Raw genomic sequence first — 288358 nt, 5'->3', positions numbered from 1 at the left:
AAGCCCGGTTTTTGCATATGATCCAGCAATCCCACTCCTGGGCATATATCTGGAAAAGATGAAAACTAATTCAAAAAGATACATGCACCTCAATGTTCATAGCAGTACTATTTACAACAGCCAAGACATGGAGGCAGCCTAAGTGTTCATCGACAGATGAATGGATAAAGATGTGGTTTATATGTATACAATGGAATACTACTCAGCCATAAAAAAAGAATGAACTAATGCCATTTGCAGCAACATGGATGGACCTAGAGATTATCATACTAAGTGAAGTAAGTCAGAAAGAGAAAGATAAATACTACATGATATCACTTATATGTGGAATCTAAAAAAAAATGATACAGATGAACTTATTTACAGAACAGAAATAGATTCACAGACACAGAAAGCAAAGTTATGGTTACCAAAGGGGAAAGGGAGAGGGGGAGGGATAAATTAGGAGTTTGAGATTAACAGATACACACTACTATATAAAAAATAGATAAACAACTAGGACCTACTGTATAGCAGAGGGGACTATATTCAGTATCTTTTAATAACCTATAATGGAAAAGAATCTGAAAAAGAATAGATATATATGTATAACTGAATCACTCCACTATATACCTGAAACTAACACAGCATTGTAAATGGACTATATTTTAATTTTTAAAAAACCCTGGGTTTCAGAAATCAGACAGGAGTTAGAATTCCTTCCCACTGCTGGCCTCTGTCTCCAGGAAGGCAGGGACCATGTTAGCTTGACACCTTTGGGTCCCCTAGCATCAAGCCTAAGACATAGTGGTACTCACTAAATATTTGCTGATTGAATGAATGAGTGAATTCATTTACCAACAAAAGGATCTTGGAAGAACCCCCAATCTGTCTTCCCTCTGGGTCCTCCCACGTATCAGTTCCTCCTTACAGAGAAACTGCGAGGATGCAATGAAGTTAGGTATTTCAGAGGCATAACATATAGTTTTGCTCAGTAAATAAGTCTGACGCCCCTGCCGCGTGTCACATTCCTGGAGCACAGGCGGTTGCTGTTAAGGAACGTGGCACCTGGCTTTGGAAGACAAATCAGCATAGACGAGACATTTGTTATTCGGGGGCGAGAGCAGGGGAGTAGGAAGGGTGGTCCAGAATCCAACTCTTCTTCACATTAGCGCCCTCCAGTCCTTTCCAGCATGCCCCCATGGCGGGCAGCGTGGGTAGGCACTGGCACCTACCTGCCCCTGCCCCTGTGGAACTCTGAAGGACCCATCCTCACTCTCCCAGCCCCAGCTTCTTCAGGGGCCCAGAGATGTGACTCAGATTCAGCCCGCCAGGTACCTGCTCGTGGGGAGGGGTTAGCCAGAGATCAAGTCCACCGCCCTTCGCGTAGTGCGTCTGTGCTGTGGGTCCTACATATGCTGTGGGTCTAGCCACCTGTTATTTACCCGATGCCTTCCCTAATATCTTTTCAACATTTCCCTTTGTACTGAGGCAGCTGTTAGGGGCTTAACTATGTCCCTGCAAAATTCCCATGTTGAAGTCCCTAGCCCCCAGGACCTCAGAGTGTGTCCGTATTTGGAGATAGAATCTTGAAAGAGGTAATTAAGTTAAAATGAGGTCGTTAGAGTGAGCCCTAATCCAGTATGACTGGTGTCCTTATAAGTACCAAGAGGAAATTAGAACATAGACATGCCCAGAAGGAAGAGACCATGTGAAGACACAGGGAGAAGATGGCCGTCTACAAGCCAAGGAGACACGGCTCAGAAGAAAACAAACTTGCCAACACCTCGATCTTGGACTGCCAGCCTCCGGGACTGTGAAAACATAAATGTCTGTTGCTTAAGCACCCCGGCCACTCCCAGGCTGCGGTACTTTGTATGGCAGCCCTAGCTGACTAATACAGCTTCCGGGTCAGTTTCTATCATTTGCAGTCCTTCAGTGGCACAGCCCATGACTTTCTAATCTGAGAAGTGGATGAAAAACAGCACAGGATGGAAGTTAAGGCCTTCGACCTTGGGACCAGGCCACCTGGGTGCAAGCCCTCCCACTTCTACCTGCAGGACGCTGGGTGAGACACATGACCTCCCCATGAGTCTCATCTGAAAAAGGGGCTGATCATTGTACTTTTCTGATGGGATTGCTACAAGTAGGACCAATATATGAAAAACACTTAGAACGGTGCTTGGCACAGAATAAGTGCTACATGGATGTTAGTTATTATTTCTATGGTCCTCTTCGTGGAAAGACACATGCTCTAAGAGAGCCAGAGGAGTCCTGTCCTAGAGATGGGCTTGGACCTGGGCTCTACCCAGCTTTCCACGAGGATCTTCTGTCTCTCCCAGGGCTACCCGCCATGTTTTAAGCCACGGAACCACAAAAAGGGAGCTGGAAGAACTCCACCACCTCCCCCCTTTCTCCCCACCACCGCCACCCTCTTTACAGTGGAGCACAGTATGGAAACAACCATTTCTAGTCCAACCCACCTATTTTATGCAGGAGGGAACTGAGGCTCAGAGAGGAAACGCCCTGCCCCCAAGATCACACAGCCAGCTCCTAGCAAGGCTGAGAGCGGGAGTTTGGCCTCTGTTTTTGACGCAGGGAATAAAGAACCACCAAAAGAAACAGTTACGACCTCCAGAAGCCAGAGAAGGAAATGATGTGAAGAGAAGAGGAAATGGAATTTCCTGCTGCCTGGGACATCAGTCCTCGGAGGAAATTAGCAAACAACGGAGAGACTTGAAAGTTGGTTTGCCGGCCCCTCCGGCGCCCTTTCCATAGACAGCCCGGCCCTGGGGCTGCTGCGTGCCCTCGGGGCCAGTGTACCCTCCCTCGCCTCTCCAGCTGAATGTCTTCCATTATCTTTCCTCCCCCTCACCGTGGTTTGGCATGCTGTGGCCTCCTAAAAGAGACACTGAGCAAAACAGAGGAAGCTGGGTCCAGGGCGACATCTAAACTCTTCAATGAAGGGCACAGTACCGACCCTGGCCATCGGCCTGCCCACGGGCCAGAGGACTGGAGCAGGGCTCTGCCCTCTAGTCGATCTTGAAGTGGTCTGGGGGGTCTTGGGAGGAGGGTCCAGGGTGCCCAGCTGTGAGTGAGGGCAATATGGGTGCTTAGAATATCACTGGCTGTTTATGTACCACCAATATGGAACACTGCTTCAACCTTTTAATACCCAGTGTTGGCTGCAATTCAGCATTGACTAAACCCAGACAGCTGACTACCAACCAGCACCCAGCTGGACACCTCCAGGGCTCCAGCCGGCATTGAAGGCCCTCCGAGATCCATCTGGCCCCTGGGTCACTTCCTAGGTCCATCTCCCACTTTCTCTCTCTGTGTGAGGTTGTGTGGTGTCATGGAAAAGGCAAGGGATGGGGAGTCGGAAAGATCTGGATTAAAATCCTTGCTCTGCCGCTTACAAGCTTACAAACTAAGGTGAACTCAGGAGAAAAAGTTCTCTGAGAATGATTCATAGCAAAGAACAGCCAGCCATCAATTCCTGGCTCTGTGCCAAGCATCCTAAGCGCTCATTGAATCCTCACAACCACCCTATAAAGAAGATCCCCTCTGGGGCTTCCCTGGTGGCGCAGTGGTTGAGAGTCCGCCTGCCGATGCAGGGGACGCGGGTTCGTGCCCCGGTCCGGGAAGATCCCACATGCCGCGGAGCGGCTGGGCCCGTGAGCCATGGCCGCTGAGCCTGCGCGTCCAGAGCCTGTGCTCTGCAACGGGAGAGGCCACAACAGTGAGAGGACCGCGTACCGCGCAAAAAAAAAAAAAAAAAAAAAAAAGAAGATTCCCTCTGTAGCCTTGTTTTACAGACAAGGAAACTGAGGCACCAGGGCCAGTTCAATAGCTCATCCAAGGTCATCAGCTTCCAAGTTGCAGGGTGAGAACCCTGCCCAAGGTCAAGCCTGTGCACCTGACTACACCATTATGCGTCCCTGTTAAGTGGGGTAGCTAAAATAACCTGCAAAACGGCACTGACCCCTCTAAAGCCTCCATGTGGGTGGATTCCCTCCCCTTCCCATCCCCCACAGGTTCTCACTGTCCCTGTGCTCAACCCCAAGACGCCAGGAGGAACCCCACCTATGCGCTTCCCTCACACAATCTCACCTGCCCGTGAAGCTGCCTCCTGGCTCACTCTCCACCCAAGCCCTTCTGTCTGCAAAGCAGCAAGAAACTGTTAGAAAAAGTCAGATGGGCGGTACTGATCAGAAGCAGACGGGGCGGGGGGGTGGGTGCTTTCTCCCCCACTGACCCGCTGCAAGGTCTTGGATGCACTGTCCCTCTCTGGGTCTCAGTTTCCTTGTCCATAAGGTCAGAAGCAACAGCACCTAACACACAAGGTTGTAGTAAAGGGTTAATGAAAGTCTGTGTGCAGTATGCCAGGCACACAGCAGCTGCTCAAGAAACTCTGCTGCTGTGGACGAGGCTCGCCTACGAGCCAGGGAGCTGGCTGGTGGAATCTCTAGTCGGCATTGATCTGAATCATTCCGGAAATGTTTCACTACAGGATCCACCTAAGCGGGGGACAGCAGCCTGCTTGTGATGGGTGTTCCATCTCCAGCTAGGAAGCGGGCAGCCTAGGTCTCTCAGGGAAGATCAAGGGCCCTCAAAGTACTTCTCCCAGCTCACCCAGCCTCCCCATCACCACTCCTTGGAATTCCCACCCACGCTTCATCATCACACACCGTGTGGCCTTCCCCAAAGTCTGTACTAGAAGAGGCCACCCCGGACAATGGAGCCGACCCCAAGAGACAGACAGCTGTCCTCCCCAGCCACCCCAGCACTGCCTTCAGTGTCACTGACCAGTGCTTTCTAACCACAGCCCTACCGAAAGTGACTGAATCCAACCAGGTGGTCTTGGGGCCGCGTGCAGGACAGCTGCCCACTGAGATGGCAGTGCCCAGGTCTCAGCCTCACATCTCCACCTCAACGGCTCTATCAGCCACCTCGTTAATGGGAAGAGAGGCCTCTGACTCTGGATGCCAAACAGGTGTTGCCCGTCCACGTCTTCCCTGCATCCTTCCCCTCCTCCAGCCAGGCTTCCACCAATAGCATCCTGCTAGCCCCTTCCACAACCACCGGGCAAGGCCCACTCTGAGCAGAGAGGGAGGAGTGGGCAGGACAAGGAGACAGGAAACTGGCGGGGAAGGGGGTACTGTGAGATACTCATCTTGGACCTTATATCCATTCAAGAGGGAACCCAAGAGTTGGCACCATCATTTACAACGACCATCTCGTCTTTCGGGATGGAAAAGGGAGGTCCAGAGAGGGGGTGACTTGGCCAAAGGCTGGAATAAAACTCCTGCTGGAACCCAGCCTGGGTTCTAGAGCACTGCCTTCTACCAATCAGATCCATTCTCGCCCTCAGCCCTCAGACCCACCCAACACACACGCAGCCAGCACCCCCCGGGTGCCTGGAGGGCTCTAATTTGGACAGAGCCATGGTATTTCACACCTGAGATCTCCCCGAGTCCCAACAGCCACGCTCGGCATCCTCTGCAAATGCACATTTCTCCCCAGTGCCTGAGTCTGCGCTGTCTTTGAGAAACACGATGACGAGCTGACTCCAGCTTGGCAGAAAGACCCAACCTCTCAGCGATGCTACGTGGAGTCTCCAAGCTCAGCACCTCTGAAGCCACAAGCACGGAATGATGCCTGGCTAGACGGGTGGGTGGGCAGGTAGACGAACAGAAGAGATCATGTTTTTCCGTCACATCATCTGTGATTTTTTTAAGGACTGGAAGTGGGCAGTTTCCAGGCATGCGGCTGTTTTCTGCCTGGTGAGCACACAGCCCTCCCCCATGGGCTCTCTCATTAGAGCCGAGTCAAAGGTCATGGGCCCATGTCAATATCTGGAACTTCAAATCCATTTCCTCAGCTTCCAAACTCCTGGTCAGATCGGGGAAACAGAGGTAACACAAATCTCGCTTGGTTAAGACCACAGGCCCTGGAACAAGGCTGCCATTTCCTCTGTGTAAACTTGGGCAGGTTATTTAACTGCTAAATAATTCAGTTTCCTCCTCTGGGGACAAAAAATAACTTTTCAGAGGTTCTTTTGTGTATGTGTGTATATGAATAGAGCAAAGCACTTGACTCCAGCCGAACCTGAAACTCTATGACCCCAGGCACTGGGGAAGGGAGGAGGTGTCACCCTGCACACAGCCAGGCTGCTTATTATGGGATATGGCTGTGACAATTACAAGGGGTGGGACAGGATGAATTGGAGAGGGCTGTGAATGGGGTGACAATGTAGGAATGGTTTGGGGCTCTGTAACTTGGAGTAAAAGAAGATTCCCCACAGCAATGGCAAAATAATTGATCTGTATATCCCCTGAGGAGGTGAATACTGGTGACCCCTAGGGTCTTCCGTTCCTGAGCTGGGGAGAGTGTGCCTCCTAGGAGGAGGCAGTTAAGCTGAGCTTAACTGCTTTGCCAAGGCACAGAAGAGAGATGGTAAGGCCCCAGAGGAAACCTGGGAGAGGACAGCTGATTGAAGACACAGGGTCTGGAGCCAGACTCAGTTAACCTGGGGCAAGTCACTTCACTTCTCTGTGCCTCAGTTTCCTCCTCCGGAAATGGGGATGCTAATTGTTCCTTGATTCATTGAGTTGCAGTGGGAATTAATGGGTTCATATGCACCTGGAACACAACCTCCTCCGTGGCAAGGAGGCCTGAGGGTCTAGAATTCCCAAGGGGTATCATCTCAATTGAATGCTTCTTTCCCTAAAAGAATCCAAAGCCTTTTCAGAGGCTGCTCACTCGGTTTAAACAGCTCTCCACATGGCAGTTTCCTCCAAGCTCACTACCATTGTCTCTACCTCACTAGGGTGTCAGAGGTGTGGAGAAAGCGTCCTCCGAAAATATGGGGCATCACGCGAGGAGAGTGATGTCCGGGAGAGCGGCAGCCACCGGGAACGCGGGTCCGCACCCTCAAAGCCCGCTCGCATGATGGAGTGACCTTCCTCACCGGGGACCATGGGCCTTCACCAGAACCGGGAAAACATGAAATGAAACCAGACAATCCATAATTAGAATGGTAATAAAGGCAGGGGGAGGAGTAAGGCAGTGAACTCTATTAATAGCGCTGATAAATGTTCTGGGAAAGTACTGCTGTGTTCTGAAGCTGCCCGTGGGAAGTGTTGCTTACACTTATTTGCATATTAATTTGGAAGGAAAATGCCGGGCTCTTTCTGCTGGGATGAATCAATTCCAGGGGAAGTTCTCAGATGGGAAGCTGCTAATTCTTCTTCTCTTTTCCACCCAGCACAAAGACACCCATTTGTTTCCAGGAAAATATTTTTAAGAGCCACCGCGGTGTGAGAAAAACCAGGCCAGAGAACTCCAGGCAAAGTGCAGAATTTGCCGATGGCTGGAGCCGCGATGGGCTTCGTAAGGCCCAGCTCAGTGGTGGCTCAGAAGCCTGACAGGTCCTGGCTTCTCTGAAACAACATATTTGGAGCAAGTATGCAAAGTAGGTTCACCTCGAATCCCAGGGTTTATAGACTGGTACTGGCTGTTAATGGAACATGGAGTTGAGAATTTGAAATCCAGGATTTGAGATCCTAGACCAGACTCAGAAGACAGAGTGCAGTGATGTATTAGTGATGTCTGCCCTGGGTGAGGGTCTGGTGGGAGGAGTCACGTCTGCCATGCTGCCTTAAGGAGAATCATGCTTCATATTCTGGAGCAGAACTTTATAAACAGGCCTTCTGCGGCACAGTGAGGCAGGCAGGGTTGAGAATGGGAATAAAACTGCAGAGCAGCCAAGCAGATAAGAGACAGTCCAAGGAATGGGGTGAGAGAGGACGTAATTGAATACCAACATTTTTTGAGCAACTACTGTGCGTTGGATACAGTGTCAGATCTGAGGAGTACAGAGATGACTAAGATTACATTTTCTTAGACAGATACCATATGACGTCACTTACATGTGGAATCTAAAATGTGACACAAATGAACTTATCTCTGAAACAGAAACAGACTCACAGACATAGAGACTTGTGGTTGCCAAGGGGCAGGGGTGGGGGAGGGATGGATTGGGAGTTTGCGGTTAGCAGATGCAAACTAGTAGGTAAAAGATGGATAAGCAACAAGGTCCTACTGTATAGCACAGGGAACTATATTCAATATCCTGTGATAAACCATCATGGAAAAGAATATGAAAAATAATATATATATATATATATATATATATAACTGAGTCACTTTGCTGTAGAGCTGAAATTAACACAACATTGTAAATCAACTATACTCCAATCAAATAAATTTTTTTAAAAGATAATGCTTTCTTTCAAGAAATTAAATCTAATGAAGGAGACACGCATGTAAACAGGACTTATCACGTAATGAGATATCACTCCTCTGCTTCTTCTAATGACTGGGCTGCCTCTTTCCACACCCTCCACAAGTCCTACTTCTCCACTTCTCCTCTTATTTACTAATATTCCCCAAGTTCCCTCCTTGGACCGTTTAGCTCCTCTCCTCACTGAACATACTCTGAAGGGACTCTCTTTTGTTCCCCAAGCTAGAGCTTCCTCCCCTGCACCAATGGCTCCGAAAAATCTGCCTCAAGGCACAGTTTTTCTCCCTAACACCATTCCCAGGTGCACACTGGACATCTCCACTATTACAATCCCATTTTACAGATGCGGAAACCGAGGCATGGAGGGATTCACATGATAACAGGTGGTAGAGTGAGGATTAGACTTGCTCTCCTTAGAGCATCCTCCCCTGCAGGGAGAGGGAGCATGGTGCAGGGGCAAAAGGCAAGGGGTCCAGGACCAGATGACTCGTGGTCCAATCCCAGCTGTTTCCTACTGGCCGGATGGTCACCTACTTCCCTGAGCCTCGACATCCTCACTAACATGGAGAAAGTCACAGCACCTGCCTCATGAGGATAACATGAGTTCAAAGATGTAAAGACAGAATGACACCTGGCACACAGCAAGAGTTGGTCCCCCTTCGATTCTTTTTTTTTTTAAACAAGTTTATTTTCTTTTTTAAAAAAATTTTATTTATTTATTTTTGGCTGTGTTGGGTCTTCGTTTCTGTGCGAGGGCTTTCTCTAGTTGTGGCGAGCGGGGGCCACTCTTCATTGCGGTGCGCGGGCCTCTCACTGTCGCGGCCTCTCTTGTTGCGGAGCACAAGCTCCAGACGCACAGGCTCAGTAGTTGTGGCTCACGGGCCTAGTTGCTCCGTGGCATGTGGGACCTTCCCAGACCAGGGCTCGAACCCGTGTCCCCTGCATCGGCAGGCAGATTCTCAACCACTGCGCCACCAGGGAAGCCCCCCCTTAGATTCTTATATGCTACTTTCTGTCTTCCCCACCGGCACCGAAAACCCCCAGGACAGGGATGTTGTTCTGTTCACCACTGGATCCTTAGCATCTAGAATAGTTCCTGGCACTGATCTGAGGTCAATTTGTAGAATATTTGTTCAACATGAGTTCTGCCGGGCACAAAACATGGCAGAGACGAAAGGATTCGGGAGGCGGTAGAAGGAAAGGATTTTTTCTACTAGGAAGAAATGTAAAGAGATTGTCAAAACGTGAAATGCTGAGATCTGTGCCCCAAAACCCTAGGCTTTGGGGTCAGATAAAACTGGGGTGCTGGTCAGGAGGTGGGCCATCATGCGGACCTTCACATATGGGAGCCTGCTTCCTCACCTGAAAAGTGGGAGTTCTCATCCCGCATGGAGGGGTACCAGGGGGCAGAAGAGATCACCTGCGTGTCTGCAGGTACTTAGTAAATTTCAGTCTCCTTCCCCCTCAGGGTCCCTGCAGAGCCCTCTCCCACCTCGTGCATCTCCTCGATCCTCCTGACGGAGTGGTGGCTGCCCGTACCAGCAGGGACCCCACCTTTATCCGCCAGACCTCACCTGCACTCCATGATAGAAGAGATGTGCTTTTTCTACTACGCTCTGCGCAGGAGGGGGGGGGTGGTTAAGCTCCTGTTTTTGTGTTTACAATGCAAAATTTGTCAACTTGGCACAGTTGACAGGCTGCCTCTGTGCTCCTTTAATTGCCTTCCCTGCGCGAAAGCATCTGTATGTGTGCGCGCGTGTTTCCTGGGAAGGGCTTGCTGGCTGGCTTGGGCAGAAAAGGAGCTGATTTCAGAAGATGGGTCTGTCCCTTGGGATGTCTGCCCATGACCCCAACCTCGAGAGGCAGTGTGGGGTGGGATAAGGAACCCTCTCTGGGGGTCAGGAGCCTTGGACTCAGGTCCACTCTCAGCCCCTTGAATTATAGTCAATAGCAACAAAATCAATAATAATAGTGTGACAAGGACGAAAATGGGCTTTTTCTAGCTCAATGTCAGACCCCAAGACATTCTACATTTGAAGGTGAGTATTTGACCCCCGCCCCGTCCAGGAGGTAGGAAGCAGGAGGTGACTGAACATCTGCTTTGCAGTCATTGGCTGACCACCCCCTCTGACCTGTACAATGGCAGAACGGTCTCAGGAAGGTCTGGATACTGGGTGACTTTTTAAAAATTTATTTTATTGAAGTAGAGTTGATTTACAGTGCTGTGTTAATTTCAGCTGTACAGCAAAGTGATTCGGTTATAAGGATATTGGGTGACTTTTATTTGGAGTGTTTGGGGTGCTGTGAACTGACCTCTATCCAAGATGATGGAATGGGGGTGAGGGTACATTCTTCTCCCCTCAAGCCCAGAGAGATGGGCTTCAAGGGGGCCAATGGGAGACTTTCTGCTGGTTTTGGGTGGTTTGTACACTGTGACTTCTATGTGTTGCTTGCCTAAGGAGCCTAGGGGTGAAGGGCTGCAGCTATGGGCCTGGACAGTGAGGCAGGAAAGAAAGATGCTACCTCAGGATCTTGATACACAGCCGCGAGGTGTGGGCAAAGCTGGGCCAGATCTGGGCCACAGGGAGCGAGCCAGCCCAGAGCTCTCCCAAGGTGACCCCGAGATCAGGCTAAACAGCCAGATTCCCAGGTGCAAAGGAAGGAAATTTAAGTGGGCAGTAGGTCATCTTGTGGCCCTGAGGGGAGCTGAGACAAGCTAAAGATGGATGAAGGCCAGACAAAGAGAACCTGATGAGTCTCCGTGAGTCCGTGAGTCTCCGATGAGCTCACGGACCCACTGAATGAACCAACCTGGACCTCTCCAACCTCAGGACTTCGTATTGGGTGAGGTACCACGTTTTCCTCATTGCTTAGGTCACCAGAGCTTTCTGTCTCTTGAACCCAAGCCGAGTTGAGTAACTTGTCCTAAAGTTCTCAACTAGTAAGTAGAAGAGTTAAAACTTGGTGACGGATCTGTGAGCCCAGGGCTTGTCACGAGTCACTGTGCTGAGGCATCCGTGGGAAAAGTGCTATGTGAACCCAAGTCACACCTGAGACACAGGCAGCAGGGGAACCTGAAGACACAGACCTTAAGATGCTTTAAGAGGGCAAAAGTAGAGGCTCCAAGCACACATCAGGATGTAGGAAATTAACAGATACACACTACTATATACAAAATAGATGAACAACAGGACCTACTCTATAGCACAGGGAACTAGATTCAATATCTTGTAATACCCTATAATGGAAAAGAACCTGAAAAAGAATTTATATATATATATATATATATATATATATATATCTCACTTTGCTGTACCCCTTAAACTAACACAGCATTGTAAATCAACTATAATTCAACTTTAAAAAAATGTTTTAAGGATATAGGAAGTACTATACTTACACTTAGTAAAAGTGTATTCTGAGAAACCATTAGATCAGAGGGAAATGGGGAGACACAATAGCTAGATGCAATATGGTAGCTGGGATTGGATCGTGGAAGAGAAAGAGGACATTAGTGGAAAACTGATGAACTCCAAATGAAGTCCGGAGTTCGGTTAAAAGCAATGTACCAATGTCAGTTTCTTGGCTTTGACAAATGTACCGCAGCAATGGAAGATGGTAACGGTGAAAGAAATGGGGGCATGGTACACGGGAACTCTCTGCACTGTCTTTGCAACTTTTCTATACTAAACCTAAAATGATTCTGAAATCTAAAGTTTCTTTTTAAAAAGTTTATTAAATGACTGATGAATGTGTAAGAAGTCTAGGTCCAGGGATTAACGGAATACCTATCTTTCATTAGAGTTACTTTAAGTAATTATACCTACAATTGGCCGTTCCCACATCTCTTTCAGTCCCTTCAATAGCCCTGTGAGGAGTGCAGCACACAATACTGGGCACATAGTAGGCTCTCAGTAAATATCCACTGACTGGATGAATTAATCCTCTTTGCACTTCAGGAATTTGAAGCTGAAAGAGGCCAAGTCCCTGTACCCATGACTCCAAGGCTCACGCTCCTTGACTCCACCACCCTCCCAGCATTAGGGTTAGAGCCATGTCAGAGCCTGGGATTCTCTCCGCCACCACTCTGGGCCACAGCTGCTCAACTTCACGGTTTATGCTTGAGAAACCTAAAAGCAAGAAGCTACAGCCTCTCCACGTCCCAGAAATCAGCACCATAAATCTCAATTCTGAAATTTAATAATGTCTGTTTTCGCATTTATGGCATCATTATTACAAGCCACTTGCTTGGGCTCAAGGTGGCTGTAGGCAATTATTTCATTTGACGGGCTCAGCCCACCCGCCGCACCTGTGACCTGGCCTCCCCTAACGGAGGGACAAGCGGGCCAAGGTAATTCCGAATGGCATGGGGGGACAGCGTTCCAATTAATGGTGTTCAGGAGGTTGGGGGGGGGGCCTTTTCCTGCAGATCATAAATACCTCCTGAGGCTTTCCATCGCTCTAGTGTTTAGGGACCCACCTGCCTTGGTGGCAAGAATTCTAACAAAAGAACTCAAAGGAAATTGAAGAGATACAGTGGAAAAGTGAAATTGGCTAATCCCCTTCCTGCCACTCACGCCTCCCCTAGACATGACAATCCTATCCATCATTCAGAGTCCAAGTCAGACTCCACCCCCAAGACACACACACACACACACACACACACACACACACACACACACACAAACACTCACTCACTCACACACATTCCCAATGGCAATGAATCTTTCACTCTTCCAAGTGTCCTGTATTCCTATCATGGCACCAGTCAGAGTCAGCCTGGATTGGAGAACTCGTTTATTCATTGATTCACTCATTCACTTGATGAATATTTATTGAGAATTTACTATGTGCTATGTTCTATAGATATAACATTGACCATAACAGACACGAACCCTACCCTCACAGAGCCAGCCATCTAGTTGCTTATATGTGAGTCTGTCCCCACTCCCCATTGAATGGTGGGTTTCTGGAAGTAGGGATCTATATCTTCATCTCTGATCCCCAGTAGTTAGCACAACACCTGGCACACAGTAGGAGCTGTGAATGAATCACTCAACACTAAAACCCAGACTGCTTCTCATACTTAAAACTCTCAAGTGTCCCCCGCCCCCCATTGTCTGCAACAGGGCCAGCAAACTGCAGCCCGTGGGCCAAATCTGGCCTATCACCTGTCTTTGTAAATAAAGTTTTATTGAAACACAGCCACACTCATTTATTTATGTATTAACAATGGCTGCTTCCACATTACCAGGCAGCATTGAGTAGTTGAGACAAAAACTGTATAACCCACAAAGCCGAAAAATACTACTGTCTGGTCCTTTGCCAAAAAAAAGGTTTGATGACCCTGGTCTGTAAGATAAAGCTTGAACTTCTTAGAGGAGTCCAGGGTCCTGTCTAGCACACATCTCTCCACTCTATCCTGTGTTCTGGCCACACCAAATCACAGTCCCGGCGTGGATCCCGCCTGCTAGATCCTGATTCCCTGCTCTCTTTGCTTTGCTCAAAATAGTTGTATCTCCAAACCTTTCCACCCAGATGACTACAAGACTTTGCAGAGAATCTGTTCAAGCATCTGCTCAGGTTGTCTGCCTCATCTTCCTCCCCTCCCCGCATCCTCTGACCAGATTCAGGGCTTCTCCTAGGCTCCAACACAGCCGTATTTTTCTCTCTTATGGCTGTTATCACCCAAACTGGAATTACCTCTCTCCTAGTTTTTCTCCCCAACTGGTTCAAGTTTCCTGCAGGCAAGGACCTGTCATGGATGTGATTGTTTTGGTGATGTCTTGTGTGTCGGTGCCTTCCAGCAGCTAACCCAGGACTTGGCACAGGGTAAGTTCTCGGTGAATGAACTGCGTAGACCTGGATGCCTTTCTGTCACTTCTCTCATTTCCATGCTCCCCAGTCCCCACCCCGCAGTGCCCAGCCTCCCACCGACTCAAAGAAAACAGAAGCACAGAGGTCAAGGAGAAAATCCCAGTTATATAAATTGGGGATAATCTAGGGTCTGGTACCCGTAGACGAGAGCAGAGAACAATGGGTCTCCTGCATGTTCTTATAACACAGCAGAGGGCAGGAATGGGCAAGGGCAGAAACCCAGGAGTGACCCCGAAATCAGGTTCCAGTTGGCTGCCTCACTGGGAGACCACCTGGGGGTGCCTTCAGTGGCAGCTCAGAGCCAGAGGTGCCACCAGGGTCTGGCTAAAGGTGGGGAGAAGTGAGTGGGCCAAGCCCACTGGTTGGCACTGAGGTTGCTTAAGTGTTTTCTGCGTCCAGATTGGCTTTACCTGGAAAGCAAGGCTGTGGATGTGGGAGCAGGAGTAGCGTGTAAGACACTGCAGAGGGAATGGGCAGATGGGTAGGGGAAGACAGCAATTCACCCTGTGGCATCAGCTCAGCCTGTGGTTCCCTGTTATTGTGATATCATACAATGTCCCTCTACGTGCCCACGCCCATGGCCCTGCTCCCCACGCCACAATCTTTTTTTTTTAAAGATTTATTGTTTATTTATTTATTTATTATTTTTGGCTGCATCGGGTCATAGTTGCGGCATGCAGGATCTTCCTTGAGGCATGCGGGATCTTTTGTTGTGGCGCGCGGGCTTCTCTCTAGTTGTGGCACACAGGCTCCAGGGCACGTGGGCTCTGTAGTTTGCAGCACGCAGGCTCTCTAGTTGAGGCCCGCAAGCTCAGTAGTTGTGGCGTGCGGGCTTAGTTGCCCCGCAGCATGTGGGATCTTCGTTCCCTGACCAGGGATCGAACCCGCGTCCCTTGCATTGCAAGGCGAATTCTTTACCGCTGGACCACCAGGGAAGTCCCCACACCACAGTCTTGACATCTGTGACTTCAAAAAGCCATAGCAAGACTGAACCCAGGCAAAGATAGAGGGGATAACTTTCGAGGTTTGCAAAAAATGGAGACTGGCTACCTGATAGATGAACCAGGAGTCATCTGAGACGGACAGGACAGCAATCAGTCTCTGTCTCAAATTCCCAAGAGGTAAGAGCCCAGAAAGCATTGGTCTGACAAATCGTCTGGGGCTGACCCTCTCTGGATTCTCTCTTTCTTACAGTTCAAATTTTGTTCTCTGCCCAAGAAGTTGGGAGGCTTTTGGCTTGGACCTCTTGACTTATGTTTTGGAAAGTGATGACATGAACTTGGAATGTGTGTTTTGCCCCGGCACCAGGACTGCCCTCCGGGAAGCAGTGGCTTTTGAGATTCTGGGTAAATGGAAATGAGAGAAATACCATGACTAATAAGATCTTAGAAGATTTTCTAATTTCTTAAAGAATATTGGTATGATGGGAGCAAGGCATTGATGTTTCTCAGTGAACCAAGGTAGACCAAAGTTTCTGTGTCAATTAAAATGAAACTTTTTAAAAACCTTCTCTCCTTGCAAACATTCACAGTCCTCACACAGTTCTAGCCCCTTCCCCCATCTCTATTTCCCTGAAATGAGCTGCATCCCATAAGTGATGAGGGGTACATCACGAAAGAATGACCTTCACCCCAAGTCATCCTTTCAGGGTTCTCATTTTAGGGGGTAAATTCTCAGCCTATTATGCTGCTACTGTGGGCTCTGGAGAGTTTCCACGTGATCAAACATTCATTCAACTTCTTCACATAGAGATGACTTATGCCCCCTCCAGGTCCAACCCCAAGAGATCAGAACATCCCTGAATTATATGATTTCTCTGCATCATTTAGGACAGTGTTTCTGAATGTATGGTCTCCAAGTCAGACGCAACAGGATCTCCTAGGGTTCTTATTAAAAATGCTTGAATGGCCCTCAAAACCTACAAAATGGGAATCTGGGATGATGTTGACCATCTGCATTTTACGTGTCCTGGGTGAGTCTGAGAACCGTAGGGAACCATAAAAAAGATCACACCCAAAGATAAATGGAAATGCATGTTCACGCTGGAGACTATAAATGCCAACCAAAGCCAATGTGGCCCTCAATACCCACCATTTAACAAGATGCACTGAATCGGGCGCCCTCTAACCTCCATTCTCTACCTCCCTAGAGGAAGCGCCACGAGCTCCCGTTTGCAGTGGACGCAGTGGCCTCCTGACTAGTGTCCGTACTTTGTCCCTCAGCCCCCATGATCTCCTCCCCCCAGAGCAGCGAGTGGCCATCTTGTAAAGAAAGTTACATCATGTCACTTCTCCGTTCTCTACCCTCCAATGGCTTCCCAGCACACTTGGAACCCAACCAATCCCACGCTCTTACCATGGTCCACTGGGCTCTACGTGACCTGGCCTTCACCTGCTTTCCAAAAGGGTCCACTCTCCCCTCGCTTCTGTGCTCCAGGCACCCTGCCCCTGCTGTTCCTTTGAGCACATGGGCCATGTGCTGACCTCAGGCTCTTAGCATCTACTGGCCCCTCTGCCTGGAAGCCCTTCCCTCTGATACCCACTTGGCTCCCTCCCTCACTTCCTTGAGCTCAAGGTCACCTCCTCCACAAGGCTTTCCCTGTTCACCCCATCTACAAAAGCACCCCCATCACTTTCTATCTCTTTATCTTACTTTCTGTTTCCCTGCCGTGCCTGATATTATATTACACATTTATTTGTCTATCATGTATTGTTGCTCTTCTCCACTAGAATGGAATCTTCACAGAACAGTGTGTCAGTCAGGATAAGCCAGGTTCTGCTGCACAAACAAACAACTCCAAAAGCTCAAGGGCTTAGAAGCACAAGGGCAAGTTGTTTAACCTCTCTGTGTTTGAGTTTCCTCATTGCTAAGGTGGAGTAATACTGTTATTTTTCACTTCCTGTCCAACATGGATCAGCTGTGGGCTCTACTCCCATGTTACCATCATCCTCACTCAAAGACCTAGGCTGATGGACAAGCCAGTATATGGAAATTGCAGGTGACTTGCCAGATGGAAAAGAGAATGTGGCAAAGCATGACATGGCTGGTACACAACATCCCATTCAGATTTCGCTGGCCAAGGCTGAATTCAATGAGGTGGGGAAGTATAATCCTTCTCCAGGAAAGGAAGTAGAGTTTGGGGAACGGTAACAAGTCTGCTAAAGGCTAGGAAATTTGTTTTATTTGTTTCTCTGTCTCTAGTGCCCAAAACAGTGCCCGGTATGATTAGGTGCTCACTTATTGGATGGGTAGAGGTTTGGATCCTAACGTTGGATGGCAGCTTGACTTAATTCTAAGGTCGTGTGTGCTGGGGCTGATGCTGTCCCATATAAGATAGGCTCAGTGGTATCTGACGCATTCAAAGATCCAGCTACGGGAGCTGAAAAAAACATGGCAGCGCAACGGACAGCAGCCTTAGATGCCTAGAGCCAGAAGGAAACATCAAGACCACTACTCCAGTCTCCCTCCCGATGAAGGAGTTCTCCTGTCCTCCCCAGAGAATCCCACTGCAGGGAGGTGCTTAGGCAGGGCAGATGCCAAGGCACAGACCAGCAGCACATACACGCAGGAACGCAGGGTTCAAAGTTGGGGACTCAGATATCCAGGCCAAGTTGGGTCACTCAGGAGACCTGGGTCAAAGGCAGCTGGGAGGCCAGGACGTCAGAGCTTGGAAAACAGAAAAGCACCCCAAAAAGGGCTTCTTCAGGGAGAGATGATGATTCTGAGACCCAGAGAGGAGCAGTGACTTACCCCAGGTCACACAGCTAGGAAGTGGCAGAGGCAGGATTTGAACCCAGGATCCTCCTCTCCTAGCCCAGTGCAAACAGCAGGCTGGGAACAGCAATGATGATGATAACAGTATTAAGAGCTGTTAATACTGTCCTCTTACCATGTGCACTATTGTAAGCACTTTTCATGAATTTTCTCACATAATCCCCAAAATAAGCCTATGACGTAAGTATTCATTTCCATTTTATAGATGAGGAAACTGAGGCCCCAAAGTTTAAGGAATTGATCCAAAAAACACAGCTACTAAGTGGCAGAGCTAGAATTTGAGCTCAAGTCTCTCTGACTCCAGCCCCCATGCTCTTAATGGATAATATACTGATACTGTATTATACTCGTGACCAGCGCCCGCTATAGACCCAGCAGGAGAAAACAAAGTAAGCCAAAATTAGAATTGGAGACCCAGGCCTGGGGAACTAAAATAATCTGCAGCCAGGGAACAAGCCCAGTGAAACCTGAACCAAAGGTCAGAGTAAGGGCAGGGCCAAGGAACTGAGGGCTGGCGGGGGGGCAGGGATGGGAGGACCCAAATGGAAAACGGAAATAACAACAGTGGCGCTCATGTAGCATTTTCCATGTTCCGGCAGCCCAGACTCTCACCAGGCACTAACTCATTTAATCCTCACAACAGCCATTTGAGGTGGAAACAGTATTACTCCACCTTAGCAATGAGGAAAGTAAAACACAGAGAGGTTAAACAACGTGCCCAAGATCACACAGCAAGTCACTGGGGAGCTGGGATTTGAAATGGGGTCTGGCCCCACTTTTCACTACTGCATTGGGGATCAGTGATGTCCTGGGCACAGAGCCATGTGGACACAGAGCCAGCTGGCCACCAGGGCCCTGCTCGGACATGTCTGGGGACAGCATCGGTCTGCTTCATTAGGTTGCCCAGTCCTCCAGGAAGTGTGCCAGTGCTTGGAAGTTTCTGGCTTATCTCAATCGATCTGAAGCCTGCCTATCCTTGTAAGTGTCCCTCACTGGCCCTAGCTCTGGCCGGTATGGCCACAGTGATGAACTCCACTCCATGATTGCTTTCTCCATTCTCAGCACTCCCTCCTGACCTTGGCTGGCCCTTCAAGCTCCTCACCTTCTCAGCCCCACCCTCTGGATGAAGGCTGGAGTGCCCGCATCCCATCCAATTCATCTGGCCCTGGTTCCCCAAATACTACTTCCCAGCACACAGAGCCCCCAGTGAGACACTGGCTGGTCAGTGTCTTCCAAATGTGCCCTGATTTGTTACAGACCTCCTGCCAGTTTTCCGTTAGGTCAGGCAAATTAGGCAAGAGCTCATTTTCCCAGCTCTTCCGAAGAATGTCCCTGGACATATGCTCTCTTGCTCTTTCCAGGGCTCATAAAATGTAATATTTACACAGGTGCAAGGGAGGCACTGCCCAGCTGAGCCTTCTCTCCCAGCTAGCAGGCATCCAGGATGCAGACCCAGTGTCTCTGTCCCCATAGAACTGTTCTGGTTGGCAGTTCTGCCTCCACAACTTCGTCCCAAGTCTCGCTAACACTTCTCTTCAGAATCTTTGCCCTCAGATATCCCCTGGAGGAGACTGGAACAGAAGAGCGATTGACAGAGAGACTTCTGCAGGATGGGCTTAGTTGAGAGGGATGAAGGGAGAGAGGAAGCAGATTCCATGGTTAAGTAAGATGAGACACCCTGGGTAAGACAAAGGGCCACTGGCTTCTTTACTGTCAGACCTCTCAGGGCCTTGAGTGTGCTCCAGTGCATTAGAAATCGCCTTAAGGGGCATCATTTGATTCAACAGATATTTATTGAGGATCTATCAGGTACCTTCTTTAGGCACTAAGAATACACCAGTCAATAAGATAACCAAAAAAGAAAAAATTCTTTGTTGGAGACAGACAAGAAACAAGAAACATAAGAAATAAGTAACATACATAGGATGCTAGAGCATGGTATGTGTTACGGAATTTTTTTTTTTTTTGAAAAAGCAGGATAAGAGGGATTAGGAAGGCCACAGAGGAGGGGCAGCGTTGCAACGTTAAACAAGGTGGTCCGACTGGGTCTATCGAGAAGATAGCATTTGAACAAAGATGTGAAAGGTTGGCCGGGGAGATGTGCAGGACCAAACCACCAAAGAACATACTGGAATGTTGGAGGAGCAGGGGAAATGGGCACCAGAAGCCTTGGCACTATGGGCATTTGGGGCCAGATCATCCTTTGTCCTGCACACTGTAGGATGTTTAACAGCATCCCTGGCCTCAACTCACTAGATGATAGGTGCACCCCTTCACGCAGCTGTGATAACCAAAAATGTTTCCAGAAGCAACATAAATGTCCATTAACAGATGAATGGATAAAGAAGCTATGGTACATATATACAACGGAATACTACTCAGCCATAAAAAAGAATGACATTTTGCCATTTAAAGCAACATGGATGGACTTGGAGGCCATTATGCTAAGTGAAATAAGTCAGACAGAGAAAGACAAACCCTCTATGATATCACTTATATGTGGAATCTAAAAAGTACAACAAACTAGTGAATATGACAAAAAAGAAACAGACACATAGAGAACTAACTAGTTGTTACCAGTAGGAAGAGGGAAGGGGAAAGGGTAATACAGGGGGAGGAGAGTAAGGTACAAACTATTAGGCACAGAATAAGCTTCAAGGATATATTGTACAACAAGGGGAATATAGCCAATATTTTACAATAACTATAAATGGAGTAAAACCTTTGAAAATTGTGAATCACTATATTGTACACCTGTAACTTATATAATATTATACAGCAACTATACCTCAATTTTAAAAATCCTAAAAAATAAAAAAAATTTTTAAAAACCTCATCTCATGTAGATCTGTAAGCGGGCAGCTGGCCCAAGTGCAAAGCCTTGAAGTTCTGTAGTTGAGACCAGCCTGGATCACCCACCCAGCAAACTTCTATGTCGTCCTTGGTCTCATTACTCTCAAGGCAAGATCCCAGGAAACAGCTGGGCCATGGAGCCCAGAGGCAGGGAAGCTTCTGGATCGACAGCCGGGGATCCAGGCTGACCTGGGCTTGGATTTGGCTCTACCACTTCCCAGTTGCCTGACCCTGCAAAGTGGGGCCGTTGGTATTAACCTGCCTTATGTGGCCGTGGTGAGGCTTAGGTGAGAAGACGTTTGTGAACACACTCAGCAAAATCCCTGGCACAGAGCGGCCCCCTCCATGCTGCCTTCTGTCTTAACACCTTGTATTTGTTTTCTGTGGCCGCTGGATTCCCACAAACCTGGTTGGCTTAAAACCACAGGAATTTCTTCTCTCACAGTTCTGAGGCCAGACGTCTGAAATGGGGCTGTTGGCAAGGCCGTGCTCCCCCCAGAGGCTCTCAGGGAGAACGCTTCCTCACTTCTTCCAGTCTCTTGGGTTCCTTGGCTTGTGGCTGCCTCACTCCAATCTCGGCCTCTTGGCCTTCTTCCCTGTAGATGTGTGTCTCTCTGTGTTCTCTCCTTTTATAAGGACTCCAGTCATTGGATTTTGGGCCCATCTGGATGATTGCATCTTGAGATCCTTAACTAATGGCATGTGCAAATATCCTTTTCCCAGATTAGGTTATATTCTGAGGTTTTGTGTGGCCATAAATTTGGGGAGACACTATTCAACTCAGTGCACACCTCAAGGCCAAGGAACGCAGGCCAGGGCCTTTGCCCTGTACCTCTGCTCCCTTTCCCCAGCAAGAAAGGCCATCCTCGGGTCTTCTGTTCACACGGTCTGGTTGTTTTCTCTCCTGCAGAAGAGACCTTCCTGGGGTCTGGGTCCCATGGGTCCTGGTCACATCCCAAGGCTGACCCAGGACAGGAGAAAGGAGCTCGCTTTCCCGACCTTTCCTGTTCTGGGTTAGCCCAGAAGTTCTCTGGGGACTTCAAGGACACAGTGGGTGCCCAAGTGGAAGAAGGCAAAGGGGGAGCTGGGGGGACGCGAGTAGAAGATGCCCATTTTAACTCTTTCCTTGCCGAAATCAGCTCTAAGCCTAAGCCTCCGGTTGCGGCCAAACCTGAGCCCACAGCGATCCCTGGCGGTCGTCTCGGGCACGCACTGCGGCTCCCTTGCGCTTACGCAGCCGCGCGCGGCGAAGGCGGCTGAAAGTGAATTTAGCATCCGCACAGTTATTTAAATTCTTTTAATTAATCACAGATTGAGCAGTAAATGAACCACTAAGTGGAGAGAGAGCGCGGAGTGAGCGAGAAAGAAGTGAGGGGAGAAAGGCGGCGCCTAGGTGAAGGCTTAGAGAAGCACAAATGGCTTCCGAAGGGGCAAGGGGAGAGGGCTGGAGGCGCAGATCGCTGAGCTTTTCCTCCCACTCCCGTCTCACCGCCACAGACCGGGTGCCACGCGGTGCGGCGGGAGGCGGCCCAGCCGGCCCGGTGGGCTTGGGAGGGGCGCACAGCCTTGGCAGGGCGGGCGGGGTGCCTACTCCCTTCACAAAGAAGGATAGAAATTTGCCTAAAAGGGAGAGCAAGCAGGAGGGCGGAGTAACACTTAAGTGTTTAAAACGTGCCTCGGCTGTGCTCAGCACTTTTACACCCATTTCTTGGATCTGAAAAGCACACACGGTTGAAAACACCAAGCAGCCTGACCCAGCAATGCCAAGGGCGCCCCGTGGGACCTCGAACGTGCATTCGGCGCCGGGATCTGCAGAATGGGAAAGGGGCCCAGTGGAACTGCAGAAGATAATGCCTAAGAGCTCCCAGATCTAGGATTCTTTGCCCTTGAACGAGACATTTCAGTGATGCTCTGGGCCAGCTTCCCCAGTAAAGCAGGTTTACCACCTTCTCCAGAATTTAATGCGGGATTGGACAACCCGCAGCCCGCAGGCCTGTTTTCGTACAGCCTGTGAGCTGAGAGTGGATTTTTTTTTTTTTTACATTTTTATACGGTTAAAAAAAATCAAAAGAATAATATTTCATGACACGTGAAAATTATATTTAATCTAAATTTCATAAATAAATTCTATTGGAACGCAGCCATGCCTTTTCATTTTAAGGATTGTCTGACGCTGCTGGCACAACACAGAGGCAGTGAAGTAGCTGCAACAGAGACTGGATGGCCTGGGAAGCCTGAAACATCGACTAGCCGGCCATTTACGTCACAGGTTTGCCGATCCCTGATTTAACACATCATGATTTGTCAGATGCGCGAGTTTTATGTATCACCACCAAGGAAGCACAGGACCAAATTAAACTATATGATGATGCTTTCACATGACTTAGATTTTATTATTTTACTTTGGCTGAAAGTTATTTAGACTATTTACACCTAGATTTGGATCACACTTGTGCAAACGTAAAAAGGAAAATGTATGCGAAATAAACTGGTTACAGTATTCCCCAGACATCTTCATATCCGGAGACCAACTCTTCTGCATCACTTTTTGACTCAGAATCACTTTTGTCCTTGTCTTGCACACAATCTCCTCCTCAGTGCCCCTGTGTGAGGCAGCTTTTTTTTTCCTCTTCTTTTTTATTTGTTTTAATTGAGGTAACAGTGGTTTATAACATTATCTGAGTTTCATGTGTACAACGTTATATTTCAACTTCTGGATACACTACAGCACGCTCACCATCAAAAGTTTAGTTTCCATTCATCACCCTACAGTGGACCGCCTTTCTTCATTTTGCCCTTCACCCTTCCCCTCTGGTAACCACTACCCTGTTCTCTGTCTCTGTGTGTTGGTTCTGGTTTAATTTGGTTTGGTTTGTTCATTTCTTTTGTTTTATTTTAATTCCACTTATGAGTGAAATCCTAAAGTATTTGTCTCTCTCCATCTGACTTATTTCGTTTAGAATAATACCCTCATTTCGTTTAGAATAATACCCTCCATCCGTGTTGGTGCAAATGGCAAGATTTCATATTTTTGTGGCTGAGTAGTATTCCATTGTATATATACAACACAACATCTTTATGCATTCATCTGCTGATAGGCACTTAGGTTGTTTCCATATTTTGGCTATTGTAAATAATGCTGTGATGAACCTAGGGTGCATCACCTCAGGATTTTCCTCCTAGCTGCTGACACCTGATCTGGAAGTTTTGAGTCCAGTGTACAGGCTGTGACAACTACATTGTGACTGCTGCCTGACATCCCAATTTCAGAGATGTTAGACTGCTTGTGGAGGGGGTGACATCAATAACAAACTTTTTCAAAACTGTAGCAATTGTCGTCTGACTGGACTATAATAGGAAACAAATCAGATCAAAATTCGGTCCTCAAGGAGCTGCAGTCTAATGGGTTAAGAAACCAAGAAACAGAACAATATGGGTTGTGTCCATGGCTGATGAGTGCTCTGAAGTGAAATAAGTGGAATAGGAGGAGAAGGAGGAGACGTACGTGACAGGAAGGTGCTATGGAGGCAGGTTATATCCTGGAAGTCCTCCTGGAGGAGGTGGTATTTGAGCAGAGACCCGATAGGGTAAAGGAATGAGACATGGAGAGACGTGGGGTGGGGGGGAGTGCTCCAGGTGGATGGACGGCAGGTGTGACCCTGGTGGGAGGGCCATAAGGTGGGGGGAGGGAGGTGGAGCCCCATGAAGCATGAGAGAATTCTGGATTTTATTGCAAATCTGATAGAAAGCCACCGGGTGGTTTTGAGGAGAGGCATGGCACAATCTATCACATATTTTTAAAGGCTGGCTCTGGTTTCTCTGGTGTAGAATGTAGGGGCTGGGCAAAAGCAGAAGCAAGGAGACCAGCTCAGAGCGGAGAGGTGAAGGCAGCTTGGACCAGGGTGGCTGTGATGGAACCAGTGGGAAGTGGTCAAAATGTATCTATAATTTGAAAGTAGAGCCAACAAGATTGCTGATGACTAGGAAGTGGGTGTGAGGGATGGAGGGACACTGGGGATGGCTCTGAGGGTTTAGTCCTCGGACTGGAGGTAGAAGTCCCCACTCTCTGGGAAGGGAAAGACTACAGAGGATGAAAACGTCCAGAATTCCATTTAGAACTTGCCCGGTGTGCAATGTCTATGAGATGGCCAAGTGAAGACCCAAGGAGGCCGTGGCAAGGACAGCTCTGCGTTTCAGTGGAAGGAACCTCTGGGAGAGAAGCCCTGGGAGACATCAGGGCATAGATGGTGGCCAAAGCCATGAGCCTAGATGGATCGCAAAGGGGGTGGGTATCAGTGGAGAGGACACTCCTCCGAGGGCTGGGCCCTGGGACCCTCCACGAAGAATCCTGAGAGATGAGAAGGAAGCAGCAAAAAAGAGAGAAGGAGCCACCAGTGAACAGGACAGCTACGTCATTCGGGGGACCCAGTGCAAAATGAAGAAGAGGGGCCCCTTGCTCAAAATTATTAAGAATTTCAAGATGGCAGCAGCAGAGGTTTTTATTGAAGTATAGTTGATTTACAATGTTGTGATAGTTTCGAGTGTACAACAAAGTGATTCAGATATAGAGATATAGAGATAGATAGATAGATATAGAGATAGATAGATAGATAGACAGATAGATAGACAGATAGTTCTTTTTCAGATTCTTTTCCATTATAGGTTATTACAAGATGAATATAGTTCCCTGTGCTATACAGTAGGTCCTTGCTGTTTACCCGTTTTATCTATAGCAGTGTGTATCTATTAATCCCAAGCTCCCAATTTATCCCTCTCCCCTCCTTTCCCCTCTGGTAACCATAACTTTGTTTTCTGTGTCTGTGGGTCTATTTCTGTTTTGTAAATAAGTTCATTTGTATCCGTTTTTTAGATTCCACATATAAGTGACATCATGTGGTGTGTCTTCCTCTGTCTGACTTCCTTCCCTTAGTATGATAACCTCTAGGTCCATCCATGTTGCTGCAAATGGCATTATTTCATTCTCTTTTATGGCTGAGTAATATTCCACTGTATATATGTACCACGTCTTCTTTATCCATTCATCTATCAATGGACACGTAGGTTGCTTCCGTGTTTTTGCTATTGCAAATAGTGCCGCTATGAACACTGGGTTGCGCGTATCTTTTCAAATTAGAGTTAAAGCTCAAGGCTCTTCTGAGCATTAGTCGCTAAGCAAATGCATAGGACACACATCCATGAAGCAGGTGAGATTGGACACCAGGGGAGTGTGGGGTCCCAGAAGCCAAGTGAAAAAGAAAAAGAGTATTTCAAGGGGAAGAGTATGGCTGGTTAACTGGGTCACAGACATGAAGAATGAGGACCGACCACCAGGTATGGCAAGATCGATGCCACTGGCAGCCTCAGTCAGAGCAGCTCCTAGGGTGGGGTGGGGACAAAAGCCTGATTGGATGGGTTCAAGCAGAAAGAGAGAGAAGATACAGAGTTGGCAGGTAGACAGCTTTGCTGTCTTGTTGGCGGGAGGGGTTTTGCTATAAAGAGGAGGAGAAAAGTGAAGCAAGATCTAGAGGCCATTACGGAATCAAGGCAGTATTATTATTATTCATTATCGTTATCACCTATTTGTAAACTGATGAAATTATTCTGTAGAGAATAGAAAGTTGATAAGGCAAGAAAGAAAGGGGAGAAGTGTCCTTGAGGGTTGGAGGAGTTGACCTTCTGTGGGAGAACAGTTTGCTGACGGTGTGAGGAAGGAAGGCCGGCCTAGGAGTGGGCGTGACCATGTGGTATTGTGGTATTGTTGTCATGACAACTACTGTCTCAGTGAAATGGGAAGCAATGCCAGGGCATCCTTGAGACACGGGAGAAAAAGGGACACTTTTGAAGCTAAAGAATTGTTGGTGAATTATTAGTGAAAAGCAAGTCTGAAATAGTCATCTAGGAAAGGGTGGGGGAATAAGCCCAGTTCTGTACCCAGACCTCTTTGGACCACTCCCCACAGTAAGAAATTCATTTACATCCAGACCCAGTAGACAATGCATTTCACAAAACAGCATTTAACCTTATTATATCTGGGGGGCTCTGACCTTTTCTATTTTATCTCACTTTCTTAATGCTTGTTGGACCCACTAAATCGGCTTGACCCATGAGTGAATCTTGACCTGTGGTTTGTAAAACGCTAGGGAGCTAGGGAAACAGAGTTGGCCAACAGACCCCCTGGGGGTTTGCTGAAAGGAGTGGTCATCGAGGTAAAGGAACACCTGGGTCCAGGTGTGGAGTAGAGAGAAAGTTGGATTTAACCTAGACCGTGTTTTGCCAAGTAGGTACCACCCAGTGAGAAGTGATGGGTCATAGGCTCTAAGGAGGGAGTCGAGGGCATGAGGGGTGAGAGGCAGTAAAAGGATGCTAGTGAGGGTGGCAAGGAGAGTGAGGTCTAAGAGCATGGAGACAGGGAACCGCAAGGAGTGATGGGGAATGACAGGGGGTGTTGGTTAAGGCATGGAATTGGGTGGGCGGTAGCGAGAAGCAGATAGCAAATATTGGTAGAAACAAGGTCCACAGTGTAACCATGGGCGTGATGGACTGAGACAGGGTCAGGAGAGGAGTCTAACGAACAAAGAGGCTGGGTATTGGAGGGATCCTCTCTGCAGGTACTAAACCCCCCCTAGATTAGGACCCCACAAGTCCAGGTTCGTATCTTGGCAGGGGCTAAAGGCTTCAGTCTATGAGACACAAACTCAGGCCCTAGAGGTGATGGCAAGGAAGAAGGGGTGGCAGGAGGCTTGAATCTCAGTCTGTGGCTGACCCTGGGCAGCAAGGATGGGCAAGGAGTCCCCGCAGTATGGAGTATGGGAGAGGAAGAAAAGTCTACCTGAAAGGCTGCTGGGGCCTCGGGTGCCCAGGGGAGATCCGGGCCTCCCCCAGAACAAGAGGGCACAGGGAAGGCCCCAGGGAGGAGGCCGAGTGTGTGGGGAATCTTGCAGACAGCGCTGCTACGTTCTAGAGGGCACGCCCCAAGGGTCTGGGCAGTGGCGTCCCTGGCGGGGGGCGGTGGGGGGGACTTCCTGCCAGGGAGGGAGGAATATTTTATCGCTGACATTGTTTAGAATTGTGGGTGCATGGTGATCATGGAAAGCAGACTGACCTTGATCGGTTTCATTCTTGTTTTAAATTCTCTACAGCCCTTCCTGCCTGAACCAGACTGCTGGCTGGGGGAGTTGAGAGACACATGAAATTGTCAGTCAGGGATGAACCGAGAACAATAGAAGATGAGATTTGGGAGTTGGGGGTTGAAACAGCTAACGCCCCATGTGTGCCGCCCTCTTCTAAGGGCTTCCTCACACAAAGCCACTCATTGAATCCTCACAACCACCCGTGAGCTGGGCTCTGTAATTAGCCCCATATTACGGAGGAGGAAACTGAGGCACTGAGAGGTACCTGACTGGCTGGAGGGTCTAGAGATTCCAAGTGGAAGAGCCGAGGCTCCCACCGAGGCCGGCTGGCTCCAGACTCTGGGCTCTGGACCCCTGTGTGCCCTTGCCTCATGCTGGGCCCCATCGTGTTGACCTGGGGTCCTAGTTTCTCGTGGCGGCTGTGAGCGTGTTGGGTTCATCCTGGTGGTCCCTCAGGCTGTGAGGGTTGAAAGCAGGGTGTTTCCTGGGCTCCTGAATCTCCCTTCCCCTATCCTCCACTCAATCACTCCAGTGGCTGTGACCTTGGGCAGAGGGCCGGTCCCTTGGGCCCCAGGACCTCAGCTGCCCCCGTCTCTGTCTAATAAGGACGGGGATGACCAGATTTCTGGATGCAGCAGTGACTATTAGAGGCAGGGAGATGCAGGACTCCACACCTGTTACTGGAGATAAGAAAATTTCTTTATCTTTTTTTCACACATCTTTATTGGAGTATAATTGCTTCACAATACTGTGTTAGTTTGTGTTGTGCACCAAAGTGAATCAGCCATAGGCATACCTATGTCCCCATATCCCCTCCCTCTTGAGCCTCCCTCCCACCCTCCCTATCCCACCCCTCTAGGTCCTCACAAAGCACCGAGCTGATCTCCCTGTGCTATGCAGCTGCTTCCCACTAGCTAACTCTTTTATGGACAGACGAGTGGATAAAGAAGATGTGGCACATATATACAACAAAAATTTCTTTTTTAAGGCAGGTCAGGTTGGAGTTTCCCTCCCTTGCAACCACAGCACCATAAGTGAATTACAACGAGAGTCTGCCACACAAGAGGTCCAGGACAGCACAGTGCAGAATCTAGGGAAAGCCAAGGCTTGGAGATTCGAGCTTCAAAGAGGACTGGCAACCAGGCTGTTCCCACCAGGAAGGCCTTCATGATCCCTGAATAGGGGGGCCCGGAAAAGTAGTGAGGGGCCCTATGGGAGAACTGGATGTCAAGCAAGGACCCAAGATGTACCATCAGGCCACTTCCTGGCATGCAACATGGCAGGAGAGGTAAGAATACCAGCCAGAGAGTGGAACTGCCCCTCCTGGAGCCTGACCCCCACCCTGTATTAGCTGTGTTCCCTCAGACACACGACTGAACCTCTCTCTGTATCAGTTCCCGTCTCTGCCGAGTGAGGATAGTGAAGTACCTGCCTCCAGGGTTGCCAGCTGGGCAGATGAGACCATCCTTGCCAGGTGTTGAACATGATGCCTGGCGTTGCTGAGAAAGTGCCGTCGATGAATATTATTCCCCTTCCTCTTCTCCCCTAGGTTAGCTGCCTTGTGGCCATGTCCTCCCACGCTGCACTCCCCTCCATTTCTGCCTGTCTGACTTGTGCACATCCTTGAAGAGGCAAACTTAGGCGTCACCTCCTCCAGGAAGCCCTCCCTGCTTTCCTCCTACTCCAGGTCTGGGTAGATGCCTTCGCTGTGCATCTCCCTGTTGAGTTTTGAAATCTTCCTCCCAGCATCTATTATAGCAGGTGGTACATTATAGGTTCTTGGTGATTGTTTAACAAATAAGGGGGTGAACAAACAAGCTGGGAAAGTGGGGACTGGGTTTCAGGAACAAGGTAGAGGTTTATTTATCAAAACTGGGAATCAAGGGACAAGTGATGAGAAGGGCTCATACTGAATGTCCTGATGCCTCCTCCTACACACATTCTAGGTCCTGTTGGTCTCAGAGCCATTTTTCATTCATGCAACAAATATTACTGAGCTCCTGTTATATTCTATACCCAGTTCTTGGCACTAAAGATAGAGAAGTAAACAAGATATTCATCATTCCTCATCTGTTTGTGCCTGTTATGTTCTAGTAACAGAAACAGACACACAAGGAAATGCATAAAATACAAGATAATTTCAGATCAAGGTAAGTATTAGGGAGAAAATGAAAGCAGGTGGGGGCAGGGCGGGGGGAACCAAGGCAGAAAGTTCATCTAAATGAGGTAGTCAGGGAAGATATTTAAACAGAGATAGGAATGAATGATGAGAGGGAGGAAGCCAGGCCAAGTCCTGAGGAAAGACTGTCCACACAGGGGGAACAGGCAGCAAGTGCAAAGGTCCTGAGGCAGGGCCAGGCTTGGTGTGTCGGAGGAACTGAAAGAAACAGGGAGGTGGTGCTTGGGAAGCCAGATGCAAGAGGAAAATGTAGGTAAAGGTAACACAAGTGCAATAGGAAGCTTTTAGAGGGTTAAGCAGGTTTTAAGCATGATCTGACATGATTTTAAAGGAGCAATGTGGGTGCTACATTAAGAAATGACTGTGGGGGGCAGGGGCAAAGGGAGTAGCAGGGAGCCAGTGAGGAGGCTTTCTTGGTTGTCCAGGTAAGAAGCAATGGTGGTTTGAGAAAGAGCAGTGGTGGCAGAAGTCGAAGGAAGTGTGGATTGGGATATAATTTGGAAGAGGAGGCAGTAGGGCACTGCGAGCATACCAGGTAATCAAGCGGCCCCAGCTGCTTGAGTACTCGGGCCCGAGAGGTGGCTATTTCCTCTCCAGCTTTACCCCGGCTTGGCCCTGAGCTGCCCACGCTCTGAGGCCTGCTGCCAGTGTGTCCGCCGTTCACCCCGCAGCCGGCCACCAACAGTGGGCGGACACCTCCTGCCCTGGAACAGTCTTCCTCCCTTCCCCACCTGCTGTAGCTAACACCTGCTTGCAGAGTTCTTTATCTCCATTCTCTTCCCTAAGGATTTCTGCCTCTGTCTGAAGACACCTTCTATTAATATAAAGGAAATACCAATGGCCAGCCCCAGCTCTGCCCAGTGTTCTGTCATCTGCAAAGAAACTCTGTGTGTCGTGTCTCCTATGAGGCTCAGAAGTCATAATAATGGCTAATATCGATTGAGCACTTACGAGGCACTGGACCAAGCTAAGTGCTTTCCTTACTGGTATGGGTTTAATTGTGTCCCCACAAGACATGTGGAACCCCCAGTACCTGTGAACGTGCCCTCATTTAGGGTCTTTGCAGGTGTCATCAAGTTAAGATGAGGTCATTAGGGCGGTCCTAATCCAGTCCGACCGGTGACCTTATAATAAGAGAAGGGACAGAGAGACGTGCGGGATTTCAAGCCTCATCCTCTCCGCCCCGCCCCGGAGCCCCGCCCCTGCCGTTTGAGGGCCGCCACCTTGCGGCAGAGCTCGGTGCCCACCTGGCTCTAGGAAGGGTGCACCGCTGGATTCCGTCCAGGTGTGCTGGCCTGCGGAGCTCTGCTCGTCACCACTTTCCCACCCCAGTCATACCCGCTCCTGTGTTGTTCTTGCCCAAGACTGGGACACGGCTCGTTCAACAGCCCAGCACGACGCAGGGGATTGAGGACCGGCCGCCAGTGATTGAAAGACCCGTTTTCAGTATCACGGCATTCCAGATTTTGGAAAAATACAAAATCTGGATCATGTACATCTTGAGACATACCGGAAAGTTATACGCTGAATAAAAAAATCAAAATGAACCAAAGTGACTGCTTCCGAAAGCATTCCTATCCCATCCCTCCCTCATATAAAACAATTTCCAGGCTGTCATCTAAATTCCCAGGACTTCCCTGGTGGTCCAGTGGTTAAGACTCCACGCTTCCACCTCAGGGGGCACGGGTTCGAGCCCCGGTTGGGGAACTAAGATCCCACATGCTGCGAGACGTGGCCAAAATAATAAATAAATAAAAATTTTAAAAACTAATCCTCATCTCCCGGGTTATTGATGAGATGTAGCCCTTCTCCCTACGTTAATAATCATTTAGTAATCTTAAAGCGTTAATAATAATCAATGCCATTTCCTCCAGAGTCTGTCTGAACCCCGAGACTATTTCCCAGAGTCTTCATGGAGGAGTCACGTTAGCCTAGGGTGGGGAGATTGGAGGGCGATGAGAAGGGAAACTGAGGAAGTTATCCTATGGGGAATGAGGAAAGAGGGAGGGAGGGAGGCAAGGGAGGTCCCAAGTCCAGCGCAGCCTCTGAATCCTGACCACGTCCCTTCCTGCGGGGCGAATCCCTCTGCCCCCCTCTCCACCCCATCACCACCACCATCAGGGCCCTGACTACCTGTGATTGCCTAGGTTGTACCTACACACGAACTCCAGCTGGGAGGGCTGGGAGACCCCAGCTCTCACTGTTTACCAGGTTCTACCCCCTCCCGCATCTGCCGCAAGGAGAGCATCTTCATAACCGGCCCCAGGTCCTGTACTGGCCGACAGCAGCTCTGGCACTACAGAGGATGGAGGGTGCAAGGGGGCCCAGCTTCCCTTTCTTCAGCCAAAGACCCTACTCAATGCATCTGGACCAAAAGGATGCTGTTGACCCTCAACCATCTAGGGAGACGGAAGGGAGAGAAAGGAGGCCTCCCAGCCTACACACACTGACTGTGAGATGTGTGTGGCCCCCCTCTCCAATGATTCCTGGGTGTGCCAAAAATATCGTCCACTCCATCAGCCTCCAGGCCGGGAGGTGGCCGGCCGGAGCTGGGCTCAGGCACAGAGAGATGCTCCTCTGCTTTATTTCCTCTTAGCCTCGTAATACACTGAGTGTAACTGGTGCGTGAATCAATAGACACGCTCCCTTTTATGTTCTCTGTGGAGACCGCCCTGTGTCCCTCTGCCTCACTCTGGCACTGTCCAGCTGGTCACCCTGACGTTTCTGGAGCTGGCAGAGAAGATACTTTGTTGCAGCCCCTAAACTGGGGAGTGACATATTCTCAGGCTCTTGTAAGTGGCAGCTATCACATCATGGGAGGACCAGCCTCCCTTTTCATTCCTGGAGAAAGAGTTTGTTTCTAAATATAAGGAATTGGCGAGGCCAGGTGGCAGCCAGTGGGAACCGATGCTGGTGAGCGGGCTCCGCCGTGTTTGTCCAGGGCTACAGCTTCCTGCAAGCCCCGCTTCTCACTTCCTGCCACCACTGCCACCCTGACTACCTCCCAGCCCCATTCTGCCAGCGATCCCCAAGGTCCCCCGCACAGCTAATCTTTCTGGACTAGCAAGGAGGCAGTGCCATGGGAAAAGTCTGGCTTTGGGAGACCCACAAACCCAAAATTGAATCCAGATCTGAGTATCCAGGCCAGGTGACTTCACCTCCCCGCGCCTCGGTTTCTTCATCTGTAAAATAGGCAGGTCATACCTTTCTCCCTGGCTTTTGGGAAGGATTCATGAAATCTCCCAGAAGCTCTGGCACAGCATTGGTGTCCAACAAATGTTAGTTTGAAGCCCCCTTATATCCTCCCTCCAGTCCTGCCTCCCCTATCAGATTGTCATGAAGGGCTTTTCATTATGCCAAAGAATGAATTCAGGAAATAGTGTGGGGAAGGCCCGGGCTCTTCACTCTAAACACACAGCTGCGGGTTTAATTATCCCTAGAGCGGTTCTCATGCAGTTCCTTCCGTGGCCAAACATAAAAATCATCAATGAACTGGCCACTTATATACACATCCTTGCCTGAATGTCCCATTTTAACACCAGTGTCCCTGGTGGCTCATCACACCATCTGGTCAGTGGGGAGTCAACCTCACAGACTGGTCTCGGCATCCCATGATGCTGTGCCCCTGAAATTCAGATTCATTTCATTTGAAAATGCAAATCTCACAAACGAGGCAGGATTTCACGAGCTCAATGAAAGTGATATCAGAACATGGTTCCAATCACACACAAAGCCTTTGACCAGTGAGCAGCTAAGCAGCAGCCTTGTGGAGTAAGCCCCTCCTCCCCCCCTTACTCAGTACACACCCCTCAGCAAGTTGCTTAACCCCTCCACGTTTCAATTTCCTCGTGAAACACACCGAATATGTCCTACCATGTAGAGTTGCGGTAAAAATAAATCCATTCATATACACAAAGAGCCTGGCACATGGTAAGCACTCAGAAAATGCTGGTTATCAGTACAATGTAGAAGGGTGAGACCAGTTAATAATTAACAAGGAGGAAATCAATGAGGATAATGAATAAGTACGTCCAAAGAGAGTAATTTAAATATCAAAGTACTAAGAGAGGTCCTTAGGAAAACTTGGGAAGCCCTCAAGCATTTTTGCAAAAAAAGACCCTCTTTACAGCGGAGCTGTGAAAATCTAATAACAAGTGAAGGTTGTCCTAACACACAATCAGACTGTCTTGTCAGAAAAATTCCACCAAAAGGAGAAAAATGTGATTCATTCTTTGTTCATTCTAAAAATTCGAGGGACTCGTTTAATTATAGTACAATAGTGTTTGACGTAACTTACAATTTACTTACTTTCATAAATTTTGCTTTATGTTTAGTGACAAGTTGGTCTCATCCAAAGAGATGGCACACGGGCTGACACTGGGCTGACATGACACTGATGTCCTTGCCCTTGTGTGACATAAATACTTGTGTGGCCGGAGAGAGGGTTCAAGCCAGAGGAAATGGAAACAGGAGATTGTCTTTCTTTCTTTGGATCAGTAAGTATTTACTGTGCCAGTTACTGTTCTAGATCCTTGGGATACAGTCATGAACAAACAGACAAAAAGTCCCAACCCTCAATTATAATCTAACTGGCAATCTCATTGGCAAGAGGGACAGAGAGTAAGCTCTAAGCCATAGACACACTTATTTAAGTTACTTAAATAAGTAACTTATATAGCGCGTAAGTGCTGTAGAAAAGGAAAGGAGGATCAGGGTGCCAGAGCAGGGGTAAGCAGGGAGGGACTGGCTGAGAAGGTGGTGCTTGAGCAGACTAGAAGGAATGAAAGAGTGAGCCATGGGATTGTGCAGGGAAAAGCATTTCAGGCAGAGGGAACAGCAAATACAAAGAGGGAAGTGTGTCTGGTGTGTTCTAAGGAGCTGCCAGGAGGTCTGTGTAACTGGAGCACACAGAGGCCACGGGCCAGATTTCACAAGGCCTCATAGGCTATTGGTTCTCCTCTGGATTCAGGGAAGGGGCTTGAGCAGAAGAGGCCAGATATGTCAGCTGTATGGAGCAGAGACTGGAGGGGAAAGGAGAAAAACAGGGAACCAAATGCAGCTGTCCAAGGTGGGGACACAGCTGGCTCACCCCAGGGGCAGCGGAGGTGGGGTGGGAAGTGGTGGGATTCCAGACACATCCGAAAGATGCAACCAACACGAGTTGCTGATGGATTAAGATGTAGGATGAGAGGAAAAGGTGTGGGATAATTCCTAGGTTTTCGATTTTGGCCCATGTGGGCCCAGGTCTGGGACCTAGGTCAGCTCCCCATCCAACAGTTCAAGGCTGCGGTGAGTGATGGAGAGTCAGACACAGCCTCCCACAATACAGCCACCGCATGTGCAGCCTTGGAAATAGTAATAACGGCACGCATCAAGGGGGGACTTAGGGTGCAAGGCACGGTGCTCTGCTCCTATCATCTCATTTAAGCTCACAACAAGCCTGTGACATGGGCATCATTAGTTCCGCTTAAGAGATGAAGGACCCTGAGCCCAGAGACAGCACTAAAGTTCACAAAGGTAGGAAGTGACACGACTGAGATGAACCTGGGATTGTCTGACTTGATAGCTTGGGTCCCTAACCACTGTGTGACCCTGCCCCACCCCCATGCCAGGCAGGTCATTTCCCCTCCCTGACCATCTCGCATATGGGAGGGATGACCTCTAGCGGTCTCCCAGCTCTGGTATATTTTGTGCTACAAAATCAAGAGTCAAGAGACCCACATGCCATCTGTCTTGGCTTTCCCACTAACCGAACCAGTGACCCTGGGAAAGTCGCTCCCCTGATGGGTCTCACCTGGGCTTGATGATCCCTCCAAACCTTTTCTGCTCAAAACCCTCTGTCTATATGAATACCACGATTTCCAGAAAGTTCTGGTGGGCACCAGTGGACCTTTTTAGAATGAGTGATGGATTATACTGCCCTCTACACAGAAGACTTCCCAGAGAAGCCCCGGCAAGCCGCCCATCACCCCGGCCTGGCCTGTCAGCATCCCCGCTCTGGCCGGCTGCCCCTCCGAGAAGGTGGAGGATGGGGCGGGCAGCTGGGGTCCTGCCCAGGCCCGGTCCCTCAGAGGTCCATCCACACCCACCTTCCTCCTGAGCTCCCAACCTTCCACCTGTCCTCCCTTTCTCTCTTTCATTCCCTTAATCAAAACAAGAACTGTTCAAAGTCAGGGCTTCGTTTCAACTGAGATAAGGGCTCTAAATGCAAGTCAACATTCACTGCACCCCTGAGACACTGACCCTGTCAACAACCAGGGAGGGAGACAGTTTTATCCCCACCTGTGTTAGTGAGGCGGGGGCCTGGCACAGGAGGGTGGGTCCTCGCCTCCCTCCACCCCGTCCCCTGCTCTGGGCAAACCCTGCCGTGACTCTTCTCTGGGCAAGTCCCATCCCCTAGGTTAACATCCCCATCTCCACAGCACCTCCTCCTCCCCTTCCTCTCAGAGATGCCTCGAGTGCCACCTCCTTCAAGAAGTCCTCCGTGGTTCCCGCTGCCCACACCCCCCCCACCCTCCGCCCTGGGTGTGTGGGTGCTCAACCTTCCAGTGAAACTGCATAGACAGTTTCATCTTCTTTCTTTCATTTTATTTGTTAATTAAAATTGTATATATTCAAGGTGTACAACATGATGATATACATATACACAGTGAAATGATTACTACAGTCAAGCTAATTAACATATCACCTCCTCACACAGTTACCGTGTGTGTGTGATGAGAGCACCTGAAATCTACTCTTAGCAGATTTCCAGTATTCATTACGTTGCCCCTAACCATGGTCCTCATGCTGCATGTTAGATCCCTAGACTTCTTTATCCTCTATAAGTGCAAGATTGTTCCCTCCACCAGCGAAACTCCACTTCCCCACCCCCCTGCCCCGGAGACCACCATTCTACTCTCTGCTTCTACGGAGACAACTTTTTGAGATTCCATATAGAAGTGAGATCACGCAGTTTTTTCCCTTCTGTATCTGCTGAACGTGACTTCTTGGTTATTAGGATGAGCTGGAAAATAAAGTGCTTTCTGAGTGTAGAGGCTCTAAGGGAGGACAGATCTGGGTTCAAATTCCACTCCTCCTGTTTCTTCCCTTGGCAGCCTTGGGCAAGATACTCTCTGGGCCCCCCTTTCCTCATGAGGCTTCTAGGATATTTCAACTGAACGATCAATTTTAGGCACAGGACTGATAGCAGTACTTTCTGCAGACCGGGCACTGTTTAAAGCCCTTTATGGTCAATTCTCACGGCAGCCCTGTGACATGGGTTCTATCAATAAACCCATTTTACAGAAGAAGAGACTGAGGCACAGAGTGTTGAAGTAACTTGCCCAAAGTTCCCTGGCTCCTCTCCTTCTCTGCTGTGTGGCTTTGGGCAAGTCACTTCACCTCTCTCATCTTGGACAAGTTATTTTACTGTTTGTGTGCCCCGGTTACCTTCTCTGGAAAATGGAGTATCTGGCATGTGTTAATAGTCAAAGACAGATGGGGTGTTTTTTTAAAATCCTTACCATCTTCATCATCACTACTGATACAGTTACAGGTTTATCCAAAGAGATACTCAGGAAGCATTCAACAAAGGGAGGAGGGAAGGCGGGCAAGAAGGAAGGAGTAAGTGAATGAAGAATGAATGAACATATGAATAAATGAATGTTATCACCCACCCAGAGAAAGCTCTGGAATGCAGAAGGGGGGCAAGAGGGTGTGAAGCATATTTAAGTGATAAGTGAATTTAAGTGATAAGTGATAAGTGAATTGATGGACCCTGTGGGTGCAGAACAAACAAGGACCCACATCACTGTAGCTAAGTAACCCTCCACCCCTCAGCGGATATCTCCCTTCAACCCCCAGGGCACGAGTCGGGAAGCATTTGCACCCTGATGGATGGTGATACAGATGGAAACATCAATTGATCGTAACTGGTCCATGAATGGACCCCACAACCCAAGTTATCAGTTTAAGACCCCAGGGATGCTTTATTAATATTTCTAATTTATAGGCTCATTTGAGAAGTCATTAGGGATGACAAACCCAATAAATCATGGGTTAAAAGGACTCCAGACAGCAGCGCACAGGGTGGGTGGTAGCCATTGAACTTTTGAGATGGTCATAGCAACTGTCGCCAGGGAAACGGGCTGCCAAAGGGAGTCTGGAGTTGGCGGTGGTGACAGCTGGAAGCAGATTATCAAGAAGACAGCATTTTCTGGTCCAGCAGGGTAGGCAGGGGAAGAAACTGCTATCAATTGTTCAGCGCTTTGTGCAGGCACTGTATTTGCATTGCCTCGTTGAAGCCTCCTCGAGTCACATCTGTGTAATTGCTGTCCTGATTCCCACCTACAAGCGAAGCAACCGAGGCTCAGGGAGACTAGGTCACTGGCTCAGTTAAGAGTTAAGCTGGGATTTAAAGGCAGGAGGTACCCACCCAATGATCCATGCTCTTAATCACTGAACTTTTCTGGCCACCAGCCCAATGTTCCCATTCTACAGAGCTGGAGACTGAGACCCAGTGATGGAGATACACACACAAGTCAACAGCAGAGCTGGGATGAGGACTCAAGCATCTCGACATCTATTGTCTCATTCTTTCTGGAGTTCTTCCCTGACTCTCTGTCATTCTCGTCTCCTTACTCTGTTGTTTTGTGTTTGTTTTTTTCATTCCTTCATAGTATTTATCACCTGCCATGTTATAGATTTATTTCTTTGGATCCCAGCATGCTCATTTGTGAGGGGAGGGTTGGGGCTGTTTCATCTTATAACAACTTGTACCCCAAGTGTTACAACTGTTGCACACCCATCTCAAGCATAGGATCTTCCCGGTGGTACCAACATAACCAAAGTCCACTTTCTAAAATTCTCCCTTTGGTTACACTCCCTGCTGCCAATGGTCAGGAAGAAATGGGGCCTACTACGTTTGCCCCTTTGAGGGTTTTCTCTGTGCCCTGGGGAGTGGACCAGCCCCTTTCACATTGACACGTTTCTTCACAGGTTCCAGCTTTTGTGTCTCCTTAAGTTGCCTTTACACTTCTCTGTTTCAGCGTTTTATTTGTTCATGATTAAGTTTGTCACCAGAAAGGCCATCTCACTTCCTTTTCTAAGTTTTTAAGGGATTTTTTCCTTGTAGCTCCAAACTACAAGCTGTAGTCAGGCAATATTCTTGCTTCCCTTCTTGTTAACAATAGAACCCCAATCTTATTCATGGTGGCAGTGTTCCCAGGTTCTAGATTACATTCCCTAGTCCCACCTTCAGCTAAGAGAGGAGGCTTAATGAGATGAAAGAGAAAGTCATTGGATGAGTTTCCTTCCAGAAAGTCTCTTGACAGGGGGCTGACCAAGCTAAGAGACCGGTCCTTCTTCCCTTCTACCTGGAATGTGAACTTGATGTCCGGAGCCCCAGCAGCCAGCTTGGACTCTGGGGCAAGCTCGAGGATGGAAGCTGACACTAAGGTACGTAGACCCTAATGATAGTGAATCTGCCAGCCCAGCCCTGACCTGACACTCCTGGCTCCATTTACACGACAGAAAAAATAAATAAATACACTATGATCCCTCTTGTGTGTGAAATTTGTGGTTATTTTTATCCAGGATTTCCACCGGTTGGAGGAGGAATGGGTTGCTTCCACAAAAGCTAAACTCTTCTTGTTAAACTCATGTGCCCAGATCATGGTCTGACAGGAGAACACCAGTGAGGCAGTCAGGAGACCTGGGATCCAGTCCTCAATACTCAGGAGTTGTTCTAGGATGACAGATGGATTGTTCCCGTCTTCACACTAGTGTTTATTTACATCTCTGCCTCATTGTGGAAAAGAGTTGAGAAGGTTTATTTGAGTACGGAACAACCCAGCACATATTTTCAAGGAATGAATTGATGAAGAAACCAGGGTGAAGAAAAGGAAGTCCAACACACTCTAAGGTCCAAGAGGTCAAATGAGGTGTTTAACTTAGCTTCCCAGGAGCCACAGAGAGAACAGAAACACGACTACCTACAAGTGGTCAGGATGACAGTGATTCTGAAAATTAGATAGCTGCTCAGGTGCTCAAGAGAAGCAGGCTTTTCTCCTGGCTTGGTGGTCTGAGAAGAATGTAACTGTGTGTTCTCATCAAGGAAATATCATGTGAGCCTCAGCCAGAGCCAGTTCCTCCGGGGAATTCCCAGGACTTCTCCCTCCATCTCTGTAGAGATGAAATGTGGAGAGCAGACAAGTTTGAAGGTACAATCTGGAGTAAGAACTGACCTGTGGCATGGGTATACTGTGCTACCAGTTAAGGGAAGATCTACGTGCATTAACAATCAAGTGGACCTACCTCGACACAGAGAGAGGCCAAAGGAATACCTGTGGGAATACCTCTGAGAATACTGGTGGGAATACTTGAGGGAATACCTGTGGAAATACCTACAGAAATACCTGTGAGAGTACATGTGGGAATACATGTGGGACTACCTATGGGAATACATATGGGAACACTCTGGTAATACCTGGGAGAGTACCTGTTGTAATACCTGTGGGACTACTTGTGGGCATACCTGGGAGAATACATGTGGGAATACCCGAAGGAAAGCTTGTGGGGATGCCTGTGGAAAGCTGTAATCCTTAAGAGAACAGCTCTGGATCTATTCCCACACCAAGAAATAATGTCCAAGTCCATCAAGCTGAGCCATAATAATTTTAGCTTAAGTTTTTTTTCAAAGTACATTTTACAAATCACCCAAGAAGGCATTAGAGAAATCCTAACACTGCATCCACAGACACCTAATGTTAAGCAAGTGTCACCTCCTGGTGAGTCCCGCAAACGGCTGAGTACGAAAATGTAGCCCTCAGTGACTACATGAGTGAATGCAATTCACAGGTTGTTGAATAAAAGCCAACTCGATGTTGGAGGACATCTGCCAACAGTGACAATTGGGGGTTGGAGCAGTTCATCCTGAGCCAGTTTTTTCTGACAGTAATGAGGCCATTCCTGGTTTCTGACAATAAAACCATGTCATTTGCATAGAAAAGACTTTCAACTTTCTGTTCCTCATAGCAAAGGGCAACTCATTCAGCTCATCCAAAAATTCTTTCAAGTCACAAAGCACCCGTTAGAGGGAGCGGGGACCAGAGCACACGGCTCTTGTGCCCTGTTTGAAACCGTGGTCTGCTTCGTCAGGACACGATTCCTCCCAACGCCAGCCCTCAGGCGGTGCTAAGGGGCACATTCTGTCTCAGGGCCCGTGGCAGGGTGGGGATGAATACCAGCACTTCTAGGTTAGCCCATAATTGGTTTCTCTCCACATAATTAGTTTCTCTCCACTGAGTCAAAGGTCAAAATCAGTCATTGCTCCTGCAATTCTTATATTGTTCCTGACAGATTTTTGCACCAGTGGCATAAGAAAAGTCAATCGTGTGGAATAAATAGGCTGAAAACCCAAGGGCTTCTTCATACAAAGCATCAGCCAGAGAAACCCAGACTTGCCATTTCTAAAAGGGGAAATTGACAGGTGATTTAGTTAGAATAGCAAGTGAACCAACAGGTCTGTCATTTGGGGGGAAATAGAGGATGAGCCTTTACGAAGTGGGATAATCTACCCTCTGGGTCCATCCAGACAAGGCTACCTGTAGAATTAAGGAAAATATGCGACTGGCTAATGAACGCTTGAGACAGGGCAAGTCCTAATAGAGATGAGGGGTAAATGTAACGTGTACATCAGAATTCAAACTTAGTATAAAAAAGAATGCAAAATAATGTTATATTGATTATATTGATATTATTATAATATTTGGATACGTTGGGCAAATAAAACGTATCATTAAAATTAATGCCACCTTTTCTTTTTTTAATTTTTTTATGTGACGCTAAAACGTTTTAAATTACTTGCATGCACACTGTGGTAGCCGTCTGCAAGATGACCCCCAGTGATTCCCTCTTCCTGATAAGTCACACCCTCTTGTGACCCCCTCCCACACTGTATCAGGGTTGGTCTGTGTGACCCACGGAATATGTTTGTTTAAGTCCATTTACCATTATGATGTCAATGTTTATGTAACTTTTTGTGTGCATCTCTAAATGTGAACACCACATGCCTGTCTACGACCAGTTTACAGAATGCAAGGCGTCTTCTAGGTTCAAGTAATTCACAAGTTGGTGAATGTCACCTTACCACATACCCCGTATGGCTTCCTTAAAGAAACACTACGGTATTAGTTTAGTAGAATATATCAGAAGCAATGGTATGTCACTCAAAATTAGGTTACAAAAGACACTGCTGCTTCTGCCTTGGTCTCTTTCTCAATCTCTCCATCTCTCTCTCTTTCTCTCTCGTCACTTACTCTAAAGGAAGTTAGCTGCTAATTTGTGAGCAGCCCTATGGAGGATCCTGCATAGCGAGAAACCAAGGCCTCCAGGCAACACCCATGTGGATGAACCTTCTTAGAAGCAGGTCCTCTGACCACAGTCCAACCTTCATAGAACGGCAGCCAAATGGACATCTTGACTACAGCCTCACGAAAGACCCTGTGTTAGAATCACCCAGCTAAGCCACTCCTGGATTTCTGGTCCTCAGTAACCGTGTGACGTCACAGACATTGTCTAGGGTAACTTACTGCACAGCAGGAGATACTAACACGTGCGCTTTTCATTTCTATTAAGCGGCACTTCCCTGGCGGTCCTGTGGTTAAGACGCCGCGTTTCCACTGTGAGGGGCACGGACTGAATCGCCGGCTGGGGAACTAAGATCCCGCATGCCGTGCACGGCCAAAAAAAAAAGAGAATCCTCTAGAGCAGAGGCTCCTACACCTAGCTGTACATTAAAATCACTTGGAAAACATTTAAAAATAGCTGATGCCCAGCCCCATCCCCCAACAGTTGAATGATTCTCTAGGGGTAGAGCCCCAGCATGGGTATTTTATAAAACTCACCCAGGTGACATGAATATTCAGCCGAGGTTGAGAGCCCTGCTCTAAGGAAATGCTTCTCCAGTGTCATGGTGCTTAATTCCACGTATCATCTAGGGCTTGGCTACCCCAGGTGTGCATCTGAATCCACCTGGGAGCTGTTAGAAAGGCCAAGGCTTGGGCTCCAGCCCAGGTGGAACAAATCAGAATCTGCATTTTAATAAGATTCCCAGGGAATGTGGACGCACACTGAGCTTTGAGAAGCACTGATTTAGGGCATCAATTCAGAACTGGTCTGCAGAACCCACACTCCAGATCCCTGCTAAGGGGAACCGTATCCCAGCATCTCTTCTCCCATAAGCATTTATTAAGATTGAATTGTAGGGGCTTCCATGGTGGCCCAGTGGTTAAGAATCCACCTGCCAATGCAGGGGACACAGGTTCAAGCCGTGGTCCGGGAAGATCCCACATGCCACGGAGCAACTAAGCCCGTGCGCCACAACTACTGAGCCTGCAAGCCACAACCACTGAAGCCCGTGCCTAGAGCCCGTGCTCCACAACAAGAGAAGCCACCGCAATGAGAAGCCTGCGCACCACAACGAAGAGTTACCCCCGCTCGCCACAACTAGAGAAAGCTTGCGCACAGCAACGAAGACCCAACACAGGCAAAAATAAATTAATAAATTAATAAATAAGATTGAGTTGTACACGATCTTCCTCGCCAAGGGATTCTGACATACTGGTGTGGGTGGGGCTGAGCCATGGAGAATTTTGTGAAAGCTCCCCCCAGGGGGTTCTAAGCTGTAGCCTGGGTGGTGAGATGGGTCTCAATCTGTCCTTTCCCTGAGTCTTTCATCTCACCACGACAGTGGGAGTCAAGAGTTTAAAGATGTCTTATTTCCATACAACATAAACCCTACAAGCCAACCGCCCCATCTAGAACTTACCTAAAGAAACAGTCATTTCGGGCTTCCCTGGTGGCGCAGTGGTTGAGAGTCCGCCTGCCGATGCAGGGGACGCGGGTTCGTGCCCCAGTCCGGGAAGATCCCACATGCCGCGGAGCGGCTGGGCCCGTGAGCCATGGCCGCTGAGCCTGTGCGTCCGGAGCCTGTGCTCCGCGGCGGGAGAGGCCGCGGCAGTGAGAGGCCCGCGTAACGCAAAAAAAAAAAAAAAAAAAAAGAAACAGTCATTTCTTCCAATTCTAGAGAGGGAAAACTTTCCACATAGGATTTACCCAGTGCTAACGTGTTCATTTCGATGCTGAGGTTCAGTCGTCATCCCCTGAATCACATCCTTGGGGACGATGCCCCAGCGAGATGCGCTACCACGGCACAGCAAGATTTAAATTTCATTATAACTCGAATAAGCCTCCCAACTCCTCTTCATACATCAACTCACTTCTGTGGTCACAGTTTAAGAATTGTTTTTATTTCTTAGTTCATTTATTTTCTTTTTCCTTTCTGACAGCCTTTATCAAACCAAGAACTACAATGACAAAATCCACATGGAGCCAGCAAAGCCAGTTTTCATTTACCGGCAACTCCGTCGATAATGGGTGAAGGGGTAAAACCCAAGGCATTTCACGGCATTTCAAGAGATTCTCAGAAAAGCGACTTCAACCAATTTGAAAATTCCATTCCTCTCTTTGAAATGCCCCCATCCCTTGAGGTATAACCATGAGTTCTAACGGGCCTGGCCATACCTGTGGTTGAGGTGGGATGGATATTATCACTTTGTCCCCGTCTGAACATCACCTTCCTAAACATTGTAAAAAAAATAAGACCGGCTCACGGTAATACAATTGACGGCACTCTCGCCTTCAAACTGTTTACCGTAATTTGCAGTATCTATTTGGCTGCTTGCTTATCATGTCCCCTCTCTGATCATAACCCTATCTGGACAGGCGTCACGTTCGTCTTAATATATCCCTCCTCCTTAGCCTAGTATCTGACACAGAGTAGGTACCAGATGAATGTTTGCTGAATGAAGCCCTGAGTGGAAAATTGCCCAGATCCATGCCGTGCACTAACACTCAGGAACACTAGACCCTATAAATCCGTTGGTGACGAACTGCTTGATACAGCCGTCTACAGGAGATACGATCTATAGATAATCAAGGTGGTTCAAGCTGACCCCTGCAAGCCCTGTGCCGATATTGATATACTGGTCTTCTGAGGTTATTATGACTGACTCTGTTTTCTTCAATATAGAAAATTTTTTATATTGTTATATATATGAACAACAAACATTTGGAAAGTGAAATGAACAAAACAATTCCACTTACAGTGGAGGCTAAAAGTAACATAGACCACTTAGAAATAAATACAACAAAAGATGTGGAAAAACCTCTACCCTGAAAACTATAATACATGACTAAAGGTAATTAAAGAAGATTTTTTTTAATTTTTATTTTATATTGGGATAGAGTTGATTTACAGTGTTGTGTTAGTTTCAGGTGTACAGCAAAGGGATTCAGTTATACATATACATGTATCTATTCTTTTTCAAATTCTTTTCCAATTTAGGTGATTACAGAACACTGAGCAGAGTTCTCTGTGCTACACAGTAGGTCCTTGTTGGTCATCTATTTTAAATATAGTAGTATGTATATGTCAATCCCAAACTCCCAATTTTTCCCTCCCCTCCACCTTTCCCCTTTGGTACCCATAAGCTTGTTTTCTACGTATGACTGACTTTAAATACATGATGGAAACAGAGGATTTTGACCATCACACACAACCCAAGGTCCAAGCAGACTGTACATACCTGACCAGAGAGATATGAATCAACTTTAAACCAGGTCCAGCCCCTCTGGTTACCAAATGCAGAAAGGAAAGAGCCTTGTGTTCTGTCCTGTGCACTGAGTATCTCCACTCTCCATTTTAAGGCACCTATAGCATATGCCCAGCCTGCCTGGAAGGACAAGTTCTCATTCCCAAGTAAGGGAACATAAAGACCCGGCAGACTACTGAAGGGCTTTGAATGCTCTCAACAGAATCCAGGGTGAACAAGAATCAAACACAAGCTCAAAATGTCAGTTCTAAGCATCTCAGTTCCCCCAAGAGACCACGTCAAATGCCAAGTCTCAAGTACAAATAGTGCAAGGACAGGGGTCCACTGAGAACTCCTGATCTTCTCACCAGGCCATCCCATGATGGGCCATCTTTATATTCTTGTCCCAATCCCTCAGCCCATATAAAGTAGCCCACAGAATCCCTGATGCACAGAAGTCTAGACCCTGAAAAATTGCTCTGGAGAGAATAGAATAGGAACCCCCCACCTCCAACCTCAAACCTCTCAGCCACCAACCCATTGAGGTCTCCGTACAGAAACTTTCTGGGGAGTTCCTTCTTAAAACCCAGAATTTTGAAATAACTCAAAGAGGCAGCATGGGGGTGCAGGGGTCAAACAGGTTAGGATGGGTCATAGAAAGATTGGGTTCAAGCTGGGACTCTGCCTCGCTGGTAACTACCAGACAGACCTTGGGTGAGTCCCTTCCCTCCTCAGGCTTCAGTCCCTTTGACTGCACAACAGGGAGAGTAACTTCCACCTTCTGGGGAGGCTGCAAACATCAGACACACCAATACGAAGAGGACTTAGGAAATGGTCCAGCTATGAGCAGTGTGAGTACATTCAAGGGTAACCAGGAGGGGAGGACCGGAGGAGTGCTGTTTCCTCCTGCCTTCCTCTCTTCCTTCTTTCCCCGCATCTTAGGAGGGAATTAGTCAACGTGCACGTCGCTGAGGACAGCCCCCATCCCCAGAACACATGGTCACACAACTTTCCGGACACAACATCCCAAAGCAAAACCCACTAGATCTGCCACACACGCACTGCGGCTCATCCCCGCTACAGCGATAAATGAGCTGCCTTCTTTCTGCCCAACGGGCCCCTGGTTTTATCCAGAAACGGAGCAGCAGAGGGATGACAGCAGGCGGCCCCACTGCCGCGTCCCAGGGAGCGAACGGTGAATGAGATCCCCATGGCTGGTTCACTCTTTCTGCTAGCGATGGGTTTAAGTGTGAGCACGTGTCACAGTCCTGGCCAAGGGAAATAAAGGAAATCCACTTGGAGGTTTCTGGAAAATGTCTTCCTCTGTGATGAAAAGAGTGAGAAAAGGCAAGTCTTCCCCTGCAGCCTTGGGATGAGTGTGTGAAGCCATAAAGCCTGGAGCTGCAGAGACCATCCCCAGCCACGCAGGGACAAGCTCAAAGACAAAACCAATGCACTGGGGATGGCAGAGGAGAAAGATGGAAAGTGCCCGCCCTCGGCATTGTTGCTGCGCCCAAATGAACGAGCTCTGGAGCCTCCAACCTACAAATATTCTCCTGTGAGCTAACAGACCCCTACCGTTTAAGCCGCTTCAAGTTGGGTGTTTGGTTACTTGCAACAGAGCCCATCCTGATACACACTTCCCCCCAGACACCAACACACACAGCCTGTAACTCATCTCTGACTTATTCAAATCCCCGGTGGATGCTCCCCTTAGCCCTACAGTCGGGTTCATGAACCATCGCTCACAGAAACACCCACGGCTCTGTGTCACCTGTGGGATAAAAGTCAAATCTGAAAAAACTAAAGTACCTTCCCTCACCCGCTCGCTCTCCAGCTCAACATCCTGTTTTGTTTTCTTTACAACGTGGTCACAAATGGAAAATACATCATTGGACATTTATTCATTACCTGTTTACTATCTACTTCCAATGTAAGCTCCATGAGCAGAGGGGGGCTGGTCTGTTTTGATCACAGCTGTCTTTCCAGCACTGCAGTCACAGTGCGGCACATCATTGTGGGTGCTTTAAAAATATTTTTTTATTGAGTTCTAGTCGATGTACAATATTATATGGTCATAGTGATTCACAATGTTTTAAAGTTCTGTTCCATTTATAGTTATTATTAAATATTGGCAGTATCCCCCGTGTTGTACAATACATCCTTGTAGCTTATTTATTTTATATATAGTAGTTTGTACCTCTTAATCCCCTTCCCCTATCTTGCCCCTCTCCCTTGCCCTCTCCCCACTGGTAACCTTTAGTTTGTTCTCTATATCTGTGAGCCTGTGTCTTTTTTGTTATATTCACTAGTTAGTTTTATTTTGTAGATTCTGCCCATAAGTGATAATCATACAGTATTTGACTTTCTCTGTCTGATTTATTTTGCTTCACGTACTACCCTCCAAGATCAGCCTTGTTGTTGAAAATGGCAAATGGATGGACACATAAATGAACAGATGGCTCCAACATACCTTTCCAGCATGTTCTTCCTAAATGCCGCTTCATAAAATAAAATCTCTCTCCCATCAATGAACTAGCAATAGTGCACCGTGCAGCCAGGTGTCTTTCCTTGCGTGTTTTAGGGTTAGACTGAGGGAACTTGTGCGACGGCTCCCCTCCTCTCCTTCCTCCACGTCAAAGCTTTCTTTGATCCAAAGAGCTGCACAGAGTTACTCCTCTGAACTCCTCTGACACTGACCACGGACCACTTTCCACCAGAGTGACCACTTGGCCACTCACTGGCCTGTCTGCCCTCTTCTCCCCTCCCTGACACACTCCCCACCCTAGAGTGTGTGTCCCTCAGGGCAGGGTCTGTGGCTCATTCATCTGCATCTCTACGTGCCATCTAGTGAGTGGCACATAGTAGATGCTCAAGAAACATCTGTGGGGATGAACACACGTGGGAATGCCCAGGCTGTGGCTCACCATGGGGGTGATGGTCTGGAAGGAGAGCGAGTGTCCGGGTCCACACCACAAGAGCCCAGGGTGAGGCTCACCCCAGAGAGAGAGAGAGAATACAAGGAACTCTAATGAGGTGCTGACAAGAACAGGTGTGACTCTGGAAACTTCTCTCTCTGAGATGTGGTTCTTCATCTGCACGGTGAGAAGTTTGGACCGGATGGTCTCTGGGGATTATGGCAAAGGGAGTTGAGTGTGGGTTTCAGAGCTGGACTCACCTGGGTCTGACTGCTGCTTCTTCTACGGGTTAGCTGCGTAGCCCTGTAAGCCGCCACTCACCTCTGGGCGCATCTCCTCAGCTGTAAAATTGCATGAGCGACCGCAGTTCATAGGGCTGTTGGGTGGATTAGATGAGGCAGTGCGTGCACAGCGCCTGACTCCAGGCCCTCCCTCCCCTCTGCTGCTTCAGCCCCTGGAGTCCCTGTCCCCCCTCCTCACCGGCCGCCGCAAGTGTCCATCACACCTTCTCCGCCCCGAGCAGAAGGAGACCCACCCTCCCAATGCAACAACTCCTTTGGCCGCCAACAGGGGGCTTGACTCCTGTGGGACTCGGGCCACCTGGCCGTAAAGGAGGCATTTCCCTGTGCACCAACCCAGCTGGGCTACTTTCCCCCTGGCCCAGACGAGAAGTCCCCTTCCCAGCACCTAGACAAGGCCTTATGACTCATTCTGGTCACAGAACATGAACAGAAGTCACTCAGCCGCTTCCACTGCTGACTCATTACCATTCCCTCCTCTGCTCTCTCCACTTCCCTGGAAATCCTGAATCCGGGTAGCATCACAGTCTGCAAGGAGCCTGGGTTCCCAAAGGGATGTTCAACTACACTGACTGTGACATGAGTAAGCAGTGAAGCTCCCAAGATTTGGGCGTTTACCTGTGACTGCAGCGGTGGCAGTCTCCCCGAGCTAGACCAGCAGCGGTGGCAGCCTCCCCGAGCTAGACCAGCAGCGGTGGCAGCCTCCCTGAGCTAGACCTGCAGCGGTGGCAGCCTCCCCGAACTAGACCAGCAGCGGTGGCAGCCTCCCCGAGCTAGACCAGACCACCTGAGCCTTCCCAGGGCCACGGCTCCTGAAACAGGACAGATGCTCTTTGCTCTGACTCGCCCTCCTCAGGGAGTAAGGATCGGCCTTCCCCTTCCCCCTCCCTCCGAGAGAAGGTCTGGATTCTAATGCCCCATTCACGCTCCCAGTCTCTCCCAGGGTATCCGTCACCCTCATTCAGATGGCACCTTGTGGCCAGCCTGGCACCCTGGAGCTCCCCAAAGGCCTGCTTAGATGAGACTGTGCCGTGGTCTGGGCCTCAGTTTCCCCACACACCCCATGAGGACCTCAGGAGACCCCTCTCGCTCTGATATTTGCAAGCCCAGGACAGCACATCTTAGAGGGACTGCCCTCGGCCAGCACCAAGCAGACCACACCCTGGCCCAGCCTCCAGCCTACGTGTGACCCATAAATTCTCCCTGCTGAGTAAACACATGTTATGGGGCCTGGGGACACTTCCTGGCCATGCTGTTCCCACCTTCCCTTGTCCTGCTCCGGCCTGGCCAGCTCCCGGGCACACACCTCCCCGGGACCCCCAATCCCCACCCTTCAGTTTCCCTCTGCTTCTTACCCCTTTCCCCCAACACTTGCATCCCCGGCCGTAAAGAGGGTGGAGAGTTTCCTCTCTTATCAGCCGTCTTCTCCTCCTCCCTGGTTACACAGTAATTGCGAACAGAACTCCTGGCAAGGACGGGTTGGTGCCTATCAGCTCCCCGGGGACAGTTTCCTGGACAAAGAGAAGGTGCCCCTTCAGTGCAGTCTCAGGAGGCAAGTAAGAGGCATGCAAATAGGAGGGGGGGAAGAAAGGACCCCAAAAGGAAGGGAGAGGCACCCCGGGCCCGGAGCCGATGGACAGGCTTGTGCAGTGAAGTCAGGGAGAGAACGGAAGAAAGCGATGGTCGGACCAGAGACGCCAGGGGAGACTCAGACACCAGTACTCAGCGCAACCCCATCACAGAGAGCCAGCCTGGCAGTGGTGACCCAGTGACCCCCTTCCAAAGCCTCCATCTGCAGGGCAGCCAAAGCACGGCTATTCTGGAAGGTCTACTCTGGAGTCTGGGAGCAGCGGAAGCAAGAGAAACCCAGGAGGGTTTCTGGGAGCGCCCCTCCAGCTGCACTGTGGCCCAGGACTGAGTTGGGCACCTGGGCCAGTGGCACCCCAGCCTTCCAGAGGCCTGGCTGGAGCCAGCGGAAAGGGCGAAGGTGGACACCCCACCTCCAGATCTCCCTGGGGCAGGCTCCCTCCTCCCTCCAGCTCTTTGCCGTGTTCCCCACTGTCCGTGACCTCGGGGTCCCCGGCCTACGCTGGGGATTGTGCAGGTGACCACCCTGGAGAAGACTCGCTGCAGTAGGACTGAACCCAGTTTGGCAATGGTGACTCCCTCGACGTGGAGCTGGCGAGGGCTCTGAGCCCCTGGGCACGGGGTTCAGCCCCTTCCAGTGTTCCCGACGTGACCTGCCTCCTCGATCCCAGGGTGTTCTGAGGTGACCCATGGAAGTCCCCGTGGAGACATAACCCTGCTTGGACAATCCCACACGAGGATCCACCTCTGCTCACTCTCTTGATTCCAGGAGCTTCGGGAAAGGAAGAACGCCACCCTCCACTGGCATAGGCCCCTCTGCCCCCCTTGCAGCTGCCCGCGGAGGGTGCCAAGGCCGGCCCGGCTCTCCATGGGGGGATGGAGAAGAAGAGCTCGGGGTGCTGTGAGGCCCCAAAGAAGCGGGGCCTGTCCTTCTCCATCGAGGAGATCTTAAAGAGGCCGGCTGAGAGGAGTGATGCAGTCAGGCCAGAAGGGGCAGGTGGACAGGGCACCGGGCAAGCAGCAGCTGCAGACTCTGGGCCGGAGAGACCCCCGCATAACCAGCCCCAGGGTAAGTGTCTTCTGGCCATTTCTTATCTGTTCCTGGGTCTCCAAGACCCAGCTGCACTCAGGCAGAGAGGAAGCTGCTCCCAACAGGAGAGAAGCCTTCAAAATTCAGAGAGATGTTAGGCACTGGGCTGTCAGCCGTAAATACTCTTCTCCCGGGGCTTCCCTGGTGGCGCAGTGGTTGAGAGTCCGCCTGCCGATGCAGGGGACGCGGGTTTGTGCCCCGGTCCGGGAAGATCCCACATGCCGCGGAGCGGCTGGGCCCGTGAGCCATGGCCGCTGAGCCTGTGCTTCCGGAGCCTGTGCTCCACAACGGGAGAGGCCACAACAGTGAGAGGCCCGCGTACCACAAAAAAAAAAAAAAAAAAAAAAAAATACTCTTCTCCCCAGCCCGGCACTGCGGCTGTTCCAATGTGGACCAAGCCTCGGTTCACTGCAGGATGCAGGGACCTGGGGCTCGTTCCTGTAACCAGGCCACAGCTAAGAGTTATCGTTCATTTATCCAGCATTTACAGTGTGGTCGGCACTGCCCCAGAGGCTGTGCACGTCTCTTCTTTAACTTCAGTAGAAAAGCATAATTATCATAACTTGACAGATGTGGAAACTCACCTGTAAAGGGAAGAGGTGGGTGATGCCCCCAAGTCACAAAGCAGAGGACCCGAGACCCAGCCGCCCCCAAACACCTGCCCGGTCTGTCGTGTTCTTTCCCTACGTAAGCAGAGTTCAGCCTGCACGGCCTCTAGTGGGTGAAGCCGTGGCCCGGATCTGCCCACCCTGATCACACCCCAGGCCAGTGCCCACCCCAGGGCTTGCCCCCAAATAACAATGACCAGATCCCAGGCCCCTGCTTGAGAGCCAGCTGGAGGAGGGCTGGAGGAGGGCACACACACGCTAAGAGTCAGGAGTCAGCAGTCAGTGTCACCTCTCCCCCGGCCTGCTGAGCCACCTTGGCAAAGTGCCTTTCCACCCTGGCCTCAGCTTCACCCTTGGTGAGACGGCTGAGTGATGGAGGAAATGGAGCTGGTGATGTCTTGAGGGCCCACTGGAGTCTGATAGGAGATGAGCCTGGAGCATCTCACAAAAGGGTCCCAGTCCTCTTTCCTTTCCACCCCTTTAATCTAAGGAAAGGAAGCTCGGGGGGGCCCGTGATGTCTTCTCCTACCAAGCATGGAGCTCCAATCCCTCCAACCAATTCAAGTCTCCCAAGATGGAGATTGTGCTCAGAGGCGGGCCAAGAGAAAGACCCTGGCGGGCAACACGTCCCCGGGGAGCTGGCAGCTTTCCCAGTAGCTCAGCCTATCAATAGGAAAGGGCCCCAGCTTAATGTTGAGAAGTTCATTAGTATCTTCCAGTGAATTGAATGAGCCATGAGCATTCACAGAAACCGTTCTTCTAAGGGTCTAACCAGAGTCTCTCCTGCTGCAGCTACATAACATCCATGTCTGTCCTCTCTGCTGTGGAGAAAAAGAGAGATCTTATTTCCCCTCCCAGAGCAGCTTGCCTTCTCCTAGCCTGACATTGGCTGATGGCAAAAAGGAGGCCAGTCATTCTAAACCCCCCCCGAAGCTGCTGGCATGTTTCACGCCAGCTATCCCGCTGGACCCAGAGGAGACCCCCCAGTGAGCGCTTACGAAAATAGCAGTTGTAAGACTGGACGGTACTCCACGGCTCTCATGGCAATCTCACGGCCGTTGTTCTATCCATATCCAGTTGTGAGCCCTGCCTTAGAGCTGATGAAACCAGGAAGACAAATCACCTGCAAAAACCGCAGAGTGGGTAGCATTAGAACTGAACCCTGGTGGTCTGAGACCATCCACTCTAGAGTATTCCTGAATGTGGCCTAAATCCATCCATCTCCCCGCTGGGCTGGAATTCAGCACGTCCAAGATTCCTAAGGGTCGCCGTGGTGGTTTTCAAGATGACTTCGAGGGGCAGGCAGACAAAGATTTTTTTTTTTAACATCTTTATTGGAGTATAATTGCTTTACAGTGGTGTGTTAGTTTCTGCTGTATAACAAAGTGAATCAGCTACGTGTATACATACATCCCCATATCCCCTACCTCTTGCGTCTCCCTCCCGCCCTCCCTATCCCACCCCTCTAGGTGGTCACAAAGCACCGAGCTGATCTCCCTGTGCTATGCAGCTGCTTCCCACTAGCTATCTATTTTACATTTGGTAGTGGATATATGTCCATGCCACTCTCACTTCGTCCCAGCTTACCCTTCCCCCTCCCCGTGTCCTCAAGTCCATTCTCTACATCTGCATCTTTATTCCCGTCTACAAAGATTATTTATGTCAATCGTTCTGTAATGATTTCTACACTAACCTTCTATTTATGACACATGATACCATTTACCCACTTATGGTCATGATGTGAGGTTTTCTTTTAAAATAAATGTATTTATTTAGGTAAAACAAAAAAACAGTCTGTTTAAATGTGAAGTAAGTAATAATGCAGGTGAGATGCCAGCATGTCAGAAACTATAAAGGTAACTTGCACAAACTGCAAAGAGTTGGAGTCTGTGAGATGCTAGGCTGGGCGGGGAGGGCAGGAAGCTGGGATTCCAGAAACCTGGCCTCTAAGACCTGGTCTGGCACCGATGCACTGGAGGACCTCAGGCAAGCCGCTGCCCTGGCTGGGCCTTCGTTTCCTCATCTGGAACACGAAAGAGCAGAGCTAGAAAATTCCTACGGGCCCTCCCCGCTCCGACATGCCACGACCGATTCCACGAGAAGCTGCTTGCGCAAAAGCCTCGGTGGTGTCACTCGTGGGCATTTTCCATGGCAGAAGCTTCCTCCCTGCAGAGGGGTGTCCGTGCCAGGCGGGGCAGGACCTACTCACCACCTCCACCTCTCACTGCCCCCCAGGAAGCCCCAGCTCCGCCAGTGCTGGTGGCCCAGCTGATGCCTCTCCACCTCTGTCCTGTTCCCCACCAAACACACACACACACACACACACACACACACACACACACACACACACAGCATGCAGGAGCCCTCAGGGAATGGGCAACAGGACAGAAGAGGTGCATCCAGGCCCTCCCCTGTCCCAATAATAACAACAGAGGAATAAACTCCTCTTTGTCTCCACTTAAAGGGCTTCACAGAGGGGCTCCTGGAGGTTGACTGCAAAGCGTTACCTCAGGATCCCAATCCCCTAGGGAGCTTGTGAAGAGGCAGAATTCCAGGCCTGGCACCTAAGACTCTGCCTCCAGTCTAGGGTGGAGGCCAGGAATCTATCTTAGCAAAGCTCTCCCAAGTGAGTCTGACGCAGGTGGTCCAAGGACCGTTTTTTTGAGGAGGCTGGAGTCCAGAGAGGCAAACTGGCTTGTTCGGTGCTACAGAGCAATACGGGCCAGATCCGGGGCCAGGTCGGCGATCCAGACCAAGGCCAGTGCTGGGCCTCCCTCATTTCTCATGGCAGAGACCCAGGTCCCTCCCCACAGCTTCCCACTCTCACAGGGACCCTCATAATCTAAGGCTTGGACCTTCCCCAGCCTCCGTGGAAAAATCCAAGAGGGTCTCCCAATTTGAAGGGATGCTAAGCCCAGCTGCCCGCTCACTCCTCCTGAGAGAGGAAAGCCCCCCAGAGCTCGGGGGTCCTCAAAGTCCAGGGAGACCCAGTCAGGAGGAAGTGACTTTGTACTGGAGGATCAGACCCTGGAAAGAAAGAGATCATCTCTGCACCTGTCCCACTGATGACCCTCTGCAGGGAAATTGCGAGTCCCGGCGGGGAAAGGGGAGAGGAAGATGGGCAAAGAAGGGGCCACTTCAGTGGGTAAACCAGTGTGGATCTTCTGGCCTGGGAAGGACACAGATATCTTCCCTTGTCCATTCATGGGCCATTCAGTCCCTCAGTGAATCATTGCTGAGTGCTTACTCTGGGCCAGGCGGCAGGCTGGGGAGGCAAAGGTGAATAAAACCAGAAGTAGTGGCCACCCACCTGGAGCAGAAGTGGGGTCAGCAATGAGAGTCCTGGTAACACCATCTTGGGGCGGTGCTAACTTCCGCCCCTCTTATCTGGTGGAGGTGGCCGGGGGCACCGTGGAATTCTTGAGCCTGGAAGAATATCTTCTTGCCGTAGTCAGCAGCGTTTCTACAAAGGGCCTCACATTAAGTTTTGATAGCTAGATGGTCTCTGTGGCAATTACTCAACTCTATCATCACAGCTGAAAAGGAGACAAGGTATAAATGAACGGGTATGTCTACCTTCCAATAAAACTTTATTTACAATAACAGGCAGAGGGCCAGATCCGGCCTCAGGCTGTACTTCATCAGCCCCTAACCCACTGGTGTGACATTCAAAGTCCTTCACAGACTGGCCCTGCCGATCCCCAGGTTCATCCCCCACCACGGCCTCCTGTCCCTCACTTTCCAGGCACATGGAGCATCTCTCCCACTTCAGTCTTTCTTGCCCTTTCAATGCCTCCAGACTTTGCCCCTTAGAAGCCTCTGCGGCCCTCCCCCTTCTTCCTCCTCTTCCTCTTCTTTCCCTCATCCTCTCCCTCTGTCTGAGCTTCCTGTGGCCATTGTACCAAATTACCACGAACTGAATGGCTTAAAACAACAGAAATGTATTATCTTAGAAGTTCAGAACCAGAATTCCAAAACCAAGGTGTTGGTAGGGTTGATTCCTTGCAGAGGCCCTGAGGGAAAACCTGCTCAAATGGCTCTCTCCCAGCTTTCGGTGGTTGCTGACCATCTACAGCCGTCTTCGGCTTGTAGACGCGTCTACAGGCCTCTGGGTCTGTGTGGAACCCTCCTCTCCTTTCTCTCATAAAGACACCTGCCATCGGATTTAAGGCCCACCCTAAATCCAGGAGAATCGCATCTCAAGATCCTTAGCAGGGCTTTCCCTGGTGGCGCAGCGGTTGAGAGTCCGCCTGCCGACGCAGGGGACACGGGTTCATGACCCGGTCCGGGAAGATCCTACATGATGCGGAGCGGCTGAGCCCGTGAGCCATGGCCGCTCAGCCTGCGCGTCCGGAGCCTGTGCTCCGCAACGGGAGAGGCCACAGCAGTGAGAGGCCCGCGTACCGCAAAAAAAAAAAAAAAACAAAACAAAACTTTAGCCTAATCATATCTGCAAAGACCCTATTTCCACATAAGGTCACATTCACAGGGACCAGGGATTAGAACTTAGACATTTCTTCTTGAGGGGAACACGGTTCAACCCACTCCCCCTTTCCTCACTTCTTCGTCCCCCTCATTTTCCTCTTTCCCCCCTCTCTTCCCTGTCCCCTTCCTCTTTCTTTTCTCTTCTCCCCCTCCCCTCCCTCCTTCCCCTGCCCTCCCTCCTCAGCCCCCAGCTGCCTAGAACTAAAGGCAGTGGCTCTGCTCTGCTCTGGGCCCTGGGAGGGGGAGCCCTGGCTCAGGGCTGGGGCCAAGCCTTCTTCTCGCTGTTCCTCTTCTTGTCCTCACACTCTTCCACACTGGGTTGATGGTTTCTTATTCCTTATGACCCCTCATAGGTCACTTTCGGTCTCCATATATAGAACTCTCAAAGTTCCTTTTTTCCTTTCTTTTAATCAATGCTTGTTGCCACAGAGGTTTACTCCTCCAAATACTCCTTGTACTGTAGCAGTTGTTAAGCATTTTTTGGCCAGAAATGGCTCTTCTCCCTGTTTACAGGGCCTGGGGCCTTGGATACCTCTAATCTGGGTACTCTGCACACCTGCACTTGGGCTGGCCTTCTGTATGTATTTTCACAGAGATAAGAGCTAGTTAACTTCCTCCTCAGTTCTCGGCAGGAAGGGTAACTGAATATGCATTCCCGCACTGAATAGAAACAAGTTCTGTGACACTTCCTGTGTCACATCAGAAAACATCCTCTAGCTTCACAGCTTGTGTCGTCTGTCTGTTCCCCTGCATTGTCACAAGTATAGAATGGAAAGGAATAAGGGCAGGAGGGAAGCAAACACACACACACACACACACACACACACCTTCTCATAACTGTTGAAATATGATGCCACCTTGAAAGCACATGTAATCAGCCCACGTTGCAGTACCCTGTGCCCAAATCCAAGCACACTGTCTCGAGAGCTACACTGTAACAACACAGAGAAACATACAACCCTGACACAGTGCTTTGAGAACGCAGAGGAGACAGCAACAAACTCTGCTTGAAGGAAGACTTCAGAAGGAGGTGGCATCTGAGACAGCAGCCAGGCAGAGGAGGGGAGAGAGCACGCCAGGCAGAGGGAAGCAGGTGAAGCAGCCCAGAGGAATAAAAAGGAATATTTCTTTTGAGAAACAAAGAAACTCAGGGTGGCTGGAGTTGAGAAATCATGGACCAATGTCAGCGGAGATGAGAGGCATGAGGTAGGCTGAGGTCACGTGTGCCAAGCTAAGCACCTTGGCCTTTATCTATGTCCATCAGCATCTTTAAAACCTACGTTTGGGGAATTTCAGGCTTCGGCTGAGTTGCACAGTCAGAGAGACCTTGGATGAATGGGGGACGGAGCAGGCTACACTCTGGTGCCCTCACAAGGTGTCAAGAGAGGAGCCCTCGTGCTATTTGTTTTGTAGCTTTCCCGCACAAAATCCTTTAAACAAAGGTAAAACCTCTATTTTAAAAAGAAAAAACACATATGAAAAGTGTGATAGAGTATGAGGGGACATATATGCTGAGAGCCATATATAAAAAATACTATGAAAGGGAGACCATACATGTGGAAAATAACCATCTTCACGCTGCTGAGGGGCGGATGGGCACTGACCCAGTCACCCCTGGGAACAGGGCGCAAATCCATGGCTGGTGAGCTTTCCAATGGTCTCTCAGCTGTTTCTTTTAGCAATTTCTTTATCCTCATCTCTTTCCACTCTAGCTGTATTTGCTGGGTTGTTGTTTATTTATACAAGTAATCCACATTTATTATAGAAAAATTAAAAATACAGATAAACAGAAAGAAGATAAAAGAAAATGTAGCTATAACTCTACCATCTCCTATGCAGTAGTAAGTACCATTAACACTTTGATACATGGATACATGAAGATTGAGAGAGATTTTTTTGTACAAATATGGAGGCTGGTTTCTTGCACACTGAAATTTAGCACTCTTTACTTATCGATTAAACAAAAAACCTGTTGTGTTTCCACATGGAGATTCACAACAGACCTTGGAGAGAAGGAAATCTTTGACTGATCTGGGTTTTGATGGATGAGTAAGAGTTTACTAGGCAAAGGAGGAGGACAGGCTTGCAGATGTAGGGGGTAGTGAGAGCAAGTCCCTGGAGGATAAAAAGGCATGGCCGATCTGGGGAATCTAGAAGCCATCAGGTGGCGTAGAAATAATGGAAGTGATGATTGGGTAGAAAGCAGATGACCCTGGGAAGCGGGGAGCCTGAAGAGCTTGAATGCTGGGCCAAGGAGCGTGCCTTGCACGCTGTGGGCACAGGGAACTGTAGAAGTCCAGGACCACACCCGGAGGGAAGAGGCCAGAGCATCTCTGCCCTGGGAGGCACCTCCCTGCACCCCACCTGTCCTGTTCAGGTGTCCTCACCCTGCAGGAGGGCCCCAAAGGGAGCCTGGATCTCCATCCTGCCGAACCCGCTGCCTTGGGAAGACAAGGACAAGGCCCGTTTCCGGAGTCTCAGCCCAGCAGCAAAGCCCCCGGGGCCTTAGCTGAGCGGCCAATTAGCAGACGGCAGAGAAGGAGCAATCAGGGGAGGGAGCCATGCACGGAAAACCATCCGTTTATAATTAGGTGACCTAATCACCTGTGTAAATTGTGTATTTCTTATGATCAATGTGCTAAACATCTCAGGTTTAATTAAGTTCTGCTGACTCGTTCTCTTTGAAGACCCACTGAAGTGGGATTCACAGCTCCAACAATTAATAACCGGGTGAGGGGCAACTTGAAAGGGGCGGCAGTTCCCTGCCCGCTTCCTGCCCCGTCTCCCCACCCTCTCCCGGGTGCCCTTGGATGGGGCTCCACACTCCCCATCGTCCTCTCTGAGCCGGGGGCCAGAACATCCCAGCCCTTCCCCATGATTAAGAATCATCCCATGCAATGGGCGCTCCAACCATGAACTGGTACTTCCAGCTTCCTGTTTAATGAGGTTCCTTCTGGTTCCAAAATTCTACCTGCAGAGTCCTGTGTTCTGCCTTCTTCTCGGTTCCACATTCCATTTATGCTGTTCTGCCTCCCTCCCCTGCTTCATCTCTCTCATTACCTACTGTGGTCTGTAACCCAAGCCTCAGGCTTCCTGGTCCCCTCACTCCTTTCCTAGAGCAGCCTCCTCCTGCATTTGATGGGAAAACTGAAGTGTTGACCTTCATACTTCCTGAGCCAGCCCCTCAGATTCTGCTCTCCCCCATCCTCCCTGCCCTGTGGACCATGGGCAGGTCACTGTGCTCTGAGTCACCACCCGGAGCTCCAGGGCACCATCCTCTCCACTGGACACGTTCCTTCTCCCCAGTCACCAGCAGAGAGATGGGCCTGGGCCAGTCTTCCCTTCCTCTCACTTTCCCTGTACTTCCAGTTTTCCCAGCACCATCAAAGTCAGCTCTATGACTGATGGATACTCTCCTTCCTAGACAAACGTGGCAATTAGAGGAAACTGCAACACGAGAAGAGACGTAAAGTGAGACCCAGAGTATGACTTGTTCAAGAACCCAATGAGAAAACCAGTAAGGTAGCACTCACTATCCAATAGAACTTTCTCTGATAATGGAAATGTTCTATATCTGTGCTGTCCAATATGGTAGCCACTGGCCACATGTGGCTATTGACCTATGCCTAGTGTGACTAAGGAACTGTATTTTTTATTTTATTTTAACAGCCACAAGCAGATAGTGGCTACCATATTGAATGAGGCAGACCTAAGGAGTTAAAATTTTAACAAGGTCCAGCCTTAGATCCTAACCTTGTTCCCCTAGCTCCAGGCTCAAGTCTATCTGTCTCCCAAAATGGCTCTTCTGGTGGGGTGTCACTAGTCATATTTCAGGGACCCCTACTCACTGGGGGTGATCTCAACTCCAGGACCCCTCTCCCTACCACTCCTTTTTATAGTTCTCCAATTTAGGGATATTCAGTCCCAGATAACATCCCAAGAAGAGTTGGACGGGGACAATCAGTGTTTGACTATTGACACCCCAAGAACCCATGATCAGTCTTAGGGGAGGGGCTTTGGCCCTTGAGTCCTGCAGCCCGGTCCACTTGGGGCTCAGCCTCCATCTCGCCAACCATGTGAATTTTAGACACCCCTCTTTCTTCACAAGAGAAGTCACTACAGCTGTTGGGCACATACACATAGATCCCATCACCATCAGTATCATCGTCTCTCAAGAATAAACATTTATCCTGAGAATGTATAGTTCAAAGCTAATGAGAACAATATTTTTCTTACTGGCCCATAACTTGCCAAGCAGCCCCTCCCCAATTATTTTGCAGGGTAGGGTTCAGATCTTTTCCTCTTCACCTTATCTCCAAACGATGCCCTTCTGGTCCTACAGGAAATACGGGAAAGCCATATATATCCTAATAGCTGCTCCCTTAATTACACAAATGAAAACTTGAAATAATCATTTTATTAAGCCTCATGCTTAGTCATGAGCCCTTGTTTGCCTAACTTTCCTTCTGGGGAAAAAGGAGGAGATGGCTTATTTCTACTACAATCTACATTCTGTTTCTAATCCTCTGTTCTCCACTTTGCCTACTTTCCTGTATTCCGGTTCAGCACCCTACGTTTTCTGTTCAGTATCCTCTATTCCAAAGCTCTGTATTCCCAGAAGGATCCCAGATCCATGCTGTCCTTGACCTCAGTTTGCCCGTCCAACCTGGAATCTTCCATTCTGTGAAATTTTTTTGCAATTTTCTATAGTACTGCCCTGTATCACTAATATCATCTAACATGCTGACCTCGTGAATGAATGAATGAATGAATGAATGAATACTTTCAGCATGGCTTGCCATTTCTCTCTACATCAGTTCTGGCTGGGTTTGGCTCTATCCCTTAAATACATCACCAGCTCTAAACATAGAATAAATATCTCTTTTTTTAAATTTAAAAAGTAGGGTGGACTTGAGGAGGGAAAAGGGGATAGAGAAGGAGAGAAATCAGATCACATCAGCTGGTTCACAATCCAATAGCTTACTCTAGGGGGTAATCATGTTTGAAACCTCGCTGTCCGGAACTCCCAAGAAGCTTCCAAGAGTCAGAAAAATGAGTAAAAGTACTTTGAGGGGAAAAAAAATGGACTAACAAAAATGAGGGGTAGTCAGGAGGGGTGAGACCAAAGGCAGACTATGAAATGCACTTGTTGATTCTCAGAGATGCAGGAGCAATTCAGCCGGGAGAGTTATCCTCAGCAGAAATCTCTCCTCTCTGGCCCTCTCCTTTCACCCACCAGGCAAGCCCAAGGCCGGGCCTTTTAAGCCATTCAGCCTCCAACTGAAGAGAAAAAGAATTACAGCATGTCAGGGCCTTAGCGATTTGATCATTCAAACCCTCTGTCCTAGCCCATTTCTACAGATGGAGAGACTGAGGCCCAGAGAGTAAATAAAACATGGCCCAAGCTGTAGACTGGAGCCAGGAACAGAGTTCAGGGCTTCTGACATTCAGCTTAGTGGGTTTTCTACTGTCCAATAATAGCAGGACGGATAATAAGCACACACACACACATAAAAGTTAATTGATCTCTTCAGCTGTTAAACCACCACAAGTGAAATCCATTTTTCACCGTGTCTACTCCAGCTCATAGTTTGTGGTCGTTTTACCTCTTTTGGGGGGAAAAAGAAAGCGGACTGAGTGGAAGTAAGGAGACCTCAACAAGAGTTTAGATCCCCACCCCTCCTTTCCAGCTAATTCTGCTCTCTCCCGACCTGTGACATCTGACAGTGCACAAGAGTCCACACAAATCATTCCGCGTCGTTTCTTGTGACAGTGTCTTGTCTGCCGAATGGGTTGAGAACAGAGCCTAAACTTCACCTTTATTCATTTAGAGCAAATAATTATGAAGCTCCCGATAGGTGCCAGTTACTCAGCAAGTCCAATGTATAGTCCCTGCCCTCCAGGAGCTCACAGTGGAGAGACACAGACACAGACACAGAGAACAGCAGGCTTCTTTCCCCAGAGGGTTTGAGTCTTGCCAATGTGCGTGAGGGATGCTAGGACAGGACGTACCTAGATTCACCATCATTTCTGAGAGCAGACTTTTCTTACAGGAGTGAGAAAGAAATCAGGAGCCATGGTGGTCAACTAGAATGGTAGGAATTGGCCCCAAAAGTGAAGGTGATCTGTGTGTGGGGGGGTGGGGGGGTACCTTTCCTACTATTCCTAAAATTGCATCATGCGGTCTTTGTTGCAAGTCAGACTAGAATTGTAACCCTGGCCTCAGAAGTCCATGGTCAGAGAGACAAACCTGCCCCACCTGGTTTGGTGCTTCCTCCAATGTTCGCCGTCCCTTGGTTTCATCAGGAGGTACAGCAAGGCTGGTTGAATCTCCATCCTCCCTACTCTCCTAGCTTCTCTCACCCTTCTCCAGAGCAGCTTTCCAAATCCCTTCTTCATTCCTCCAGCCTCTAATCCCTCCCACCTCCTTCACTCTCTGCTGATGACCTGAGCTCCCGTTGTCCTGTCCTGAACAACTCAATGCCAGGCATAATGAGCACCTCTGACCAGCCTGCCCCGCAGCCCTGCTCCATCAAGCATCCGCCAAAGCCCTCACTCTTCTTCCTCAGTTTCTCCTCCTGAGAGGCTTTAGATATATGCTCCAGGCCGCACTCCAGACTTTTCCCCAACCTCCCTCTAGCCTTTTTCGCACCTTCTCGACATAAAAGTTCTTCTTTTCCTCACCACCTTGACTTCACCCCAACCACTCACACCGCATCCAATTTAATACAACATATACTTGTTGAAGTTCCTATCCAGTATCAGAGACACTGTGTGTTTGTGGATAACACAAAATTGTTCTTTTTCGCTTGGCTTTGACCATCCTAATTCAACCCAAGTAGTCTTCCTGTGGACCTCAATGATGTCCTGAATGCCAAATTCGGGACCACATGCCTCACAAATCCATGTTGGAACAAGGCAAGCTAAATATACATACACACAGGCCAAGGTCAGGGTTTAGCACTGTACCTGGTACTTAACAGGTGTTGAATAAACACACTGATTGCTTCTTATTTTTCTTCCCCTTCATCTTCTCTAATTTAAAGTCTGTGATCACTCCCTTCTTTCCAAACCTCTCTTCCCCCACGTTTTCTGTGGAATTTTATGGATCTGAGCTCCCTCTGTCTTAGGTAGGGTTCCCCCAAAAATAGACTGAGAGAGAGATTGGCTAGAGAGATTACGTGATGTTATACTGTTAATTTGTTTTAAATCCCTGGGACCACATGATCATGGTCTCTCCAGCTGTCAACTGCAATATTTCCTCCACATCCCAGCAAACCTTTCTGAAGATGTACACAGTTGTTGTCTCCTCCAATTCCCCTCCCCTTCTCTCCTCTGCCCACTGCCCCTGAGCCCTTGCTGCCCCTATTCTGTGGGAACTGCTAACGTTAAGGTCCTCACGCAGCCAGGTTCAAGGACCCCCTCTCTGTCCTCATTGCAATTAATCCAGTCACAGCATGGACACAGCTGAGCCTTCTTTCTTAAAAGAGTTTCTTCGCTAGGTGTCCATGTCACTGCACTTGTCGCCTACCACAGAGACCTGTCCTTCTTGACCTCCCTCATTGATTTCTCCTGGGTCCCCCGTTGGGTCCTGAGCCTCTAAATAGTGGACGGACCCAGGCTCACTCCTAGACCCTCCACTTTTCTCCTCCTGCCTAAGTGATCTCACCCACTCTCATGAGATCAAAGGCCAAATATACGCTGATGAGTCCCCAGTGTGAACCTCAGTCCCGAGATCCCCTTTGAGCTCCAAACACATAAGCATCTGCCTATTTGATCATTTGTTTGAATAGCCAACAGGCATCTCAAATTTAACACGTCCAAACTGAATACCTGATTTCCCGTCTCTCTCTCACAAACACCCACACACACACACACGCACGGGCACGCAGGCCTAGCTTCATGGGCCTGTGTGTGACCAGTGTAGTTGCACAGGGCCCTGCGCTCAGAAGGAGGCCTGGCACTTGCGGGTTAAAGCTCATGGTCACCCTCTTGAAATTCTTCATGATTTTATGTTTGAATCTGTGTTTCGCAAGCGCGATCCAGTGGAACCACGAAGCACGTACCAGGGGCCTGGAGCCTCAGCTCAGGCTCAGCGCCCCTCTCACCGCCTCCCTGCTTCCCTGGGATGGGCTCTCAGCCACCTGTTTCCCCGCCCCTCCCCAGTGACTGCTGCCTCCTCTGTCGTCTGTGTTGGGGGTATTGGGGAGGGAAGGGCACGGATGTGAGGAGGGTCAAGGTCAGGCACAGGCACCCCGGCACCAAGTTGAAGGGTGGGCCCTGTGAGGGTCCACACTCATGCTATTAGTATCCCTGTGCCCAAGGGAGCAGGGCCTTAAGTAGCAAATAAAAAACCACCCTGACAAGTCAAGAGAGAGAGAGGAAGAAAGGAAAAAGCTTTCTTTCTGAACCCACATTTTCCTTTTGCACTAGGACCCCACCTATGATGCAGCGGCTCTGAGTGGGCACGAGACTAGTTATGTGGTTGGAAACAGGCTGTCAGGGGCTGACTGCTGTGCTTTTTCTGTAAAGGGCTGGATGGTAATTATTTTAGCTTTTGCCGTCTCTGTTTCGACGACTCAACTCTGCCATATAAAGTCGCCTAGGGCTGCCCAAAGCAGTCATAGACAATACATAAACCCATGGGTCAGGCTGTGTTCCAATAAAACTTTATTTCTAAAAACAAACAGTGGCCCAGATGTGGCCCCCAAGCTGTGGTTTACCATTCCTTGTTACAGACAAGGGAAATTTGTCTGAAGGCATCTGAGCAGCAGAAAGGACAATCAAAGAAGTTTCTAGAAGGTCATCTTGGCCACACTGTCCAGGATGGATGGGAGAGTGGGGTCAGCCTAGGAGCAGAGTTTCTAGGAAAGAGAACCTTGTAAAACTACAAACCTAAGGAGCTAGAGGCCAAGTAGTGGCAACAGGGGTTGAACAGGTAGAACAAGACAGCACAAAAGCTTCACTGAGACCAAGGTCACTAACCCAACTTGGACCCTCTTCCATCCAGAGGAGAGGAAGGGCAAGCGGAGGATCCGAACCACCTTCACCACAGAGCAGCTGCATGAGCTGGAGAAGATCTTCCACTTTACCCACTACCCTGATGCCTACGTCCGCAACCAGCTGGCAGCCAGGATCAACCTCCCAGAAGCTCGGGTACAGGTACAGCCATCCCTGCCCTCGGCCCCCCACCTCAGTGCACTTGGGGCCATGGGTAAGATCCCATGTATCCTGCACCCTCTAGGGCTGTCCCATCAGAAATTTTCCATTGGCTTTATCCCATGAGTACAGTTATACTGGCCAAATATCATCTTCCAGGAAATGAGGCCACCATAGTTATAAGATGGTTTCTCACCTTGGGGGATGGACACGGAGGTAGCATAGATATCTGCTTCCACTCCCTCCTTCTGTACTTGGCTGTAGCTCCAGAACCTCGTCCACCACACAGCCTCATTCACAAAATAGGTCTTGACAATCTAGACCGGGGCTCAACAGACTTTTCCTGTAAGGGACAAGATGCTAATTAAGTTAGGCTTTGGGGGGCCATAACGTCACTGTCACAACTATTCAACTCTACCTTTGTAGCACAAAAGCAGCCGTAGTTTACAGTATGTAACAACTGAGCATGTTCCAATAAAACTGTAGTGGTGAACACCAAAATTTGAATTTTGTATCATTTGCATGTGTTACCAAATATTATTCTCATTTAGATTTTTTTCCCAACCATTTAAAAATGTGTAAACCATTCTTAGCACAAGGGTTGTACAAATACAGGTAGGAGGCCAGAGAAAGCCCAAGGCTCTAGTTTGCCAACCCCTGACCTAGAACACATGGGCATCACTTTGGAGGCAGCACAGAGAGGTGGCAAGGACCCTCCATGGTCAGAGACCTAATCTGTGATCTGGCATTTTTTTCCCCCCAAGTGCCTATGGCTTCCTCTGTGGTTAGAGATACAGTAGCCCCTTGTCACTCACTAGGGGTATGCCTCGCCCTCTGCATATCCCCAGTCCTGCAAGAACCGCTCTAGCAAATCCAACTGTTACATGTTGGCACTCTCTCTAAAACAGTTTTCTAAATCACTCTTCATTTTTTTTTAACAAATATAATGGGGGAACTATACTCAATATCTTTTTTTTTATAATTTCACTTTTAATGAATAAACAAAAAAGCAATCCTTGAAAAACAGAACAATATAATTTTTTTAATTTTATATTGGAGTATATTTGATATACAATGTTGTGTTAGTTTCAGGCGTACAGCAAAGTGGTTTAATTGTACATAAACATATATCTATTCTTTTTTCAGATTCTTTTCCCATATAGGTTATTACAGAGTATCGAGTAGAGTTCCCTGCGCTACACAGTAGGCCCTTGTTGATTATCTACTTTATACATAGTAGTGTGTATATGTTAATCACAACCTCCTAATTTATCCCTCCCCCCATCCACCTTTCAATATCTTATAACCTATAATGGAAGAGAACGTTAAAAAAGAATATATATATTTATATGTATATGTATAACTGAATCACTTTGCTGTACATCTGAAACTAACACAACATTGTAAATCAACTATATTTCAATAAAAATTTAAAAAAATATATGATGGACTCATTCAAATTCAAAATCTGCTCCAGGGTCTATGTCAACATTCCACCCTTCATTTCACTGGAACCTACTGTTCTTCTGGTGAACGACCGCCCCTGTCTGGACTTCTCCCCTTTTTCTTCCTATTTGAAAACAGTCACCAGCTAGGTGGGTAGCATCTGCACCTAGTGTAATGCCCAGAATTCAGCATCTGCCTCGGCAGTATGACCAAGTGCAGATGGCAGCATGTCATGGACAATCAGGGCACTTGTGAACACAGGGAACCACCAATATTCAACCAACCTACAGATGCCACGGGGCCCAATGGGGCTGCAAACCAGTGGCCCACCAGCAGGAAAGAACCTAGATGGGTTTTATATGAACTGCACGGTATCTTAAATCTCAGCGCTTTCACATAAAAATCAAGATTTCTGCCTTAGAATTTGGATGAGCTTGCAACGCTGGCCTCACATTTCCACATGGTGACTGTTGGCTAAAGCTGAGAAGCTGCCCCCTTTAGCCACTGTTCACCGCAGACTCCACCACTCCCAGTTACATGGCACCCAGCTGCTTCACCCCATCCCATGAGCCCACACTTCTGCAGGTATTGAAGGTTGTGATCCCCGGCCCCCTCTCTCAAGGCAGATCAGATCCAAAGAAATCCTGGATGCCATGGAGCTTCCTACTGTAAAGGGTTGGTCCCTTGGAAGGCGCCGTCATTATGCATTTTGGAGGGAGGAACTAGATGGAGAAAATCCCTTTTGCTTATCTCCATCCTCTCTCGCCTTCATCTCAGATCTGGTTCCAGAATCAGCGAGCCAAATGGCGGAAGCAGAAGACCAGCAGCCTTGGGGCTTCGCCGCAGCCGAGCGAGGCCGACTTGGCCCCGCCCACAAACCCAGACGTGGTCGTGAGTGGCTGAGGCGGACGGCGGGGGGCGGTCGCGGGCGGGAGAGGGGGTGTGGCTGGGGACCTCCGGAGCTCTGTCTACAGTAAAAAGTGCAACAATTCTTATAGAAAGATAGTAGGCCCGGATGCTGGAGAAGTCACTGCCTCTGTCCCCGTGTCCTCCTCCACTGAGTGCCAATCACACTCCTCTCCCTCCTCCGGGGACCCACGTGTATTACTTATGCAAAACTTCCCAGTTTATGGAGCAGGATCACAGAGTAAAGGGCGGTGCGTGGAGGTCGAGCCCACTGGCTGGGGAGTCAGGTGGCCCCGGTTCGAATCCCAGCTCTGCGCTTAGCAGCAGTGTGGCCTGGAAGAGTCACTGTGCCCCTCAGAGGACAGTCATAGATTTGATGAGGATGAAACGACCGCTCATCACCTAGGAAATGCTCCCTAAGGTTTAGCTGTCCACTGAGTCAACACAGATTTGGAATGTGTACCAGATGCCAAACAGAGGGGCGGCAGCAGTACACGAATAGACACTCCTATGGGTAACGGTTTGTACAAAGCCATGAGTGACCCTATGAGGTAAGATTTTTAATTTATCCATTTTTTGCTAATGCAGAAACTCGACTCTGAGAAGCAAAGTGACTTTTCCACAACAAACAGTTGCTGTAAATGACGGGATGGGGACGATGTTTCCTGGCCCCCCTCCCACTCCGAGCTGCCCGAGAGTAACCGGGAAAGGTTGGGAAGCCGAGGGACAGCCCAAGGTAAAGTTCAGGGCTCACTTCTCTCTCCTGGCCTCTCCTTGTGACAGGGCCCCATGCTGCTGCCCCCTGCACGGCCCAGGCTGGCTCCTCCCACAGGTTGCTATTTACCGGCTCAAGGTCAGCTGGCCTCTGCCTGGCTCCCCACCCGGATCGCCCTCCTGCCATGCCACCCGTGGGAGACACAGCCTCTCCCGGGCCCTCTCATCATCCAGCAGACCTGCATCCCTGCACTTTGCTTTTTTTGCACCTCCGCACCCCAAATGGGGCAACATCTGTGCCACTTCCACACAGGGACCAGACATCCTCTCCTTAGTGGAGCTGCTCTCTTCTCCAGGTGAAGGCAGGTGGCGGGAAGGTGCCCAGGTCTCTGGGGGAATCAATCTCACGATCCAAAGACAACCCACAGCCCAGGAAGCCACCCTGAGGTTGTCCCTTGGAAGGTTGCATCGGACTTAGCAGCAAGGTGACCAATAAAGGAAGCTCTCATCTTTCCTGGCCAATGTCACCCTCCTGCTTCAGGCGACAGACACTGTGGGAGGTCTCAGGATGATCTCTGGAAGGAAGAGGTCGTCCTCTTGCACCTGTACTTCCTCTAATTTGCTGTGTGACCTCCAGCCAGTCACTCACCCCCTCTGGGCCTCATTTGTAAAACAGGCAGTTGGACAAGGTGACTTCTGAGGGTCCTTCTGGCCCTTACTTTAGTGAGATGAACTATGGTGAGAACAGAGGCACAGAGGAGACTAAGGAGAGGTTTGTTCATTCATTCATAAGGGCTCACCTACTGAGCACTTCATAAATGGAACTGGATATTGACATGAACAGCTGAGGCTCTGTGCCCTGAAGCTCAGTCCAGGTTGGTGGAAGGAATGGTACTGACCTCCCCCTGCAAGCAGAACATTCGCTCAATGACCTTGCAAGAGGCCCATGTCTAACACATTCTGTTTGGCTTTGATATGAATGTCCTAAAGAGGGAAGGAAATATAGAAACATTTCTTTAAAAATTTAAACAGAATTTAGTGTCTTTGGTTATTCTGCTGGCTTGGGGAGAGATGTTGTCATTTCTAGTTTGAATGAAGGGTTAGAGAGTAAGCTCTTTTCAGAGTTTAACTCCCCAGGATTTGTGCAAGGGGCCTAGTTAGAAGGCCAGCCTCACTCTGTGCTGAAAAGCCTAAGAAAGAGGGAGAGAGAAACTAGGGTGGTTAACTTTTATGGGCTGGGTAATTTCATAGGCTAATGAGTGGAAGGATTATTCCAACTACTTTGGAGAAGGGGTGGGGATTTCCAGGAATTGGGCCACTGCCCACTTTTTGGCCTTCTATGTAATGGCACTGGTGGGAGTCTCGTTTAGCGTATGCTAATGTATTACAATGAGCGTATAATGAGGCTCAAGGTCTACTGGAAGTCGAATCTTCCACCACTTTGGACCTAATTGGTTCTAACCAGTTTATGTCGTATCCTCAACGGCTATCTCATTCTTTTAAAGGTTGTGCCCTGCCCCCTGCCCCCCTGGTTTCAGTACGATCATATAAATATAAAATGAACACGTGCCAACGTTTTATCTAACTCACTAATTAATGGGGGAACCAGTAAGACATCATAACAGTTCAAAGGAGAATTCAAAGAACAGACACAAGCAGAGGCAATCAGGAATGCTGAAATGAATTACAGAGACAGAAAGGGTCAATGGCCACAGGGAAGTAATCAGTGGCATCTCCACCAGGCACAATTCATTTGCATTTCTATAGACAAGTATCATTTGCATTAGTGCCAGTTTCCAACAATTATACAGAGTGGAAAAATAGCTCACAGACAATGAAAGGGGCAGAAATTCTGGAAGAGTGCGCTAGACAGAACAATCTTTTTATGCTTATTTCAAAGTCTTTCACAATTTTTCCTGACCTAAAAGTTACTTAATCTCTCTGGGGATACCAGGACCTGCCTCAGAAGTTAGCTATGAGATTATATTAGATGATATAGCCAAGTGTTTTGTACTTGTAAAACACCATGATGTTAGGAAATGATTATTTATTGCCTTTCAAACTCCTCTAGAACTCAAGTTTAAAAGTCTACATCTAGAAAGTGTTTAGAAATACAGTAACATTTCTTTAATATTCATTGACCTTTGATGGTTCAGTTTTTTAAAAGGCTAAACAAGACACAAAATGGGCAAAGAGCAGAAATAAGAGATTCCCAGGAAAAACATATAAATAGATACTAAACATACAAAAATAGTCTCAACCTCATCCATCATTTAAAAATGTAAGTAGGGCTTCCCTGGTGGCGCAGTGGTTGAGAGTCCGCCTGCCGATGCAGGGGACACGGGTTCGTGCCCCGGTCCGGGAAGATCCCACGTGCCCTGGAGCGGCTGGGTCCGTGAGCCATGGCCGCTGAGCCTGCGCGTCCGGAGCCCGTGCTCCGCAACGGGAGAGGCCACAACAGTGAGAGGCCCGCGTACCACACACAAAAAAAGTAAGTAAAACAGTAATGCAATACATTTTTTTTAACTTTCAGGCTGGCAAATATTTCAAAGTGTTGGTAAGGGCTTGATGAAAGTCACTCTCATATAGAAGGAAACATAAATTAATAAATTATTTTGGACGATAACTTCACAACTACTCATATTCTAAATGCACATCTCTTTGACTCATTGTTTTTGCAAGAACTTATCTGATAAATACACATGGATATAAATACCGTCTATAAGAATGTTCACCAAGGCTTTGTGACAGCAAACCCTGGAAACCACCAAAATAAGACACTGGTTGAGACAACTGATTATAGCATATTCATCCAGCTGTTAAAAATAATGAGAGAGAGGCTTCCCTGGTGGCACAGTGGTTGAGAATCTGCCTGCTAATGCAGGGGACACGGGTTCGAGCCCTGGTCTGGGAGGATCCCACATGCCGCGGAGCAACTAGGCCCCTGAGCCACAACTACTGAGCCTCCGCGTCTGGAGCCTATGCTCCGCAACAAGAGAGGCCACGATAGTGAGAGGCCCACGCACTGCGATGAAGAGTGGCCCCCGCTTGCCACAACTAGAGAAAGCCCTCGCACAGAAATGAAGACCCAACACAGCTCAAAATAGATAAATAAATAAGTTTAAAAAAAAAGAAAAAAGAAAAACATAATGAGAGAGACTGAAATACACCTCATGGGAAACTGTCATTAGACACATCACTGAATGGAAAAGGCATGTTTCAGAACAATATCATGGGCTCAGTTGAGTAAGAAACAGATCAGATATCCTGATATTTAAACACATCATCAGAATGTGATGGTTTCTGCACCGTAATAAATCCCACCAACACTTAGTTGCTTGAAATAATGATCTCTTTGGCTCAGGCTTGACCGGGCTCCCGGTCTAGTCGGTGCTGACTTAGCTGATCTCGGCTGGGCCTGCTCCTGTGTCTGTGGTCAGCTAGTCGGTCAGTGGCCACCGGGGGAATCTCAGGTGGCCTTACTCACAGACAGGCCTGGGTCTGGTAGGCTGTTAGCTGAGGCCACAGGGTGACTGGGCCTCAGTAGGCTTCCTCGTAGTGTGGTCACAGGATTCCAACAGCACAAAGGCAGAAGGTACAAGGGCTCTTGAGGCTTGGCCTGAGAATTCACTTCTCACTTCCACTGCGTCCACTGCTGAAAGCAAGTCATAAGGCCAGCCCGGATTCAAGGGGTGGGAAAACAGTCCTCCTCTTGACAGGAAGAGCTACAAAGTGCATGCCCTGCTTACCATCCACCGTAACACCCAAATGAATTTCTCATCTAGACTTCTTCCTTGAGTGCTCCTGACACCTCCACTTGACTGTCTAATGTCATCTTGAGGCAGAAGATAGGTGGGCCCCCGGGGCAAACAGTTGGAGTTCGTTCTCTGTGGACCGATACTCCAAGACGAAAACAGCCGGACAATCGAGGGAGGAGGCTGGGCCCTGCCCAGATAGAACATGAGACCACATATTCCTCATTCTCAAAGTCAGGAGACCTCCCCGACTACACATGCACAGAAAAGCTCCTTGGAGGTCAAACGCGAGGGGGCGCCACCCCAGAGTAAGTGATGCTAGCTACCCATAGGCCTCTTCAGTAGACTCCATCTTGGCTAAGAGATGCGCACACACCCGGGAGGATCCTGAGATGTACCAAATACGGACTCTGAACCAGGCAAATCGAAAGGATTGGCCAAAGAAAACCTAGAAGAAATGACCCAAATAAGTGATTTAAACTACCACGAGAGCGCGACTCTCTCCCTCCCTGAGCCCCCCCGTGTGTCTATCCCCACGTACTGTACTCTGTTTTCTTCTAATAAACACTTTACTTGTTTCACTACTTTCCATCTTTGTGGGAATTCTTTTCTGCAAAGCCGAAGGGCCAGGGCCTTGTCACTGGCCACTGGTCGAGTGGCTAGCATTTGGCGCTCTCACCGCTGCGACCCGACCTCAGTCTCTGGCTGGGAACCGAAACCCTGCTTCAGGCTGCTGCAGGCCACGGCCACCTGACATCACTCTCAAATTTAACACGTCTGAAAACAAACTCTATTCACTCCCCACCCCAAACGTGCTTCTTCCTCGGCCTTTCTCCTCAGCACATGGCAATGCCTTTCTTCCAGTTGCTCAGGCTCAGATCTTTACAGCAATTTTGATGACTATCTTTTCTTTATAAATATATATTTTTAATTGAAGTATAGTTGATTTACAAAGTTGTATTAGTTTCAGGTATATAGTAAAGTGATTCAGTTATAAATATATTTTCTTTTTCCAATTCTTTTCCATTATAGGTTATTATGAATATAGTTCCCTGTGCTAAACAGTGGGTCCTCGTTGTTTATCTATTTTATATATAGTAGTGTGTATATGTTAATCCCAAACTCCCAATTTATCCCTCCCCCTCCCTTTCCCCTTTGGTAACCGTAACTTTGTTTTCTGTGTCTGTGAGTCTATTTTTGTTTTGTAAATAAGTTCATTGGTATCATTTTTTTAGATTCCACATATAAGTGATATCATATGATATTTGTCTGATGACTATCTTTTCTAATCAAGCAGCAAACCCAGCATCCAACTCCACCTCCTTGATGCCAGCCACGAGCATCTCCTCACTGTTTCCTTGTGCTCACCTTGCCCCATCTGGGCTCTATTCTTCACTCCGCAGCCAGAGGGATGCTGGGAGAATGTGAGTCAGATCATGACTCAAACCCTCAAGTTCTTCCCTGCCTCACGTGGAATAAAGTCAAAAAGTCCTTCCCGTGGCCAACACGGAAGTTTCCGTGGCTCCCATCATCTTCCCCAGGGCTCCCTGCTCCGGCGTTGCTGGCCTCCTACCAGCTACTGCTCTACAGTGCTGAATACAATCCTACCCCAGGGCTTTTGCACTTCCTGTCACTGCCTGAAACATCCTTTTCTAGCTATTTGCCTGGCTCACTCCCTCAATCAAATAGTACTCAGACAGCCCCCCTCAGGCCATCCTACCTAAGAGAGCACGCACATACACACCTTGTCATTCCCTACCCCTTACCCAATTTTTTAATTTTTACAGTGCTTATCAATACCTGACATATTATGCATTTCTTTATTTATTGTCTATCTCCCAACAGTAGAATGAAAGTTCTACTGTTCAAGGATATTATCTGATTTGTACACTGCTGTATTCCCCAAACAGTGAACAAAACAGGGCCTGGCACATAGTAGACACTCAATATTTGTTATGTGTGTGTGCGTACTCACATCTATATATCTAGAAAGTTCCTAGACAAATACAAAAAAAACCCTGACAGCAATTACTTCCAGAGAGTGGGCTGATGGTCTCACATGATGGAGAGAGGAATATTTGTTTTCCCTGATGCCTGGCAGTGTTTGAATTTTTTGCCCTAAGTATATACTTTTAGAAATTAAATGTTAACAAATAACAGGACAATGGTTGCTTTTTCTCACTTCTCTTGTGCTTTACAACATGCCCTCTTGCTATCAAAGAAAATGCTTTTCTGCCTCTTCTGGTGCTGGAGGGGTCCCATGTGGGCACAGGGGGATCACCCAATAAGCCACTGCAGAGAATCATAGGAGGGGATGGAGGTCTGGAAAGCGTCCTCTGGAGGCGGGGAGGGCAGACTCAGGGCACAAGGAGAAGTGGACCAGGAGCTCTGGGACAAAATCCAACGGAGATCAAGTTCATTCACAGAATAAAAGAACACGGAGCAGGCAGGCTCGGAATCTGAGAACAGAAGGTGCCGGGCCAAGAGCTCTTGGCTGTAGGATGGAATTTTAATGTAATCTCAGGGGAATAAATGCAGAAGATGGTCAGGTGGAAAAGACCTTTTATGGCCATCAGACCAAGAAGCTGATTTGCTGCATGGTGGTCTAATAAGAGGGCAGATCCGCATAGGAACAGCGGCGATGGCTTGACAGAAATCCTCTAGTAAATTTCTGAGCAAGATGTTAACAGGGCAAATAAGGAAGAGGAGCCCAGGGACTGCGTTCTGTCTCGTAAGCAGATCATCTGCAGAATTCGGCAAAACATGGATTCACTTTCGACAAGGATCTGAGCCCCTGCTCTGGTGACAACTATTGTTTAAAGCTAAGTGGCCCCACCTCGTCACTAAGTCTGGACTCCTGAAACGGAAGAGTCAGCTCAAGTAACTGAAGAGTGTGAGTGGGGCTGCATCTAAAATCCAGTTATGTCTCCACCTCATTCCCATCTCTCCGCTCTGCTTTCCTCTGCGTCAGCCAGCCTCTCAGGTCTGAGGGGAAGAGTCTCCCTTTCCCAGGATTATCACAAAGGTCCTGGCATTGGGTGCCACTAGCCACTCCCAAGGCACAAAGCATCCCTCAATCTGTCTATCCCGAAGGTTGAGGGGAGGGTGTGAACCGTTCTGACGGACCCTAGGGTACAGCCAGAGGTGAAGTCAGCTCCACCCCCAACCATGTGGATTGACAGTAGAGGAACAGGGGATCCCCTGGGAAAACTGGGATGCTGCTACCAGAAGAAAGGGAAATGGATTCTGGGTTGACAAATAATAGTCATTCACTAGAGATAACCTAAAAGTTTATCTATTTTATACCACATAAGAATGCTTTCAGCTACAAGAAACCAACAGTAACTTATACCAATGTGAATTTGGGTTTCTCGTCTAACAAGAAACCTGGAGGTATGGCCAGCATGTGTACGATTCACTTGACCTTTCTCCCATGGACACACAGCGACTGCTTCAGCTCCAGCCATCACATCTGCACTCAATTAGGAAGAAGCAAAGAAAGCAGCGTCAGTGATGTCTGTCTCTTCTATCAGGAAAAACAAAAAGACTCACAGACATAGAGAACAAACTTGTGGTTGCCAAGGGGGAGGGGAGGTGGGGGAGGGATGGAGTGGGAGTTTGGAGTTAGTAGATGCAAACTAGTATATATAGAATGGATAAACAACAAGGTCCTACTGTATAGCACAAGGAACTATATTCAATATCCTGGGATAAACCATAACGGAAAAGAATATTAAAAAGAATGTACATATGTGTATACCTGAGTCACTTTGCTGTACAGCAGAAATTAACACAACACTGTAAATCAACTATACTTCAATTTAAAAAAATAGATTAAAAAAAAGCCCTCCCAGAAACCCCCCAGCAGACTTCCACTTAAGACTGTGTAGCCAAAACTTTGCAAAAAGCCACACCTAGATGCGAGGGAAGGTGAGAGAACAAATATTTAGATTCTCCAAGCATGTTTGTTTGATGGAGGCTGGCGATGGAGGAGAAGGTTGGAAATGGGTGTCTGATCATTCAAAACAACTGTGGCTACCACACAGGCAGTGACTTGCCAGGGCGACAAGGTCAGAAAGCACAGAGCTGGGTCTTGAACTCAGGCCTTCTGAATCCAGAATTATGGCCCTATCTCCTTTGCCATGATTTCTCTAAAAACCAGGCTGGGAGTCAAGAGCAACCAAATAAACAAATTCTTTTTCTTGTACACAAAGGAGGAGAATCATTTAGTTAAAACATAACAAGCCCCCGAAGACGGAGACAATGAGTGGCAGGTCATCTGCCTCTTCCTCCTTCTCCCCTCCCAGGGCGCTGGTTAGGCTTAACATCTTCCACAGCGGGTCTCTAGGTGCTCTTTATCCAGACTTTCATGGTATAAAACAAACTTCTGACTTGGGATTCAGGAAGCCTCAGCTCTGGTCCCGTCCCCATCATGAGCAGCAGTGGCCAATTTGCTCCCCGTCTGGACAGCTCAGCTTCCTCCACTCTAAAATAACATTGGTCAAGATGTGGCTCCTGGGGCCCCTTCCAGTTCTGATGGTCTTAGTTCCTCAGAAAGCCAAGGTCTGAGCCCAACTCGTCACCTGAGCTCCCAGGAGACACTGACTCACTTTCTCTCTGGTCCCCGGGGTTCTAGCCGGAAATTGGCTCGAATAAGCACTGACCCCTTCCCCTACCCCCACAAAGGTTCAGTGTTAACGAAAAGATCAGGGTTAATGAAAGTGTTTGCCATGAGCCTCAGGCTCTGCAAAGAAAGGTTCTAAATGGAAGCTGTTGCTAATCTTTCTCTGGGGTCTCAGCTAAAAAAATTGGTCCCCCTCAGGGCTAAGTCACTCCAGCTAATCGTCTGGTTCCTTGACCTGGAGTTAAATGCAGTGGATGGGCAGAAAGAACTCGCTGCATCACACGAAAGGACTTTTCTACTTCTTACAACAGAGCCCTGCCCTTTGGTAGCACCTTGGGAAGCTGTGAATCTGTGTGTGTGTGTGTGTGTGTGTGCGCGCGTGTGTGTAGTAAAGACCTCTGACCACAGTTTTCCTTCACTGTTTCTCCTCCATGCTGGGCGTGTTCCAGCTTTATCAAGCCAGTAGTTGACCTTGAGTCTTACAAAGGAATGGGTAGTCTCCAGGATTCGACAAGGGCTTATCCATCCCATAAACACTTACAGAGTCCTCTTCTGGGTCCTAGAGAAACAAAAACAAGAAGACACAGTCCCTGGCGTCAAGAGTGGATCTGGCAGGAGAGGACAGACACTTAGGTTAGACAGAACATTAGGATCTGGGGGGATATGAGTTAAATGGAGCGGTGTGGGAGCACCGTATTGAGGTGATTCAATCTGCCTAGGGAAACCAGAGGCTTCCAGAGAAGGGAACGTTTTACTTATACTTCAAGTATTAGTAGGAGTGTGAGAGGTAAAGAAGTAGGAGAAAGAACGCTTTGGCTGAAGGAATTGTTACATAAATGGGAGCAGAGGTGGATTTACTGAAAAGCTATGAAACTTCATTCTGGAGGTTCCTCCTTTGTACGGGTCCCTTCCAAGATCTTGGACTGAATTTGATACTTGTAATATTGCATTCTCCTGCTTTGAAAAGGTCCCCTGAATTGCATAAAACTTAGGCTCCATAAAACATGAATCAAGCTAGATTCCAACATCTTCCTTGGTGCAATTAGATAGAGGAGTCACCTACCCAATCCAGGTACCTGTTCAGACAGTACCTGAATGGATGCTGTAATCCCAGCATTATTGCATAAAGACAACAAAAGGATGGGCTGCAGATGGCTGAACCCACAAGCAACCTGGAAGGAGAACTCAGTGGAGCTTTCTCTGCAGACTTCAACTCAGCAAACTATCAAGGGCAGGCTCTGTTTCCTAATAGCAATGCCCAGCTATTTATACTAAAGCCCTCGTGAAGATCCTCAAAGCACCGTGACCAAGGAATGGATCTGGTTGTGGTTTTGAGCACCCTGTGTGTCCCACGCCATGCTCAAACCATGCTACTGCATCTGGGGTCTCTAGTCCTCACTTCCAGGCCCTCAAGAGCATGTCTTGATCTTTGTTGGTTCATTTGCTTGAAGTCGAGGTTGAAGCCTTGAGTTTATACTTATATCATTAGGTATTTGAAGCTTTCAGATGCTCCAGAGAAGCTCAACCCTCTGCTGTCCTTCTTCATGGAGCAGCAGGTTGTGGACAGCTACCTGGGTGTCTCTCTAGCCCCATCACCCTGTGCTCTCAGCCACTGGAGGTCCCTCCCCATTGGCATCGCCAGAGTGACCCTTCCAAGAAGACATGCACCAGTACCTAAGTGCTCACGGAGCCTCTGCTAACATTGCTTGCTAATGTCTCATTGGCCGGAGAGTCACATGACCACTCCCCCATGTGGGCGGAGGCTACATAATCGAGTGACCACCCAGAAGTGTGGTTCAGCAGGGGTCACCAGCATAACTGTCTGCCCCACGGTGCGTGACCCTGAGCAACTTAATTCAAGAAAGGGAATTTCTCTATACTTCATTTTCTTCATCTATAAAGTGAAGGAGCTAAAATCAAGGCTCTCAGCAGTCCCTTCTCCTATCAGCCTTCCTATAATGACAAAATCACAATGGAAACGAACCTTGAAGAGTTGGCTGAGACAAAACAAAACTTCACTTTGAATAATATAATACATATATAAATGTTATATATGTAGAAGATATATAAGGTTTATTTGTATAAATATAAGGTTTACTTCAGACCAAAAAACCAAATGGGAAAGTTCCTGAAGAAAGAGAGGTGGCTTATCAGTAACCCATGAAAAAGAGGCTTAGGGGATTTACTCAAAGTGAGCTTAGGGCTTCCCTGGTGGCGCAGTGATTAAGAATCTGCCTACCAATGCAGGGGACCCAGGTTCGAGCCCTGGTCCAGGAAGATCCCACATGCCGTGGAGCAACTAAGCCCGTGTGCCACAGCTACTGAGCCTGCGCTCTAGAACCTGCGAGCCACAACTACTGAGCCCACGTGCCACAACTACTGAAGCCCATGTGCCTAGAGCCCATGTTCTGCAACAAGAGAAGCCACCACAATGAGAAGCCTGAACACCCCAACGAAGAGTAGCCTCTGCTCGCCACAACTAGAGAAAGCCCATGCGCAGCAACGAAGACCCAACGCAGCCAACGGTGAATAAATAAATAGATTTTTTTTTTTTAAGTGAGCTTAGTGGGAGTTAGCCGTGTGCTGCAGCCCCAGAGTGAGTTAAGGGAGGCTTTCGCTGCATGAACAGAAGTATGAGGTACAGAATTAGGGGTGTGGGTGATACTTCTTTTCTATAATCCAACAACAGCTGGACTGATGCAGCCCTTTCTTGGTGCCTCTTTTTTTTTAGACGTTGGGGGTAGGAGTTTATTAATTAATTAATTTATTTTTGCTGTGTTGGGTCTTCGTTTCTGTGCGAGGGCTTTCTCTAGTTGTGGCAAGCAGGGGCCACTCTTCATCGCGGTGCACGGGCCTGTCACTATCACGGCCTCTCTTGTTGCGGAGCCCAGGCTCCAGACGCACAGGCTCAGTAGTTGTGGCTCACGGGCCTAGTTGCTCCGCGGCATGTGGGATCCTCCCAGACCAGGGCTCGAACCCGTGTCCCCTGCATTAGCAGGCAGATTCTCAACCACTGCACCACCAGGGAAGCCCCTCGGTGCCTCTTTTTAAGAGAGAAGGGTAGACAGAAGAGATGTCCAGAAGAGACGACCTATAGAGAGATCAGACTGACACCATCTAAACCCCCATCAGTTTCCGCCTCATTTAACAGTGGAACAACACTCCTTGTGTGACCCCTAAACATCAGGCAGTGGGGAACACACGCCACCATCTGTGAATTGTTCTCCCCTAAAAAAGAAAAAAAAAAAAAAAGAACTTGACTCCAATTATGCTGTAGACTTAACTACCTGTTTCAGGAAGTATAGACAATAGAAGAATAAATTAAATTAAATGCCAGGAAGAAGCAATTAGTCATATTCAGAATATGGGATAGTCAACAGAACAAGTGATTGTGTTTCTCCAACAAATCTGTAACATGGAAGAGACGGGAGGAATTGTTAATGAGTAAAAGAAACAGGAGATATCATAAGCAAAGGCAATATATGAATCCTTTCTGGACCTTGATTTTTTTAATCATAAAATCTCGAATACAATCAAGGAACTCTGAACATGAGTAATAGAGGATACTGAAATTTTCTGTTGTGTTGACTGTCAAAATAACATGGTCAGGTTTTTAACATCCTTCCTTTGTTAGTGATGCATACTAAAATCTTATGCATCAAAAGATGTAATGTTTGGGATTTGCTTCAAACTACTTCAGAAAACAAAACAGAGGAGGAGAGAACAGAGAAAACGACTGGCAAAAATGATCATAGTTGTGGAAAATTATTGATGAGCGTGTGGGAGTTCATAAGCTATCGTCTCTAGTTTTGTATATGCTAGAAATGTTTCCTAATAAAGAAATTTTAATCCAGAAGCCATTCATTTAAAAGAGGGAGTGCAGAGCAGAAAAAAAAAATGACCTGGAAGGAACAGGAGCACAGGTTCTAAAAGTCAGGTCTCCTGAGGGTCACATGAAAGCACCGGGTATGTTTGGGACACAGGTGAGGGATTCCAGGAAATCCAAGGTTTGAAGGGCTTGTCAGGAGAAAGAGGGAGGACTCGCTCTGTGCAAGCACCCCAGAGGGCAGCAGCAGGACCAATACAGGAATTACAGGAAGAGAAGTTTAAGGCCAATGCAAAGAACACAGGAACTAGGTTTTCCAAAGGTCCCTTCTCCCTCACCTCTCTGACTCCCTCTTCTCCTGCAGCCCTTGGTGAGCCCCGCATTCCAACCACACTAAATCATCTGAGGGTCCTGGAACACATCAGGTACATTCCTATCTCACACCCTTTGCCCTGCATTTTCCTTGGCTAGGAATGCCCTCCCCTCTACCCAGCTATTGGAATTCTACTCATGCTTCAAGGCCCCACTCAAACGCTGCCCTGCCCGCCTTGCTCTTGATCTCTCTTTTGAAGTAATTGCTCAGAATCTGCTGGTGGCTGTTACATGCATATCTCTCTAGATAGATATCAAAGATAAGTTATAAATTACCTTTTAAAATGATTCCTCCTTTTCACTCCCACAACTCTGTGTACCTTTATTGTGATAATAGTGGCCTCCATGTATGGAGGGTCCTATATGAGCCAAATGCTTTAATTCTCACCCCAGTCCTATGACACAGGCACCATAAGTGTCAGAGGGGGATGCAACTGAATGTCACACAGCAAAGGTCTGATTTCAACTCAGACTTGCCCGATGTCAAAGCTTTAAACAAATGTATATGTTATATATGTTTATAACATATACAGTATACATATGTACATATATGTGCATATGTATATATACTATTTTTTATACTATGAATGTATAAAGGGTGTATGTGTATACACTACTCCCCTTATTCATAGAGTCTGTTTTCCTTTCTAGTACACTGTCTGGCATAAGGTACATGCCCCATAAATATTTGACGAAGGATGGATAGATGAACGAATAAATCCAGCATTATGACTAGTTATACAGACGCTTTTCCCCACAAAGCCCCACCGTGGTAAACTCTGGACAACAGAATAAAGAAATGGGACTAGGCGCCAGGATTCCACACGGAATAGAAGGGCAGTCCAAGTGGCAAGAGTGGCAGGGGCCTGCCAAGGTCCCCAGGAAGTCGAGGGGGTGACAGAGGGAGGGGAGTTGCCGACAGGGTCCCTGTGGGACCACCACCCGGGCTGTCATCAGCCCAGGCTGCTCCTAGCCGTTCCTGGAGCCAGCGGCGGGGTGGGGGGGAAGAAAGCCTCTCTCTTCTTCCCCAGCTGCCAGGGCCCTGACCGGTGTGTGACCCCTGGGGTGGGGACCTGTACTCCCCAGGGGAGGAAGGTTACAGCCCCGTTATCGGCAGGAGGCAATGAAGCCATTTCGTGATAATTAGAATCCTAACCAATTTAAGTCATTTACAGCTCTCAAACAATTCCCTGGTGATCCTTATCTCCCCAAGAATCCTGAGATGTTATTCCAAAGGGGTTATAAACTAAGAACCTGGTTGGGGGTGGGGAATGAAAACAGAGGAGAAGGAGGAAAGATGGCCTCCCAGGGTGATGGGAAAAGAGGAAAATTTTTAGGGCCCCATTCGCGTGCCTGGTCCTTCATCCGATGTGGGCAAGGCAGGCCTATCCTTGTGGATTTTGTAAGAGAAAAGTGTTCTGTCTCTAGAAGGTTCCTCTTTAGAATCATGAGATCTTGGCTAGAAAAGCGGAAGAAACACCTAGGAAAGTATTTCCAAAATCAGAAACCCTGGACATCTGTGGTTCGTGAGATGTTCATGGGTGTTGAATGAAAATATTCCTAAGGTGAATGGGTTTGGGCAATTCATAAACTGTGACTCCCTCGTAGAAATCACAGGCCCCACTGCATCTCAAAGATTCTGGCAAGAGTTATAGGAAAGAATCCAAGATCTACAGGAAAGTTTAACTCAGTGAAACCCAGTGTGTTCAGACTTTGACCACTGAACCTATTCACCCCCACAGGAAATCTATTAATAACAACACAAGAAGCCTCTAGAAATATGGATCTTTTTATCCTAGTTTCCTTCTCATTCTTGGACTGAAGTTAAACTGAGTGGCTTTCTGTTCTATAACACACCCCTAGTTAGGACAAGTATTTGCATTCAACAGTGGGCAGTCAGCCATCTGTGGATACCTTTGGAAGATAATGGGGGACAACCTCCATTTTTTTTGGTCTTACCTGAGAGGCCATGTGAAAGAGGAAAAGGAAAGGAAAAAGAGAATCTTCTGACAAACCAAAAATCGGATCACCAACTGGCCTCACCTCCAAAGGTGACAGAAAGAGACTTAGTCTGTGCATACCAAAAGGGCAGAATTGATCCAGTTAAAGAAGGAACTTTCTAACAGTCAAAGCCGCAGACAGCAGAACAGATGGCCTCAGGAAGGAATGAGCTCCCTGACAACATGTGCGTATGAGCCAAAGCTGAACAGCCCTTAGGGGTGTAGTACTCAGTCAACTAGTAAATACCTGAGAATCTGTATTGTTCAAAGCACTGACTGAAGGCAGAAAAATAGTGATGAGCAAAGTCCCTGCTGTATGTGAGCTTATATTCTGATGGGGAGGGAAGAGAAACAGGTAAGAGCCAAGTAAACAAAAATAAATGTAATAAGATATTAAAATGGTGATGTCCTAGTAGTGGGAGAGAGGCTAGTGAAGTTATGGTGGCCAGGCAAAGCCTCCGTGGGATCAAGACACCTGAGCTGAGAGCTAAGCTCTAGGAGCACTGAACCAAGCATACAGTTCAACATGTCCAAAGGCTCTGCAGTGGAAATACTTTGAATGTATTCAAAGAACCAAGGGGAGGCCAGTGTGGTGAGTGGGGCTGGGAGAACACTGTGGATGAGGGTGGGAAGGTACAGCACAGTCTAGCATCGGTGGCCTAGACAACCCCATGCATCCTTCTGGTTCTGAGGATCTTTGACGGCGCCCCTGACTGATCAGACTGAGATCGTAGAGTCCCTCTCCCTTGACAAATGCCAACAATCTCAGGCTCAAGCCTCAGTTTCCTCATCTGACAACTGGAAGCTGTAAACTTTGCAAAAATGCTACCCAGGTAAGGGACTATGTACTTACTTAGCAAGCACAGAATCAGTAATATGTGCCATTCTAAACACTTTCTAATATTACTCATTGACCCTTCCTAATATCCCTAGGAGGTAGACACTGGTAGTATTCCTATTTTGTCAAGGGGAAACTGAGGCACAGAGAGGCACTTGGCACATTTAATCCTAGTAGATGCTAAGAACATCATAGCTACTGTATGCTTAGATGTAAAAGTTTCTAGGAGATGTAAATAAAATATTTTCCATGATCTTTGTGCTTCCCCACCCCCACTTTCGGAGCTCCCAATCTGGAGCATATACATGTCCTTATAGATTCTCAGTAAAGAATTATTCAATTGAGTCATGTGGCACCAATAAATACAACCCACCTCCAGAGCGTGAGGATAACTAAGAGTCTTGCAGTCATCCCTATCAAAATTCTAACAGCATATTTCACAGAAATAGAAAAAGCAATCCCCAAATTCTTATAAAACCACAAAAGACCCAAATAGCTAAAGAAATCTTGAGAAAGAAGATTGTAAACTATATTACAAAGCTATGGTAATCAAAACAGTATAGTACTGGCATAAAAACAGACACATAGACCAATGGAATAGAATAGAGTACCCAGATAAAACCCAAATAAAACCACACATATATGGTCAACTAATCTAATCCTTGACAAGGATGCCAAGAATACACAATGGCTAAGGGATAAATAAATGGTGTTTGAAAAATTGGCTATCCAATGCAAAAGAATAAAACTGAACTCTTACACCACTCACAGAAATCAACTCAAAATGGATTAAAGACAAATATAAGACCTGAAACCATAAAACTCCTAGAAGAAAACATAGGGGAAAGCTCCCTGGCATTGATCTTGGCATTGATTTTTTTGGATATAACACCAAAAGCACAGGCAACAAAAGCAAAAATAAACAAATGGGATTACATCAAACCAAAAGGCTTCTGCACAGCAAAGGAAACCATCAACAAAACTAAAAGGCAACCTGCAGAATGTGAGAAAATATTTGCAAACCATATATCCAATAAATGGTTAACATTCAAAATATACAAGGAACTTTCACAACTCTATAGCAAAAAAATAAACAAACAATAAGAAAAACCCCAAATAACCCATTTTTAAAATGGGCAAAGGACCTCAAAAGACATTTTTCCAAAGACAACATACAAATGGGCAACAAGTACATGAAAAGGGGCTTAACATCACTAATCATCAGGGAAATGCAAGTCAAAAGCAGAATGAGATATCACCTCACACCTGTTAGGATGGCTATTGTCAAAATGACAACAGATACGTATTGACAAGGGTGTAGAGAAAAGGGAACTCTTGTGCACTGTTGGTGGGAATGTAAATTGGTACAGCCATTATGGAAAACATTATGGGGGTTCCTCAAAAAACTAAAAAGTAGAACTACCACGTGATCCAACAATCCCACTACCAGGTATATATCCAAATGAAATGAAATCAGTATCTCAAAGAGATATCTGCACTCCACGTTCATTGCAGTGTTATTCATAATAGCCAAGATATGGAAACAACATAAATGTCCCTCTATAGATGGATGGATAAAGAAGATACGGTATGTGCATACACATAATGGAATATTATTCAGCCATAAAAAAGGAGGATTACCTGCCATTTGGAACAACATGGATGAATCTGGCGGACATTATGCTAAGTGAAATTAGCCAGACAGAGAAAGATAAATACTGAATGATCTCACTTACATGTGAAATATTAAAAAGTTGAACTCATAGAACCAGAGAGTAGAATCATGATTACCAGGGGCTGGGGGCTGGGGGAAATGGGGAGAGGTTGGTCAAAGGGTACAAACTTTCAGTTATAAGATGAATAAGTTCTGGGGATGTAATGTGCAGCTTGGCAACTATAGTTAATAATACTCCATTGCAGTCTTGAAATTTGCTAAGAGAATAGACCCTCAGTGTTCTCACCACATGGAAAAAAAGAAATAACAATGTGAGGTGATAGACGTGTCAATTAATTTGACTGTGGTAATCACTTCACAATGTATACGTATTATCAAACCATCACGTTGTACACGTTAAATACATACAATTTTTATTTGCCAATTATACCTTGGTAAAGCTGGGGGTCGGGGGGAGTCTTGCAGTTAAAGGAGAGGGCACTGCACAGCTACAGGACCACAAGGGAACTCGTATTTGTCTAGCCTCTACTCCGCATCACATCCCCGTGGGGTTTGGATTACAATCCCCACTCTATAGCTTGTGAAAAATGAGGCTCAAGTGAAATCTATGGTCACCCATAATAAGTAGTAGAGCTTCATACTCCACAGAGTTTCCCCCAGACCCAGTCCACGTGGACTCTGGGTGGGGGGAGGAGCATCTAGCCTTCAAGAGATCATTTCCTTATGGGGGGGGGGTGTCTCTCCCACCTGGGATATAATAGGTCCAATTCATGAGAACCAAACAGTACACTTACACCTCAGCTGTGGCTTAACAGAGGGAAAAATAAGTATCATTTCCCTCCTATGCTGAAAAATAAAATTAAATTAAAAGGGGGCTTCCCTGGTGGCACAGTGGTTGAGTGAGAGTCCGCCTGCCGATGCAGGGGACGCGGGTTCGTGCCCCGGTCCGGGAAGATCTCACGTGCCGCGGAGCGGCTGGGCCCGTGAGCCATGGCCGCTGAGCCTGCGCGTCCGGAGCCTATGCTCCGCAACGGGAGAGGCCACAGCGGTGAGAGGCCTGCGTACCGCAAAAAAAAATTTAAAATAAAAATAAATAAATAAAAAGGTATCTTTATTACAAACTATATATTTAACACATTTTACCGTGTTAAAACGTTTTTAAAAGACCGAGAAAAAAAGATCTCATAAAGCAAACAAGGGTATTATTTATCTTTCCATTTAACCTTACTGCAATCAATTTATTCAAAACACTAACCTTTTCTGAGACTTTGTCTCAGACTATTTTCTTATTATACATCCACCTCCGTGGGCGTGTGCATCTGTATTTTCATGAACCTCTAACTAAGATGCAGCATTTCCTTCCATTAAGACTGCAGACAAAAAATTACACGGTGGTGTATTCACAGTACCTATGACCTGCAGATACCTCAAAATATCTAATGTATTAATAAAGAAGCACATGTATGCCACAGTATCACAACTGTTTTACTATTTTGACAGCTGGATTTCAGTATAATTAATTACCTCTAAAATCTGTGTTTTATGTCATCAATTCATTATTCAGAGAAACGGTCATGAGTTTTGCCAGACAGCCAGAAGATTCTACGGTTTCAAAAAGCTAAGAACCCCACCTCCACATGAAGTCTTCCTTCTCTGCCAGGGGCTTCCAAAGAGGAGACCCCAAAAGACTTTTGTGACTTATTTTTTTTAACATCTTTATTAGAGTATAATTGCTTTACAATGTTGTGTTAGTTTCTGCTGTATAACAAAGTGAATCAGCTATACATATACATATATCCCCATATCCCCTCCCTCTTGCGTCTCCCTCCCACCCTCCCTATCCCACCCCTCTAGGTGGTCACAAAGCACCGAGCTGATCTCCCTGTGCTATGCAGCTGCTTCCCACTAGCTATCTGTTTTACATTTGGTAGCATATATACGTGTCAATGTTACTCTCTCACTTCGTCCCAGCGTATCCTTCTCCCTCCCCATGTCCTCAAGTCCATTCTCTGTGTCTGTGTCTTTATTCCTGTCCTGCTCCTAGGTTCTTCAGAACCATTTTCTTTTTTTAGATTCCATATATATGCTTTAGTATATTGTATTTGTCTTTCTCTTTCTGACTTACTTCACTCTGTATGACAGACTCTAGATCCATCCAAAACAAATAACTCAATTTTGTTTCTTTTTATGGCTGAGTAATATTCCATTGTATATATGTGTCACATCTCCTTTATCCATTCATCTGTTGATGGGCACTTACGTTGCTTCCATGTCCTGGCTATTGTAAATAGCGCTGCAGTGAGCATTGTGGTACATGACTCTTTTTGAATTATGATTTTCTCAGGGTATATGCCCAGTGGTGGGATTGCTGGGTCATATCATAGTTCTGTTTTTAGTTTTTTAAGGAACCTGCATACTGTTCTCCATAGTGGTTGTATCAATTTATATTCCCACCAACAGTGCACGAGGGTTCCCTTTTCTCCACACCCTCTCCAGCATTTATTGTTTATAGATTTTTTGATGCAGGCCATTCTGACTGGTGTGAGGTGACACCGCATTGTGGTTTTGATTTGCATTTCTCTAACGATTAGTGATGTTGAGCATCCTTTCATGTATTTGCTGGCAATCTGTATCAAATCGGAAAAGAAGTAAAACTGTCACTGTTTGTAGATGACATGATACTATACACAGAGAATCCTAGAGATGCTACCAGAAAACTCCTAGCGCTAATCAATGAATTTGGTAAAGTAGCAGGATACAAAATTAATGCACAGAAATCTCTGGCATTCCTATACACTAATGACGAAAAATCTGAAAGAGAAATTAAGGAAACACTCCCATTTACCATTGCATCAAAAAGAATAAAATACCTAGGAATAAACCTACCTAAGGAGACAAAAGACCTGTATGCAGAAAACTTTTGTGACTCTTTAGGCTAATCGGAGGCCCAGCGTCTCTCAGCTTCTGTCCTGCCCCCTCTCCACCTGCATCATTCATGCTGAAAGAAATTGCAGTCGCACTGGGCTTGCATCCTGCCCACCACATTAATCTCCGGAACCAATTTTCCCCCATCAGACTTGCTCCACCCACTTACCTTTTGAAGACCAGGGAAAGCGCCAGCCTCTTCAGTCTTTCAAAGGGAGGCTTTGAGTTGACGAACTGGAATTTTATACTCAAAGGGAAGATCAGATTTCATCTGCAGAGTCCCTGGGCAGCCAGGAGCACAGCTCACAAAGTCCCCTGGCAGCAAAGTGTTTTCTGTAGATGGGCTCACATTCCCCTCCGTATAGCAGTGGGAAATGCCGCCCCAGCACACTTCTGATGAGTTTAAACCCAGACTTAAAGTTTGTTCCATCACAGGCACGGAAATCTTCCTTCCTTGAATCACCTGACCCAGATCTTCGAGTAACCTGCCCTCCAGGGAACTTTGGTGTGATGCTTCCACAACCTGGGATGCTCGCTAGGGGCTGGAGGGTCACAAGACTCAGGGTGGGGGGTGGGCAACCACTTAGCCAGTTTTGTTCTCTATGTCACCACCCCCACGGCTCATTCTCCAGGGTGTTTCCAAAGCCCTCTGGGAAGATGCAACCCAGGGCAGAGGACAGAGGGTCCTGGGTTAGCAATGGGAAGATTCTGGTTCAAGTCCAAGCTTTCCTCACGGCTGGATGCATCTGGACAGCGGCCCCAACACCTCTGGGTCTCAGTGTCCCCATCTGTAGAAGGAGGAGGGAAGATTGGATAATCCGTCTCTGGAGGCCTTGGGTACCACATCAACACCACTCAGTGAACGGCACCTGGGAGGTGCCGCCCACCACCAGCGCTGCCTGGCCTCATTTCTGGCTTTGCTTGATCAAACAGGTAGCCCCATTCGGGCCCCAGAGTCCACAGCCTTCTGCCATGAAAAGGAGCCCCTCCATGGAGGCAGGATGTCCAGGGGTCCTCAGCCAAAAGGGCCAGGAAGTGCTGGGGGTCCAGGGCTATGCTCAGTGACAGGCGTTGCTTCTCGCTGGTGTCTTACACTCCCTCATCAACATGCCTCCTTCAGGGTCCTTCTGAGTCAAGGCCATGCTGGCCCAGGCAAAGAAGTCTGGCCAAGGAGCCCTCTGAGAGCAGCAAATGGGGGAGAATGGCATGTTAGTCCTGCGTCCCCCGGGAGGATCCTGGGACTAAGCACACTGGGATACCCTTTGAGGATAACAGTATATGGGGAATCATGGCCCTTAGAGATCCCTCATGCAAATGCCTTAGTTTTCAGCAGAGAAGGAGGCAGAGAGGCGAAGGGCCTTGCACGGGGTCACACGGTACTGTCAACAGCACAAGAACCTAGTCTTTCTCTCCCTTCCTTTTTTTTTTTTTGCAGTACGCGGGCCTCTCACCACTGCAGCCTCTCCCGTTGTGCAGCACAGGCTCTGGACGCGCAGGTTCAGCGGCCATGGCTCACGGGCCCAGCTGCTCCGCGGCATGTGGGATCTTCCCGGACCAGGGCACGAACCCGTGTCCCCTGCATCGGCAGGCGGACTCTCAACCACTGCGCCACCAGGGAAGCCCTGTATCAGCTCTTAGTTGCAGCACCTGGGATCTTTTAGTTGCAGTATGCGGACTCTTTAGTTGCGGCAGGTATGTAGGATCTAGTTCCCCAACCAGGGATCGAACCCAGGCCCCCTGCATTGGGAGCATGGAGTCTTACCCACTGGACCACAGGAAAGTCCCTATTTATTTACTTATTTATTTATTCTTTTTCTGATTCTTTTTCATTATAGGCTATTACAGTATATTGAATTTAGTTCCCTGCGCTATACAGTAGGTCCTTGTTGTTTATCTATTTTATATACTGTAGTGTGTATCTATTAATCCCAAACTCCAAATTTATCCCTCTCCCCCTCTTTCCCCTTTGGTAACCATACGTTTGTTTTCTATGTCTATGAGTCTGTTTCTATTTTGTAAATAACTTCATTTATATCATTTTTTTAATTCCACATGTAAGTGATACCATATGATATTTGTCTTTCTCTGTCTGACTTACTTCACTTAGTATGATAATCTCTAGTTGCTGCAAATGGCACTATTTCATTCTTTTTATGGCTGAGTAGTATTCCATTGTGTATATATATAATCTTTTCAAATTAGAGTTTTCATCTTTTCTAGATTTATGCCCAGGAGTGGGATTCTGGATCATACGGTAACTCTGTTTTCAGTTTCTTAAGGAACCTCCATACCGTTCTCCTTAGTGGCTGTACCAGTTTACATTCCCACCAACAGTGTAGTAGGGCTCCCTTCTCTATACCCTCTCCAGCATTTATTATTTGTAGACTTTTTAATGATGGTCGTTCTGACCGATGGGTGTTGTCGCTATTTTTAATTTTAGCCACTGTGATAGGTATGTAGTGATATCTCATTGTGATTTAAATTTGCGTTTCTCTAATGGCTGATGATGTTGAATCTATTTTCATGTGTTTATTTTTCCACCTTTCTATCTTCTTCAGTGAAATCTCTCCAAGTTTTTTTCAGTTTTTCCTGAAAACTCTGATTGGAATAGAGAGGTTTATTCAAAAAGTCTCTGTGATGCTTGGATCCCCCTTTTCTGGCCCTTTGGCTAGAAAGAGCAGGCTTTTGTGGGGCTTTCTGTCTATTTTCTTGGTGGGTCCAGGTTTCTAGCTTCAACTCCAATTCTTGGAAATATGAGGCAAAGAGAAAACCCTGGGAACTCCCCACCAGTCCTTCCTTGGGTCCCAAGATCCCAAGCCAGTCTCCTTCTTCTCTCCACCTTTCAGAGTCTTTTCGTGTTTGTTTTACATACAGGGTGTTTAATTGTACTTAGTGGAAGTCACTGGGAAAATGCAACAACTAATCTACTTTCCAGAAGCAGACGCTTCTCTGGATTATGCTTTTCACATCTCTGTGCCTTTGCATATGCTGTTCCCTCTGTCAAGAACAACCCTTCCCTTCCTTTCTTTGAATAGTTATCTCCAACTTCACAGCTCAGCTCCTGCCCTCTCCACCAGGGTCCCTGACGCCACAGACCAGGTGAGGTGACCAATAGCATCCCTGTGCCTGGAGCAGCGTAGTGACCAGACTATGTTAAGATTTTCTTTTTGTCCTTCTTGCTTTCTAGGCCATCAGCCCCTGGAGGGAAGGACTAAGTCCTGATGGACTGTGTGCCTCTAGCTCACACCACAGTGCCTGGTGCATAGTAGGCACTTGATAAATGTTTGTTGAGTGAATGAATAACATTCACTGAGGTCTTCCCTTTTGCCTTTGGGTGGTGCACAGGAATGAAGACAATGCACTTGACGCCGACCCCTCCTAGACTTTTGTGGGTGATCTTGGGCAAATAGCCTGACCTCTGCTGACATCAGTTTGTTCCACATTGACTAATTAGCATGAAAATGGGAATAACTATTATTATCAAAACCAACTATTTTTATCACTCAGTATGTGCTAGGCACTATGTTAATTGCTTCATCTTCATTATCTCATTTAAGTCTTAAAATAACTCAATGAATGCTAAGTGTAGTAAGTCAGAGAGACAAATACGTTATGTTCTCACTTATAGGTGAAACCTAAAAAAACCGAAGTCAGAGAAACAGAGAGTAGAATGGTGGTTGCTAGGAGCTGAGGGTGAAGGAATTAGGGAGATGTTGGTCAAAGGGTACAAACTACCAGTCATAAGATAAATAAGTTCTGGGGATGTAATATACAGCATAATGACTATAGCTAACAAAGCTGTAATACATACTGAAAGTCCCTAAGAGTAAATCTTTTTAATGTATACTTATTATAGTTGATTTACCATGTTGTGTTAGTTTCTGCTGTACAGCAAAGTGATTCAGTTACACACATATATATATACATTCTTTCTCATATTCTTTTCCATGATGGTTTATCACAGGATATTGAATATAGTTCCCTGTGCTCTACAGTAGGACCTTGTTGTTTATCCATTCTCTATATAATAGTTTGCATCTGCTGATCCCAAACCCCCAGTCCATCCCTCCCCCACCCCCTCTCCTGCTTGGCAACCACAAGTCTGTCCTCTATGCCTGTGAGTCTGTTTCTGTTTCGTAGATAGGCTCATTTGTGTTGTATTTCAGATTTCACACATAAGTGATATCATATGGTGTTTGTCTTTCTCTTTCTGACTTACTTCACTTAGTATGATAATCTCTAGGTCCATCCATGTAGCTGCAAATGGCATTATTTCATTCTTTTTTATGGCTGAGTAGTATTCCATTGTACACACACACACACACACACACACACACACACACACCCCACATCTTCTTTATCCATTCACCTGTCAGTGGACACTTAGGTTGTTTCCATATCTTGGCTATTGTGAATAGTGCTGCTATGAACATAGGAGTGCATGTATATTTTTGAATTATAATTTTCTCTGGATATATGCCCAGGAGTGGGATTGCTGGACCATATGACAACTCTATTTTTAGTTTTTTGAGGAAGCTCCATACTGTTTTCCACAGTGGCTGCACCAGTTTACATTCCCACCAACGGTGTTAGAGGGTTCTCTTTACGAGAGTGAATCTTAAACATTCTCAACACAAGAAAAAAAATGGTAATGATGTGAGGTGATGAAAGTGTTAACTAATTTTATCGTGGCGATCATTTTGCAATATACGTATGTGTCCAGTCATCCTGCTGTACACCTTAAGCTTACACAATGTTATGTGTCAATTATATCTCAATAAAGCTGGGGGAAAAGAAAGAAAGAAAGGGGCAAAGATAAGCCAAGGAGTTGAGTTCTAGTACCTCCACTGCGCGTGTAAAGAGCCCTAGGCTCCGTGAGGCTGATGAACTACCCTTAGGCACAGAGTAAGTGTAAGACAAATGTAGGCTAGGAGTCAACCCTGGATCTCTCGGCCTCTGTGTTCAGATGAAATTCCACAAGATGCTTCTCCTGAAAGTAAATTGGATCAATTCACACACCGTCGTGGGATGCTTGCCATATGCTAGGAGTTGGAGATTTGCTTAAATCTCCAAAGTTACAAAGATTGCAATCAAAATCAGATAAAGATTTCAGAGGTGCTTAAAGCATTAAAAGGGAGGGGATGGGAAGGAGAATAACTGCCTCTCATAGAGTGTCTCCCTCTCGATCCTCTCCACGGCCCTGCGGGGGTGTTCTTGCTGTCTTCACTCTCCAGAAGAGGAACTGTGCTCTTAGGGAGGGGAAACAGCAGGCCAGAGGCCAAAGGACAGTAAGCATTGCAACCAGGTCCGGAACCCAGGACCATCTGTCTCCAACAGATACATGTACCATATTGTGATAGTGGCCTTAGTCCAAGAAATGAAGAAACCAGAGGTCAGGCCTCTCATCTTGAGGTCCCTGTAGATTTAAACCTATGGAGTGTGATGAGTTAAGTATCCAGATTCTGGAAGTCCTGGGCTTGCGTCCCAGCTCTACAGGCTGTGCTATAGCTTCTGTAACGTCCCAATGTCCTCATCTATACGATGCGATGACAAGAGAACCGTTGGCTCAAGAAGGCAATGTGTGAGGCCATCTGGCATATCCCTGGCACACAGCAAGCTGTCCATCAATGGTATTGAGGGTATCCTGCTCGGCCCCATTGGGCCCAGTGCTGTGCCACAGCCCTCCCAGTCTAGAAGGCGTGACATGTGGCTCCAGGAAATACGACATCTGGTTGGAGAAACAGGCAATGAAACAGTTAAACTCCCAAGGTAAGGTTTAAAACTGTGGCAAAATTAATTCTGCCGAAGGAGTTCAGTAAAGGATGGGAGATGAGTGAATGCTTCGAGGGGTCTGAAAAGGCTTCATGAAGGTGGGGTGGATTCCTAACTGCCAAGAGAAAGACAGAGACAGAGACACAGAGAGAGACAGAGAGACACGGAGGTCTAGTTCTCCAGGAGGCGAAACAGCATGAACAAAATCCCGGAGGCAGGAAGAGAAGGCCAGCGGGAAGGCAGCAAGTGACCTTGACTGGAACAAAGAATCGAGAAGCCCTTGGGTGTGAAATTCCCCAGGCTTGGGTCCTTCCTTGAACATTTCTTGAACATTCCTTGATGCAGTCAAGCCCAGGACAAAGTTGTCTTCTTATCCAGCATGTGATCTCTGAAATTGCATTTATGGCCCTAAAGCAAAGTTCAGTTTCAACTTTCAGATGACCAGCAGGAAAGAGATGTTCATTCATTCAGCAGCGTTTGCTGGGGATTCAGGAGCAAACTAGTCGAACACGCTCTCTGAGTTTGCTTTCCAGGAGGGCAGCCAGATCATAAGCAATTTCCTACACAGTCCTAGTAATTCCTTTACTGTCACTGTGCTGCGTGCACACAGGTAGAGGTGGGACAGGGGATGACCCTCCCCGGGGGCTCAGGGCAATCAGATGGGCTATGAAGCCTCTGGCAAAACCAGGGCAGAATTGACAGCAGGGAGCTGATCTTCACCCCAAGGGGCTGAATGCCTTTCTAAAGGTCAAGGACAGGACAGCAGGACATTCCTCCGACACCCAGGGGTCACCATCTCTCATAGGAACCAGTAAGAGAAGCCAGATCAGGTCTGATTTGACAGGTTATAAATGCAGGCCTTCTTGGGGATGACAGGGTTTTGGAAAGGAAAGCTCACAGGCCCAGGAGCTTCTGCAAGGGTGTGGGTTTCAGTGTGACGCGGATCACCAACTTAAACAGGTCATCTAACCGCAGCTTGGAAATGTAGAGCCTGCCAAGAGGTGGGACTTCTCCTAGACCCATGTTTTTAGAGTATATTCTGTTGAACACTGTTGCCCTGCAATATCTGAAGAGGGACGGACTCTAACAACAAAAGAAAATTAAAGTTCCTTGGCTATTTTTTTTTCTCAGAGCCTTGAATTTGCTGATGTGCATGTGATTTTTTAAGATGGGCCACAGTATACAGCACTTTCCAACTTCATTTAACTGAGAACATTTTTTAGGGACAGCTTAATATGTTCCCTCAAACGGTTAGGAGAACACCCTCCTAGGGTTATCATCTGCGGCTGCACAAGACGATAAGACTTAGGGGGCTCATTTTCAAGCTGGAAGTTACTTTGGGTATGGTCTAGTGCAGCCTCCTCTCACTAACGGGTTTCTTTCATTCCATCCTGAGAAACGATCCCTCAGCCCCTGCTTGAATGCCTCCATTCACAGGGCACTCATTACCTGATGGGGCAGCCCACCCCCACGGTTGGAAGTGGAATTCTATCCAGAGCCCTTCATTAAGCTGAACTGAAATTCACCTCCTTGACCTATTCATCTATTGATACAAGTAATAATTATGGCTACCGTTTATTGAACACCTACTATGTGCCTGGCTCTGTGCTAAGTATTTTCCATATGTGATCTCAAAGAAACCTCTCAAGCTCTCTGAAATCAGCATGTGACTCTTCTACAGCTGAGGAATGTGATTTAAGAGAAGTTCCGTTACTTTTCCATGCTTATCCAGCTAGGGAGGCACAGATCGAGGACTCAAACTCTGACGGTCCAACCCAAAGGCCAAGAACATCAATGTACCTAACCACTGTACTTCCCTGCCCTCCACTCAAAGCTCTGCCCTTGGAACCCTAGAATAATAACACCCACACCTGTGGGCCATTCCCACATACCAGGCTCCATTCTGACGGCTGAACGCATCTAACCCTGACGGCACCCATGAACTAGGGTCTGTGACTATCCCCGGTGCACAGACGAGACCCTGGTCAATCACCCGCATGGAGTGCACAGACCCAGGTGGCAGATGGGAGTTTGGAACCCAAGCCATCGGGCACTAGAGCCCACCACATTGGCCACCACTCTGGCCCTGTCTCTGCCCTTTTCCAGACCCCCTCCTGCACACTGGCTGAAGGGACTGTGTCCACGTGAGCCTCATCTTCCCCATCTCATTGGTCCCTGATCCCTCCCAGGGCAGGGTGTCTAGACCCCTGTCCATCCTCGCCATTCTCCCACAGCCCCATCCTGCATTCTGTGCAAACAGCCAGGTCATCTCCACGGCCCCAGAGAAGCGAAAGGTCAAGAAGCCAGGACTGAAGCCGAGAACAAGAAGAATACAAATGGCCATCCCATGGGGCCTTGCTGGGTCCCTGTCCTTCAGGGCAATTACTGCCTTTAACCCACGTGGCAGCTGCTGGGATCTGGAAGGAACTCTTGTACACATCAGCTGAATCAACGGAGGAATCCTCACTGTCTTCATTTACAGATGAAGAAAGGGGTGCCCAGAGGTCTCAGAACAGGCTCAAAACCACACAGCTAGTGGCCAGTTCAGAATTCAAACCCAAGTCCATCAGGCTCCGTAGCGTTTGCCCTCTCTTCCGCCCGACACGGCAACCCTGCTCCACAGAGGGCGTCCACAGAAAGGGACGCTCGCTCCAGCTGTGTCTTGGACCGCTCTGCTGGCCTCGGGGCATCCAGGAGATCTCCGAGGCCCCCCCGCCAACCCAGGACGAGGAGCCTCCTGAGTCTGGTGGGCATGGGAGGAAGGAGGGAGAGGTGCCATCACCCGGAGCTCCAGATCACGCGGCCAGCGCCGGCACGCCACCAACACAACTTTCTGACAGGAACACACTCTCTCCAATGACTCACTCCAAGAGGCGTCCCTAAAGAGTTCTGTAAAGCTCTGCATTTCGGTGTATGCCTAGTGGATTAAGCCAGTGTGGGCATGATGCGCCTACAACATAAACAGCGGGGAACGTCAGGCAGAGAGCTCGGGGTGGTGGATTAGATTACAGGCTGGGGTCCTGAGCACTCTCCGACGTGCCCAGCTGGCCCTGCCTGTGTCTCCAATGCAGAGGGAGGCTGAAGGCTCTGAACTTAACAGAGGAGCCAGGCAGGAGCAGGCAGGGCTCTGAGTTCAGAATCTGCCGATGTTGGTCATGGGAATTTCAATGATCCCTCTAAAACATACAAGGATTCCCTTGTATATTCGTTCATTTCCACGGTCCCCAGTGTGACCCCTGGGTGAGAACGGGACTGAGCTCGCCACATTGTACTCTGACCCTCAGAGGCCATCCCACCGTCGCATGGCATTGGACGAGTCACTGACCTTCAGCTTCCTCTCCTGTAAAATGAAGGGCGGGCAGCGGATTCAAGCACAGATCCCAGCCTCAGATCCCCAGCCGCCAGGGTGGGGGTTGCAAATGTGTTCTATAAAGGGCCAGGTAGCAAGTATTTTAGGTTTTACAAGCCTTATGGTCTCTGTAGCAGCTACTCAACTCTGCACTTGTAGCTCATAAGCAGCCAGAGGCAATATGCAAATATATGGGTGTGGCTGTGTTCCAATAAAACTTTATTTACAAAACAGTCAATGGGCCGGATTTTTCCCACAAGCCATCACTTTCTAACTCCTGCCCTAAAGGGTCCCCAAAATGCTGCTGGACTCTTGTGGAGATAAAGAAGATTTGAACACTAAGGTTTCTGTGGCCAGCCACATTGACCACTTCACCAAATCTGTCTTGCCATTGATACGAGACTCTGTCTTTTAAAACCTGAGTAACCCCAATTAGGACATGTAAGAAGCACCTTCCTTCTTCTGGTGCTGGGAAGTCCCCCCACCTCCCTGGGCCCCTAAAAATGTATATATTGAAGGCTCTTCTAGGACAGATTCAGCAGCCAGTGGGGTGTCCAGATGAACAGCCTCAGAACATCAGTACCAAAATCTGCTTCCTATGAAGGTAGAAACTGGGACTCAGAGAGATTAAGAAACTTGCCTGAGGTCACAGAGCTAGGAAGGATCCAGGCTGGAACCAGAATTTAGTTCTTTGGGCTCCTGACTCTACCTCTCACCTCTTCCCGGGAATGATTCCAAGGCCCCTTCTGGTCCACTTCTCTAAGTCCTAGGAAGGTGGAGGGCCCCACAGGAAAGAAGAGAAGGACGGCAAAGGGAAGACCAAGGAGCTTCTTCCATCACCCAACTGTGTGCCAGGCTATGACCCCAGTTACAGGAGGTGTTGCCCTCCCTGTGGACAGATGAGGAATCAGGCCCAGAGAGGTGGAGGGACTTGCCCAAGGTCACACAGCCAGTAAGTGGGAGTCAGGAGAGGAACCTAGGCCTGTCAGACCCCGTATGGCAGGGCACGGTTGATTTCTCTGGCCATGCTCTGCCCCTCCATTTACATGCTCAGAGTAGGGCAGGAGCCCTGCTGGCATCTCCCCAGGTGGCATACAGGAGAAAGATGGGGAAGACGGCACCCCACCCCCAGTGCCTGTCTTGGGGCACCAGCTGAGCCAACAGGTGTCTGTCAGTCCAAGCCCAGAACCATGAACACTGGCCCCCCTCATTCAGTCTTCAAGAAACCTCTGTGTCTGGGACACCAGCTGGTTTCAGCGCCCAGGGAGGTTATCAGTCACCAGGAAATGCCTGGAGGTCTTGAACTTTTGAACCCCTCACTCACCTCCACTTGAACCCAACGAAATAGCCTCTCTGCTGTTATTACTTTATAGCCCTGATTGTAAATTCTTCCCCAATCCTACTTTATGGCTGCAGGATAAAAACCTGTGCCTGGGGTGTAGCTCTGGTGGAGGGTGCCCGCAGGCTTTATAAAGTGGTGCTGCCACAGCCAGGAGCAGGGGTGTGGCTAGGTGGGCCCAGGCCAGAGCGTCCCAGGGCTCACTCAGGCGGGAACCCTCTGGGCTCCAAGGAGGGAAAGCCGACCAGACGACCAGATGCTGCCACAGCAGCGAGCGGGGCAATGCAGAGCCCTAAAATCTAAGCAGCAGCCCCGAACCCTTCCTGAGGATTGCGGCATCCGTGGCAGGTCCCCCGCCATTGGTTCATGCATCCCTGGGACCATATATTATGATTGTCTTCATTCTGCAGATGAGGGGACAGAGGCTCAGAGAGGTGGCACGTCCAAGGCCACACACAAAGCCCAGCTAGGACCAGAACACAGGTCCAGAGCTCTGTCCCCACAAACTCTCCTAATAAAGTGTCTGCAGGGCAGCGTATTTTAGCCGAATTGGTTCAGCCTCCGGGAATCCTCAGCCAGCGTAGGAGAGCAAGCATCACCCTCCCCGATTTGCAGACACACGCTCATCACACAGATGTTTACTAAGCGCTCCACACGCTCCGTTAATGAAGGACGCGTTAGACTCACCTCACTCCTGCTACTGACTTCCATGTGGGAGACACAGACCAGCACCCACCAGTCCCCGCTGCCCCTCATGCCTGCGGACAGGTGGGCCTGTGCAGCCCGGCCCCTCCTCTTCCCAGTTTCTCGGGAGCCACAAGCTCACAAGCCCCCTCCATGGGGACCCCTGCCTGTGGAGGGATGCAGGGAAGGAAGGAGACAGCACCCCTTGTGGGCTGTCAGATTCTGGCCCCCAGATCTAAGCCACATCCTCTATGTCCTGCTCCATCAGTAATAAAGATGCTATTTCGGCTCCCATTTGCCCCCTTCCTCCTTTGTCTCACTTCACGGTACAGGCAAAGGCTGGCAGGTGGCAAATGCTAGTGTGTTTGGGGGACAGTAGGGCCCCCCTCACTGCGATGACTGTCCCTCCCTGTGCCTCTTCTTGCCACTGGGAATGGAGCCATGATAAGACAAAGGAACCTGTGGCAGAGACTGACTAATTGTTCAGCGTGGCTGGACATAAATACATCCCCATGGAGTTCTTTTTCTCTTTCCTCACAAATCAATAACTGCTTACCTTGGAGGAGTTTTCATTAGTTAATGCCTGCTGAGTACTCTGCTGATAAACTAGCCTGCTAATAATGCCTTGCGGTTGCTACTTTTATTATTATATATTGTTGCTGTTTTGAAATCCTCATTTCCTGAGCCACACAGCTGGCTTTTACTCAAAAGACCTGGGGCTTGAGCCGCCTGCCCTGAACCCTGAGGAAAGGGGCGCTTGTGGACAGCCCAGTTCGCCCCTCCCTCCTCAACCTCTTTATACCCTCAACACAACAGCCTCAAAAGAAGCTTCCTTGAGTCCCAGAAAACCACCACTGCACTGGGCCTCTGGCTTCTGAAGCAATGGAGTCGTCTGCACTCTCTGAGCCCCACCCCCTGAAATCAGCCACCAGCGGGAAGAGCGGTAGAGAACATTTATTAAGCACTGACCGTGTACCAGCAATGGCGCCATGTGCTCACTGCTGGGACCTCATCTGGTCTTCAGTGCCCCTGCCCCCCAGGTGCCAACGCAGGCCCTGCTTCCCAATGAAGTGACTGGGACTCAGGTTAGGCCGCTTGTTCAAGGTCACAGCATCAGCAAATAGGGAGAGGTGGATCTAAGCGCGGGTCTGTCTTTCTGGCTCACACCTGATAAGCCCCTCGGGGATCTTTTCTAGCCTTGACCAACTTCTCTCGCTCTTTTTACAACCCTTGTCACGGGCTCCAGGACCCCAGCCTGCCTACTTGTCTTGCCTTCTTTCAGATTGCCCCCACCTACTCCAACTTTTGGGTTTCTGGCCGGCTGGAGGGGTAGGACGGGGTCACAGGGCATGGCCTCTCCCTGACAAAGGCAAACGCCAGAGACCTTTGTGGTCATCACTTAAGGGATGAAAAGAGGGACACAAATAAGAAAAATAACTTCTTCTTGGAGGAAGAACCACTATCTGGGCTTCTGTGGCCCAGTGGTTCAGAACCTGGGCAGAGGAGCAAGGAGGCCTGGGTTCAAAGCATACATGTGCCTCCCGTTAGCTGTGTGACCCTGGGCAACTTATTGAAGCTCCAGTCTTCCCATCTGGGAAATGGCCATTCAGGTAGCATCTGCCTCCCAGATTGTTGTAAGCGGAGAGAAACCATGTGAAGGGCTTGACTGCTGCCCAGAGCAAGGTGGTTCTTTATATTGGTAGCGCTAGTTATCGGTAACATATGACAAGAAAAGACTACACGTCAGGTGCTGTTCTAGGGAGTTGTTTTAGCTAATTTAGTCACCACAACCACACTCTGATGTTCTATTTTACATGTGGGGATCCTCCTATGATCTCCATTTCACAGATAGGAAAACCTGAGGCTGAGAGAAGTGAGTAGTTGGCTGAAGGTCATTCATTTTTAATTAAAATTTTTTATATTGAGACAATTGGAGTTTTACATGCAGCTCTAAGAAATACTACAGAGAGACCCTAAGTGCCCTTTATCTTGTTTCCCCCAATGATAACATCTTGCAAAACTGTAGTACGATATATACAATGTATACCATCAGGATAATGACAGTGATACACTCAGGACACAGAACATTTCATACATGAACCCCAATGTTTAGAGCAGCATTATTTACAATTCCCAAGATTTGGAAGCAACCTAAGTGTCCATCAACAGAAGAATGGATAAAGAAGATGTGAGATGATGATAGATAGATACATAGAGAGATAGATACACACAATGGAATATTACTCAGCCACGAAAAGAATGAACTTCTGCCACTTGCAGCAACATGGATGGACCTGGATGGTATTATATAGTGAAATAAGTCCAATAGAGAAACACAAATACTCTATGTTATCACTTATATGTGGAATCTAAAAAATAAAACAAATGAATGAATATAACAAAACAGAAACGGACTCTCAGACAAAGACAACAAACTAGTGGTTACCAGAGGGGAGAGGAAAGGGGAGAGGGGCAATATAGGGGTAGGGGATTAAGAGATACAAACTACTATGTATAAAATAAATGAGCAACAAGGATATATTGTACACCACAGGGAAATATAGCCACTATTCTGTAATAACTTTAAATGGAGTATAATCTATAAAAACATTGAATCGTGTTGTAGCCTGAAACTAATATAATTTTGTAAATCAACTATACTTCAATTTAAAAAAGGAACGCAGAACATTTCCATCATCACAAAGATCCCTCAGGTTGCCCTTTTAAATGACACCCACTTCTCTCCGATCCCTAACCCCTCCTTAAACACTGTCTGGAGAACTTTCCTTATCCATTCTTTTAGGTTAGGTCTTTCGGGGGCAAATTCTCTTCGTTTTCCTTCATCTGAGACTGTCTTGGTTTCCCCTTCATTCCCGAAGGATATTTTCACTGGGTTCAGGAATCTGGATTGTTACTTCCCGGGTTGCTCTTCGTCATATCGTTCCAAAGCCCCCATCCAGGCTGGCTTCTTCTCTCCGCCTTCCAGAACCTTCTTACATTTCTTTTCTATTTAATGCCCAGGGTTTTGGGTTGTGCTTTGTAGGAGGAATAGGGAAAAGTCTGTCTACTCCATCTTCCTGGAAGCAGATGTCCCACACACACATTTTAATTAGTGATAGAATCTGGGTTCAAAGCCAGGCAGTGGGGGCTCAGAGCCCTTGGATGTAATCACTAGGCGGATTGCCCCAGACCAGGTTATTCAGGGTGCAGCTCTCTGGGGACTGTCCCCCTACCTTGTCCTTCCTTACCACTGTGAAGTCCTCGGAGGTTCACAGGCCAAAATCTCTTCTCAAGAATGACAGTTTCAGGACTTCCCTGGCGGTCCAGTGGTTGAGACTCCGCACTTCCACTGCAGTGGGTGCGGTTCTATCACTGGTTGGGGAACTGAGATCCCACATGATGCGTGGTACGGCCAAAAAAAGAAGAAGAATGACAGTTTCAAGTCCTGTTGGTCCAGCTCAGACATCTTTGCAGGAGGTAGACAGAGACCTCTCAGGGGTCCTAGTTCATGTTCTGTTAGACTGTGAGCCTCGCCATTTAAATATGCATGAGGCCTACTTACAGAAGACCAGATACTTGTTCTTTCTTTGCATTCATCCATTATTTAGTAAATGTAGGTTACCAGGAATACAAAACCATAAATGCCTTTTAAAGTGTGCTCTAACTTTGTACCAGGCACTTTGCCTGGCACTTTACACATTGGCCACGTCTTGGGTGACATTTCTAATCTTCTCCGCCTCATGTCTTATTCTAGCCCCTGCTGGGGGAGGGGGAGGGTGTAGGCTTCCATCAGTCTCATGCACACGTACCCTGATGGTGCCCTACCTCAGGCCCCATGCGCATTTCTCACTTCCTGTCCCCAGGTGCCTGGGGGACACCCACTCAGCACCCATTAAGATGAGAACTGGAAGTGTAGGGCAGCTAGCTCCCGTGGGGCAATTCTTGGTGGGGCAACTTCTGTCCTGTTTTTATTTCCCTTGATCCTCCCTCTTCCTTCCCTTTTTTTTTTTTTTTTCGGTACGCGGGCCTCTCACTGTTGTGGCCTCTCCCGTTGCGGAGCACAGGCTCCGGACACGCGGGCTCAGCGGCCATGGCTCACGGGCCCAGCCGCTCCGCAGCATGTGGGATCTTCCCAGACCGGGGCACGAACCCGTGTCCCCTGCATCGGCAGGCGGACTCTCTACCTCTGCGCCACCAGGGAAGCCCTTCCTCACTCTTGAGTAGACATCACGCTTCCATCACCAGCTCTGCCTCCTTGTCAGGTGGGGGAGTTTTCTTGTCCCTCCATGGTCGAGCTGGGACTGTCATGGTGCAATGGAAATGAGCGAAAGGTGGTAACATATACTAAACTAGGTAAATCATCTCAGGTTTCAGTATAATGTCACCTTTTCCTTATATTTTTGATTTTAGTGTGCACAGAGAAGCATGTCCTAGGAATCATTAACTTACTGAGCTCACTGGGCAGGATGTGGGCCTCATGCCACCAGCGTTTTATTGTTTGGGGGCATGTCTCATGCTTTTTTGCATGGTTTTGTTGCTAAGCAAGCCTGCTTGGTTTTGTGGTTAAGCAAACCTGCTTTCTTGAGTGATCATTAACTTATAGGGGTCTCCCATACCTTTTTTTTTCTACTTACAATTCCCTAGTGGGATTAACTATTTAATCACCTACTTTGTCCGTTTACTCTGTCCGTATCACTGACTCGGTGGCAGCATTAAGGATACCCCCCCTTACCTCCTGCAGCTGCCCAGTGGTGGAGTGTGCTGAAAAGCCAGCCTGGGATCTAATTCTGGGGTAGAAGGACTACAGGGAAAACTGAATGCATAGCTGCAGGGGGGCCTCCTGCAGGGGCAAAGGGCAGGACCCTGAGGCCCAGAATGAGGACAGTTGGATGAACTGACCTGAGAACACTGAACCCAGATTCCTCAAAACCACCAGGTTGGCAGACACAGCCCTCTCCCCTCTTTTAGAAAGAGGAGCTCCCCTTTGCCTAGAGACCCTGCCAAGCCCTTTCCTGAGGCCCAGAAGTTGAGCCCCTCGAGCTCCACATTGCCTGCAGGATGACATCAGGTCTCAGCCCAGCCCAAGCAGGAAAGTACCACTGCTGCTCTGGGTAGAGGCAGTTTTCACTCCAAAGGAGTCTGAAGACCCAGCTAAGAAGCAGGCCTGTGTGGGTTTTCACCAGTGAAATATAAAGATGGGCAGGGAAGAACTCGCTGACGTGGCGGCACCCACGTGTCACCTGGCAGTTAGCACCTGGTAAGGATACTTGGAGCAACCCTAACACTCTGCTGGGACGGCTCCTTGAAGCTCAAACACAATGATGTTCTCTAACAAATATGGCGGAGATGCTGGAAATGTTTGGGCATAGTGCTGAGAAAGGGGCCGGGAGACTTGAGGGCAAGAAGGCTAACTGGGTTTATTATGTGAGATGGGTGAATCCATCCTTCACTGAGGCTGTACGTGAACACTGGGGGTGGAGGCGGGGGCGGGGTTCAGTTAGGACGGAAGGAGAGTAAACCGGCATCTTTGAGGAATATGGGGGCAGCTGTCCTCTGCAGGCTACAGTCATCCTGAGGACTGCTTTCTAGGGCCAGTCCTTTCTTTTTGGCTGAGCCACTGTGCGGCAGGATCTTCGTTCCCTGACCAGGGATCAAAGCCGAGCCCTCAGCAGTGAAAGTGCAGAGGCCCAACCACTGGACCACCAGGGAATTCCCCCCTAGGGCCATTTCTGGTACCCAGTGTCTGTGCCTGGGTTCCCCCAAAGGTTTGCGTGTGGATGGTTTATTTGGAAATGTGATCCAAGAAGGAGTGAGGACCAAGAGAAATAAACACCGGATGGGAGGGAAACCAATACAAGGACCTGTTATCCTTCTGATAAGGGTGGGAGATGCTGCCCCAGAACCACAGTGTCCAGTATCGATGGAGATGATGGATTCCGGCCACGTGGCTGTGCCTCGTCTGCGAAGGTCAAGTTGATGAGTTTACCCAGATAGACAGCAAGGCCGAGTGCCAAGCTGGGGACGCCCTCATCAGCCTCTGCCTCAGGCTCCGCTCGGGGGGATCCCCGACTCAGGTGTGAACATGACCTAATTCCAGTAACACTGATGCCCCTGCCCCTTTACAGGTGAGGAAACGCAAGCTCTGAGAAGTCACCTGACGGAGGGGTGAAGACAAGCCCCCTGGCCACATTCTGACCTTTCTCACCCCGAGGTTTTGCAGGACGAGGCCAGGGGAGTAGCAGCCCAAGCAGGAAAGTACCATTGAGGGGATCCTCTCTGACCCCCTACCTATGTGGCTCCTCTGTGGTTTCAAATTCCACCGCTCGACAACAGACTTGTCACCTGTCGTAGTGCAGAATCCATTATTATCAATAGCGGTAACGGATCATTAAACAACACATGCACTAATCTCATTAAGTCATTTATTTAATTAACTTATTTTAATTCATGTAATTAGTTAATATGATAATGCTTTCTTTCATCCAAAGACAGCCTGCAGACTCTCCGAGCTCCCTGTATTACTAGTAATGGATTTTCACACGTTGAGAAGGAAGAAGTTTGGGGAGTTGCTCAGTCACAGAGTGGCCTGGTGGGGGGTCATTTAGCCTACAGGGAAGCCCACGGCCCTTTATCTCCTTTTATCCCTCAATGTCAACGCCACCCATCCTTCAGGACTCGGCTTAGGGGTCACCTCCAGCAGGAAGCCCCCCACCCCACCCCACTGTCTCCTGGCTGGGTTAGATGGCTGTCTGTGCAGCATGTGTCACAACTGCAGGCTGATGCCCCTCCCCATTAGAACGCACGTCCTTTCAGAGAAAGGGATAGATTATCACAACAGCAACAACCACAAACACAGCGACTACCTTCCTTCACTGAGCACCTACTCTGTGCCAAGCATCTTCCCAAGCATATTGCAAAGATAGTCACTTCTTTTTAAATTGTATTGAAGTAGAGTTGACTTACCATGTGTTAATTTCTGCTGTACAACAAAGTGACTCAACTATATGTATATATATTCTTTTTCATATTCTTTTCCATTATGGTTTATCACAGGATATCGAATATAGTTCCCTGTGCTATACAGTAGGACCTTGTTGTTTATCCGTTCTCTATGTAATAATTTGCATTTGCTAATCCCAAACTCCTAATCCAACACTCCTCTACCCACTCTCCCTCTTGGCAGCCACAAGTCTGTTCTCTATATCTGTGAGTCTGCTTCTGTTTCATAAATATGCTCGTTTGTGTCGTATTTTAGATTTCAATTCCACATACATATCAGTGATATCATATGGTATTTGTCCTTCTCTGACTTACTTCACTTAGTATGATAATCTCTAGACCCATCCATGTTGCTGCAAGCAGCATTATTTCATTCTTTTTTATGGTTGAGAAATATCCCATTGTATATATACACTACATCTTCCTTATCCATTCATCTCTTGACAGACATTAAGTTGCTTCCGTGTCTAAGCTATTGTAAACAGTGCTGCTATGAACATAGGGGTGCATGTACAAGATAGTCACCTTTGACCCTCACTCCAACCCTCAGAGGTGGAAATGGTTTCCTTTTTGGGTTTTTGTTTTTGGGTTTTTTGGTGTTTCTTGGAGGGGGGGGTTGGATTAAGGAAGTGGAAACTTAAAGACAGTAAGAAAACTTGCCCAGGGACACCCCTCGGAACTGGGATTCAAGCTCATGTCCAGATGACCCCAAAGCCAGCTCCCTTAACTACCATGCTAGGCTGTCTTATTCATTCTGGAAGTCTCCACCTCTAGCATGAGGTCTGTTTACTAAATGCTTGTATAATGAGCGAATGCCTCAAATGCTCCCTTGACAAATTTAGATCTCATAACAAGAGAAACACAAAGACCCCGTGGTTGAAGGAGAAGTGACAATGACAGGTTTAGAGGAGTTCTGTTATTATATTGATCATTTACGATAATGTTGAAGGACATTAAAAATTTCAGTACTGTTGATGAGATTACATTTTATTCTAAGGCTTAAAACCACACTCAAAAACAATAATTCTATTAGTTGCTGAAAACGGTAATAATCCCAGTGAGTATGAATTTTATTGCTATGGTAACTGTAAAGCCCAGAGATAATAAACAAAAAGTTCCTGCATGTTGTGGGGAGTATATTTTGTTGCCCATACTCCATCAGGCATCATAATTCCATTAATAGTTAAAAATTGTAATAATGCCCTTGACAATAATTTTTATTGCTATACCTGTAAAATACAGAGACAAATAATTTTGTCAACTGGAAAGTGGTGATAATAACTCAGTTGTGTTAGTGAGAAGCCTGTGGTTTGGTTTCAGTGTGACTAGCATCTTGACTGGGGGGAGGAAGCTAACATCTGAAAGAGTCACTCAAAAGCTGTTTGGAATAAGTCCTTCCTTCCGTTTCTAGTGCCTTCACGGTAGGGAAAGAATGCACTCAGAAACAGGTTGATGGCGGCCCTGCCACTATCTTGTGATCTATCCTGGGGCTCAGTCTTCCAATCTGTTAAATGGGACTATGTGGATTCTATTTCAGTTCAGACTGATATCTGGGGATACAGCCACACATCATGTTGGCTCTGACCACATGGGGCTTATGGTTTGGGAGGAAGACAGATATTAACACTATTCACACACATGATTTTTTTATCAGTGAGGAATCTGTCAAGAAAACAGAAGCCACTCTGTGTATTCCAAGTATGAAGGGATTCAGGGTAGGAAATCTGAGGTTTGCATGATGCTGGAAGGCAGGGAGCCACCCCTGATGAGCTGGTTTTCAAGAGCTCACCCAGAGGCCACTGGGAAGCTCCCATGAGCCACCTCAGCCTGCAGCCTTGATGTAGGTGCCCCTCAAGAAGCCCACCTGGGCACTGCTTCCAGCCTCACGTCTGCACACCTGTCGGCTGCAGTGCCTCTGGAGAAAAATGGCTCTGTTTCTCTTCCACAGTCACATGTCCCCCAAGTGCCTTGTTGGCCAACTCTAACCCAGAACCATCCTGGGAAGGGGATTCTGGGAAATGGCAGCCCCAGGCTTCACTCCACACTGAAAGGGTGACAGTGATGCTGAGCTGGCCGCAGGCAAGCCCATATAATAGGGAAGTTATCACTTGATTAGAGCCTGGAAGGGCAAGCTCAAGGACCAGGAGGGATGTGTAAGGGTGGGACCTGGGGGACATTAAGGATTCTGGGAAGGCTTCCTGGAAGAAGTGTCATTTAACTTGAGAACCAGAGGATGAGTAAGACTAGGTCGAGTGAAGGGAATAGTGACAGGTTGAAGAGGGGAGAGAATCAGAGAACAGAATTCCAGGCAGTGGGAACAGCATGTGCCAAGTAGGGCTTTGCTTTCACTGGCAACCTCTGGGGAGCTTCTCCTGCAAGTCAGCAGCAGAGTCCCCTTCAGTGAGCTGGGAGTGGGGTAGGGGGATGACACAGAGGCTTCTCGAATGCGATGATAGAGTTTGCTCATGTCACCAAGTGTTATCATCCACAGACTTCACCATAGCACGTAATTTTTTTGATGAAAAGTTTTTCATGAATATAGCATCTCAGAGTGACTAGAATGCTGACTCATGTTTCACAACGTATATGCCTCGTTTAATTTATTTTTGACAGTGTTGTCATGTTTTTGACAATTAAATAATTTCCTTCCCCTGCTTAGGACTAAAGGTCACAGAGCCCTCCATGACTCCTCCCACCTAGACACACCTACCTTCTTCCACATAATCCAGGTCTCAGTTAGGAAAACACTGAAAAGGCAAAACAAACAGGACCAGATATTTGGGGGTGATGTGGAGGGGGAGACAGGGAGAGCTTGAGTTCAGTTTTAAACATGTGGATTTCATGGTACGCTGGAGACATCCAGATGGAGGTGACAAGTGACCATTTCTGTACTGGTCTGGAACCCTGCAGAGAGGGCTGGGCTACAGATAGAGATTTTGAAGACGCGGGATACAGGTGGTAACTGAAGGCATGACGGCGGATGGGAAGAGCAGAGCAGTTAGGAGGGAGCTTTGGGGAACACTGACACTTAATGCCAGATAAGGGACAAAGGACAAGTGTCCAGGGAAGTGGGAGGACGGCCAAGACACTACTGCATCGAATAAGCCAACAGAGATGGGCTTTTCAGGAAGAAGAGAGATAACGAAAAATATCTGCACATTTAGCAGCGTGGAGAACACTGGCGACCACAGTGAGAGCGGCTTGTTGGGGGAACCCAGACCGGCGTGGGCCAAGGAGGGAGGAGAAAGAGGACATATAGGCACCCAAGAGGAGGAGAGAGGCAGGGTGGCAGCTGGAGGGGAGCGTGGGGTCAAGGTCGAAGTGGAGGTGTTTGTTTTCCAAAACAGGGGTGGGATTTGAGCACATTTAAAGGATCCAAGAGAGCAAAGGGCAGGAGAGAAAAAAGGCAGCCAAAGCAGAAATGGGAACTACGCTAAGGCAAGCAGGATGCGGGGCGCATTTCCAGCAGCGTGGATGGACCTAGATATGATTCTACTAAGTGAAGTAAGTCAGACAGAGAAAGACAAGCACCATGTGAAATCACTTACACGTGGAATCTAAAATACGACACAAACGAACTTATTTACAAAACAGACACAGAAAACAGAACTGTGATTGTCAAGGGGGAGGAGAGGTGGGGGAGGGATGGATTTGGAGTTGGGGGATAGCAGGTGCAAACTAGTATATATAGAATGGATAAACAACAAGGTCCTACCGTCCTATGATAAATTACAATGGAAACGAATATGAAAAAGCATGTGTACATATATGTATAACTGAATCACTTTGCTGCACAGCAGAAATTAACACAAATTGTAAATCAACTATATTTCAATAAAATAAATTTTACAAAAAAGATGCAGGGCACAAACTTAAGGGGGCACTCACTCCTTAAAGTGCAGGGGCATTGCCCAGCCCTGAGAGCACGCACCTCCTTAATTTTGTACCCAAGGAGCCTGGCTGGCTTCACCCTGAACTGAAAGATCTTGGGGTCCTGGAAGTGACAGGCTGTGGAGCACAGGGGTGACTCTGAATCCTGCTCCTTCCCAAAGGGGACGTTATCGTCAAACTTTCAGGACTTGAAAGATCTGTAGAGCCCATCTACTTCTACGGCTTTTCAGACTGTCCTTAGGTGGGAAATCTTCCTTCCTCCGGTGGGAACTGGGAGCCAGGAGCATTGAGCTACAGATGCTGCAGCACCAGGGAGCACAGAAGCCTGGAGGCTCCACGGGTCACTCTGCAAACCTCTGGTCTAGTTCAAGGGAATTCATCTGTGAATTCACTGCAAATTTCAGTCCAGTCTCTAAGGGCAGGAGGGAAGCCGAGTGGGGGAGCAGCGGGAAGCCCACGCAGCTGCGGAATCTTCTCTCAGTTGCAAAGGTGAACTTTGCTTTCACCTAACCTGGCACATTTAAATTCAATGTATTTATCTCTGCCCTGCCTTGTTCTGTTCCCCAGAGGTTTCAAGGCAGTGTACGGAGATATATGTGACACAACAAGATAAAAGCTAATGGTGTATACAAGTAGATAAGAAAATAGCAGAGGGGAGTGAATGGGAGAAAGGTTTGGATCTGAGGTGTGCTCACTGTCTCAGCCGCTGGCCGAAAAGGGGTCACAAACAGACAGATAGAGGGAAAGAGAGGGATAGGGACATAGAGACAGACAGAGAGAAACAGAGACAGAGACAGACAGAAAAAAGAGAGAGAAACGGACACAGAGAGACAGGCACAAAGAGAGAAAGAGAGAGAGAAGGAGAGGGAAGAGGCTGGGGGGAGAGGAGAGGAGGTTAGAGTGAGGCTGAGATGCAGACTGGACAGGACACACTGGGACTCAGGAGCCTCTCAGATCCCAGCTCCGCTGCTCGGCCGTGCCATCGTGGGCAGGTCCCTTACCATCCCTCGCCTCAGTTTCCTCATCTGGGAAGTGTGGGTAGTAATCTTTGCTTTTCCTGGCCGTCCCCCATCCCACCCACTCCTGGGCTGTTGGCGGCACCGGGAGATGACAGATGTCAGCCTTTGGAGTTTGGAGGACGGGAGGGGTGCCGTGATGTTGATGACAGCAGTGAGTTTTTCTACTCCACACAGCAGGCTTCGCATAGCTCCCCCATTTGGCTGGGCTCAGAACCCAGTGCCCACCATCAGGCCTGGCAGGAGGACTAGCAAGATGGGGGGCTTTGACTGGCTCTGGGGGAGCCCTCTGCCTCTTTTCACCAAGTGGAAAGGCCAATTCTGAGATGTTTTCTCTCCACCACTCTGAAGTCTTCTGGGGACTCGGGAGGGGTTGACACGGAGGCAACGGTAGAATAGAAACCCCGTGTGGCTGGCGTTTCTCCCCCTCTTCTCTGGGCGTGAAAAGCCCATAAAACAATTAGAGCCCATGTTGCCTTCCTGCCAGAGCAGGACGGGTGTTTGTGCTTTGTCAAGTGTAATCAGTGCAAGCTCGCCTTGCAGCTGTGGGAGAAGATAGGCAGCTCCATAAACCTGGGTCACCAGCAGGGCACAGTGGTGAAAAGGTAAAGGTAGGAGAGGGCAGCACCCCACCCCATCCCAGAGAAAGTTTCCAGCTGGAATTCTGACCTGGTCAGAGGGCAACTTCTCTGATTCCACTGGGCGTGGCCCAGACTTGGGGAAAGTGGCTGGTGGGGGTGGAATCAGAGCTCAAGCACTTTTCACCAACAACCAGGGGTGACAGTAAGCCTAGAGGCACGGGTACAGGAAGGCCATGTGCCAAATATCGAGTCATTTCTCTTCTGAGCCCGCAACCCTGCCCCTTGCCTCTGCCCTAGGACTACCCACCATGCGGCCTCAGGGAGCCGCAGGGGTCCCCAGGACCCTGCCTAGCTACAGCCTGCATCAGTCCTGATTAGACAGTGCCAGGAACTGCCAGGGCTTAAACCCTCTGAATATCTCCTCTGCCAACAACCCTGGTCTCGTAAGCATGAATATCTTGAAGAATGGCCCCTCCTGTATTTGAAAGCAGCAGGACCAGGGAGAGGACAGAGGGAGGGAACAGCCCTTCCGTGCACTTGGGAACCGATGTGCCTGCCATCAAATGCTTTCTTTCATTTAATTCTAACCACAGTGAGGGGGCTCTACCCCTCGAGAGTAACATACAGGAAAAAAGCCACTCACCAAATTTCCACCAGTGTGTCCTCAGGAGAGACATTTTGGCAAAATCCTCAGGGTGATGGGTGAAGGCCCAAACTCTTGGTCGTCCTGAAAAGGAAAGGAAATTGATCAGTGCCAGGCGTCGGGGCCTGGCAGTGACCTGGATGGTCTTATGGTTTGGGATAAAATTCCCAGAACTGAGGACAGGTGGTCTGAGGTCAAGCCCCTTCCTGGGGGAGAGGGGAACTGGGAGGGGAGGCTGGTGAGCTAGCGGTTTCTCTTCGTGATTCAAGATGTGTCCTCAGCAGTCACTTCTACCCTCTGGTTGTCAGTTTCCTCATCTGGAAAATGAGGGACTAGGATTTGATGACCTCAGTTCTACTCCTTCTGTGATTCTATGTTTCTCGTCCAACCACTACATGGAAGGAATGTCTATGGAGGAGGCAATTCCACCCAGCTGAGAGGTGGCACGACGTGACTTGAAGAGCACACGGTTAGGAGGCAGACTCAGGCAGGGCTGCCATGTACGTTTGTTGAGGTCACGCACTGCACAAACGTGCGCAGCTGAGGGAGTGAGGAGGTCTGCTGGAATACCGCCTGGTCCCATTCATGAAGCAGTGCATCCTGGTACAGGGCTTCATCTGCCTGGAGGATGGACCTTCTTCTAACGTGCATAATGAGCTTCATAATGCCATATGAGCTAGTGGAAGCCTTGAACTTGAGTTCTAATCCCAGTTTTGATAGTTTCTAGCTCTATGGCCTCAGGCAATTCAGAGAACTTGAACTTGAGTGTTGTCATCATAGAAATTGGGATTGTCCTTGTCTCCTGGCAGAAATAACGTGAGGCTGAACTGAGAATGTATCTCCAGTATCCAGCAGAGCACCTGACCCATAGCAGGTGGTCAGCTGAAAGGGTTTCCTTCTCACCTCTTCCCTTCCTGGGTTTCTCTTGGAGAATGTTCACTGGTGTTCTGGTGTTAGAAATAACTGCCCGTAATGCAAATCAAAACTACAATGAGACACCACCTCACACCACCATCATTAAAGAGTCTACAAATGACAAATGCCGGAGAGGGTGTGGAGAAAGGGAACCCTCCTACACTGTTGGTGGGAATGTAAATTGTTACAGCCGCTATGGAGAACAGTATGGAGATTCCTTAAAAAACTAAAAATAGAACTACCATATGATCCTGCAATACCCCTCCTGGGCATATATCCAGAGAAAACTCTAATTAGAAAAGATACATGCACCCCAGTGTTCATAGCAGCACTATTTACAATAGCCAAGACATGGAAGGAACCTAAATGTTCACTGACAGATGAATGGATAAAGAAGATGTGATACACACACACACACACACACACACACACACAATGGAATACTACTCAGTCATAAAGAAGAATGAAATAATGCCATTTGCAGCAATATGGATGGACCTAGAGATTATCATACTAAGTGAAGTAAGTCAGACAGAGAAAGGCAAATTATGATATCACTTAAATGTGGAAGCTAAAAAGATGATACAAATGAACTTATTTACAAAATAGAAACAGACTCACAGACTTCGACAACAAACATGGTTACCAATGGGGAAAGGTCAGGGAGGGATAAATTAGGAGTTTGGGATCAGCAGATACAAACTACTATATATAAAACACATAAACAACGAGGTCCTACTGTATAGCACAGGGAACTATATTCAATGTCCTGTAATAAACCATAATGGAAAAGAATATGAAAAAGATACATATCTATATAATTGAGTCACTTTGCTGTACACCAGAAATTAACACAACATTGTAAATCAACTATACATCAATTAAAAAAAAGGTAAAGTTTGGCCAAAGGTTTGGTCAGCTGACTGCTCAGTCTCTCCTGACCCCAGAACTGGAGGGTCGGTGGGTCCAGGCTCCCAGCAGCTGAGAAGAAAAAGCACAGCGGGATTCCCACAAGTCCTTGCCTTTGCTGTCACCTGCATGACAGTGGGCAAGTCCCCTCACCTCCATAAGTCTCGGTTTCCCCATCTGTAAAGTGGGAGTGGTACTGACTCAGGGTTTACGGGAGGGGTTTGATGAGATGATGCACAGTCTGGGACAGCACATGGTGGATGGCATCACACTGGCACATTTCAACCATCAAACATCTCCATCCAGGACCCCCAAATCACAGCCAATGACCTGGGGAGACCAGCAGGGCTGGAGCCGCCAGGAATGAATGACTGTGGCTGCCGTAACTGGGCCTTTGAAAGCCATTTGCCTCATTTTCCCCGCATCTCCCAAGAGGTGGTGAGGCTGAATGCAGCAGTCGGGATGTGCAGAAAACCCCAAACGGGACTGTTTAGGAGACAGGCCGGGCCAGCTAATTAAAATGGGTGCATCTGTACGCGGGGTCTCTCCCGCGAGGCCTGGAATTCTGGGAATCAACACAACCATCAGCAAACAGCCGCTCTGCTAGGCACTGGGACTCGAGGAATACTGAGTCACAACCCTGCCTCCAGAGGCCCCGTGCTCGAGGCCCTCGGTCTACTGGGGAAGAAGGCGAGCAGGTAAACAAAACACCATAGCCCACAGCAATAGGTGTCACGAGAGTGGGGATGCCAGGGTCTATGGCGGTGCCGAGGGAGCTCACGGAGACACAAGGGGTCACCTGAGCCACGTACTGAAGGGTGAGTAAGAGTGATACTGAGCAGGACTCTGTGGGGCACCTGGGCACAAAAGCCTTTGTGTCCCCCGTTTCCTGATTACAGGAAATAGGCTTCGTTCAGCCTCCATGCCTTTCCCTGAGTTCCAAGGGGCAGGTTCAAACAGATGCTAAGTAGGAAAGGGAGGGGATGTGGACACAAGGGAGGAGCAGTGAAGAAACAATAGTGCAAGGCCAGGCTCTAGGAGTTCTGTGTCATCTTACCCCTAGGTTCTTCATACGGGAAGGAGGAAGGGTGAGCTGGGACGAAGTGAGAGAGTGGCGTGGACATATATCCACTACCAAACGTAAAATAGATAGCTAGTGAGAAGCAGCCGCATAGCACAGGGAGATCAGCTCGGTGCTTTGTGACCACCTGGAGGGGTGGGATAGGAAGGGTGGGAGGGAGGGAGACGCAAGAGGGAAGAGATATGGGAACATATGTATATGCATAACTGATTCACTTTGTTATAAAGCAGAAACTAACACACCATTGTAAAGCAATTATAGTCCAATAAAGATGTTAAAAAAAAAAAGAAAGAAACAATAGTGCAGTCCTCTTTGAACCATGACTATAGAACTTCTCAGGACCCTCTCCAGGTTGGGACACACAGTTTTGAGGGCATTAGCCCGCTGTGGCCCCCTTTGCCTGGCAAAGCAATAAAGCTATTCTTTCCTACTTCACCCAAAACTCTGTTTCTGAGACTTAATTCGGTGTCGGGGTGCAGAGGCCAGATTCAGCTTCAAGAGTCCACCAGGAGGGGAACGGGCATTCCAAGCAGAGGAACGTGCCCGAATCAGGTCCCAGAGAGGGAGGCGAGGAGAGAGAACATGAGCCCCCTCGGCTCTCCCACAAGGAGGGCTCCCCACGGCCACTGGCGTCACAAGATGACCAGGCCAGAGTCAACTCAAGGCCCTCGCCTGCGACAGCAGCCTAACGGTTACCTGACTGTCCAGTTGGCTCCAGGCATCTTATACCAGACATCAGGCATCACCCAGCTCGACCCCCTCACTTTGGAGATGTATGCTCCCCACCTGCCCACCACCCTGCCCTTCCTTCCAGGTGAGCCCAAGGGACACCTCCTCCTGTGAGGCCTTCCCTGAGTCCGCCGGCAGACAAGCTCAAACCTCTATTGTGGAACTTTCGCAGTTTATTCGAATTACCTATCTGCTTCTACACCCAACTTGTGAGCTCCTTGAGAGCAGGGGCTGTGCCACCTGTGTGCGTTCATCGCAGCAGGGTGTAGAGGACCAGGAAGGTAGACAATTAACAGCCAGGATAACAGTAACCACTAACAGTTATTGAACATTTACTAGTGCCAGATATTAGGCTTACGGCCAGGCTCTAAGTGTCCTCATCACCTTCGTTAGTTCACTGAATCCTCAACTTATGGTCACCAGGGGGCACGGGAGTGGGGGAGGGATAGGGAGTTTGGGATTGACATGTACATACTGCTGTATTTAAAACAGATAACCACAAGGACCTTCTGTATAGCGCAGGGAACTCTGCTCAATATTATGTAACAACCTAAATAGGAAAAGAATTTGAAAAAGAATAGATACATGTATATGTATAACTGAATCACTTTGCTATACACCTGAAACTAACACCACACTGTTAATCAACTATACTCCAATATAAAATAAAGAGTTAAAAAAACAACCCTGTGAGGTAGTGCTACTATTATCCCCATTTTACAGATGAAGGAACTGAGGCTCAGAGAGAGGAGGTAGATTACCCGAGGTTAGACGGCGAGTACATGTCAGGGCTGGGACTCAAACTGTCTGACCCCAAAGCCTGGGTCTTCACCAGTGAGTATCTTTGATATGTGATATGTGATAAATTTGAATTGGATTGGACGTGACATCTGGAGGAGGAGGAGGGTTGCTGGGAAGATCCTTCTAAAAAGAGGGAATTACAGGAGCCTAAGGTCAGAAACCACTGCCTGGGAGTTTTATTAGTTAATACTCAGCCCAGCGCTCAGCACCAGGTAATTGCTCATTCAATTTAAATTGAACTGGAATTAAAAGATCATCCCAGTAGCTACAGAGGCAATTGCACAGGGAGAGTAGCAGGAGAAAAGCCTGGAAAGGCTCATTGGGCCAGCTCAATGAAGGGAGCTGGAATGTCAGGCTAGGGCCTTGACTCTAACCTGAGAGCAGGAAGAAAGTCATCAGAGGCTTCTGAGAAAAGATGCTCTTTGGGAAAGGAGGACACTTCCAGTATCCGAGCTGGCTCACGGGGAATGGGAAGCCCACTCCTAAGGAGAGGGAGTCTGGGCAGAGAGCATCCACATATGGGGGACCTGCTGCTCATCTAGGAAATACTAGACTGAGACCTAGCTGGGCCACACTGTGTCCTGGGCAGGATCAGGTCCACTCCCAACATCTGTGGGGAGACGAAATGGAGGCCCATGTGACGTGCGCAGTACTGCCCTGAGACGGGCCCAGGCCCAGGGCCCCACGTTTAGCGTGCCTTCTCGAAAGTTCTAACCCTCCTCCAGGGCCTCTGACCAGCAACAGCCAGCAATGCCAGCCTGGAGTGATGCTGCAAGTGCAGGCTGGGTCCTCCGTGGGCCACAGTTCCCGCTTCTCCCCTTTGTGGCGCTCTCCGACCCTCTCCCTCCCACCCCCAGCCCCCTTCTCTGGCCCATGACCCAACTCCGGTTCCAGGAAGGGGGCTGAGCAAGCAAACTGTCCCCACTGGCCGGCGTGGTACTTCTTTCCTGAGATGATTCGGGACTGGGCCACAGAATGAGGCTGGCATGCTGATCTGGCGTGACTCAGGGCTGTTCACGTAAACAGGGACCCACAAGTATTTGCCCCAGCTCCCATATACCCGAGAAGCAGCCATAACCATACATCTAAATATTTAAAAATTATCACTCAAACTACATACTGTTACATAAAATACGTTCTATCCCCCTTCCTTGACAAGTAGATCTTCATCGCAGTGAAAAGTGGGGAAACCAAGGCTAGCGTTGTCAAAGAGCCGAGCTAGGGTTTGACCCCAATCAATCTGTCTGCAGGGCCCCGGCTTTGTCCCCTACACGAGGCTGCTTCTACTGCCTCACCAATGGTCCCCTCGCCAAGCATCCTTTAATTTACAGTGGATGCTCTCCTCCATCTCATTTCCCAAAGATACTGTGGGCCCCTTACCCAACCACTGGCAAATAGGGTCCTCTTTTTAGAGAAAGCAAAGAAAGAGGCAGGTTTCAGAAGGAGCAAAATCATTTGAAACCCATGCCCATTGTCTTGTTTCCAGCCCACTCCCTCACTCCTTCCTTCTACGATCTCTGCATTACAGAGGACAACGTGGGAATCACACTTTACAGAACCTCCTGGCCTATATGACTCTGGGGTAGAGTCTGTCACTGAAAGGAGCTGGCATGAGATTTGGAAGGCGGAAGAGAACGGGAAGCATCATTCTCAAGAAGTAGCAGATCTTGAGAACCACTGGCTTCACTGCGACCAACCAAGGTGGTTGGAAGGAGGTTCTAGAGATCCCCAGGCATTGCAGCTGTTTCTTGGCAGACTTTTGAGAACCACCTGCTTCAGGCCAGGTCAACATCCATGGATTTGGGGAGCAGTTCCTCTGACCTCTGTCCCCCCACTTTTCCAACTGTTACGTAGGCCCCTGCTTCTGTAGTAAACCTTCCTGCTTGGAACACATAGGGAGGCTTCCATTTTCCTGACCAAACTAAGGCCGATATAAAAGTCAATGCCATAAAAGAACATTGACTTTTGAGTGGACTACTGATTCATGAAAAGTGTCGAAATTTTAGAACGAGATTTCTTTTGGTTCCATTAATTTCCCAGAAGGGCCATGATCCAGAAATGAGCTGAATTTGTAACTCATGTCAAAAAAGAAGCTGAGCTGGGCTTCCCTGGTGGCGCAGTGGTTGAGAGTCCGCCTGCCGATGCAGGGGACACGGGTTCGTGCCCCGGTCCGGGAAGATCCCACATGCCGGGGAGCGGCTGGGCCCGTGAGCCATGGCCGCTGAGCCTGAGCGTCCGGAGCCTGTGCTCCGCAACGGGAGAGTCCACAGCAGTGAGAGGCCCGCGTACCACACACACACACAAAAAAAGCAGCTGAGCTTTGGGGACAGACTTACAAGGGGCCCTGACAGGTGGGCCAGTGGTGGTCCACAACTGTGCTTCCTCTCACCAGGACGTCTCCAGACCATTTTGTCCTTGGAATCCCATTTGGGGGGTGGGGGGGGCAGCAGTGGAGAGAAATACAACACAGGTCCTGTTCAGAGAAGGCAGCAGAGGGGAGGGCAGTGAGAAGGCAGGGAAAGAAAAGGAGACTCGCCCTGACCGGACAGCTGACCTCCTCGGCTCTCATGCTGGTTTGGCCCGGGAGGCCCTGACAATAGACTGTACCTCCTACAAACACCCACTCCTTCCATCCCTAGCAGGCACAGCAGGCCAGGAAATGGTCCCCAAAATATCCGCATCAAAACCCCGAAACCTGCGAGTGCTACCTTACCTGGAAAAAGGATCTTCGCAGACAGTACTAAGGATCTTGAGAAGAAGAATTTACCCTGGATTATCCTGGTGGGTCCTAAATCCAATGCCAAGTGTCCTGATTAGAGACAGGCAGAGGGCCAGCTTCACAGCACCAAGGACCGAGAGCTGGGAGGCACTGCAGGAGGTGACATCATCTGATTAGATGGTTGGAAGGCTGTCACTAGGTGAGAAGGGACAGTGGCACCTACTGATTAGCTGGCCCTTCCCAGCAAGCACGGCCTCTCCTCTCGACAGGCTGTGAACCCAGAGGATCAGCTTCGCTCAAAGGCAGGGGAGCAAGACACGTGGGAACTGAGGAGACCCAGGTCACTGACATGCATGGGTCCGCTCTGGACTCACACCCTCCTTAGGTTGGGTTCACTAGAAACCGACTCTGAGATGGAGATGTGTCTGCAGGCTGTTTCTTGGCGGGGGTGGGGTAGGCGGGGACCTTTCCAGCACCTCTGAGAAAGCACAGGTTGCAGGACTGGGCAGAGGGAAAAGTTGGGCTCAGACGCAGTGATTACAGAAGCTCAGCTGCTCCTACGAACGGTTCCAGAGCTGGGATGGCCTTTCAAAGTTGTCCCGAATGATATTCCTCAAGGGACCAGTCACTGCATACAGCGGGCTCCTGGCAGGGGGCTGGGAGATTATCTAGGACAAAGTCACTCTCTTCAACCGAGCGCAATGCCTAGAAAGGGACTCAGCCGTGAGCCACCAGCAGCCTCCAATCCCAGCAACTGAGGGAAGGAAATGGGTGCTCCAGCCTGAGAGCTGCGTAGCAAACCACAGGACCACCGCATACACTCCTCACCACCAACATCTGATAGAAAATGATGTCTAAAGGACCTAGTAAGAAGCCACAGTAAGAATATTATGGATGTTTTGCTCATGGGATGAATATCAGATACCAGAGTTGGAATGAGCCTTAGAGTTCATTTGGTCCAGGGGTGATAAGCGAGTAGCATTTATACTCTCCTAGTCTGGGCCATGGCAGACATCACTAATCAATCATAGCCTTCTGTCTTTGAGGAGCCCGGTGGATGTGGCCTTCACGTGCTTCTCAGCGAGACATTCAGGCAGCCAGGACCAATCAAATAATGTTGACCTGCAGGATGGAACCTACTCTCCACATTTTCTGAGAAGGTGCTGTGCAGAGGAGTGGCTAACTCTCCAGCGCACAGTATCTAGAGGCAGAACTGGGTGGGAACCAGTGGGGCGTCTCCCCCCAGGGCTCCTTCCAACGGTGCCCGTCTCATAGAGCACCTGCCAAGACAGCAGTGCTGCCTGGTGCACAATAAGCACCCAGCCCCCTCTCCTGGTTGAATCCCTGTCTCAGGAAGCCAGGCCACAGCCTCAGGGTCAAGGTCTCACACCCCCTCCTCCGACAGCCCTGTCAGCACTGAGGGGACAGGTTTGCACCAGTGCTGATTTCTATCATCCTCGCAGCGGGTTAGCAAGGGCTTAGAGTAATCTGCGCCCCGGCACCAGGAGACCTTCATTAAGCATTATGGGATAATCCTGATTGTATCAAGGACTCTTCCCCTACCTTGGGAGAAAAGAAATTCACATGCTCAAAAACGGGAGGGAGAGAACCCCCCGAAACGTTGCCATCATTATGCTGCTATTTTTAATCCTGCGTGACAGCTGGAGATGGCAGCCAGATGTGGAGCTCAGCATCCCCCTCGCCGAACGCCAGGGCCGGGAGGAGGCTGGAGAGTGGGGAGGACAGCCACTCGGTGCTACGAATGGGGCGTCCCAGAGCCGACGAGTGACAAGCCCAAGGACGCCCACCGAGTCCCCCACCCAACCTGGGATTCGTGACACGCGGGCCAGGGCTTTTGCTATCACACTCCGCTGCCTCCTAACCGGGTCGGCAGCAGGACACCGGTGACCAGTTGATACCACCAGCTGGTTTGCCCCTGCGGGTCTGGCTCCCAGCCGTGGAGCGGGCGCTAGGTGCTCTGTCTCCCCCTGGTGGCCGGACCAGAGATGTGCCCCGAATGACGCTGTCCATTGTCAGCTGGAAGAGGGCAGCCAGGAGGGGGAAGGAGATGCCCACCACCCACACCCTGCAACCCGAGTCACCGTCAATTTTCTCATTAGAGTCTCTTGGTCCAGTTTTCACCTCCTTAAGAGTAACAAACGTGACGGTCTGCCAGTCTATGGTCCTTTGTGACAGCAGCCCTAGCAAACGAATACAGACCCCCATCATCCTTCCTCCTCTGGCCCCCCATGACTCCCCCTACCCGAGTCTCTCCCCTTCTCCATCTGAAGGTAAACCCTTGGTCATTCATTCTACAAATGTTTCCCAAGCATGACCATGAACTAGTTCCTGGAGAGAGAGAAATGAATAAGAACTTTAATTCATCCAACAAATATTCACTGAGCAGCTATTAAGTGCCAGGTTCTGTTCTAGGCATTGGGATATGATGATACACAAGAAAGGAATGATCCTGCATCCAAGGCGCAGACAGCCTGGTGGGGGAGACTCACATGCAAACCTCTAACACATCTTCCACCAAGTTCTAGGTGCAAATTCAATATGGTGTTTGCACTGGGTGCCCAGCTGCTCAGAGGAAGCAGTAACAAACTCCCAGGAGAGTGGAGAGGAAAGGGCCCAGGAAGCCAGAGGGAGAGGTGATGCTTGCTTGCGCTAAGCCTTGCAGGATGAAGAGGAATTCGCTCTCCTTCTCCTTCTCCAGAAACGTGCCCATCCCCCAGCAGTGCTTGGTGGACATTTGCTGGCCACGTGAGCAAAGAAATTAAAGGACACAAGTCTAGACGGATGGAGAGAAGGGGGGACAGAGGCAAGGGATGGGCAGGCAGTGGCAGAAAGAAGGCAAAGAAAAAACACTTGCCCCAGAGCTGCTAGCCCTCCCCAAGCTGACATCTGTTCTGATCTGAAAGTTAGTTATGGTATTTGGATGCTTTATTTTCCATCCTGCTTAATAATTACAACAGAACCCAAAGTGTGAGATAACACTGCATCATTATAAAATGAGATTTCACTATTCTCCCAACTCGTGAGAATTAACGGGCTTCGGAGAAAACCCATGCTTTCATGGAGCGATTTGGCCAAGCAGGTGTCTCCCTCCTAATTCCTCCAATCCCTCGGAGGCAGGGTGCAAAGGGGCAGAGATGGCGGCTTCTCCCCCATGCCCGCGGGTGTGAGCACGCCGGGGCACAGCTACACGGGGCCACAAGCCCATGAAAGTATCTGGCTTTTCCTCCTGGGTTGGGCGCATTCCCAGGAGTCAGGACTGAATTTATTCATTCAGCAGAGATTTGTGGAGTGCCTACTGTGCGCCAGCCATCAACTGTCCTAGATCCTGGGGAGACAAGGTGAGCAAAGCAGGCAAGATCCCTTCTGAAACACTGATTACACTTTAGCCAGGGAGACTACACTCGTAGACAAGCAGAATGTCAGACAGTGAGGATGCTGTGCAGAGAATTTAAATCAGAGGTGGTCCCAAGAGAGGGGCTAGATGGCCACTTGGACCTGGTGGGCTGAGACAGACTCTCTGAGCAAGTGACATTGAAATTGAGGTCTGAATGAAAAAAGAAAGAGGTAGCCACCCCAAAGTGGGCTCAGGGAAGAGCAAATGCAAAGATCCCAGGGTGGGAGTGAGGGACAGACAGCAAGAAGGGGTGGAGGGAATGAGAGCGAGTAGGATGCGCTGAGGGGGGAACACGGCAGCGGAGGAGTCTTGTAGATCAGAGTAAGGAACTGGATTTCATTTTAAGGCCAAAGGGAAACTACTGAAGGGTTTTAAGGGGTGGGCGGGATCATAAACTATTTTTTTAACATTTATCTTATTGAAGTATAGTTGATTTACAATGTTGTGTTAACTCCTGCTGTACAGGAAAGTGATTCAGTTATACATACATGTCCATTCTTTTTCATATTCTTTTCCATGATGGTTTATCACAGGATAATGAATATAGTCCCCTGTGCTCCACAGTAGGACCTTGTTGTTTATCCATTCTCTATATAATAGTTTGCATCTTATTTTTGGTTTTATCACATCACCCTGGCTGCTGTGTAGAGGCTGGATTGTGAGAATGATGGAAGATGGGGAACAGTGAGGGGACCTCTGCAGCCAGGATGACATTGGTACAATAGTGTCTGTCCTGCTCCTCAGCTCCAGTCACATCTCACTTGGTACAGTGCTCTGCAGCTGAGAAGGCACCTTCACTTGATAATGACATTGGATTGTAATCCTCACAACAAACACAAGAGACAGTACTATCATCCCCACCTCAGAGATGAGGAAACCACAGCTCAGAGAGGTTGAGTGACCTGTCTGCCACAGCTAGTTAGTGGCAGAGCCAGGGACTGGAGGAATATCACTCCCTGATGAAAAAGATGGTAAACACACACACACACACACACACACACACACACACACACACACACACACACAGCTTTGAGAGAGTGACATGTAGACCCACAATGCCCAGTGACAAGTTTTTTTGGACAAAAGGCCCGGACTTATACAGCCTGATGGCCTTCCTGCCCACATCCTTCAAAGACGTCCCCAATGTGAACAGACATTCATTCCAACAAGGCGCTTGGTGTTCAGGGTATTACCGGGGCCAGTGCGGAGGGACAGATGGGCGTCGGCTTTGGAGCCAAGGCCCTCAAATGGGACTCCAACTTAGCCGCTTCCCGGCTGGGCCACCTGGACCCTCTTGTCTCCTCAACGACACATGGAATTAACCCAGCTTTGAGGGGGGCTATAGAGCCTGGGGCACTTTCTCTGATTCGTCTACGTGGGGGAAATCTTTCTCCTTAGGGCTAGTTTGTATATCTTGAAACATCCCAAGATTGCTGGGAGTTGGGGGACACATGGGTGCGGACGGTGGGGACACTTTGAAGCCTGAGACATTTGTTCGGTTGCAGCCCAGAGCCTGGCTGGCTCTGCCTCTGCTCCGCTCAGCCTGGCGATCCTGCAGCTCCATTCTGGCCTCTGCCCAGGCAACACCCCCACCTAGTGGTGACGCTGCCCTCTCTCCAGGAGAGCAAAGAGCCTGGGAGACGAGGAGGCTTCACATAGGAATCGCCGGTTCAGATTCAGACAGCAGGTTGGGGACGGGGCCTGAGACCCTGAATTTCTAAGGCGCTCCCAGGAGAGGCTGGTACTGGTGGTCCTCAGACCCCACTTCGAGTGGCAGGGAAAATGGCATTCCTGAGCAGTGCCGACCAGAGGCAAACGTGCAGGGGCTTATCCACGAGGCTTGTAGGTTGTCCGTGGCCCCAGTGGGCACACCCTGCCGGTGATCGGAACAGAAGAAATGGAGTTGGACTGGGTCACACATAAGGAAACGCTTTCTGGTGTTACCCCAAAGCACTCATACGTAGAGAGTGTCCACAAGCACCAGACCACAGGGCCAGGTGCTGGGGATGCCAAGACAAGGGCTCACAGCCTGCAGTCCAGCTGATTTCTTCACAATCTTAGGAAGAGTGACTATTTCCAGAGAACCCAGCAGGGGGCAGGAGAGGGACAGTGTCGCAGAAAGGGCACTAGATTCAGCGTTCAAAGACCAACATTTAATCGTGTGTGTTATCATAGCAGGGGACTTTAACACCCCACTTTCACCAATGGACAGATCATCCAAAATTAAAATAAATAAGGAAATACAAGCTTTAAATGACACATTAAACAAGATGGACTTAATTGATATTTATAGGACATTCCATCCAAAAACAACAGAATACACTTTCTTCTCAAGTGCTCATGGAACATTCTCCAAGGTAGATCATATCTTGGGTCACAAATCAAGCCTTGGTAAATTTAAGAAAATTGAAATTGTATCAAGTATCTTTTCCGACCACAACGCTATGAGACTAGATATCAATTACAGGAAAAAATCTGTAAAAAATACAAACACGTGGAGGCTAAACACTACACTACTAAATAACCAAGAGATCACTGAAGAGATCAAAGACAAAATAAAAAAATACGTAGAAACAAATGACAATGAAAACACGACGACCCAAAACCTATGGGATGCAGCAAAAGCAGTTCTAAGAGGGAACTTTATAGCAATACAATCCTACCTTAAGAAACAAGAAACAACTCAAATAAACAACCTAACATAACACCTAAAGCAATTAAAGAAAGAACAAACAAACCCTGAGGTTAGCAGAAGGAAAGAAATCATAAAGATCAGATCAGAAATAAATGAAAAAGAAATGAAGGAAACAATAGCAAAGATCAATAAAACTAAAAGCCGGTTCTTTGAGAAGATAAGCAAAATTGATAAACCATTAGCCAGACTCATAAAGGAAAAAAAGGGAGAAGACTCAAATCAATAGAATTAGAAATGAAAGAGGAGAAATAACAACTGACACTGAAGAAATACAAAGGATCATGAGAGATTACTACACGCAACTATATGCCAATAAAATGAACAACGTGGAAGAAATGGACAAATTCTTAGAAAAGCACAACCTTCGGAGACTGAACCAGGAAGAAATAGAAAATATAAACAGACCAATCACAAGCATGGAAATTGAGACTGTGATTAAAAGTCTTCCAGCAAACAAAAGCCCAGGAACAGATGGCTTCACAGGTGAATTCTATCAAACATTTAGAGAAGAACTATCACTACCCTTCTCAAACTCTTCCAAAATATAGCAGAGGGAGGAACACTCCCAAACTCATTCTACGAGGCCACCATCACCCTGAGACCAAAATCAAAGATGTCACAAAAAAAGAAAACTACAGGCCAATATCACTGATGAACACAGATGCAAAAATCCACAAAAAAATACTAGCAAAAAGGATCCAACAGCACATTAAAAGGATCATACACCATGATCAAGTGGGGCTTATCCCAGAAATGCAAGGATTTTTCAATATATGCAAATAGATCAATGTGATAAACCATATTAACAAATTGAAGGAGAAAAATCATAAGATCACCTCAATAGATGCAGAAAAAACTTTCGACAAAATTCAACACCCATTTATGATAAAAACCCTCCAGAAAACAGGCATAGAGGGAACTTACCTCAACATAATAAAGCCCATATATGACAAACCCACAGCCAATGTTGTTCTCAATGGTGAAAAACTGAAACCACTTCCTCTAAGATTAGGAACAAGACTAGGTTGTCCACTCTCACCACTATTATTCAACATAGTTTTGGAAGTTTTAGCCACAGCAATCAGGGAAGAAAATGGAATAAAAGGAATAAATCGGAAAAGAAGAAGTAAAACTGTCACTGTTTGTAGATGACACAATACTATACATAGAGAATCCTAGAGATGCTACCAGAAAACTACTAGAGCTAATCAATGAATTTCATAAAGTAGCAGGATACAAAATTAATGCACAGAAATCTTTTGCATTCCTATACACTAATGAAGAAAAATCTGAAAGAGAAATTAAGAAACACTCCCATTTACCATTGCAACAAAAAGAATAAACTACCTAGGAATAAACCTACCTAAGGAGACAAAAGACCTGTATGCAGAAAACTATAAGACACTGATGAAAGAAATTAAAGATGATACAAGCAGTTGGAGAGATATACCATGTTCTTGGATTGGAAGAATTAACATTGTGAAAATGACTGTACTCCCCAAAGCAATCTACAGATTCAATGCAATCCCTATCAAACTACCAATGGCATTTTTCACAGAACTAGAACAAAAAATTTCACAATTTATATGGAAACACAAAAGACCCCCGAATAGCCAAAGCAATCTTGAGAAAAAAAAAACAGAGCTGGAGGAACCAGGTTCCCGGACTTCAGACGATACTACAAAGCTACAGTAATCAAGACAGTATGGTACTGGCACAACAACAGAAATATCGATCAATGGAACAGGATACAAAGCCCAGAGATAAAGCCACGCACATATGGTCACCTTATTTTGATAAAGGAGGCAAGAATACACAATGGAGAAAGACAGCCTCTTCAATAAGTGGTGCTGGGAAAACTGGACAGCTACATGTAAAAGAATGAAATTAGAACACTTCTTAACACCATACACAGAAACAAAATCAAAATGGATTAAAGACCTAAATGGAAGGCCAGACAGTATAAAACTCTTGTAGGAAAACGTAGGCAGAACACTGTATGACATAAATCACAGCAAGATTCTTTTTAACCCACCTCCTAGAGTAATGGAAATAAAAACAAAAATAAACAAATGGGACCTAATGAAACTTAAAAGCTTTTGTACAACAAAGGAAAACATAAACAAGATGAAAAGACAACCCTCCGAATGGGAGAAAATATTTGCAAATGAAGCAACTGACAAAGGATTAATCTCCAAAATATACAAGCAGCTCATGCAGTGCAATATCAAAAAACAAACAACCCAACCCCAAAATGGGCAGAAGACCTAAATAGATATTTCTCCAAAGAAGATATACAGAGTGCCAACAAACACATGAAAGGATGCTCAACATAACTAATCATTAGAGAAATGCAAATCAAAACTATAATGAGGTATCACCTCACACCGGTCAGAATGGCCATCATCAAAAAATTTACAAACAATAAATGCTGGAGAGGGTGTGAAGAAAAGGGAACCATCTTGCACTGTTGGTGGGAATGTAAATTGATACAGCCACTATGGAGAACAGTATGCAGGTTCCTTAAAAAACTAAAAATAGAACTACCATATGACCCAGCAATCCCACTACTGGGCATATACCCTGAGAAAACTATAATTCAAAAAGAGTCATGTACCACAGTGTTCACTGCAGCACTATTTACAATAGCCAGGACATGGAAGCAACCTAAGTGTCCATTGACAGATGAATGGGTAAAGAAGATGTGGCACATATATACAATGGAGTATTACTCAGCCATAAAAAGAAACAAAATTGAGTTATTTGTAGTGAGGTGGATGGACCTAGAGTCTGTCATATAGAGTGAAGTAAGTCAGAAAGAGAAAAACAAATACAATATGCTAACGCATATATATGGAATCTAAAAAAAAAAAAAGATTCTTAAGAACCTAGGTCCAAGACATGAATAAAGATGAAGACGTAGAGAATGGACTTGAGGACACGGGGAGGGGGAAGGGTAAGCTGGGACGAAGTGAGAGAGTGGCACTGACATATATACACTACCAAATGTAAAATAGATAGCTAGTGGGAAGCAGCCACATAGCACAGGGAGATCAGCTTGGTGCTTTTTTTTTTTTTTTTTTTTTTTGCGGTACGCAGGCCTCTCACTGTTGTGGCCTCTCCCGCTGTGGAGCACAGGCTCGGGACACGCAGGCTCAGCGGCCATGGCTTATGGGCCCAGCCGCTCCGCAGCATGTGGGATCTTCCCGGACCAGGGCACGAACCCATGTCCCCTGCATCGGCAGGCGGACTCTCAATCACTGCGCCATCAGGGAAGCCCAGCTTGGTGCTTTGTGACCACCTAGAGGGGCGGGATAGGGAGGGTGGGAGGGAGAGGCAAGAGGGAGGAGATATGGGATATATGCATATGTATAGTTGATTCACTTTGTTTTAAACAGAGACTAACGCCACTGTAAAGCAATTATACTCCAATAAAGATGTTAAAAAAGCAAACAAACAAAATCCTGTGTGTTACCGGGTTGCATAACCACAGGCAAATGAATCCTCCTCTCTAGGCCTCAAGTTTGAAAAAAAAAAAGGGGGGGGATGGGGTAAGGAGATGGGGGAGTGCCACTGGTTGAGATCATCTCTAAGAAATTTTTCAGTAATAAGATTTCAAGATTTGCAAGATGGTGTACATAGCAGTTAGGCACACAGACAACTAGACTGCCTGGGTTTGCAGTTTGTCTCGGCCAATCACTAGCTCTGTGACACTGGGCAAGTTACTTAACCTCTCTGTGCCTCAGTTTCCTCATCTGTACGAAAAGAAATAAGAATAGTGCCTACTTATTGAAAAGAATAAGTAAAATTGATATATAAAACACCACCTGCCCCTTTGTGTCATGTGAATGCTCGGTACTATGATAATATGAGGTGCTCTGAAGTCCTTATCAGCCCTTTAAAAACCTCATTGAGCCAGGCAGACTGAGAGGAATCCTAAAATGATGAAGACACCAGATTAGAAATTCTTTGAAAGCAAGGCAATTTGTAAATGCCAGACATCCTTTCCCTGCCCCCATTTTTCTGGCCATAGAGCAGCTTTCCAGGGGAAACTCTCAACAATTCTTCCCACACTCTCTTTTTTAAGTCTCCATATGACCAAGTTTTGGCCAATCACAGCTCTCCGTCCCCAGGCTCAGTGATTGGTTCAGGATGGGCACATGACCCAGGCCAGGCCAATCAAAGGAATCTCTGGGGCTTTTGCCAGAGATATTGGGAGAGACAACCTCTTTCCTCTGGGATCAATAAAATCCTGGTGCTACCTAGATCATCAAAGCTGCTACAGGGAGAGAGCCAACCTGACAGTGGGGCCAATACAGAAGAAATCTGAGCCAAAAGAAGGAAAGAGAGCTCTGAGAGCATCATTTGAATTCCTGATCCAGGCATTCCTGACTCCAGACACCTACACTTCTGAGTTATATATGCCAATAATTTTTTTTTATTTCTTAAGCTAGATTAAATTGGGTTACACTTGAGAGTTTACAAAAGAGTCCTATGATGGGTATTATGGACTGTCTGTCTTCTATCCTGTGATGCCCAGATCTGAAGTCCCTTTCTTTGTGGAGGAGACGGAAATGCCTATTACCACAATGCATGATGGGTGTGACTGTGCCCATTCTACAGATGGGGAAAGTGAAAGCAGCATCACATAAAGGTCACACAGGTGGCAGAACTTGATTAAACCTGGTCTATCCAGCTCTAAAGGCCATGCTTTCTACATTAATCCATACTGTCTTCTCTGGACCCACCCACTCCCCTCCCCCTAGAGGAATGAATCACTTATCTGAAAACAACGATGTTGAATGTTGACTGTCCCTTCTCAAAGGGTGGTTCCTAGATCAGCAGCACAGCCTCGCCTGGGAACTTGTTAGAAATGCAAATTCTGGGCCCCAACCCAGACCTACTGCTTTAGAAACTCTGAGGGTGAGGGCCTTGAACCTGCTTTAACAAGTCCACCAGGAGATTCTGATGTACACTAAAGCATGAGCACTTCTGTCCAAAGTGAACAAATCAGCTTCATTCTGGCTTAATTAGGTATTTGCTGAGCAGTCTGCCAGGGCTGGGGGTGCAGAGATAGGCCAGACGAGGCCTTTGACCTCAAAAAACTCCCAGGCTGGTGGTAACAGCCAAAGCAACACTCCACATCCACCGAACCAACATGCTGGTTTCCTTGGTCTTAGCAAATATTCTCAAACCCCCAGGCCTCCGGATATTCACCCTGCCTGCCTCCACCTTCTGCATCTCAAAGGCTCCTATCTCGCTTCAATATCCGGCTTCAGTGTCACCTCCCTGAGGCCTCCCAGCAGAATTATTAGCCCCTCACCTAGGAGGTGGTCCCCCAGCAGGACTCAAGACCGAATCACACTGCACTAGCAGTGCTTATGAAACAGTGGTCTCTCCCATCCAACTGTGGGTAATTTGAGGGCAGGCACTGTGTTCCATCCCTTGTCTGCCCCCAGCGCCCAGCACAGGGCCTGGCACAAAGCAGAAGCTCATATATGTTCGATGAATGGGTTAAGAAGGGAATTAAAGGCAGCCCTAAGGAGCAAAGGCTCGCAAGCACGGCCTGAGAGGGTGCCGGGTCTACCCTCGGCTATTCAGATCCAGCAACGTCAGCACCAGCATCTCCTGGGAGCTCGTAAGCAACGCACAATCTCAGGACCATCCAGACCCGCTGAGTCAGAGACAGCATTGTATTAACAAGATGCCCAGGTAACTTACACATTTAAAAGTTTGAGAAACCCTGCAAGGGGCTATCTCACCCCCTCTGCGTTCATGCACAAGGAATTATCATTGGGGTTGATTTTATGAATATAGAACACATCTATAGATGCCATCAGCGGAAGCCACTTTCTTCTCCCCTGCGGAAACTCGCGACCTTGACACCTCCTGGAAGACTGAGGAGTCCACGGACAGACACACCTCTAATTTCCCCCAGCCCAGGACACAGCCACCGGGCAGCATCCCGAGAAGGGAACAGAGACACAGCTTCCTCTCTCAGCCAAGCTCTCCGCACTGCAAAGACTTCCAAGAAAGATACACAGAGCTTGGTTCTGGTCGAAAAGTCTCCACTCATCTAAGAATACAATCAATAATGGCCAGGGGAAATCAGCAGCGCCTGGAGATCGATCTTTCTGTGTATTTATGGAGCTCGGATCCCAGGGTGGCAGGGGGGCTGCGGCGGGCCGGACAGCGTCTGTGCCGCTTTCCAGAGATCCTGATTCCCTTCCCAAGAATTATGGGGTGTCCGTTGTCTCTGCTCGATAACACCCTGGAGTTACAGAGCCATTTAGAAACGAACTGGCTCATTTTTCTCCCTCCACCTTACTCATGGTGACAGGTCACCCTGGCCTAGGCCAAGGTTTCGCTCCTTGTCAGAGATATAACATTTTAGAGAAAAAAAAATATTGAAAAATTGAGAGGTAGGCATTTTATTTTTTTCCAAGTATTTTTTTTTTCCCTTGGATGGAGAACATAGCATTTCTTTTCTGCAAACTTTCCCATTTTTCCCCCCTCTAAATATGCCAGACCGCATAATCCCATGAGCAGACAGTGACAATACTGGGTTTATTTTTCCCCAAAGCTGCAAAACCATGTGCTAAAATTAAACTGACGGCAAGAGTAGGATTGAGACAAAGCATTTAACCTCCCTAGATCTGTTTCCCCATCCATGAGGATGATAATCCCAACTGCTAAGGTCACTTCAAGGAAAGTGCTTCCTACAGTTCCAGTAGTTATTCGTTCATATCCGTCTACAAAGTGTTATTGTAAGAATATTAAGTGCCACGTTCTGAGCTTAGGTATCTCAGGCGCTCCATGAAGTTGGTACCACTTGTCACAGGGGGTGTGGCCTGCGCGGTGGCCAAGGCTTTGGGGCCACTGCTTATTCGCCGGGATGGCAAATCATCTACGCTCGCTGAGCATCCTCGTCTGTGAAATAAAGATGCTAATATGATACCACACAGGGATGGAGGGGAGCTTACAAGAGGATATATTTAGAAACCCATGAGGAACAGGGCTTGGAAGGGGTGAACCACCATCACAGTTAGTCTTCACTGGAATCCTGGTTGTAGTGTCACTGTCCCCACTATACCAGCAAGGACCCTGAGATTCACCTACAGTATCTGCTTAAAGTCACACAGCCAGCAAGTGGCAGAGCCAGGAATTAAACTCAGGGGTCTGATGCCACTGGGCCACACTGATTTCTTGCCCCTGACCCTCTGGCTCCCTGTGGGGAGCACCAATGGTAGGCAGCAGAAGGAGACTGGAGGGTGGGAGGAGAGAGGGGCTGGAGTATTTATGCCCCAGCTCCCTCCTTCCTCAACCCAAAGCCCCTGGTCTCCTGGCCTCTCCTATGGCTACAACTCTCTCCAGATCCTGAGCAGCTGCACCCTTTGCAACTTCAGGTGGAGGACTGATGGTGCCTCCAGATGCTTCCAGGCCCGGGAAGCTTCACCAGCACTTGAAGGTTTCCTAGTTCCACCTGCACCTTGTAAACAGTCCCTTGAGTACACTCTGTCCAGTTTGAGGGAGGCATCTGTCTCCTGCAGGGCTGCCTGCATAGAGGAGGGCGTTGGACTGACTTTCCTCTGAGGTCCCCTGGGGCTCTGGGGATAGGTCCAGGTGGGCAGGTAAAACACATCACCTGGCCTTCCTCATGCCCTCTGAGGTCCCTCTGGTCTCCGGCACAGCTAACCACACAGCTCTCAGGCCAAAGGCAGGAGGGTAGGCCAAGGCTGAAGTTTCCTCGGGCAACGCTGGCCGGGCCTGGCCTTCGCCCCAGTGGCTGAGGGCCCCACCTGGAGCAGGCCCCTGACCGCCTTCCCCATTTCTCCCTACTCACCCCCTCCCTAGAGAGGGAATCCTAAGGCAGAGGGCCTGTGAACAGGACTCAGACAAGAGCACAACCCAGATGGGTCTTGCTCCCGAGGAGAGGACCAGAGTCAGAGAAATCTCCCCACACACACAGACGGAGCCCCTGGAAAGGGGGTCCCCTTGGCAAATCCAACGGGCTTCTGGCTCATCCTGAAATGTACCCCCACCCCTGTGTTTGAGTCATGGGTGCCAACTAACTTCTGGGGTAACCAGCAGAGTGGGTTAAGAGTGAGCCCATTCTCATGCCAGAGGTCTCTGGGTTTGAATCCTGGTTCTGCCTTTTACTCGTCTGGATAAGTTAATTTTTCTGTGCCTCAATTTCCTCGCCTATAAAATGGAAATAGTAACAGCACCTCACGCAAAGGCTTTCTGCGAAGATGAAGTAAAAATATTCCATGAAAGGCTCTGGCGCGTATTAAGGGCTCGGTGAGTATCAGCTATTATGGTTCCTGAGCGCGATCCCCCGCCCACAGGCCCTCTTGTGCTTCTGTATCTTTGCACGTGCTGCTGCCTCTATTTAAAATGACGTTTCTCTCCTTCTCTGCCTGGTGAACTCCTGTTTATCCATCAAGACCCAACTTAAATATCACCTCTTTCAGGAAAGCCACAGGCAAAGATAGTTGTCTCCTCCTCCCTCCTCTATAGCGGCAGCTGCCAACCTGGGGGCATCACATCCGAGGAGAAGTGGAGTGAGGGCAAGGGTTCCTGATTCAAGCACACACCTATCACCCTCTAAAGGCTGAATAAGTAAAATGCCCCATAACGTGTGAACAATTGTTTGGGGCATGGCTGCTGTCGCTGTCTCCCCACCCAGGCTAAGTTAAGGCTCACTAGACGGAAGGTTTTTAAAACTTCCTAATCGAGTCATCTCCTGATCGCCCAGCGCATCCCTGTAAGAACGGGAAGCCTTCCTGAGTATATGATCTGAGCATTTGCACTCACCCCTAAATGTGGGATATGTAATGTCCAGAAGCCCCCAAATCTGAAATGCTCACCCTCAAAACAATTACAGCAGAGTTCCATGTCTGTGATAAACCAGTTGCTTTAAAAGCCCTAATTCTTCACCCCTCCCTGTGTCCGTGACCTTTGCCGTGTAACTGCCCACACCCTTGACTCGACTCTGGGCTCAGCCATGGGGTTTTCTTGCCTGCAAAGAGGTGTTAGCAAATGGAGCTGAAGCAGAGGTACGACAAAGCACTTGCTTGTTTCTGCTCTCGCTCTTGCATTTGCCATCACCACAAACATGCCTGGATGGCTTCCAGTGAGAGACATGTGACCTGTCCCCAACCGAGGCCATCCCGGCGCAGCCACACCTGCCAAACCCTAGACATGAGACGGCAGCCTAGACCAGCAGAGCCACTCAGGTGACCAGCAGTTGTCCCCAGACACCTCAGTGACCACAGCTGAAATCAGCCAAGCCTGGCCCAGATCAGCTGAGCCCTGCAGACTCCTGAGCTAAATAAATGCTTATTGTTGTAAGTCATTGGATTTGGGGCTGTTTGTTATACAGCATTACTGTGGCTATAGGAACTGATGCAATGTCTTATTCTACCATATTCCATAATTCCTCCACTAACACTATGAAGGGTTAGTGATAAACATACATGACCACCATTTGATGTCTGGACACACCTCCTGCTCAAGCCAGCTGTGCCCTGGTGGCAGGAAGCAGCAAAAGTCAGGTAGCAAAAGAGTTTAAGCTTCAGACCTGGGGTTTCCAGCCCACTAGCTCTCAGGTCCTTCCCTTAAAATCCCCATCAGTGGGTGTACACTACAGGATTTTGCATAAATCTAAGTATCTAAGTCTAGTATCTAAGTTTCTATCACCTATACTCAGACTTTGGTGGTGGAGACAAAGCCTTAAGCAGCAGGAAGGATTACCCATGGGCTCAGGCTCTGCCAGAGGGACCCCCGTATAGAGTTGTCCCTTGGTATTTGTGGGGGATTGGTCCAAAGCCAATGATGGTAATACCAGGGCACACACTTCTGCCCTGGATGGACGACCACAGAATAGCAAACTCCTGAAATGTTTAGGTCCCATCAGTTCATAGAGGAGGATTCTGAGACCCAGAGAGGATGGGGGTCCTGCTTCGGTAGACCTGTGACTACAACATGCCACCCTGGTGAGAACATGCTTCTCAAGGCAGTTTCTGGGTATGTCATACCCTTAGCCTACTGCCTCTCCAGGCAAGGCTGTCTCAGTCTGTTCAGGCTGCTGTTACAAAAATATCACAGACGGAGTGGCTTATAGACAACAGAAATGTGTTCCTCACCGTTCTGGAGGCTGGGAAATCCAAGATCAAGGTGCCAGCAGATTTGGTGTCAATAAGGGCCAAGTTCTTGGCTCAGGGTCCATTTTCTCAGCATAACCTCACATGGTGGAGGCAAGGGAGCTCTCTGGAACCTCTGTAATAAGGGCACTAATCCCACTCATGAGGGTTCTGCCCTCATGACCTAAGCACCTCCCAAAGGCCCCACCTCCTAAAACCATCACCTGGCGGCGGTGGCGGGGGGCGGGGGGGCGGGGGGGCGTTAGCATTTCAACATATGGATTTGGGGGCTGGGCACAAACATTCAGTCCACGGCAGAGGGACTGTCTATTTCCTTCAGTCCTCACTTAATGCAGCTCATCTTCATCATCACGTATCCGTGAGGCCCTGAGGGACCCCCACACCCTCTGGGCCTTTATTTCCCTTATTGAACTGCCTGGATCCAGACTGGGTGATGGGCGCTGTCCAGGATCTTCACCCCTCCTAAGAACTGTCATTCTGTTAGAAAGATGCCTACAGCCCAGAATTTCCCAAGGAGGCAAAAGAAGGAGGAAAAGATTCTGCTTTCTCTGATGAACAGAAAAGGACCGTTAAGCACTCAAAAGTATAAAGCCACACAAAGATGCTTAACAGCCGCCAGAGATAATTTGTGAGGAACAGCAGAGAGAAAAGAAATGGGGGAAATGAATGATTTCAAGCCTGCAAAGTGGTTTCGTCCCAGAGGACCTAAGAAAGATGCTTCAAGTTCAACTCCCTTTGAAGACAAAATGAAAGATTCTGAAGTCAGGGGCTGGGAGCCCTGTCGCCTTCACTGGAGACGGAGGTAGGTCAATGTCGTTCCCTAAGGAAAGCGGGTGGGGACACGCTGAATGATCCCAGCCCCCAGCTCCTATCTGAAAAGAGACTTTTAAATAACAAAGTGAGGCAAATGTTTACCAGAAATATTACAGCACAGGGATTAATAGCATTATATTCAGAGATATATAAATAGATAACAAAAAAAAACCATTCACACCTAGTGGAAAGATGAGCAAAGAACAGGAAGTTTATAAAAGGAAAAAAAAAAAAGGTTAATAAACAGCAAAATACAAACCCTCACTAACATAGACATGTACATTAAAATGACAATTAGACACAATTTTTTGCTCATGAAATATGCAAAGTTGTTTCCTGTTAAGAAACATTCATTAGAACACGTCAAAAGTTGAGCTGATATATTTCATGATAGGTATAAATTTGTCCAACCTTCTTTGAAATAGTCATTAAAAGTACACATCCGGGCTTCCCTGGTGGCACAGTGGTTAAGAGTCCACCTGCCGATGCAGGGGACACGGGTTCATGCCCTGGTCCGGGAAGATCCCACATGCCACGGAGCGGCTGGGCCCGTGAGCCATGGCCGCTGAGCCTGCGCGTCCGGAGCCTGTGCTCTGCAACGGGAGAGGCCACAACAGTGAAAGGCCCACGTACCACAAAAAAAAAAAAAAAAAAAGTATACATCCTTTTGCCATATAATTCTGGCCCTAGAAATTTAACCCAAGGAAATAATTAAAGATATAAACAAAGATTCATATATAGGGACAGTCATCACAAGATTAATTGCAATAGAGACCCAGACATTGAACAAGGAAATGGTCAAGTATATTCATATAATGTACACATAATGAACATGTAATGGTACATTCATATAATGAAATACAAGCATGCATGACAAGTCATGTTTTCCAAAAACATTTAGTGGCGTGAAGAATTGCTCACAATAAAATATTAAATAACAATACAAGACACAAAACTGAATATGTAACAATACCCATAGGTAAAAATATGTAATTTTGGAATACCTAAATATGGGCATAGAAAAGAACATGGCAGGAAATATATCAGAATGTTAGCAGTGAGACTGTAATCAAGAAAAAAACATTTAAGATATAAAAGGCCTTTGGATAAGACTTGAAATCCTATAGGAATGATTAGGTTGAAATCAGATTTCCTTTTAAATTATAAGATATAAGCCTTGAATTCCACTCTCTCCAATACAACTGCATTAAAAAAACATAATTAGTCATTCATTCCACAAACACAGAGCACTTTTATGTCCAACATTTGAATAGATTTTAAGGATATAGAAACAACTAAGTCAGAGACCCCAATGCCAAAGACTTTGTTTGTTGTCAGCTGAGGAGGAGATATACACTAATAATTATAGTAGAATACAGGTGGCTTCACAGAAACTTAAGCAGGGAGTGACTGACTCCCAGCACACAAGGAGTGCAGGGAAAGTTTCTTGGAAGGCAGGGGAGAAGGATATTTGAATGAGCCTTGACAGGCATAGAAGTTAGCCAGGTGGACACAGAGGAGGCAAGAAATTCCAGGTAGAGGGAATGGTATGTGTGCGGTAGGCAAAATAATAAAGATGTCCGTGTCCCAATCCCCAGAATCTGTGAATATGTTGCCTGACACGTCAAAAGAAACTTCGCAGATGTGATCAAGGTTAAGGACCTAGAGATGGAGACGTTAGCCTAGATTACCCAGGTGGGCCCAATCTAAGCACATGGGTCCTTAAAATCAGAGACTCTTTCCTGGCTGTGGTCAGAAGGACATGTGAGTACACAAGAATGACCAAAGAGATGCAACATTGCCGGATTTGCAGGTGGAGGAAAGGGGCCAAGGGTCAGCCTCTGGAAGTTGGCAAAGGTAAGGAAAGGGATTCTTCCCCAGAGCCCAGCGAAAGCAGACCGGCCAGCACTATGATTTTAGCTCAGGGAGACCTGTTTCAGACTTCTAGCTCAGTGAGAAATGTAACATCATAAATTCATGTTGTTTCAAGCCACCAAGTTTGTGGTAATTAGTTACAGCAGCAATGGAAAACTAATACATGGTGCAAAGACATGTAAGACAGAAATGCACATGGAAGGAGCTACCGTGAGGTCAGGGGTGTGCTATGTACTATCAATCACCTGCCAAACATCGGCTCCTCTCTTCGGCTTTTTGCACGAGACCCAGTGCCCACCCTTTCGGGGCTCACAGACCAGCAGAAGACACAGACAGGTGATAAGTAAGTGACAAAGGGCTCAAGGGAGGGCAAGACCAGGCTGCCTGGGGGACTGGGTCACGGCTCCATTGAGAAGGGGACCATTGAGTTGGTTGGGTCTGGAAGAGTGAGTAGCCATCGACCTGGGAGAAAGGCCTTCCAGGCTGAAGAACGTGAGCTAAAACACTGAAAATAGCTCCGCATCTTTGGGGAGCTGAAATCCATATACCCAGCAAGGCCATGTCGTGATGTCAGGATGCGGGTGGCAAGTAAGGGCTCCCATGACTAAGCAGAGGATAGGGCTCTCGCCATCTGTGGACCTCTGTCTCTGCGTTGCCACACTCGGGGTGCATCTCCCCCTCCCCCTCCATCGTGAGCCCCAAAGGGCAGGAGCTGTGTCTGTTCACCTAGGTTTCCCATGAGTCAGGCACAGACAGTGAGCCTCAGGCATGAAAGTGCTGGAAAGTGTTTATAGAACAAATGAATGGAGGACAAACAAGGAAGGGAACAGAACTCAGGTGTAAGGTGCAAACACAGGCTCTAAGGGGAGACAGAAGCCCATCGTTAAGCCGAAACCAAAGTAGCTCAAATAGCAGGAATGGACGCGGTTCCAGCATGAAACTCGAGCTACCTAAGGCTCTCCAATCCCGGGGAAAGACGAGCTCAGGGCAGGCCTGAGCCTTCAGGCCAAGGAGCCACAGCTGTGGGGGACAAATGTGGGGTGGGGGGAGCAGGCGGGTCGTGGCCACTGAAGGCCCCTTCCCACCAGCAGCCAGGCTCCGTTTCCTGCGTCTCCAGCATACAGGCAGAGTCAGTAGTTTTAGCCACTGCCTGGCCACCGCCTGGGATGCCCCTGAGCACTGGTGAAAGGTGACTCCTTTTCCTTCCTTTTGGGCCCATGAGGTTAATCATAAAATACTCTCTGCTTCCGAGTCCCTAGGAGAAAACGCCTTCTAAAGCCATTAAGTTGCTAATGCATGCATTCGCAGACCAGAAAGAAAGGTGCGGGATTGATGGATGTACTTGTCATACTTATGGTTTGTAGCCATGTGATTAATGGGCTTTGCGGTTTAGAATGCAATGCTCATTGCACTCTCCTCTTTAAGCTCCGGGTGATTTATAGGACCTGGCATTGCCGCTGCATTTCAGTGGGATGACAGTGATAACATTTTATCACCCTGGATTATCAATTAGTCTCCTTTAAGAAAAGGATGTCCCAAATTCAGTATGGAGACAGGATGGAGAGAGGGGATGCTCCTCGAGAGCATCTGTGCCGGGCCTTCTGGAGATGACGGCTTTTCTCCCTGAGCGCCACATCCCAATTCATCTCTAAGACAGGCTGCAGGCATTTGGAGACAGGACGGACGCCGGGACCTTCCACCCCAGAGCATCCTCTCACCCCTCACCAGGCTGTGCCGTGGCTCCTCCCTGGTCTCCAGCTTCCACATACAGCTGGAATGAGCTGAAGAAATTCGTATGTTGTAGCCTTAACCCTCAGGACCGCAGAATGTGACTGTACTGGACATAGGGTCTTTAAAGAGGTAATTAAGCTAAAATGAGGCCTTTAGGGTGGGCCCTAATCCACTATGACTGATGTCCTTATAAGAAGAGGGGATTAGGACAGAGACAACACACAGAAGGAAGACCACGTTAAGACACAGGGAAAAGGAGTGCCTTTTCCCAAAAGGCTGGTGTTTCTAGGAGCTCATGTCAGCCCCCAAACAAGAGGGGGGCCCACCATCTGCAAGCAAAAGAGAGAGGCCTCAGGAGAAACCAACCCTGCCAACACCTTGATGGTGGGCTTCTAGCCTTCAGGACTGTGGGGACATAAGTTTCTGCTGTTTAAGCCCCCAGTTTGTGGTGCTTGGTTGTGGCAGCCTGAGCAGACTGATACGAGGATCCCCTCTCACATTCACATCCTTTCCCAAAACCTCCACCATCTTCACTACATTCTCACTGTGTGGCCTTGGCCATCCCAGTTAGCCTGCCTGCGCCTCAGTTTCCTCATCTGTAAAATAGAACAAATAATAATTACCTGGCAGAGTGGTTGAAAGTATTGAATCGCTTAGCCCAGTAGCTGAGACACAGCCCATGCTGCAGCCACAGAGAACGCGACTTGCTGTTGGGCCATCCAGCTGCTGCTCCCTCGGGCCAGAGTGCCCTTCTCCCCACTTCTCTTTCCTCCCAGGAAATCACATGCCTCCTTCGAGTTCCAGTCCAGGTGCCCTCTCCTCTCTGAGACCCCTCTGGTTCTCCAGCAAGACAAGGTTCCCCTGCCACTTCTCTGCACTCGTCCCATTGCGTCCATGCCGGCTTCTCTGCTCCACGAGCCTCATCTCACCAGGGACAGTGAGTTCGCTTAGGATTGGACTAGGTCCAAGCCTCCTCTATCACCCACACCTAGTGCAGGACCTGGCACACAGCAGGTGCTCAATACAAGGGCCTGGAAGGGCCAAGGGCAGGTTGAGCAGGAACCCAGGAGTAGCTGGTGAGATCTTGGGAACCAGACAGGGCTCAGTTAATTAGGAAAGCTGGGTGTGGGTCTCACCTGCTCACCTGCTGTTGCCTACCCCCTGCACTTTTATCTCATCCTCTCTCTTTACCCCCATCCCCTGTTCTGCTTCTGCCCTTGGTCCTTCATCCAGCAGATGTGAACTGATGCCCACAATGTGCTAGGTGCTAGATACACACGGGGAACCAGACAGAGAGGGCTGCTGCCCTCAGGCGCTGGCAGCCTGGGGGGACATCCAGTAATAAATAAGTCAGCATGTAGATGCACAATTCCAAGTTTGACAAGAGCTAGGAAGACCAAAGAGGGAAGTAAGGACCAGAACAGCAGCGGAGACCCACACCAGACAGGGCACTATGGGAAAAGCCTCTCCCAGAAACTGGGGTTCAAGCTCAAGGCAAAAGAGTAGTCAGGAACAAAGGCTGGATTTCAGTTCCTACTTGCCCCCCACGGTAGGCAGCCTCTTGTGCAGTCCACAACCTGTGCAACTGAACACAGTATACAAGGGTCCCATTTCTGGCCTCACCCATTTCTAGACTTCCTGATTTTGACCTTCTGTGCTTCCTAGGGCCTAAGTTCACTTTCATAATTGGTCCCCTCTCACTCTTGGCTGCTGGTATTACACCCTACTCCACAGATTCAGCTCTTGATTCTGGAAGCAGATGTTGGCTTGAGCTCCTGGCTGGTGTTTCTAGGAGCTCGTGTCAGCCCCCAAACAAGAGGACACAGATACCAAAGCAGAAAATTCATCAGTGAGTTGGAAGTTATCATATAGAGAAAGCAAGGAGGAACCCTGGCTGGGAGCCCCTTAAGGACAGGGACCACACTACCATCACCTCTGGACCCCCAGCAGCCACTCAGGGCCTGGTACAGAAAAGGCATGCAGCAACACTGATGGGTGGGGGGAAAGCTGAGGGAGGGGACAGGGAGGGGCAAGGAAGGGAGAGGGAGGGGGGAAAGGAAAACCCTGGGGACAAGAACCCAGACAAGCAGTCAGAGCAGCAGATCCACAAGACAAGGGTGGAAGAGGGACCAAAATTAAGGCAATGGTGTCATCCAGGTGAGAGATGATAGTGAGAACAGTGGGCAGAGTTACGTTTTGGAGTTGTAAGTTTGAAACGTTTGTGAAATATACAAGTAGAACTAGGCAACTGTCAAGCAGATAATTGGATATACACATCCTAGCTTCAAATACACATGGGCTAAAGGTATAAATTAGAGAGGAGTCAAGGTATAGGGAGTCTAGGTCAGCCTTTGGAAGTTGAAGAGAGGAGGAAGAGCCAGACAAGGAGAGTGAGAGAATGAGCAGGGCAACAGCAAGAAAAACAGGGAAGTGTGGTTTCGTGAAGCCTACAGAGGGGAGTGTTTCTAGAAAGAAGGAATGACCAACAGGGTGGAAAGTCGCTGAGAGGTCAGTTAAGACAAGAACACAAATACCCACTAGATGTGGCCACTGGAGGTTTAAGCTGGTGGGAGATGTAGGAGCAAATGCCTGATTGGATTCAAGAGTGAGTGAGAGGGCTTCCCTGGTGGCGCAGTGGTTGAGAGTCCGCCTGCCGATGCAGGGGACACAGGTTCGTGCCCCGGTCCGGGAAGATCCCACATGCCACAGAGCAGCTAGGCCCGTGAGCCATGCCCGCTGGGCCTGCGCGTCCGGAGCCTGTGCTCCGCAACGGGAGAGGCCACAACAGGGAGAGGCCCGCGTACCGCAAAAAAAAAAAAAAAGAGTGAGTGAGGGGGAAGTCGTGGTGATGGGGAGAACAGTCAACTCCTTCAAAGAGTTTCGCTGTAAAGGGGAGTAAAGAAAGGGGGAAGGGGCCATAGGAGGGAAATTCGGAGTCAAAGAAGGATTTTGTAATTACAGCATGTTTGTATGCTGATGGGAACCACCCAGAGTTTAGAAGGAAAAACTGATACTGCAGGAGAGGGGAGAGCAGCTGCATGTTGTCCTCAAGAAGATAGAGGGTGTCTAGTGCCCAGGTGGAGGGACGGCCTTGGATAGGACAGCTCAGCAACTGTACCAGGAAGGAAGCGATATGGACAGAAATACAAGCCTCGCACCCAGGAGATGCTCAGCGTATGTGGAAATTACACCTTACTGCCCACCTGATCCCAGAGTGGCTCAGCTGCTTCTCACCTGTCTTCCTCACCCAGACCCAGTGCCTGCTCTGACCATGCTCTCTGCTTATTCCCGGCAGACCTATGGGTCCGTAGCGTGATTCCTCTGCACTGCCCCAGGCCTGCCTTTCCCCCCACCACCGTCCTTCACCCAGGCTTTCAACAGCCAGCCTCCATTCTCAGAGCTCCCATCCCTGAGACGTGCCAACAAGCAGTGCCCCGGACAGGCACTGATGGGCAGGAGCATGTGGTCATGCCCTTGGCGGCCACCAGGAAGCTTTGAACAGCTGGCAGCCCCGGGAACTGGACCGTCTACACAAAGCCAGCGACCTCTTGCCAAATGTTAGTGAAGTGTCCGAATGGAAAATTAAAATGCTGCCGTCCCTATTCTCTGCTTCCTCTCCTCTCTGAAGCAAGCCCCTTCCACTGCCCTGTCTCCCAGAAATTAGAGGAGAGAGGCTAAGCCGGGCATGTCTACCGGAGCCAGGGACGGCTGTGACTGAAAAGAGAAATTGGAGAGCACTGAACATCACAGAAGCATCTGAGGAATGCCAGGGAGATGCAGCCAGTGTTCTCTGTGGATTCTCTCTGCTGGGGCATCCATCCAAGTACATCCAAATGCACAATGGCTGAATGGCTGGCAGAGGGGTTAGGCACAGGAGGGGACGCTCCCATTGATTCCAAATTTGGAGGGTTAACTTTCTGGTCTTCTTAACAGGAAGTTGCCACAGACAAAGCTCAGCTGGTTGCGGAGCTGGGACCAAAGGAGAGGCAGCCCCAACTCTGCCTCTCCCAGCCCCCCAGGTGCTGTCCTTACGCTGCCGCCATCCAAAGGACCATCTCCCAGCCAGAGATCAACAATTACCTCTGTTAGCTGGAAGGTGGTGGTTAATTACTTGGTAAATATTTCAGAATAGCGGAAGATAGTGTGAAGTCCCTACCTTTAATGAGTCAGAAAGAGTGTGAGCCCTGACTTGTCAAAACCTCAATGAACTGAAAAGATACATGTACCCAATGTTCATAGCAGCACTATTCACAATAACCGAGACATGGAAGCAACCTAAATGTCCATCAACCGATGAGTGGATAAAGACGACGTGGTGTGTACAGTGGAACACTGCTCAGCCATAAAAACAAAGAGTGAAGTAACGCCATCTGCAGCAACATGGATGGACCTAGAGATGGTCATACTAAGTGAAGGAAGTCAGAGAAAGACAAATATCATATGATATCACTTACATGTGGAATCTTAAAAAAGTATACACATGGACTTATTTACAAAACAGAAACAGACACGCAGACATAGAAAACAAATTTATGGTTACCAAAGGGGGAAAGGGGAGAGGAGGGATAAATTGGGAATTTGGGATTAACAGATACACACTACTGTATATAAAATAGACAAACAACAAGGACCTACTTATAGCACAGGGAACTATACTCAATGTCTTATAATAACCTATAACTGAAAAGAATCTGAAAAAGAATACATATGTATATGAATGTATATGAATCTGTCTCCCTGTCTCTTTCTCTCCTCTGCTGCTCTCTCCCTCACACTTTTCCTTCTTTTACTCTCCTCCTTACTCTGTCTTGCCTCATCAATCCCACTTCCTTTTACTATTGCTCTTCCTCCACTGCCATGCTCCTTCTCTCCTCACTGCCCCCTTCTTCTAAAACAATCAGGAGAAGAGTGTACGCATATTTGCTAACCAGCCTCTTATTCCAGGACTGTTAGTATCAAGCCTGGAACTAAAATCACTAGAGAATACTATAGATATGTTTATACATAATCCACACAAACCAGAAGGGTAATAAAATAATAATAAATAAAATAATAATAGGTAATAAAGGGTAATAAAATAATAATATAAATAGGTAATAAAGGGTAATAATAATAGGTAATAAAGGGTAATAAAATAATAATAATAATGACATGCTGTATGCTTACTGTATGTCAAATGCCGTATGCTAACACATATATATGGAATTTAAGAAAAAAAATGTCATGAAGAACCTTGGGGTAAGACAGGAATAAAGACACAGACCTACTAGAGAATGGACCTGAGAATATGGGGAGGGGGAAGGGTAAGCTGTGACAAAGCGAGAGAGAGGCATGGACGTGTATACACTACCAAACGTAAGGTAGATAGCTAGTGGGAAGCAGCCGCATAGCACAGGGAGATCAGCTCGGTGCTTTGTGACAGCCTGGAGGGGTGGGATAGGGAGGGTGGGAGGGAGGGAGACGCAAGAGGGAAGAGATAGGGCAACATATGTATATGTATAACTGATTCACATTGTTATAAAGCAGAAACCAACACACCATTGTAAAGCAATTACACTCCAATAAAGATGTAAAAAAAAACAAAACAAAAAAAACCACTTTCACAAGTATTAAAACACATTTAATCCTCACAGTAACTCTTAAGGCCAAGTGCTATGATCTCCCCTATTTTACAAATGAAAAAAACTGAGGCACATGTGACTTGCCCAAAGTCACACAGTTGTGTTCTTTACGGGGTCAGAATTCAAATTCAAGTAGCCTGGATTCAAAGCCTGTGCCACTGAGACTCAAAGAGGTTGAGCGACTTGGCTAAAGTCACACAGCCGAGAGTTTGTACAGCCGGGATGAGAGCTCAGGAACGTCTGATCCCACAGCCCAATTCTTGCTTCCCACCAGAGGTAACGCATGCGATCCCTGCTCCTAATTTGGAATGCACAAGAGATGGACATTCTACACTTGTTTCTGAAACTCCTTGTCAACTTTTCTGTTCCTTTTATAGGTGACCTTGGATAAACTATTTTCTCCCTGTGGATCCCAAACTCTGATTAGAATTAAAAATTTCCCACCCCTTAGCTTACCGGAATTCCTCTCTTCAAAGGATGCATGCAATTAAATACACTTCCAACTAAAATTGCCAGGTACTAATCTTTTTTTCCCTTTGAGGATTCATAAGTGTCAGTGGTTCACATATATTAGATGTTCTCGTGTACTTAACCACCACATTTTGAGTGCCCACCACATGTTGGAGATAAAGCATTTCCCAGCCCTCAAAAAGCTCACAGTCTGGAAATGCATATAAGGCAGGGCCATTAACTCTCAGTCAAGGCAAAAAAATGATACGAGCCTTAAAATTGGAACTGCTAAATACTACAATAAATTATTAAATATTTATTGGAACCAATAAAATCGGTAAATTAATAAATTATTGGCCAATAATTTATCATGATAAATTGGTAAGTTGATAAATTATTGGCCAATAATTTATCATGATAAATTGGTAAGTTGATATACAGGGAGACAGATTCATATACATTCATATACATAATTATATACACATATATATAATAACAATAAATTATTAAATATTTATTGGAACTGATAAATATCTAGCTTGGGGGCTAGAAGGATCCTGGAAGGCTTTCTGGGGGAGGAGGCACTAGAGCTGGGCTCCTAGATGCACTAGATCTCAATATTTCGTTTCTTGTAGGGTCTCATCACCTTTGGAAACCTGCACATATGAGGATGTAGAAAGTTGCAGAGACTGGATATACTCTATGTTGTGTCTAGAAGTTGGATTTTTTTCAAATAAATTTATTAATTTATTTATTTTTGGCTGTGTTGGGTCACCGTTGCTGCCCGCGGGCTTCCTCTAGTTGCGGTGAGCAGGGGCTGCTCTTTGTTGTGGAGCACAGGCTTCTCTTTATTGCAGAGCACGGGCTCCAGGGCACACGGGCTTCAGTAGTTGTGGCTTGCGGGCTCAGTAGTTGTGGCTCACAGGCTCTAGAGCGCAGGCTCAGTAGTTGTGGCACACGGGCTTAGCTGCTCCACAGCATGTGGGATCTTCCCGCACCAGGGCTCAAACCCGTGTCCCCTGAATTGGCAGGCGGATTCTTAACCACTGAGCCACCAGGGAAGTCCCTAGAAGTTGGATTTTTCCTACTGTTAACCCCTCTATGCCCACCTGACCCATATCACTTTATAATTGGTCTCTTTTTCCTTAAAAGCGAAAAAAAAATAATCTAGGTTTTCTGTTGTTGTTTTTTTTAAAGCTTCCTAGATGTCTCAGTACCAGAAAAACAAGCTAATCTTCTTAAAACACCATTCTTATCAAGTTTCTCCCAGAGTTTAAAATCCAATGCCTCTGTACTCCACATGCCTACAGGATTCTGTCCAAACACATCAGCTTGGCATCAAGGTCTGCCATGATGTGTTTCCAAATCACTCTTCTGGTTTTAACTCTAACATAATGGCATATGCATTCACTATAGGTATACTATGGGAGTGACGCATGTGCTGAAAAAGAACACAGAATTCTCTGAGATTCGATTAAGGAAGAAGGTAAAAAATTGCTTCAGGTAGTCAAGTGCACTCGGTAAAGACCTAGGATATTCCCCACTGAGCTTTCCCTTCCCCCTTAAACTGTCCCAACTGGCTCCTGCCTAAATAATGGACTAGGAAAAAAACAAAAAAACAAAACAAAGAAACCCACAAAGAACCAAACACTAAAACAGAAAGTGGTCTAGGCATCCAGGAGGCAAACCAGCACAACTTTAGTTGGCTCGATATGTCAAAAGAATTCAACCATGTGATTCAATCTTTATGGGATATCTATTAAGTATTGAGTATAATATGACATAATACAGTAAATAAACTTGTGAGACTTGCTTAATAATCTGACACAAGGAGAGCTGGGGATGTCCTAGCGGAAGCACTTGATATCCCAATAATAATAATAACAGTCACCATTGCAGATGGAATCTGCACAGTCCAAAAGCTCACAGATACAAGAAATAAAACTTTTTATATTGCTGTCACTGCATTTAATTTCTCTCTTAAGCTTCATTTTCTTTGATGGCAGAAACTAAACCTCACTCAGTTTCTAGTCTTCTTTCCTACTGTGTAGTCCCATATTCTTAAGAGTTAAATAATGTCCAAGCACAGGTATAAAGAGCAGAATCTGATCCTCAGACGTTATTATCTAACCATGTGGCATCTTCAGAGAGTCCGCACTGTTGTGTGTCCTTGTCCCAACAGTGAAGCCTACAGGCTAAATTCTACTGAGGGCCTACAGAAAACTCGCTGGGGGAAGACTGAAGCTTTTCTTGACCTCTAGTAATACAAGTGGAATCCAGAAAAGGCATTCTTTGCTCCCCAGGAAACTTAAGAGACTGACCCAGTAATCTCTGCCTGACAGACACCTGGAACCATTTCTACTCAATTCCTCAGGCCAAATAGAGCACAGGAGAATCATGGGGTCTTGCCATTTTCCCAGCGTTTATGCAGGAAAGGGGGCACATGTTCCCTCTGCTCTCAGGTACCGTAATTAACTGGGAAATTCTGTCATTTCCTCTCCCCTTTATTTTTCCTCAGAAAGGAAGGACAGGCAGAGCTCTTTCTAGGGAGTAAACAGCGAAGCTCCAATCTTCACTAAATATTTTCTCTCTGTTTTTCAATCCAGAAGATTTGTATCTCCTCTGTGGTGGGAAAACTTTTAAATCATAATGCATTCTTGCCACTATATTGAGAAAAGTAGAAAATGTATGTGATGGGTTCATCAAAACTTACTTTTATTAAACTTTGTTTTAAACTTCATCTCTACACAAAATTCAAAAATTTATTTTAGACCCAGAGATCCAATAAGAATGGTGAACTCCACGCAGGATAAATACAAATAAACCCACACCTAAGCACATCATAGTTAAACCACTGAAAAGATTTTTTTAAATCTTAAAAGTGTCAAGAGAAAAAGGCCATATCATATACGGAAGGGACAATATAAGAATGACAGCTGACGTCTCAATGCAAACAAAAGTGGCTGGAAAACAGTGAAACAGCATCTTTAAAGTGGGGAAAGAAAATAAAATCTGTCAACCAAGATGTCTATGTCCAATGAAAATACCTTTCAAAAATGAAAGTCAAAGAAATATATTTTCGGCAGACAAAAATGCTAAGAGAATTTACCTCCAGCAGACTTGCACTATAAGAAGCGCTAAAATAAATTCTTCAGGCTTACGGGGAATTAAATCAGATGGAAGCCTGGATCTAAAGGAAGAAATAGAGAAATAAGAATGATAAATATGAGGGTAAATATTTATATAACTCGGGCTTCCCTGGTGGTGCAGTGGTTGAGAGTCCGCCTGCCGATGCAGGGGACACGGGTTCGTGCCCCGGTCTGGGAAGATCCCACATGCCGCAGAGAGGCTGGGCCCGTGAGCCATAGCCGCTGAGCCTGCGTGTCCGGAGCCTGTGCTCCGCAACGGGAGAGGCCACAACAGTGAGAGACCCGCGTACCACAAAAAAAAAAAAAAAAAAAAAATAGATAAGACAAAATAAAAACATATACCAAGAAGGAAACTCAATACTTTCATTAATGTAAAAGGACTAAGGATTCTGATTCAAAACCAGAGATTGTAAATCAACTATATTCCAATAAAAAGTATTTTAATAAATAAATAATAAAATAATTTTAAAAACAAACCCAGAGATTATCAGAGTAAATAAGAAAACAAGACCTAACTACATGCTATTTGTAACAAAAGCACTTTAAATATGAAACTGACAGATTAAAAGTATTTTTAAAAAGACACACCATGTAAACACTAAGCATGAGAAAGCTAGTGTGCCTATATTAACATTAGGCAAAGTGGACAAAGGATAAAGTGGATGAATCCCTTGAAAAACACAACTTACTGAAACCAACACAAGAAGATTAGAAAGTCTGAATAGCCCCATATCTATTGAAGAAAATGAATTCTTTTTTTTTAATTTATTATTTATTTATTTATTTAGGCTGCGCCGGGTCTTCATTGCAGCAGGCGGAGTCTTTGTTGTGGCATGCTGACTTCTTAGTTGCAGCATGCGGACTCTTAGTTGCAGCATGCAGGCTCTTAATTGCAGCATGCGATCTCTTAGTTGCCACATGCATGCGGGATCTAGTTCCCCGGCCAGGGATCGAACCCGGACCCCCTGCATTGGGAGCGTGGAGTCTTATCCACTGGACCACCAGGGAAATCCCAGAAATTGAATTCTTAATCAAAACTGTCCCACAAGGAAAATTCCAGGTCAAGATGGTTTAATGAATTGTAACATCTAAGAAATAAATAAAACCAACTTTACATAAACTCTGTCATAGGTTGAGCTCCCCAAGAAATAGACATTGGGATAGAGTTTTAGTCAAGTCGTTTATTGGGGGATGCTCTTGGGAACAACATCTATAATGGAGCAAAGGAAGAAAGATTGAACAGAAAAAGTTGAACAATGATGGAGTTGCAACAGAGGTTTCAGCCTCTTTAAAGTCATCTCAAACACAGGAGGGGTCCAGATCTCTGTAGTCCTACATCAACCTAGTCATTGGGTGCAGAGTAGGCAAGACAACTCCATTTGTCTCAGGGCAATTCCTGGGGCTGATTCATCAACAGGCACCATTCCCAGAAGCTGGAAAAATGAGCCCTTCATTCCTGAAAGTGGTATCTGCAGTGGACAGGGACACCACAGGATCTGTTATGAGCTCTTTCAGAAAGTAAAAAAGGAAGAAACACTTTGCAACTCATTTTATGAGGCCAGCGAAAATTCAGTAACAAAAACTGAAAAAAGGTATAGCAAGCAAAGAAAATTACAGGCCAATAATCCTTTTGAACATAGATGCAAAGATCCCTTAATTAAATATTAGCAAATTGAATCTGCAAGAGAGTAAAAATATATAATACAGCGTGGTCAAGTGGTGTTTATTCCAAGAACTCGAGACTTGATTTAATATAAAAAAAGAAATCAATGCAGTTCACCACACTAAAAGAATAAAGGATAAAAATCACATGATCATCTCAAAAGATTCAAAAAACGCCTTTGACAAAACTCAATTCCAATTCATGATTATTTTAATTCTCAGAAAACCAGAAATAGGAAGGAGCTTCCTCAATCCCATAAAGAACATCTATGAAATATCTACAGCTAACATCCTACATAATAGTGAACACTGAAGCTCCCCAAGATCTGGAAGAACTCAAAGATGTCTGCTCGCACTACTTCTATTGAGCATGATACTGGAAGTCCTATCCAGTGCAATGAAGTGATAAGATGAAACAACAGCACAAATATTGTAAAGGAAAACATAAAGATATATTTACTCCCAATTGAAAAAAGCTGTTTATATAGAAAACTCTAAGGAATCTACAAAAACACCAATAAGACTAATAGGTGAATTTAGCAAGTTCACAGGATACAAGACCAGTACATAAAAATTAATTGTATTTCCAGAAAGGAACAATTGAAAGATTAAATTTTTTAAAACAACCTAGTTAAAAATAGCATTAAAAATTAATTACCAAAGAATGACTCTAACAAAAGACATGCAAGACCTCTCTATTAAAAATTAAAGATCTAAATAAATGGGGAGGTACTGTGTCCATTCTCTTCAAATTTATGTACCATTCAATGTACTCTCAGTTAAAATCCCAGCAGACTTTTTTGAAGAAACTGATAAGCTGATTCTAAAACAGATGAACATGTAAAAGACCTAAGATGGCCAGAGAATTCTTGAAAAATAAAGTTAAAGGACTTTCACTACATGATTCCAAGGTTTACCATAAAGTTACAGTAAACAGGACAGTGTGGTATCAGTGCAAGGGAAGGATAGAGGGAACGTAAAGCAGGACAGAGAAATAAAAAGCAATCAGGATCACCAGACATATGTTTAAAATAGAATTATGGAAATAAAAATATAATTAAAAATTAAAACTCAGGAGATAAATTAGAACTAGCCAAAGAGAAGATCAGCTAAACAGAAAATAGATTTAAAGAAGTTATTCAAAGTGCTCATGAGATAGAAATGGAGGTAGGAAAAGTGAAGAGAAATAAAGAATAGAGTGAAATATCCAACACATGTCTAATTAGAACTGAAAGTGAGAGAGTAGAGAGAATGATGAACAGGCTGTATTTGCAGACATAGAAAGAAAAAGACTAAGGTTTTACCAGAACTGACGAAAGACACAAAACTAAACAGTCAAGGAACCCAAGAAAGCCCCAAGCAAGATAAATTTAAAAGAAATCCCTATCTTGATACATCAAAGGCAAATTTCAGAATGCCAAAGATCCAAGGGTATAGGTTCCATGAAAGGAAGGAGCACCAAGCACATAATAGCCATCAATAAATATTACTTGGGCAGTGAATGGATTAAATAGGAAGTCCCAAAACAAGTCAGAGAAAAGGCATCTATTATCAATACACACAAAGGAATAATCAGATTGACAACTGACTTCATAGCAACAATGGAAGCCACAGAAAAGTGAAGTAACATCTTCGAAGTGCTGAAAGTAAGCATCAACCTAGAATTCTGCACCAAGAGAAAAACTATATATAAAGGTGAAATAAAGGCATTTGTGGAGGGAGGAAGGGTAGGGGAGAGAGAGAGAGAAAGAAAAGACTACTAACCAACAAACTTTCACAAAGGGAACTTTTAAAGGATGTGCTTCACAAGGAAGGAAAATGATCCCAGAGAAGATTTCACATGAAAGAAGAAACAGGAACAAATAAATGGTAAATACGTGGATAAACTTAAACAAAAATTGATTTTATAAAATATTCACAATAATGTCCAATATATGAGGTTCAAAAAAACCAAGAATTGAAATACTGAACAATGACAAATAAGCATGGAGGCAGATAATAATAAAGTATTCTCATAGCCTTGCTTTGTTCAGGAGGAAGGTAAAGATGTTAATTAATTTTAGAACATTGTCATATATATGTATATGCTACATATAATATATATTACATTTGTGCATGTTATATTCTTATATTGTCTATATAAGAATATATAGTATTACCTGTTATACTTTAGTATATTTTATTTAATTATAATATATATGTTGTAATATAATATATAATAATATTATATATTATTATCATGTATATTTCTAGGGAAAACACAAAAAATAGAAACATAGGTTTAGTACAACTTCCAGACAAACAGAGGTAAAACTGAAATAAGGATTAAAATATCTCAAACAAGGCAAAAGAAAACAGGAAAGCAAAGGTAAAAAAGCTAGAAAAAGTGAGATGCATAAAAAGTCAAAATTGGATAGCAGAAATGAATCTAATATATAAATCATAATCGACGTAAATGGACTAAATTCTCCAGTTAAAAGACTGAGATTTTAACACTGGGTTAAAAATTCACCTATATGGGATCTGGGAATGGGTTCTGCTTGGCAGCCTATAGGGGTTTTCTGTTCTGATGCACCCTCTGGGGTCAGGATGGGGTGGGACAAGGATATGGATGAACATTTGTTCGCGGATATACTACTTGATATCCAAAAGGAATCAATGTGGCTTACAGAGATGCATATAGTAAAACAGAATTTTTATGATGAAATCAAAGAAAAAGGAAAATAGGTTGAAAATAATATAAGATGAAGTCAGATTAGCACATAAAATGCATCCATAAAGCCTTGCTGGAGGTCAGCTGGAGAGTTAACTCTGAGATTCCCAGCAGCAAAAGCAAAGAGGGAAATGTGAACATTATTGTAACATTCCCAATGTCCAAAGCATCAAATACAAACCAAAAGAAGAATGACAGCTCTCCCTGGTGCAGAGACCTGAGAGAAATTTGTCCCCAATACAGGGGAAAGTATGCAAGGTAATGGATACCACTTTCTAGATATTTCTTTAACAAATCCAAGAACATGGTTTTTGCCCTAGCTTTTTATAATGCCCTTCAATGAAGGCCTATATGAAAGCAGTTCTACAAGGGCCAAGACAGTAAAGTCCAAATACACAGCTCCCTGATGTCTGGCTTGATCCAAAGACAATATTGATAAGAACTGGGATAATGGTTCTTGACTGTTTGGGGCCACTCAGATAATCCAATTACAGCATAGCGGTGCCAAGAACATTTCCTGAAAGAAGTCACATATTTGCTGAGTCTCAATTCTAATTCCCATGAGGTCCTGCTGCACTGACTTGTTACCCTTGGATTCTATTAGAGATTAATAACAAAAATAACAGCAACTACAATAATAAGCACTAATATCACCAGCAGCACCAATGCTTATACAGTACCATGTCTCAAGCACTTTTTTAAGCACTTGGACAAATTTTGTAACCCCTCCCAACCCGCATACACACACACTTTTCTTGAGCAAGCTTGTATAGATTTTCTTTCCTTAGACAAGCAGTAGGCATGAAAAAGCCACAGTAGGTTCTTTTAAGAAGTAGAATAAGACAAACCCTCTTTCAGGAGAATCTGTCAACCTGAGATGGAAGAGACCCAGGCAGGAAGATCAGTGAGGAGGGGTTGCAGCAATCTTGGCATAAAGTGGTGGAGAAAGGATTAAATATATATATATAGTATTTATCATATATATTATATATATTATCAGAAGAGTCAACAATGCCGGACCAATTAATGAAAGGGGCCGTGGAGAGGGAAGAGTTAAATACAGGTGACCTTGCACGGGTTGCTTGCTTCCTCTGCCCTTGGTCTCCTCTCTGTAAACAAGGGAGTCTCTGATCCTCTGATTATGTGAGCTGGCACGTGGGCACAGAAGCAGTGCAACAGTGGTGATATTTATTGTGTGTGCTGATTGATTTAAATGGATGGCCTTGAGATGTTATGGAGGCTTCTGAACACCGAGGAATGATTAAATGACAGCCACTGCAGCTTTGTTGTTAAGCGTCTTGTCTTTATCCATCAAGACGTTTTAGAAAGGCCACCAGGTGTCATACACTGAGCTAGCGAGCTAGGTCCCTGAGATACGAGACATAGCTCCTAGCCTGGAAGAGCGTGCTGTCTGCAGCCCCCAACCCGGGGGAAGAAGCATCTCCTCCAGATGCTTGAAGCCTAGCCCGGGAGACAAACACAGAAAGAACCACTGAAGACCCAACATAGATGTGCTGTCTGAGCTCGCACCCGGGCTCCGGGGCTCAGAGGTGGGCGAGATGGATTCCTGTGCTGCCGCTTAGAAACAGGTTTATTAATCACAAAACCCATGAAGACGATTTTGTTCTCCCCAAAACAAGTTAAATCGTGAAAGCTTATTACATGGGGAGAAGTGTCAGAGGGATCTGAATACAATTAAAATATAATCAGGGCTCTTAAGCACATTGTTTTCACAGCTGGTGAAAACACAAACTTTTGTCGAAAAACATAAACAGCTAAATAGCCAATGTCAGCCTTGAGAGGTGGCAAGCCCCCCCCCCCATGGGGCTGGTAGAACAATGGATAGGGATTTCGTCTCATCTGTCCAAGGCAAATCCGTGGATTTTCATTTCCCCATGTATAAAGTAGCTGTAACCGTTTCTGCCCTGCTTCTCCCATGAACTTCACGGCTACCATTTACTGAACACATACAATGGGCCAGACACCATCCTAGGAAGTTTCCATGCATTTATCATCTCCATTCATCTTGACAGTGATGGTGCAAGGGCAGGGCATTATTATCTCAGTGTGATAGAGGCCACAGAGAGTTGACATAACTTCCGGAGTTCAAAGGGCTATGTGGGGTAAAGCTACATTCTGAACGCAGAGCTGTGTTGCTCTAAAGCCTGTCAGCTGAAGCGGTCTTTGAGGGTCTGTAACTCCAAGGAAATGAACTTGGTAGATGCAACGCCTGACTGTGAAGCTCCTTGAACGTCAGGCTGGAAGACACCTTGACAGAATCCACTCTTTTAAACCATGTCCTCTCCTGACCTAGGCAACTCTGCCACCATAATTAAGGATCCAAGTGTCCCAAGAAAGACAAAGGTTCTTAGCACTTGTCTCTCAGTTGGCAGGTGCCCAAGAAGAAACAGTCACGAGTGGATGGAGTTGCAGAAAACCTTACCTCCCCCTTCCTTCCAAGAGCTTTCCACCACAACCCCCATCTCCACGGAGCCAAGCATGCATGCAGACCCACACAGGAATCCCGAATTAGCTCAACCTGCCTCCCAGCAGCTGGATGAGCCTAATTAAACCAAATTAATAATTTATTCAAGCAAAATGAGACATGCCAAGAATCTCCGGGGAGGCTGTAAAATGATAAAGCTGTCTTACTAGGAAAATGTGTCAACACCCCATGCAAACTCTTTGGCTCTGGGGTAGAAGTGGGAGGCCCATCTGACATGAGTCACCTTCTGAGGCCGGCTCCTGGGTCCCATGCAGATGGGAGCATCTGCATCTCTCCACGCGTGACATCACCTGTCCTGCCACACGCTCCTCTGCTGCCCAACCCCTTTCCATCCTCTCCCTCCCCTCATCCTTCTCCCCCTCTTCCTCTTCCTTCACCCCAACACATCATTAACCTAAACTTTCAAGATCACTCTCCCCCACCAGAAAGGAAAGCTGGATGACAAGCTAATATTTCCATGTCACACACTGAGTGGTTCTTACATAAAAATTAACAGGCGCTTGACAAAGTCATAATTACTAACTAATGGTGCATTATGCAATTTCCATAATTAGTCATGTTATTGATATTTCCTTCCGACCACAGAGCCGGTGAGGGAAATGGCTAGTCTGTGTGCAGGTTGTTAAGAAAAAACTTCTGCAAAACACTTCCCTTCGGACTCAGACACACACCCAGACCCGGCTCCCACCCTCCCGGGGGCCGGTCCCCTCTGGAGCTGGTTTCTTTCTTCAGTGCAACAGGAACCAATCAGTCCATTACATGCAACGGGCAATGTGAAGACGCTGAGGCTTGGCACTGGGACAGATTTCTCAACTGTCTCAGCCATTTGAGGCCTATCACAAGGGCAGCGGTGGAAGTTGAAGATTTTTATAGAACTCTGCAAACAGCCTCTTCATCCATGATACTCACGGCCATCCTCCTGGAAGCTGTAGCTGTTAACCCATTTTAACAGGTGAGAGGACTGAGGCTTGGAGAGGTGAAGCAATGCGCCCAAGCACACAGCGGGCATGTGCAAAGCTGGGACGCAGATGCACATCTTCTGATTCAAAGCCTGGGAGGCTGTGCCGCGTAGCGGGGTCGGGCAGCAAGTTCAAACACTGGCTCTGTACTTCAACAGTTACGCTGTCTTCCAGAGAAAACTCTAATTCAGAAAGATACATGCCGGGGCTTCCCTGGTGGCACAGTGGTTGAGAGTCCACCTGCCGATGCAGGGGACACGGGTTCGAGCCCTGGTCCAGGAAGATCCCACATGCCGCGGAGCAACTAAGCCCAGGCGCCACGACTACTGAGCCTGCAAGCCACAACTACTGAGCGTGCGTGGCACACCTACCGAAGGCCCGTGCGCCTAGAGCCCGTGCTCCGCAATGAGAAGCCACCACAATGAGAAGCCTGCGCACTGCAATGAAGAGTAGCCCCTGCTCACCGCAACTAGAGAAAGCCCACGCACAGCAACAAAGACCCAACGAAGCCAAAGATAAATCAAATAAATTAATTAATTAAAAAAAAAAGATACATGCATCCCAATGTTCATAGCAGCACTATTTACAGTAGCTAAGACATGGAAGCAACCTACACACACATTCCATTGTGTACATACACACAATAGAACATTACTCAGCCATATAAAAGAATGAAATAATGCCATTTGCAGCAACATGGATGGACCTAGAGATCATCATACTAAGTGAAGTAAGTCAGAGAGAGGAAGACAAATACCATATGATATCGCTTATATGTAAATCTAAAATATGACACAGGATGACGTGAGAGAGTGGCACTGACATACATACACTACCAAATGTAAAATAGATAGCTAGTGGGAAGCAGCCGCATAGCACAGGGAGATCAGCTCGGTGCTTTGTGACCACCTAGAGGGGTGGGATAGGGAGGGTGGGAGGGAGACGCAAGAGGGAGGGGATATGGGGATATATGTATATGTATAGCTGATTCACTTTGTTATAAAGCAGAAACTAACACACCATTGTAAAGCAATTACACTCCAATAAAGATGTTTTAAAAAAGCCAAAAATAATAAAATATGACACAAATGAACTTATTTACCAAACAGAAACAGACTCACAGACATAGAAATCAAACTTATGGTTACCCAAGGGGAAGTGGGGAGAGGGATAAAATGGGATTAGCAGATGCACACTACTATATATAAAATAGATAAACAACAAGGATTTACTGTATAGCACAGGGAACTATGTTCAATATCTTGTAACAAACTATAATGGAAAAAAGAATCAAAAAATAATATAGACATATACATATATTATAGATATGTACAACACAACCAAATCTCTTTGCTGTGCACCTAAAACTAACACAATGCTGTAAATCAACTCCTCTTCAATTTAAAAAAAATGTGTTGCACTCCAAAGTGTTGAATCTGGGACCTGGACCAATGGACGGATGCTTCAGAGAAATATATTTGGGTGCAAAAGACAGAAAAACAAACAAGCAGACCTGAACCAAAAGAAAACAGGCTTATACAGGAAGTAGTGAGAGTCCCGGCCCTGAAGGCATGAAAGCCAAGGCTGGGAAGCACTGAGCAGGGATATGGAGGGGAGCTGAGTATCAGAAGAAGTTCAAAAAAGATGACTTTAAGTAGGGTGGCCCTATGTCGCAGTTTGCCCACCGCAGTCCCTGTTACCACGGTTGTCCCGGTGCAATGGTTAACAGCGCTCTTGTACTCCCCAAAAGTGTCCCGGAGTGGACCCCTCACTTTATACCCCTTTCAACCCTGAGAGTCTGATTCTCTTCCCTACCCTGCTGGCTTTCTCCCCGCTATTCAGCTGCAGGACTTGTTTGAACATCACTTCCACAAGAAGCTCCGCCCTGTGCCCCCAGACTAGGTGGCAGCCTGTTCATTCCATCTGCCTGGCAGACCTTCTCCTGTAAAACCAGCCTGAGTTTCCTTCTAGAAGCCTACTGTCAGTCCTCAGGGAGTGGGCGGGGTGGGCAGACGACCTGGCCTCTGACCATCCTCCTGACCACGGTAATCAGGGTAGGGACTGAGAGCACCACTTGGAGAGGCTGTGGAGGACAAAGCCCACACGGAGCCAAGCTGAGAAGTGAAGCAGCGACTTCGTTCTAAAGCCACCCTTAGAACACCTGGATTCAGCCATGCCTGAAGCCAACCTAACCCACCTTGGAAATTACCTGAACCAGCAGGGCCCTCTTTTCATTAATCCAGTTGAGTGGGGCTTCTGTCACTTGTAGAGGAGAGACACATGAATAGGTGGTGTCCTCAGAGTGCCCTGCATTTTTCCTGTGGCAGCTCTTGTCACCCTTGCTTGTAGGTCCAGATATCACATCTGACTCTCCCACCAAAACAAAAGTCTCATGAGAGCTTGATGCCTGCCTAACTCCTTCCAATCCATTGAGGAACATGGCACGCTCCCTCCCATCATTGGAGTCTCCACAAAGGTAATCACCGTGAAGAGACCTTCCTCGACCACCCTGCCTAAAATAGTTCCTCCCACGATGCCCTACTTCCCAGGCTATGTGGCGTCTCTTCAGAGCATCTCTCCTGTCCCTTTATAACATTTCACTGTAGGTGACATTTTTGTTAGCTTCTTGTCTGTCTCCCCACGAGAATGTAAATTAATGTAACTGGCTGGAGCAGGGACCTCGTTTCTTGGGTTCTCCATTGTACACACAATGCCTGGCACAGTGAAGCACCGGACAACCATGGTCAGTGAGTGAGTGAGTGAATGAACAGCACTGGCCTGGGAATTAGATAAGATAATGGATGCAACAAGCTTAACAAAGTGCCTTGGTAAGGATAAGGGTTCAATAATCGTTAGCTGTTCTTTCTACCACCAATTCTACTGGAGTTATTCTTCCCGCATGTTAACCACACCTGGCCATGTACCAGGCACAGTGAGACTGCTAACACATTAGAGCTATAGCTAAGAGCTTTACATGTACTCTTTCCCTTAGTTTCACAACCACCCCAGGAGGTAGGTATTATTATCATCCCTGGTTTACAGATAAGAAACTGAGGCACAGAGAGGTAAAGTAATGTGCCCAAGATCACACAGCTAAGTGGCAGAGCCAGGGTTGGAAGCCAGGAAGTCTGGCCCCAGCATCCATCACATCATCACTAATTAAACAGCTTGTATCTTGTGGAAATACGTAAGACAGAATCTTTGCTCCCAGAGAGTGGGCCAGATACATAAAACAGAGTGCCCACCACACAACTGTTTAATTAATTAATTAATTAGTAATGCATCGCCTTTGTGAGGAGGGGAGCCACCCGAGCCACAGAAGCCAAACTTACTGTCTCTTTTCCGTGAGATTTACCTTCACAGATTTACCTTCATTTAAGCTAAGAGGTCATTTTAAGCCATAATTTCAGCTTTTTTCAATTCTGGAGGATTCAATGGAAGGGCAGGCTTATCTGAGATCTTTTCCTTCGAAGATTGGTGGGGGAAGATGTGGAGTGCAGGGAGGTAGGCAGAAGCGTGACTGTTGATTATATTCAAGATTATATTTGAAATAATTTATAAAATGTCACATAGAAAATGGTCCTTTGAATGGAGACTGATGCTCCTTCACGCTGCCATTTTTCTCCCCTCCACCCGTGAGAAGTGTTCTCTTTTTACTGTCTCTCCCCCTCCCACCTCTGAGCAGCGTACAGGCACATTTCAGAGGAGCCAAGAATTAAATCACAATTACATTTCTCTCGTTGTCTCTCAAACAAGTAAGACGGTTCACTTCCATTGGCTCCTGGAGGCCAGTGGAGGGTTAATGATAATAACACTCTGTATTCACAGGCCGCTGTGCAGCAGGGAGTGCCTGCAAACATCACCCTGCAGCAGCCCATATTATTAACTGGTAACTGGGCTCTCAGCCCTAAGTCATAGGCTGGAATGAGACCCCACAGTCTAGTGAGAACCAAAAGCTACATCTAAAAATGGCTAGATCCAAGGGTTAGTGCTCTGTAAGAGCAGCCGGCATTTCCTTGGCCCCCACCCTCCATGCAGGCCCTTCCTCCTGTCTGAAGATCTCAGTGCTTCACCTCTAAGAAGAGCTCAACAAGGGGAAAGGCAGTTAGAGATGCTTTCTGCTGCTAGTAACAGAACATCTGACTAACGCAAACAAACAAGGGGCTGCCAGAATCCACTCATTAGCTCAATGATGTCAGGGCAGTGTCTCTGCAATTTTCTCAGCCTTTCCCTCATGGTTATAAAATGGCTGCTACAGCTCCAGGCATCACGTCCACATTCCAGGCAGGATGAAAGGCAGAGGAGAGCAAAGACAACTCTACCTATCCCTTTTACCAGTAAAGCAAAAGCTTTCTTGGAAGCCTCACTTCACCCACAACAAATTTCCACTTACATCTCATTGGCTAAAATAGGACCACATTAAAACACCTAGCTGTACTCTAGATTGACTAATCAAGGGAGAAAATGTTGGGAATGAGTGCCGGGTTAATCAGCTAGCAGTGTAAGGTAGTGGAAAGAGCACTGCCCCAGGAATCAGATGATCAGGCTCTTCTACCATCTGGGACTATGGTCTCAGTTTCCTTGCCTGTAAAATGGGAAGTATTGAACCAGATGATCTATAGCTCTGACACTGAGTCAGTTTATGACTTCTACAGAAACACCTGGGGCTGACATAGAAAGAGTCAAAAGGCTGTGATCCCCTGCTCCTTACTCTACCCTGAAATTGTAGCCCTGAGTGCTGGAGCCTAGTCTAGGAGGAAAGGAATTACAGCCATGGGGAAATCAAAGGAACTGGAGAGTCAAGGCACTTGAGTTCCCTTTCCTTGTTCAAACTGCTAACTGCCCGAGGGTTTGAGTGTGCTCAGTATAGAGTCTTCCAATCGAAAGTCATGTAACCTGAAATAACAGTAAATTAAGAATGTCAAACATTGAATGAAACTTTACTAGGCACCAGACGCTATGCTAAGAGCTTCACCTGCATTACCTCATCAAGTCCTAACAATCCCATCATGTAGGTGTTATTAACACACCTATTCGATAGATGAGTAAACTGAGGTCCCAAGTCATGCCCTTGCCCAACTTCACACAGCTATGAGGTGGAGGAGTTCGGGTTCAGACCCAGGGACTTGTACCTACAGCCCATGTTCTTTTTTTTTTTTTTTCTGTGCTTCTGACAATTTATTGGAAGAAAAAACACATGTCACTTACAGAGCCTGTGCCACTCCAAGTGCCCCAGGGGGATGCTGCTCTATTAGCTGGAAAGAGCAGCCCAGGTTCTTAACACTACCTAACATTTATCCTCTACCCATCGTTATCCTGCTTATCCTCATTCCCATGGCAACCCTATGGGGGATGCATTGTCCTCGTCTTCTACAGATGAAAAAAGCGAGTCTCCAAGACATTACATGATTGACCTAAAGTGACCAGCTGGTAAGTGCTGGAGGGTGAACGGGAACACAGCGCTTGCCCTGAGCCTGAGCCGTGCCCTTGCCATGGTGCCGCCGTGCTGTATGGGAGTGTGTCGGGGCAAGAGGCCCTGGGAGGCCTTTGGATCTGTCCTTTGTAAGCCCTGCCACAAAGCCAATCAGTGCTGACCCTGCTTGGCCTGGAATGTGCTAATTCCTGCTAATTCTGGAATCTGCATTATTAGTAATAGCCCGGGGAGGGGCATCCTTAGCTGTGTTGCTCCTTTGGGGGTTTCTGTGGCAGCCGGGGGTGTTGGAAGAGCTGAGTCATGACAGGAGATGGACAAACACCACGGCTCAACCTCCGCCTCAGCCGGCTGTCCTGGAGCTCAGGGTGGCCAGCGATGGGGTACGGGAGGGGAGACTGAGCCCCTCAGCCCCTGTCTCTGACCCTCAGTCCCTACAGGAGCAGAACGCAAATCACATGACACCCGTGCCTTCCAGGAAGATAAAACGCTGGTCTGAGGGATTCTGGAAGCCTGACCTTCGGACCACAATTTACAGCTGTGCAGTGTGCGGATCCCCCTGCCATGAACATGGTGGTAATGCCAGCCTCCCCTTAAATCCCACCGCGGACCCATGTCCCAGCCATACTCAGTTCCAAGGTGGAAGGGGGCGGGGGCACCACTTTTGAGGATGCAGCATCATCGGGATGCCTTCGGGAGTCAAAAGGAAGCTCAGAAGATCATGTCATGTCAACACCCCCACTTCCTTCAGTCCACACATCCCCTTTACTACAGCCAAGTAAAGAGGGGGTGCCCAGGGACTTCCCTGGTGGTCCAGTGGTTAAGACTCCGAGCTGCCAATGCAAGAGGCACGGGTTCCATCCCTAGTAGTGGAACTAGGATCCCACGTGCCGCACGGTGCGGACAAGAAAATATATGTATTTAAAAAAAGAGGGGCCCCCAAACAAGGTGAGCTCCTGGTAAGACCCCCCTGCCTCCCTCTCCCCTGGCCCAATACTCACGACTGCCAAATGTCTGGAGACCCCCCCGGGTCTATTCTCATCATGGCCTTTATGTCCATTTGCGTCAGTCCCCAGTAGAAGCCCAGGACCTCCGGCACTCTCAGCCTCTGGACACATCCTCATTCGGTTCTACAGGTGGTGAGGCCAACCCTATTCCGGGACCCCCTTCCCTACTTTATTTTTCCCCACAGCCTTCATCCCCATCTGAAATGCTCTATGTTTTATTTACTGATTTGTCCATTTTCCACCTCCCACATCTGAAAGTAAGTTCCGTGAGGGCAGGGATATCACCACCTTAGCCCCAGTATCTTGAAGGTCCTGATACACAGTCAGACATCTACAGATAGTTGTCAAACAAATGAAGAATGAAGAATGAGTGCAGAAAGGGATGCCTAGCTAAAAGCGGCTTGCAGAAATGTATTTTATATCTCAAGAAGCGCACAGACAAATTGCTTCCGGGGGGGTATAAATCAGCAGCTCCATGACATAAGGGATCCAGCTGGTTTCTCTGTGGTTCTCCTGGCTTTTCCATCATGCTTGCAAGATAGCTGTCCCAGCTCAAAGCATCACATCTTGATGTGACAATGTCCAAAGTCAGGAAGGAGCAGGTGTCCACCCTCTGCCCCTTTTTAAGGATGAAGGGAAATTTTCCCACAAGTCCCCAGCAGCCTCATGGGATAATCTGCATCACATGTTTATGCCTCAACCTACCATTGGCCAGGAGAATGGGATTACTGTCTTCAGCTTACACCAATCAGCATTCAGTTTCCACCTCCCAACTAGGGAGGGGCCCACGGAGTATCTGGGCACTCATTACCTCAACAAAGCCTGGATGCTCTAAGAAGAAAGGAGGTGGGAAGGAAACGACTATGGCGGAGGCTGTGCTGGGCATCTGCCATGGATGCCTTAATTTTAAATGCAATCTCCTCCTTCATTATGCTTTTCACACGGGCAGAACACTTCACTGGTCCCCAATGCTTTACTGCCTCTTATTCTACTTTGACCCTCACAACGTGGGCATGGCAGATAGTGTTGCCAATTCACAGAGGAGGAAACTGAGAACTAAAGAAACAAACATCTCCAAGTGGTGGCAAAACCGGAAGTGATTACCACGTGGGTCTGACACCCAAGTCGAGAATGCTCTTTCCATGGTATCAGAGTGTCTTCCTGATGAAGGTTACATTATATAGAAAGCTCCTTTCCTTGGGAGAACCTCAAATCAATCAATCAATCAATCTCGCGCTCTCTCTCTCTCTCTCTCTCCCTCTTCCATATATGTATATGTATAAGTATATTTGTAACATCATTACTTTCATTCCATGTAATCCCTATAAAACCAAGCGGCAGCGGCTTCCCTCGTGGCACAGTGGTTGAGAGTCCGCCTGCCGATGCAGGGGACACGGGTTCGTGCCCCGGTCCGGGAAGATCCCACATGCCGCGGAGAGGCTGGGCCCGTGAGCCATGGCCGCTGAGCCTGTGCGTCTGGAGCCTGTGCTCCGCAACGGGAGAGGCCACAGCAGTGAGAGGCCCGCGTACTGCAAAAAAAATAAAATAAAATAAAAAAACCAAGTGGCGGGACTTCCCTGGTGGCGCAGTGGATTAGACTCCGCGCTCCCAATGCAGGGGGCCCGGGGTTCGATCCCTGGTCAGGGAACTAGATCTCACATGCATGCCGCAACTAAGAGTTCAAATGCCACAACTAAGGAGCTGGCGAGTCGCAACTAAGGAGCCCGTGAGCTGCAACTAAGGAGCCCGTCTGCCGCAACTAAGACCTGGTGCAACCAAATAAATATTTTACAAAAAAAAAAAAAGTGGTTTTAGGGTTCTTCCTAGACCCAATATTGCATATGACCCAGTATCGCATTCCAAACCAACAGTCTCTATGCTCTGGTTTTCTTCTTTTGAAAAGCAAGGTAAATCCTTACTTGAAGAGCCTCACATAACTTCTAAAGAAGGAAAGTCTATAAGACACAACAAACATCTCACAACTCCTCTTTCCTCAACTCTCTCAATAGCTCCCATGAACCACCCTCCAAAATCCTCTTCTCCCTTTCTCCAAACTTACCTAAACTCTTCCCCCAATCAGTCCATCTTATCTTTCTTCCGTCTTCTCACACCTTTCATGTGTATTCTTCTGGCTTTGAGCTGTATCTTTCTGCATTTCCTTTTCCACCCACATTAATCAATCCAGCCAGCCTGAGTGACTGTTTCTGCCCTGACCCATTATCTCAGCCCTACACAAGGGCCCAGGAACAAACCTGACACAGAACGAATCGCCTCGGCAGCCTGGGGAGGGAGGAGGATGTGCCGTATCACATGGTAACATTCTCCCCGATCCCAGTCACAAGTCAGAAGTTCAAAGAGCTTCTCACACCAGCACTGCCTCTAGGAGCACCTGATGAAGAAAGACATGGTGAACGAGAAAACAACCTTCCTCCTTATTCATGGTGACTTTTCATGATCTAAAAAGCAGTTTCCCTTTCAATTGTCTCACCCAATCTTTACAACGAGCCTGTGAAGTGACTGTTATGCTCATCCCCATTTTACAAATGAGGAAATAAAGAATCAGAGAAATAGAATGGTTTGCCAAAGGACAGAGCCAGAAGGAGACCTAGCACAGTTCTGGCACATGGCTACTGCATAAACGAATGCCAACTTGAATGCATGGGTGGATGGATGGGCAGAGGGATGAATGAACAACTTCAAAACCCATATATGTTTCACCACATCACACGGACCCCAAGACAAATGCTGCTTCTGGAAGTTACCCCAAAGATATCTCCTCTGAATTCTCTTCTCAGGAATTCCAGAAACCATTCTGACAGCGGCACTAGATTCACCCTGTAGCCCTACATCAGGTCCCCCCTGGGCCCCCATCCCTAGAGCCCTCCTCTCCCCACCACCAAGGCCATTTAGCCACCCTGCCCTGGCTGTGGGTTCAGACCCACTCAAGTCAGACAGAGTGAGGACTGAGCTTCAGAGGGATGGATTTAACCACTTGAAACTCTAAGTGGGGTCCCCAGCCCAGCAGCATCAGCATCACCTGGGAGTTTGTTAGAAATGCAGAATCCCAGGCCCCACCCTAGATCGCCTGAATACAAATCTGCATTTTAACAGGATGCCCAGGAGACTCACAGGGGTGACAGCAGCCTCAAGTCTTCTTTTAGGGTACAGCACCGTGCTCTTGGCCTGACCCTTCCCTTGTGCCTTACTTCTGCAAGGAGAGCTTTGCCTTGTTTCCAAGAGAGATCCCTGCCTACATTCGACTTATGATAACTACGTCCCTTCATTGTTCCCAGTAAATGAATGTTTTGCGGGGGGGGGCCCTGCTTACCAGCCCCGCTCTCTAAGGCTGAGAGCCCCAGTTTAAAATCTCGCAGTCTTAGTACAAGTAGGTTCCCATATGTCTATAGATCATGGATAGACTTTGAAATTAGAAAAACCTGTATTTGAATCCTGGCTCCACTATTTAACTTGAAGTATACTGCAAACTCTCTGAGTCCTACCTATGAAATGAAGGCAGAAACCTCCACTGCAGGATATTTATGAGTATTTCATGGATCACAGAAGAAAAAGCCATTGGCCCAAGATAGGCACTCAGTAAATGTTAGCTCTGTTTCCCTGCCCCTGCCATAGATGGCTTTGTTAAACCTGCAGACGAACCTCTGGGGTCCTGACATTGTGAATCTGTAATTACTCCCCTAAATTTTTTAGGATGCTCTGGGCTACAGGTAATAGAAGACCCAACTGAAAGTGACTTAGATGCTAAGGAATTTCTTATCTCACGTAACAAGAAATCCAAAGAAGTCCAGGATTGGTAAATTCAGTGATCCAACGCCTTGAAGGACCCAAGCGCTTACTTGCTCTCTACAATCTTCATCACGCCTTATGGGCCCAAGAAGGCTACAGTGTTTTCAGGCATCACACATCACATCCAGCAAAAAGGAAGTTTCCTATCATGTACTTTTTAAAATCTTTTCAGAACAACAGACAACAGGCCTCCTCTCAGTTCCCTGGGCCAAGACTGGCTCATACACCTATGCCTGAACTATCCATCGGTTTGACCACTCATGATCTCCCTGGGGCTGAGTAACGGCCCAGCATCTAATGAAGCACATAATTCCTCGAGCAGGGAAATAAGGTAGGGGAAGCTGTTGGCTCACCAATCAACAGTATCTGCTACCCACCTGCTTCCCAGGGTGGGCCTTCCCTCCACTGCCTGCTGCAGTAAAGCGCCACCCAAGCGGATGGCCATGCTCTCAATGTGCCCATTCTGCCTACGGCACTGGTTCTCAAACTCACTTACACCTTGGAATCTCCTGGAGAATTACTTTTTTTTTTTTTTTTTGGAGAATTACTTTTTAAGTACCGATGCCTGGGTCTCCATCCCAGAGATTCTGACATTAATTGGTCCAAGGTGAAGCCTGAGCCTGGAGATTATTTCAATCTCCTAGAATAAGCTGATGTTTGAGAACCACTTGTCAGTTCCAGTAGTTCTCAACCACTAAGGTGCATCAGAGTTTCTGACTGAGCAGGTCTTGAGTGGAGCCTGAGGGTTTGCATTTCTACAAGTTCCCGGGGGATACCAATGGCACTGACCCAGGGACCACACTTTGAGAACCAATGGTCTAGATTACTGCTTTTTAAACTTCAATGTGCATAGCAATCACTTGGAGAATCTTGTTTAAATGTAGAGGCAGATACAGTAGGTCTGGAATGGGGCCCGCGAGTCTGTATTTCCAACAAGATCCCAGGTGATGCTTGCAGCCCAAACTGCATTGCAGGGTCTAGAATAGGGATCAGAAAACTAGGGCCCATGGGCCAAACCCAGCCCACTGCCTGTTTTTGTAAATAAGGTTTTATTAGAACACCACCTCACTCACTTATTTACACATTGGCTATGGCTGTTTTTGCAACAGCGGCAGAGCTGAGTGGTTGCGATAGAGAACACATGGGCAGCAAAGCCGAAAAATATTTACTACCTGGTCCTTTACCAGAAAAGATTGCGGACCCCTGGTCTAGAACGATAACCGGTTCTCAAACTTGGCTGTACATTGGAATCAGCTTTGGAGTTATAAAAGCTACTGATCCTATTCCCAGAGATTCTAACGTGATTGGCATGGGGGTTCAGTCTGGGCCTCCAGATTTCTATAAACTTCCCAAATGATTCTACTATGCATTTGAGAAACGCAGGTCTCCCGGACACACCCCCAGCCCTGCAGCTGTGTCAGTACTTACATCCTTCACTTTAGCTGGAATCTGCTTCCAGAAGAACTAGGCTTTTGCTTTTATCAGCTGCTTTAGTTAAACACGACAGCCAGCTGGGTCCTGAGCCGTGCCCCTCCCCAGGGGAGAATTTTGGAGGAGTTTCTGCTCCTTCTAATATGTCAGGTTTTGCATGCTCATTTGCAATACATAAATGGACATTCCCACCCATTCCCAGTTAAACTTCATTCAATTTGCAAAAAGAAAAAAAAAAGTCCATCCTGACCCCATCCTACTGAGACAGTCACCGTCGTCTGGATTGAGCCATGGCATGAGGCCACACACCAGATGTGCTCCTCAAAACATGAGAATTGTCCTTCCCGGAAATAAGGAAAAGAGAGAGAATTACTGGTAACAGGAGGGGAGTTTTCAGGCCTCCCTTTCCAAATGTAGTGTATACAAGCCCTCGGCAATGGGCTCCAATTAAAGTCCCTAGGAGTCCCCTGGTTAAAATATTTGCATATCGCACAGGGAGATCAGCTCGGTGTTTTGTGACCACCTAGAAGGGTGGGATAGGCAGGGTGGGAGGGAGGGAGACGCAAGAGGGAAGAGATATGGGGATATATGCATATGTATAACTGATTCACTTTGTTATAAAGCAGAAACTAACACACCATTGTAAAGCAATTATACTCCAACAAAGATGTTTAAAAAAATTTGCATATAGCCCTTTAGTAAACCCCAGCTTTAGAAGGAGAAATGTTGGAAGAAAAAAAATCAAATGGGCACTGCAGATAAAGCAACTGAAGGTCACGAGGTTATTTCCCAATTTTACATCGCAGATAATGACGGAACCAGATTTTGACACCTACTGACTCATTACGTTGTGATGCACAGTCTTATAATGCATGTGTATTCTTTTTTTCATTTGAGTTAGAAAAAACATGTTCCAAAAGGTCCCAGCCCTGATCCCTGGATGCCTGTTATCCTCGGATCCATGACAAGACAATACAGTGCTGGCTGCAGCTGTCAGCCAGAGCGAGAGAAAGTTCCTTCTAGCTCCTGCCAGGCTGAGGGAAGAGGCTCGATGTGCAGGTTCAACGTGTGGAAAAGGTCATACGCATCCCTCTGTTGGCGTGCAGTGTTGCTTCGGCAGATACTGACCATCGCCTGCCTAGGCGTCATTCCTCCCTTCTCCCTTGCTAATGAAACGTCCGTTTCATTCAGGTGACAAAGCGCCTAGCTCAGGAGATAAACCATGACTGATTGGTCCAAACTAGTTGTACAATCTTATTTCCCTTTGCCAGGTATTAGGTCTGAGAATGGGCATTCGATCCAGTTCTGGAAAAAAAGATACTCAGGGGAGACAACCAGGTGCTTCTGGGAAAGCTATTTCTATCTAGTAAGAGGGAGACATCCTCTCCCTTACTGTTTGGTCACTGCAGTGAGGGCATGATCCTCAAAGCTGAGGCAACCATACTGCCCTCATGATAAAAGACATTACCCAACACGCAAGAATACTTGACAGAGCAGAAAGATAGGAAGATCTGGGTCCCTGATGACACCATTCAGTTGCTGAAACAGCCCTGTAACTACCTAATTTCCTGTTAGGCAAACAATTAATCTCCTTGTGCTTTAAGCCACTGGTAGTTGGGTTTTCTATTACTAGCAACCAAACACATCTATATTAGTTATCTATTGCTGCATAAAATCACCACACACTTAGCCATTGAAAACAACACATGTGCATGATCTCAGTTTCTGGAGGCCAGGAATCTGGGCACAGCAGAGTTGGGTCTTATGCTCAGGACCCCTTAAAGAGGCTGCAGGCAGGGTGTCTGCTGGGCCTGGGGTCTCATCTGAAAGGACTCTGGTTGTGAAAGGATTTGGTTCCCTACTGGCTCTTGCCTGGAAGTCAGCCTCAGTTCCCTGCCATCTGGGCTTCCCCAGAGGGCAGCTCACAACGTAGCCGTAGCCGCTGGCTTCATCAAAGCCATCAGGAGAGAGATTCCACAAATATAACGGAAGTCAGCATCTTCCATAATCCAGTCACAGAAGTCTGCACCTTTGCCATATTCCACTGGGTAGAAGAAAGTCACAGGTCCTGCCCACTCACACAGAAGGATTTAGACATGGCAGGACTGCCAGGGGGTGGGCATGACTGGAGCCATCCTTCAGCCTGCCCACCATCCTTATTGATACATCTATTGATCAAATTCAGATGAAAATCTTCCCCTCCCACCTCACCTCGATCCTGAGTGAAACAACCCAACTCCTATAAAATACTTTTAAGGCACTTGGGACATTTTGAATATAAACTATATATTAGATGATATGAAGAAAACAGTGTTAATTTTATTAGGTGTGCTAATAGCACTGTGATTCCATATAAGAAAATGACCCTTTTCTTTTCCTTTTATCGCCATGGTGTGCGGCTTGCAGGATCTTAGTTCGCCAACCAGGGATCGAACCCTGCCCCGGCAGTGAAAGCTCAGAGTCCTAACCTCTGGACCACCAGGGAATTCCTGAAAATGACCATTTTTTAGAAATACATAATAAAGTATGTTGGGATGAAATGCCATAGTGTCTGAAGTTTACTTTCAAGTATTTCAGCAGGGAAAAAGGAAAAGAAAATGGATAGAGCAAATGTAACAAAAACACAGTAATTATTGATGAATATGTGAGAAGTCATTGTACTATATCTCAATTTTTGAGTATGTTCAAGTTTTCTACAATTATTATTTTAAATCTGGCTATTCTTTTATGACCTCCATAAAGCGAAGAACTCCACATTAAACACAGAAGATTGAGCAAACCTGTGCTGAGAATACACAAGTGGCTCTGAGCTGATGTCCTCCAAGGTCTGTCCCTGCCTCCCTCTCCATCCTGCTGCTTTCCTACACATATGCTCTCACCCTGCCAACCGAAAACAACCTATTTCCCCAAACAGACCATGATCCTTCATGCCCCCTACAAGCTTTTGCATATTCTGCACCTTTCCCTGGTGGTTTCTTCCAACACCTCCCTCAATGCCATCTACCTATCTGGTCTACCTCCAAAATTCAGCTCAAGTGTCAGATCTTCAGTGAGAACTTTCCTGACCCCATCTGCTACGTAGAATGGACCCTCCCTCTCTGGAGCTCCCACTGTGCCTTGTGCACTATAATGATTATTATAGTACGTATCACAATGTATTGGAATTATCTGCCTTTGTATCCGATTTCCCCACCAGGCTAACAGCTTCTTGAGAATATAAGATTTCTCATTCATCTCTGTATCCAGTGATTAACACAGGGCTTGGCACACGGTAAGTGCTAAACAAATGTCTGTTGAACAAATAAATGAGAGATCGAATGAATAAATAAATGAATGAAAAAAATCTATACATCCAATTGCAATCTATTGATCGGGTAGAGACGAGTCCCGAAAGAGCATCGGCTCACTAAGTGATTTCTGCAAACCAGCTGTGCCTCCCTCACCACCTGAGTCTCCCTTGGTCTAAATATGGGATCGTTGCAAATCCCAATACAGAAAAGACTCCAGGACGCTGATATTAAGACAAAGCACGAAGCACAATTTCTTTATATGCCTCAGAAACAGACACCAAAAACAATTTTTAAGAGGAGCTGCAGAAATTGTCTCCAAATTGATCTTGGAAAGGAGAGCTTCGTTGGCAGCTACCATTCTGTGCGGGTAGCGCACAGAACAACAGGGCCATGGGATAGGAAGGCAGATTTGGGCTCAATATCGAGAACTTTCTTGGGCAAGTTCCCCATTTTCTGAAGAAGTTCCCCATTTACCCAAAAGTGAACAGTTACTTACCAAGCACCTATGGTTCCAGGTGTTGGGTTACTCCCAGGAACAGCATAGAAAGGTAACTACCCTTGGAAATGACGTGCTGGATAAGCCAAGGCCAAGTCTGGGCGATTCCAAGAATATTGCTGAGGGGTCCTTTCAACCTAGACCCCCAGACATTGGACCAGATAATCTCTACAGTTCCTTCCAAATATCAGAGCTGTTCTTCTTGTCCTAATGCTCCTTTCCCAGTTATAAATTTCACATAGTGGCTTCTAGGCATCTTCTAGGGAGACTGGAGAAGATACTAAATATCTTCTATCAAAGAATGTAAACTGAATCATATCTCAACAAAGGGAGATAGAGGGAGGGAGGGAGGGGGAATGAAGGGAGGGAGGGAAAGAAGCGAGAACCTCAGGGACAAGAACCCAGACAGGCAGTCTGAGCAGCAGATCCACAGGGCAAGGGTGGAAGAGGGGCAGAAATTAAGGCCACTGGTGTCATCTAGGTGAGAGATGACAATAACAGTGGTGGACACAGACCTGGGAAAAGCTGGGGGGAAAATGTAAACTTGAGAAAGCAAGAACCACGTGCCTCTGGTTTGCCATTATATTCAGAACTTGGCACATAAGAGAGAACACAAAATTGAATAAATATATAGTAATGGAAGTGGGTGGGAGGGGACAAAAGCAAGAGGGCCATTATGGTTGGGATGATTGGGGTGAGGGGAGCTTTATGTATGTGAGAGATATGAAGAGTACAAGAAATAAGGAGAAATGAGTATTAAGAAGTTTTGTGGGCTTCCCTGGTGGCGCAGTGGTTAAGAATCTGCCTGCCAATGCAGGGGACACGGGTTCGAGCCCTGGTCTGGGAAGATCCCACATGCCGCAGAGCAACTAAGCCCGTGAGCCACAACTACTGAGCCTGTGCGTCTGGAGCCTGCGCTCCGCAACGGGAGAGGCCGCAACAGTGAGAGGCCTGCGCACCGCGATGAAGAGTGGCCCCCGCTCGCCGCAACTGGAGAAAGCCCTCGCACAGCAACGAAGACCCAACACAGCCAAAAATTAATTAATTAATTTTTTTAAAAAAAGAAGTTTTGTTATGCCTTTTAATGCCAATTCTCTGTCATTTTCTCAAGAGGATTGCAATAAAAAATTAAATTGCCTGTTCAGCTACTTTTGGGTTCTGGACCGATCATTCTTTGCATGAGATTCCTGTTGAAAACAGATAAAAAGTGGCCTACAATTTATATGAGTGACGATGTTTTTAACATGATAGGAGACCACAGCATTAGTCAATCGGCAATGATATCTTTGAGATGCCTGTCTTATGCAAAATGAGAACGCCATAGAATTAGCTCGACATACAGCAAACTTAAAAGTCATTCCTGAGGTTCACTGATCTACAGTCAACTTGTTGTCTGGTCTTGTTAGATTGTCCAAATTTCCTTTTTGTGTTTTTTTCATGCCCTAGCTAAGGAAGAAGGCAGGAGTGGAGAAAGGACCAATGAGAAGATTTGTTGTGTGTGGTTTTAACAGGCAGTGACAGGTCCAGCACCTTGTGATACAAAAGGCCCCAGTAGTTCATGCAGCATAGGTTGTCCAAAGCAGCAGGAGAGGAACTCTCGGATGGATGTGCAACAGAAGTTAGATTCCCTCTGACTTCCCAGCGGGTCAGTGGGCCACTGGACTGGATGACCTCTCCACTGGTGGGCACGGAAAATACTCTTGCCCTTGCGTTGTTCTGGGAGCCAGGCGCTGCTCCATCATTCCACTAAGGAACCACAGCCTTCAACATTTTCTTCCACTTCAATACAAAGTATTACCTGAATTAATTCATGCAAAAGTCCCAAGAGTTAGCTATAATTGGCCTAATTTTATAGATCCCAGGGTCACACCGCTAGTAAACAGAGAAACATGATTCTCAGATCCAGTTTTCCAGCGACTCTGTTATGGACTGAATGTTTGTGTTCTCCAAAATTCACATGTTGAAGCCCTAACCTCCAGTGTGACTGTATTTGGAGATGGGGCCTTTAGGGGGGTAATTAAGGTTAAATTAGGTCATAAGGGTGGGGCCTTAATCCTATAGGACTAGTCTCTTTTATAAGAAGAGGAAGAGACACCAAGGATCTCTCCCTCTCTCTCTTTCTCTCTCTCTTTCTCTCCCTCCCTCCCTTCCTCTCCCTCTCTCTCTCTCTCTGTCTCTCTCTCTATGTCTCTCTCTCCCCTCCCCCCACCTGCACAGAGAAAAGCCCATGTGAGGATATAGTAAGAATGCAGCCATCTGCAAGCCAGCAAGAGAGCCCTCATTAAGAAACAAAATCAGCCAGAACCTTGATCATTGACTTCTAGCTTCCAGACCATGTGAAAATAATCGTCGTTCAAGCCACCAGTCTGTGGCCCATTGCTCAGCACCTTCTTAACGTGCCCCTGTCACCTGCCCCTCCCTCTGAACTTTGCTCATCCTACTTCCCTGCACTTAGGTCCCTTTCCTGGCTTAGATGCGCCAGCACCACTCAAATCTCTGAACAAGCATCACCTTCTCCAACAAAACGTTCCCGACCCTCCTTACGCTGGCCCTGTACAGATGTCCGTAATCATGACGGCAACAAAAAACATTTATTAAGCACTAAGTGTAACCAGGCACTCTGCCATGCATGTGTCATTTACTCCTCCCATCCACTATTTCTATCCACTTTATCAAATAGGCACTATTTCTAGCCACTTTGCAGATGAGGAAACTGAGGGTAAGCACCTTGCCCAAGTAAGTGGCAGGGCCCAGATTCGAACCCTGGCAGTCTGACTCCAGACCTTGTGACTCTGCAGAGCAAGCGCCAGACCTTGGCCAATCTCACAGCACGTGAACACCTGATCACCTGCCCTGTTTATCACTTCGTCTCCTCCCACCAGACTGTGAGCTCGGCAGGGGCTGGGACCTTGTCGACCCATCTCTGCATCTCTATGCCTCCACTGCCCAGCACAACGCCTGGTGCATCCTGGGCCTCACAACGGCTTGGGGAATGAATGAACAAATGAATGAATGAATGCCTCGACCTCACACTGGTAGCCACCTGTCACAGAGATCAGAAAATCTGCAGTGCCTTTGACTGTGGTTATTAACAAAGAACCTCAGTGTGGGATAATGAAAGTTACAGCGTGTGCCGTCTGTCCACACGGCCTCCCTCTGTCTCCATGCACACATGTCTGAGTGAACAGATAACACAGGCTGAGATTTACTTAAAAGGCATTTAACTCAGCTCGCACGTCTGCCAACCAGGCCTATTACTTGCAGTAATCTATTCCATGCATTACCATTTTGAGTGCCAGCGCGGAGGGACTGTGGTGGGTTGGTAGGGTTATTTTTCCCCCTCTCGCCAGTTGAGTTATTGTCTGCTTTTGTGGAATAAATTGCTGTAAGTTGAGTCACCAGCACTCCAAAATGGGCGAAAATATTCTAGATGCTCTATGGGCAGCTGACAACATTACAGAAATACACAAAGTGTATGTCCAAGTTTACACAGATGGTGATGAGTTGTGAGGGATGTCGGGAGAAGGGAAGGGGTGGGGGGTGGCCTCAGGCAGAGAGATGCTCACAACATGCTATTCCTCCTGCAACGGGGTTCAGTCTCTAGGAAGGGAGTTTGGGAGGTGAAATGCCAAGAAGATTTCAGCTACGAGGATAAACAAGGGGGCTGATAGCTGGAAAAACCAGCTTGGGAAATAAAATAAAACCAGCCTAGTAGGGATGGTATTGGGGACATTGCTGGTGCCCTGCTCATATCCCCTTTGATGGCTCTTACCTGTCCTGCGTGACCATCACCCATCTTCTAGGTGCTTTGATTCTCAAGGCTACACCTGTAAACTCTCTTTGGAAGCCTGCCCTTTGGGCTACTGGAGTGACTTTGAAACTCTGCAGTCCACCTCCCAACCCCAATCTCCAACCCCGTCCCCCCAGCCCCACGACAGCTCTCAGCCAGTGACTGTCTGGTGTGACAGCACGAAAGCCCAGAGCCCAAAGCTCCGAGTGGGGAAGTGTTCTGAGGTTTAATATCCACTCCAGAGCTTCCCACGGAACCAGAATGATGCTGCGGCTTCGCCTAAGGTCGCGCGGCTGCTAGGCTTCTTCCCCTTCCCTGTCCTCCTTTCCCAACTTGCTTACAGGTTTCTCTGCGGAGCATCTCCTTAATAAACCACGTGGACACAAAGGTTGGTCTCAGGATCTGCCTCTGGGAAAGGACCCAGGGTTTGCAAGTCAGGAGGATTCTAACAACTGCAAGGGTCTGTGGGAGTGAATTGTGGGAAATCCAGGAGCTGATGAGGCAGAAGTGTCCAGGGGAATTGAATGGGAGTTGAGGGCCGCAGTGGGATCCCCAGAAAATCCATCTGGCACCTGAAAGAGCAGGTCAGCTCCACCGACCACTCCAAAGATCTGGAAGGCATGTGATGACACTACCAGGCAAATAAGAACCTTCCTGACCCCTTTTCCTCCTACCCTCCACATGCTCCTACCCAATGCTCCACAACCCCAGAGGAGCCAGAAATAGGAACTCTCAGTCGGAAAAAGAAAAGGACCATCCCCTTCCCAAAGCCAGAGCCCTACCTGCAGTCGGCCCAGCTGGATGGGGGAGGGAGGCATCTTACCTTGGAAACACACTGAAGTGCTGACTAACAGATTGGACTGTACATTCCAATTTCCGAACACTTTTCTATCTTAAAGTGACCACAGGGGTTTCTCTTGCCTCAGCTGACCCACAGAGCCATGAGGACACCAGAATTTTCCTCCAGCACCAGGGAAGGGACAACTCTTCTAAAGCCAGGGTTAGAGGGACAGGAGGAGACAATAATAAAGTGACTTTTAGAATTACACCTCACAAGTCCTGAAAGTTCGACACACCAGGACACATATAATAGACATTTGTCATGGGTGTTATTATTACCATCTGTACTGTAATTGATTTGCTGCATATAATGGTTTCTTATGACCCTAAGACAGACATGTTGTCAATGGGAACACTCTGGTGAGAACAGAGACAGAAAGATCAGTTAGGAGGCTGCTGGGATGAGGGATGATGTAGCAAATGCCAGGACTGGCTACCTAAAGCCATTTGCATTCCCCTTTCCCCTGCCTCCCTCTCCTATAGAGCCTGGAAAGTGAAATACTCACCTCCCCAGATTCCCCTGAGACCCGTGGGAGTCATGTGACATGGTTCTTGAGACGTAGATGGAAGACTCTAGAGAAGGGTCCCCTTCCCAAATAAAAAGACAAAGGCTCTCAATTAATAGGAGTGATGGCCTAGAATGTGGAAGTGATACTCAGAGAAGCAGCAGCTATCTTGTGACCATGAGAACCAATGCCAACGCTGAGGATGGTGGAAGAGAAAAAGTAGGAGGAGGGCTTCCCTGGTGGCGCAGGGTTGAGAGTCCGCCTGCCAATGCAGGGGACGTGGGTTCGTGCCCCGGTCCGGGAAGATCCCACATGCCGCGGAGCGGCTGGGCCCGTGAGCCATGGCCGCTGAGCCTGCGCGTCCGGAGCCTGTGCTCCGCAACCAACGGGAGAGGCCACAACGGTGAGAGGCCCGCGTACCCCAAAGAAAAAAAAAAAAAGTAGGAGGAGCCAGGGTCTCTGACGACATCCTTGGGCTTCCGTTCCGATCCTGAAGCGCCTGTCCCAAACTTCTTGTCGCATATGATCAATTCACCCTTTACTTTTTTAAGCCACTACAGCAGTTTCTTGATACTCAGTCCTAGCTGATCTGAATGATGAGGGCTTGACCTAGAGAAGCTGTAGAGGGACAGAAGGGGGAATGCGGGGGATGCTTCGGAGATATCACTGATAAGACTTGACACCTGATTGGACATGAGAGGAGGAGGGAATCAAGGATGAAGAGTGAGTGTCTTGCCCTAGATAAGGAATAGAGGAGTAGAAACAGATTTTAGTGGACAGAGCTAAATCCTCACCATTTTAACAAGTTGCTAAGAACTGAACTGTGTCCCCCTAAAATTCATATGTTGAACCCTAATGTGATGGCATTTGGTGCTGGGGCCTTTGGGAGGTAATTAAGTTTACATGAGGTCATGAGGGTAGCGCCCTCGTGATGGGACTAGTGAGCTTATAAGAGGAAGGGATACCAGAGCTGTCCCCCTACCACATGAGGACTCAACGAGAAGGCTGCCAGCCAGAGAGAGGGTTCTCACCAGGAACCCAATCGGCCAGCACCTTGACCTTGGACTTCCAGCCTCCAGAATACTGCGAAATAAATATCTGTTCCTTAAGCCAGCCAGTCTATGGTATTTTGTGTGGCAGCCCGAGCAAACTAATACCTAAGTACTGTACCTAAGTACTGTGTGTTGTGCTAATGAATGAGTTTTTTCTCCTATTGTCTCAAAGTTGTACATAAACCCCCAAATTTAGGACAATGGACACCAAATACTCTCACGTCTGAACAGAGCTGTGACACAGCCACGGAGGAGGATCTAAGAGCAGACAGAAGCACCTCTGCCCCCCAGTCATCCCCCCTCCCAGAGCCCCTCCAGCCTCTATCAGCAGAAGAGCTAATAGTTAAATTTAAGGGGATGCATTAGAGAAGAGAGCCTTGATCTAGGGGGAGAGGGCGGCCACTTTTCCTTTCCTGCCACATACCCCTCCCCTCCCCCAGCCAACCTCAAGAAAACCACTTACAAAGATTAGGGCTCAGTCTCCCTTTGGGTTCCCCCAGAAGGAGACCTTGACACAAGGGTTGAAGGACAAGTGGTTCACTTGAGAGATGATCCCAGGAAACACCAAGAGGGCAGTGAGAAAGAGGAGGGGAAATGAGGGCAGTGAAAAGGGTTTGGTTATTGAGCAAGGGACCCCTTGAACAACGGAGCTGAATCCCGCTGGGGAGCGCTGGGGTCAGGGAGGAGCACGAGCCCCAGAGCTATCCCCCATCAAGGGACAAGGGGACAATGGGGGTTAATTCACCAACACTCATTAGCCATCAGCTGGGGGCTGCTGCTGGGCTGTTGATTCCCTGCACTTCTGTCTGCCACTCCTGCCAAGGCCCCCGTAGAAAGCTCTGGGATAAAGAGATGCAGGGGCTGCCCCAGAAGTCAGCAAGTGAGCACTTTGGGGGGGGCGGAGCACCCCAGCACCTGCTCCAGGTGGCCTGAAAGGAAGGAGGCTGAGTCTGTGTTAATGTCGTAGGCTTTCCAACTTTCCCTCTAACTCAACGGGGAAGAAAAGAATTGGAGAGAGAGGATGGAGGAAGAAGCTGTGAGCTCCACCGTCAGCAACGGCACGGGGGCGGGTGGTAAGGATGGCCAGGGGGCAGGACCGTGGAGAGGTCTCCACAGGGCCCTCGGAGAAACCCACACAGGGGCCCCTTGGCTCTCAACCTTCTCATCCCCCACCCCGTGCGGGTCCCTGCTGCCCTGGGTCACGTGTGCGCTGCAGGGAGGGAAGAGAGCACGAACTAGAATGTGGAATTGAAGTTCTCAGCTGCAAATAACCAGAGAGCTGTGGGATCCGCCTGCAGCAGTATGAGAGGGAGACAGTAGTGTGTATTGCGCCCCCACGTGGTCAAGAAGGTCCAATACATCCACATGGCGATGCTACTGAGTACCAGACACACAGCCCTGTGCTTGGCATCGGCGAGCTCGGTTAATCTGCTCAGCAACATTACGAGCAAGGCATTACCGTCCTGATTGTACAGCTGAGAAACGTGAAGCTCATGAAAGCCACACAGTTTGCTGAGAATCGTACAGCTGATGTGTAGCGGAGTCTAAATTCAAACCCAGGCAGCTCCGCCTGACTTTTAGGTTAATTTTAGATGCCTCGTTCATTGACTGGTAGGTGGATAAACAAATCATGGTATATCCATACAATAGAATACTACTCAGTCATAAAAAGGAACAAACTACTGCTGCAAGACAGAACATGGGTGAATCTCAAAGACATTACCATACGTGAAAGGAGCCAGGCACATTCTGTGGGACACCATTTCTGTGAAATTCCAGAAAAGGCAAAATACAGGGACAGGAAGCAGATCAGTAGTCGCCAGGGCCAGAGATGGGGGAGGCAAGGGGGCCATGAGGAAACTGGTGGGGGTGCCAGAAGTGTTCTATATCGTGAGCATGGTAGAGCTTATGCTCTTGTGTGCCTTTGCCAAGACTGAGATAGCCGCTTGAAATGGTCAATCACATTATATACAAATTATACCTCAATAAAGCTGATAGAAACCTTGGACGCCTGAGTTGGAAGTGCCAATGGAAATATCATGGCAGAGATGGGTCTGGAGTTCAGAGGACGTGCTTGGCTGCAGAGTTTGTGAGTCATCGGTGTATCGCACAATAGACACCTGGGGAGTGGAGGAGCTTACCGAGGGAGAATATGCAGAGCAAGAAAGGCAGAAAAGGGAGCATGCAACCCTGCAAAACCCCAAAATTAAAGGGGCAAAGCTCAGGAAGGAGACTGCAAAAGAACCATCAGAGCAAGGAAGGAAAATCAGAAATGGTGTCCAAGAAGTGACCAGAGAGGGCTGTTATGTAAGCCCTTGGTTCTTCCTTGGCTAATGTGGCTCTGGAAACCAGGATGGCAGAGTGGGAGGAAAAGTGAAGCTAATGGGGGCAGCAGAGGGGGACAAGGCAGGAAGGGAGCAAAGCTTTTCCTCGTGCTTGAGCGGGTGCTGAGAAAAGGGTAGCTGACCCTCTCCCCATCCCCCTGCCCACGCTACCCACCCAGCATCATCCTTGGGTCCTCAGACACAGAAACCCAGAAAACCACACCCTGCTGAGGACTCCAGACCTCCCCCAAGGGTGTTAGCAGAACCAAGGGGGTTCTGGCCATGTTAAGGCACAGGCTGGGTGCAGGGGTGGGAGGTGGCAGAAACAGAGAAATTAAAAGTCAGATGAGAGGCAGCAGAGGAGAAAAAAGGAGAGAGAATAGAGAGAGAATCTAGAGAAAATCTCTGGCCAGGAGGGGCCTCAGATGAATTCTAGACCGCCTCCCCCACCTCGGAAATTGAGCAACTGAGACAAAAGAGGAGAAAGAGGAAAAGATAAAAGCAGTGACACTGGCCGATGTTTGCGCCTCGTTTATTCACTCAACAGACATGTGTAGACAGCTTACTGTGTGCTACAGGCCAGGAATCAAGGTCAAAAAGGGCAGAGTCCGGCTCTCTGGGGGTCCAGAGTCCAAAAGAGGGGACAGCCACGTCCCGTGGAAAGTTACTCTCTGTGCTGCTCACGAGGGTCAGTGTCTCAAAGCTCCCAGCCCTTAGTTCTCAAAGTATTTGCATGAGCCGGGGTCAATACAGATTTGGGGGGTCTGAAGCTTATTCGGAGATGCCTCTTGTGGAAAAATAATTCAAAATTATAAATGCAAAATTGGGTACAAAAGTAGAAGGGGTCTGTGCAAGTGAGAGACCCTGAAGCTTAAGCTTTTTTGGCTTTTATAGCAATTCCTGCTCTGACCACACTTAAATTGTAGGGAAAGTAGGTACTTCCAAACTGGGCCAGCAGTGCCCTCTAGTGGAAACGCAGAGGAAAGCCTCAGAGAGCCCCAAAGCTCGGACACAGCTGCCCCGCACAGCACAAAGCCTGGCAGGCCAATTTGGCCATCGGCTTCCCTGAAGTTTCTCATCAGCCCCACCTTCCAACCCCAGAGTTGTGTCATTATCATTAGAGGTTCAGAGATCAGCATGTACAGTTACCTGCAGTTGGATCTGAGGCAAGTAACTACCCTTCTGAACTTCAGTTTCCTTTCCCATAAATAAGATGTATCTGTATACGATTAAATTAACTGTCTACTTTGAAGGGTGGTTCTAAGGATTAAATAAGATGACTCACATGTAAGTGCTTTATACAAAGGGCAGTTTGATGTGTACGTTATTTTTTAAGGAAAATGTATCGACACTGACCTATGTTTCTGCTTCTCAATCAACTCTTCTGAAGAAATCACCTTTACTATGCCCCCAAGACGGACCATGCAGGGCCCCAGTTACACTGTGCAGGATGGAAAGGGGGTGTGTGTCTACCTCATGCACAACTCTGCAGCCCCCAGGAGAGTCAGGTGGGAGTTTATTCATCTCCGGAGCACCCCCAGCATTTCCCTTACAAAAAAGTCTTTTAAAAAGTCGGTGTGGGGACTTCCCTGGTGGCGCAGTGGTTAAGAATCCGCCTGCCGATGCAGGGGACACGGGTTTGAGCCCTGGTCCGGGAAGATTCCACATGCCGCAGAGCAACTAAGCCCGTGCGCCGCAACTGCTGAACCTGCACTCTAGAGCCCGCGAGCCACAACTACTGAGTCCACATGCCACAACTACTGAAGTCCGTGCGCCTGAAGCCCGTGCTCCGCAACAAGAGAAGCCACCACGGTGAGAAGCCCACGCACCACAACGAAGAGTAGCCCCCACTCACCACAACAAGAGGGAGCCCGCGCGCAGCAACGAAGACCCAATCAACCAAAAATAAATAAATAAATAATAAATTAAATAAATAAATAAATGGCCCCAGTGGGACTTCCCTGGTGGTCCACCGCCTTCCTTGCGCTTCCACTGCCAGGTGGCCCAGGTTTGATCCCTGGTCGGGGAACGAAGATCCCGCAAGCCACACAATGCAGCCAAAAATAAATTAATAAATAAATGCCCCTAGTGATGAAAATGAATAAATAAAATTTGGTACATTGCCGCCATAGAATACTATACAGCTGTGAAAATAAATTACCTGGTTGTGTACGTGTCAACACAGATGGACAGCAAAGACAAAATTCTGTGTCTGTGTATTCTGCAGCTTGGTTTCTGAGGTCTTCTCTTCTTTTTCCTCCCTGATCAGTCCAGCTAGAGATTTATCCATTTTATTGATCTTCTCAAAGGATAACCTTTTGAAAATAAAATAATTGGAGTAATTTTAGACTTACAGAAAACTTGCAAAGATAGTCCAGAAAGTTCTCATACACCCCCCCACCCACCCAGTTTCAGGTTCCCTTTATATTACTATCTCACATTACTGTTGTATATTTGTCAACTCTAAGAAACCAACACTGATACATTATTATTAACAAAACTCTAGACTCTGGATTTTCCAGGTTTTCTATTAATGTCCTTTTTCTGTTCCAGAATCCATTCTGGAATACCACTTCATGTTTTGTTGTGTTAGTGTCTTCTGGTCTGTGACAATTTTTCAGCCTTCCCTGGTTTTTCATTACCTTGACAGTCTTGAGGAGTACTGGTCAGGTATTTTGGAGAAGGTCCCTCAATTTGGGTGTGTCTGATGTATTTTCTTGTGATTTGGCTGGAGTAATGGATGTAGGGGAAGAATACCTCAAGGTGAAGTGTCCTTCTCATCTGGCATATCAGAGATGACTAGTATCATTTGGTTAAGGTAGCATTTGTCAGGATTCTACATCAACACTTACTATCTTCTCTTTCCATAATTTACTCTTCAGAATTGAGTCACTAAGTCTAGCCAACTCTCAAATGGAGAGGTGGGAATTAAGCTCAACCTCCTGGTGGGGGCCAGGGGTGTCTGCATATACTATTTGGGATTCTTCTACAATGCATATTTGTCTCTTCTCCTTTATTTATTTATTTATTCATTCATTCATTCTTTTATATCATTATAGACTCATGTATATTTATTTTATAATCTGTGTTACGATCCAATATATCATTTAGTTTGTTGCTTGAATTGCTCCAGCTTTGACCATTGGGAGTCCTTTCAGGCTGATTCATCTGTCCCTTTGACATACCCTCACCCCCTTCTCTCTTTGTTAAGAACTCTCCTTACTTTCTGGTACTACGGACTGCTCTAGGCTCATTTGGATTTTCTCTTCCCCAGCCTAGAATCCATTTTTCAGTCTCATTTCTTTTCTCTATTTTTCCTCTGCTTTTCACTTTACTGATTTCTGCCCTTCCCTTTATTACTTCCTCTCTTCCACTTATTTGGAGTTTAATTTGCTCTTTTCCTCTCATTTCTTAAGGTGAAAGTTGATGTCCTTGATTTAAAACTTTGAGACCCGTCTTTTTTTTTTTTTTAAGATATTGGGGGTAGGAGTTTATTAATCTATTTATTTATTTTTGCTGTATTGGGTCTTCGTTTCTGTGCGAGGGCTATCTCCAGTTGTGGCAAGCGGGGGCCACTCTTCATCGTGGTGCACGGGCCTCTCACTATCACGGCCTCTCTTGTTGAGTAGCACAGGCTCCAGAGGCGCAGGCTCAGTAGTTGTGGCTCATGGGTCTAGTTGCTCCGTGGCATGTGGGATCCTCCCAGACCAGGGCTTGAACCCGTGTCCCCTGCATTAGCAGGCAGATTCTCAACCACTGCGCCACCAGGGAAGCCCTGAGACCTGTCTTTTGCTGATAGATGTATTTAGTGCTATAAATTTTCCCCTAAGCACTACTTTAGCTGCATCTCACAAATTTGGATATGTTTTATTTTCAGTCTAATTCAGTTCAAAATACTTTCTAATTTCCCTTTTATTTTTGGACCTATGCATGATTTAGAAGTATATTATTTCATCTCCAGATATTTGAGAATTTTCCAAGTATCTTTATGTTATTAATTTCTAATTTAATTCCATTGTTGTTAGAGAACGTATTTTATATGACTTGAATCCTTTTTAAATTTATTAAGACTTTCTTTAGGGCTCACTGTACAGTCTATCTATCTTGGTAGATGTTCCATGTGCCCTTACAAAGCATGTATTGCTGTTGGGTGGAATGTTCTGTTAATGTCAATTAGGCCAATTAACATGCTGCTCAAGTCTTTAGTGGCATTCCTGATTTTCTGTTTACTTATTCTATCGGTTATTGAGAGACAGTTGTTGAAATCTCTGATATAATTGTGTATTTGTCTATTTCTCCTTACAGTTCTATCAGCTTTTCCTTCATGTATTTTGAAGCTCTGTTATTGGACCATAAACATTTAATATTGTTATGTCCTCTTAATAAATTGACCTACTTATCATTGTGAATAACCCCCCCCCTTTCTCTCTGGTAATATTCTTTACTCTGAAATCTACTTTGTCTAATAGAAAAAGTTACTCCAGCTTTCTTTAGAATGTCTTAGGCTGCTGTAACAAAATACCACAGACAGGGTGGCTGAAACAACAAACATTTATTTCTCATAGTTGTGGAGGCTGGAAGTCCAAGATCAAGCTGCTGGCAGATCCAGTGTCTGGTGAGAACCCACTTTCTGGTTTGCAGAGGTCTTTTCCTCATTGTATCCTCACATGGCAGAGAGCAGAACAAGAGAGAGGAAGAAAGCTCTCCTACATCTCTTTTTACAAGGGCACTAATCCCATTTGTGAAGGCTACATCCTCATGACTCTATTAACTGACAAAGGTCCTACCTCCAAACACCATCACATTGGGGATTAGGTTTCAACATATGAATTTGAGGGGGCAGGGGGAACTTCAGTCTATAGCACCATATTTTTTTCCATATTTTACTTTTAATTTATTTGTGCTTTATATTTAAGGTGGGTTTCTTATAAGCAGCATATAGTTAGGAGGTTTTTTCCCCAACCTGTCAATTTCTTTTATTTTTGTATTGTTTACGCCATTTCCATTTAATGCAATTATTGATATGGTTGGTTTCAACCTACCATCTTGCTACTTGTATTCTGTTTCTCCCATCTTTACTTTGTTGCCTTTTCTCTCTTTTTCTGCCTTCTTTTGGACTAATTAAGTATTTTTATGATTTCCTTCTATCTCTTTCTTTGGCTTATAAGCTATAACTCTTTTGAGTGTTTCTGTGATTGCTTCAAGATTTACACTATACATCTTTAACTTATCTCAGTCTGTCTTCAAGTGATATTTATCACTTCATATATATTACAAGGATCTTTCAACACTTTACTTCCTTTTTTACCACTCTTGACCTTTGTGATGTTGTTGTCATTCATCTTATTTTACATATGTTTTTAAAAACCCACAATTCGTTGTGACTACTTTTGCTTTTAAAAGCCAATTTTCACTTAAAGAGATTTCAAAGAAAACAAGCTTTCACATTTACACACATAGTTACCACTCCCAGTGCTGTTTATTCCTTTATGCAGATCCAGATTTCCATCTGGGATCATATTCCTTCCACCTAAAGGAATTCCTTTAACATTCTTGTGAAGGTCTGCTGGTAATGAAATTTTTAGCTTCTGAAATTATTTCTTTTTTACATTTTTATATCAGTTATAGCTTCATTTGAAAGATACTTTTGCTGGGTATAGAATCCTAGGTTGACTTCTTTTTCGGGACATTACAGATGGTGCTCCACTGTCTTCTGGTTTACACTGTTTTGAACAAGAAGTCTGATGTCATCCTTATCTGTGCTCTTTTTTGTGTAATATATGTGGGGTCCCAAAGGTCACCCACATATTCAGAAATCTGTTAGAAGGACTCATAGGATTCACCATATAGCTGTACTCATGGCTAAGATCAATTATAGCAACATATAAGGATACAATACAGTAAGGATACACAGTAGGGGTACACAGTGAGTATACATAAGGGGAAAAGACACAGGAACAGCCTGGAGGAACCCATGTACAGACTTCCTTATGCTCTCTCTCCCATAAGTCGTCACACAGTGCACTCTTCCCCTACAGTAAAAATGACGGAACATGTGTGATATTCCTACCCAGAGAAGCCCATTGGATACTCAAAGCTTATATTGGGGGGTTGGTCATGCCAACTCTGCCTAGCATGTACTAAAATTCCAGACTTCCAAAGAGAAAGCAGGTGTTCATCTTAAATCACATTGTTTGCACGAATGGCAGGCACAGTGCGCCACTCCTACCAGTTAGGAAAGGGTGGAAACCCCCCACCCCAAAATCCAACTTCACAGACACCAGCCAAGGGCCAAATTTTCTAAGGATAGTAGTCTTAGGCCTGCAATGTTAAGTCTTTTCTGCACAAAATGTCTTCTTTTTCTATTTATGCCTTTAAGATTTTCTCTCTATCACTGGTTTTAAGCAATTAGCTAATGATGTGCCTTGGTGTCATTTTCTTTATGTTTGTGATTTTGGAAAATTTGGAAAATTTGATACCAATATTTCTTCAAATAGTTTTTTTGTATCCTCTCTCTCTCCTCTCTCTCCTCTTTCAGGGACTCAAATTACACTTACATTAAACTTAATCTTTTCCTACAGCTCACTGATACTCTTCATTTTGGTGGTGGTGGGGGTCTCTTCTCTCTGTTTCATTTTGCATAGTGTCTCTAGCTATATCTTAAAGTTCAATAAACTTTTCTTCTTCAGTGTCTAATTGACCATAAATCCCATTTAGTATATTTTCCATCTCAGACATTGTAGCTTTCATCTCTAGAAATTTTATCTAAGTCTCTTATTTTCTGATATTTTTGATGTCTTTACTGAAATATAATTGACATGTATTAAACTGCACATATTTAAAGTATGATATTAGATGAAGTTTTGACATATATAAACACCAATGAGACAATTGCCACAATCAAGGTAATAAAATAATATAGAGCGCATCCATGGACCACAGTGGAATCAAACTAGAAACAAAGATACAGAAAAATTTCCACGTGCTTGAAAACTAAGCAACACACTTTTAATAATCCTTAAGTTAAAGAGGAAGTTTCAAAGAAATAGACAAATAACACTGAATGAATATAAAACATATGAAAATCATGGGACACAGCTAAAGCAGGGACAAGAGGGAAATGTATAGCATTAAATGCACACATTAGAAAAGAGGAATGTGGGTGACATCAGAAACATGGCAGAGTGAAAAATCTACCCTTGTCTCTCCCCGTCAATCTACAGCCAGTAAAAAAAAATCCACAACTCAACAAAGGTGCCTCTGCCCAACATAACAGGTCGCCGAAGAATTTCACACATTTGCATGTCTAAAGGTGGGTGAGCTGTAACACACAGAGGAGGGAACAGCAGCCATGGTTCCTGCAATCCTACCCCTCTGACCAGGCACAGAGCCCACAGCTTCAGAGAACCCAGGGACAGCAAGGAAGGCAGCACACATGACTCCAGTCACCCAACCACACCAGTGCCCACTGCCACTGCTAACCGGGCAGCAGCAGCAGTGAGGCCTGGGACCCCATCCCTCCAGCTGCTGAGGCACCCGTGATCCCAGCCCCCGCCTCCCTCCATTCACAGTGGCAGAATTCATGAACCCAACAACAATGGACAAGGTAGAGGCACCTGCACGACCCTGGCTTCTCCCCCTGCATCGCCCCCCTCCCTCCACAGCAGCAGAGCCTGTGACTCAGGGGGTCCCAGACGCAAGGGAAGAGCCCGCCATCCCAGTGATGACAGAGGCTCTGGCAGAAGCAAGGCAGCAAACACCCAGGTGGCACAAGAAGCAACAACAAAGGCACAGAGCCACACCTCTTGCAGAGCCAGTGGAGGCTGGGAAGTGCCACGCTCAAATTTTACCAGGGGCAGCTCAGGCAAGAGAAACCAAGAATGTGTATGACAGCGCCACCTACCAGAAAACAAAAGAAAGGAATCAAACACCTAACCTGTCTTTTAATATCAGCAGAGGAATAATTCATCAAACAACATGAAGAGCCACAGTAACACTACACGAAAAGAAAGTGACAATTCTCCAGAAGCCAAACTTAAAGTCACAAAATATTGCAATCTAATGGATAGAGAATTCAAAACAGCTGTCACGGAGAAACTCAACAAGATGCAAGAAAACACAGGAAGGCAGTTTAATGAGCTCACGAATAAAATTAATGAACAAAAAGGATATTTTACCAAAGAGATTGAAATTCTAAAAAAGAACCAAACAAATTCTGGAGCTGATGGACACAATAAACGATATAAAGAATGCATTAAAAAGCATTGGAAATACAGCAGACTATATCGAAAAAAAGAATTAGTGAGCTCAAAGACAGAAATCTAAAAATGATACAAGAGAAAAGGTAAACAAGACATTTTTAAAATGAGGAAATCCTACAAGAGCTATTCAACTCTTTTAGGAAGGGCAGCATTAGAATAATGAGTATCCCAGAAGGAGAAGAGAAGGAAAAGGGAGCAGACAGATTATTTAAAGAAATAATAGCTGAGAACTTCCCAAACCTGGGGAAGAAACTGGATATATAAGTCCATGAAGCTAAGAGAACACCTAATTACCTTAATGCAAAAAGACCTTCTCCAAGACACATAATATTAAAATTGCCAAAAGTCAGTAACAAAGAAAGAATTTTAAAGGCAGCTGGGGGAAAAGGATGGTAATCTACAAAGGAACTCTAATTAAGCTATCAGCAGATTTCTTAACAGAAACCCTACAGGCCAAGAGGGAGTAAAATGACATTCTCAAAATACTGAAAGATTAAAAATTTTCACCCAAGAATATTCTAGGGGAGTTGCCTGGTGGTCTAGTGGTTAGGATTCAGCACTTTCACTGCCGTGGCCTGGGTTCAATCCCTGATCAGAGACCTGAGATCCCACAAGCTGTGCAGTGTGGCCAAAATTTTTTTTAAAATTCTATACAGCAGGGCTTCCTTGGTGGCGCAGTGGTTGAGAGTCCGCCTGCCGATGCAGTGGACGCGGGTTCGTGCCCCGGTCCGGGAAGATCCCACATGCCGCGGAGCGGCTGGGCCCGTGAGCCATGGCCGCTGAACCTGCGCGTCCGGAGTCTGTGCTCCGCAACGGGAGAGGCCACAACAGTGGGAGGCCCGCGTACTGCAAAAAAAAAAAAAAAAAAATTCTATACAGCAAAGTAGTCATTCATATATGAACAAGAAATAAAGACCTTCCCAGACAAACGAAAGCTGAGGGAGTTCATCAACACTAGACCTGCCTTATAAGAGATGTTGAAAGGAGCTTTCTACCAGAAAAAAAGCAGTCAAAATACAGAAAACTTTGAACGAGGTCATAAGCAGACAGAACCAGAAAACTGCAACTCTCTATCAGATTGTATAGGTTTTTACATGATGCTCTATTACAGCATAAAGGTTAAAGGGAGAAAAGAAGAAGGCAGAAAAGTAACTACAGCTAGCTCAGTTTGGTAACAAACTCACAACGTAAAACGGGATCATTTAAGACAAAAGAAACATAAAAGGGTAAGAGGTAAAGGATAGAATACATAAAACTAAATGAAGATAAGATGCAAGCAACAGAAAAAGGACTACTTTATCTTTGAGGCATTTTATACAAGCCTCCGGGTAACCACAAAACATAAACGTGGAGCATAGAAACGCCATATTTTTAAAAAAAGGAAATTCAGAAAAATACAGAAAACCACCAAACCAAACTGGCAGCCAGAAATACAAGGAAAAGAAACAATAGACATATAGAGCAATCAGAAAACAGAAACTAAAATGGCAGTATCGGGACTTCCTTGGTGGCGCAGTGGTTAAGAATCCCCCTGCCAATGCAGGGGACACAGGTTCAATTCCTGGTCCGGGAAGATCCCACATGCCATGGAGCAACTAAGCCCATGCACCACAACTACTGAAGCCTGTGCTCCTAGAGCCCGTGCTCCACAACAAAAGAAGCCACCACAATGAGAAGCCTGCACACAACAAAGACCCAACGCAGCCAAAAATAAAAATTAAATTAATTAATTTTTTAAAATGCAGTACCAAATCCTAATATATCCATAATCTCCTTAAATGTAAATGGATTGAATTCATCAATCAAAAGACACAGAGTGGGACTTCCCTGGTGGCCCAGTGGTTAAGAATCCATTTGCCAATGCTGGGGACATGGGTTCAACCCCTGGTCCAGGAAGATCCCACATGCCATGGAGCAACTAAGCCCACGCACCACAACTACTAAGCCTGCGCTCTAGAGCCCGCAAGCCACAACTAGTAAGCCCTCGCGCAACAACTACTGAGCTCATGCACCACAACTACTGAAGCCCACATGCGCTAGGTCCTGCATGCTGCAACTACTGAGCCCATGTGTTGCAACTACTGAAGCCCATGAGCCTATAGCCCATGCTCCACAACAAGAGAAGCCATCACAATGAGAAGCCCCTGCTTGCCACAACTAGAGAAAGCCCGTGCGCAGCAGTGAACACCCCAACGCAGCCAAAATAAATAAATAAAATTTTAAAAAGACACAGAGTGACTGGAGGGATTAAAAAACAAGACCCAGGGCTTCCCTGGTGGCGCAGTGGTTGGGAGTCCACCTGCCGATGCAGGGGACACGGGTTCGTGCCCCGGTCTGGGAAGATCCCACATGCCGCGGAGCAGCTGGGCCCGTGAGCCATGGCCGCTGAGCCTGCACATCCAGAGCCTGTGCTCCACAACAGAAGAGGCCACAACAGTGAGAGGCCCGCGTACTGCAAAAAAAAAAAAAAAACAAGACCCAACTATAAGCTGCCTCCAGGAAACATACCTCAGCTCTAAAGACGCACATAGGCTAAAAGTGACGGGATGGAAGATAATACTTCAAGCCAATACTTCAAGCCAAAAGAAAGCAGGTGTGGCCATCCTCATATCAGACACAATAGACTTCAAGCCAAAAAGGTAACAAGAGATAAAAATGGACAGTATATAATAACAAAGGGGACAATTCATCAAGAAGACATAATAGTGATTAATACCTATACACCAAACATAGGAGCACCAAAATATATAAAACAATTATTAACAGACCTGAAGGGGAAATTGACAGCAACACAATAATAGTAGGAGACTTTAACACCCTGCTTACATCAGTAGATAGATCATCCAGACAGAAAATCAACAAGGAAATAGCGGCCTTAAATGAAACGTTAGACCAGATGGATGTGATAGATTTGTACAGAATATTCCAACCAAATGCAACATACATATTCTGTCAAGTGCAAATGGAACTTTCTCAAGAATAGACCATCTGCTGGGACACAAAACAAGTCTCAGTAAAGCTAAGAAGATTGAAATTAAAGACTGAAATTTAAGAAGGCTGAAATTGTATCAAGCATATTCTCTGATCACAATCGAATGAAACTAGAAGAAAACTGCAAAAATCACAAATATATGGAGACTGAACAACATGCTACTGAACAACTATTGGGTCAACGAAGAAATCAAAAAGTACCTGAAGACAAAGGAAAATGAAAATACAACATACCAAAATCTATGGGATACAGCAAAAATGGTACTAAGAGGGAAGTTTATAGTAATACAGGCCTACCTCAAGAAACAAAAATCTCAAATAAAGAATTTAACCTTACACCTAAAGGAACAGAAGGGACATACCTCAACATAATAAAAGCCATATAAGACAAACCCACAGCTAACATCATACTCAATAGTGAAAATTGAAAGCTATCCCTCTAAAATCACTAACAAGACAAGGATGCCCACTCTCACCACTCTTCTTCAACATAGTATTAGAAGTCCTAGCAAGAGCAATTAGGCAAGAAAAAGAAATAAAATGCATCCAAATTGGAAAGGAAGAAGTAAAACTGTCATTATTTGCAGATGACATGATTTTTATATATAGAAAACCATACAGATTCCATCAAAATACTATTAGAAATAAACGAATACAGTGAAGTTGCAGGATACAAAATCAATATACAAAAATCTGTTGCATTTCTATACACTAACAATGAGCTAGCAGAAATAGAAATTAAGAAAATAATCTCATTTACAATTGCAATAAAGAAGAATAAAACACCTAGGAATAAATTTAACCAAGGAGATGAAAGACTTGTACATTGGAAACTACAGTGAGTCCCCTACATACAAACGAGTTCCGTTCTGAGAGTACGTTTTTAAGTCCAATTTGTTCAAAGTTAGCCTAGGTACCCAACTAACACAATTGGCTATATAGTACTGCACTGTAATGGGTTTATAATACTTTTCACACAAATAATACATAAAAAAACAAACCTTGAAAAGTACAGCAGTACCAGCTACATCGCTGCTGCTTTTACGCTTGCTTCCAGACATGCTGTGCTTGAAATAAAGATACTGTACTACTGTACTCTACACAGTACTGTAAAGTACACAAAAGCGCAACCACTTGTAGAGGATGCATGCACATGACAATGTATGACAGACGTGTGAACTAACTTACATGATTGGACATGTGACACACATTCATATCTTTGAAAGTTCGAAACTTGAAGGTTTGTTTGTAGGAGACTTACTGTATAAGACATTGTTAAAAGAAACTGAAGACACAAATAAATGGAAAGATATTCTGTGCTCATGGAATGGAAGAATTAATGTTGTCAAAATGTCCTTATTATCTAAAGCAATCTACAGATTCAATGCAATCCCTATCAAAATCCCAAGGACATTTTTCACAGAAAAAGAACAAAAGATATATAGTTTATATGGAACCACAAAAGACCCCAAATAGCCAAATTATTCTTGAGGAAAAAAAGAACAAAACTGGAGGTATCACACTCCCCGATTGCAGACTATATTACAAACACATAGTAATTAAAACTGCATGGTATTGCAAGACAAATAGATGTATAGATCAATGGAAAAGAACTGAGAGCCCAGAAATAAACCCACACATATATGGACAATTAATTTACAGCAAAGGAGCAAAGAACATACAATGGAGAAAGGATAGTCTCTTCAGTAAATGGTGCTGGGGGACTTCCCTGGTGATGCAGTGGTTAAGAATCCACCTGCCAATGCAGGGGACACAGGTTCGATCCCTGGTCCAGGAAGATCCCACATGCCATGGAGCAACTAAGCCCGTGTGCCACAACTAATGAGCCTGTGTGCCACAACTACTGAAGCCCACATGTCTAGAGCCCATGCTCTGCAACAAGAGAAGCCACCGCAATGAGAAGCCCACACACCACAACAAAGAGTAGCCCCCACTCACCACAACTAGAGAAAGCCCGCAAGCAGCAACAAAGACCCAATGCAGGCAAAAATAAATAAATAAATAAATTTACATAAACAAATAAATAAATGGTGCTGGGAAAACTGGATGGCCACGTGCAAAAAAATGAAAATAGACCACTATCTCACACCATACACAAATTATTTCAAAATGGGTTAAAGACTTGAATATAAGACCTGAAACCATAAATCTCTGAGAAGAAAACATAGGCAGTATGCTCTTTGACATTGGTCTCAGCAGTATCTTCTAGATATGTCTCCTCAGGCAAGGAAAACAAAAGCAAAAATAAACAACTGAGATTACATCAAACTAAAAAGCTTCTGTACAGCAAAGGAAACCATCAATAAAATGAAAAGACAACCAAGCAAATGGGAAAAGATATTTGCAAATGATATATCCAATAAGAGGCTAATATCTCAAATATATAAAGAACTCATACAACTCAACAGCAAAAAAAAAAAAAAAAATACAACCCAGTTTAAAAGTGGGCAGAGAAGCTGAATAGGCATCTTTCCAAAGAAGACATACACACTGCCAACATGTACATTAAAAGATGTTCAACATCACTAATCATCAGAGAAATGAAAGTCAAAACCACAGTGAGCTATCACCTCACACCTGTTTGGATGGCTGTTATCAAAAAGGCAAGAAATAACAAGTGTTGGCTAGGATGTGGAGAAAAGGGAACCCTCTTACACTGTTGGCGGGATATAAATTGGTACAGCCACTATGGAGAACAGTATGGAGGTTCCTTAAAAAATTAGGAATAGAACTACCATATGATTCAGCAATCCCACTTCTGGGTATTTATGCAAAGAATACAAAAACACTAATCCAAAAAGATATCTACACCCCCATGTTCATCATGGCATTATTTACAATAGCCAAGATAATGGAAACAACCAAAGTGCCCATCAACAGATGAATAGATAAAGAAGATGTGGCACATATATACACAATAGAATAATACACAGCCATAAAAAATATGAAATCTTGTCATTTGGGACAACACACACATGAAACTTGAGGGTATTACACTAAGTGAAAAAAGCCAGACAGAGAAAGACAAATACCATGATTTCACTCATACAGGAATATAAAAAACTAATAAACAAACAAAAACAAAATAAATGAGCAAACCAAGCCAAACAAAAACAAACACATAGATACAGGGAACAGAGTAGTGGTTACCAAAGAGGAAGGGGTGGGGGGAGGGTGAAATGAATAAAGTGGATCAACTGTATTGTGATGAATGGAAAATACATTTTTGGTGGTGAGCATGTTGTAGGGTATACAGAAGTAGAAATATGAATGCTGTACACATCAAACTTATATAATGTTATAAATCAACGTTACTTCATTTTTAAATAAATTTTTTAAAAACTAAAAAAAAAAAAAGAGGAATATCTCAAACTGATAATTGAAGCTTCCACCTAATGATCCTAGAAAGGAAGAAAAAATTAAGCCCAAAGCAACAGAAAGAAGGAAATAATAAAGTTAAGGGCAGAAACCAACAAAATTGAAAACAGGAAAACAACAGAAAAAATCAATGAGACAAAAATCAATAAATTTACAGAGAGAGAGCACAAGCGGGTAGAAAGGGAGAGAAAGAGAACAGAGATTACCATTATCAGGACTGAAACAGGAGATATCACTACAGACCCTGCAGACACCAAAACAATAATAAGGAAATACTACGAACAACTCTATATACAGTTGTAGGTTCGTGACTCTTCTGTTTTTGACAAATAAAAAATTTTATAATTTAAGGTGTACAACATGTTTCGGTATATGTATACATTGTGAAATGATCAAACTAATTAATATATCCATCACCTCCCATAGTTATCATTTGTATGTATGTGCAGTGAGTATGCTTGAAATCTACTTTGTTAGCAAATTTCAAGTACACAGTACATTATTATTAACTATAGTCACCATTCTGTACACTAGGTCTCCAGAATTTATTCATCTTACAACTGAAAGTTTATACCCTTTGATCAAAACCTTCCCTTTTCTCATACCCCACAGCCTCTGGTAAACACCACTTTACTCTCTTTTTCTGTAAGTTTTGCTTTTTCAGATTCCACATATAAGTGATATCATACAGTATTTGTCTTTCTCTGTCTGACATTTCATTTAGTATAATATCCTTAAGGTCCATCCATGCTGTCACAAATGACAGAATTTCCTTCCTTCTCATGGCTGAATAATATTCCATTGTATATATGTACCACAACTTCTTTATCCACTCACCCATTGATGGACACTTAGGTTGTCTCTATGTCTTGGCTATTATGAATAATGTTGCAATGAGCATGGCAGTACAACTATCTCTTCGATATCCTTTTTCACTTTTTTGGATAAATACCCAGAAGAGAGATTCCTGGATCATATATGGTAGTTCTATTTTTAATTTTTTTAAGAAACTTCATACTGTTTTCCACCATGACTGTACTAATTTACATTTCCACCAACAGTGCACAAGGGTTCCCTTTTCTCTGCATCCTCACCAACACTTGTTATTTCTTGTCATTTTGATGATGCCATTCTAACAGAATACGGTTTCTCATTGTGGTTTTGATTTCCATTTCCATAATAAGTACTGATGTTGAGCACCTTTTCGGGTACCCTTTGGCCATCTGTATTTCTTCTTTAGGAAAATGTCTATGCAGTTCCTCTGCCTAGTTTTTAATTGGATTGTTTGGGTTTTTGCTATTGAGTTGCATGGGCTCTTTATATATTTTGGATATTAACCCCTTATCAGATACATGATTTGCAAATATTTTCACCCATTCCATTGATTGCCTTTTCATTTTGTTGATTATCTCTTTTTCTGTGCAGAGACTTTTTCACTTGATGTAGTCCCACTTACCAATTCTTCCTTTTGTTGTTTGTGCTTTTGGTGTCCTATCCAAAAAACCGTTGCCTCGTTAGGTAGTTTTAATTAGGTCCCATCACTCCCAGAAGTCACTCCCAAAAGGGCCCTGACTAATGTACAACCCATCACTGCATCGACCGTCAGGCCTAGCACAAAGAAGCCGATTAAAACCCAGCTGAAAAGGGCAAAGCACAGAAAAATGGTCTGAAGAAGAAAATGTCCAAATGAAGCACAACTTGTTGGGCCACCACCTGCTACTGCCATGCACTGGACAGTTTTACTTGGGTCAGGTGGACCAGAGAACAGCAACAGCCCCAGGGAGTGCCCAATCTTCACATATCTTAAATGCCATCCTCCACTCATCATGGGACGAGGCATTATCACTCACAAAGCCTACCATGACCAACTCAGGCTACCAAGAAGGTCCTCCTTTCTCTCTCTCCAAGTTTCAGAAACGAAAGAACCATGACAGGATATTCAGTAGAGAATCTTTTTCCATCAGCATCCATTCCAGGATCTATGACCCCCGGGTTCCCACACTGACCTACTTCTGGATGAGATGGCCTCCAGTGTACAACTCATCAGAGAAGCTTCTCCTGATCACTGTTTTAAATAACAATCCCTACCACCTCCACCCCATCCTGGTATCCCTTCCAGGTACTTTTCTCTACCTTTAAGCATCATCTAACATGGTACCTATTTTTTTATGTTCTGCCCTCCAAGCCAACTAGAATGTAAGCTCTAAGGGGTCAAAGACTCTCAGCTTTGTTCCCTGTTCTATGCCCAACATCTAGGACAGTGCCTGACGCATGCTGTGTTTTCAATAAATATTTGTTGAATGAATGAATGAATGCACATGCAGTGATGTAAGACTAAGAGCAAGTTAACAGAGAGAACAGACAGAGGAGCGATCCAACTTCCAGTCTACAGGAGGTGACGATGAGCAATAACTTGATATGCCCATCCTCAGGTGAGATAAAAGAAGGAATGGGACAAATGGGACTCATGAGGCATTCAGGTCCAAGCTAGTAGTACAGTTAGGCGAACAGCTATGGTTTTTGCCTACCTAGCACCCATTTACCCTTCTGACAATAACCTCTGACTTTCCTTTAGGTTCTGCCTGACCTACTTTTGGGGTGAGGATGTGACCTAATTTAGCCAATCACCATACCCCACACCTTTGCTCATACCAGTTGCTTTCTGTTTGGACACATGATCCAATTCAGGAAAGAAGAGTCAATCCCATGATATCTACCAAAACAAATGGGAAAAAGAAACTTCCTCTCCAAGAACATTGCTAGCAATTAAGACGATAAAGCCTGGAGCTGTCGCCGTCACCACCTGGAGCCTAAGAATAAAGCCAACTCAGAAGAAAGCACCAAAGAGAGATGTCAAGAGACAGACTTGAGTCCCTCCCTGGATCCAACCACACCTGAAGGTACTGGGCATTTCAATAAGGCCAGCCAATAAATTCTCCTTTTCTGGTAAACTATTTTAAATTGGGTTTCTGTCACATACAACTAAGAACATCCTGACCAGTACTAAAGAACAAGAGGGAAATACATTCTTGAGGTTCTTAAATACCTAGCTGAGAAGCCTAATGTCAGGCAAGGTGTTCCAGAAGGGCCATCCCATACCTTTTGGTGAAACTCATTGCCAGTCTTTTTGGTGAGCAGGATAGGGGCTGAGGAGAAGGTCATGATGCTAGTTTTTTATTATTTGTGTTTACCTTTTGGGAATTTATTCAACAGCTCTGTCTCAAGAGAGCATAATATGGTGAAAACATCACTGAACCAAGAGTCAGTTCTGGAATGGAAAGCCCACTAGTTAAGACGTTCTTAATCTTTGATGGGGTCAAAACCCCAGAAAAGTACACATGTGCACAAACACATAATTTTGCATAGAGTCTCATGGGTTTCACAACTCTAGAAGCCATTCTATATCTGTAACCTCTCTGCTCTACAGAAACTAGGACACTAGCTTCTGCTTGGACTCCTCTGGTGACAGGGAGATCACTACCTTAAAAGTAGCCCAACGTAATTGAACTGCTCTGGAAAAATTAATTCGTCTTCATATTGAACCAAGATCTGCACACTGTGACTTCTACCCATTGGCCTAAATTTTCCAGAGCAAAACAGAAAAAAAAAATTTCTCTCCTGTGTGTAGCATCTCTTCATTTCTCTGAAGACTGTTTCTAACTTTTAAATGCAAATAATTTATGGGGAGAAATGCAGATGATGTGCCATGCAAATTATTTTACAGTGCCTTGTTATAAAGATATACTCTGCCACCCTATATATGCCAAACACCCAAATGTAGACGCTGAATTCCAGACAGGCACCACTGCTATTAATCTGCATGGTCTAGGTTTTGCAAAGACAGGAATTACTGTATAAAAATATCTTGAAGGAAATAGCAAAGTTTTTTGGAAAGAGCACTTCACTGAGACTCAGAAGACTTGGGAGTAGTATCTATCTCCCATTCCAACTACCTGTGTATGCTTGGGCAAATCATTTAACCCCTCCCTCTGGGCCTGTTTCTCACCTATAAAATGTGACAAAACCTACCTCACAGGGATGCAGTGAGAATCAAATGCTATCGTGTTCGTAAAACTTCTAGCCCAAGCCCGGCACAGAGCAAATTCTCACCACAGGACAGCTCCGGAGCTCAGCAAGCTCAGCGTCTCATTCGATGCGCTCGGCACTCTTGCACCAACGGGATTCCCCTTCCCAAGCGGAGTCTGCGCTCTGGGCTCGACTGAGGCTCCCTGGCCGCTCGCGCTTTTCTCTCCTTCTCCAAGATGGCGGCGGTCGGCGGCGCTGAGGCGGGATCCGAGCGAGCCTAGTGAAGGTAGCGGCGAGCGGAGCCCCCACGAGGCCGAGCTGGGCCCCCACCCCCAGGCGGCAGTGGCCCCGCCCCGCCACCACCCGCCGCCTCGGGCCGCGACACCGCCCTGAGGGCGCCCGGGGCCCGTCGCGGCCTAGCCCAGGGGCCGAGCCGGGGACTGGAGTAGCGGCCGCAGTCCGCCCCCGGGAAGGGGCTGGAGCGGGTCGAAGGAGGAAGGCGGGCGGGAGCTGTTCAAATGGGGAAGGCGGGAAAGTGCGGGCCGGGAGGGGGCGTGCGGCCGCCCCGGGGGCCCGCGGGCCGAGGCCGCCCCTCCCCCTGCCCGGCAGTCTCCGCCCTCGGGGGCGCCGGGAGCCGCCGGGACGCGGGAACCCGAGTGGGGCCGCCTGGCTCAGGACCCGGGACGCAGGGTCCCTGGGCTGTCAAGGGGCGAGGGGGCCGAGTGATGGGAGGGCCGGGGCCGCGGCTGGCAGGAGAGGATGCAAGGAGCTTTCCTCTTTTCCTCTTCGCACCTTCGCACAGCTTTATTGAACTAGCTGTTGCTGCAGAACTGCCGGGAGAATCCTGTTGGTTTGCCGTGGGGACCACAAAGACGGTGGTCCTTGGGGCTCTTTGTAGCAATAACCCGGTGTGGTGTGTACTCTTTGCGTGCGACCCAGTTTGAACATAGCTTCCGAGTGGGTTTTTCTCCATCCAGGCCCATTTCCCCGCAAAGCTGGTACTTGTAGATTTCACTTTATTTTCTGTCGGGCAGAAGAGAACCATTTATCTCCCTGCCTCCTGATGGCTGACTATATTCCCCCATAGCAGAATAAATAAAAAAACTGAATCCAAACTAGAGCCCGTTGATTGGACAAGGCTTGTCAAAATTTGTACCGCTGGATTTTTGGGAATGTGTGTTGTCAGCCGCTCTGTGAGGTCGTCGTGGTTCCGCTCAATTGCACTACAGTGAGGATTCAGTCCCCATCCCAGGCTGTCGGGATCTCTGCAGTTCCCAGAGCTGGCAGGGGCTGTGAGTGCTGCATAGGTAGGTTCGTGGAGAAGGGAGTGGCAAGAATTCGGAGTCGCTGGGTTCTGAGATTGGAGGCGATCTCGACGAAAATGAGAAGACATCCCCTGCTCCTATCCTAGAAGTGACAACAACGATAACAATTCAGAAACTGGCAACAGCTGGATGTGCATCTTCCTTTTCCTGCCCTGGCAATTTGAGTTCCTGAAAGAAGTGCTGGAAGAAGAGAACACGGAATCTTGAGCAAGGCTGTCCTCCTGGACTGGACCTGGGTCTCAGGATTTTGCTTACCGCCCCGTTTCCGAGGTTTACTTTGTCTTTTTCAATACACACTTACATTTTGGGATGAAGAGGCTTGTTAGTGATTGCTGGGGCTCAGATGACCTCAAAAAATCACCTTCTGAAACTTTTTTTTTTCCAGTATTTGTAATTTGGACCTTCAAAATAACAAAGTACTGTGTCTGGTGATTTTCAGTTTTTCCCTGATTCCTTTGATAATTCTAAAAGCAAAGCCTGAACATCACGCATGTACTTACCTACAGGTGGAAGAGCAGCTCTGCCTCCTTTTTCATCTCCTGAAGAAAAGTCCCACAAGAGCCATTTGATAAGTTGCACCTTTCAAAAGTACACATTTTTTATGATGGCATATTTCTTACTTCCATAAACAGCTTTAAGTAATGAACTTTTACTTCTGTTGTCATTTTTTAGCCCACTGAGAGGAACATAATTGTAAAATTATCCCTGCCTCTTGAAGTTGACAACATTGGATTCTGTAAACTCCAAAATTTGTGGAATTCGGGAGAATGAGCTTTAACACCTGTTTTACACTTGCCAACATTTAATGTAATTATGGCTTCTGTTTTCTAATGTGAATATCAAACCTAATATTTTTCATTTTCATTAATCCTGACAATCTGCTGCCTAACCCTGGACTCTGAATTTATCGTGGATAATATTCAAGACCTGGAAAGAATATCACAGGAGTCGTCTGATCTTATATAAATGTTGCCCTAACTCTGCCTTTCTTCCACACTGTTGCTTGAGACTTCTTTATCTGGTTTCATCTTTCTTCTATGAGTCAGCAACCAAAACTAACCTCTGGGCTGCAATAATATCCTGATTTTAAAGAACCCAGAAGTTCAGGGTCTATCAGTCTGCCCAGGCTGTGAGTGAGATAGTCCATTGTGTCTAAACTTAGTTTTTTAAGCTCTTGGCTGTCCCAGTTCTTTATTGAATTAGACTTGCCTTCAGGCCCTGTTCATTTTTTACTATCGGTTATTTAATCTTGTAAGTTATAAAGTGCTCTTCCATGTCTTTGTAAAAATTGAATAGTAGCGGGCCTAATTCTAATACATAATGCTGACAGCCAGCACGTGTTTTCTGTGCTGCCCTGTGCCTCTGAGGATCAGCTCCTAATTTTCTGTTCCCTTTTACAATTATTTCATCCACTGGCTGTTTTTCAAAGCAGTCAGTTATGAGACCATGAGCACTTTTTCACAGTCCAGTGACATCATTGTTTTCTTTCTCATACTGTCTTCAGAGGTACTTAACTCCTATTCTGACTGTTCGTTGTTCAGCTCTGTTTTATGTTAGTTTTGATGTTACCAAAGGGAAGGCCTGGTTATAAGTCTCAGGACCTGCCTTTGCGTCATACAGAAGAGCATTTTGTTGTTGACAACAGATTGGTGGACACACTGATGATGTTGAATATTTAAGATTTTTTGCCCATTATTTCTCAAACGTTCTTTGCCAAACTCCATTTGTCATGAAAAACATTTAAGCTGAGGTCTCAAGATGTGGTATTTCTTGGCATTATCGGCCTATGAAGATTAATGGGATCCATATACTCTTCTAATAAGCTCACTACTTTAGTGCCAGTGAGTGGATGTACTATTTTTAAGTGAATGGATATAATTCCCTATGATGATCCCCCTCCCCTAACCCCTTGTGGAGTTACACCACTTGGGTGGACAGGGGATGACAGTAATTTCTATTTGAGAAAGTTTAATGCCTAATGCTGGAACATGAAAAACTGGCTATATTAAGTATCTTGCCTCCTCATAGTTTCTACATGAGACCTGACCTCATATCACCTTCATTTCCTATGAAAAGCCCTTTGAGTAAATAGTTCTCCAATTACCTGTAAAATAACCCAGTTCATTTCTTCACTCTTACCTTGACCAAGTTCATTCATTCCACTTCTTAGGGAAGTGGAGAAATGCTTTTTTATGTTTCTGAATCTGACTTGTAAATCATTCTTGGTAATACTTCTCTTTCTGTTTTCAACTTAGGCATTATCTGTGCATTGTATCTTATCTGACTTGTGCAAATAGGCCTTTTTCTTTTGGTTTATTTTAAATGTAACTCTTATGAAATTTTCCCTTGTTAATTCATCTTTTCTTTCCCACAAGTTACATACTTCACTATTACCCATACCTTCCTGAAGGGACTGGCAATGTCTCATTGAAGTGTCCTTCAGCATTTCTAAACCCCACTATAGTGGTGAAGGTAAAATAAAATTTAAGTAAATAACCAGTCAGATCAACTTTTAAGCATTTCACTAACTGAATGAGGACATTTTCAATATATTTAGTATATAATTTTTAAATTTCCTGAAAAAACTTTTCCTGCGGGAATTGTGACATTGCCTGTCCTAAAATTATTTGAAGAACTTTACCTTCGAGTGCAGTTCATGGCTTGTCATCTTCAAAGTCAAAATGGACGTATAAACTTGAATGCCAAAAAAGTAATTTTAGGGCCTCCCTGGTGGCGCAGTGGTTGAGAGTCCGCCTGCCGATGCAGGGGACACGGGTTCGTGCCCCGGTCCGGGAAGATTCCACATGCCGCGGAGCGGCTGGGCCCGTGAGCCATGGCCGCTGAGCCTGCGCGTCCGGAGCCTGTGCTCCACAACACCACAACAGGAGAGGCCACAACAGTGAGAGGCCCGCGTACCGCAAAAAAAAAAAAAAAAAAAAATTTAACAAATCTAAGACAATATTTAGAACATTTAAATTTTTGTAGTTCTTCAAATCAGTGAAAATCTTAATAATGATGAAAATTTCATCACCAGTGTACAGATGACAATTCCTCCTTATTTTCACCTATAGCCTTTAAGAAAGGCTTGATAGAGTTGAAAGCTGTTCTGTGGGCAACTAATATAAGAAGTGTGCCTACTTTTACACTTCTCTGATTTTGAGCAAATTCAGAGAGCCCAACAAAATGCATACCAAAAAAGTATGCTCTCAAGATCTTTAATATCACTATCATGTTCTCATCAGTTCTGTTTAAATTGCAATACAATAGATTTTAGCCTTTCACCGATTCAAATGGTAGGATTTTGTGGTCTCGAATGCATGGTATAACCTGTCTTCCTCTGCATCCTGCTTTATCTGTGCATTTTGTAACCGTGATTGAACCTATCCCTCTGACTTAATGTCGGTTTTCACCCTGTCTCAGTGTTGTCAGACCTGTTGGCATGTCAGAAGTTCTCATTAATCTTGAAGTATTTTTTTATATAGGAGGTGTTTTATATACTTCCCCAAACAACAGCTTTAATTCATGAATCAAATCAAATTAAGCCTAATGCACTTCCTACAGCTTCATCCCTAGTGTATTTACAAACAGAAAGCGGAGGTGACAAGACACTCCTTTATTCCTTGCTGCCCTTCCAGGCTGCCCTTGGATCACTACGCATTTCCATCTGGAAGGTTGCTTCTCCACAGTGATTTCGCATTACAGGAGGGTTTTCCTTCTTTGTTTCTCAGACCTGGTCCTGTAGACGGGAAGGAGCCTGGACACAGGGACCCATTCTCAAAGGCCCGGCAGGACCGCCATGGCTTATGATGACTCCGTGAAGAAAGAAGGTATGACCCCTTAACCTGAGAAGCATTCCAAAGGGGGTGTCCTCTTCAATCCTTGCAGCCCATGGACATAGAGACCAGGACTGGCCATCACAGCCTGGACTCCCAAGTGATGATCCAGAGCACTAGTAAAACTCCACGTCATCCCCAGACTGGGCCCATGGAAACGAAAACCAGGACAGGGTTCCAACACAAGAGTCCGAACCATAAGTCTCTGTAGTCTATTGGGGTGATCCCCTGCAGCACTCGTGGTCCTTGCCAGCTCCAGTGTGCAGGAGTCTGAGGATAGGAGTCACACAGTGGACACCCACAGAGCAGCACAGCACACGAATCCTTATTCTTTTCAGCCTTACCTCTGCAAGTCTGTGTCCACCTGCCAAATCACAACTAAGAAACCATGTCTAAGGATGCACCTTGGGCCTTTGCATAGCGTGGAAGCATTGTTTCTTCATGTTTGATTCCTGTATTTGCAGCCAAGTCATCAAGACATATTCTTGTCCCCTTGGATCTAGCCCTGTGTTCCAGTGGACTTACCAAATAACATGATTCTAATTTGGAAGTGAAGGGACTATTGCATTTCATATGTGGCGATTTGGTTGTGACTTACTTGACTTTCTCATTTCCTTTCCCAAATGAACCTGTGCTTCTCAGATTGCTTTGATGGTGATCACAGCTTTGAGGACATAGGGCTAGCTGCTGGCCGAAGCCAACGAGAAAAGAAACGTTCTTACAAAGATTTTTTAAGGGAAGAGGAAGAAATCGCTGCTCAGGTCAGGAATTCTTCCAAGAAGAAGTTGAAGGTAAATTCTAAACATTTGAATTAGGAAAGTTTTAAACTGTTTCGTATCATGTTTCCTAGTATTTGAAGAAAGAGGTTTCTTTGAAAAACATTTAAAAAGAAAAATAAACATCATTCACATCTATTTTCACTATTTCCTGTGTTTTACTTTATTTTCCAAAGTCAGAAATCATCAGAAAACAGCATTGGTTCCAAACTGCCTTTGCCTCATCATCTTATCCATTGCTCAATTCTTCTTCCTCTTCAATTCTAGGATAGTGAACTTTACTTCTTGGGGACGGACACGCACAAGAAAAAGAGGAAGCACTCCTCTGATGATTACTACTATGGAGGTAAGGATGGGAAGGGGCAACAGGCGGGAGAAACACATCACTGGTTCTTGGAGTCGGGGTAGGGGAAAGGGATCCAGATGTTGCTGACTCAGTGGCCTATTTAACAGGACAGTGGTTCTTGTTCTGAGTGCCGATAAACCAGTGTGAAGGAGGAGAGAGGTGGAGGGCTGGTATTTTGGAGGATTCAGCATACAAGAACAGTCTTCATTTGTGATACACCAGGTACCAGGTTCCTTCTCCCCTCAATCATCCACTTATCTTGTGCCCATTGCTGTCTAGCATCCCTTTTGCCATATGTAGTCCTGGGCCCTCTGGCCTGCACCTGTGGGTTACTTCTCAATCCAGCGCGTATCCACTCACAAGACCAGTTTTTCTTAGCTATATTGTGCACATAGCTGACAAGACTAACTCTTTCCTAGAATGGATTTGTCCTGAACACAGGAACAAATGATGCTTTGTCTTCAGTGTAATCTAAATTGTAACTACTCGTAATCCTGCAGCTATGGTCCATTCTTCTGGGTATGCTCTCTTTGGTTGCTTGTGAAGACTCAGTGAAGAAAAACAACTTGAGTGGCAAGAGCTGTCTCCAGGGTCAGAGGCAGAATCTACCAAGCCAAGAAGCACATGAGCATCATCTCTGAATGTTTGGAATCAGTTGAAGGGCCTCCCCTCCAATCATTCCTGTTAGCCTCTTCCTCATCTTAGTTGGGTGTTTTTGGTGAGAGAGGAAACTTGCTGGAAGTTGCTTTGTCAAATGGACAATTACTTCTCTTGATTATTTCTAGATATTTCGTCTTTGGAGTCGTCACAGAAGAAAAAGAAAAAGTCTAGCCCGCAATCTACTGATACAGCTATGGACCTGTTGAAAGCGATCACTTCCCCTCTGGCAACAGGCACCAAGCCTTCCAAAAAGACAGGAGAAAAGTCCTCCAGTTCTTCAAGCCATTCAGAGAGTAAAAAGGAACACCACAGGAAGAAAGTCAGCGGAAGCAGTGGGGAGCTGTCCCTGGAGGATGGTGGTTCCCACAAATCCAAAAAAATGAAACCACTGTATGTGAACACAGAGACGCTGACCCTTCGTGAGCCTGATGGGTTAAAGATGAAACTTATTCTCTCACCAAAGGAGAAGGGAAGCAGCTCAGTTGATGAGGAGTCTTTTCAGTACCCCTCTCAACAAGCGACTGTGAAAAAATCCTCTAAGAAGTCAGCTCGGGATGAGCAAGGTGCTTTACTCCTAGGACATGAGTTACAGAGCTTTCTGAAAACAGCCCGGAAGAAGCACAAGTCATCCTCAGACTCACGTTCGTCTCCTGGCCCTGAAGGCTGTGGGTCTGATGCCTCCCAGTTCCCAGAATCCCACAGTGCTAACCTTGATCTTTCAGGGCTTGAACCTATTCTAGTAGAATCAGACTCCTCCTCTGGCGGGGAGCTAGAGGCAGGGGAGTTAGTGATCGATGATTCTTACCGGGAAATCAAGAAGAAAAAGAAGTCAAAGAAGAGCAAGAAGAAGAAGGACAAGGAGAAGCATAAAGAGAGGCGACACTCCAAGTCCAAGAGAAGTTCGGGACTTCCCGCTGCAGCAGTGGGAGAGGTCCCAGCGCCGCCCGGCCCTCCGCCCAGCATCCCGTACACTGGAGCAGCCGCCCCTCCCCCACCGCTTCCTGGCCTCCACACAGATGGGCACAGTGAGAAAAAAAAGAAGAGAGAGGAGAAGGACAAAGAGAGGGACAGAGGAGAAAAGGTAAGGCATTTTTTAAAGTATGATGCAGGGTAGGAGGTGAAGCAGGTTTTTCCTTGACAGTAGTAAGTGGACTTGGAATTAAGCAGATGAACCGCTGGGAATGTAGCAAGGTAAACCTGCTGGAATGATATGAAGTAGAAAATATTACCAATGGTACAAAAATAGGAGCGACCTTAATTATTCATGGGTTTTCTTGATAGAGTTGTTCTCCCACCGTGCCAAGCATAGGTTTAGAAATACAGAGGCTTATTCTAACTGGCCCTTAAAATTCACAGAAGGAGCCAAACCCAATTTCTTTCACTCAGCAGCGCTGTCTGGCTGAGGCAGTTGAGAGATATAAAAACGTATTCATTCTGTGAGTTCATTGTGAAAAATAGATTTTCAAAATTAGAATGATGGAAAAAAAAAATTAGAATGATGACCGATCAACAAAATAAGCTAACGGCTTCCCACGAACTGGTGTTGGCTACTTTCTGCTATTCTTTTTAGTGTCCAACGTGTGTGCTCTCACCATTTGAGTGCTTCCTGTGTGCCAAGCCCAGTGCTACCATAGGAGTTAAGAGGTGGAAAGAGGGGCAGGAGGACACAGCTCTTGACCTCAGTGAGCTCACTGTTGTTGAGGAGACGGGAATGAGAGATCAGCCGCCTTGGTTTGATTTCTTTCTCACAACTCAAGAAATTTTCTAGCAGTTGTACTACAGTACAGGGGCTGATGACTGTGTCATTACAGGTTTCCTTTAAAAGGTAAACTTTTTCCCCAGATTACCAAAGTAATATATTATTTTTCTAGAAATTTAGAAATTCAGAATAGTAGAAAGAAAAAAAATAATAGTTTTGCCACCTAAGGACAACCATTTTCTTCCTTTGCTCTGCAAAGTTAAATGTCAGGTAAAACCTGAAAGAAAGGCAGCTAAGAAAGAGAAAAGCAAATATATTAAGAATATGGGATTGGCGATTTCATTTCAGTCTATAATTGAGTCACAAGTGATTTTCTCCACTAGTAGGAGTGCCTTTTAAGCAAGTATACAGATCAGAAAGAAAAAGCTGTATCTTGTTTTTTTTTAACTGTACCTTCTGAGCTAAGAATCAGTGTGAGCATCAAGAACTGAACAGTTCAATACTAGGGTGGGTTTTATTCATTGTTTATTCCAAAATTGTTTCATGAAATAGTACATATCCTGTGTAAGAGTCTGTTTATTCCAAGAATTTCCATTCTAGTGATACATGATAATGCCGTAAACTAATCTTACAGTGCTAAATGGGAGGAGGGCAGGGTGGTCAGAGAAAGCTCTAAAGAAGAAAATGGTTGTCAGCAGAAGGGAACACATGGAGGCAGAGAGAGGTTTAGGAAGCAACATAGCAAAACAGCTGAACTCTAGTCCTATGTTTCCAACTGTCTGATAAATATTTTTTCCTGGGTGCCTTGGCTACCTCAGAGCCATGTGTCACTAATGGAGCTCATCATCCAGACCCTTAAACATGCATCTCCTCCTCCATCTCCTTCTGGAGTCCACATGTCCTACCAGTCAATCCAAACTAAAAACTATATGCTGATTATTTTTCTCAGTACTTCATTATGAAATTTTTCAAACAGAAAGTATTGAAAGAATTGTACATATGCCACCCATTGAGATTCTTCAGTTAACATTTTGCTGTTTGCTTTATCATCCATCCGTCCATACATCAATCCATCTTATCTTTGTTAATGTATCTTAAAGTAAGTTGTAGGTATCACATACACACCCCTAAACACTTCAGCTTGCATATCATTAACTTCAGCTCAATACTTGTTTCCTGGGCTTTTTTTAGGTAAAATTCACATATGGTAAAATGCACAGATGTTAAGTATACCACCTGATGAGTTTTGATAAGTTCACACACCTGTGTGACCAAACCTCTATCAAGATACAGCTATTACCCTCATCACAGATACCCAGTGATGTTTCTCATACCCTTTCTCAGTCAATCTCCACCCCTAAAACCAACCACTGTTCTGATTTTTTTCCAACCTTATGGTTCACTTTTACATTTCCCTCTTCCCTGCCCACACCCTCCACTATTTCCACTCAGCTGTTGGGCCTGATACTCTTCCTCTTTAATAACTTCCACACCCTTATGCCCTCTATCACCACTGCCTCATCTCTCCCTCATCCCTCTCATTAAGTACATTACTACTTAATGTAGTAATAAATGGCCCCCTTTCCATTTCTTCCCCCATGCAAAATTCATCTTACTCTGATGCCAGAATGAACTTAAGGACCACTTTGATGATGACAGTTGTCTGTTCAACATCCTCAGAGCATCCTTACTGCCTTTATGTTAGACCCATAAGCTCCAGGAGGACCGGGATCATGTCTGTCTTGCTGTCTACTCTGTCCCTGGTACCTAACCCACAGTCTGGCCCATCGTAGAAAGTCAGTAAATACTTCTTGAATGAATAAGTATCAAAGTCCAAACCCTTGACCAAGCATTCATAATTGTGATTTAGCCCGAAACTTCCCTCTTCAGCCTTACCTCCTGTTAGTCTGCTTTGCGTGTACTGTGTGGGGACCATACTTGTTCCTTACTGTCTTAGCTCCACTCCTTGGATGGTATTTTGCAGTGACCTTCTTCCCCTTGTTTTTTCTCCTTCACATATTGAAGGCCTGCCTTCCCTTCAAAATGCAGTCAAATGCCACCTCCCCTAAGACATCCTGACTCTCCAGTTATAATTAACTTCTGAATTCCCATAACACCCTTGCTATGGGAAGTTACTGCACTTGTTGTCTTCCTTATATTGGATTCATCTTTGTATATATTCGATTTCCCCTACTGAAGACTCCTTGAGGGCGTTTTAGTTCCTTAGGGACTCTCAGCCACCTTGATGTTATTACCTTCAACTCCTCGGTGTCCTTGGTAAGCATTTTGTGACACATGTCAAATGAATGAATATGTGGATGAAAACATAGCATCGAAAAGGTAGGTTGTAAGCAAATGGTAAAGAATCTTGAATGCCAAAGTAAGGGATTTGGCCATGGGCACTTTGGGGTTATGAGCAGAGTTTAAATATGCTGTAAATGATAATTTCAGAATAAAATGATGAAGCTATACCTGGTGACTTAGACCGAGGAGAGACTTGTGGCAGATCACCCAGGAGGTTATTATAGTCGGAGGTCAGTAATGAAAGCCTGATAGAAATAAAATTGAAGAGACTGATTCAAGAAAGACTCTGAAGAAAAAACTGACAAGATCTGGCAGCTGGGCTTGGCTCTGGGGAGCCAGAAACATAAATGAGTATATAAATGTCCCTTAAGGTTTTGAACCTGGGCGGCTTGCAAGATAAAATTATAATCTCCTCAAGGGTGGGGACTTATTTATAATTCCCCCATGCAGCTAGCAGTTGCTAGTGAAAAGTGAATTTCAGTTTATAGCAAAAAGTCTTACTATGAATCAGTATTTGACTGTGACTGTCCAAACCTGAAACGTGATACTTTGAATGTAATCATTTATTTAGCCAACAGATTATTTATGGGACATACCCCATGGTTTGGTTTTTGTTTTTGTTTTTTTGCGGTACGCGGGCCTCTCACTGTTGTGGCCTCTCCTGTTGCGGAGCACAGGCTCCGGACGCGCAGGCTCAGCAGCCATGGCTCAGGGGCCCAGCCGCTCCACAGCATGTGGGATCTTCCCGTACCGGGGCACGAACCCGTGTCCCCTGTATCGGCAGGCGGACTCTCAACCACTGTGCCACCAGGGAAGCACTACACCATGTTTTTTAAACTTGACCTGTGCCTGAAAATTTCCATGGAGCTTTAAAAAAAATCCTTTCCAAAGAAATAAAGAAATTTTTTAAATCCTGGGTTTTGTTTCAGTATAAAAAAAGAACTATCTGAGGGAATTCCTTGGCAGTCCAGTGGTTAGGACTCTGCGCTTCCACTGCAACGGGCACGGGTTCAATCCCTGGCTGGGGAACTAAGATCCTGCAATCCGAGCAGTGCGGCCAAAAAAAAAAATAGTATCTGAAAGTCCACCTAGAGATAGAAAGGAAGGTTTCAGGAATAGCATTCCCTCTGCCTGCAGTGAGCACACACAGAGAGCCCCCTGGTGGAAATGCAGGAGGCCTCTGTGTGCCCTTTCTACCCTAGAATCTGTGACCAAGACTGCAATGAAAATAGAGAAGCAAGAGAATGGCTGGTTTGGGAGAAGAAGAAAAGTTAGGTTTAGATTCCAAGATATAAGCATCTAGAGATTCAGCATAGCTAAGTGGTTAAGAGCGTGGCTATGGAGCCAGACCCCTTGGGCTGCATTCCTGGCTCTGCCACTTCGAAGCTATGCGATGTTGGACAAGTTGCATGACTTCTCCATCTACACGTGGGGATGATGATAGACCTACCTGGTAGGGTTGTTAAGGGTTCAGTGAGGTAATACATGGGAAGGTGTTCAGGGCCTCGGTGTGCCAAGGCCCTCTGGGGCGCCACAGCAGACTCACAGTGGCACCACTAGATTTTTTCAGCATTAACATTTCAGAAAAAACAGTCATACTTGCCATCTGTCAGGTACCTCATGAACTACTAGCGCAAAGTAATTCACAGGTTCAACGTCTTTTTATGTTCCATTCCTTTCAGTGATTGCTGTGATAAAAAGCACGTACTACGTGAAGACCCACACAGGAACCATGAACCAACAAAGTTTGGGAACCTTGGCTTTGCACAGTGTTGGCACATTAGCTAAATAACATTCAATACATGTTAGTTGTTACAGTCATCATCTCAGTAGACTTCCCAGGGAGCAGTGGAAATGCGAGACCTAGAGTTCAGTGGACCACCTGCAACCAGGGTTGGAAGAGGGGCCGTGGTGCTGGAGGAGACACTGAGAGGGCTTAGCATCGCAGAGGGAGGAAGACAGTTTCAAGAACAGATTGGTCTCATGCTTGAGAAGACAGGAGTTCAGGTGTAGTGGGGAGAATGGAAGCCAGGCTGGCAGAGTTCATATGAGAATGAGAAGCGAAGGCAGCAGTGGGGGACTCTTCCTGGAGAATTTTGACTGATACAAAGAAGGGAGATTGGACTCTCTCCCCTGTGAATGGTGACACTTTCAGTGTGGGGTTTCATTTAGGGAGTGTTTTTTTAGCTTTTCTGTTTGCCTGTTCGTTTCTTTGTTGTTGAATCCTGCTTTCCAGGAGGAGAGAGAAATCATATGGTGATACCTTGATGATCGTTTCCACTTTAAGACCATCCCGTTGGAGTGGGGATCTTTTGGTTTATGTTGGAGGAGCAGGATATGGTAACATTTCAGAAATACCTTACTTTTGGTTTTACTAAATCAGTAAAAGCCCATTCACTTCCACTCAAACTAAAATCTGTGACGTTGCCACTTCAGAGGAATGCCTTCACTTACCTGTATGTTTCCAGAATGTTCTCATTTCCTCTAAGCAAATGAAGCCTGGTCCAGTGGCCTAGTGCCTGACACACTCAGACATTGCTGTTGATCTACTTATAAACTACATTCCGAGAGATAGGGCTTCCCTATCTCTGGTGGCGCAGTGGTTGAGAGTCTGCCTGCTAATGCAGGGGACATGGATTCAAGCCCTGGTCTGGGAGGATCCCACATGCCACGGAGCAGCGAGGCCCGTGAGCCACAACTGCTGAGCCTGCGCGTCTGGAGCCTGTGCTCCTCAACAAGAGAGGCCGCGATAGTGAGAGGCCCGCGCACCGCGATGAAGAGTGGCCCCCGCTCACTGCAACTAGAGAAAGCCCTCGCATAGAAACAAAGACCCAACGCAGCCAAAATAAATAAATTTTTTAAGAAAAAAGTTAAATTCTGAGAGATAACTAGACTTGTCATGGTGTTACATAAATTCTCCCTCTGTTAAGACTGACGCTGAGTAACAGTAGCGATAAGTGGTACAAATCAGGAGGTGCCATCTCTGAGAGCCTGCTATGTGCCAGGCTCTCTGAGGCATTTTTGCACACATAGGGGTCTTGACTGACAGGTATTGTTAGCCCCCTTTCACAGAGGAGGAAGCTGAGAAGAAAAGACATGGAGCCAGAATTTTAATGGAGGTTCTTTAACCCCAAGGCTGTACTCTTTCCACTGTAGCACATGCCTTTCCAAAACTTAAGAGACGGTTACCCGGTGCCACAACCAGTCTTTGACAAAGCTAAAAGTAGGTTCTAGGGTAAGGGAGACTGACATGGTGCACTGGTGTCTGAGATTTGTCCTGTGGAAGCATACAGATGTTGAAATGAAGGGGCGGAAAGCTTGGACTCGAGTTCAGCAGACTTGGTTCTTGTTCTTGTTGCTACTTACTAGCCTTGTTCTCTTGAGATTGCTTCCTCGCTTCTCTGCTCACTTGTGAAATGGGGTTATTTAGATTAAATTAGGTGTACGTGTAGCACGCTTGGCACACACAGGGCAGGGCTCAGTCAGTAGCTGCTGTTAACGACTGTTGCTTTCATCCCACATTCTTCGGAAATATAAAATATACTTGAAAACATCTTTTTAAAAGTTTTTTTTCAAGCACTCATTTCACATATTCGACTAAGCAAAAGGGCTCTTGTGTCTGTTTTCTTTTGCTTTTTAATATTAACCTCCACCTTTTAGGAAGCAAACTCTGTAGCTGTCACCTATTTGGAAAGCAGTTAGGAACCAGAAAGAAAACAGGGTCTCTAAGGACCAAAAGCAGATGTTATAGAGCAAGTTTCCTACAGCTCCTTGGAGCACGTCGTGGGCACTGGGGAAAGGAACATCAGCTGGAGAGGAGTCAGGGGACCATTCTGACCCCGTTGTTTTCTTCGTAGAACTTTACCTACGAGGGTGTTGTGAAAAGCAGACGAGGTAACACAAATGAATGTGCATACCGGCCTTTTCACACACAATTCTGAGACTTTGTTATGCATTCAGTACATATTTATTCTGCACTTACATTGTGCCAGGCACTGAATCAGGTACAGTGTTAGCTCTCAAAGAGCTCCGTGTGTAGTAAGGGGTTGGAAAGCATTCAGAGTGTTGAACCTCAGCAGAGGTGGGTGCAGAGTGCCAGGGAAAGCCTGTGGGTGTCCAAGAAGCTTTCAGGGGGAGGCAGCCCTGAACTGAAACTTAAGGCCAAATAGGTATTCCAGTCAGGGAGTGGAAATGCATGTGAAGGCCCAAGAGGGCATAGGATGTTCAGAGAACCACAGGAGGTCCAACCAGCAGGTTAAAAGTAACCATGTGGAAGGCAGGAAGGGGGCTTTAGTAAATTACAATAATAATAAGAGCTATACTTACTGAGTTGCTCATATGTTCTAAGCACTGCACTACGTTTTTTATCTATGGTGTATTGGTGAATTTTCACAGGAACCCAATGAGATGTAGGTATTATCCTGTCCATTTCACAGAAATAAGCTCAAAGTGAAATAACCTGCCCCAGGATGCACACCTGTTTAGTGGCAGCACAGGAATTTGAACCCAGATTTTTCTGATTACAGGACCCAGAAAGAATGTTTAATTTATATTCAGTGGTGTATTATGAGAGAGAGCAGAAATAGATTCCCATTCAGAATGGTTAAAATAAAAGCTTTGGTGTGAAAACTTTACTGCTCTGTCACCCTTTCCTTTAGCCAGATCGCATTTAGGGATCTGAGTCAAGTTAGTTCAGAGGAGCATCAGATGGTGGCCCTGCCACTCGCTGGGTAAATGACTCTGGATCTGTTTCTCATCTTTAAAATGGCAGGAATGATGGAACTTACCTCGTAGGGTTGCGGGGCGGGTTAAATGAGTTTCTATAGGTAAAGCCTTGGTAACAGTGTCTCCTACACAGTATTAACATCAATGAAGAGATTGGATTCCTGTCATCAGCAGAAGAAAGCCAAGTTTTATTTTGAAGATTCATAAATGATGTTTTGCCTTAATTCCCAGATGTTTTGTCCTTTAAAATAGGTTTTTAAACTAAAATAGGTTCTTAAACCTAAGCTATAGGTTCATAGATCGGCTTGAAGAGGGATTTCTATCAGTTTCTCAAAGAGTTCTATGATCTCAAAGAATTCAGCGTGACTGCTTTAAACAGGGCATTAAGAAGTTGCTCTTAGGGCTTCCATGGTGATGCAGTGGTTGAGAGTCCGCCTGCCGATGCGGGGGACACGGGTTCGTGCCCCGGTCCGGGAAGATCCCACATGCCGCGGAGCGGCTGGGCCCGTGAGCCATGGCCGCTGAGCCTGCGCGTCCGGAGCTTGTGCTCCGCAACGGGAGAGGCCACAACAGTGAGAGGCCCGTGTACCGCAAAAAAAAAAAAAAAAAAAGTTGCTCTTAGAAGGTCTTGATATTGTGACACGTATCCTCAAACATTTAAAAAGAAGTTCTGGCTGTAAAAATTACAACTTTGTGAGTCACACTTAAGTGGATTTGTTGCTAGTCATTTGCTGCTAGTAATAAAGTATCCAAGTTTTTAAAATATTAACGTTTTGTTAAAGGAGAGCCCATGTTATTCCAGATGTAACTACTGTGATTCACTTGCCACACTGTTTTCTTGCACTAGGAAGTCTAGGGTGCAGTTACTAGCCTTGCATTTAGAGTCACTTGGAAATATTTTGATGTCTCGAGATCATTATTTGTGTTATTTCTAACTATTAATGTAGAAAGATGTCTGTTCCCTGGAAAAAATTTAACCCTTAAGTTCGAATTCCAAACTTTGGATCCACAGGTCTGAGTTGCATCTTAGAGCACAATGGTTAGGTTCTAAGGTCAGCACATAAGGTGAAAATTGTCAGTTTCCCTTGAAAATCCCTTAGGAAGGCTCCACGATGAAGGCCAGCAGTTGCTCAGTCCAACAGAATGTCAGCCCAGTGCACCTGGATTTTACTCTCTTCACCAGGTGAAGTCATTGGTATATGTTAAAGAGCCATAATTTTATTTATTTATTTTTTCATAATTTTATTTTTTAAACTATGTCAGCTCCAAACATCAGAATTACACTTGGGTAGCGAGTTACACACACTGAGGGAGACATACAGGAACTGCCTGGGGAAAGCAGATCTCATGCTGTCACACACACTGCAAGGAATGGGTTCTTAGAGCAGAATCACACGGACTAATCAATCCATATCTCCCTCTCTCCGTCTCTCTCTCATAGCCAAACAGAACTTATATGAACTCATGCCTTTCTTTGTAATGCAACCTCATTTTATCTTGGGCCCAGTGAAGGGGGATGTGAAAGGATTGGATCACTTAGAGCATTTGGGGATGTGAGGCTGCTACTAAGTTAATAAAGGCGGTGCAGCACCCAGAGCTCACTTGCGTGGCATCTGAACATGACTAACTTTACCAGAAGAATGCTAAAAATAGGACCTTTACTACTGAAACGAAAGTTTAAAGTAAAGGCCTTGCTGCTATTTTCTTTGTCTGATTTAGGTCAGAAGATTTCACTCTATCCTCCCTCACCAGAATTTCTATTTTTAAAAAATCTTGTATTAGCTTTTTGGATGCTACAACTTCTATTTTGAAAAATACAGAGGGGATAGAAAGGAACTTTCCTATTGTGGCATAACAAATTACCACAAATCTAGCAGTTCAAAACAATATCCATCTAGTAGCTCACAATTCTGTAGATCAGAAGTCCAGACAGGGCTCCACTGGGTTCTCTGCTCCATCTCTCACAGGACTGAATCCAGGTGTTGGCTAGAACTGGGTTCTTAGCTGAGGCTGGAGGTCCTCTTCCAGGTTGTTGACAGCATTCAGGCCCTTGCAATTGTAAAACTCATGGCAACTTGTTGTCTTCAAGTTCAAGGCCAACAGCAGGAGAGTGTCTCCTGTTGGGTCTCACCTCTTTTAAGGGCTCACTGGATACGGTCAGGCCCACTCAGGATAACCTCCCTTTGGATTCACTCAGATTCAGCTCACTTAGGGACCTTAATTACATCTGCAAATTCCCTTCTGCCATATAACATAACATGATCACGGGAGTGATGCCCCATCATATTCACCAGTCCTGCCCACAGTCAAGGGGAGGGCATTTTACGGGGTGTGTCTACCAGGAGGCCGAAATCCTGGGCGCCATCTTGGAATTCTGCCTACCGCAGAAATAACATGACTGAGTACCTACTGAAGTGCCAAACACTGATTAATTCCCACCTCTGGGAATGGTATTAACCAAGTTTTACTGACAGGGAAACTAAAGCTCAGGGAAATGAAGCAGTTTGTGTAACTAGTAAATCGTATGGTCAGGATTCTAACCTAGCTCTGTCGGCCTCCAAAGGCCAGGCTCTTTCCATTTTTTCACATTATCTCTGATAAATCCTGTCACTTCTCCCTCCCTTTCAATTTATCTGCCTTTCTCCAACCCCACTGTCTTGGCTGTAGGCCTTCATCATCCCTCTCGGGCACTCCTGCAGCAGCCCCCCAATCCCCATCGGGCTTCCTGCTTCCGCTGTTGCTCTGCTCCAGTCCATTCTCGATGGTCCTAACGTGCAACCTGACCATGTGACTTCTTGCTTAAAATACTTGCATCACTTCTTTCCAATGGAGTCCATACTCTTTAATACAGGTTACAAGGCATCCGTCTCTAAGCACTCCGTGCTTCTCTGAGATCATCTCCTACTTCTCTCTCTCATGAGTGTCACCACTCTAAGAGCCTAGAACACCCGTAACCACTCTTCACCTGGCTAATTCCACCCAGCTTTCCAATGTACATTTAACGTCACTTCCTCCAGAGGCTCTCTTCAATTGCCTAATTTGTGAGGTGCTCCTCATACATGTTCCTGTAACACCCAGTAGTTTCCCTATAATATTGTCGCATTTTATTATGACATATTTATCTGTCTTTTCTGTTAGGTTATGTGTCTGGTTCTTGGCTGTATTCCCAATGTCTGGCTCATAGTGGATGCTCAGTAAATATTAAGAAATGAATGGCAGAATACTTTGGTGGGTTACTTCTTTTCTCTTTCCTTTGCAGTCTCCTTTTTAGTCTCTGTTTTTCCTTTGCCATTGAAATACTTTTAATATCACATGTCAGGGGACTTCCCTGGTAGTCCAGTGGCTAAGACTCTGCATTTCCAATGCAGGGGGTCCAGGTTTGATCCCTGGTCAGGGAACTAGATCCCCACATGCCGCAGCTAAAGATCCTGCATGCCACCACTAAAAGATCCCGCATGCCGCAACGAAGATCCCGCACATGGCAGTGAAGATCCCGCGTGCTGCACCTAAGACCCGACACAGCCAAATAAGTAAAAAAATAAATAAATAAATTTTGTTTTTAAATATCACATGTCAGAGAGCAATCCACTTCTCGTGCGTTTTATTCAGGATCAGATAATTAGTATAAGGTGAAGCTAAAATGGTGAGAAAAAATGGTGGGCCTTCAAACTTTACATCTCATGTTTTCCACTATTTTATGCTGCTTGACTGCCTTAGAATAAGATCTGGGCTCCAAAAGCTCATCCTCTTAACTACTCACTGTACCCAGTACAGATACTCAATAAATGCCGGTATATTTTCTACATAATTGAATAAAGTCCTTTATAAGAGTTACGAGAGGAACCCCTTTCTTCACTGTGTGGATTTGGATCTAACATATTGGGTAAGAGTTGTGATTAATTTTGTAAAGGTATGTTCAATTTCATGTTATAGCTGTAGATAGCCTTGTGGAATAGAGAGCATTGACTTTTCATAGTCTTATATCATGTTTGAGAAAACATTGTTAAAACTCCTTGCAAGTTTTATTTTATGGCCAAATGTCAGGCCTATGAATAAGCTGTTTTTAAAAGATTAGTCTAAAATTTTTGAAGCTAAATTTATAACAAACATGGCATAATTTTCATAGCCAAAGAAGTGCTATCTCATTCAAAGCAGTTTACTTTGGAAGACGTTTCAGGGTTGTTTCCATTCTTCAAAAATGGTTTCAGAATTCCTTTTGGAATTGAAGTCTGAGACATCACACAGCTTTTTTACTGTCATAAGTTTTGGCTAGTCTTTGGCCTTTGAGGATAGTTGTTTTATGAAAACAACATTAAGAACTAAGGTGAGGGCTTCCCTGGTGATGCAGTGGTTAAGAATCCACCTGCCAGTTCAGGGGACACGGGTTCAAGCCCTGTTCCAAGAAGATCCCACATGCCGTGGAGCAGCTAAGCCTGTGCGCCACAACTACTGAGCCTGCGCGCTAGAGCCCGCAAGCCACAACTACTGAGCCCACGTGCCACAACTACTGAAGCCTGCACGCCTTGAGCCCGTGCTCTGCAGCAAGAGACGCCACCACAGTGAGAAGCCCGTGCACCGCAATGAAGAGTAGCCCTCACCCACCACAACTAGAGAAAGCCCGTACGCAGCAACGAAGACCCAATGCAGCCAAAAATAAACAAATAAAATTTTTTAAAAAAAGAACTAAGGTGAATAAAGTATGTGATCAGGCTTCATTTAAAAACAAGGTGCAACTCTGAAGTCACAAGACAGGACTGTGTTTGTTGGTTTGTTTTGGTTGTAAAATCAGATTCTTGAGGCAAACAGAAGTTTCCGGTAGCTTTTAAAGCACCAACGAACCGTTCATGTCATTATAAGTGCAGAACCAGAAAGGACTATCTTGGGAGGCGATGGAGGACTGATCATCATGTTTTGATACTTACAGATGAGGTTGTAAGGAAAGCCAGACTGAAGACATCTCAGTTTATTAGATAATGGTTACAAAGGGATAATCTTTTCTTTGCAAAGTAATTTTTTCTGTTACAACATATTTTTTTTCTTTGGCCCATAATGCATAGCCCTGGAGGTCAGGCTAGGCTGTAGCCATTCTCGTGTTATAACTGGCATAGCTGCAGGACCCAGGGAAGTCACTATTTTTCTAAGTTTCCTTTCTCATCCTCAAAATGAGAGATTTGAACAGGTGCTATCTAATGCGCCTTTTCAGGTAGGAAAGCTCTTTTCTCCTGAGTCTATGGATAATTGTAAAAGGGATGCATAGTAATATATAGTATCTTCTGTTTTATATGTCCCTCATTGAACTGGTTTTAAAAGCTCATTTTGTTTTTGTTTCTCAAAAATCATGCATTGCTTTTGGAATTGTCATAAGTGAAGAATAAACATATTTCAGGTAGTACAAAGCAGTTTGTTGAAGTGAAAGAGGTTCATCTTACGTTAAGTACCAAAGAATTGTCTTCAGTTATTTACTTCTCACCTTGGACCACAAGAATGTGAATAAAATAACGATAAACTACAAGTGACAGTCAAAGCAGGATCAGGAAAATTTTAAGATTAGAAATCAAAACCAGAGGAACAATATGAACAAAATTTAGCTCTTGATTTTCTGGCCCCAAAGCAAAGGGAAATTATGTGGTTCTTATTTTCAAAGAAGATGAAAACTAGACACCCAAGGAGAGGTAAAGATTTTCTTAGCACTTAATTCTAACCGAAATATGTAACATTTGTAGAAAGGATGAAGAGCGTTACAAATAATTATCAAGAAGCTGCAACAACCTGAAAAATCTAAAACTAATTTAGCATGTGGATTTTACCTTCTAAAGTAAAACTGATACTCATCTCTGAGTCATAAGTAACATGGATTAAAAATTAATTATCGTGTTTAGGAAAGCTGGTTAGTAATTTAGCACTCTTGATGGAAAAGTGCAGGTATCTTTTTTGTTTTGTTCCCATAGATGCAAGGTTGCTCAACCTGTGTTCTAATTAAGTCTTACCCTGTTCTATTTTTATGTGGTACTAGCCAAAAAAGAAGAACATGTCGGCCTACCAGGTGTTCTGTAAGGAGTATCGTGTAACCATTGTGGCTGACCATCCAGGCATAGGTAAGAACATTTCTCATCTTTAGTGCTTTTACTTTCCATCTGTGTCCCTGAAGCAGTGCAGTTAATCCAGTCAGCAGGCAAACTTATTCCCGTAGTATGAAAAGAACACAAATCTCATTTCTTCCCTCAGTTGTGCAAGTCACTGTAGATTTTGTCTTAGGTCACCCCGTACATAAAGCACAGTACATAAATACGCCGTTGTTTCTTTCCAAGGTTCTACAGTTGACCTTTTCCTTAAACTGCCCTCAGTATAGAGTCGGAGTGAGATGACATATTACATTGTTCATATTTGTCTCTATATGGAAGTTAGTGAGGTGAGAAGCACACTACACCTCAGGCCTTAGACAAGTCACGCACCCTCTGCACATCTCATTTGCCCAATGTGTGAACTAGCTTCCCAGCCTGCTCACCAGGCTTGTTGTGAGGCACACTGAAGCACCGTGAAAGACACAGATGTGCTTTATACAGCACGACCTCGCTCTACATGTGGAAGCACAGCATTACACGTCTGGCAGATCGCTTCCGAGCTGCTCTAGGGAAATTCTTCTTTGTCTCTGAGCTCTCAGAAATTCGGTAAAACTCTAACATCTCTTAATCAGTCAAATTCTCCATAACATATTTTCTCTAACTTAAGTAGATAAGCCCTGTTCCGTGGAATCAAATTAAAAGACACCAGAAAGATGCTTAAGGAATAAGTCCTTAGAGAGTAGACATGTGAGAATTTGAGCCTGTCTCACGGCCACCAAAACAGCCCCTTCCTTCCAGAAAAGAATCAAGGAAAGTGATGGGGTTTGGTTTGGTTTTCTGAAAGACTCTTGTGCTATTTAAATCTGATCTTCAAGACCCTTTTCCTAGTTTTTGCTCCTATCAGTAGTCTGTTTTGTTTATGGTTAAACCTTTACTGTTTTGGGTTGTTTCTGTTTTTTATTTTTTTTTTACTCTTTTATGCTAGATTTTGGGGAACTGAGCAAAAAACTGGCTGAGGTGTGGAAGCAATTGCCAGAGAAGGACAAACTGGTAAGTACAGTTTACAACGGACACATTGCTTTATGCCTTCCAAAATGTGTGATCCTCCGACACACCATCCCAAACAGTGGCAAATGGTTTAGCAGAGGACAATAAAGTAGTTGGCGCCAGTTCACTCTACATGAGGATTTAGCTGCAGGGAGGCTGTCTTCTAACCTCATCTAATTTTTTCCCACCAACCTGACATTTGAGCCAAAAGATGATGTAACTTGGGCAATGAGTTGTGTTAAAAGAGAATCTAAAGTCAGAGACCTTGACCACAAACACCTACTAGTCAGCTGTGGTCTGAGAACTGAGGAAAGTGGTCCACCTGATAGTCACAGCAAATAATAAAAACATGGGACAATGTTTACTAGGTAAGTAGGTTCCAGGTCATCATCCTCATCAACCATTACCAAATAATAAACCTTCCTGTCAAAAAGCTAATAAGACAATGATAAATAGTCATATTTGAATCACAGTTACTTTCCAATTAGATGATATGAGGGTAGTGTAGGCATTAGAATTACCATCTTGCTTTTTTAAGGTACAGCTCATCTGGGTGAAAACAACATATATTTTTCACCCAGGTCAATTATCTTTAGTTTCTGTTTTCCATGTCATTGTTATCCTAGTATTGGTGTTTCCAACCGGCAGGTTAGAAGAAATATTTAAACCACATGGACATTAGGATGAGCCAGATGTTTCCTCTATGATTTTACATTTCAACCTTAGAGTGATCATAGAATCAATGCTGCAATGTGACCATTAGCACTGGGGGGTATTCGTGGTCCTCTACTAAGATACTACTGTCACCGCTATCTGAAGCCTGTTCACTGACCCTCCAGCTTAAAAGTTAACATTAACCCTCTGTCTGCTCCCCTCCACTGTTCCCTTTCTTTTCTTCATTCTCCTCTTCCATGACTGCTTTCCCTTTTACTTTTTTGCCCTTTTAAATTTGTTTGCCCTGATCTGATTGCAGATTTGGAAACAAAAAGCTCAGTATCTGCAACACAAACAGAACAAAGCAGAAGCTACAACTGTGAAAAGAAAAGCATCCAGCTCAGAAGGTTCCATGAAAGTGAAAGGTAGTGACCACATCCCTCTCCTCTTTTCATTCTTTTCCCTAGAGCACTGTGAATTTTGCTTCCTCACTAAGAAATGGGGAGAAGAGCCTATATTAGAAGCAGATCTTGATATCCAGATATTATTACTAAATATTAAGGGTTGCCCAAAAAATTTAGAAAATGTTGTGGGTTTTTTTGCGGTACGTGGGCCTCTCACTGTTGTGGCCTCTCCCGCTGCGGAGCACAGGCTCCGGGCGCGTAGGCTCAGCGGCCATGGCTCACGGGCCCAGCCGCTCCGCGGCATGTGGGATCTTCCCGAACCGGGGCACGAACCCGTGTCCCCTGCATCGGCAGGCGGACCCTCAACCACTGTGCCACCAGGGAAGCCCTAGAAAATGTTAAGTCAGAAGTCAGCAAGCTTTCCTGTAAAGGGCCAGAGAGTAAATATTTTATTTTTTTATTATTATTTAATTTTTTTTTTGAATTTATTCGGTTGCACTGGGTCTTAGTTGCAGCTCTTGGGCTCATTAGTTGCGGCATGCAAACTCTTAGTTGTGGCATGCATGTGGGATCTAGTTCCCTGACCAGGGATCGAACCTGGGCCCCCTGCATGAGCTTGGAGTCTTAACTGCTGTGCCACCAGGGAAGTCCCTGAGAGTAAATATTTTAAGTCTGAGGGCCATATGCATTCTCTGTCACATATTCCTCTTTGTTTTTTCTACAACAACCATTTAAAAATCTAAAATCATTCTTAGCTCACAGGCCAATATAAAAACAAGTCATGAGCCAGATTTGGCCCACAGTCCATAATTTTGTTAATGCCTGGTAGAGCTCATAAAAAGGGAAAATCTGGAAGAATATTGGCAAGCTTTCTCTATTTTGTCTCTCTTCTCAGCTTCCTCTGCAGGAGTACTGTCACCCCAAAAGAAATCCCCACCCACCACCATGCTGTTACCCGCCTCGCCAGCCAAAGCCCCTGAGACAGAGCCCATCGACGTGGCTGCTCATCTCCAGCTGTTGGGAGAGTCCCTGAGCCTCATTGGACACCGCCTGCAGGAAACCGAGGTGAGGGCACTGCCAGCAGCATGACTCCAGTTGCTTATATAATTTGAATCCACTTACTCATTCCACATACATTCATTGAGCAACTACTGTATGCTGGGTTATGCCAGGTGCTCAGGATACAGTGATAGAGAAGAGAGATGGTAATAGAAACATCTAGAGATTTGGAATCTACCTACTGGCTCTCAAAGTTTACACTAATACCGTCCTATTGAAACAATGGCACAAAAGGAAATTAGACTACCCTGTAACTTTTTTTTCCCCAGTTTTACAGAGATACAATTGACATATAATCCTGTAACTCATTTTTATTTTTTAAAAATGCAATGGGAAAAATGAGTACAAATCCCATGGAAGCTTTGATCGTTATGATTTCTAAGAGAGTTTGGATTTTTCTATGCATTTCCAGCAAGGTTTTCAATAGACAGATTAGATTGTACAGGGGATTAAGTGTTCCTCTACTGCTTTGAAAGTAGGTAGCAACTGGGAGATTGAGGTTCTCAAGCTCTTCATTTCTCTGCACTTGAATCATACAGTCCTATGTACCCTAAGGAGATCTGTGTCCTTTTAAGCTTCAATTTCAAAATCACTTAACCTGCAAAGCTGTCATGTTCCATTTCTATTACCATATGCAATTTCTAATCATATTTCTCCCTGGCTAACTCAGTAAGTAGTGTAGTATTTCAGTTTTCCACTGGGTCCTAATAGGACATTTCAGCAAAGAAATCAGTCTGAATTACTAAAGCCATCTTTAAGCTGAGAAATCAGTGTAGGGATATAAAACTACTCACTTGTTGAATTACTACTACTTAATTTGTTGAATTATTATTCAACAAATAAAATGCCAAAGGCCGCAAGAGATGAAGCTTTGTCTAAGTTCTTTGGCTAGTTTCTCAAAATTTAGTAGGTGTCAAAACAGCTGCTTTCTTGTAGGCCCAGATATTTGAATGGATATAGGTATTTCCAGAATAAAATATTCTGGGATCCTTATTTATTTTTCATATGTAGACATTCTTACATTTCCTAAAAAGTTAAAATTTTAAATGATTTGTGTTTTTCACCTTCCATATTCCAGATTTTCCCTGATGTTTCCATTGAGTTTAACAAATAGTTGTTGAGTACTTAGGCATTATTCCAAAAACTGGGGGGAGTAGAAATTATGATGATTTCGTATCCTCAGGAAACTTACAATCTAATTGGAAAGATAGAATAGATAAATAATTAGCAAATAAAACAAGCCAGCTTCTGTGAGCGGTTGCTGTGGGAGAGTTACATATACATATTGACCAGAAAAGGGAAAGAATGTTGCAGAATCTCTAGTCCCCTTTTTTTTAACATAAGGAACAGTCTTATTACGATATAATTCACATACCATAAAGTTTACCCTTTTAGAATGTAGAATTTAGTGGCTTTTAGTATATTCCCAGATTTGTGGCTCCATTACTACTGTCTATTCCAGATCATTTTCATTACCCCCGAAAGAGACCCCATATACATCAGCAGTAATTCCCCATTCCCCCTATACTCCACTTTTTCCCAGACTTTAATCATTTGTGTATATCTTCACAATTTTGCCATTTCCACATACCACTTTATACTGTTATTTACTTTGTATTTTTTTAATTTTAATTTTATTGGGGTATAGTTGATTTACAATGTTGTGTTAGTTTCAGGTGCACAGCAAAGTGATTCAGTTACACATAAATGTATATTCATTCTTTTTTAGATTCTTTTCTCATATAGGTTATCCCAGAATATTAAGTAGAGTTCCCTGTGCTATACAGTAGGTCCTTGTTGGTTATCTGTCATATATAGTAGTGTGTGTATGTTCATCCCAAGCTCCTGATTTATTTATATTTTTATTTAAATAAATTTATCCATGCTTTCACAATGATGTCCTCGATATCACAAGTGAGATACTCTAATCTTTTTTCTAATATATCTCAAAATGGATTTATATCAAATAATTAATGTTCACCTCTACGCCACCTGAAATTAGTAAACGTACTACACTTTAAGGAACACTAATTTATACAGTTTGCTCATTTAAAGACTGAATACCTGAAACCTAATGAAATTAACTGACCGTTATTACAAGTTTACACAACTCGCTGTGACCGAGCACAGCTTGCCCCACTTCTCAGCCTGCTCTCATTCTGCGGCTTTGTGCCACCTGAAGCAGTTACAGTAGCGCTCGAGAGCAGAGAGTTAGGGGGTCAGGAGAGGCTCTGTGAAGGGGATGTGGAGTTCCAGTGGGACCTGGAAGGATAAGCAGGACTTGGTATCACGGAGCTGTTGGAGAGAGACATCGTAAACCAAGAGAACATCTGCTTCTCGGCCCTGGAGTTTTCTGCAGAGATGGGCCAAAAGAGACCCAGTGGGGCTCTAGACCCCCCATTCCCACTTCAACCAGATCTTTTAGCTGTTTTATATATTGGGGTTCCACTTAACGTTTTATTTCCAGAGGGGTTTATTGCTAAAATGATGAAAAACTAGAAGATCCAATGCATAGGGTAGAGGAAGGCTGAATATTAAGGGCATAGTCCAAACTACAGAGGGAAATGACTGCTCAGGAACTACTGGAATTTTTTGAGTAGGGAGGAATGATCAGAGCTCTCATTTGGTTTTCACTGAGAATATCTTCTATTTTAGATTGGGAGTGAAAAGTGACCAGAATTAGGGAAAAGTTATAACAATAATCTAGACTAGACATGACAAAGATTTGAATTTAACAAATATTTATTGAGAGCTTACTCTGTGCAGAACCCCAGTATTTATTGGAAGGATATAAAAATGAGTATGACTTGGTTCCTACTCTCAGGTTGCTTATTGGGAGAGTCGAACATAAAATATTAGCTATCATTAACTGTAGGGCAAAAGTATGGAATAATATTCCTAATTGCTGTCTTCCGTTGAATGCTCACTCAGGCAGCTTTGGTTCAGAGTGCTGTACATGGATCCTTTCCTTTAATTCACACTGCAACTTCGTGAAACAAAATTTGTGTTCCCTTATTTTATAGAAGGAAAAACAGACTTAGGTTAAGGAACTTTCTCTAGAGTTTAGCCCATAAGTGCTGAAACAGAGCCTTGAGTTTGGTGGTATGACCTCAGGGTCCATGCTTTTAACCCTTTGCTGCCTGCCTTGGAAGTGGGGGGAGACATTGGACAAGGAGAATGAAGGGAAAGAAAAGTCAATGGTGGCAAGGCCTTGAGACTGGGCAGATGTGTGAATGGTGGTGATTTTAGCAGAGGAAGGGATGCTAGGAGGAAGGGTAGGTTATTTCTCTTTACCATATGTTGAGATTGAGAAATATCCAAAATGAAAGCCCTAGCAGGCAGCCAGAAAGGCAGTTTTGGAGATGATGATGTTGGTAATAGTAGTAATCATTATTGATACTTTCTGAGCACTTCCCAGGTGCCAGGCGCCACCCCAGGTACTTGATGTCTGTTGTCTCACTTAATCCACTCCGTGCTACAGATGCTGTCAGTACTGTGTTTTTCAGGCACAGTATAGAAAGCCGCTTGCCCCTCTCGGTGAGTGGGATATAGCCAGGTTCTCAACCCCGCATCTCAAGCCCAGAGCTCATTCTCTGAAGGACGCTTCTGTGCTGCCTTCCTAGGTGACATATCCTCACAGTACTTCTGGTTGAAGCAGATTATACAAGAGCTGGGCAGCATTATTTGTAGCAAGCAATCTTATTTGCTATGTCTTTGAATCACAGAGATATAAACAATATGCATTTTATAAGTTAAATTTTAAAAAGAACAGAAAAGTGGTATCATCCACTATCAGAAAAGCCACATATGTGAAGTGTGTGTGTGTGTGTTTGTGTTAAATGTTAATGTGTAGAATTCTCATGGTTATCACATTTGAGCTATATTTGTGGAGTTCATAAGAAAAATACTTTTGCATACATGATCTCCACAAATCTTCCCAGCAGGTCTCCAGAATAGATGAGGCATTTTTTACGATTTTTCGATATAGGTTTTTTCGGGGTTTTTTCCTACTGTTCCTAAGTGACTAACCTAAGGTCTCACAGAGAGTACAGTGGATTAGGAATATAGAAAGGAAACCTGGGAATGTATTCTTATCAAAGCAGAGACCTTCCATTTCTGCCACAAGTTTCATAGAACCACCCAGGACTTAAAGAACCGTGCAAGGAACTCACCCAGAGCCTGGAGGGAGCCTCAGGAGTGTGAGTCAAGCTTCAGTCCTCTCCTGTCACGCTCTCCTTTTCAGGGCATGGTTGCTGTGTCCGGCAGTTTGTCAGTGCTTCTGGATTCCATCATCTGTGCGCTTGGCCCCTTGGCGTGTCTGACCACACAACTACCTGAGTTGAATGGCTGTCCCAAACAGGTCTTGGTGAGTTTCCTTGTTTCCTGGGATTTGGGGGCCAGACCCCTTGGGAGCCAGAGAGGCCCTGCCTTCATGAGCCCTGTGAAGCACAAGCCCATAAGGCTTCCTGGATACAGCGTTGCCATAGGCTGTCGCCCCGTGAACATGACACTGAGTGTTGAATGCCTGCCAGGCCTTCAGTGAAACAGCAAACACGCCGTTTCCTAAGATTTCTCTCCTTTGGAGGGAAGCGTTGTAGCCCTTAAGGTACTGCACCTCCTGTGTTGCCTGTTTGCTCTTCCAGAGACAAAGAAAGTACAGGAGTCTCCTGCCTCTATTTTACTAGGGTTAACGGGAGAAGCCAGCAGAAAAGCTCCCAGCATAACAGACAACGGCGTGACATCTTCTCTCTCCCTGTTTTCTCTAACTCTAGATTTTCTTTCTCATCTCTCTCCCTTGAATAAAGAAATATGTCTCAGGGAACTAAGGTAAAATACTCTTCAGCTGAACCTTTTTCCTTTGTTTTGCAGTCAAACACACTAGACAACATTGCTTACATCATGCCTGGACTGTGACAGCAAAGACTCCTGGGACAGAAACCTTATCCTGCCTGTTGCTGGCTTGTGTATATGTGACTGTTCCAGATCCCTTCACTGGCATCTGGGTGTAGGTTTTAAATTTTTATATATATGCATATATATATATATCTATATATATAATGTATAATATATACATAGGACTGTAACTACTTTGCTTTTAATAATTTTATGAAATGGCAAAGGTTTAGCCAAGAGGAAACCTTGGCGTGAATATGGGCTTGGGATTCTTCTACTGTGGTGGATAAATCTGCCTTAAAAATCAGTGTAACTTGGGGGCTGGGGGCTTGTTCTGGATGCCAAGTGCATCGCTTTAAGGTCAGCTAAAATGTGATTTTTTTCCAAACTCAGTTGTACCTCCAGACCCATCACTGACCATTTGCCTTACCTGTCTTACAGTCTGAAATGTAATGGGAAAGATTATGGGAAGATGTCAGTTAACTGAAAGTACAAAGCTTTTCAACTTGAAGTGACCTAGGTGGGAAGTGATAACATCGTTCCCATCTGAAAGTTATTGCGATGGCTTAAGTTAACTTAGTAGGGGGTTCATTCCAATTCCTGCTCTACCAGTGTCCATGTCGCAAAACTTATTGTAGTCATTGGTACCATTGGCAGCCTCAGCCGGAGCCAAGGAGATTTGTGAGCCCTGGAGAAGGTAAAGCTGTCAGTGCCACCAGTTGAATGGCCTGTATTGTGAGCTGACCCAGAGCATTTGGTCTGCAGAATTAAGAGCTGGTATCTTCCATTGGCCGCGTCAGCTTAGCTCACAGTTCTGCTGCTTAGCTGCTTGGCGGGTGTGGAAGGTGAGCTTTGCCCAGGCTGATTCCTGGGTTCATCTCATTGGCTCCCCTGCTGGGCAGATACACAGCGTTCTGCATTCCACACATAAGCGAATTGCGAAAAAAGTACTCTGTTCTCATGTAGGGTTATTTATGTGCGTGTGTGAATGTGTGTTTAATTATGTGTATTTAACTCTTAAAACTCTCCTAGATTTTAATTTATCCTGTAAATTTCTGTATATATAATTTAAAAACAAGAGCCTCCACCAGCAACAGCATGTGGAAGATACAGATTTGTCATTTCTGCCTCCCTTCCTTCCTCTGGTCTCCTCTGCAAACTCCAAATCATCTACACTTTAAGGTATCGCGCCCCAAAAAGGAATCATTATGTTGGGATTCTAGTTCTTTAAAAATGAATAATGTCAAGAAAGTAAATAAAAAGGAATGTTACCATTCCCAGCTGCCCTTATTTCCAAAGAACCAGGCTTTTGCTTCCCAGTTCCAAAGAAAACAGTTGAGCACTTCAGTGTTGTTTTTAAATTCGGTTTGAGAGTCCACGTCAAAACCAAGCTCTGAGGTGACTGCTTTCTTCCCTTGGCCTGGACGGAGCACTGCAGCATCAAAGTAGATCTTGGAGGACAGTGCCGCCAGCCTATTTAATTCTGCTGCATCCTATTTAATTCTTTCCTTTTTTCCCACCAGTGTGGTCACAGGGCTGTGTTTCTTAAAGGTATTCTGGCTGCTTAATGCCTTTCTCACCTCAGAGCAGTTTTGAAATTTAACTGGGAAACAGAAGGAAACAGGAATTCTTGGGAACCAAAATCACGAAGAGCAGAAATCCTGGTTTAATTTTGTGTGTTAGCACCTATCCCATGCCTCCTCTGTACCCATGTCAGTTTTCTGTTTGACACAGGGTATCAAGGAAGGGCCTCGGAGACGTGGATTAGTACAGAAAGAAGTCAGTCCTACCATTGTCATTTGTACACATTAATGAAGTCCTGACGAGGACCTGCTTTTTGTTTGTTTGTTTTCCTTTAAAATCCAAACCTATTGTATTTGTATTTAAAATTTGTACACATTTGTATAATAATCTGTTCCTTGTGGTATTTGGTACTATTAGAGGAAAAACTTTGGATTCAGACCTTCTTGCAATTTTTATATCATTGTTTTATTTTGTTTTTTAAATAAATTCTAGCTGTTTGATCCAAATCCCATTACAGTTGTATAAAGAAATAAAATTTTGTACTTATATTATTAAAAATCACATTTTTAATATTTGTAGTCCAGTGTCAGCTATCTTTTCCCTGTTGCTAACGAAAGTTGCTATGAAATTTTAAACCTGTCTTTCACACTATGTCCTACCATAATTTTCTTTAAAAAAAAATCCGTTTGGAATAGAGGTCAAGTTTCTGATCATAGCCATCTTCCTAACAAACATCTTGCTCTGTTTCTAGTAACTTTTACGTTGCGGACTCTCATCTTCTCTCTTGCAAACTGCAAAGCCAGTGGCTCTGATAAGCGTAGCTCTATTCATTGGCAAATGAAATTGTCTGTACATTACATTGTTGGCCTAACTCAAGAAATACCTATGAGTCTTGTATAAGAATCACATCCAAATCTTGTGCTAAACCATGTGTTTCAGTACTGTCCTTACTGAGTGATGTTGGATTGGATAGGTCACTTAATCTTTATGGGCATCTGCAGTCTAATCTGTAAAATAGTGTTAGTCACTTCCCTGTCTACAAGCCTTGAAGCCAGCCAGCCTGACATGAAGTTTAGTAGTATTGTGAACATTCAATATATGAGATCAGACCTTTCAAAGTAAAAATTTCAATTCAAACACAAGGTTGTTAATAGTCATAAATAGCAAAATACTATGATTGGTTGAAAGGCTCACTTCTTACGGAGAGGCAGCAAAAATGAGACAGCTATATTACTGAACGACTAGAGTGATTGGCATATTTTATCACACTTACTCCTCCCCAAGGCTTTATGAATATTATCCCCCTTTACAAATGAGGAGACAGATGCAGAAAAGTACTTTTCCTGAGTTTATACAGCTACATAAATGGCAAAGCCAGAATAAACACACTGGTACAGTTGACCCCAAAGCTGAGGCTCTCTTCAACCCCAGGCCACTTTCAAAGTTAAATTGTGTATGTAATTCATCAGAATCCTTCCCCATTATATGCAGTCCTGAGCAAATGTGATTGTAGGAAAACTGTCAGACCTTTTCATTGTTCAAATGTCCTTTTGTCCTAGCTGGATTTTACTATACAGACCTCACTTTTCTTGTCATCCTGTTGTCTTTAAGCTTTGGAGGCAAAGTATCTTGATTTTTTTGTCTAAAAGTACTTAAAGGATATAATTATGTTACATTTATGCAATATGTCAATTTTAAAGGACTTAAAACATTTTTATCCTTAGGAAGGCATTAGATTTTTTTTCTTTTTATTTTTAACATCTTTATTGGAGTATAATTGCTTTACAATGGTGCGTTAGTTTCTGCTTTATAACAAAGGGAATCAGCTATACATATAGATATATCCCCACATCTCCTCTCTCTTGCGTCTGGCATTTTGATATTGATATTGCTAAAACACTTAAAAGGAAAAATTAAAACAGACTTTTTACTAAATGAGTTTGTTCCTGTTAGGAAACACTTTGAACACATAGTTTTAATTAGTTCTGTACTACATTTAATGTTTGCAATTTACATTCCTATCTATTGTATTGACAAAATCCACACACTTCCATTTCTAATATAATAGCTAAATAGCTTTCTGTTTACATAGAGCTATGATTTCACTCCCTGTTTGGGGGTATATGGTTTCTTACCATGAAGCATAAAACTTATGGCTGTTTTATTCTTCGCAGAAAGCCAAGATCTGCCCATAATCACTTTAATCTCTGCTTTTTTGCGGTATGTGGGCCTCTCACTGTTGTGGCCTCTCTCGTTGCGGAGCACAGGCTCAGGACGCGCAGGCTCAGCAGCCATGGCTCACGGGCCTAGCCGCTCCGCGGCATGTGGGATCTTCCCGGACCGGGGCACGAACCCGTGTCCCCTGCATCGTCAGGCGGACTCTCAACCACTGCGCCACCAGGGAAGCCCTGCCCATAATCACTTTAAACCAGAGTGGTGCAAGAAGGCAAGAACTTCTGGTTAAATCACCACCCAACATGGGGATGTTAAAGGTTGTTAATGGAAGAATCCAATGGAAAATCATGCTAAATATATTCCATACAACCAAGCAATATGTTTAAATGAAGAAAAACATGGAAGGTACCTGACATGAAGATCATCTTAAGTGTACATCTCCCCTTATAGTCCAAATACCATTACAGAAAGGTAGATTGATTTAGATTTTCATGCGTTAGTCACTGTGCTGCACAACAGTGAGAGAAATGGACATAGCATCCCAGCCCTCAAAGAGCATCTAGACTACTGGGGGTATGGGCATGTATTAACAGGTCTCATGAGCATTATTAAAACACTTCAAAGCACAGAAGTACATGACGTCCATAAAGCTTTTATGTTGTACGGTAAAGATGTCAGCCCCTATGACTGCTCAGATTAACGGAAGTGATTAAGATCTAATTCACGTTTTCTATCGTCCTAAATTTCTGCAATTTACTAGCCTTTCAAATTTAAAATTCACAGATATGCCCAAAAAATACTGAAGCATCCAGCAGTAACCCAAACTACCAAAGCAGTGGTTATTGTATCTTTTGGAGTGCATGTCATTAGAAGCAAAAAAAAATAACCAATAGATCTAATATTGGTATCTAATGAGTAGATGACATAGCTGAAACACAGCACACGAGAAGGTTGAAGATATTAGAATTACAAAGCTGCGAAGAGCCTTTGAGATTCTTAATTCTTAGCTTGGGGTCCACTGCTGCACCTCAGGGACCCCAGAAACTCCCTGAGGTCAAATTGTATCTCTGCCTTTTTTCTTCAGAAAGGCTCCGCTGCTTTCTACACTTTCTCAAAGGAGCCAGTGACCTAAAAAAAGAAAGGTCCTTGACCTAATTCCAGAATCCAGAGAAAATGGAAGCCCGCTGTTTGAATCACACAGTAAATGAATGGCTGAGATGGGTCCCAGGACCCACTCGTGACATCTGTGTGCTTTCTACCACCCTGGGCTCTAGCCCGTCCCTAGCTGCAATTCACTGAGTTGGCTCTCAGTGTCAAGGTGCCGCAAAACCCTTGGCCCTTCCCTCCTATTTTGAGGTAACGGAATCTGGATACATTTTGCAGCCGGGAGACCTCGATCTCAAATAGGAAGAGTCTTCTCTGGGCAGGGAGACAACAGGCCAGAGAGGCTGTCAAACCCAGCAGTGGGTGTGTAGTCATAGTGAGGTCCTAGAGGCTAAAACTAAGAGCGAGAGCTGGAGTCTCAGCTTGCCGGGTAACCTTACCCAAGTCATTTCCCTGGTCTAAGACTGGGTTTTCTGGGTGTGTAGAGATCAAAGACAACGCCCCTAATCCTTAAAGAGACGTGAAGGATGTGGCTTAGACCCAAGCGCCGCAGGCCCGCAGCCGCCCGACGTCGTGCGTGACGTCCACCGACGCCGAGTAAACCGCAGTGAGGTCATCGTCCTCCGCCTCGAGGCGCCGACCCTCCATGTCAGGGGCGGGGCCTGCGGCCGGCTCCAGACTCCCTCTGCCCCGCCCCAGCCGCGCCTCCTCGAGGACCGTCCGGCGCGTCACGTGACGGGTCCGGCGCTCGCGGTTGCTGTCAGCTGATTCCCCGGCTTGGTGGCAGTGGCAGTGGCAGTGGCAGCGGCAGCCGTGGCGATGGACTTTCTCCTGGGGAACCCGTTCAGCTCTCCGGTGGGACAGCGCATCGGTAAGTCCCCCGGGCCCGGCCCAGCCCCAGCGCAGGGTTCCGCGCCCGGCACCGGCCCCCCGGCGCGCCTCCAGGTCCCCAGTTACACACCTGAGGGAGGCAGGGAGAGGAACGAGGTTGGAGTGTCTCTGCCTGACCTGGCCCCGCCCAACCGCCCGCCTGCTTTGATTGACAAAAGCCGAGGTCCACTAAGAAGCCTCGGCTTGTGATGGATACCGACAGCAACCAATAGATAAAGAGAGAAGGCGGGTCCTGGCGGCCGCGACTCAGCCAATGTGCGGCTGCTAGGGTCGCTAATCAAGGGAGAAAGTTTGGGGGGTTAAAGGGACTGCGTGGTTTTGCAGTCCATGGGCCCCTCGAATGTTTCTCTCGTCGCCTCCCCGGCGCAGGTCGCGCCGCCTGGGCCCTTGCCGTCTCATTCCTGGCTCACTCGGCGCTGCGGACACGGATACCTGAGAAGGGCTGGAAGTCCATTCTCCAGGACCAGGAGACAAGGGCTTGGCGGCTGGGTTGGCGTCTTGCTGGGAGGGGGACAGGGAGCCCTGCCTCCCCCGGGCCGGGGCTAGACGCTGAGGAACCCGTTCCATGAGGAAGCCAGGCCAAAGCTTCAGGACGTGCCGGCCTTGGCCGCCCTCACCAACCGGCATCAGATGGACCGCATGGAGTCGCAGACTCTGAGCTGGGAGTGATCTTAGAAACCACCTGATTCGGTCTCCCTCATTTCTCAGTAGAGGGGATGGCCAAGCCCTGTGGCAGAGACACAGGCTCACTCAGAGCCCAGATCTCCTGCATCTCTCGCCCCCTATTGACGGGAGACTTATTAGTTCTGTGACGTTGCCTCTGTAGGGAGGATTCCTCACCTGTGATTAGGGGATAATAATGATCCCGACCTCCGTGAGGTTGTTGTGTAGGTTAAACTCGTTAATAAATGTAAAGGACTTAGCGCCTGGCACGTGGCCGATGCTATATAAAAGAAAGTGGTAATATTTATTATTGTTACTGAGACACTGCCAAGTGAGGGTCTCGAATTCCTGAAAATGGCTGGACAGTTGGTCTCATAGGCACTCATTTCTGCCCACCAACGCAGAGAGGACCCACAGGCCGTGGCCCAAACCGCTAACACTTCTCCAGGGCAGTCTGGGTGTGCCTCCTTGCATGAAGAAGCCCAGGGCAGTACTGTGAAACTCTCTCCAACTTTTTGACGGTTTTTAGCCTTAAGTTCAAACTGGGAAAATTGGATCTTTTAGACAAGATATTCTTTCCATTCTTACTATCTTGGAAGCCAAACCTCGCTTAAGTCTGTTGACCCAGCTCTGTTGAAATCGCCCTCGTGGCCATTTGCGGCTCTTCTGAGGTTTTGTAATGAAATGTCTTCAAGAGGAGGCTGTCAGTAGAGAATTTACACACCAGGAAGCTCCTGGATGAGAGAGGGGAAGCTGTACCTCTCAGGGCCACCTCCCTGCCCCACCTACTACACACACACACACACACACACACACACACACACACACACACACACACACATGCACAGGTGAGTCATTGTTTTGGAGCTGAAAAGAGAAGGCAGCTTGTCTCTCATCTTTATTTCTCTAGCTGCAGATACCACTGCTTTCATCACATGCCAAGTTTGAGACTTCCTACCCCTCCCCGCCCAAAAAAATTCCGGCTTTCACAGTCAGCCACATGTGCCTGAGCCTCTCTAGAAAAACTCGTCTGGACTCTGGGCTTTAGATGGTCAAAGAAAAGAGTTTCTTTTCTTACTCTGAAAGGTTGCCTGTCTTGGGCAAGAGATAACTCAGTCCAAAGAGTTACTAACCCTTAATACCTTAGAGCACAGAGCAAGTATTACTGCAGGAACAGTCCTTACCCTGGGGCTCTTGTGACCCAGGGCTCTCATCAGAATCCCCTGGAAGACTTGTTAAAGCATCGAAGGCTGGACCCCATCCCCAGAGTTCGTGACCCTGTAGATCTGAGATGGCCACTGGATTGGAAACCACACATTAAAACCCTCTGTTCTAGCCCATCCCCTTCATTTTATACAGGAGACTGAGGCCCAGAGAGAGGAGGTAGAGACTAGCACTCACCCAAGGACCCCAGTGAAGTGACAGGAAAGCTGAGATGAACTGCCCTGAGCCCCTGATATCTGAACCGAAGCTGAAGAAGCTCTAAAAGTAGGATTAAATGAAGAATGTCTGCCATTTGAGTTAATACCCTCAGTATTCCTTTTTTCTTTTCTTTTCTTTTTTCTTTTCTTTTTTTGATAAAGAGATGGCAACAGCCCTGATTGGCTGTGATTACTATTACTAATGACCTAGTATTAGCTGCTTGCATTTCTGTAAACTGCAGGGGTGAAATAATCTCTTCTCAAGCCTGCCAACTCCATCTCTCTGTTGAGAGTAGAGTCCTGTCCAGTTGGCAGCCCTGAGCACAGTGGGTCCTGACGGTGTTAATCAGGGGTGAGTGTCTCTCAACTCACAAAGTCCCCAGCCACCCACCTACACCCCTTTGTGCTTGCTGCTCCCTCTGCCTGCTCCCGGTGCATCCTTCAAAGCCCCGGGCATCGTCACCTCCTCCCTGAGGCTTTCTCTGACCCCTTCAGATCCAGCCATTGCTTTTGTGCCCTCCCATCACCCTAGCTCTGCAGGCTCCCTCACTGTCTGCCTTTGGGCTCTGAGCCTCTGCTCCTTCCTGGGTGGAATGGGGGTTATACCAGCATCCACCTCTCAGGATGGTTGTGAGAGTGAAGTGAGCTGCTCCGTGGAGAGGGCCTGGCACATTGTCAGTGCTTGGGAAACACCATTGTCATTTTTATTATTTTCACCGTCATCACACTAATATAGCACTGTCCCATTCTGATAGTAGTTGTGCATGTGTCTCCCCGTCTAGCCTGGGCTTCCTGAGGGCAGGTGCTGTACCTTACTGATCCAGACCCTTGGCTCCTAGCATGGTGCCTGGCGCATAGTACGAGGAAAGAAAGGAGAAAAGGAAAGTAACAGTTTGTGAGCAAATGCCAGGTGCCACGCTGGTATCACGACCCTGTTGTCGAACCCAAGTTCGTGTGCCCAATGCACAGTGAGGCTAAACAAACCAAACAGTTTGGAGCAGTGAAAGGTTTATTGCAAGGGCTAAGCAAGGAGAATGGGCTGCTTGTGCTCAAAAGACCCAAACTCCCTGATGGTTTTCAGGGAGGAGTTTTTAAAGGCAAAATTGGTTGCGGGGTTGGGGGGAGTGCAGGGTCTGTAACTTTCCTCTGATTGGTTGGTGGGGAGGTGACACGATGGTGCTCCAGGAATCTCAGGCATCAACCTTCTGGTTCCCTCCACTCTGGGGTCTGCTTGGGCAGACCTGAAGTCACCATCCTCCCCCTGGGTGGGACCCCTAGGTCCAGCAGAAGAACTCAGAGATTTGTATCAGATTGTTAAGTAAATCCCTCGAGGAGGAGCTGGGACTCTGCTTTATCGCTGCACCAGTGTTTCTTGACTGCCTTTCCTTTGTTTCTGCCTTCCCTCCCTTCCCTAATTAGTAACTGTTTGAATCTGCACTTTGGCACTCGGGGAGATTTAGGAGGCTGAAGCCTTTTTCCCACAAACAAGAAATAAGGAAGGGAGGGAAGGGGGACACGGAAAAGCTTTTGTGCCCGGAAGGACCCCACAGGGTCCCGCTCAGTTTCAAAGCCCCCTTCTCTTTGATATTCGTCAGGACGAGAAAGGGAATAGTTTTGGATGGAGAGCTTAATCAGGAATTCGGCAGAGGACGTCGGTTTTAGGGAGACTCAGTTTCAACCCTGCAGGGTTTTGCTATTTTTTCCCATGTCACTAAAGGTAAGTCTGAAGGCAGGTGTCACTTCCCAAGGTCTCACAGCTCAGTAGAGTCTCTGGCTGCAAAGCTGAGGTCCTCTCTCGTCCCCTCACCACACTGCCTCTGGCTGATCAACACCTGTTTGGAATATGCGGCATCCCAGCCCTCCAACATACAGTTATCGTTTGACCCACAGACTAGCTTTTCTGATTGCAATGCACCCCTGGACCTGTGCACATTTCCACGTCACTCACCTGTCCACTAAAGAAAAATATGCACAACCTAAAAGTTGAGAATTATGTTTCATCTGGAGACCTTACTGAGGATTACAGCCTGCGAGGCAGCCTCTCAGCTAGCTCTGAGGGACTGCTCCAAAGAGGTGAGGGAGGAGCCAGGACATACAGGAGTTTTTGCTGGGGGGAAAAGAAAGTAGTCAAACATAAAAAGATTACTGCTAATCACAAAAAACAGACATCTCAAGTTAATGATTTTAGTGCTTTCCTCTGTGTGGGAAGATGCAAGAGTCTGGGCTTATTGAAATCAGCCCTTTGACATGCATCTTCAGTATCTAGTGCCAATATCCTGTTTTTCTCCATCCTGAATTCCACTCAGGTGCACCTTTGGTGAGGGGAGGGTGCTGCAGTGGCCAGAGGCTTGATGGCCACAGCTGCCTTTGTTTACAGAAATGGCGGGTGACGTTTTTTGCGCACACCCTTATCTATCAGGAGAGCTTCCCATTTCCCGTGGGCAGCAGCCTGGGGCTGAAAGGATCCCAGATAGCTGAGTACTAGCTGGTGTTGACACAGCCCTCTTCTTCCAAGGATTTAAAAACCCTTCCCAGGTATTCTCTGAGGACAGCCCTTACTGGCTGTGTCTTATAGAGAGACGTCAGAAGGCAACCCAAGAACCCCATATTCCACTTCAGACTGTCGGCTCACCCCTGGCCCTTTGAACTAGAGATGCAGGTGACTCAGGAGAGCAAGCCGCAAGCAGCAGAGACTATAAACATGGGCAGTGCCTGGGGACCAGCCCCAGGCAGCGGGTGCGGGAGAACAAGATGGACCAGGCGGAGAGCCCAGAGCCTAAGACTGAGTCCTGGGCTGGACGGGAGAGGTGAAAGGTCGGGGAGAGCCACGCTTAGTTCCACAAAGGCCAAGCCAGGGCGGCCACCGGAAGGCATCATAGGTAAGAGACCATGGGCATTAGCAGGAAGAGAACACCTCGGGCCCTCGGGGCTGCCATTTTGGGAGTGATGAGTGGAAACCAAACTGGACACTCAAGCAAGGTTGTCAAGGGGACACCAGGCGGGGCGGCAGGAGACCTGGGTCCAGCTGCAGTTCCACTGCTGACTATGTCACACTCCTTCTCCCCTGCCTCCCTTACCTGTCACACAGAGGTGCCACCGTCCTCCCTCTGTTTCCCAGAGAATTGAACAACTGAGGGGACGATGAGGACAGGAAGGATTGATGCTGGAGGAAAGAAGCACACGGCTGGGCATTGCAGAGGGGCGATAGAACCAACTGCACAGGCTTAGAGGGCAGAGTGGCCGGTTGCCAGAGGAGCTCAGTGCCAGCGCCTTTCACAGTGGGCCTGGCTGCCTTGTTTGGTGGTGAGCTCCCTAACCCTGGAGGTATGAAGGCAGAGGTTGGAGGGGAGGGAGGCTGTAAGGAGGATGCTGCATGGCTGGCAGGGTAGACTAGACCAGGATTTGCAGACTTTAAAGGGCCAGATAGTAAATATTTTGGATTTTATGGTCCATATGGCCTCTGCCGCAAATGGCTAAACTCTGCCCTCAGAGCACGACGGCAGACAGACAATAAGTCAATGAAAGGGCGTGACTGTGTTCCAATCAAACTTTATTTATGGACGCTGAAATGTGAGTTTCATATAATTTTCACGGGTCATGAAATTTGTTCTTCTTTGGATTTTTTTCAACCATTTAAAAATGTAAAGACCATCCTTAGCTTGTGGGCCATGCAAAAGCAGACTGCATTTGGCACGTGGGTTTATAGTTTGCTGACCTCTTAGCCAGAGGCAGAATGATTAAGTTATTTGTTCTTCAAACTGGGGTCCCAGAGCACCCCTGTCAGAGATGTTTGAGGATGCTCCAGCCCTGGACCCCCTGAGTCAGAATCTCTACCGCTTCCCACTCTGTGCCGTGGGGAGCCCTTGCATCTTGAAGCTCCAACTCCTTGATCCATAAGTGCTGGCGCCAGGTTAGAACCCAGAATTTCTGTCTTAAGGATAACAGGGACAAATGTCTAGAAAGGGCTTTGTGTCAGCTAGCCGCATGCTACACAGTAAGGCATCCAGGATGTGCTCCTGAGTCAGGCCAGGTGGTCTGAGTCCTGGTTTATCCTTCCCCTGCTTTGTTACCTGGAGCAAGTTACTTAACCTCTCTGTTCTCCAATTTCCTGTCTAAAAAATAAGGATAATGATAGCACGTATCAGTTGGGATTGCTGCGTTGCTGTGTTGGGAAATTGTAGTATTGTCACGTTGTGAAGCATTCGGCCCGGTGCCCGCCAGACTGTAATTGTCCATAATTGTTAGCTGTTGTGATTTTTTACCCGGTATTATCATCATTGCTGGGATGTAGTCTAAGTTCGAGGCAGAGCCCAGGTGCCCACCCAGGGCCCTGGCTCCAGCACAGCCTCTGTCTGGTCTTGGTGTCACTGGGAATGAGCAGTCGCAGGCTGGGTGGCAGCCACAGCCACAGACAGGTCAGGTTTCAGGCTGCGGGGTGGAGCCGGTTCTCACTTGGGAATTAAAGCCTTTGCCTGACCCTACAGATGGAACTGGTGAATAGGTTTTGTTCCCTCCCTGAGCTCAAAGAAATAAGAGTAAAGTCCTGGAGTTCCGTCCTTCTGGTTTCAGAAAAAAACAAAAACCCTCAGTGTCTTCTAATTAGCTTGGGACCATCACCCCGTGAGAAGCAGGAGGATTCAGGACAAGTTAACTCTTTACCTTCTTACCAAGGAGGCCTCCGTCTAGGCTAGCACTCTCCAGACTTCTGCCCTTCGTGTACCACCTTTATGATATGTGTCTGCCCTTCATGTACCACCTTTAGTTTTATTTTCAGAGTGTTTTCCTTTTGTTCACTCACTTTTTAAATTTGACCTTATCCTGTGTAATTATATCCTGAAATCATGACTTTGATAAGCTAGTTTGTGTTTTTTCCCTTCTACTCGACGTTCAAGTAAATAGGTAACTCTAAAAATGTCTTTACGTTTGCCCATGAGCGCACCTAGCATGTTCCCAGGTGGCACGTTTTGACCACGGGGACGTCAGCAGTCTGAATAGGGTCAGAGCCTAGACCCTGCATCAGAAGATGTGGGTTCAAGTGCCAGCTCCTCCCCTTCCCAGCCGCATCCCGCAGGCAAGTGACAGAACCTCCGCCCCCACGGAGGTGGGAAGCTTGACAACTGAGAAAGCACCAAAAAGTGCCACAGAGAGCCAAGCAGCTGTGCAACACCCATGGGGAGCACCTGGGCTTTGCTCCTGCAGGGGAGGTAGAGAAAGGAAGGAGGGAGCTGGGGGGGGGGGAGGAGCCAGCGAGGCCACACAGGCTGAGACCAGGAGAACTGAAGGACAGACAGAGGTGTCCCCTGTACCAGTGGAACTTGTTTGTATTGATGCAGGATAAACCCTTGGGGTAGTTAACTTCATGTATCAACTTGGCCAGGCCATGGTACCCAGATATTTAGCCAAACGTTAATCTAGATGTTTATATGAAGGTATTTTTTAGATGAAATGAACATTTAAGTCAGACTTTGAGAAAAGCAGATGACTGTCCGTAGTGTGTGTGTGTCTCATCCAATCTGTTGAATAGAAGAAAGACTGGCCTCCCAAGAAGAGGGAATTCTGCCAGCAGATGACCTTTGGACTTAAGCTGCATCTGTCCTCTGGGTCTTCAGCCTGCTGGTCTACCCGGCAGATTTTGAACTTCCCAAGCCTCCATAATAGCACGAGCAATTCCTTAAATCTCTCGATAGGTACGTACATACCTACATACATACATTTGTCAGTAACATCTTTTACATTCGTGAGTTGGGGGAACAAAAAAAGAACGTCATATACACCTTGGCCAGCCCCTTCACGCCTCTCTACTTTCATGGCCTTGCTCCTTCTTACCTAGATAGTTTTTTAAAAGCCATCCTTCATCTAACTGAAATTTTCTTCAGTTAGGTACTATAGTTAGTTATATCAACTTTAAAATTGTGGGTTGCCAAAGTTATGCCTCTGTAAAGTATTTTAGAGTTCCTCCTGTGGCCTGTGGTTACAAAATGGCAGGGGAGAGGCAGCCAGGGCTTTGAGGAAGGATGGCTCAGCAAGTTAGGAGACGGATGGAACTTTCCATGCTAGGTCTGGAAAGAGCTATTCGTTTGGAAAATAGGCTTCAGGACAGTGCTGGCTGGGGAAAAATGAATGGCTTCTGCATGTATGTGATTTAAAAATCTATTTTATGGGAATGCTTGAAATTTTCACACAGTGATTTTTAGGTTGATATTTTTGTAGTTGGTAACGTTTGTTTTGGTGTTAGCTGTTGTGCTAGGTGGGATGCAAAGCACATGAAGTGCATTCTCTCATTTCCTCCTCACATAACGCTGGAAGGTGAGTGCTTTAGTTATCCCTATTTTGCAGGGGAGGAACGAGGGCACAGAGGGGTTAAGGAATTCATTCAGGGACACACAGCTAGTGAGTGCTCCAGTCAGGACTTGCACTGGGATTTGTCTGTGTCCAGATCCTACTCTCCTAACTTTCCCGCCTCATTGCTTCCCCTTAGAATTGAAAGGGACCTGGCGGGTTTCCTTTAGAGTGAAAATGTCTGGGTTCAGGGTCCATCTAGGATGAGTTTGTTCCTAATGGTTCTTTCTGTATTTCTCCACCCACCACCCCAAGCTTCAGCATATTGGTTTCCTCCTCTTGCTAGCCCCCACGTAACAGAGAGCACAGGTGAAGGCACCCTCTGGTGCTGCCTCTGTTATCAGGAGAGGAAAAACTTCCCCAGGAGCCACTGGGAAGAAAATTCCACCCACACCTCAGTGGCCAGAACACAGGGCCTCTTCTGGTTGCAAGGGAGGCTAGAAAAGCTAAACAATGTGGGCCAGTGGAGAGTGTCTCTCACAGCAACAAGCTCTGCAGGAGTCAGTTCCATGCAGTAGAGTCGATAAACATCCAATGTAGTCACAGGGTGAATTAACACAAATACCATATCCCATGTGGGCAGGTGAGTGGGTTCCCACCCTGTTTCCAGGAGGACAGCACAGCTGGGTGGTGTCCCAGGTCCCAGGGGGATCGGTGGGAACGGTGAAGGCTCTAGCAGTCACTTCCAGAATGGAGTGGTCACAGGAACTGAGGATGGTAACGTGGAGGTCAGATGAAGGAGGCACACGGTGCTTTTTAAAAACATTCGCAGGACTGCTGAGCTGAAGAAAGATTAGGATTTCTGCACAACCGCTACTAAGGGATCAATGAGGCCAAAGGGTGGGAGTACTTCATTTAAATTAAAGTGCTCTAAGGGCTTACGATCGTGGTGAATACGGCCTCATCCTTCATTCAGTCATTCATCAAACACATCCTGCAGGTTTTTCACAGGCCCGGTCATCCTGTGTGGTGTAGAGAATTCAAGGACTCACAAGCTGTAACCTCCACCCTTGAGCTCACAGCCTAATGAGAGAGACGTAGAAACAAAGAAGTAAATGCTATAGGGTTATTGTAACACTAAGCAGAGCTTGTGGTTGTGGTGTGCGCAGAGTGCCGTTGGCCCAGCGTGGAGGGGAAGGCCCTCTGGGGGTCAGGGCAGGCCCCACAGGGAGCAGCGGGCAGAAGGCCCAGGCGACGGGAGGAGGAAGCGGGGAGAGGGCCGGTCTGCACGCCGCAGGCTGCCACCAGGCTTCGGGGTACCTCGGCTGCAAGTGACCGAGAGACAGGCGAGCCGGCCCCACGCGCTGGGCTTACTTGGCAAGAAGTCGGAAGGTCGGCAGTTCCAGGATTGGTCTCACAGATCCACGATGTATTGCAACGTCCAGGCTTTTTCTTTCTCTGTCCTGAATATGTTGGCTTTGTGTCCTGAGCGTGTCACCTCGGCCCGAGCTCCAGGCGCCGTGCTCTCATGCTGGCTCCCAGAAGAGAGGACAGAAGGAGACCGGGGGGTGGGGGGGTGGACAAGGCTCTCCCCTCCCCGACAAGGCCCCGCCGACACCCTGTACTCCCCAGGGATCCGGACTGGGTAGCTCACCCACTCCTGGACCGGGCTCTGGCAAAGGGGAGAGGGGTTGCTGCTTTCGGTGGGGAAGAGGAAGGAGCGGCTGGGGGGCAGGCTAGGGGGTGTCTGTGCCTGATTCCCTCTGTCTGGCTTTGAAGACTGGTCTGCCAAGCCATTGGCATCATTGCCTTTCTCCTCCAGCTGCCTTGCTCCCTCCTGACCCTCAGCCTCCCTTGGGCTCCTGGATCTTTCCCCGTCTCAGCATGGCCTTTTCTCCCTCCTTCAGGTCCTTCAAACTGACCCTCAGGCCCCTCGTCTCTGCTCTTCTTCCCGTCATCCCTGAGGTTTCATCACGGATTCATTCATTCAGCACGTGCTCTTCCTCTACCAGGAACGTCCCTCCTCACCTTCCCCAGCCTGGCAGCTTGTGCTCTGTGCTCAGTTCAGTCGGCACCTCCTCACCGGAGCCTTCCCGGTTCCCCTGAGGTGCTGACCCCCTGCTCCCGGCTTCCACAGCGCCCCAGACTGACCTCAGTCACATCACCTGTCATTTTGCACTGAACACGCCTGTCCAGCTGTTCTCACTGACCGCTGTAGGGCCTCCCTAAGGGCAGGGATTCTCTTCTCCCTCTTTGCCTCTCTAGCACCTGGCACAGGGCACAGGCCTCTCTAGCACCTGGCACAGTAGCTGCTCCGAGCGTGTCATAGGATGGAGAATAGATTGGCGGGAAGAGGGCATCTAGGAGGCAACTGGGGGGCAGATGGGATAAAGGGGTACTGGGCAAGGGATGGAGGCAGCTGGTGGGTGGGGGGAGTGGAGTCGAGCAAAAGGGTGGGTACTACTTACAGCAGATTCCAAACAGCATATCATTTCGTTCATAAATATTTCAGCTTGTCTCTTAAGGGCATGGAATAGGATTCCCATGTAGGAACCAACAAACAAGCCATAATCACAATACCATTACACACTTTAAAAAAAAATTATGCAGATGTGTTTTTTAAAGCCTGAAAACAGTAAAGACTAGAAGGAAATCTCCTCAGAGGTTCACCATGGTTCCTTTGAGTGACGTTAGTAGGTGGCCGTTACACTGGAAAGATGACATTCCATGAATGTGGACTAAAAACAAAACGGCTGTGGGCACCTTTGCAGGGGTGCCAGTCATGGGAGAAGGATCTCGAAAGAGGGCCCCCATGGGAGCTCTGGGTAGAGCTGACGCACCGTGTCACTGCTTTCTTGATCACGGTCAGCTAACTCCCATTCTATCCCTATCCCCCGGGTGGGTGAGCCCTGCCCTAGACCTGGTCATAGTCAAGGTGGGACTAGGGCTGCTATCGGCCTTGACCTTTAAGACAATTCCTTACTATTTACAAACCATATTTCATTGAATCTAGAAAGAAAAATCTACCAGCTGAGCTCTGACAGGTCATCGTTTGTAAGAAACATCCCAGTATCAGAGGGGCTCAAGAGTGGACAAGGGGGGAATTCCCTGGCGGTCCAGTGGTTAGGACTCCACACTTTCACTGCCGGGGCCCAGGTTCGATCCCTGGTCAGGCAACTAAGATCACGCAAGCCGTGTGGCGTGGCCAAAAATAAAAGAAGAGTGGACAAGGGAGCTTAGGGTCAGTGAAACATGAGGAATGTTCCCCGGGATGTGGTGGGGACAGGTGCTCAGCACTGAACTGGGGCGGCAAGGGGGTCTGGAGGCTCGGCCGCTCCTTCCGCAGACGTTGGCTGAACCTCTACCCTCCTTCCCACCAGAGGGTAGGCCCCGGTGAGACAGAGATGTCCCCGGAGCTCAGGGTCCAGCCGAGGCAGGCGGGGGCAGAGCAGAGGGAGAGCACACGGGTCCAGAGGCCCCCGGGCCCGTCTCTGCATCCCTGTACTCCACTGCCAGGTGTGGGCATCAGCTGTGCCCACACGTGGTGGCGGCTGTAGGGCAGTAACAAGAGGTCCACGCCACGTCCTGCGCAGGCTGACATCTAGCGAAGGCCGGTCATTTGGTCGCTGTTGTCCACAGTGTTACTGCCGCAGTGTGGGATGAGGCCTGGCACGGTTTGCCCAGTTGGAGGTGACACTGCGGGGCTGACACTGGGGTAGGGCCTTAAAAGCCGTCCCCATCGGCTCGTCTGAATCTCAGCCCCTCTACTGTCTCAGTGCCTGCTCTTTTCCGTCGGGGCATTTTTGCCGTCTGTAATGTCACTTGTGGCCGCCCACCAGACTGTAGACTTCCCAAGGGCAGGACCTGGTTGGTTTTGCTCTCTGACGTCTCCCAGGGCCTACGTGACACATGCTGAGCGTGTTCGAGAGGCACGTAATCTAGTGGTTAAGGGTATGGATTTGGGAACCAGACCTCTTTGGGTTCAAACCCCTGCTCTGCAACGTACAAGCTGTGTGACCATGGGCAAGCCACTGGCCTCTCTGTGCCCCTCAGCGTACCCATCCTCTGCCTTAGGGGCTGTGGTGAGGGCCGGCGGAGCTGCTGTGAAGTGCAGAGCCCCGTGTTTGGTGTGTGGTGACAGCCCAGCGAGTCAGTGTGGTGGGCCGGTGGGGGGTGGTCTCGTCATCACCTGTGAACCAGTGCCGGCCTGAAGGGGAGCCGGGCATCCCAGGCAGAAGCCCCAACGCCTGAAAGAACAAGGTCCGCAAAGGGAGGGAGAACAACACAGTGGGTCGGGGCTGAGCTCAGCCCCAGCTGTCCCTCTCAGCCCCTGAAAAGGTCCGGTTTTTGACCCTCAGGCAGTGGGGGGTCATGGATGACATTTAGACAGAGAAAAGCACTGGTTGGATTTATGTTGAAAGAGGAGAGTGTGGAGGTGACGGTCCAGGTCTGGGTGGGAGACAGTGCCTAAGCCAGGGCCGTGGCCGTGATGATGGAGGCGTTGAGCAGCTGGAACCCTCAGCTGGAGCCCCGGTGAGTGAACATGCAGGGTGGTGGGGAGAAGGCTCTAGGCTGTTGCCCTCGGGCTGACCTGGCAGGAGGTGGTCAGTGTGACTCACATCCACAGTGCTGACCACGGGTCCCCTGATTGCCACGGAAATGGCTTCCTGCAAAGCAGGGCTTCCCCAGTGGCCGAGAGGGCAGGCTCGCCAGATACCCAGGGTGCCCCCGAGGATGCGCAGGCTGACACCAGGGCCCCAGGGCTGGAGAGTGTCTGGTGGCCACTCTTTGCTGCTCTCGGTCCAAGTCACAGTCATGGGACTTAGCAGTGACCCGTCGCTGCCCTTTAGCTGACACCATACGTACATTGTCTGGCTGAAGAGTCCCAACACCTGTGAGGGAGGCAGTCAGTCTTCTCCTGGTTTCACAGATGAGGAAACCGAGACTCCGAGGCTCGGATCCTTGCGCGTGGCGTCCGAGTTCAGAGGTGGGGCCAGGCTCATCCCACTCCAAAGCTGCGCCACCGCCCAGCCCAGCTGTGCGGGCACCAGCCCCACGTGGAGAGGACAGAGCAGACAGAAAGACGCCCGGGGACTCCATCCACCGCCCGCCAGCCCCCGACGACAGCAGGTGGTTTGCAGGGCCCAGCTTCCTCAGGAGCTGGGGACAAGGGCAGGGCCTCCAAAGGTTACTGCCAACAGCCCAGAGCTGGACAAGTCAGCGGGCTGTCTTTTAGAACTGGTAACCATTGTCAGTGTTTTTATCCCCCCTTCTTAAAATAGCCAGCTGAGTTACTTTCGTGGTTAAAACCAAAAATAGAACACATATCCCCCCTTCCCGTCTTTCGCCCATCTCTACTCCTCTCGTTTGTTGTCTTGTCTCGTATCACGACTGAGTCTGGACAGTCCTTCGACTTCTCCCAGATCTGAGGGGCGGGTCTGGGTCCACCTCTCTTCTGGACTGATCAGATGGCTCTTGTCTCTCTTCTGCCCTACCTCCTCTTCCTCTCCACCACCCACACCTATTTAGACTGACTGAAGCTCCCCCCTTTCCCCCGACTCCCTCCAAAAAACTCCATCCTCTTAATGGCTCTGCCCACGACTGGCACTCAGGACTAAAGAACTTGGCACCTGTACTCAGGTTAGCATCAGACTCGCGCTCCAGGGGTCCTGACGCATCCACCTTGGTTCCTTGGGATGGCTTGCCTCTTACTCATAAATGTCCCAGCTGCCCCCTTAGCAGCCCGCTGGCTGTTCCAAAATGATCATAATCCCTTCTGAAACCCCGCCCTTCTCTCCCACAGGAGAAGGGAGGCGCCCATCGTTTTCAGCGGTCACTGGGAGAGGTCATAGGGGATCAATGGTGGGACCACTGAGAGGGCTGCTAGTGGAGGAGGGGGCAGATGGCCTGAGGGGTCCAGGCGGATCCTTCTGGAAAAGCAGAGCTCCCTGACTCCTGATGGGAGGCGGGGGCAGTGGCATCCACAGCCATCCTCCCTTTCCACCATGTGTGACCTCTCCAGGCCTCAGGTTCCTCATTAGACAAGGGCAATAGTGTAGCCTTGTAGGTGTGAGGGTTGAATCACCTTCTTTACATAAACAGCTAACAGCTAACAAATGCTTGGTGTTACCTAGCATCTAACTTGGGAAGTTAAAATATTCCCGTTGTGGAAGGGCCCAGCTGGGGGCAAGGGAGCCTTTGAAGGGGCATGGGAGGGACACAGTCACTTTCAAGCTCCGGAAGGTTCACTCTGGGTCAGCATGGAGGACGCACGGGGGCAGGGAGGCAGGAGGAGCCGGGGCGTGGCTGACGAGGGCGGGGCGGTGGCCCAGCTGGGGCAGTGAGGGCAGGGCGGGAAGGGGAGGCCGGGATGGAGAGAGCCTCAGGGGCTGGAACTGGCAGGACTCAGGGGCCCCTTAGAGGTGGTCGGGAGTCAGGTTGGCGAATCCCCCAGGCCAGGAAGTCACTGAGATGTGGCTTCTGAAGGAGGAGCAGTTCTGCGTGGTTGACCAGCCGCCATCCCCCAGACCCTCCAAAGCAGGGCCCAGCCCCCCGCTCAGGAGGCACTTGTCCAGCTCTCTTTGGTTCTTCTTATGTGGTTCAGTATGTGTGTGACTCCCAGGGGTGGGAGTGTGGCCCAAAGAAGCCACACCCAGGACATAGTTGTGGGATGAGCGAGTCCATCTTTCACCCATTTAAAGGGCAACCTTTCTCATCCCCTCTCTCAGCCCTAACCCAGGAGCAAAGCAACCCACCCTGCTGCTGGGTCCATACCTGGATGCCTCAGCTGCCTGGCATGTGTCCTAGGCCACCCTGGCATCCATCCAGCCCGCAGGACCCAAGGGGGACCCAGGGTGGAACTGAAGTCAGGCCAGTTTCAAAACTAGGATCATGGAAGCCACCGTTGTAGGGAGCTGACTGTGCCAGCCCAGGCCAGGCTCTGCCCACAGGATGGGGCTGCCTGCCCAGCTGGAACAGGGCCCTGCCCAGTCACACGGAGTCTGCCCCGTCTATCCTGACGGGCCTGGCTCGGAATGCGGCTTCTCTGGGCACCACAGGGCAGGGACCGTGTCCATCTGTCCACACCGCATCCCCAGTGCCTAGAGCAGGCCTGCCACGTCAGTAGCTGTGCGACGGACGCGTGAGGGGTCTCACCCGAGAGCAGGGTGGTGAGAGAGCCTCCCTTGCACCATCGCGTGGAATAAGAGCTCCGTGTGCCCGGTCCATCGGGGCTCCTGGGAGATGCCCACAGAGCTATGCCCGCGGGTGCACTCAGGCCGTGGGTGTGAGGGCTCCGAGCCTGGAGCCAGGTTTTGAAGCCGAAGACACAGCTGTGATGGGGGAACTTGGCTACTGCCCTAAACGCTGATCCAACCGATGGTTAAAAACTCGTGTGTGGTCCTGACAGACCCGCAGGAGTAACGTGCGGGGCGGAATCTTGCCTGAGACAAGCAGAGTATGGAATTGTCTCTGCACACTCTGCTGGAACTTGGTCTTTTTCTTTTTTTTTTTTTTAACATCTTTATTGGAGTATACTTGCTTTACAGTGTTGTGTTAGTTTCTGCTGTATAACAAAGTGAATCAGCTATATGCATACGTATATCCCCATATCCCCTCCCTCTCACATCTCCCTCCCGCCCTCCCTATCCCACCCCTCTAAGTGGTCACAAAGCACCAGGCTGATCTCCCTGTGCTATGCGGCTGCTTCCCACTAGCCATTTATTTTACATTTGGTAGCGGCTATGTGTCCATGCCACTCTCTCACTTCGTCCCAGCTTACCCTTCCCCCCTCTCCGTGTCCTCAAGTCCATTCTCTACGTCTGTGTCTTTATTCCTGTCCTGCCCCTAGGTTCATCAGAACCAATTTTTTTTTTTTTAGATTCCATATATATGTGTTAGCATACGGTATTTGTTTTTCTCTTTCTGACTTACTTCACTCTGTATGACAGACTCTAGGTCCATCCACCTCACTACAAGTAATTCAATTACCTTTCTTTATATGGCTGAGTAATATTCCATAGTATGTATGTGCCACATTTTCTTTACCCATTCATCTGTCGATGGACACTTAGGTTGCTTCCATGTCCTGGCTATTGTAAACAGTGCTGCAATGAACATTGTGGGTACATGTCTCTTTTTGAATTATGGTTTTCTCAGGGTATATGCCCAGTAGTGGGATTGCTGGTTCATATGGTAGTTCTATTTTTAGTTTTTTAAGGACCCTCCATACTGTTCTCCATAGTGGCTGTAACAATTTACATTCCCACCAACAGTGCAGGAGGGTTCCCTTTTCTCCACGCCCTCTCCAGCATTTATTGTTTGTGCACATTTTGATGATGGCCATTGTGACTGGTGTGAGGTGATACCTCATTGTAGTTTTGATTTGCATTTCTCTAATGATTAGTGATGTTGAGCATCTCTTCATGTGTTTGTTGGCAGTCTGTATATCTTCTTTGGAGAAATGTCTATTTAGGTCTTCTGCCCATTTTGGGGTTGGGTTGTTTGTTTTTTTGATATTGAGCTGCATGAGCTGCTTGTATATTTTGGAGGTTAATCCTTCGTCAGTTGCTTCCTTTGCAAATATTTTCTCCCACTCTGAGGGTTGTCTTTTCCTCTTGTTTATGGTTTCCTTTGCTGTGCAGAAGCTTTTAAGTTTCATTACGTCCCATTTGTTTATTTTTGTTTTTATTTCCATTCCTCTAGGAGGTGGGTCTAAAAGGACCTTGCTGTGATTTATGTCATAGAGTGTTCTGCCTATGTTTTCCTTTTTATAGTGTCTGGCCTTCCATTTAGGTCTTTAATCCATTTTGAGTTTATTTTTGTGTATGGTGTTAGGGACTGTTCTAATTTCATTCTTTTACATGTCGCTGTCCAGTTTTCCCAGCACCACTTATTGAAGAGGCTGTCTTTTCTCCATTGTATACTCTTGCCTCCTTTATCAAAGATAAGGTGACCATATGTGTGTGGGTTTATCTCTGGACTTTCTATCCTGTTCCATTGATCTTTCTGTTTTTGTGCCAGTACCATACTGTCTTGAATACTGATTACTGCTTTGTAGTATAGTCTGAAGTCCGGGAGCCTGATTCCTCCAGCTCCATTTTTCTTTCTCAAGATTGTTTTGGCTATTCGGGGTCTTTTGTGTTTCCATACAAATTGTGCAGTTTTTTGTTCTAGTTCTGTGAAAAATGCCATTGGTAGTTTGATAGGGATTGCATTGAATCTGTAGATTGCTTTGGGTAGTAGAGTCATTTTCACAATGTTGATTCTTCCAATCCAAGAACATAGTATATCTCTCCATCTGTTTGTATCATCTTTAGTTTCTTTCATCAGTGTCTTATAGTTTTCTGCATACTATAAGAGTTTTTATCATAAATGGGTGTTGACTTTTGTCAAAAGCTTTTTCTGCATCTATTGAGATGATCATATGGTTTTTCTCCTTCAGTTTGTTGATATGGTTTATCAATCACATTGATTGATTTGCATATATTGAAGAATCCTTGCATTCCTGGGATAAACCCCACTTGATCATGGTTTATGATCCTTTTAATGTGCTGTTGGATTCTGCTTGCTAGTATTTTGTTGAGGATTTTTGCACCTATGTTCATCAGTGGTATTGGCCTGTAGTTTTCTTTTTTTGTGACATCTTTGTCTGGTTTTGGTATCAGGGTGATGGTGGCCTCGTAGAATGAGTTTGGGAGTGTTCCTTCTCTGCTATATTTTGGAAGAGTTTGAGAAGGAAGCTCTTCTCAAATGTTAGCTCTTTAATAAATGTTTGATAGAATTCCCCTGCGAAGCCATCTGGTCCTAGGCTTTTGTTTGTTGGAAGATTTTTAATCACAGTTTCAATTTCAGTGCTTGTGCTTGGTCTGTTTATATTTTCTATTTCTTCCTGGTTCAGTCTCGGAAGGTTGTGCTTTTCTAAGAATTTGTTCATTTCTTCCAGGTTGTCCATTTTATTGGCATATAGTTGCCTGTAGTAATCTCTCGTGATCCTTTGTATTTCTTCAGTGTCAGTTGTTACTTCTCCTTTTTCATTTCTAATTCTATTGGTTTGAGTCTTCCTTTTTTTTCTTGATGAGTCTGGCCAATGGTTTATCAATTTTGTTTATTTTCTCAAAGAACCAGCTTTTAGTTTTATTGATCTTTGCTATTGTTTCCTTCATTTCGTTTTCATTTATTTCTGCTCTGATCTTTATGATTTCTTTCCTTCTGCTAACTTTGGGGTTTTTTTGTTCTTCTTTCTCTAATTGCTTTAGGTGTAAGGTGAGGTTGTTTATTTGAGTTGTTTCTTGTTTCTTGAGGTAGGATTGTAGTGCTGTAAATGTCCCTCTTAGAACTGATTTTGCTGCATCCCATAGGTTTTAGGTCATCATGTTTTCATTGCCATTTGTTTCTAAGTATTTTTTGATTTCCTCTTTGATTTCTTCAGCGATCTATTGGTTATTTAGTAGCATATTATTTAGCCTCCATGTGTTTGTATTTTTTACAGTTTTTTTCCTGTAATTGATATCTAGTCTCATAGCATTGTGGTCAGAAAAGGTACTTGATAGGATTTCAATTTTTTAAATTTACCAAGGCTTGATTTGTGACCCAAGGTATGATCTATCCTGGAGAATGTTCCATGAGCACATGAGAAGAAAGTGTATTCTGTTGTTTTGCATGGAAAGTCCTATAAATATCAGTTAAGTCCGTCTTGTTTAATGTATCATTTAAAGCTTGTGTTTCCTTATTTATCTTCATTTTGGATGATCTGTCCATTCGTGAAAGTGAGGTGTTAAAGTCCCCCACTATTATTGTTTTCCTGTTGATTTCCCCTTTTATGGCTGTTAGCATTTGCCTTATATATTGAGGTGCTCCTATGTTGGGTGCATAAATATTTACAATTGTTATATCTTCTTCTTCGATTGATCCCTTGATCATTATGCAGTGTCCTTCTTTGTCTCTTGTGATAGTCTTTATTTTAAAGTCTATTTTGTCTGATATGAGAATTGCTGCTCCAGCTTTCTTTTGATTTCCATTTGCATGGAATATCTTTTTCCATCCCCTTACTTTCAGTCTGTATGTGTCCCTAGGTCTGAAGTGGGTCTCTTGTAGACAGCATATATATGGGTCTTGTTTTGTATCCATTCAGCCAGTCTGTGTGTTTTTGTTGGAGCATTTAATCCATTTACGTTTGAGGTAATTATCGATATGTATGTTCCTAGTACCATTTTCTTAATTGTTTTGGGTTTGTCTTTATAGGTCTTTTCCTTCTCTGTGTTTCCTGCCTAGAGAAGTTCCTTTAGCATTTGTTGTAGAGCTGGTTTGGTGGTGCTGAATTCTCTTAGCTTTCACTTGTCTGTAAAGGTTTTAATTTCTCCATTGAATCTGAATGAGATCCTTGCTGGGTAGAGTAATCTTGGTTGTAGGTTTTCCCTTTCATCACTTTAAGTATGTCCTGCCACTCCCTTCTGGCTTGCAGAGTTTCTGCTGAAAGATCAGCTGTTAACTTTATGGGGATTCCCTTGTATGTTATTTGTTGTTTTTCCCTTGATGCTTTTAATATTTATTCTTTGTATTTAATTTTTGATAGTTTGATTAATATGTGTCTTGGCGTGTTTCTCCTTGGATTTATCCTGTATGGGACTCTCGGCGCTTCCTGGACTTGATTGACAATTTCCTTTCCCATATTAGGGAAGTTTTCCACTATAATCTCTTCAAATACTTTCTCAGGCCCTTTCTTTTTCTCTTCTTCTTCTGGAACCCCTATAATTCGAATGCTGGTGCGTTTAGTTTTGCCCCAGAGGCCTCTGAGACTGTCCTCAGTTCTTTTCATTCTTTTTTCTTTATTCTGCTCTGCAGTAGTTATTTCCACCATTTTACCTTCCAGCTCACTTATCCGTTCTTCTGCCTCAGTTATCCTGTCATTGATTCCTTCTAGAGTATTTTTAATTTCAGTAATTGTGGTGTTCATCACTGTTTGTTTGCTCTTTAGTTCTCCTTGATCCTTGTTAAACGTTCCTTGTATTTTCTCCCTTCTGTTTCCGAGATTTTGGATCATCTTATTACTGTCATTATTGTGAATTCTTTTTCAGGTAGGTTGCATATTTCATCTTCATTTATTTGGTCTTGTAGGGTTTTACCTTGCTCCTTCCTCTGTAAAAATTTTTTTGTCATTTCTTTTTTTTGTTTTTGATGGGTGGTGCTGTATTCCTGTCTTACTGGTTGTTTGGCCTGAGACGTCCAGCACTGGAGTTTGCAGGCAGTTAGATAGAGCCGGGTCTTGGTGCTGAGATGAGGACCTCTGGGAGGCCTCACTCCGATTGATATTCCCTGGGGTCTGAGGTTCTCTGTTAGTCCAGTGGTTTGGACTCGGAGCTCCCACCACAGGAGCTCAGGCCCAACCTCCGGCCTGGGAACCAAGATCCCGCAAGCCGGTCACTGGGGGTTCCTCCCGTCCCCTTAAGTGTCTGTGGTCCCTCACCAGTGCCTGGTAAGTGCCCTGGTTGGAAGGAGACACGGATTCTGCATCCTCCTAGTACGCCATCTTGTGTCCAGTTGGAACTTGTTTTAAAGTCAGGTCTGCATGAGGATGGAATCTAGAAGATGGAGAGGGCAGGGAAAGTGGGTGATGTGAACGCAAGGACAGCACTTCGGGGGTTTTTTTTTTGATTTTTTTTTTTGACTGCGTTGGGTCCTTGTTGCTGTGCACGGGCTTTTTCTAGTTGCGGTGAGCGGGGGCTACTCTTCGTTGCAGTGCACGGGCTTCTCATTGCAGTGGCTTCTCTTGTTGCAGAGCAACAAGGCGCCCGGGTTTCGGGAGTTGTGGCTTGCGGGCTGTGGAGCACAGGCTCAATAGTTTTGGCGCACAGGCTTAGTTGCTCCGCGGCATGTGGGATCTTCCCGGATCAGGGCTCGAACCCGTGTCCCCTGCATTGGCAGACGGATTCTTAACACTGCACCACCAGGGAAGCCCCAGCACTTCGATTTTAAAGAACGTTTTTGAACGTCCTATAGTATGTTCTGTTCCTGTGTTCACTGTTCGCCCACCTCCTCTCACACTAGAGCACACGAAAGGCAGCCGGGTCCCAACACTGAGCAGATCTTACAGCAAAGGGCCACCAACTGTGGCCTCGACAGGCCTGGAGAATCTCGTAGTGGCTCCTGGCCTGGAGACCTGACCCCAAGAACCAGATAGACAGGATGGTTGCACAGCATTGTGAATGTAGTAAATGCCACTGAACTGTTCACTTTAAAATGGTTAATTTTATGTTGTGTGACTTTCACCTCAATTGAAAAAAAATAAAAAAGACCCACCACCCACTGAGTACCTGTTTTGCACCAAGTACCATGCATGTGCCTGGTTTGCATCATCAGACACCCTGGGGCGCTTCTACCCACCTACAGACAAGCTAGCTTGTAGAGGAAGACCATGGCCAGGCCTCCTGTTGGTAACAGAGTCGGGATTTAAAACCCTGTGTTCTTGGCTTTGGAGGTAAAGAATATCTCTGGGAGATCTGAGAGGAAACTGGGGGCCTCCAGGAAGAGGGAGCTGGGGGCAGGGGAGGCCGGTAGATTTACTCTCCATTCGATGCCTCTTTGGAGCTTTTGAACCATTTTGAACCATGTGAATGGTTTCCAAGTCAAAAGATAATAAAAGGGTCAAGAGGGAACATTTCTTTACAAAAATCTAAAACAAAACCCTGTCTCTATATTGTCGTGTCAAAAACAAGCACTCTGAGGCCAGGCCCCCTGAACCCCCGTCCCGCTCACCCATCTGGTAGACTCAGCCGTGGCTCCCTCCCCGGCCTCGCACGGCTACTCTAACAATTAAGTGACGAAATGGGGCAATGAAGGTGACACCATTTATATGGTGCCTGGCCCATCTCGGGTGCCCGGAAAGCACCCATTGTCCTCCCCACTCCCGCTGAGTTTGTCCGTCTGGGAACCCCACACGCTGGTGTGACCTGTGGTTTCTTGTCCTCAGAGAAAGCTACAGATGGCTCCCTGCAGAGCGAGAACTGGGCACTCAACATGGAGATCTGCGACATCATCAATGAGACCGAGGAAGGGTGAGGACCCCAGGGGAGAGGCGGGACGCCACCGGGCGGCCACAACAGCGCGCCTTAAACGTTTCGGAACCACGATCTAGTCTGACTGTCTCATCAAATGGATGAGAAGCCCAGAGATATGGGGTGTGCGGCCCACCCAGCAGCAGCAGTGCAGTCAACTGGCCCTTCCTAGGACGTCACCTGGAAGGCATCTTCCTAGGACAAGGCCAGCTGGCAGCTCTTAGAATTAGGAGGAAGCCCCAAGCCCCATCTGCATGCCGCAGGCTAGACTGTGCAGCAGGGACCCCTAGCTTCCCCAGTGAGCAAGAACGGACTTTCGTTTCCTTAAGCTCTGAGGCCAGCAGGGAGGGTTGCTGCCACAGGGAGGGGAGTAGACGTGCAGTGGAACCGAGAGGCTGGTCAAGGTTAGCCTTGGCCGAGCATTTCTGGTGCTCGGGTCCCGGCATCCTGCTTGGGGTCAGGCAGCCCCGCCAGAGATGTGGTGTGGGGCAAGCACCGTGGTCCTGGCTCCTGGGCTCTGACCGGCATCACTGACCAGCGGTGTGACCTTGGGCAAATCACTTTACCTCTCTGGGTCTTTGTCTCAGAAAAGAGCTCTTCCACCCTTCCAGCAATCTGTCCAAGGCCCTGAGGGGAGCAGCGAGGGGATGGATGCAGGGTCACTGTCCTTCTCAGGAGAAACCAGGGAAGGGTTGGGAGGGGTGTGATGACCACAGCCAGCAAGAAGCGCCAGATGAGGCCTCTGTTCCAGAAAAACAGGCTCCGCAGTTGGATCAGGCCTCAGTTCTCTCCCCGTCTTTCACTGGGATGGTCCATTTGCCCTGTGAGGGTTCCTCTCACCACGTGGTGCTTTGTGTGTGGAGGGAGCAGACGGGGAGCACCCAGCTCAGAGCCTGAGGAGGCTGTGGGAGTCTGCAGCACACGGTCAAGGCCAATTAGGACTGCACGGGGGCTGCCAGAACCTTCCAGCTCCCCAGCCGTGTGCCATGGGCTTGCCGAGGCGCTGGGAGGGGACACGCCCCCCTGCATCTGGACTCATAAGTGTCGGGGGTGAGAGTGGTGGGCGGGCGGCAGGGCCACCAAGAGAGGAGACTGAGGCAGAAAACCTCACTGAGCCTCTTCTTGAATGTCGGGGCTGAAAGTCACTGCTGTGTCCTTGGAGAAGCAAGTCCCCATCTCCCTTGTAAACGTCGGCAGAACTGGGGTCAGACTTGTTCAGGTGCTATTGATTTGAGCACCTCCTGGGTTCCAGGCTCTGCACGAGGCCCAGGGGACCCAGCAGTGAGCCAGGCAGATGTGACCCTTGACCTCACAGAGCTTGTCATCTAAGCTTTAGTCTCTCGACCACTCCCGCCTTGGGTTGTGTGTGGCCTCCGTGCCACCCACTTTGTGCTGTGCTCCTGGCAGAGTACTAGACACACGGTAGGCCCACAGTAGTGGCACACAGGCCAGAACTTCTGGGTCACTCTGTAAGGAGTGGAAACAAGTCCCTTAAGAGAGCTGACGTGGCCACAGGGGAGTGGCCAAGCCAGGAACAGAAGCCACACCTTCCCCTGAGATGGAGCCCAGAGGGCGAGGGGCTGCCCCAGGGCATTGGGTTGAAAAGCGCCCTCACACTTCAGGGGCAGGGTCCCACCCCGTTAGGGGCCGTGGCCCTTCACCCCTCGTGTCATCTCCGTCACAGCCACCCCCACGCAAGTCTCTTCCAGAAAGCCTTGCCTGCCGCCTTCACTCCTGTCGGGGGGCCCATGTCATGTCAGGGTTCCCGACTCTGTCGACTCGCCCGTGATGGCTTTGGCACTGACAGTCTGACAGATGCCCAGCAGACAGCAGGACAGGCCCTCCCCGGCCTAAGAAGTGTTGCTTGAGCTCCTGTAGCGTGCTGGGCTCTGGGGAGGCAAAGTGTCAGAGGAGGACGCCACCCCTGGCCTCTAGGGAGCATCCTCTCTAGCCGGGCAGTCCCAGGGTCAGTGCACCCAGGAGATGGAGGACTGGGGAAGCGCCACGGGCGAAGCGGATTTTAGCTGGGCTTCTACCCGGTAGATGTGGAAGTTGGGGGGGCCACGAAGACTCCTAGGCCAGGACAGTCCAGGCAACGTGGCTTTCCCCTGTACAGGGCTGAGCGGCAAGGGTGCAGGCGGCAGGCCTGGGGGCGTCAGTGGAGTTACCGATGGGGTGGGGAGAACAGGCTGCCGCCGGCTTCCCTGCCATGACCACGCAGCCTCCCCAGCCCTTCCCTCCACCTTCCTCCAACGCTCAGCGGCCTCCTTTCATCTCCTCCCCGCCCGCCTGCCCGGGCCCTGGTCCAGGCTCCTGCCTCCACGAACCGCGTGCCCTGCTCCCCGCAGCTGGCTGCATCCCATCCTTCACGCTCAGCTGTGGCGCCACCTCCTGGGAGAAGACTTCCCTGACCTCCGGCACCCACCCGCCCGCCCACACTCACACACTCACACTCGCTCTTACCTCGGAACCTGCTTGCTTCCCTCCCTTGGGTGGGTCTCCCTGGAACATGTGATCCTTGAAGCAGGGCCGAGGGTCTTATTCACCACTGCGTCCCAGCACCCAGCCTGGTGTGGGCACATCTGATGCCTGATAAGGCCTGGGTGGAAACAGGGGTGAGCAGAGGAGCTGGCCAGGATGGGGCACAAGAACTCTGTGCCTGCAGCTTATTGGTGCTTAACCTTCACTACTGCATATAAAGCCCCAGGGGCACGGTGGGCATGCAGATCCCCTGAGAGCTTGCTTCAGGGGGTCTAGGGTTGGGTCTGGGGTTCCGCATGTTTAACAAGCACTCACACCTCCCCACTAAGGGATTCTAGTGCAGGGTGTCCAGAGACTGCTCACTGAGAATCCCTGCCAGGCAGTCGTCATCTACTGAGGATTCTGGTGGGACAGGAAGATTCTGATGTGATTAGAACCTGGGCACACAAAACAGGGCGGGACCAAGGGAGACGGGTAAATAAGAGCCGTTCCGTCTCCCAGTGCCTCCTGACCTTAGGCGCGCAGCCTCCTCTGTGGGGTAAGGAGGTTCCATTCCTCAGCCCGTCCTTCCCCTTGTCCTTCTTCCCAGCCCCAAAGATGCCTTCCGAGCAGTGAAGAAGAGAATCGTGGGGAATAAGAACTTCCATGAGGTGATGTTGGCTCTCACGGTGAGTGCCCCGTCCCTCCATCCACAGCGGGACCACAGTCCCCTGGGGGCCCAGCAGGACTCCCAGCCCCCCTGGGGCTACCCTTTCAAGGGCTGTGGTCAGCCTTCAAGGCACTGTCCTGTCTACACGGCTGGCCAACGAGGAGTGGCAAGAGAGGCTATTTGGAAAAGTTCCCTCTAACCTACCGGTGCAGGGAGCAGACACACTGAGGCCCACACCCCTCAAGGGCCCGTCATGGGACGCGTGGGCAGAGGACCTGCCGGTGACACAGAAGCTCAGTGCACCCAGGCCTCTGGGGGGCAGTACCCAAGTTGGGTTCCAGTTGGCACTTGGCCTAATTGGCCCTGAAAAACGAACATAAAGCAAAGGCCAGAGGCTGAGGACAGTCCTTGCTCACAGCAGGGCGGGACAGGCAGGAGTTGGCAGCCTGGCAGTCAGGGTGGGCTTGGCTGGGGAGTGGGGGCGCGAGCTCTCTGTCTCCGCCTCCCCCGTGGCAGCACTTACATCTGGATCCATCTGCTCAGCTGAAGATCAGAGGCAGCTCCTGCCCGGGAATAGAGAGACAGGAGCGCGGACAGGAGTGGGGAGGGAAGGTGGGCGCCTTTGTCGCAGGCCGCGAAGTCGCCATTTGATTGAAAGTTCTCTGGTTTACACCTGGAGAGCCACCTCCCCTCTAGACTGTGTTCAGCTCAGAGACGGCCTCGGGACAGGGTTCTGTGGGCACCAGAGCCACTCAGCCAGGGGCTCCAGCCAGCGCGCGGCCCTCTGCCCGCCCGAGTCCCCTCCCCACCCCAGCCAGCCAGCTGCCAAATCTGGTGTGATCCCGTCTCCTCCATGTCCTGGGTCTCACTTCAGGGAGCTGCATCCTCTGCTGGGCCTCCCCACTGGGACATGGGTGGGGTGTGAGGGTGGGGACCCGGGCGCTCCCGCTCCTCTGCTGGGTGCTCACGGGCACCGCACGGCCTCCAGGTCCTGGAAACCTGCGTCAAGAACTGCGGGCACCGCTTCCACGTGCTGGTGGCCAGCCAGGACTTCGTGGAGGGCGTGCTGGTGAAGACCATCCTGCCCAAGAACAACCCGCCCACCATCGTGCACGACAAGGTGCTCACCCTCATCCAGGTGAGCGCGGGCGGCCGCGGGCGGGATGGGAGGAAGGTGCCCCCACCACTGCTACTCTCGCGTCTGTTCTCTTGGGTCCGTCTTGCTCCTCTGCCGACGGGACCTCTAAGGGGGGGTCGGGGGGAGCCTTGCTGGCTGAGGGCCTTGCTGTGGAGCGGGCTGTCCAGGTGATGCCACCAAAGGACCAGCGAGTCCAGGAGGGAATTTCTGCTCCCTGGGGGCTGGCAAGCAGGCTCGCAGGGGAGCCGGTGAGCAGTGGTTACCGGCTGTGTCCCCTTGTCCCCTCTCAGTCCTGGGCTGACGCGTTCCGCAGCTCGCCCGACTTGACGGGTGTGGTCGCTGTCTACGAGGACCTGCGGAGGAAGGGCCTGGAGTTCCCCATGACCGACCTGGACATGCTGTCCCCCATCCACACGCCCCAGAGGGTGAGGAGCGGCGGGCAGGGGCAGCGGGAGTCACCCCCAGAGCAGGTGCTGCTTCCTGGTGGCCCCGACCTGCCAGCCTCACGGATTCAGCTTGTTGCCTTCTAGACCGTGTTCAACTCAGAGACACCGTCAGGACAGAATTCTTCTGTGGGCACTGATGCCAGTCATCAAGGGGACTCCGGCCAGCACACCACCCCGCTGCCCACCTTGGCCCTACTCCCCAGCGACACACCCATAACGCCAACCGCTGAGCAGGTAAACAAGCCTGGGCCGTAGCCACACAGGTCAGGATGTGGGCCTCCCCCTCCCCACAAGTCAGGGCAGGCCCCTGTCAGTGTGGAAATTACTCTGCCCAGTCCTCAGGGCAGCCCCACAGGGCATGTGTCATCCTTCCTGTTGGGAGGTGAGGCTCAGAGAGATCAGTTCACTTGCCCAGAGCCACACAGTTCAGCAGAGACAGAGCTGGGATTCAAGCGCAAATCTGACTCCAGGCAGGCTCTGTCCTGCACCTGGGCCCTTCTCCAAAATGTGCCTTCCGTGGAGCCCTGCGGGCAGCTCCAGGGAGAGGAAGCACCCAGCAAGCAGCCCTTCGGCCGCAGCGGCTCCACTTCCTTGCTGGGGTTTGCTCAGGGTCTCACGTAAGATTTCATTTGGACGGAGGTTCTTGCTAAAAACGTTTCTAAAACATCTGTATAGAAAAAAATTTAAACCCTTGCCTGGCACCATGATGCTTCCCACCAAGCCCCAAGAAGAAGGTTTGAGTCATAGTGTAAGATCCTGGAGGCCGGGCCTGGGCCTCGTTTTCTGGGGCCCCGTGAGTAGCTTTGCAAGACTGCCTTCCTCAGACCAGGCCGCCTGTCCCTCGGCCCCTCCCCACTGCCAGTGAGGCCAGCGCCCTGCACATTGGCCCCGAGCAGTTTGTGGCAGCCTTAGCCGCCGCCCTATGAGGGACATCCACAGCCATGACCGGCATTCCTGGGTGCGCGGTCATTTTAGTCGTGGATGGCGGGGTTGCTCGAGGCCTGCACACTGGGGATGCCCACTTTTGAGGTGTTTTACAAACTTCTACGGTATCGTTTGGTCTTAACAAACAAATAAACTTACCAACAGCCTTTCATACCCAAACCTATTTAAAGAGAAACCTCTGTACTTATAGCAAGTTAAGAAATCAACCCCCAGAGTTACAAATAACATTACTAGAAAAGTTTTCCTAACAGGCCCAATAATTAAAAGTGCATAAAATTGGTAAAATCACCCTGGGATCCAAAACTGATCTAACCTGGTTATAATTTTAACCAATTTGCCTGAAGTCTGGCACCTGTGTGGATTCAGACTCTGATTATGTCCAGTGGAAGAAGGTTCTTGCTAAACAAGACCGAGTAGTCTGTTTAATTTCAGTGTCCCCTTCTGTCTCCTGGGACACGTTAAGGCTTTCAGGCAGCACTGATGTAACTCCCAGACTCCCTGTAATTAGGTCCCATCTGACCTGGACATGCTGGGTTTGGGATCAGTTGTTTTTCCCTTGCTTCTGCCAGGAGCGTTTGTTAAACAGGCCAAATGTACCAAACGTTTTACGGGTCTGGAAGCTGCTGGCAAACCGTAGTGGGCCTGTGTCTGCACTCCCACTTCTTCATCTGTAAGGGTTGGGCAGTGATACCTTCCTCATGAGACTATGGTCAAGGTTAAGTGGCAACATACATTAAGTGCTTGGGCCTTAGAGGTGATCAAAATGGTGGCTGCCCTCACAGGCAGGCGCCGTGAATTTATATGGTGACACTGATTCTGAAATCAGCTGGTTCAGCCAACTGAGGATGCACCAGCGTTCCCCAAAACGTAGGCTGCTCAATCCTAGACCCGTGAGGTAGCCCATGATCAAAGGGTTCATCAACCAGATCAGGTTTGGGAACGTCCACACTGGTCCCTTCCTGGACATTCACAGTGTCCACGTTGTCCATGAGGACAGGAAACGCCGCAGCAGGGGCCTTTCCCCACCTCACCTGAGTACAGAGACTGTGCGACTCGATTTACAGCTATTCCCCAAGCCAAGACTGGGACCCCTCTGATCGTTGAAAACCTGCTCACGTCCCTTTAACGAGTGCTCAGTCTCAGCTTCATACTCAGGGTTGGGGGCGGCACTGGGTCTCATCCTCGGAAGAGTCTGGGGCACCAAAGCGGACCAGGAGCAAGACAGAACCGGGTCCTCCTAGGAGGGAGGAACCCCCCCTTCCAGGGCCTTGTTAGGCGCCAAGCACCCAGGAGATGCCAGAGCCCTCCAGCCACACTCAGGGCCGCCTCCGCCCTCAGCTTCTTTCCTCCTGGCCTCTCCCTGCACTGGGCGCCTTGTAACAGTTGCTAACATCTCTGTAAGGGGGTCAGCGGGGGTGAGGGCAAGCCTACCATGGGCCTCTTGGCGCAGGGCTGTGGCCCGGGAGCCTAGAGAGGGTGCCGGCAGGTCGGGCTGCTAGTGTCAGGCTGTGTCCCGGAGTGGCAGAGGCTCCAGACCCCGGCCTCTCAGCGGGGCCAACCGTGTGTTCCAGATCGGGAAGCTGCGCAGTGAGCTGGAGATGGTGAGCGGGAACGTGAGGGTGATGTCGGAGATGCTGACGGAGCTTGTGCCCACCCAGGCGGAGCCGGCAGACCTGGAGCTGCTACAGGTGAGCAGCAGTCGCCCGGTTCGGCCTCCCGGCCCCGCCACCGCCACGGTGCTTTCCATGGCGGACTCTGAGCCCCTTGGTCACAGTGGGAGATGGTAAAGCCAGGGACTTTGGGCTCCATCAGATTGGAACTCGGGGCTCTACCACTTGGTGGTTTGAACAGAATAGCCCCTCTTGTCTCAGTTTCCTCATCGGCAAGTTTGCTTTTGTGGTACAAGTTTGACCCGAGTATTAAATAAGGCTTTGCACGTAAAACACTCTCCCTGTGCCTGGTTGTAAATAGCTCCCCATCAGTGGTCTTGAGGAAAAGCTGGAAGGTGAGGTGTCCACCTTTCAGAACATGAAACTTAGCAGGCAGCCCTGAGCCGGGATCTGCAGGCTGGGGCTCCCGTATGTCACGTGATATCCCCAGGGTGCCACCCCCAGCTGCGGCCCCACTTGAGTGAGGGGGTTGTGTGTGGGGAAAGGCACCCTCCCCACAGAGGTCAGTCCTAGACACGCCAAGAAAACTAGGGACCCCCGAGACCCAGGAGTCAACCTGAACCTGTGAGGGGACAGAGGGCTTGGCATGATCACCTCATTTTGTGTCATTCCTGCTGGGCCTCACATTCCTGGAGAGCGAGGCTGGGTTGTGCTCATCTCTCTGTCCCTGGGCTCGACCAAGCTGACACAGTGTTCTTGCTCCGGGGTCCTTACCTTATGGTGGGAGCAGGGGGCAGGGTTGAGGGGAGTGAAGTCAGAGTCTCACAGTTGAGTGAACACACGAATATGAAGAATAAATGACAGGGCTTCCCTGGTGGCGCAGCGGATAGGAGTCTGCCTGCCAATGAAGGGGACACGGGTTCAATCCCTGGTCCAGGAAGATCCCACATGCTGCGGAGCAGCTAGGCCTGTGCGCCACAACTACTGAGCCTGTGCTCTAGAGCCCAAGTGCCACAACTACTGAAGCCCGTGTGCTTAGAGCCCGTGCTCCGCAACAAAAAAGGCCCCGCTCGCCGCAACTAGAGAAAGCCCTCGTGCAGCAATGAAGACCCAACACAGCCAAAAATAAAATTTTTTTTTTTTAAAAAAGAATAAATGACAGAAGCTTGAGTGAGTTGGGAAGCGACAGGATTGCTGTAGTGCAGTTAATTTTGGGTGTCCCAAGCCAAGGCCTTGCGGGTGTGAGCGATTCTGGGGACTCAGAAGGCTGGCTGGCAGGCAGGGGTGACACAGGGACAGCTCATGCACACTGAGCATGTCCTGTGTGCCAGGCTCTGATGTGGACACGTGATATACATTCACTCACTTAATCCTCCCCCTCCCCCCCCATGAGGTAGGTACTCTTGTTATCCTCACATCCCAGGTCAGCAAACTGAGGCAAAGAGAGGTCATGGGATGCCCCCAGGGTCACAGGGCTGGTCAGCAGCAGAGCTGGGGTATGAACCCAGGACCCTGGCTCCACCAGCTGCTCTTCTGCTCTTGAGAGGGGCAGGAAAGGAAGTAGGGACAAAGCTGCGGTGTGCTTGGTCATGGGGGGAGGAGAGGGGAGGCCCGCAGGATGTTGGAAGTCCCCTGGGCCTGCCCTGCCCCAGCTCAGGCAAGAGAGGAAATCCCGGGAGAGGGTCTGGCCTGGGGGGAGGCGGGGGCAGCAGAGTCTGAAAAGAACCAAAATCAGTGGTCTTCATGATGCCAGGAGAAAAGTGCTGGCGCGTGGCCACAGTCAGCAGTGCCCGACCATCTGTTGGGACCTCAGGACCGTGACCCGGGCCCCTGTCCACCTGATGGCAGGCACCTGAGGACGGAAACACTCAGTCCTACAAATAAAAAGCCTGTAAATGCTTCGGCTTCTATTTTTTTTTCTTTTTCCCAAACAAGTTTAAATACATAACACTAACTGATTAAAAGTCACTTGGCGACGTGGTGACTAAATGCAATGTGGGAACAGAGAAAAAAAGGACGTTAGTGGAAAAACTGGTAAAACCTGAATGAAGTCTGTAGTTAGTTAACAGCACTGTACCCACATCAATGTCATAGTTTTGACAAATGCCAAACTAAGGAGAGGCTGGGTGAAGGCTGTGCTGTCTTATCTTGACAACTTCTCTGTAAATTTAAAATTATTCCAAAATAAAAAGCATTAAAAAAGAAATTAGAGGGCTTCCCTGGTGGCGCAGTTGTTGAGAGTCCGCCTGCCGATGCAGGGGATACGGGTTCGTGCCCGGTCCGGAAGATCCCACATGCCGCGGAGCGGCTGGGCCCGTGGGCCATGGCCGCTGAGCCTGCGTGTCCGGAGGCTGTGCTTCGCAACGGGAGAGGCCACAGCAGTGAGAGGCCCGCATACCGCCAAAAAAAAAAAAAAAAAAAAGAGTAATGAGGCAGACATTCAGAGTTGGGATAATAGTTGGATCATCCAGTTTATTTTTCATGCCTTGGGCACAAAAAACCTCAGTGCACCCAGAGAAGTGGCAGGTGTTCCACCAGCCACCTCACAGTCTTGATTTTTCCACGATGCGGAGGTGAGGGCAGGAGCTTCACCCTGAGGGCCCCACAGCCAGGTTAAACCCACAGCACGGCCCCCATGTTGGTCGTCTCCTGTGTGCTAAACACTTAGAAATGAGATGCCAGTGGTCGTCCGTAGAACCCCAAAAGCTGTTCTGTGCAACCTGAAGTCCAGTCTGGAAACCTCTCCGCCTCCAAGGTGCGCCCAGGGCCAGGTGTCCAGTAGAGACGGCCTCGCTCCGGGTCCAGCAGCCGTGGTTGTCTCACTTCCTCCCCTGGCAGGAGCTCAACCGGACATGCCGAGCCATGCAGCAGCGGGTCCTGGAGCTCATCCCCTGCGTCGCCAATGAGCAGCTGACGGAGGAGCTACTCATTGTCAACGACAACCTCAACAACGTCTTCCTGCGCCACGAACGGTAGCCCCGCTGTCTGCCCCGCCCCGGGCCAGCCGCCCCACCTTCTTCCTTCCCTTCTCCCCTGTTCACACCCTCTGACTTCTCAGGTCCCTCTCAAACACCAGGTCAGCTGCCCAGCACACATGCCCTCAGCTGTCTTCGTCCAGTGTAGGCAGGAGCGCCCGCCCTTCACCCCACACCTCCTTTCCTGCCGCCTGCGTCCCTGCATCCAGGATCACAGCTTAAGCTTTCTAACTTAAGCAGAAAAAGAAGTCATTAGGAGAACAGCCTTTATTGAATGGATAGCTTTCAGAATCCAAAGAAGAATAAAAGTCAGGCCTCCCAGTGGGGCAGGAAGGACAGATGCCAGGGCAGTTCAGGGGCCTCCGGGGCAGAAACTCCTGGACCATGACCCCAGGGTGTCATCATGAATACATGGGCTCCAAACGCTTGCCCACCTTGTACCATTCTGTCCAAGAGTCAGCTCCCCACGAGAAACTCTGATTGGCTCAGCGTCCTTGTGGGATGCAGGTGTGGGAGGGGACAGGCCCCCTTGACCACAGTCCCGCCGGGATCACAGGAAAGGGGGGGAGCAGCTCCCCAGAGGAGCACTTAGGTGCTGTTATAAAGGCAGGGAGAGGTGCTGGGCCTGCAGAAATGATGTCCCCCACGCTTCCTCTGAACCTGTAAAACGGAGCTCATGATTCCTTGTAGATAACTGAGGGCCCGTGCGGTTATGCCTATAAAGCACTCGGTGGTCAGGCTGTCTGGCACAGGGTACCAGTTATGCCAGCCGCCTCCAGCCACTGGTTCATTTCGTGTTTTTGTCCATCAGCAAACACTTGCTGAGTGATTCTGAATCAGGTGAGGGGGCGGGGCCATGGCAGGCCACGGCTGCCTGGCCTCTCCTGCTCGCTGACCTGGTGGGACTAAGAGCCCCTGCCATTTGCCGTGCGGGCCGTGAGGTGGCCCAAGGGCCCGATCTAGGGGTGACTGGGACCCCTCTGTCGCCTATTCATCAGACTTTACGTTTGTTGGGTGGTTCGCTTGATCCTCACACCTGGGAGGCAGGTTCCACTGTCACCTGCTTATTGATAGACAGGAGACTGAAGTTCAGAAGTGAGGTGATTTACCCAAGGTCACACAGTGAGGGATGGGGCCAGGCAGGAACAGACCTCAGACCGAAGTCCTCAGTCTGCCCACCAGCCCCTTGACCTGTCTAGGGCGGTTTTAAATGGCTCCATAAAGCAGTGTGTCTTCCTTACACCGCTTTAGAGACACACACGCACACACACACACGCACACACGCAAATGTATGTTACCGAACAAGTTCCAAAAACCAGTACTTACCTTTGCTGTGTGCACGCACCCCCGTATTCTTTTCTGCTTTAGTCTATTCCTGTTGTTTATTTAATGCTAATGGTGACTAAGGTGACCAGATAATTGATAATCTAATTGGGACACTTGCAAGTGAAAAACAGGCCCTGCTAATACTTCCCTGGGGCAGCAGGCATAAACTGGATCTGTCCAGGGTAAACCAGGCCGTGTCATCACCCTGTTTGTGACCCACTCTGTTGGTTTTGAGACCTGCAGTGGGAAAAGCTCTGGCCTGGCTGTGCTAAGGGGCCACCCAGTCCTCTTTGACTCAGGTCTTTTCTGTCTCGTAGGTTTGAACGCTTCCGAACAGGCCAGACCGCCAAGGTAAGAGGCTGCTTCTCCGTGATAATGGGAAGAAGGAGGGCTGGGCCCACTTCCCTCCCCAGGTGTCCTGGTTGGGATGTGCCTTCTTAGCCAGAATCTCCAGCGGGGCCCCTTCGCAGTTTTTATGTCCTTGTGCCATTAGGGCAGATAAGGTTCTGCTGCCAGCTCATGCCCCAGGGTCTTCTGAGCCTCCCAGGCCTCCAGCTGAGCTAGATAGGCCAAGGGGAGGGAGCAAGACTCCCTGACTCCCAATCACTGCTGCAGGGACCGGGTGTGTGTGTGGGGGGCGGTATTACTGGTGACAGATCCTCAGGCAAAGAATGAAGGCGCCAGTGCTTCAGGACAGAAGGGAATGAGGCTGCAGGTCAGGTTGGGAGGATGACGGTGGCCTCTCCCCTGCCCCCAGGCCCCAAGCGAGGCCGAGGTGGCCGCTGACCTGATCGACATGGGCCCTGACCCTGCAGCCACCAGCAGCCTCTCGTCCCAGCTGGCGGGAATGAGTAAGTGCAGCGTGCGGGTTTCTGGGCTGAGGGTACCTTACATACTGCGGACACCCCTGCAGCTCTGGGGGTGCCGTCCCATTACACAGTTGCAGCTGGAGTGCCAACAGCAGAATCTTGGCCCAGACCCCTCCTCGCCAGGGTCCAGTGCTGAATCTTTCTGCAAGGCTGAGCGGCCAGGACAAAACACAGGGGACCCTCCCTTGCAGTCTCACAACTCCTGAGCCCCCTCAGATCTCAGAAATCCCACTGTTGTGTGATTTCCCATCAACACCGTGAATTTCCCCCGGCCTGAATCATCTGGTGAACCTGGGCACGTCACTTGGACATCCTGGGCCCTTTTCCTCCTCTGTAACAGGGGCAGGAATGGGCCCTGCTCACAGGTCATCGTGAGGCCTGGATAAGCTTCTGCACAGAGCGGGCTTAGACCAGGGCCAGGCCCAGAGTGCACTCCTGGTAAGCGTTAGCCATCGCCACCGTCGTCACCATGATGAGCGTTATTGGCTGCCTGCTTCACACCAAGCCCTTGGAAGTAATTGAGAGAGAGGAAGTGACTTGCCCCTGGTCCCTCAGCCAGCAGGTGGCCTGCTCCGTCCGTACGCACCCCGACCCCACCACCACTCCAGGCCACGCTGCTTCTCCAGAACCAACCTGGGCCTGGCAGGGAGCAGCTCAGCCACAGCTCAGTGTCCAAGGACAGCCAGGCAGACCCTTCACGTGGCCTCTTTGTCCCCACAGACCTGGGCTCCAGCAGCGTGAGGGCTGGCCTGCAGTCTCTGGAGACCTCTGGCCGCCTGGAAGATGAGTTTGACATGTTTGCGCTGACACGGGGCAGCTCACTGGCTGACCAACGCAAAGAGTGAGTGGCCGGGCCCCTGCAGTTTGGGTCGCCCCCTATCGGGGGGGGCCTCTCTCCAGGTCCCTGAGCCCAGTTTGTTGGTGGGCACACCAGCCCCTGCCTGCACCCCCTCAGGATAGCAGAGTTCTTTCCCCCGAGCCAATCCTGGGAGGCCCGGGGAACCCTGTGCCCTACAGGCAGCGATGGATGGGGGGAGGGATGCCTGTAGGTTGATGACCAGCTAGGTGCCAGGATCCTACATGATCCGCTCAGATGAGGAAACCGAGACACTGAGGGGCTGGGTCATTTGCCCCAGGTCAGGCAGCTAATGTTTGGAGGCACTAGGTTGGGAACCCAGGGCCGTCTCGTTCCAAAACACAGTGCCTCCAGCCCAGCCCAGCTCTCCACTGCACTGTAGGCTGTTTACCAAGCCCTCGTGGGCTGGTCCAGTCATTTCTGCTGTTCTGTAACCGGCCAGAGAAGTCCTGCTACCCCACCCAAGTCTGCCTGCTCTGCACTGGAGCTGGGCTTCTGTCCTTCTCTGGGACTGTCCATCGCCATCAGGGAGAGGCTTTCAGCAGCTGAGGCACGCGGCCGAGTGCCCACCAGGGCCAGCTTCCCGGGACCGGCTCCGCGCAGGCTGGAAGTAGTGTGCTTGAGGCTGTTGCCAGCCCTTTGCTTATAACCCCAGGGCAACCAGGATGTACAGCCAAGGAAAGCTCTGGATTCAGGGACCTTCCCAGCAGACTCCCCAGCTCCCTAGTGGTCATTCTGGTGTCTTGGGGGACTGTTGATGGGCCTCCAGAGGGCCCAGGGATCCCCTCTCCACCCTGGACAATCCAGGTGGAACCTGACAGGCTGCCCACTAGCCTAACCAGCCCTGCGCTGTGAGCCGCACCTCTAGGCTGGGGCAGAGCCTGTACTCCCAAGCGCAGGTGCTCCAGGACCAGTGGCTCACGGTCACCTTGGAGTTAGGGGCACACTGAGGCTGCTGTGTTGCTGCAGGCTAGAGTCTGGTGGGACTTGCAGCCTGGAAGGCAGCCTACCCGAGAGCCCCACCCCGGCTGAGGTTTGCTGCTGCACCGTCACTCCTCTGGGGAGCGGGGTCCTGAAGAACAGAGAAAAGCTCACCCGAGCTTGCCCCCTGGGGCCCGCAGTCTCACGGGGGGAGTGACCTGCATGCGGACCGCTGCTGTGCAGGGCCGGGTGCCGTCCTGGAGGGGCGGACCCAGCACTGTGGACTCGGAGGAGGTGCGTGCAGCTCTGCAGAGGGCACTCAGGACTGGACCACGCAGTGGGGAGGTCAAGGTGGCCACTTCAGGCCATGGAACAGTACGTGCAAAGGGTCAGAGACAGGGGAGAATGTTTGACGCCGGGGCCAGGGAAGACGTACTGAGAGGGCAGCAGGTGCCGTCTCAGGTCGTGGGTCCTCCTCAGGCCCTCCCTGGGGAGGGGTTTCCACCCCAGCAGAAAGCGCCCTGCGGGATGGGAGTGTGCCCGAGCCTCCTCTTTGCTTTGCCAGCCTCCCTGGCCGTCCCTCTCTGATGCATCAGCTGGGTCTTCTAGCCCTGGTCACCTGGCTGGCCTTTGGACTCCCCACCTTGCCCTGTACCCTGGGACTCTTGAACCCTCCAAGACCTCTTCTGCCCACCGAGTGTCTGCCCCATGCCTCCCTCTGGCCTGTGCCGACCACAGCTGGCACAGTCATGGCCTCACCAGCTGACCAGGCTCTTCCACTCAGAATGCCAAGTAGAGCCATGGGGACATCTGGGTGAGCAGAGTTAGGGTCGCCTTAGCCAGGTTTGGCCAGAAGCAAGGGTGCTCTCTTTTCTTTTTTAATAAATTTGTTTATTTTTATTTTTGGCTGCGTTGGGTCTTCGTTGCTGCATGCAGGCTAAGTGGCGAGTGGGGGCTACTCTTCGTTGCGGTGCCCAGGCTTCTCATTGCGGTGGTTTCTCTTGTTGCGGAGCACGGGCTCTAGGCGCGTGGCCTTCAGTAGTTGTGGTACTCAGGCTCAGTAGTTGTGGCTCGCGGACTTAGTCGCTCTGTGGCATGTGGGATCTTCCTGGACCAGGGCTCGAACCTGTGTCCCCTGATTGGCAGGCGGATTCTTAACTGCTGCGCCACCAGGGGAGCCCAAGGGTGCTCTCTTTCTCAACGTCTTCCATGCTCACTTGCTCCCCAGTGCCGCTGTGTCTTCTTCAGGCACTGACAAGTGTCACCCCAAGTGGCCCCGGGTCCAGCCTCTGCCCCTCAGCCTCACCGAGACCACCTGAGGGGTGGCCCTCCTCCCTCCTGCACCGGGCACAGGGCCGGCAGTCCTGTGTGCGTCGTGTGGGCCCCACCACTGCAGGCACAGCCCCCAGGGATGACCAGGCTTTGGCCTTGGGGGCTGTATGAGAGCAGGAGAGAGACGGAAAAGCCGAGATGGTGGGGAGTAATCAGGAAGGAACACATGGTTCTTTTGAATGAAGGGCATCGTCGTGTTCTGTACATTCCTGGGGCTGGACATGCCTCATCCCTGCCTTTCCCCAAGCGCACCCACTGTATCTTAGGTGCACGGCCGCTTCCACCCCAGAGTCAGCGGGCCTCCCCGGGTCAGGATGCGCTGCTCAGGCTTTGGCGTCTCCTCCTCCTCGCCAGCTCCTGTTGCCCCGATTAGCCAGGGGTGCTAAGCTGCCCTCCAGAAGGGCTGGGCGCCCCGCCCGCCGCCCGGCCTTCAGCTTGGCCGCAGCCCACGTGCATGGGCGCCAGTCGTTGGGGGGTGGGGGGCGGTGAGCTCTGATGAGCGCGCTCTCCCGGCTGCCTCCAGGTCCTGTGGGAGTAGCGGGCGGCTGCTCTTCAGAGAGGCCGCCTGAGAATTCGGGGCTTTTCCTCAAGAGGCCTGTTTAAGTGCCAGTCTACCCAGTCCCCAGGAGGGCAGGTTGGCGTTACGAGAGTCACACGTGCTATGGTCTCGGCTCCTGAAGCCTCGAGCTGGACCAGCCCTGGCTCCAGCAGAGGGTGAGATGCTCCCCACCCCGCCCCACCTGGAAGAAGAGCCCTCATCTCTATCCGTACCGGCTTTCCCGTTGAGGCTAGAATTCCGTGCCCTCGTCTGTGCCTCAAGGACTGACCCGTCTCACCTCCTCTCCGCCAGCAGCTCAGGTCGAGGATACCTGCTCCTTCCCAGTGCCGGAGCTGAGTCCCCAAAGCCTCCCCTGGACGTCCCCTCTGTAGCAGTCAGAGAGACACCCAGCCCCCTCGCTAGCACCCAGTCCCACTCCTGGTTTATTCTCTCGCTCCCCTGGAACCTCACCTCAGACACCACAGGCATCTCCTTCCCCGTCCTCCTCTGCCCGGAAGCTGTGGTATCAGCTCCAATTTCCTCCCAGTACCCGCCGGCCGGACTCCCCCAGAGGACATTCAGAACCCTCACCCGTAGTCTGCACGTTTGTTTTCAGCTGCAGAATGGGATTCCCCCATTCAAATGCAGCCTTGCACAGAACCACAATTTCTGAAATTATGGAATGGGAGCAGCTCGGAAAAGGGTCTAGATGCAAATTCTCTATGGCTGTGGGGTCAGTGACGCTATTTCTCATCCAGATCTGGTCACAGGAGGTTGGTGGTCTTGGTCTTTGGCCCCCAACACCTTCCCTCCCCTCTCCAGCCTTGCTCTGCCTGTCATGCGGGTCACACCTCTGATCCCGGTTCCCAAAGGCAGGAAATGAGACCCTTCCTACCCTCCTCAGGCAGGCCTGCAGAGTTGGCACACTTCCTGAGGTCTGAGCCGCTGCTGCCCAGGCATGTCCCAAGTCCACACGGGTTGTGAGTCCAGCTCATCCCCACTCAGCCGCCTGTGTCCTCACGTCAGCTGGCATGCTTGGTAAGGCAAGGGCGGCACATAATGGCCACGGTGGCCTCTGTGTTTCAGGGTAAAATACGAAGCCCCTCAAGCAACAGATGGCCTGGCTGGAGCCCTGGATGCCCGGCAGCAGAGCACCGGAGCGGTAAGCAGAGGGGCCCTGCCGCCACCCTGGGGCCCGTCCAGAAGGAGGCCCGGGGGATGCTTGCCCAGCGATGCCCACGGTGGTTTCTAATAGGCAGCCTGAGAGGGCAGATGGGAGCTGAGTCAGTATTCGGCCTCACTGCCCCTCCAGAGACCTGTTATCTGCAGGAGTGTGGACAGAGCTGGACGGGAGAACAGACCCTAAGACCACAGGGCGGCATCCAAGGGCGCCATTTTTGTTGCATTTAACTCCTGGACTGTGTGGAGTGACAGCCATGTGCCCACACCGAGCAGGCGCTGTGGGCGACCCCTCCCCCTCGCAAGGGCTCCAAGTACAGTTCTCGCACCTTTGAATTTGTTTCTGGGTGCCTGTAGGGAAGAGAGAATCTCTGTCCCAGTAAGTGGGCTGAGTAGCTCCTTGGGAGGTGGTTAGAAAGTGCAGGACCTGGGAGCTGGAGATGCAGGGGCAGTGAACAGCGTGGCAGAGGAGAGGGTTGGTGACAGCGTAGGGCTTCAGAGGCTGAGGTGGGACTGGGTGCTCGGAGCCCGACTGGGAGGACTGGGTTTATGCCACATGAGGTGGGAGCCCTGAGCAGTCTTGAGCAGAGGGGAACGTTCATCTGGCTTCCATTTTGGAAGGACCCAGCCTGGAAGCTGGGAGAGCGGTCAGGAGGCCGTGGAAGCTGCCCAGTCTTCTGGAGTGGGGCGCGGGGCAGGGGGTGCAGGAGGGATCCCCAGCAACTCCCCAGAGGCGTCCCCAGCATCCTGGGAGTCATTCCCAAGTCAGACAGGGCAAGATCTGGAACACTGTGGAGGTGGGACCAGCAAGGACTCAGATGCCTCCTGTGCGCTGTGGACCTGCTGCCACGCAGAGCGTGTTCACGCCCCGGTTTCAGAGCCTCCCGCCATTTTTCTTCGTAAGCAGTCATTTGTTGAGCCTGTGCCCTGTGCTAAGCACTCTGCGACCCCAGCTTACTGAGTGAGTCATCACACAAACCCTTAAGGTATCCCCTTTTACAGATGAGGGGTTAATTACAGAGGGGGGTTAAGTGAGACCACAGATGTCACATCCTTAGCACAGTGCCCGGCACGCAGTGAAGCTTTTAACCTTTACATCACTGCAGTGTGGTTTTTCCCAGTCACAGAGGAGAACACCACGGCTTAGAATTGAGGTCATTTGCCCATGATCTCACAGCTGTTGGTCTGTCCAGCTTGGAAGCCAGTGCTGGTAACAAGAACCCCAGACGGCCTGTGGAGCTCTAAAGCGCAGAGGTGCTCCCCTGCCGCTCAGCCTTCCTTTCCCAGGGGCCATCTTTCTGGCTCCGGGACTCCATATGAATCAGGACACTCGGGAAGCCCTTCCCTCCCACGCCACCTGCCTCCCATGGGCGGAGGCTGACCGAATAGCCCGGCTGTGCTGACCGCTGCAGCCTAGGACGGGTGTCACTTGCCCAGGGGCACACAGCAACGGCCATGCAAGGGCATGAGGAGCAGTAGATGCAGGTCTCCTGACTGCTGCCCACCTGGCCGGCGGCCACGGGGCAGAGACACGCACACACCACGCCTGCAGGAAAGCAGGCGCTGGCTGAGTTCTGCTCGCTCATCTCTGACGACTTGGAAGACTTAAGTGACTTCCACCAAGTCAGAGTGTGACTTCCTTAAAACCAGGTCAGAAACATCTGCTCCGAGGTGCTTACGTCTGGCTGGGGGGTAAGGCTTTCTCCCTCTCGGTTGTCAGAACATGATCCCAGGCAGCAATGTACAGAATGGAATCAAGTGCCGACTCTGTGGGCAGCCAGTGACTGCCCCCCGGGGTTAGTGAGTCCTGGGAGGTGGGGATGCCGGATGGCATGTGACAGTCCCCAGGCTGGGTCTGTCCAGGCGGGGAAGGCAGTCACAGGGTGATGGGCTGGGAGCCAGGACCCGAGGCTTCCTCCACTGTCGGTCTGCTCTGGGGCCCTAGGGATCTCCTCTTTGCCCATCAGTAAACATGAGGGGACCAGGTAGAGCAATGCTCCTAACCCTGGGTGCCCATCAGAATCCCCTGAGAACCAGTGAGGGGCTAATGGCTGCCTACTCCACCATCCCAGGATTGCTCAGCTCCCCACCTCCAGGGACCCTTGGGGTGAAGAGTAGGGGAGAAGCTTTGCCCTGCCCGTCCAGGACTCCGGAGTCCCCACAGGGAGACGCCCTCTGCTGCTTGCTGTCCCCTTTTACCGCCCACCAGCCCAGCACAAGCATGGGTGCGTGCGCACGCACATGCGCGCACAGAGGCTCCTGAGGCGGTAGCAGGCCCCTGCTGGAGGAGGCCCCCAGTGCACCGGTGGCCCTGGCCCTGGCCTTCCCGCCACCCTCAGCGTGACCCTCTCTCACCCAGATGGGAGGCGGCAGTGAGAAGAGCCTCAGTGACTGGATGGTGAGACCAGGCACGGAGAGGAGGGGCCGGGCACACTCGCAGGGGGCCCCCCCAGGCGGTGCTGTCCATCAGAACCAGGGGAGAACAGGGTGGGCAGCCAAGGGCCTGCCGGTGCCCACCCAGCATGGTCCGGCTCCCTCTGCTCTCGCTTCCACGGCCCCTCGGTGCTGCCTTGGAAGCAAGGCCCGGGCAGCCCCTGTGGCAGCCGGGAGGCGACCGGGGCTCTCCTGGGCTTGGGCCGAGTGCCTGCAGAGGGGGCTGAGGCGGGCAGCCCAGAGAAGTCACTGCTGCTGCTGCTGCTGGGAAGTCAGCTCCTGCCTCTTCTCTGGGTTCTCCTGCTGCCCCCTGGGGCCCTCGGTGCTGAGGACGGGGCTTGGGGACTGACCTGGCTTTGGTTGGAGAAAGACTCGCTCTCCCTCTGTTTCCCAAAGTAGCTGAGTGGTAAGCGCGTTTCCCCGAGCACCTACGCTGTGCCGGGCGCTGTGCTGAGCTCTTTAGCTCCCTCGTCTCGTTTAATCCTCACGGCGATCTGGACCTGGACGGTAGGTACTGTCATCCTCTCTAACGATGAGCGAAGTGAGGGTCAGAGAAGCTGAGTAACCTGTGCCGAGTCGCAGGGGTCCGGCCAGCGTCTGGTCTCTCTGATCCCAGAGTCTGTGCCCCTAACCTCCAGCTGGATTCTCCCGCTGTAGACGCATTTCGCGTGGGAAGCCCCCAGGCCCCAGCCCTGCCCCAGTCCAGCCCTCAGCCCCCCGCCTCTGTGCAGGAGCCTGTGTGGTGGAGCCACAGCCGCAGCCCCTTGGGATGCACCGGCCTGGCCTCGTCTGGTGGTCTTGGCCCCTCCCTCTGTCCCGGCCCACCTCTGCCCCCTTCCACCACGAACGCTGAGTCTGCGGAGGTGTAGGGGGACAGCCTGCAGTCGTGCCCCCTGCCTCAGCCTTGCTGGCTGGCCGCTCCCTGGGCTGTGAATATTCTTGTGTCAGATGCCCCTGAGCACCTGTGCTTGGTCCCGGCCCTGGGCTTGCGCACCAAGCCCACACCCTTGGCCTGTAGGAGCCGGGGGTCCGTTCTCTCCTCGTGGGCCTGCTCCAGCTGTCAGGAGCCCTTCCCCATCCCCTGCTCAGCCTGCTGGCCCCGCCTCCCCCTTGCCCACAGCCTGGCACAGCAGGCAGAACTTGGGGTCCCAGGCAGCTGGGCAGGAGCCATCCTGGAGGGACTGCCGGGGACAGGAGCGCAGGGCAGGTCCAACTGGCCCCACCGCATGAGGGAGGAGTCCCAGGGGTGGGCAGCTGCCCCAGGCCGCGGCCAGTGGGCCCCAGACCGGCGAGGCGCACTGCCCTCACCCGCTGCCCTTCCCTCCAGATCCCCATCACCCAGGCCTGCCTCATGGAAGACATCGAGCAGTGGCTGTCCACGGACGTGGTAAGTCCGGCCCCCTCCTCGCCCACCTGACCCGGGGCTCCTGTTGTCTCATGAGGAGGTGACAGGGGGCGGGGTCAGGATGAGCGACCAGTGAGGAGAGGGCATTAGCGGGGCTGGTGTCCCCTCCCCTGCCGCTCCCCCGGCTCTTCCCTTTAGAGGAGGGCCCGGCCCCGCACCCCTCGCAGCCTCTGCGGCCTTCCCTCCCCTGAGCCTGCTGCCGATCGAGGTCCCACTGTGAGCAGGACAGGTGGGCCGAGGGCAGCCGGGACCATGGGAGCACTGAGCTCGGCAGCCCCCTCGTGCAGGTCGGGAGGCCGATAGACAGCTGCGAGGGGTGCCACGCCCGCGGTGGGGGGCGGCAGTCTCCAGAGCCCCACTGCCCCCTGTGAGTGGCAGTCTCCAGAGCCGCCCCCCCAATTCTTGGCACCAAGGATCAAGGGCCTGGGCACTTCCAGGCCCAGAGGCCGCCTTCTGCAAGTGGCCAAGACCATGTTTCTGCCCGAGGTCAGGAGAAGGTCCATCCGTTTCATCTGGTGGGTGAAGGCTTATCCGCTCCCCAGCCCCCAGCGTGAGCATGTGTGGCCTCAGGCTTGGGTGTCAGCCTTTCCACCATGGGGCGAGTCTGCCCACCCCTCTAGACACTGGAAGGAAGGGACTAGCGATTGTCAGGGGCCCACCGGGCACCCTCCCCTGCGCCTGGCCCTCTGCAAGTACTCCTCTTTTATAGCTTCCCGACAACCCTGTGAGTGCCGCCAAGCAGAAAAGCGAGGCTCAGAGAAGTCCAGGGGCTCGGGCCAAGGCCTGGGGCTCAGGAAGGGGTGGGGCTGAGGTCTGGACCCCTCGGGGTCAGCAGCCTGCGCCCCAGCCCGCTCCGCAGTGCTGCAGCTAACCTCACCTTCTGCTTTCTCAGGGGAACCATGCGGAGGAGCCCAAGGGCGTCACCAGTGAAGGTAGTAGACCTTGGCCCTGCCCACCCCTGCCCCGCTCCAGCCTCCGAGCCCACCCGCAGCCTCCCTCTCGTTCCTCCAGAATTTGACAAGTTCCTGGAAGAACGAGCCAAAGTGGCCGACCGTTTGCCCAACGTCTCCAGCCCCTCCGCCGAGGGGCCCCCGGGTCCCCCGCCTGGCAGTGCCCCTCGAAAGAAGACCCAGGAGAAGGATGACGACGTGCTGTTTGCCTTATGAGTGTGGGGTCTGGCACCCTGCAGCCCGAGCCCCCGCTGCTCCCACACCCCGCGCGGGGACCTGTCTCTCCTTCAGTGTTATGGCTGCTTTGGGGGGGCTTGTTACGTATGCCCTTCTCTCCCCCTTGAGGTTGGGGCCGCGCTGCCTGGGGGTGTGGGGGGCAGCCGGATGAATTGGGGGAACAGGTCAGTTGCACTTCGGAACCCTGGACGCCCCTGCCTCCCCTCCCACCCCAGCTGACCACTGCGACTTGGCTGAGAACCCGGAGGTCCCGGGACAGACAAGGCCGGCTGCTTGGTTGCCCCAGCGTGAGTCCCCCTTGCCCCTCCCTGGACCCATGCCCAGAGGAGCCCTCTTCCGAGCCCACACTGACAGTTGAGGCCTGGCCGTGGGCTGGAGACAGCAGAAGTTTCTGTCGCAGCCTCAGGTCCATTCCGCAGGCCCTGCCTTGGAGCCCGAAGGCTTTGGCCAGCTGTTGAGGGCAGGGCGTGTGGCCCTCTGCTGAGCGCACGCTGTCCAGATGTGAAGCTGCACATGGTGGGGGGAGACCTCGCCAGGCCCAGGCCGCCAGGGGAGGCTTCCAGGGATGCCTGGGGCACCTGTGGCCCCCACGACCTCCACTTCCTCGCCCTCCGGCCTTCCTCTGTGCCTCCCACGCAGGGCTCCACCAGGCACTGGGCCTCCGCACCTGTTGGTTGATCCTCTTGTCCTGGGAGAGGTGCCTTTTGTATCCCCAATTAAAGGTAGAAAAGCATCCTGCTAGCAGTGTTCAGTCTCCAGGAGGAGGTGACTTCTTGGCCTCGCCAGAGGCAGGGACTCCTTTGGGCTGGGCTGGGCTGGGGGCCACCCGTGAGATGGGCATCTGCAGGCGAGGCAGGTGCAGCCGCAGGCCTGGGCACCCCGCCGCAGCTCACACCAGCACAGGCTCCAGCCACGCGTGGCCTTCCAAGTGGCCCCGTTGCTCTCCACGAGTGACGCGTCTGCATCCTCAGCGCCTCACACCGCCGTCCGCACTCAGGCCGGCTCCTGCCCAGCAGCAGTAGCACTGTGATCACAGCGACGGAGCAGGTGTGGGGATGGTGGGGCAGGGAGCCTGCAGGGAGGATACGGCCATCCCGTCTGAGGCCTAGGTGCCAGGCGCTGTACCAGGCTATACGTGGGCTCGTGGAATCGTCTCGACAGCCCGTGGCAGAGCCGAGTTGCATCTTGTTTTACAGAGACTGAGTCTGTGACTCAGTGGGTCATGTGAGCCACCCCAGGTGCAGCTGTTTACCAGGTGCTGGGCACTTCCTCACACATCAGTGCGTCGTCCCCATTTTGCAGATGACAGCACTGAGGCTCAGCGTGGCTGCCTGGGCACACAGATCAGGCGCGGGTGTCGGTTCTTATCTCCATGGCAGTTCAGCCACCCCAGGTCTCGGGGTACCACCTTTTCTGGTCTGGGATCTTCACACCAGGCTGTCCAGGAGTCACTGCTTGAGGCACACTGGTGCCTCCTGGCCCAGCACTCGGTGGTGGGAGGGAAGGGGGCTGGAACAGTTGATCTGCCTGAAAGGTCAGCCCATGAAGGTCAGCAGAAGTCTGAATGCCTGGGTCCAGGGGACCTGGGCAGCTGGAGTGGGGCTCACCTGGGTCTCTGAGCAGCCCCCAGCTCCCATCAGCAGCGAGCGGGTGGGCTGTACATGCGTTCTGAGGCGTGGCCTAGAGCCGTGCACACAGGAGACCAGGCTCAGCCAGCCCTCCAGGTGGAGCTGGGGCAAGGGAAGCAGCTGGGAGGCGGGTACAACAGGACGGGACGGGGACGGGAGGCTTGTCCATCCCCTAAGCAGGGAGGAGGGGCCTTATCGTCTAGGCCGAGATTCAGAGCTTTGCAGAGGAGCCAGCCTGGAGGAAAGGCGGCTGAACGTGACATCTGACCCATTTCCCCAACCTAAACCACCTTTTTTTCCTCTCCCCGCCACCCCTGCCCAAGGGGAGCAGCCATATCACTGTCCCCTGGGTAGCCAGCCATCGGCCTGGTCAGACAGCTTTTCAGGAGACGGAGGCGCCCTGGGCCCTCACCCGTCAGTCATAACAAGCTCAACTGCTCCAAACTCAAGGTTACCGCCTACGTCCTACGTAAGTTAGCTGTGTCCGCCCAGGTAAGGGGAAGGCAGTGGTTTTAACGAGGTATTAAGCATCTCCTGGACACGGTCCAGCTTTGCCTAGTTACTCAGCAGTGACGCCTGTGCTGAGGTGGTGGAGCCTTGCCAGCCCTGCCAAGGCTACTGGGACTCAAAACTGGGAAGAAGCCCAACTTGGTGTACCGTGCTGTCACACGGCCACCAGCACCCCCGCCGTCTTCTGCTTTAGGTCACGCAGAGGCGGCTGGGTGCTGGGGACCGCGGCCCGACTCCCCAGTCTGCTTTATCTTGCTGGCCCGGCCGCCTCCTCCCGTCAGCACTCATGACAGCAGGTCGCTTCCAGAGGCCCCTTCCCCGGCCGCTTCTGGCCACTTCTGGCCGACGGCCAGCCACCACACACCAGACCACCAGCGTCTGGAGCCGGAGCCGAAGTCTGTGCTTGACTCATAGCCTGTGAAGGTCCCTAAAGCACCTGGCTTTGGTGACCATCTTTTTCACAATGTGCACCTGTATCATGAGGCTGGCAGCACCTGGCGGTCAGACGAGAGGACTGTGGGGATACTCGGTGGGTTGCCCACCCCCACCGCTGGCTAGGCTGGACGGCCGCCACTCGTGCTCACACATGCGCAGTGGGGCGCGCTGCGCCGCTGAGCTCAGACAGGTGTGCCACCTGCTTGCACGGCCATTCCAGCCATCTGTCCTGGGACCTGACCTGAGCCCCTGGGAGACTGGGGGCCTCTCCCCTTTCCCTGCAGCTCCCCAGCTCTCCCAGATCCTCCCCTCCATCCCCACCACATGCCTGCTCTGGGCCCTGCCTGGCCTGGGCCTTTCCATGCCTCACAGCGGTCCTGCGGGGTTGATGGTTTTGACCACTGCTTACAAGTGGGAAACTGAGGCCGGGGCACGCCAGGACCAGTCACACCCTAAGTAAGGGAAAAGCGGGACCTGTTCCTCTTGGCACCGTTGCCTCTCCCCTGTGCTTGCCCCTCCTCCAGGTGAGCGACGGCGAGCCAGGGAACCCTCAGTCGGTGGCTGCAGGGGCTCGTGGCCTGTGAATGGCTAAAGTTGCCCAGTGACCCGTTCTTTGCTGCGTGTGGGTAGGAGCGCCGGCTGCGCACCAGGCATGATTCTAGGTGCTGGGAATACAGAGGTGAACGGGCCTGGTGAATGGGTCACGTGGAGGGAAGGGCGCAATATAGACAGGTGTAAGTTGCAAACGTGCCACCTTCTCTGAAATGAAGGAAAGGGAGACTAGTGCCAAGTGACAGGGGCTAGGAGGCCGGGGAGGGCCTCTGACCAGGACCCAAGGCTAGTGAGGTGAGGCCTGCCCAAAGAGCCCTGCCGTGAAGGTGTCCAGGCTTCCCCGGAGGGCGCAGCTCTGGACGGCCCCACCTTGAGGACCCCTCCAGAGAGAAGGCATCTGGGGCTGGGCTGGGCTGGGCGAGGGAGCCCCGGCAGGAGCCACCGGTGCTGGCCAGGCTGGGTTTCCTGGCACCAGACAGTGTCTGAGGCCACAGGTCCTGGGCCAATCACAGCAGCGGGAAGTCATGCGGCCCCACGTAAAAGAGGACCAGCTGCAGGCGGGAGCCTTGGGCTGTGGCCCCCGCGTCAGGATTAACCAGGCACCAGTGGCTCCTGCAGGGCCCTCTGCCTCGGAAATGGCATCTGGCCAGGGGTGTAGGGAGGTTGAGTGGAGGCAGGCAGGTGGGTAGGGAGGGGCCACCTGGGAGGCAGTCCCTGGAGCCTGGAGGAAGCTCTGACCAGAGCTACCTAGAAGCCCCTTAGCAGGGCCTCCACCCTCTTTGCACCCTCCCGGCTTCCCTGACCAACCCCCCACCCCCGCCCAGACCCAACCCTGGGCCTGGACGCTGACCCCACCCCCCAATCCCAGTGTCAACATCCAGCCTCTCCAGGTGTCATACAACAGCAAATCATGATGCTACCCTTCTGAGCTGTGTGACCTTAGGCAAATTACTTAACCTCTCTGTGCCTCAACTTTCTCACTTGTAAATAGGCTAATAGCAGTTGCTGCTTCATAGGGTCGTCATGAGGGTTAACTGAGAAGACCAGTACCACAACATCTGTCAAGGAAATGTTCCAAACATGTTGTCATGGATGGTACCCCCTCCATCCAGAACGGCCTCTGCATCTGACACCCAGCCAGGGGCACTGCCCCGCCAACTCCTGGGTAATTTCAGAGACCCCAGCTCAGCCTCTGGTATTGCTCTCCCAGCTCTCAAGGGTGCTCGCTGCCTCCCAGACAGCAGTTCCAACAACAGGGCCCTTGTGCCCCTCTCTTGGGTCTGAGCTGCTGCCCCTGAGTGGGGCCGGAGTGTCTTGATCCCGGCAATGAGAGAGAGGCAGGATCTGCCCGCTGGTCCTGGATTGGGCTCTGCTGACGCACAGTGGGGAGCTTTGGGAAGCGCCCCCAACCCCTTCTCCACGGGTGACCCTGGCTCAGGACAGTGTCCCACAGCGACCACGAGATGGCAGCAGCGCTGCATGTAGCAGGGCCAGTGGGGCCGGCACCACCGAGTTGACAAGCCGGGAGGGCCGGCAAAAGGGAGCTCTGAGTGCCTCCTGCGAAGCCCGGGGGCACTCGTTCCTGTGGGCCTGCTCAGCGGACGCCGAGTTCAGACCCCTGTGTATGTCTAGTTCTACCTGTATAGGCAGAAAAGCACAAGTTTACACCAACAACCCCAATCACAACCCAATATCAGAGATTCCTTCTAGTTTTCCCCGTTCCCTATGACCCCCTTCGATAACAGTGAGAAGCCTGGTTCCTGCTGCCCTTTGTGTACAGACTTACTTGCTCAGTCCCATCAGTAGCCAGTCTCCCACTGCCCCCGCTGCCCCGGCCCTGTAGGTGTCCTCACCTTGTTTGGGTCCCGACATCCCTGGATGGACCACCAGAGCCCCTGCTCAGACTTTTCCTCACCCAGTGCAGGCTCCAACACCCCACTAGGGGCCACTGCAGCCCAGCCCCGCCTCAAGGCAGCTGCCTGCCTTGCCTGGTCCCATCTGATGGCTTTAAACCAATTATTCAGGACAGGAGTGGAAGAGGAAGAGGAGATTTCACGTTAAGAAGAACGATCAGACTCCAAAGTGATGTCTGAGTCCCGCTGTCTCCTCAAACCATCCAAATGTTTGTGCAAACCTAGTATTGACACCTCCAAACTACCCCTGCCTACCTCTTGCATCAGAAAACACCACAAAAGTCCTTGGCCAGTGTATTAGTGTGCTAGGGCTGCCATAGCAGAGTTCCACAGACTGAGGGCTTAAACAACAGAAGTATATTATCTCGTAATTCTGGGGCATGGAGGTTAAGGTGCTAGCAGGCTGTTTGCCCTGAGGCCTCTCTCCTTGGTTTGCAGATGGCCGTTTTCTCCCTGTGTCTTCACATGGTCTTCCCTCTGTGTGTATCTGTGTCGTCATCTCCTCTTCTTACACAGTCATACTGGATTAGGGCCCATCCTAGTGACCTCACGTTACCTTAATTACCTCTTTAAAGACCCTATCTCCAAATACAGTCACATGCTGAGGTCTTAGGGGTTAGGACTTCAACAGCTGAAGTTGAGGGAGACACAGTTCAGTCCACAGTTGGTCAGATATACAAAGTCCTGGCCCCTCTGGCCATCCTCCCAGGGCATAACCACTCTGCTCTGGACCCAATCCTAGAACAGCATCACCTCTGCCCTACACTGGCTCTGCAGAGGAGTGACCACATGTAACACCCACCTCCACACCCCTGTTAGGGAGTTGAGGGTGGTTTGATCCATCCTTGGGCCAACCTGGCCTTGGGAGCCCAGGAAGGGCCAGCCACTGGGACCAGGAGCAGAGCAGAACAGGAAGGAGGTGGAGGCGAGGAGGCCACAGGCACCCAGAGCCTGGGCTAGGGGCTGTCCTGGTCCCCACTGCCACCTACTATGTTTTAGAGCAGCTCCAAGGCAGCGAGCTGGCAGGGCCCTCTTCTGCCCGCCCTGGGCAGCAGGACCAAGCTAGGGAAGCAGCCTCACATGGCCCCATCTTCTCCCTTTGCCTCTGGCTCAGGAATCTTGTGGCCTCTCCCTGCCCCTGCCCTAGGGCAGCCTGCACCCCTCTTCCTCCCAGAGTCCAGGCTGGGCCGCTGTGGTATCACAGACAGGGAAACAGTGGCCCAGGGAGGGGAGGGGCCGCTCTGCCCCAGAAGAGGCAGCCCTCAGTCCAGCCTGAGAGCTCAGCGAGGCCAGGGTGGAGGCCTTATTTGTCCGGCAGAGGCTGTGTGGCCCCAAGCCCTGGCGGGAGATCAGCAGACACAGCTTCTGGCCCACACCACCACTGATTTACAGTTTGACTTGAGACAAGCCCTTTCCTGCCTGGGCCTCAGTTTCCCCAACTATGAACCAAGGAGATTGATTAAATGACCCTGAGGCTTCCTCCCACTCTGCTCTTCTGCTCCCTCAACCCCCAAATTCCACAATCCTCCCTCTGGGAAAAAAAATGGGAGGCTACAAATCCTCGTAACAGAAGTGGCAACATGGGGTCCCAGGGTTCTTCTCCCGCTGCAGGAACCACAGGAGTGGGAAAATGCCTGCTGGCCAGGTCAGCAGACATGGAAGGCCCTGGGCCACCTCCTTGCTAGCACACCGGTTGCCCCCTGGGGAGCTCGGGCTGGACGTGCCCTTTAGTCTGCAGGAGCTTCCGGCCACCTGCAGGAAGGGGGCTGCCAGGGTGAAGCAAGGCAGGGTCCCTTCTCAGGCCTAGAGTGATGCAGAGACTTGGTCAAAGCCACACAGCAAATCTGTGGCAGAATCAGAACTAGAATCCAGGTCCCCCATGGAGCCTGCCCAGCAGGGAGCAGGGAAAGGACGGTAGCTGGGAGTCCCTCTGTGGAAACACCTCCTGGCCCCTTGTACGCACCCCTGGCTCCCCCAGAATGTTAATGCTCCCCAACTGGTCTGCAGGTTATAAACCTTCTCCCACCAAGGACCTCCTTTATCACGGTTTCCCCAGGACCTGAATTTGCACGTTTTTTGTTGGTCTTGGTTTTCTGCCTACAGAACACTTTGCAATGCAATGAGGAGTTAGTATACTTTACCTTTTGTGCATCATAATTGGACTGCATCGCCTACCGAGGCAGTTTCTCATTCCAGCCAGACGTGCCCCAGCAGCTCGTTCTTGGGAACTAACTGTACAGCCTGTTTGTCCAGCCCCACTGGGCCTGCCTGCTGTTTGAGGCAGTCCCACGACCTAAAGGGGCAGGGAATGAGGACAGCTGAGCTCACCATCGGCCAGGGCA

General features: G+C 48.0%; 3 protein-coding genes across 7 annotated transcripts; all 3 read left to right on the top strand.

Moving 5' to 3' along the window:
- The first annotated feature begins 50631 nt into the window (after window positions 1-50631).
- ISX (intestine specific homeobox) lies at window positions 50632-201186 on the top strand. Its single transcript, XM_060306204.1, is given in 7 exon segments — window positions 50632-50670; window positions 51371-51608; window positions 65733-65884; window positions 68105-68218; window positions 69017-69205; window positions 69207-69313; window positions 201030-201186. Coding segments are annotated over 7 exon segments (996 nt in total).
- HMGXB4 (HMG-box containing 4) lies at window positions 200993-232660 on the top strand. Of its 4 annotated transcripts, none has more exons than XM_030856126.2 (11): window positions 201017-201079; window positions 205847-205945; window positions 206594-206742; window positions 206995-207073; window positions 207859-208814; window positions 222475-222556; window positions 223509-223573; window positions 224544-224649; window positions 225524-225693; window positions 229931-230053; window positions 230557-232660. In XM_030856126.2, exons 2-11 carry the CDS (start codon window positions 205915-205917, stop codon window positions 230599-230601), a joined length of 1806 nt encoding a protein of 601 aa, XP_030711986.1. In that variant the 5' UTR covers window positions 201017-201079; window positions 205847-205914; the 3' UTR covers window positions 230602-232660. The 4 variants fall into 4 exon arrangements, with proteins under 4 accessions (XP_030711990.1, XP_030711986.1, XP_060162393.1 ...); XM_060306410.2 differs by lacking the exon at window positions 201017-201079 and adding an exon at window positions 202730-202925; XM_030856130.2 differs by lacking the exon at window positions 205847-205945 and having other exon boundaries at window positions 200993-201079.
- A 3436-nt stretch (window positions 232661-236096) lies between these two features.
- On the top strand, window positions 236097-281093 carry TOM1 (target of myb1 membrane trafficking protein). 2 transcript variants are annotated; one of them, XM_030856132.2, is made up of 15 exons: window positions 236097-236254; window positions 258604-258688; window positions 261759-261837; window positions 262807-262956; window positions 263247-263381; window positions 263487-263636; window positions 265919-266035; window positions 268796-268929; window positions 270576-270609; window positions 271016-271109; window positions 271848-271968; window positions 275861-275936; window positions 279714-279773; window positions 280684-280723; window positions 280803-281093. In XM_030856132.2, exons 1-15 carry the CDS (start codon window positions 236203-236205, stop codon window positions 280955-280957), a joined length of 1482 nt encoding a protein of 493 aa, XP_030711992.1. In that variant the 5' UTR covers window positions 236097-236202; the 3' UTR covers window positions 280958-281093. The 2 variants fall into 2 exon arrangements, with proteins under 2 accessions (XP_030711992.1, XP_030711994.1); XM_030856134.2 differs by lacking the exon at window positions 263247-263381.
- The last annotated feature ends 7265 nt before the right edge of the window (window positions 281094-288358 follow it).

Source organism: Globicephala melas, chromosome 10, assembly GCF_963455315.2.
Source record: "Globicephala melas chromosome 10, mGloMel1.2, whole genome shotgun sequence".
Taxonomy (NCBI): Eukaryota; Metazoa; Chordata; class Mammalia; order Artiodactyla; family Delphinidae; genus Globicephala; species Globicephala melas.
The sequence above is the reverse complement of the archived record's forward strand: the minus strand, read 5'-3'. Positions and strand labels throughout refer to the sequence as shown.

Excerpts from the sequence above, each read along its gene's own strand:
- TOM1 (XM_030856132.2), top strand. The coding sequence starts at position 236,203 with ATGGACTTTCTCCTGGGGAACCCGTTCAGCTCTCCGGTGGGACAGCGC. Across the intron at positions 263,382-263,486 it reads CCATCCACACGCCCCAGAGG|ACCGTGTTCAACTCAGAGAC; the intron begins GTGAGGAGCGGC and ends GTTGCCTTCTAG. Across the intron at positions 280,724-280,802 it reads CAAGGGCGTCACCAGTGAAG|AATTTGACAAGTTCCTGGAA; the intron begins GTAGTAGACCTT and ends TCGTTCCTCCAG.
- HMGXB4 (XM_030856126.2), top strand. The coding sequence starts at position 205,915 with ATGGCTTATGATGACTCCGTGAAGAAAGAAG. Across the intron at positions 222,557-223,508 it reads GGCTGACCATCCAGGCATAG|ATTTTGGGGAACTGAGCAAA; the intron begins GTAAGAACATTT and ends CTTTTATGCTAG. Across the intron at positions 225,694-229,930 it reads ACCGCCTGCAGGAAACCGAG|GGCATGGTTGCTGTGTCCGG; the intron begins GTGAGGGCACTG and ends TCTCCTTTTCAG.